The sequence below is a fragment of the Apostichopus japonicus genome, chromosome 19, assembly GCF_037975245.1.
Source record: "Apostichopus japonicus isolate 1M-3 chromosome 19, ASM3797524v1, whole genome shotgun sequence".
Taxonomy (NCBI): Eukaryota; Metazoa; Echinodermata; class Holothuroidea; order Aspidochirotida; family Stichopodidae; genus Apostichopus; species Apostichopus japonicus.
The window spans coordinates 15,285,774-15,562,304 of NC_092579.1; the positions used below are offsets into that span (position 1 = coordinate 15,285,774).

The 276,531-nt window shown below is 37.4% G+C and overlaps 14 protein-coding genes and 4 long non-coding RNA genes across 30 annotated transcripts; 12 read left to right on the plus strand and 6 right to left on the minus strand.

Annotated features, from left to right (window-relative positions):
• The first annotated feature begins 454 nt into the window (after positions 1 to 454).
• LOC139959547 (uncharacterized) lies at positions 455 to 8,527 on the plus strand. Of its 2 annotated transcripts, none has more exons than XR_011790164.1 (5): positions 455 to 675; positions 2,411 to 2,514; positions 2,768 to 2,962; positions 5,743 to 5,821; positions 7,008 to 8,527. It is a non-coding gene; the product is annotated as an uncharacterized lncRNA (long non-coding RNA). The 2 variants fall into 2 exon arrangements; XR_011790163.1 differs by having other exon boundaries at positions 455 to 618.
• A 6,443-nt stretch (positions 8,528 to 14,970) lies between these two features.
• On the minus strand, positions 14,971 to 36,844 carry LOC139959784 (diacylglycerol lipase-beta-like). Its single transcript, XM_071957630.1, has 13 exons — positions 36,703 to 36,844; positions 35,497 to 35,695; positions 34,103 to 34,588; positions 33,359 to 33,449; positions 32,951 to 33,213; positions 32,107 to 32,227; positions 31,229 to 31,312; positions 30,141 to 30,296; positions 29,418 to 29,545; positions 27,944 to 28,012; positions 25,521 to 25,593; positions 24,459 to 24,787; positions 14,971 to 23,110 (listed from the first exon to the last, which is right to left on the minus strand). Exons 2-13 carry the CDS (start codon positions 35,589 to 35,591, stop codon positions 22,930 to 22,932), a joined length of 2,076 nt encoding a protein of 691 aa, XP_071813731.1. The 5' UTR covers positions 35,592 to 35,695; positions 36,703 to 36,844; the 3' UTR covers positions 14,971 to 22,929.
• A 7,567-nt stretch (positions 36,845 to 44,411) lies between these two features.
• LOC139960176 (baculoviral IAP repeat-containing protein 5-like) lies at positions 44,412 to 50,325 on the plus strand. The gene is made up of 5 exons (XM_071958341.1): positions 44,412 to 44,698; positions 45,262 to 45,371; positions 46,175 to 46,289; positions 47,580 to 47,686; positions 48,603 to 50,325. The coding sequence occupies exons 1-4, from the start codon at positions 44,558 to 44,560 to the stop codon at positions 47,667 to 47,669; spliced, it is 456 nt and encodes a 151-aa protein (XP_071814442.1). The 5' UTR covers positions 44,412 to 44,557; the 3' UTR covers positions 47,670 to 47,686; positions 48,603 to 50,325.
• A 960-nt stretch (positions 50,326 to 51,285) lies between these two features.
• Positions 51,286 to 61,893, minus strand: LOC139960175 (cilia- and flagella-associated protein 184-like). The gene is made up of 10 exons (XM_071958340.1): positions 61,817 to 61,893; positions 60,251 to 60,374; positions 59,132 to 59,395; positions 58,124 to 58,528; positions 57,107 to 57,207; positions 56,363 to 56,516; positions 55,135 to 55,328; positions 53,492 to 53,704; positions 52,284 to 52,421; positions 51,286 to 51,619 (listed from the first exon to the last, which is right to left on the minus strand). The coding sequence occupies exons 1-10, from the start codon at positions 61,832 to 61,834 to the stop codon at positions 51,383 to 51,385; spliced, it is 1,848 nt and encodes a 615-aa protein (XP_071814441.1). The 5' UTR covers positions 61,835 to 61,893; the 3' UTR covers positions 51,286 to 51,382.
• Positions 61,894 to 65,962: 4,069 nt separating this feature from the next.
• Positions 65,963 to 72,724, plus strand: LOC139960634 (uncharacterized). The gene is made up of 9 exons (XM_071959155.1): positions 65,963 to 66,061; positions 68,099 to 68,113; positions 68,797 to 68,853; positions 69,589 to 69,630; positions 70,303 to 70,386; positions 70,693 to 70,722; positions 71,004 to 71,060; positions 71,585 to 71,626; positions 72,126 to 72,724. Exons 1-9 carry the CDS (start codon positions 66,011 to 66,013, stop codon positions 72,213 to 72,215), a joined length of 468 nt encoding a protein of 155 aa, XP_071815256.1. The 5' UTR covers positions 65,963 to 66,010; the 3' UTR covers positions 72,216 to 72,724.
• A 3,787-nt stretch (positions 72,725 to 76,511) lies between these two features.
• On the plus strand, positions 76,512 to 82,322 carry LOC139959526 (uncharacterized). Its single transcript, XM_071957225.1, has 9 exons — positions 76,512 to 76,624; positions 78,518 to 78,532; positions 79,199 to 79,255; positions 79,590 to 79,631; positions 80,309 to 80,392; positions 80,699 to 80,728; positions 81,006 to 81,062; positions 81,585 to 81,626; positions 82,098 to 82,322. Exons 1-9 carry the CDS (start codon positions 76,574 to 76,576, stop codon positions 82,185 to 82,187), a joined length of 468 nt encoding a protein of 155 aa, XP_071813326.1. The 5' UTR covers positions 76,512 to 76,573; the 3' UTR covers positions 82,188 to 82,322.
• A 5,142-nt stretch (positions 82,323 to 87,464) lies between these two features.
• On the plus strand, positions 87,465 to 100,341 carry LOC139960693 (uncharacterized). 2 transcript variants are annotated; one of them, XM_071959255.1, is made up of 9 exons: positions 87,465 to 87,636; positions 91,469 to 91,483; positions 91,988 to 92,044; positions 95,138 to 95,179; positions 96,683 to 96,775; positions 97,473 to 97,502; positions 97,741 to 97,797; positions 98,790 to 98,831; positions 99,734 to 100,341. In XM_071959255.1, exons 1-9 carry the CDS (start codon positions 87,586 to 87,588, stop codon positions 99,827 to 99,829), a joined length of 483 nt encoding a protein of 160 aa, XP_071815356.1. In that variant the 5' UTR covers positions 87,465 to 87,585; the 3' UTR covers positions 99,830 to 100,341. The 2 variants fall into 2 exon arrangements, with proteins under 2 accessions (XP_071815356.1, XP_071815357.1); XM_071959256.1 differs by lacking the exon at positions 91,469 to 91,483 and having other exon boundaries at positions 87,466 to 87,636.
• Positions 100,342 to 107,441: 7,100 nt separating this feature from the next.
• Positions 107,442 to 114,118, minus strand: LOC139959972 (protein kinase C-like). Its single transcript, XM_071957930.1, has 6 exons — positions 113,957 to 114,118; positions 111,704 to 111,812; positions 110,153 to 110,184; positions 109,133 to 109,206; positions 108,289 to 108,412; positions 107,442 to 107,835 (listed from the first exon to the last, which is right to left on the minus strand). Exons 1-6 carry the CDS (start codon positions 113,982 to 113,984, stop codon positions 107,765 to 107,767), a joined length of 438 nt encoding a protein of 145 aa, XP_071814031.1. The 5' UTR covers positions 113,985 to 114,118; the 3' UTR covers positions 107,442 to 107,764.
• An 8,400-nt stretch (positions 114,119 to 122,518) lies between these two features.
• LOC139959523 (RNA polymerase I-specific transcription initiation factor RRN3-like) lies at positions 122,519 to 184,772 on the minus strand. 9 transcript variants are annotated; one of them, XM_071957216.1, is made up of 19 exons: positions 184,544 to 184,772; positions 165,411 to 165,562; positions 154,257 to 154,313; positions 149,746 to 149,835; positions 148,576 to 148,735; positions 135,951 to 136,038; positions 133,854 to 133,923; positions 132,022 to 132,120; positions 131,056 to 131,142; positions 129,975 to 130,128; positions 128,136 to 128,266; positions 127,367 to 127,497; positions 126,665 to 126,788; positions 125,988 to 126,151; positions 125,045 to 125,197; positions 124,333 to 124,414; positions 123,143 to 123,362; positions 122,959 to 123,011; positions 122,519 to 122,829 (listed from the first exon to the last, which is right to left on the minus strand). In XM_071957216.1, exons 2-17 carry the CDS (start codon positions 165,471 to 165,473, stop codon positions 123,255 to 123,257), a joined length of 1,761 nt encoding a protein of 586 aa, XP_071813317.1. In that variant the 5' UTR covers positions 165,474 to 165,562; positions 184,544 to 184,772; the 3' UTR covers positions 122,519 to 122,829; positions 122,959 to 123,011; positions 123,143 to 123,254. The 9 variants fall into 9 exon arrangements, with proteins under 9 accessions (XP_071813317.1, XP_071813320.1, XP_071813315.1 ...); XM_071957219.1 differs by having other exon boundaries at positions 122,519 to 122,776; positions 122,916 to 123,011; XM_071957214.1 differs by having other exon boundaries at positions 122,916 to 123,011.
• Positions 136,504 to 142,704, plus strand: LOC139959527 (uncharacterized). Its single transcript, XR_011790149.1, has 2 exons — positions 136,504 to 140,175; positions 141,335 to 142,704. It is a non-coding gene; the product is annotated as an uncharacterized lncRNA (long non-coding RNA).
• Positions 156,297 to 161,086, plus strand: LOC139960216 (G-protein coupled receptor 52-like). The gene has a single exon (XM_071958406.1). The coding sequence runs from the start codon at positions 159,498 to 159,500 to the stop codon at positions 160,458 to 160,460; it is 963 nt and encodes a 320-aa protein (XP_071814507.1). The 5' UTR covers positions 156,297 to 159,497; the 3' UTR covers positions 160,461 to 161,086.
• LOC139959524 (tachykinin-like peptides receptor 86C) lies at positions 169,283 to 176,938 on the plus strand. The gene has a single exon (XM_071957220.1). It carries the CDS (start codon positions 170,566 to 170,568, stop codon positions 171,529 to 171,531), a length of 966 nt encoding a protein of 321 aa, XP_071813321.1. The 5' UTR covers positions 169,283 to 170,565; the 3' UTR covers positions 171,532 to 176,938.
• Positions 184,773 to 185,087: 315 nt separating the features above from the next.
• On the plus strand, positions 185,088 to 195,034 carry LOC139959525 (centromere protein M-like). Of its 3 annotated transcripts, none has more exons than XM_071957224.1 (6): positions 185,088 to 185,361; positions 186,935 to 187,031; positions 187,770 to 187,849; positions 188,911 to 189,009; positions 189,365 to 189,536; positions 193,202 to 195,034. In XM_071957224.1, exons 1-6 carry the CDS (start codon positions 185,291 to 185,293, stop codon positions 193,241 to 193,243), a joined length of 561 nt encoding a protein of 186 aa, XP_071813325.1. In that variant the 5' UTR covers positions 185,088 to 185,290; the 3' UTR covers positions 193,244 to 195,034. The 3 variants fall into 3 exon arrangements, with proteins under 3 accessions (XP_071813325.1, XP_071813323.1, XP_071813324.1); XM_071957222.1 differs by having other exon boundaries at positions 185,139 to 185,361; positions 193,198 to 195,034; XM_071957223.1 differs by having other exon boundaries at positions 185,231 to 185,430; positions 193,198 to 195,034.
• A 7,960-nt stretch (positions 195,035 to 202,994) lies between these two features.
• Positions 202,995 to 206,578, plus strand: LOC139960286 (uncharacterized). Its single transcript, XM_071958543.1, has 3 exons — positions 202,995 to 203,174; positions 204,502 to 204,811; positions 205,153 to 206,578. Exons 2-3 carry the CDS (start codon positions 204,504 to 204,506, stop codon positions 205,808 to 205,810), a joined length of 966 nt encoding a protein of 321 aa, XP_071814644.1. The 5' UTR covers positions 202,995 to 203,174; positions 204,502 to 204,503; the 3' UTR covers positions 205,811 to 206,578.
• Positions 206,579 to 207,373: 795 nt separating this feature from the next.
• Positions 207,374 to 215,471, minus strand: LOC139960287 (uncharacterized). The gene is made up of 3 exons (XM_071958545.1): positions 215,102 to 215,471; positions 210,672 to 210,834; positions 207,374 to 209,252 (listed from the first exon to the last, which is right to left on the minus strand). The coding sequence occupies exons 2-3, from the start codon at positions 210,701 to 210,703 to the stop codon at positions 208,721 to 208,723; spliced, it is 564 nt and encodes a 187-aa protein (XP_071814646.1). The 5' UTR covers positions 210,704 to 210,834; positions 215,102 to 215,471; the 3' UTR covers positions 207,374 to 208,720.
• An 11,236-nt stretch (positions 215,472 to 226,707) lies between these two features.
• Positions 226,708 to 232,772, plus strand: LOC139959487 (uncharacterized). Its single transcript, XR_011790140.1, has 2 exons — positions 226,708 to 227,506; positions 231,788 to 232,772. It is a non-coding gene; the product is annotated as an uncharacterized lncRNA (long non-coding RNA).
• Positions 232,773 to 253,050: 20,278 nt separating this feature from the next.
• Positions 253,051 to 257,745, plus strand: LOC139959488 (uncharacterized). The gene is made up of 2 exons (XR_011790141.1): positions 253,051 to 253,805; positions 255,256 to 257,745. It is a non-coding gene; the product is annotated as an uncharacterized lncRNA (long non-coding RNA).
• Positions 257,746 to 261,984: 4,239 nt separating this feature from the next.
• Positions 261,985 to 275,315, minus strand: LOC139959486 (protein disulfide-isomerase 2-like). The gene is made up of 10 exons (XM_071957142.1): positions 275,023 to 275,315; positions 272,355 to 272,552; positions 271,040 to 271,311; positions 268,609 to 268,713; positions 267,976 to 268,101; positions 266,316 to 266,516; positions 265,795 to 265,915; positions 265,067 to 265,245; positions 264,298 to 264,387; positions 261,985 to 263,531 (listed from the first exon to the last, which is right to left on the minus strand). The coding sequence occupies exons 1-10, from the start codon at positions 275,165 to 275,167 to the stop codon at positions 263,457 to 263,459; spliced, it is 1,512 nt and encodes a 503-aa protein (XP_071813243.1). The 5' UTR covers positions 275,168 to 275,315; the 3' UTR covers positions 261,985 to 263,456.
• Positions 275,316 to 276,531: the final 1,216 nt, after the last annotated feature.

Sequence of the window (276,531 nt, forward strand, 5' to 3'; positions counted from 1 at the left end):
GCGTATCACTGGCAAGCAGAGCCGTATATACGGCTCTGCTGGCAAGATGCGTCGAGCGCCCTCTATCGCCCTCTTCTTTCGCTCAGTTTGCAACTTCAGAAGAACAATAGAAAACCGAAAAACTTTTTTGAAGAACAAAGCAGTCTCAAACCTGTTTTTGAGAGCCAATCAGAATCGAGGAAATAATTTCAGCGTCAGCTCAGTTTGGGAAAAAAATATTCGCGTATAATATTCGGGTAATGCTATATTGGTCATTAAAACAACTTTTGTGACGAGATTCGGGGCGAACTCAATACATTATCTTGACCAACATATTTAATGACGTTAGGCTTATGTTATGAGACCATTTGAATTGTTTCGTTGTAAATGTAATGATTTCAAATGGATATGCATCTAGCATGTCATTGTTAGTTTATCTTCGATCAGACGTACACGGTCGTGGTCAAAGGTTAAGCTAAGGAGCGCGAATTATGATCTGTAAAGGTTGCACGACCAGTGCAGTTCGCTTCCTGGCAGCCGTTGGCTAAAAATTCATACGTAATTGTAATTTGAAGCCTATTCTGTATGGGGCGTAACTGCCAAAGAATGTGAATGGCAGATAAATTCACCAGCTCGAAGGTTGTTCATTAGTTTTGTGGAGCAAGATAGTACTTCGCATTGTTTGAGTCAGCGAGCGTGAGAAATTAGGCTAGCCTATCATATAATAGTTTAGCTTAGGCCTAACGATAGGCTAGCTCACGTAGGCTCTAGCGTCTATAGTAAGTTGGAATGCTAACCTAGGCCTAATATGATATTCACTAGACAATTTACGTAAGTAAAGTAAGTCACTTTATATCTTCCGACAAAATACTAGACCTAGCTGGTTGGGCCTAATTACTTTCTGGTTAAGGCTACAGTTAGGCTAGGCCTAACCAATTAGGCCCTAGGCCTAATTGTCTTTAAATTCCTACCAGAGTAGCCTACCATAGAGGCTATGCCATCTAGCACTTAACAACAGAAACACATCCTCAAGAAACTAACTCGCAGCCGGACAAATTAGCTTAGGATGAAAACTCTCTCTTTGCTTTTTTTCCCCCCATCATGACAGGCAAGGCCGACTCCTGTTAGATATTTAATTATTTTTAGGGGTTGAAACCAACGTTTTTCAGGGGAGGATTGAAAGACGGCTTGGCTATGGAAAGAATTAATATAGGTAGTGAAGCTACTATACGTATGTAGTAAATGTATCTTGTGATTAAGGAGAGTTTGGTAAAAGAAAGGAACATATTTCAAAGAGATACTTGTAGTAATTGAAGAAACTGGTAAATGGAAAACAACGATTTTAGGGGAGGAACCAAGGAAGGCATACCTATCTATAGGCTAAATTTTCTATGTAATTTCATTCCCACAATGAATGCCATAGAAGCAAACAACCCATTACCACTATGAATTCCACGCATGTAAATTACCCCATGTTCGCATGCAATCCTACGCAGACAATCCGGCCTGTTCACAAACACTTTTTATCTTCCAATCACTGAACAATTACGGTTGTAACTTACACAAGTAAGGTACCTGGTCACATTTTCTATTTATTATTATTAAACCGAATTCAAACTTTGCTAAGTCGACCTCTCATTGTTGAGTAATTGTCTTTAATTTGGTTTTTAATTTGAAATCATTGAAAGTTGTGAGGAACACAACTCATGGTAAACACACATTAAGAGTATTGAGAGATAAGTACAATATATAGCATCTCTGTCCTTGTTGATATAGAATATTATTACACAGACCTGCTTTAAGTCCTAGAAGCCTATGAAGGTTTCATGAATATACCAATATGTTGTTGGTACTTGTGTAAGGCTGAAAAGCCAGTTTTCATCTTCGCTAAGTGTACATGATGTTGTAGCTTAAGTGTCGGTCCTTATTTCACTTGGTCAAGTTTCTTGTTTCAAGAATGTTTATTTCAGAAATTTTTCAATTTTCCAGTTATTCATGAATGTGCTTGCTAAGTTTGTTTAAACTACTGTAGTACATGCTCTCAAAATTGTTTGGCTGATGAAATTTTCTCCAAAATATATTGAACTTATTCCTTACTATTGGCTTGACCATTATAGCCAACAATGTACATCAAAGGAAGTTTTGGCATTTTATGAAGTATTCCATAGGTTTGATAGCAATGTCTAGTAAGGTTCATTAATGAGTCATATTGCAAGTATTAAAAATAAACAGGCACTTAGTAACAAAAAGAGGTTCAGTTTATTCATGTTTGTAAACATTCATCGGAAAGGTATCTGCATACGCAAACTGGAAGATGATCTTATGTAAAACTACTAAAAAAAAACTACTAAAATTTATTTCACACCAGAGGTATATATATATACATATTGCTTTTATATTACAGCATTGCATTGCATTGCATTGGCAACAGCATTGCATTGGCCACACAGATTCACAAGAAGACTCCATGAACTGTGACTGTAACATCCTGCTGGAGGTCTGAGACATTGAAGATTCTGTAATGCTTCTGTTTGGGTATGCAGTTTACTATACAGTGTAGTAAAACAGAATTATTTAAGCTCTGGTATTCGTTTCCTTTATTTCTGCCATAAAACCACAATGATATACATAGTTTATACATAGTTACATCAATGAGGCAGCAGTCAGGGTTGTTTAGGAAGTCAGGGGGAGGGAGGAAGGGAGGGAGTTTATAAAAATGAGTCTAGTTGCAATGTCTATCTGCTTTCCATGATATGAAGTCTTCTTATCTTTTACAATACTGTCTCAGGTGAAAGAAGAAGATGAAGAAAATGGAAGGAAAAGTGTGAGTCTTGGATGTCTGTAATGAAGCTGGATCAGGTTTAGAACAAGGGGTTGAAATATCATAATCTTCACCAAATACGAGAAGATCCTTCAAGCCTGTCCTCTACAGAGAGATCTGGAAGTGTTATCTGGAGGTGATTTAACAGAAATTGGAGAAAAAGTAAGATTCAAGGGAAACATCAGTGTGAGCCAGTATCATAAACATCAGTCTTGTCCTCTCAACAGTAAATTGTTGTCAAGATCAGTGCTAAATGTAGGAAACACGGTGCCTTAGCCTGTTGGAACCAGTCTGTAATTGGTGTGGTGTGTTTTTGTGCTAAACCTACGAGACACGGTGCCTTAGAATGTTGGAACCAGTCGGTATTCGGTGTGGTCTGTTTTTGTGCTAAATGTAGGAGACATGGTGCCTTAGCCTGTTGGAACCAGAAGGTATTTGGTGTGGTCTGTTTTTGTGCTAAATGTCCGAGATATGGTGCCTTAGCTTGTTGGAACCAGTCGGTATTCGGTGTGGTCTGTTTTTGTGATCTCCCCAGATCCAACTCTAAAAACCCAAATTAACCAATAAATAGACAAATATCGGCGGTCGACCAAAACCGAGTCCAAAACAAATGCGATTCAATCATTAATTACAAAAACCCAAAACACTTTTGGAAAAATTTAAAAAATATCATAAACCCATTACAATGCCAAACATAGGTAATACAGACCAATGTCTTTGAGATAAAGTAGGTAACCTGATCACAAAAACTCAAGACCAAATAAAGCTTATTGAATCGTACTTTAAAACTATATTCAATATCTTAGATGGCCCCCCATACGATATCAGCTTTAAACATGAAATAGACCGTACAATAATCAGTAATGCAACCAGCTTTATCCCTGACTTCTAAGGATGTCTCAACAAAAACATCCCTCTACTCAAAGAAACAGATATAAATGATTGGTATAGTGCCACTAAATATGCAAAAATGCCTCCTCCCCTTGTCTTGACAACGTAAATGACCTAATGCTAAAAGATTCCCCTCATTCGGCCTCCGATATTCATTAACTCTCATATTTTGCCATTATTTAACAAACTCCTTAGACTGGGTTATTTCCCAACCCTGTGGAAATCCGCCAAAATGATTTTAATACTGAAACTAAGTAAAGAAACACCAAACTTCAAACTATCGACCAATTAGTCTCCTACCAGCCCTACGTAAGATTTTCGAAAGAATTATAGATAGCCGCACCAGAACCCACCTAGAGCAAAATAATCACTTTGCCCGTATCAATCAGGCTAATTCCACGCACGCAAATCTACAATAAACCAAACTTTTCGCCTTTCCGAAGAAATTTGCATCGGCTTCATAAAAAAACATGATACCACTGCCCTCTTCCTTGATGCCGAAAAGCTTGGCGTTCGACAAAACTTGGCACAACGCCATAAGAATTTTACTACTTAACTTTAATCTCCCCTCCAACTACACCAGACTTCTTTCCTCTTTCCTTAGTGAGCACAACACAAACATATGCTACAAAAACCAACATTCAAAACCTTTTCCACTTCGTGCAGGTACTCCACAGGGCGCTGTTCTCAGCCCCCTCCCCTACACCGTATTTGTTAATGATTTGAACATCCCCCCTCTATCTAAATGCAACTATAGTCAGTACACTGACAACATAGCCATTTGGAGCACCAGTAAAGATATCAAAATGACTAAATACTAAAAAAGCAATTACCCATCTGGAAAATTGGTGCTCGATGTGGAGAACAAAAATATATCCCTCAAAATCTAACCTAGCCAATTTCTCCATGATAAACTCAAAATACCATAACCATATTTCCAAAATTAATCTTTTCAACACCTCAATCACTGCTACTCCTGATGCAACCTTCCTTGGTACCACTTTCGATAGCAAATCATCGTTTAATCTACATTGAAACAGAACTGCAGGACGCTGCTGGTTCCAACTTAAATCCATTCAAATCCTCTCACATAAATATAACTTCCCTCCGAAAACAATTATCCAAATCTATAAATCCAAAGTAAAACCGATTCTCAGTTACGGGAGCATCTCCCTGCTTACCATCTCTAATCCCAATAAACAAATTTTAAACATAATCCACACCACAGCTTATCGACTCGCACTCAAAATCCCTACCTATATTGCTACTTTGTACGTTCTCCGTGCAGGAAACACAAAATCTACTTTCACCCGACTTGAAGAATTCAACACCAAGTTATACAAAAACAACCTCGAGTCTCAAAGTCTCATTCCATTAAAAAAATCCTTTCCTAAATGGGTCTAGGCCCCGACTCCCAAGTATCCTTATACAGAAAAAAACAAACAACTCCAACATTGATTAAAACATAAAGTAGCAACCACTCCCTTACCAAACAATAGAAACCACAACCACTCCCTACCCAAACAATAGAAACCACTCCGTCTCCACAATCCTCAGTACTTAAAAAATTCCTCTCCTTTAGAAATCCCTCCCTAATTGGCTCTTCGACTCCGACCTCAGGTATGATTATGGCTATCCTGTCCAATGTAAATATATAAGACCTCATTTACCAGCAATTCCCTGACTGAACATAGACAACTTTTCCAAGAAAAAAAAAAAAATGTCTATTCTATAAAAACAAACTTATTATCCCCCGTAGGACCTCTCGCCAGGTCGACCAGGGGTTAAACTCCTTTTGATTCGATATCAACAACAACAAAATCAAAGCTTTTACTCGAATTAAAAAAAAATGTAACCAATTTCATTTCATTTATTTATTTTTGTTCTATCTTAACATAAGTATGACATATCACATAGAATGAGATAAGAAACAAAACTTGTGAAAGGAAGTGTACTAAAAAACCCTATAGGGCTTGTCAGGTAGTGACAGTCCCTAAAAAACTTAATGTGGAAGACATCATGATTAGATTTTGGTTTCATTTAATCAATAGGTGGAGGTAAAGGGATTGGACACTCTTGCGCAAGATATCAACGGCTTGAAGTACGCTGCTCAGGCGGCATCCATTCTAGGTATGTACTTATAATAATATAATAATAATCATAATAATAATAATAATCAATTTACTGTGTTTGGAAAGAAACTTTTGCTGCTTTGGATGAAGATTAAGGATTCTTGTTTTTCAAAAGGCAAATTGCAAGATGGACTATTTATGAAAGGATGAATTCCAAAAAATTAAGGATAGAAATTGGGTGGGGGGAGGGGCGAATCAGGCAGAGACCATTCATGCTACTACCCTGTTAATTTTGTGTAGGACCCTGGTTAATTTAAAAGGAAGAAATCCCTTTAGTACCCTTGAGTTTCTGAAAGGTTTCTTTGGGATAATGGTGGAGAGACATATTGATGTTCTCTTTTGGGTCTGATTGTCAGGAAACTGCAGATTATACTGCCGAGTCCATTTGGAACCTGGGAATTGAACCCTGCTACTGGAACAAATGTATTCCATCAGAGCATAGACAATGATTCAGAGAAATATGGCCTTTATATTAATAATCTGTTGTTTTCTTTCCCAAATTTTTCTCTTTGGTTAAACAATGAGTGAAAAGATTCATTTGGTTGAAAACAGCACCGCCCTTTTTCACCCCCTTTTTTTTTGGAGGGGGGGAAGACCTATTAGCCCTTAGGGTCTGAAAATACTACAATAGGATTATTGTGGTGGAAAGGACAAGCAACAGTTATTTTTGCTTGTAGCTGAATGTATGATGTCCAGGGATCACAAGGAAGTATCAAAAGCCCGATCAAAAATGCTGTTTTTTTGTACTATTGAAATTTGTCAGAATAAAGAAATTGAAAGCCAAAATATAAAGAGTTTATCTGGCCTTGTAGTCTGCGATTGAACCAGTCTCTGTCTTCTACAATTAATAGAAACTGGGTATCCATTTCTGTTTGTGACAGCAACAACAAAATATGACTGCAAATTAACAAGTTGTAAACTTTCTCTATTCAGGGATTCGAATCTTAAATTCCACTCGAATATACCCCCCCTACTTATGAACTGTCACGTAGCTCAAGGTGACAAACTTACGACAATGATGAGAAAAGTTCTTAATTCAATGACGTTTCTCACAGTTAATTGAATTGACTTCTCCCACCCTCCGGATTTTCCTCACCCATAGAAAATACCCTCCACCCAAGAATACTTTAAAAAAAAAAAAAAGGCCATGGCTTACCAAGAACCTCTCTGCGTTCATTTTTCAGATTCCAATGAACCTTCCATCAGCAAAGGAATGGCGCAACTTGGTCTGAAGGACAATCGACCGCTGGCTTGACCAGTACAACCCAACCAGCCGGACCTGGCCACCAAGCTCAACTTCACCGCATTCCCACCGAACTTTAAGCCGTCACTGTGCAAACTGCTCTTCTTTGACATAGCTCTGAACCATATAGAGTTACCCTCCTTGGACGAGAAACTGGAACAGAATAAATCGGCCACGTAGGGGGGTCTGGGTGGGTTCCTGCATGGATGGTGGAGCGGGGGTGAAGAGTAACGCGATTTGCCATGATGTTGGAAAAAGGATCAAAAGGTAGGATCAAATGCGATCCCCAGTGGGAATGTCAGCAGGTGAAGAGGAGTGAAATCCTTCACCAACCATGTTATTTTTCTTTTTTTTTCTCTCTTCTTTGGTCTTGGTTGTTACAGTATGTATTTGTTGGCATTATACAGTTACATGATTATATCTGCATGTATTGCATGTCGTGGTTCCGGGTGCATTCAGGTGAGGCACCTACAGATTGATATATCACATTTCTTAAACATCCATCATAAGACCACAGGAATGACACACGTCAGGTCAAATGGGCTAGTCCAGGTTATTTGGAACTTCAGATCGGTGTAACTCCTTCACCCTTAATCTACGTCTGTGAGGTCTTTTGTATACATAAGCCGGTAGTATTAAGAGGGCTCTCACTCTTCTCCTGCATGTGCTGTCATCATCTTTTATTTAAGTTTGATTTGATTTGATTTGGGGTTTTTTAAACACAAGGATGAGGGAAGGCCAAAAAGAATAACACTCACTTTTTTAACATGGCTTGGCAAACCAAAAAAATTGAAGAATATTCAAAATGGGAATTGGAATTTTATATATTTTGGTGTTTGTGTGTTTATCTTGTGTAGAGGAAAAGAAGAAAAAAACAGCATCTTTATTTATGGGGCTTTAAAGTTTTAAAAATGGGTTTCGGTTGATGATTTCTTGGTCTACAAACATTGTGGTGCTCGACCGACTGACACTTTATGGGGATGTTAAGGTGACTGAATTTAATATTGGCAGGAGTTATGGATGGTAGTTGGAAGGAGCAGTGGTGGGGGGGGGGGGGGGGTTAGGCGAAGGATCAAGAAGGAGAAATGAAAGTGTTGAAAGTGAAGAGGGAGAATCTTTGAATTGAATTTTCAGTTTGCAGTAGCACAGGTTTACTGATAAGGTTATATTTAAAGAAAGTGCCAATAATGCACTATTGAGGGTGTGGTAGTCGGAGGGGGGATTGAGTTGGCAATGAAAGGGAGCAACCTTTCCACATTTATGTTGTTTGTGCTATGGTAGTATCGTTTCCTTTTTCAAACTGGAGGGCAAAAATGTAAAAACTCATTCAAAATCAGGTTTAGATAATAAATTAAAGTTAAAGAAAATGATATTGTTGGTATCAGAGGTGCCACAGTATTGTAAACTCAAGCAGCCATGGAAGGCGACCTCCTTTTGATTGGGAACTTGTTGTCAAGCAAACCTATGGATCCAAGCACTGTCTGGCTAAAGTAAGATGGGGTTTTTATTTTTATCTAGGAGAAATCAATTCTTTTCCCCTCATGTGAAAATGGTTTTCCAAATGTTTAAAAAAAAAATGTCCAAAAAGAATGTACTGGTGTGAATTGGATAGCCACCTGGTGTGAAGTAAAAAGGCCATAGGGCTTATCCCATATGTATATGTGACCTAAATAACTAAATAACATTAAATAACTGCCCTCCAGGCTGATATTATAAATAATAGAAACATTATAGAAACTAACTGTCTGTTGTCACCCAACCATCTCAATAGTAGATGCAGGTATCACTAAGAATGTTTATGAAAGATGTATTGCATGTTTTGATTAGTATTTGCATAATAATTTGATAAGGGATAACCTGTTTCTGGACAGGTAGTTGAAGGGTATTAACATTGGTGGGAGGGAAGAAGCTATATCCTGTCCATGAACTGATTTGTCATTAAGAAGAAAAAAAAAAGTTATTTCCAAGTATCACTCTTTTCTTCTTTTTTTTTCTTCCTTTTACTTGAGTATTGTAAAAGGAAAAGCAGAGGTTGAGTTTGAGCCAGGGACCTTGAGATGCAAAAGCAGAAGTCTTTACCACTAGACCATTAGGTGGACCTCTGGTTACAAAAGCTTTACAAATATTTAAAGATCCTGCTGTTTGGACTTAGTCGTTTTTATAAAACATTTTCTCCACTACTCCTCCCGACTAGCTAGTCAGGGGGAGGGGTGGCGGCGAACTCCACTTGTCCGCGCGTGAACCTTGTCAAGGGGGAGGGGTGGTGGCGAACTCCACTTGTCCGCGCCTTTACCTTGTCAGGGGAAGGGGGTTGGCGACCTCACCTTGTCCTCACCTTCTCCCTGTCTCCCCTTCAGTACTCACCTTATACACCTGTCAGGAGGAGGGGGATCGCCCGCCTTCGGGATTCACCTTATCCACTTACCAGAACTCCTTGTCAGAACTCCTTTTGCAAATACTCACCTGGGACTTGAACCGATGCAATCCAAACCAATCGCTTACTGAACGATGGAACAACCAATTACACCATTTCGGTTCCCTCTGGAAAAACTTCGTTTCTTATATTTATACTTCCACTCCCTCCAGAGGGTAGAAAAGTAAAAGGCTCTGTCTGGACATCAACCGCAGACATGATGCTCTGTCTGGGAATCGAACCGGAGACATGGAGTTTGTGTCTCTCCAGTCCAGAGCACTACCAACTGCGCCACTAGAACTGTTGAGAATTAATGCTCGTTTCTAATATTTAAACTTCAAAGTCCAGAATGGAAGAAGGAAAAGAGAAGAAAATCAAAATGCTCTGTCTGGGGATCGAACCGGAGACATGGAGTTTGTCTGTCTCTCTGCAGTTCAGAGCACTACCAACTGCGCCACTTGAACTGTTGAGAATTAATGCTCGTTTCTAATATTTAAACTTCAAAGTCCAGAATGGAATAAGTAAAAGAGCAAAAATATAAAATACTCTGTCTGGGAATCGAACCGGAGACATGGAGTTTGTCTGTGTCTCTCCAGTCCAGAGCACTACCAACTGCGCCACTAGAACTGTTGAGAATTAATGCTCGTTTCTAATATTTAAACTTCAAAGTCCAGAATGTAAGAAGGAAAAGAGAAGAAAATCAAAATGCTCTGTCTGGGGATCGAACCGGAGACATGGAGTTTGTCTGTGTCTCTCCAGTCCAGAGCACTACCAACTGCGCCACTAGAACTGTTGAGAATTAGTGCTCGTTTCCAATGTTTAAACTTCAAAGTCCAGAATGGAATCATGAGTAAAAGAGCAAAAATATAAACTACTCTGTCTGGGGTTCGAACCGGAGACATGGAGTTTGTGTCTCTCCAGTCCAGAGCACTACCAACTGCGCCACTAGAACTGTTGAGAATTAATGCTCGTTTCTAATATTTAAACTTCAAAGTCCAGAATGGAAGAAGGAAAAGAGAAGAAAATCAAAATGCTCTGTCTGGGGATCGAACCGGAGACATGGAGTTTGTCTGTCTCTCTGCAGTTCAGAGCACTACCAACTGCGCCACTTGAACTGTTGAGAATTAATGCTCGTTTCTAATATTTAAACTTCAAAGTCCAGAATGGAATCAGTAAAAGAGCAAAACTATAAAATACTCTGTCTGGGGTTCGAACCGGAGACATGGAGTTTGTCTGTCTCTCCAGTCCAGAGCACTACCAACTGCGCCACTTGAACTGTTGAGAATTAATGCTCGTTTCTAATATTTAAACTTCAAAGTCCAGAATGGAATAAGTAAAAGAGCAAAAATATAAAATACTCTGTCTGGGAATCGAACCGGAGACATGGAGTTTGTCTGTGTCTCTCCAGTCCAGAGCACTACCAACTGCGCCACTAGAACTGTTGAGAATTAATGCTCGTTTCTAATATTTAAACTTCAAAGTCCAGAATGTAAGAAGGAAAAGAGAAGAAAATCAAAATGCTCTGTCTGGGGATCGAACCGGAGACATGGAGTTTGTCTGTGTCTCTCCAGTCCAGAGCACTACCAACTGCGCCACTAGAACTGTTGAGAATTAGTGCTCGTTTCCAATGTTTAAACTTCAAAGTCCAGAATGGAATCATGAGTAAAAGAGCAAAAATATAAACTACTCTGTCTGGGGTTCGAACCGGAGACATGGAGTTTGTCTGTCTCTCCAGTCCAGAGCACTACCAACTGCGCCACTAGAACTGTTGAGAATTAATGCTCGTTTCTAATATTTAAACTTCAAAGTCCAGAATGGAATCAGTAAAAGAGCAAAAATATAAAATACTCTGTCTGGGGTTCGAACCGGAGACATTGAGTTTGTCTGTTTCTCCCGTCCAGATCACTACCAACTGCGCCACTAGAACTGTTAAGAATTAGTGCTCGTTTCTAATATTTAAACTTCACAACATTAGGAGGCAAATGCATGCTCTGGTGTTTGAACTCAAGACAAGGAGTTTGTCTCATTTTTTTCAGTTTATTGACAATTTCATTGTACAAAACAATAATAAATAAACAAAATTATACAACATAACAACTACGCCACAGTAACTGTTAATTGAGAAATGATAGGCGTTTCTAATATTTTAACTGCAAAATGAGGAAAAGAAATAATCAATACATCCTCTGGGAGTTGAATTCTAGACAAAGAGTTTGTCTTACTTTCTAAGAACATAGCACTAACCACTGTTACTATTTAGAAATAATTATTATTTATTTATTTGATTTGATTTTTTTTTCACGTGCAAATATACAATGCCAAAGGAAGTCTTCTATAAAGCATACAATAGCTTAACAATGTAGAAGACTCCCTGAATAAAGAAAAGAGATATGATAAGTGATATGATAAGTGTTATTTTCTTTCAGTTTAATGACAATGTCATTGTACAAAACAGTGATGAATATACAAATTATACTATATATACATATGTACTTGTAGACAACGTTTATATAGCTTGGAAAATAAAATATAAAAAAAACAAATTAAATGTGATTATTTTTTTTCTGAATAGACACCACACAGTTTTCTTCCTTTAAGTCTATTTACAATTTCACTGAAGAATTGTTTTTAAATAAATATACAAATTCTACAAAATATACAATATTAACAGCTTGAAAATAACCAGAAAAACAACTTTGACATTATGTTACATATCATTGGCAACACATATAGCCTACACACAACTAGAACGTTATATCAGCAGTTGCCTGAATTGTTTACAATTGAAAATGTATTTGATATGGAGGATAGACAACTTCAGCGGGTCATAACCAGCTAGCTACAAGCTTGCCGAAGAAAAAAATCTTCTCTTGAGCAGATAAACTGTCTTCCACAAAATGTCTGTTCGCAATCTACAAGGAAATAGAGGTCACATGACAGGACCAGAATAAATGTTCAATTGTTTTATCCTGAATATTGCAAAAGGTACAGATCGGGGAAACCGCCTAGTTCATTAAATGTAAAAGGCTGGTTATTTTTGGTAGCACTAAAATATCTGAAAAAGGCAAATCTCTCTTAGAAATATGTGATAAATACAACTTAACGATAATTAACCAAAATACCAAAACTAGGATAAACTCAATAAACAATATTACAGAACTACTTGACTACCCATATAACCTCAAATCACCTCGCAACTAAAACACATTCGATACAAATCCTAGAAGATGACTAAATCAGTGACCATTTTCCACTCGTTTCTGAGCCAGACATAAACCACAACCGCATACAAAATAACGAATTGACGTATAATTACAATAAAACAGACTCATCAAATACAACAACCAAAACAACGAGCTAAATGACATCGACAATTTCTGTGACAGCGTTGCCCATCTTCAATACTTTCAAAAGACACTGTCCCTTAAAAACAAAACAGAAAACGAAAACTAAAGAATATCCTTACACTTATGAAACTCAGACGTCGCCTACGTAGAACTTATATCATCTCCCGAGACCCAACTTTAAAAACCCAAATTAACCAACTTAAATAGCAATAAACAGACAAATATTGGCGGATGAACAAAACCGCGTCCAAAACATTAATGATAAAAACCCGAAACACTTTTGGAAAGTTAAAAAAAAAATCATTAACCCCATTACAACCCCAAACACAGGTAAAACAGACCAAGGCCTTAGAGATAACGTAGGTAACCTCATCACAAAAACTCAGACCAAATACAGCTAATTGAATCGTAACTGTATTCAATATCTTAGATGGCCCTCCATACGATATCAGCTTTAAACACGAAATAGACCGTACCATTATCTGTAATGCAACCAGCTTCATCCCGACTTCTAAGGATGTCTCAACAAAAAACATCCCTCTACTCAATAAAATAGATATAAACAATTGGTATAGTGCTACTAAAAAATGCATCCTCCACTGGTCTTGACATCATAAATGACCAAATGCTTAAAAACTCCCCTCCGATATTCATTAACTCTCATATTTTCCGCAAATCTACAATAAACCAAACTTTCTGCTTATCTATTTTTTTTTTAGCCTCTGAAGAAGATGCTGTTAGGATCGAAACTTCAGGCCAACTTACTTTTACACATTCTCTTACACAGGCTCTCTAGTGGATAAGCAGTTTGCTAACAGTTTTATTTTATTTTCATTCTGCTTATCTTGTAGGCAGAACAAAGGTTTGAGAATCCTTTGTTCGTCCTAAAAGTTTTTCGGGTTTCTATTGTTCCTCTGAAGTTGCAAACTGACCAAAAAAAGAGGCCGATAGAGGGCGCTCGACGCATCTTGCCAGTCATACGTGATTTCAAAGCAGTTAAATCAAACCTTAAAATCAAACCTTAATCAAAATCTTATTCATAAATGTTCTCCAGTTTTACGGCGTTGTTTCCTCGGAGATAGAAGTGTTCAATGTTTTAATCGTAGTTTTTCCTTCACAATGGAACGGAGGGTGATAAAATACTGCCCGATACTGTTGTTTTAACTGGTTGTTGTATATTAATAGTTTTCAACCGCTCCGCGACATGAGCTATGCAGATTCAGGAAACGTTGTCTTGACCAATAATTTAGCGACTAGGCAATCAAAAGAACTTAGATCTTGAAGGACTCAAAAATATAGAATTTATATTCCAAAATGTTTCAATACCCAGAGAGAACAGTCTTCCTATGTGAAATAAAGGTGTTCTATGTATGAGCACATGGATATATTATTTGATCAATTTGCAGTGGTTAGTGCTTTGTGCCTGAAGAGCAAGACAAATTCCTTGTCAAACCTGGTATTATGACTCTGAAACTATAGGTAATTCTTGTACATTTTAATGAATTTAACTGTGAAGATATCTAGAAAAATTGGATACAAAATAATTGGGAGTCTGTGCTGCTTTAATTCCAACCAGAATCAAGGAAGGTACAGTAGAATGCATACAGATTCGTTAGTACTCAAGATGTTTCTTTATGCATTGTCTTACAGGATGATCGATTAATTAATCAACAGATAGTTCTACTCTTCCTGCTCATTGGACGTACTGCATGAAAAGTGGGCTGATTACCCAAAATAATGTTGATTTTGTTTTGCTCCTACAGTAAAAAAAAAAATAAAAAAATCATGGACAAATATTTGACCAAAAGAGAATAAAAACAAATACAATTTGATATCTAATCAACTGGTGTCATGGTGATTCTATTTGCTGTATGTATTTATTTTGGATTATGATTGGTATGTGGGGGGGGGGGAAGGGTGGAGAAACAAATATTGTAGCATCACGTATGAACTTTTCTAAGTGATAGTTGGATATTCTTGTAGAAAATTATGCTTAAAGGTGAGGGTAGTACATTAAGCTCACAATTGTTATGTCAGATGTGTACGTATCATGGGGGGAGGGGGCGGGGGGGCGGGTCATTAGCTTGGGACATTGGGAATTACGAACATGGTGTAACAATGGAGTAATCAAGAAGTAACACAGATTTACTTTATTTCATCACTATTTTAATATATTTTCTCATCGTGCCCAATTCACATAAAATACCTCAAAACATTCAAATTCGTACAAAAAATGAAAGTGAACATTTTCCCCCGTCATTTATTGTACAAGATAGTTCCGTAATAGTTGAAGGGATGTCTTGCTGATATGAGTGGACTATCATTTAATTAAATTAATAATGCAAGATACATCAATAAAAAATACTGGGAGTGAACACAATTAAATACTTAAGTAATATGCATACATACACAACCAGCACCATAAACCCATAATAAACTCATAAACCAATAATCATACCAGAAAAGAAAAAAAAACGGTAAAAAATAACAATTAGGTAATGAAAGAAGTGAATATTGTCAACAAAAATGTGCATATATGAATGAGACCAATCAGAGATACTGCAATATCCGGCAAGGGCATCCGTTGGAGCAGCTGATGGGGGTGGCGAGGGGGAGGGGGGGCGGTTGGAAACTGGGCAAGGTACAAGGACTGAGAGGGGTAGGGTGAAATAGAAACCCTACAGTTTACTGCCCAAAAGTTGTAACTTTACTTACATTGTTTGTAAATTTGGCAGCACCAACATGAATTTTACATGGTACCGTGTTGCATTATCTTAACTGACCTAATAAATTCATTATCCCCTGCTTCCATTTCCCCTCTCACTACCCTTCCTTCCCCCCACCCCATATCTCCTCAGAAAATTCCCGCAGATGCCCTTTACACCAAGGAACATTACAAGTTCAAACCAGTATGTGATTAAATTCACGAAGAAAAAACAAAACAAACTCAAGAGCATTAAAAAAATTAACATTCAAATTAGCATTAAAAAAATTAACAATATAATGATTTCTATATTGTTTAAGCAGCTCGTCCTAGAATACAAAAAGATTACCAAACCGACGATATGTATCAGTATCATTCAGATTATTTTCCTATCAATTATAGAGTTAAGAAGTAGATTCTATATCAAGAATTCAATCCTGTAAACCCCTCTTCATGTACTTTTAGCAAGAAAATAAAATTTTGCTCTCAACATCAAATGGGAAGACTAAGTTATATGAAATGAACCAGTGTTGTAAGAAAAAGCTATGCAGACAAAACAGTATCCTGGAGATAACTGCTCTCGTTCTTCGATACACTTTCTCCATCAGCGTTTACGTTAGGTAGCACAAGTGTCCCCGAAAAATGTATGAAAACTCACAAAATTATATATCACTTTTGGGTAAATGCTTTCTTTTACTGGAAAGGACCGCAAACAATAGTAAAGATTATCAAAATTAATTTCAAAACACAAAGTTATACTCCAAGTCCAAACATGTCGACCCACAATCTTTGCTGGTGGACTGTTGAATCCTTTCATAATCATGCCAACATTTTGCCAAAATCTTTGCTTTCTTTTTATGTGGCAGGTGTACTATGGAAACATATATTTATTATGTACACAATAATTACATATAGAAGATTTTTTTTTTTAAATAAAAAAAGTAGACGAAAGTATCTGAATTAATAATCAAGTGCGATAAGAAATTGGATATGCATTACAACCAGTGCACCGATTTCAGGCCATGAACAAATTTCACTAAAACTGATCAATGATCAAAAATTTTATTTAATAATTAATATTATTCATACATTTAAACAATAATAGCCACCCTCCAAAAAATAATAGTGCTCAAGGTGACCTATTCAATAGTGTAATGCTATGAGAACTTTTAGGCATGGAATTTATCATTTCAAAGGTTAATTCAGCTCTTCATATATTAAGGTATACTCATAGCATTTAGTATTGCGACGATATGAATTTTTTAAATTTAGTGATATTTGTTAATGCATCTGGTAACAGCAGACTGGATAATATCATTGGGGCACTTCAGCTGAAAATGTCTTTTGAATTTTTTTTTTTATTATAATTTCTCAATCATTTATTTACAAAAAAAGGATATTTCTAAAAAAAAAGATAGATTTTGATGAAAGTACAGAGAACTTTGACAGCTTTGCAAACATTTCAAATGTATCAGGTTTCAAGAATAAATTAACATGAAGATTATAGTAGCCTAAGAAGTAAAGCTTCCAAAGAGCATTTGCCCTGATGACATCACAGACCCCCTGCCCTAATGACATCACAGACCCCCTGCTGTGATTTAACATCCTGGAGTAGTTGAGTGTTTAGCCAGTCAAAAACGGTTACATTCAATCAAACATATCTCGAGTTAGGGGCAAGATATTGAGATGGGGGTTTTAACTAGCAGTGTGGAATATTTTTCTCTTCAATATAAGTTTCACAGTATTTGTCACCAGAATACCCCTTTAAGTATTATATATACCACACATGATATTAACTTTTCAAAACAAAGACAAATATACTGTAATATGCAGCCTGTGTGTATACACATAAAGTAGCAAAGATTGAAATCCATATAGTAAAGAAAGGGTACATCATTGAAAAAAAAAATATATATATATATATATGTATACAGTACAATATTTAATTGAAACTGTTTGATAGTAAAATGCCCCATGCCCTTCCACAGGTTATGCACAAACAGTACATAAGAAAAGATACCCCAGTGAATCACATTTCCATCTTTTTCTTTAAGCAAGGTATTATTAAAAGGAGGTATTGTTGAAGAACATGTAAGGAAAATCTCTATTATATAATATAATAACATATTATATATTATATTATAATATCATATATATTATAATATATGTTTATAATATATTAAAATATTAGAATATTATAATACCCAGCCTGTAAAAACACATATAGGCTCAGTACATGTGCAAAAGACCTACTGTAAAGGAAATCGTAGGTGAATTATGTTGAGAGAAAGTGTGACCATTTTTACGCACACTTAAGTTCAGATGGTCATGAGGTTATAGCAAAATCAGCAAAAGGTATAAAAATGGGGCATGTCGCACTTATCACAGACACACTGGTCATTGTAGATTGCCATATATATACTGTACATGAAAGAAACATGTTATCAGGTTTAGTACAAACACAGTACCCTCGCTGCACAAGAAGAGAGAATCTACGATATTCTATGCTGGACCATTTGGCTCTATACCAGCATTTACCTTGAATAACTTACTATACATGAACTTAAATGCAACTGATCTAATAGGCTTTGTTAAATAGGATATGTAATTGTCTACACATGAAGTGGCCGGTTCTTACATCTATGCCAACACAATGACAGTTACAAGTCAAGTAGTATCACGTTTCAAACAAAAGGCTATAGCCTGTCTATGCCCCACCAACTTCCATCCAATCTTTTTTCCAATCCCTAATTTCCTCCTCCTTTCCCCCATCCAAATTCCCATCTCTCCTCCCTCCCATACCCTTTCCCTTTCTTTGAACCCCCCCCTCCCTCCCCTTTTCCCTCATCTTACTATTACTATCCCCCCCAACAAAAGAAATCCATTTACAGTAACTTATAACATTATAATGTACTAGTACTACCCAGTTTGTACATATTGCAACATTCATGACCGAAAATAGGAAACTTTTTGACTTCGTAATCATGACGTTCTTCTAATTTTTGTTTTGGTTATCATTATACAGGCACACTAGTGATATTGCCACCACCCCCTCCCCCCCCCCCCCAAACACCAACTTGACTGTGTTTTACATCAAGTGAAGCACAACAATGAGAACTGCTAGAAACTGGTACAAGTCTAGCTTATTGCAATAAAATATTAAATTGGTTAATATACCTGTAACAGCCTTAAAATTGCATATAACGTGAATGGATAAATATATATGTATGTTATCGTAATGTGTGGTCGGCATTAATATATACTCAGGATTCAAAAAGGCATGCTCTTCTTCGGCTGGACGATATGAAATAAACCGCAGTCATTTATATAGCAAAAATGTTTTACAAAATTCTTAGGTTTTAAAAAGTTGATAAAGCTGTCTTGATATTTGTTAATGCTATATTTAATATCAAAATATATATTACACTCTGATAATTGATGGTTACTTGTTAGCCTATCAAAATAGGCTAACGGCTTTGAAACTTACCCAAATGAGCAAAATTAATTTAAAAGGGAGATACATTTATAAATAGCCCTAATGAGATCATTAATCTTAAAGCAGCATTTTGCGTTTTGTCGCCGTTTTCCACATTTTTGACAAGTCCATCGAGTTTTTCACATATATTAATCACAAAACAGCAAACTAAGATATTAGCCAAGTTTTTTTCCCTGCCAAAAGCGTTAATTGGCACGTAATTAAGGACATTTGCAGGTAATGAGAAAAGTGTCGACCGACAAATTACACATTTAATAATAATCGGATACAGTTTCCCCAACCCACTAGTTTGAATTCAATCAATCAGAGATGCAGGTTAAGTTATGAACCAATGCTAAAAATAGATTCAAAACGTTGAGTTGGTAACTTGGTACAACCAGCGAGCTGGATTCTAACAGCTCCCTGATACAACTGCCATAGACAATCTACACAAATCAAGCATGGTGTTGTATAACGTATTGGCCAATGATGTTCGTAGCTTTTAAGTATTCATATTATGCGAGAGGTTTATTTGGATCCCAACGGAAATTATCTTCGAGAAAAACAAAGTTGAAAGTTGTAAAATTTTCGACTTTTATGCCACCATTTGAAGTAAGATTTGATTGGATAAGCTAATTATGTATGTCGTTATGTTATTGTGGAATCAGTGAGATTGAGGAAAAACCATAAAAAAGGATGCAAAATGCTGCTCTAAAAGATGACTATAGGTACTTTTGATACGCTAAATACCCAACAACAAAAAATCAGCTATCAGGCCAGGTCGCGTTTCTGAAACTCTATCAAGTTTTGAGCACTGACGCATTAAAAACCTGCGATTTATCAATTAAACTGACTGGACTGTCATGATAAGACAGCACACACATGTAGGATGGATGCCTATGTTCTCCAATTGCTACAGTATATAGATAGATATAGTGCAAAACAGCAAACGACATATATGTTTTGGTCAAATTCTTTGAAACAATTGTGTTTGTACAAAATTTTTCAGTGCAAAACGTTTGACATATTTGGAAAGTTCTGTACATGGTTATAACAGTGTGGAATAAAAAAAAGAACAGATTGTCAAATATAACTAAAACACGCTCTAAGATGACGCATAACAGTTTTACCACTACTTGGCAAAGCTACACATGGAATATTTCAAAATGCCTTCACACAAGGACATACTTTTGAAACTAGAATGTAAAGCAAACAATTAGAATAATACATATGGATATATTTAAGTTTTTCTATTTTGGCCTATTTTTAACAGCATTTATAACACTGTTAGACATTGAAAGACAGCGTGCACTGAGCCTACAAGGACAGTGATGTGCAATGAAAGGTACAAAGTGGATAATATTCTGAACAAACCAAATCAGACAACAGCTAAATGCTTCAATATCTGTTTCTAAATGGTCCTACCTATTTACAATTGTTGTTTCATTGGTTTTATGCTTCAAAACTCACAACAACATTGTTTTTTGTTATTGAAAGACGCATCACCATAGGGAGCCTGTGCTAACTTTTAGGAAGCCAAGCATGGAGAAAAGGAATTCATGGTCACAGTGTTTAACTGTCCTCATACAAATTGTGTACTCACATTGTGTACTCACATTGTGTACTCACATTGCGTACTCACATTGCGCACTCACATTATGTACTCATATTTAATAACAGTAAACACTGAATCTGTCTGGCTTTACTTGAAGCCATAAAACATGTCTTTTTATCCCATCAATTGTTCCCCCGCAATGTCAAATTCAAAATTTTGCACAGGTGCATGGAATAGTTATTTTAATTAATATCAATCAATTTTTGTGTAGCAGTTATACAAGTTCTGAAAATTTGTCTCTCATAAAGTACAATATTTCCTTATATATGAAAACTTGCATTACATCTCTGGATTTGTATAATAGCAACTTGACCATTCTGAATAGCATTTGACGATGCGATTCCAGACAAATTACTCCCCGCCGGTACTCATATTTTACAGGCCCACCGTAATATTACTCCTAGTCGTAACTTGTACTTAACATACATGCCTGCCTCTGGGGGTAACTGTATCCACAAATTTGCCACTTCAATCAAACTGTAATTTTCAAAATATGTATACATGTGAATTTAATTGGTATTAAAGAGTCGAATTGCTGCTAAGTTTAGTGCCACCTATCACACCGTATAAAATTAATTTCTGTGTAGTTATGGACGTTCAAAAACAAACAGGCAAAGATTACGTACGAGAGTAAGAGACATGTCCTTAAAGGGTAACTATTAAAACCTAAATAGAAACAACGACCCATTGTTTCCCTGTCTTTATTTATTTAGCACTCATCAACGTTCTAACGCCATCTGACAACCCTGTAGCATATATCACTTCAGAAGGAAGAGAGTGGCATTTAGTACTGTTGCATTAATACCACATGAATCTAAACTATAATCACTTGGTATGCAGATAATGTAATATTGCCACGACGACATCAAAGTCAAGCTTTTTGCTGAGGCATTTTAAATAAGAAATTGCACATAGTAGAACCTTCTAAATTAAAGAAAAAAAATGATAAAACAAAAATGATAGACTTTTGAAGGGAGTGACTATTAAAGGGTTAGTTTAATAAGGTAAGGTAAAGCCAAACTTAAATTTAAAAAAAAAATAATAATAATGATACTTTAATAAATCAATGTTCAGTATTCCCATTTGTAGCTTAAACTTGGCAATGAGCAACGTGGCAAGCTTTTCGGTTATAATACTACCTTCACAACTACTTTCACAGGATGAATTGATACCAGATAGGGAGAAAAGATTTTTATTTATTTTTATATCCATAGAACTTGCAAATGTTTTTTTTCACTAGCACCATGGCTGTAAGAGAAAGTCAAATTGGTTGCTTGAAAAAGACTTCTGTAGGCTCATGGAAGAGGCTACAGGGACATACAGCATGACAATTCTCAGTGGCTAGCAAAGCCTAAAAGAGCCTAAACTTTGTGGAATGGTGATCACATTTAAAGTGATGCTGAAGAATTGCAGCTTGGATGACTTTTGGCAACGGCAAGTGGGAACACATAAACATATTTTAACTTGGCCTAACTATTTATTTGTCCCTCTTGGTCGCCAAAAATGTTCTTGTCAAAGCTAAAAAGAAAAAACGGCTAATGACAAGGTTTTATCTCCCAGGGTTTCTTCACAGCAAATATTTCAAATAGAAAGTTATTTGAGATGATAAAAGACAAAGTCTGTTGTTTTATAAACAGCACACATTTTGTTCCCACTTCAAATAGCAGACACACTTATCATGATATTTATGAAAAAAAATAAACATTAAAAAAAAAAAAAGGGAAAAAATTTGGTCTCCTCTATGCAGTATTGATAAGGCCACACAAAAACATATAATGCTTCCTCCAATTTTATCACAGAGGAAGTTAAAAAGGAATTTGATTGACTTTCAGGATAATATGACAACATGCAGAAAGCTAGTCTAATTTGGTTGTTCTTTTACTTGACAAGATCAAGGAAACTTCAGTTTGTGCAGAAGTGTCAAGCAGCATCTAAAAAAAAAGCAGCATCCATATATGATTAACAAGACAGGACGGTAGTGCTGACAATAGCAGGATGAGGGGCAAACAGGAGGGGGAGGCAATCATTGTCAAGTCCAGATGAATTAGACAGAGAAATCTAATAGCTTTATGCTCAGCAGGCCCACATCTTCCAGATATTCCTAATATATAAATTTAAGAGTGTGCAAGAATAGAATACAAATATAGAGATACCTGGAAGGGTCTTTTTCCATCCACAGAGAGGGCTGGGATGAAAACAAAGAAACCAACTCTGTTCCGTCTTTGATTACTAGAGCAGATGCTACCGAGTGTTGAGTAATGCCTCTGGGCCTTCCCTTCTTCCCAGAAGCGACTCCTCTGCTGCGGGTCTCATACCCCGGTCGGGGTCACCTGCATCACTTCCTCGATGTGTTCCCGCATCCAGGAGAGAACCTTTTGCACTGTACGAGGTAGATGGTCCCTCACTATGTATGGACTGATGACTATGTGGTCAAAGTCCTTGTATGTGGCCCACTGAGCACGGTAGCCCGACGGTCCCTCGCACCATCCTCTGTAAGAGGATGAGGGAAGAGGAAAGACAATGGTGAAACGATTTTATCATCCATTAGATGATGGATCTTTACGATGCCGAGACCTGTAAACATATTAAGTAACAAACGCTTTGAATACTGGCAGCTTTTGAGCCCGGACATTGTCTGGGGTAAAGTTCATTCACAGCATCGCGCTTTATTCTAAAATATGCTAGAAAGATCAACATCTGGTCATTCATCCTCAAACCACGACAAGAATCTTACAGTTATTCTCACAAAACATTTCCCTTCATTTGAGGTTTGTTTCTGTTGGTGATTGATTAGATTCGCCCTCCTCAATCATGTCTGGGAATATTTTACAGGGTATGAGATTTTAATAGCGTACTAAACTTTTCAGGCTAATAACCATGAACCTTTGAGAATCAGTGGGAAGATCGATACGTAGTACATGGAGGACTGACTCATGAATTATGCATGGAGGACACAGAAAATTATTTTAGAGTAAAATATGGACAATTCTATGTCTACTATCCTATTAAAATCAATCTTTCTTTGATATTGGAGAATAATTTGCTATAACAAAATTAATTCAATGCAGTAAAGTCGAGCGTCAGCCTCAGGTAATTTCTTAACATAATTTTAAAGCCACACTTAAAGAGAGTGCAGACAATTTCGCAAGAATGTGATTCAAACCAGCAACCTCAATTGGATTGTCACCCTTGGAATCCCTGGTTCGAATCTTAACAACTTAATACTCAAATTTATTGTTACTTAGTGAATGACATTTACTATGAAAAGAGAGCAATTTTGGGTGAAGTATTTTCATAGGCAGAGTTGGACATGAGGCAAAGGGAATACAACGGGGTTAGGTTTCTATGTGAATACTGGAGATCTTACGGTCCTCAGTTTCAGTTGGACACGTGGCAAAGGGAATACAACAGGGTTAGGTTTCTAGGTGAATACTGGAGATCTTACGGTCCTCAGTTTCAGTTGGACACATGGCAAAGGGAATACAATGGGGTTAGGTTTCTATGTGAATACTGGAGATCTTACGGTCCTCAGTTTCAGTTGGACACGTGGCAAAGGGAATACAACAGGGTTAGGTTTCTAACTTTCTATGTGAATACTGGAGTTCTTACGGTCCTCAGTTTCAGTTGGACACATGGCAAAGTTAATACAACAGGGTTACGTTTCTATGTGAATACTGGAGATCTTACGGTCCTCAGTTTCAGTTGGACACGTGGCAAAGTTAATACAACAGGGTTAGGTTTCTATGTGAATACAACAGGGTTAGGTTTCTATGTGAATACAACAGGGTTAGGTTTCTATGTGAATACTGGAGATCTTACGGTCCTCAGTTTCACTCACTTTGGTCTATCTTCATCAGCATCTCTGATCCAGAGAATAGACCCTCCGGGGTATAGCTCTATGTTCATCCTCATCTCAGAGGGAGAGGGCGTAATGATGGACCTGGCTGCTGATAAATCTGAGCCATCAATCTCCTCCGGGTTGTTGGTACGATGAGCGTCGAGGCTACCGTCCTCCACATTGGAGGCATCTCTCCTATGCTGCTGCTGTTGTTGCTCTTGGATGAGTTTGATGGGAGATCCGAGGAGCGGTGACTTGACATTTGCGTTAGGTACAAGTTTTGGAAGACCGCAGATTGAGTACCAGCAACCACCGAGGAGAATACGGTACTGGAGAAGGGAAAGACGGAGGGAAAAATGTTTCGATGAAGGGGTAAAGAGATGGTAAATATTTTAGTGTTGCAATTTTGTGTTACAATTTTGTCTGTTCGGGAAATACAATTGCTTCTGTGTACCAAACACTGCTAAACATCTTTCCACTTGTATAGCAAGTAGCTCATTTTGCTTAGCAACTTGTGATGCCATACAGCTATAAATAAAATTAATCCCCCAAGGATCCCCTCAACCAAAACGAGGCAAATTAATCAAGAACTATATCTTATTGTTTTACATCTATGACATCACACCTGCTTGCTCTTGGTACAAACCTTGGTACCTCACATGAACACATCTCGAAGGAGGTAACTGGGAATTTAGTGGAACTCTTTGTACAGGTCAAACTAAAATTAGCCTTGTGAAAGAAATATGCACTGTAAATTGCCATCTGACCATTAAACTTGAATTAAACAGTAGTAAACATAGATCTTCCTCTCTAATAAGTCGGACACCGACCATAACTTGTGACGATTAGATACGTATGCCAACATTTTCATGATTGTTACTTCACTTTTGCTTATTTTCTACTCCTTTTTGTGTTTATTTCAAACTATTACAACAAAATAACTAATTTAAAAGAACTAGTAACTTTTTTGAGCGTGTGTGTTTCATATTTTATTATTATTAAATTAAATGAAACAAAGGGCACTAAAACAAACAAGAAGCAGCTGACTTGATGAAGACTCACCTTGGGTGTCGGACTGTGCTGCATCACTTCAACAATTTGGTCTTTGAGATCATTGAGTGTCAGAATACTAAGTCTGTCAACGAACAAGAAAAAAGAGCCCAATTTATCTCGAAATTCCCTTCCGGCCTGCCGCTGTCTGAAGTTGCATCGAGTGAAAATGGGACACGATCCCTGGTTACAGGGTATCCAAGGTAATGTGGGTTCTGATTCCCCCCCACAGCTTAAGAAATGGCTGTATAGGGATCGCCACCAACTAAGGACTAGATAGCTCAGATGGTTGAGCGCAGGGTTTGTAACCCAGAGGTCACTAGTTTCAATCATGTTCCAGCCATAAATTTCTTTGCTATTTTCCATTCCAAAGGCAAATACATAACAAATGCATAGATTCACTAGCAAAATACTAGACAAATATTAAATGCTTACGCGTCTTTTCAAACCTAGTTTATTTTCCCAACTAACCCCCCCTTCCCCCCCCCGTTAACCCCCTGACAAACACACACTACCAGCATCCTATCTCACTCACTGTCAACAAAATAAAACAAGAGCATCAATGACGCAGTATCTCAATACTGGAAGTTCTAATTTCGATTCCTAGTTTCTTATCTTTGCTCTGTCTCTACAATTATCAATATAAATATATATCATATTTTTGGTCATATAGTTTGACGTCAATGACAACAGTCAAATAAGAAGAGGCGAACAACTCGACCATATTCTTGATGCCCGCCTTGAGAAAGCTAGGCCTATCGACCTACTGTAGGTTACTGTAGACTGTAGTGGTGACTACCATCAAAACTGTGTCCACTTCCAATTATCAAAACAACCCACGTTTTTCCATCTCAATAATTTTGACATGAAGATTTCGTGGATTTATGACTTGGAAAAAATAATGTAAAAGAAGATTACAAGTTTTTATATGCAAGTGATGGGTGGCCTCCTCCTCCCCTAATAGCCACCCCAGTTCCTCTCCATTTTAGTATTTTCTTTTAATTCTTTGTATATTTGATGTCAAACATCACAGGTTCAACAAACTAAACATACTTCTTATAACCTTATTATATCCTTATAAATAAAACATAACCTTATCCAATTTTTATAGTCTTATAAAAGTTGTGATGCTATGGCCGGCTCCTCTTTTATACATACTCCAGTGAAAATAAAATGTGATAGATTATAATTTTTGTTTTTAATTCTTTTTTTTTTTGGGGGGGGGTTAAAGAAATATACCAAACAAGCTGTTAATTCATAATAATGCTTCATTCTAGAAATGCACAATATACACTCTATTCCAAATGAATAGTTGTTGTATTATCCCATTAACATTATGTTAAATTTATGGAGTCACAGTTAATATATAAGTTGGAAACTTAACTTAAAAATTAAAACACACTGAAAGGCAATCAAACAAACTTACTGTACCCTGGCCCAAAACTGCCTGAACACCACCAGTACAATGCTAATGTGGCTATTACTAAATGAAGGCCTAATACAGAATGCATTAGGCCTAGCCTAAACTTGTAGCCTTCAGCAGCACAACAAAGTGTATACATAATTATACAAAATACCTGATGGGCAATCAAAGAAGCTTATCATGACTCTTGCTCTGAAAAACTACCTGAACAACAGAACAATCCTTAAATTGATATTACTAAAACCATGGAGCTATAAACAGACTAAGTCCTAATATAAGTTAAATGCACAACAATGTGTAGCCTATATGGAATTAGTGTGCAATACACAACCAGTACCAGCATCTCACAACAGTACAGTAAATTGGTCGTGAGGGTGACCATTTTCGTATATCTAACATGTAGCTGCCATGAGGCATAGCCAATCTGCTACAAACCAGACTTGGAGGCGGGGCTTGAGTCATAGCCAATCTGCTACACAAGACTTGGAGGCGGGGCTTAATCATCAAAAACAATGAAACAAACAAGTTTTGGAGCGTGTGCAAAAAGGCCTTATTTCAACTGTTTTCAGAGAGATTTGGCCAAATTTGGACATAAATCGGTGAAAAAGTCATAGAATGAGATACAATTCTGGAATAAAAAATAGTAACTTTTGTTGGCCTATATGATATATGCTTGCTCTGGAAATTCCAGAGAATAAGAACTTTGTATGAAGACGCTGAAAAATTTTTAAGAGAAGAGAGAGACCCACTTACTGTTACAATATCTCTATACATGTAATGTATTGAGATAAAAATAAAAAGTAACATATGGTAAGTATACAACTTTTTTTGGGTCAATGTGTATAAAACAAGTCCAATTCATTCCATGAAGTAGAAATAGTGATGTTTAGATTTGAGCAAAATCTGCAATATCTTGATCTACTTTGAATCTCCCTCCACAGCTGCTGTCATCCAAGCTGCATTTTGTTTGACTTTTTCAGTTTACAAAGAAAAGAGTTTTTTTTTTTCATACCTCGGTATAATATCCAGTCCAACGACAACTGATATCACAAAATCTTTAGTGAAGTGGACACCCTCATCACTGCAATGAAAGATAATAAACATTATGTAAACAAGTAAAAAAAAGTGGAAAAAGACACCAGTTGAAAGTGTTAATAGATAAAGTCAACATAATATCTACAACCTGTAGTACGAATTTAAAATATACTGCACCCGCTTTGGACTGTTTGCATCATTTTGTTTGAGGAATAATTTGATCTGGAATGGCATCGCAAAATGCTACACCAAATGGGCAAATTGCTATATAGATACAAACATGTGTAGGAGCTTTTTTAGTGCAAAAAATATATATTTTTAATATGAGACAAACCTCACAGCCTTCAAAGGTACAACACATTATTCTAACTCCACATTTATCTCTGTTTCTTGCGAGAGACATGTTAATAATAGGGATGCACCGGATCCAAATTTTTGGATCCGGAACCGGATTTTGCCGGATAGTACATGAAATCCGGCCGGATAAAATCCGGCCGGAACCGGATTTATTCATTACACAAAAGAAAATCATTAATAAGAAGTAGAAGTATGAAACAAGGAGCAAATGTTAGGTGAGATATACGCATATTATAAAGAAGGTGAAATTAAGACCCCATTTAGTGGGTCAGACCATTGAGAAAATTAAATTAAACATGTTAAACCTAATTTTTCCTTACTTTGAATGTTTTTATTAATTTTTGGAAATAGTTTACTTTGATTTAAGTTAATACCAACACCTTTTTAAGGAATAATTCAGGCCAGATTTTGAAAAAGATCCGGCCGGATTTTGAAAAATATCCGACCGGAACCGGATAATTGCTCACTATCCGGCCAGACCTGATTTCTGGTGCATTCCTAGTTAATAATATCAAGTGAAAGTGGCAAAAAATGGCAAAAACAATGAAAGCTAAGCATCTGACTTCCAAGTCCTGGCCAGCTTATGTGGGGTGGGAATTTCACGCAGGAGAAATGTATGATTTTCCTATCTGAAAACGGTCTCCCAAATGGTTAAGAATCCAGAAATTAGCTCAAATGGTAGTAAACATGATGGTGGATCAACACCTGACATGACGGTAAATTACAAGCCATGGGACTTTCCCCGAGATCTATATCTTGCTGCTTACCGTAGTGATGCAAAATAACTGCTGTTCAATTCGATATCACTACCGGGAGAAGGCACTATTCCATATTTCAAGGTTTAGGATACATGCCTGTAATGGTATACTAAGATGTATATAGTCAAAGTCCTAGCCCAATTTGCTTATTCAAATCTGGGCTAGACACCGGCCAAATGAATCGTTGTTGGTAAGATCAAATTGCTCTGCAGCATCTGAAAGTGTTGCTTAATCTTAGTATCATCTGAAGTTTACCAACGTCTTCATACTTAAAAGGAATGTCTGCCTCAAACGACTCTGTACTCTGTTAGCAGCATTTGTGGTATTTTGACTCACTTGAGCAGACCGAACGGTGATGAATAGACGTAGCATTTAATTTCGGGCCATTCTTCCTTCAGCATCATTGACGTCAGTATAGCTGTACCAGCACCTAGACTGTGTCCAGTGATGACCACTTCAAAATCCTGCCACAAAAAAAAAAGAGAAAGAAGCAAATAAACATCCAAACAAGAAATCAAATTAATAAAAGCAAAACAAGAACACAGAGTATATCGTTGCAGCAAGCAGCAGAGTAAGATTGAGCACTTTAAAGGATAAGTGCCTGTTTCATTTGTATTATTAGAATTGTCCAATGAACATTATAACTTTCTATTTTCAAAGCATTCTGCATCACTAGCTAAATGAGCTGGATCCTGATAGCATGTTTCCTTGCAAGGAATCTGGAATGTGGTGTGATGTTATTCAATCAACCACACCCCCAGAGTAGTATTCCCCCAAAAAACCGAACATAAATTTACGTAGAAAAACAAAACTTTTGATATTTCTCTTGTCAATCTCAATCCAACTTTGGCTACCAGAGTCTTTTCTCAACCTAAATTTGAGCTTGTACCATCACAACGTTTGGTGTTCTCATTTAACATTTTGTCACGCATGAAAAACACATCCAAACACATTCAAACGCATCGAAACACAAAAGAGTCTGTAGACAAAAATAAAACCCTTTTAAAAAGAGAAGGTAAGATATAATCAATGTGATTCCACTCTTGCAAATATACTTACTGGTTCTATTCTCTTTGCTTCTTCTAATAGCTGCAATTCCTTGATTTTATTGTGCACAAACTTGGCAGTGTTTGCCATACCCCTATGTGCATATATGTCTGTTCTGCCAGTAATATCTAATCGCTCTGCCTCTGCTGTTACGTCTGTTAAGGCATCCTGTTGTGAGAGGGTACAAATGAAAATGAAAAAAAAATCTTTTGAAACGGAAATCCTCGACTCATCCTAGCAGAGAAATTTTAGAAATTTAAAGACTCCATGCAGAATATTTTAGGTGTTGTCAATTGGTACATTATTGTCCTATGCAAAATTTAAAAATTCAATTTTGGATTGCCTTTCTTTGGCATTCATAGTTATTCATTTTTAAGGCAAATCTGATGATGGCATTGGCTCTTCAAACCAGACCCAGTTGATCTATTTGTTTTAATAAATCTATAAGGCTATCAAATTATGTTCTTTAGCTTGTTATAGATCACAAGTCACTCCCAATAGCACTCGACACCCTTTACCATTGACATCTTGTTAAGCATTACAAATATCTTGTTTGTGCTTACACCCTGTCACTATAAGACAAGGGAGGTAATGTGACAACAATAGCCTATTGTGTTTGACATTGGGGTATTGGATTGACTTACCTTCAGGGACAGACTTCCTCGTATTACTACAACAATAGTCTATCGTGTTTGATATTGGGGTAGTGGATCGACTTACCTTCAGGGACAAACTTCCTTGTATTACTACAACAATAGTCTATTGTGTTTGATATTTGAGTAGTGGATCAACTTACCTTCAGGGACAAACTTCCTTGTATTACTACAACAATAGTCTATTGTGTTTGTAGTTGGGGTAGTGGATCGACTTACCTTCAGGGACAAACTTCCTTGTATTACTACAACAATAGTCTATTGTGTTTGATATTTGAGTAGTGGATCAACTTACCTTCAGGGACAAACTTCCTTGTATTACTACAACAATAGTCTATTGTGTTTGTAGTTGGGGTAGTGGATCAACTTACCTTCAGGGACAGACTTCCTTGTATTACTACAACAATAGTCTATTGTGTTTGATATTGGGGTAGTGGATTGACTTACCTTCAGGGACAGACTTCCCCGTATTGCTACAACAATAGTCTTCCTCTCTCGATCAATAACGACCATAAACGGAATCTCAAATATCTAAGGAAAAGAGAAACAAAAAGTTAAAAAAAAACCTAACCTTAAGTTTGCTGTGGTGATTAAAAACAAGCTTACTTTGACAGAGCAAATTTATTATTGGGAGGATTGGGAATTTAACCAGGGACTTCAATTGGACCTCACAGGTCCTATGTTCTCACTACTGAGCTACAGCTAATGTCAACCCCTATTTTACAATTTATTGACTGAGGGTGCCAGTCTGGTGCACATCCTTGTAACCAGGGATCTCTCCGGGCTTTTAATTGAAAACGACCTAGAGAGCACCAGAGAATTAATTCATATCTTATTTCGTTAATAATGAGAGGTGAAGCAAAATGACCGATATTTAAATGTTGAATTATCACAGGAAAACGGTATGAGAGTGAAACAAACCAACTCACTCGAATGGATTCAACAATATAGTAAAATATGAAGTTACGTAGTTTTCTCCCAAATTTCTGGTCAGTATACTGTTGTGGATATTTTTCTTTATGTATTATACCATTCATAGTCCACCACTATTTTCCTTCTTTCACTTTATAAAGGTGTGTTGGGGAGGGTGGGAGGGGGGGGGGTTGGGTAGGGGCACTGAAGGCAATACTGTACTTACTGTTAGCTCACTGTATGTATATCTAGAGGGCAAAAGGTATCAACTGGGTAGATATTAAATGAAGAAAAAATCTGGGAATCTGTGTTTCACATCATACATTCATTATACATTTTTGCGCTAAGATCAAAGATGGCAATTTTCAGTCATACACTAATTAAGATTCTGGTTCTTCTATTTGGTATTTTACCTTATTGTGGAAGCTCAAAAATATGACATCGTCTTCGTCGACACCTAACGACTTCACCACAGCGGCCGTGTTGCACTGGCAGCAGTTATCGTTTTCAGTACCACCGGTGCATGTGAAGCAACTAGATGAGAAATATGAAAATAAACATCCATTGTCATAATTCCTACAGTACATGTATCGTTGGATTCCTTTCTCGGATAGAAAGTGATCAATTCTTGCAGGGATTGTCGAGGCAAATGAGAGATCTTCAGTGTGCCGATTCTGATCTGCTCCAGTTCTTCTTTGATCGTTCGTAACAATTTCTGTTGTTTTTTATAAATGCAAAGTAGTTTAAATTGTGTGTGTCAATTTGGATACAGTGTTCAATTGGATGAGTAAGCCTCTTCTTTAACCTTCAAACTTCAAAAGGGCAAAGACAACCATATTCAAGCATGAAATTTCATAAATATCTTTTTCATAGAGAAAGTGGTCGCATATTGAAAGCTGCATTTCTCCGTTCAAATTGATACTCTAATCACAGTGTGGTACACATATCCTCATTAATTGTCACAGAAATATTCTATAATATAATTATGAAAAGTCATCAGGATATTACAAAGAAGAGGCTGAGTAAGCTGAGACAGAATTTAAGCATGAACATTGGATACAGGAATATGTCACTCTGTAATGTAGGAGGGTGGGGGGGGGGTAGTTTCTTGGCACCAGAATTTCACATGAAAGTTATCGGCAAATATAGAGGTCTTCTACATATGAGAGGAAAATATCTTTTATATTTATATTTTTTTTCTCTGATTTTTTTGGTTTTACAATGCTAAATACACTTTATACCTGGAGGAGCCCTTACCGGCAAATAGGAAACAATTGGCAAGATCCACAGCATAAATTTGTCTCCATGAAGAACGGCCAGCCATAGATGGCAGCAGAGTACTTAAAGTAGTACACTACAGGGTCGATCACGTCGACTAATGGAGATGTACGTTGGAGCAGCTCGGACGGGAGAGAGAATCGATGGTGAGCTAACGATTCTCCTCTACATATCCTTCTCTGTTGCTCTAACTGCATGAGAACGAATCCAGCTGCTACGTCTGATGGTACCACGTCCAACGTCTGGAAATAGATGTAACCGGAATGTCAGTCAGGTAAATGGTGATATTATGGTTTATATTTTATAAAGCTTGTTTCTCAGAAGGATTTTTAAAGAAAGCTCATATTCAATTTATGATTTGAAATCTTTAAAGTCGACAGTACTCACCCCAAATAATTGAGATAAAATTTCAGCGGCTTCAGTGTAAGCCGCTTCCAAATTGTCATCTTTGCCTGCACAGCAGCAGAGCCACTGACACCTGACAATGAGATAAAAGGAAGAAAGGAATGGAATATGTACAGTATGTTCTCATTGTTCCTACCTGTAGGTAAACTGTGTGTCCGATACAGGATGTTGCGGGGACAGCAGCATCCCGCAGCCAGGCTGCATAAGGACGCAATCTGTTGTGCTGTACAGCGCACACAATAGGCATTGCACACAATAGGCATTGCACACAATTGCACACAAATGCACACAATAGCGCACACAATAAGCATTGCAAAATTCTATTATTCTACATTGATTCAGCCTTGCTGTGGGGGATGTTGCAGATGCTGCAGCTTTTTTTATTCACACATTTACCTGAGGAGATAATGAAGTCTCTGACAATTCAGAGTTACTAGGTCTTTCTTATTCCAGACCACTTGGTTGACAAACAAAGGGGGACAAAATGTGCGCTGCAGATATGAAACAACAAAATTGGGGGAATGGGTTGAAAAAGTAGAAAAAAAAAATTTCCAGTAAGAAACCAAAGCTTAGAAAAGGTTTGACAGTGAGTGCATTTCATGTGATAAACTTGTTCATATTTGTTTACAACCTGAAATGATACTTTTGATTGTGTAACAAGACAATAAGCCATCTTGAACAGACACAGAGACAGACACAAATTGAGAAATCCTTGCTTTGGCTAACCTTTTCTTCCAGTTGGCTTTGGCTACCCCCCTCAGGTGTCTCGCTGTGTGACTACCCGACCTCTCTCTTAGCTCTTCTTCATGTTTAATACTCGGTCCAAACAGAAGCCAGACCACCACCAAAGCGATGAAGAAGAGCCCCCAGAACAAAGAGAGGGAGGTCTTCACTAATCTGATGATGGTGATATCACATCTTTTGTCCCCATCAAGACTCCACTCTTGGAAAACCCAGAAAGCTGCTACTCCGCTCCAAACGGCTTCAATCAGGAGAATGGCAAGACGTACGTACAGGACGAATGGAAGGAACTTTCGAGGTCCTGGATTCAGGATGGAACCCTGTGCACTGAGGATCGCTATGAAAAATTCAAGTAGGATGGTGATGGAAAGAAGGACGGCAAGACCGATCATAAATATGGCCAGGATCCGGCCACCTGGACACTCGTGGAAAGAATGCTCGGTGATGTACACTGTCACTGCAACAATCAGACTGTGGAATGAAAAGCAAAATACAACGTTCCTTAAGGAGTAATCGGCACAGTAAGTAACATCCCTTTGTTCGCAAGCTGCATTTTGCGCTAATTTGGAACCTTATGTCAACTTGATCAAACCATGTGGCATTAAATTGCATGTAAGCCTTCAATGTAATTATGTAATTATGCTTCCATGTGCATGAAAACCATTGACTTATATGTAAGTCATACATCCTTTAGTGAAGTATATTAAAAAATTTGTGTCCCACACATTTATTGTAATCTTTTTCATATGAAACAAACTAGCAAGTCTATCCCTAATTTTAAAACATCAAATTATTCTGATATTGATGGTATAAATTGACAGATTTAATCTGCTACATTTAGTCCACCAAAATCTGCCAGATTATGTTTTCTGGTACCAGCTATTTCCTATAAAGCAGCCTTTTGTGCTTGGCTGACAATTTTTATACCAAACCTACCAAGTTCTCAACATAACGTGGCAACTGATCACACCCTGTCATCCTTCTACATTTTTTGCATGTTGTATATTTACTGAATTTGATTTGATTCTCAACATTTAGTCAATTAGACATACTGTTTAATCTCAGAGTTGATCACATGCTAACAAGACAAAGTTTTTGGCTTATTCCTCTTACTTGACCTTAATATTGACTAGTCAATCTTATGAACTACAGGGTCGATGGATTTAAATAAAAACAGGAAAAATAAGCAAAATCGACTTAAGAAGCCACTTTAAATATCAAAGTACCATCTGATTGTGGTAAAGCTAAAGTACATCATTTAGTTTGCAATGCTTCAATTGAAAGGTTTTCAATTTCAAGACATTTAGATCTTAACTAATTCAATCCATCTCTCAAAGACCCTCAATTATAATGCAAAGGTTCCACAATACTGTACTTACACAAGGCATCTGATTGACGCAGACCATGCAGCAGGCAGAACAAAGTCATCACTGCCGATACGCCACTTTCTGTTGAACAAGACTAGAGCTGGCATTGTTGTGTTTTACTGTTGAAATTATTATCACTCTTAATTGCAACATGCTGTAGAATCTGTCGCATGTCTTCAGCTAATCCCCTTCATGAGTGGATTTTCAGGCACTGTTGATAAATAGATTACACAACAACCATAAATAATACCGATGCACTGAATAACGATTTAGGTGGATTCAGTAAAGAATCCACCCAGATTTGAAATCCTGTTCATCCCCAAAAACTAGTTTAATTACATGTTTATATACTTTCTTTTTCTCTTACCATGTGTAGTGATATTTTGTTAGTCATGAGTTGACAATGCTTAGGCTAGATCAAAGAGGTAATGCCTCTGTTCACCCCTATTTGCAACCAGGGGCACTTTCAATATCAAAATATTGATCACATTTTCTGCTTGGTCCAAAAGTCAGCAACTTACGCATAGGAAGAAATATAGCTTTGCGGTAAAACAAAGAAACATAGTCCTCTTTGTATAGGGGTTTTATGCAGCAATGAAGTTGTTCATTCTCAATTTATTTTTTGGACCACACTTCACTTACAAATAACAGGCTAATGATGGATCAATTCTCTCAGTTCCCCAGTTGGATTATGCCATTTATCATTAGGGGTAGAACAACGAAAAAAGGTGTTTGTCCTTTGTAAAAACACCTAGGCTAACTACTGTACAATAGTGTAATTGTGTAAAACTCTTGCTAGAAACATGAATTCAACTTGAGTAAAATAAATAATGAATGTAATGTGTTGCTCTCAAAATAATTTTAGAACGAACAAACTATGTTGCTGTAAAATCCTCTAATAAATAAACTGAATACTCCAATCGGTGAAAAAGAGAGCCTTGTGATTGTTACCGTCCTAATCTGGGCTATCAGTATCAATACGTTTAACTTTAAGTAAGCTAGGCCTAGCCAACAGAACGTTAGCACTGTACCATAGCCTAATACTGGATAGGCTAAGTAATAGGCTAACATCTATCGTTGGCTACCGTGGAAGAATGACTGAAGGAAGTGTGAAATTATGTCTAGGCCTAGGCCCACACTGAAATTTCGAGAAACGTTCTTTATTCATTATCTACATTATGAGTAACGAAATGGTTGGTTGATTAAGCAAAATCTCACCTAGCTTTCTAAACAACGTAATGTCAACACCGAAACTTAAATTTCTGTGAATGTCAAGCCAAAATTTCTTTTGGGAGACCTGTTTGGTTTAACATCGGCTTGAAGTTATCAATTCAGATGATAACTTCAAGCCGATGGTAAAGTTAGCAGGTATTTGAGAAGCAAGGATAAACCAGAGATCACAAGATACGATATCACGATCATCATAAGAATTAGGGACGTAGCCAGAATTTTAAGTTGAAAGAGGAAGAGCAGAATTTTAAAAGGGGAACTGCCCACAAAGGGAACAATATTACACTTAACGGAGCGCCATGATGTACAAAGAAAATTTTTGCCCAAAATGCCTCCCACTTTGCAGGAAATAAAAAATAATACGAGTAGCAGACGAACTTTCAGGGGAAAGATTGAGAAGGGTCGCTGAGCTTCATTCAAAAGAGGGCTTTAATGATATTTCCTGGTTTTTTTTTAAATTAATTTTTCGGGGTACTCCGGGGGGGGGGGGGGGGAGCGATTGCTCCCAGCCCCCAGTGGCGGAGCGTCAGTAGTATAGAGGGCCCCGGATTGCACCGGTGCAATCCCAATTTTGGATGTATCTTGATTGTCATAAGAGATGTACCCCCTCAGATCGCACCCGTGCAATCCCAACTTGTGATGTACCCCCGGAAAGATGTAGCCATTATGATGGCACCCGTACAATCCCAACTTGTGATGTACCCCCGGTAAGATGTAGCAACTTTGATCGCACACAGTACAATCCCAATGTGTTATCGACTGAGATTGCCTGTCACTGAGATGTATCCATCAATGATCACACACACAGTACAATCCCAATTTGTTATCAGTTGAGATTTTCTGTCACTGAGATGTAGCCATCAATGATCACACCCGTGCAATCCTACTTTGTAACGGACCCAAAATCCCGATAACTGAGATGTAGCCACCAAAGATCGCCCACAGTCCTAGGTCATTCCCGACCATGATTGGACTGATGATGATATCTATTGATATATGTATATATGTATTGATCGCCCACCAGTACGGTACCTATATGAGGTCGCATGATAGTATCTTAAGCAGGTTTATTTGAAATCATGTTCTTGAAAGTTTTCAGCAATGAGACAGGGAAGAAATTCGTAAATCGAGAGGTAAATTAGTATAGGCCCACAGTTTTGGTATATTAATAGAATATTATATTTGGATATCCGAATCGTTTAAGACTTGTTCAATATGCTATAATATAGCTACTGATATATATTCGTGAAGTGAACGAATGTGAAATTCTTTGTCTCCTATAACTCAGTCAACGCGTGTGGGGGTTTTAACGTTTTAAGAACGAGCAACATTTTCCCATTATATTCCATTAACCAGCATATTATTGGAAACTTTTTAGTGATATTCCGGTAAGATTAATTAAGGGGGAGGAAGAAGGTCTAAGTGTTTAAATTGATTAAAGGCAATATGCCATCCTGTTGAACAAAGCCTGCGTGAAATTTCCACGTACAGAATGGTCACTTGAATACCGGTAACGAATAAAAGGGGGGAAAATGACCAGAATGTTTCCTCTTTATTCCTAGTTCCTTTAGTGATAATCTTAGCGCAGGCATAGGCTATTGCATTAAAACGATCAGCATACTTATTTTAGGTCGCTGAATTTGTATCTGTATGTTTAATGGTACTCGATAACATGGATAACGAATAAGCCCTCGCTCATTAAGAAAATAATAATTATGACTGGTAGGTAGATGTCTAATTGTAATACCCTTTGTGTTCATGATCACAACGAGACCAGCGTATATTTAGTATCCTGGACACGCCTTATGTATAACAAAGAGGTCGTTAGTTTATGAACTGAAAGAGATTGATCAAATTTAACGGCTATTTTTAGGGCCACTGAATAATCCAGAAAGAGCGAGCCTTTCTCCGTTAAACATGCAATCTGTGTCTATTTTGTATTGATTTGTTTTTACCCGTTTTCGTAACGTGCATATTCACTAAGGATGAATCTCCAAAAAGAGGATATCTCCAATTTGACGGTCTGGTTTTATTCACGGTAAGCAGGCGCATATATTTAGGAGGGAGATAATAAACTTGCATGCTTTGAAAGTTTTGTCTCTGGCTTTTTTTTTATTTATTTTTTTTTTTGCTTCATTTTAAAAACACGCATTTTCGTTAAGTCGCCACTCGATTAGATAGGAGCTTCATTTCGTCATGACAGACTGGTAATGTCATGAGGAGGGGTAAAAGTGCGTTGTTTAGATCACACCCTTAACTGTGATGAGCACGCGAGCACAAAATGAGTGACTCAAAGAGCAATGTTGTTTAGATGAGCAATTGAGCAAGTGCTCATATTAGAATAGGCAACAAGAAAAACCCATGATATGGTTTATGTAATGAGCACGCGAGCATTAAATGAGTGACTCAAAGAGCAAAAGAGCACACCGTGAGCAACGCGAGCACAAAATGAGTGACTCAAAGAGTAAAAGAGCACACCGTGAGCAACGCGAGCATGAAATGAGTGACTCAAAGAGCTAAAGAGCACACCGTGAGCAACGCGAGCATAACATGAGTGACTCAAAGAGCAAAAGAGCACACCGTGAGCAAAAGAGCACACCGTGAGCATAAAATGAGTGACTCAAAGAGCAAAAGAGCACACCGTGAGCAAAAGAGAGTCGTTTAGATGAGCAATTGAACACGTGCTCATATCAGAATAGGCAAACAAAAAGGACGCTTGGTTGACCCTACACACTGGACATGTGGAAAACCTTATATTTTGAATACAAAGTCGAGTCAAAATGAAAAGAAAGCGATGTTTCTACAGTTTTTTATTTATTTATTATTTTATTTAATGAATTTGTGCAACATTCCGCCAACCAATAAAATACTGGTGATACAAATAGCAGTGATATCTTTAGTGCATCACTACTTTGGTTCCCATAACGGTGAGGAGACTGAAGGAACCCGTTCCGACAAACCTCATTTCGAATAATTCATTATACCATTATTTTTTGTTTTGACATTTGAACAACAACAAAACTTCAGAGTAAGCACGAGAAGTTATGAACCGTCAATATTCAAATGATGATTCTTCAAAGATACAAATATGGATTTATGAAGTCATATACATCTCGATTATTACGGTGACCCTTATCAGTAAACCTTCCTACGATATCTTCATATTTTGTCTACGACTCCGATGTAAGAGATAATACAAATAGTATATGTCCACACACGTGAGAGTTAAACGATTGTAATGGCCGTGTGTCGTAACGAACAACTTCGTTTAGAAGAAACCGTGCACTGCCTGGTACCGTTGTGGGTTGTCGGCCAAATGAATCAAAATATTCCACGACGGTGCGGCCTTGTGGCACAAACAAGCACGCCTAGGTGTTTTGTGATGCTATACGATACGCAACCTTTGTTATTTCTTTCTTCAGATCGATCGTATAGTCACCCACGTCTCTTCGACAACTTACACATCGTTGTCATCCTCCTCCTCCTCATCATCATCACTTTCGTATTTGTTCTTCAGGCCATGACGTAAAACCTTCGTCATGGCCTTATTGAGTTGGATCAAGGTCATCCAAGTTTCAACCGCATCGTACACATTATCACCCTCCTCCTCCTTGTCACTCTCGTCTTTGTTCTTCAGTCCATGATGTAATATCTTTGACATTGCCTTATTGAGTTCGAGCAAGTGCATCCAAGTCTCCACAGCATCATACTTGCGTTCACCATCCTCGTCATCGTGATCGTCACCATCATCATCCTCACTACCACTACTGCCAGTACCGTCTGATGTTTCAATCGGCTCATCCGAACTATTATGTTCATTACTTCCCTCAGTATCCACCAGGTCATTGTCTTCTTCACTGCGGTCATCGGTCGAATCACTTTCACGATGTTTGTATTTCACACCGACACGACGCGTATTCACATAACGCTCTTTACCATTCACACCGTCAGTGTCATCCTCGCTGTCAGTAATCATTCCCGCCTTTTGATTACTAGCGTGAATGTTAGATTCATGTCGACGAAGATTGAAATGACGGTTAAATTCTTTATTGCATATTTTACAAAGAAATCTCATCTTGTGAGGGTTTACTTCTTGGTGTCATTCGATGCAATGAGAGCTTTTAAACAAAAATTTGAATGATATACTTTTTGAATATATCAATATGAGCACGTGCTCAATTGCTCATCTAAACGACTCTCTTTTGCTCACGGTGTGCTCTTTTGCTCTTTGAGTCACTCATTTTATGCTCACGGTGTGCTCTTTTGCTCACGGTGTGCTCTTTTGCTCTTTGAGTCACTCATGTTATGCTCGCGTTGCTCACGGTGTGCTCTTTAGCTCTTTGAGTCACTCATTTCATGCTCGCGTTGCTCACGGTGTGCTCTTTTACTCTTTGAGTCACTCATTTTGTGCTCGCGTTGCTCACGGTGTGCTCTTTTGCTCTTTGAGTCACTCATTTAATGCTCGCGTGCTCATGACATAAACCATATCATGGGTTTTTCTTGTTGCCTATTCTAATATGAGCACTTGCTCAATTGCTCATCTAAACAACATTGCTCTTTGAGTCACTCATTTTGTGCTCGCGTGCTCATCACAGTTAAGGGTGTGATCTAAACAACGCACTTTTACCCCTCCTCATGACATTACCAGTCTGTCATGACGAAATGAAGCTCCTATCTAATCGAGTGGCGACTTAACGAAAATGCGTGTTTTTAAAATGAAGCAAAAAAATAAATAAATAAAAAGAAAGCCAGAGACAAAACTTTCAAAGCATGCAAGTTTATTATCTCCCTCCTAAATATATGCGCCTGCTTACCGTGAATAAAACCAGACCGTCAAATTGGAGATATCCTCTTTTTGGAGATTCATCCTTAGTGAATATGCACGTTACGAAAACGGGTAAAAACAAATCAATACAAAATAGACACAGATTGCATGTTTAACGGAGAAAGGCTCGCTCTTTCTGGATTATTCAGTGGCCCTAAAAATAGCCGTTAAATTTGATCAATCTCTTTCAGTTCATAAACTAACGACCTCTTTGTTATACATAAGGCGTGTCCAGGATACTAAATATACGCTGGTCTCGTTGTGATCATGAACACAAAGGGTATTACAATTAGACATCTACCTACCAGTCATAATTATTATTTTCTTAATGAGCGAGGGCTTATTCGTTATCCATGTTATCGAGTACCATTAAACATACAGATACAAATTCAGCGACCTAAAATAAGTATGCTGATCGTTTTAATGCAATAGCCTATGCCTGCGCTAAGATTATCACTAAAGGAACTAGGAATAAAGAGGAAACATTCTGGTCATTTTCCCCCCTTTTATTCGTTACCGGTATTCAAGTGACCATTCTGTACGTGGAAATTTCACGCAGGCTTTGTTCAACAGGATGGCATATTGCCTTTAATCAATTTAAACACTTAGACCTTCTTCCTCCCCCTTAATTAATCTTACCGGAATATCACTAAAAAGTTTCCAATAATATGCTGGTTAATGGAATATAATGGGGAAATGTTGCTCGTTCTTAAAACGTTAAAACCCCCACACGCGTTGACTGAGTTATAGGAGACAAAGAATTTCACATTCGTTCACTTCACGAATATATATCAGTAGCTATATTATAGTATATTGAACAAGTCTTAAACGATTCGGATATCCAAATATAATATTCTATTAATATACCAAAACTGTGGGCCTATACTAATTTACCTCTCGATTTACGAATTTCTTCCCTGTCTCATTGCTGAAAACTTTCAAGAATATGATTTCAAATAAACCTGCTTAAGATACTATCATGCGACCTCATATAGGTACCGTACTGGTGGGCGATCAATACATATATACATATATCAATAGATATCATCATCAGTCCAATCATGGTCGGGAATGACCTAGGACTGTGGGCGATCTTTGGTGGCTACATCTCAGTTATCGGGATTTTGGGTCCGTTACAAAGTAGGATTGCACGGGTGTGATCATTGATGGCTACATCTCAGTGACAGAAAATCTCAACTGATAACAAATTGGGATTGTACTGTGTGTGTGATCATTGATGGATACATCTCAGTGACAGGCAATCTCAGTCGATAACACATTGGGATTGTACTGTGTGCGATCAAAGTTGCTACATCTTACCGGGGGTACATCACAAGTTGGGATTGTACGGGTGCCATCATAATGGCTACATCTTTCCGGGGGTACATCACAAGTTGGGATTGCACGGGTGCGATCTGAGGGGGTACATCTCTTATGACAATCAAGATACATCCAAAATTGGGATTGCACCGGTGCAATCCGGGGCCCTCTATACTACTAGCGTCCATACAGTCACAGGGGCGGTGATGCCCCCCTCCCCCTGACGGACTCAAATGGACTGCTGGCGCCCTTTTCAGCTTTTTACCACTTTTCACTTTTTCGCGATTATTGACTTTTTTATTGCGCTCTCATCTACCTATTGACATTTGCCACATTTTAAAGTCCCTTCCGAGTATTTTAGAAAGTTCATGTTTTTGTTCCAAATGTATGACATTCTTCATTTGTTTGCAAATTTATAATCCTTCTTTTGTGGATGTGAATGAAAACAAGTCTCAGCTCATCACCTGATTGGTTTTTGGCATTGATGGAATGTGTATAGAGGAACATTGACCATCAGCTTCATGTTTTTTGAGGAGATGTAAGCGGTTGAAGTCGGTTCTACTAATTTCTCAGAACTCTTCGAAATATCCGATATTTGCGTTATCTTTTGATCCCTACTTTTTTTTTTACATTGGGATATTTTAGTTTAGTTTAGTAGAGAAAAGGATCAGGAAGGACACTCAAGTCCCTATCAAGGACCCTATATAGGAGATGGGGGAAACAGAAGACACAAAACACAGACCCGATTACAATGCTTAAAGCGCTTGTCCAACGCATTCTTAACCCATTCACAAGTTACAAGTACAACTTTCTCAGGCAAACCATTCCACTAATTCACAACCCTATTAGATTTTTTTTATGCCGAATATTCATCCTTTGTAACTACTGGCCTCTGGTACAACTACTATCAGCAAACATGAAAAAGTCAGTGCAGGATAAATTGTCAAAACCATACACAATCTTGATGCGCGTATGTTTTTACCTGCGTTAGGAACGTGGAGAAAATCCACTTCGTTTGTCGGGAAATCATTGTGTAAAATGATTGCATGATTGTTTTCTGTTGTGCTAAAGCCTGTAGCCTTCTTTTACCCTATAGGGAGTGTTGCAGAGATGACGAGAAAACTCCCGAACTATTTCCGTGTTACTTTGTACATCGCTGTCTTGTTGTAGCTGGATTTTGCCCATTTTTTCCTTTATTTTTCTCAAATTTCCCAATTTTGTGGAGGGACGGGAAAATGTTAAATAGTAAATCTCCGTGTTAAAAAAAAAATCGAAAGAAGACCACGGAGTGACAATATCGCACATGTTGGTTGATGAACTGTCAACCCTGACTAAGTTTTTTCCGTTATCACATGGAACACATCATTGCGATCAGATGACATAAATGAAAGCCAAATAATAATTATAGTTTATCAAAAATAACAATTATTTATAAAATATATTGAAATCACATATATAAGAATATAAATAATAATACTATTATATGAAAGATATATATGGAATTTTTTTCTTTTAGTGAACGAGCCTATTGCCGGGAAATTTGAACACAATGTAAAAATAGCAACTAAACAATCAGTCTGTATAGGCTGAGCAGTTCCAGCACATTACACTGCAGCTAACGTTAGAACTGTCCTAACACTAGTGATAGGCTAATGTGTATACAAACCTAAGTTGAAGAACGTTCATAAACTGTCGAAAATGGCTACAGAGATTGAAAGCATTGATCCTATCGAAAGGGGAAAACTCCTTCAAAACTTTGTCATGAATTCCGAAGCGGAAAGGCTGGCTACTTTCAAAGACTGGCCTTTTGCCGAGGATTGTGGCTGCATACCTGCAAAGGTTCGATAAGGCTAACCTTAGGCTTAGGTTACCGTCGTAAAACTAAAAGAGTAGGCTAGCCTAGCCTAGGTAATGTTCAGTGAATGTTACTTATGTTGCTTCTTGTCAAGTTACTTATGTGATATCTTGAATTGAAACTAAACATAGGCCATCTAGATCACAACATCATAACCAGCTTAATGTTCCAGTGTCTCGAATGACAGTGATGGGGGATCGCAGGTTTCATCATGCTGCCCCCCTTCTGTGGAACTCACATCCAGTAGATATTAGGTCTCTGGACTCAGACTCACTTGATCAGTTTAAGCAACATCTTAAAACTCATCATATTTCACACTGTTATTTGATGTTTTCTTTATCTCATCACCTCTATGGCACATTGAGCAACTTTGGTTGGATTTCTGCACTATACGAGAATAATATTATTATTAAAATATTAATAAAATTATTACTGCTGACTTACAAACTTGGGCAGACCACTTTGTCCTATGAATATGTTGCCTTCGCAGACCGTGGTGAATGATATTTCTACATTGATATAAACCTCTTTCTATTTCTTACTTTAGATGGCAGCTGCCGGTTTCTATCATTGCCCAACGGAGAATGAGGCAGATGTGGTTAAATGCTTCATGTGTGGAAAAGAGTTGGATGGATGGGAACCAAATGATGATCCTTGGTATGTACTCTGTATGAATAATACAATAACTCAATCTGGCATGGCCTACTGTACTGTAGCTACAGTGGATGCATAGTTGGCAAATTGCTTGACAGATTATATAAACTTACAGTAGATGTCTAGAACCTTTGCCCTATTTGTGCAAGGACCATATCGCGTCATTTTTTGAGAATTTTATGGGGAAAAAAATTCACCAAACCCCAAACTGCTACTCCAATGTGACCGCTAAATTATTTCCTGCAGTTTACATATATACAATAAAATAAAGATATGCATCTTTGTTTGTTTGCTGGGGAATGCCAGTCAGAAGTCAGGGGTGGGGGTGATTCTATCAAGTAAGGACTGGTCTGCTCAGTTTTTGGAGCACGGTACTTGTACATAATCTCAAAATCCAGAAAACAGTATCTGGGTCGTAACATGCCAAATCACCCTCAATGGGGCAGGCGGGGCTAACAATTTGTCCTTTTCGGAAACTTAGTTTTTCTTGTATAAAGGAATAATCTGGTTGAGTTTCAGCAACATCAGAGCTGATCACCTGAGGCTGTTGACAAAAAAAGCTGTTGATTTGGCATGGAATGACCCTTCTTGCCAAAAATATTCTTTATCTCTTTGCAAATTTGTTTCTAATATTCCATTCTGTTTTCTGTTGTTGAGTTACATTTTACAGGCAAATGTGGTTAATTTCTGTCAATCATTAGTGTAGTGTGTCACAGTAGTTGCCCAGGTAGAGCTTTTTTGTTGTCATCTACAGTCTGCACAGTAGCCTGTTATCAGGAGAATATTTATTATTTTGTCTTCACCAGGAAGGAGCACAAGAAACATTCCAGTAAATGCCCATTCCTCCATTCCAAGTCAGAAAGAGAGGAAACTGTGTCAGACTTTTTAAAGACTGAAAGAGATAGACAAGAGCAGAGGATAGTGAGTTTTGTCGTATTTTAAGTAAAAATTCTACGAATACTCTTAAATGTGTATCATTCACCCACAGGACCAAATGTCTAGTGAGTCATCATAATCGAGAGGCTTGGACTGTTTGTCGAGAGTGATAAAATTATACTTCCATTGGCTTATTTGTAGCATGATAGGAAATTTTGGTGAGAGTGTACAGATTGCAGAGGCATAAATGATGGGTGTTTGCATTTTGAAGGTAATTTGAAAGTCAGGAGAGGGCGTTCTTCATATTCACTAAAATGCTTAGCCTTCTTTCTCAGTTATTGATCAATATATCCCTATCCTAGTATACAGTCGTGGATGCTGTGATATATGGACAACTAAAACTTGATCAGGAATTTTAGTACACCTTTTGGAAAGGGTCTTTTTGGGCTGTGTTTTAATATTGTAGCTGCGTGGGGGGGGGGGGGAGGAAGAAAAATAGCTGTTTTGATAAGTAGGTGGAATTTTTTTGCTCATTCCTCATAATTTGTTCACTTTTCTTTTTTATTCACATTTTCTAATATTTGCTTTTTTTTGTTCAACATTAAAACTGTCATATGTTGGCCAATATGAGATTATATTTTAGTGACAGTTGATAACTGCAAACAGTTTAGATAACTGCAAACAGTATTTTGCAAACTGCAAACAGATAACTGCAAACAGTATTTTAGTGACAGTTGATAACTGCAAACAGAAAGGTTTGCTTTAAAGGTGTAACTTTTGACCATAGACTGTTAAAGTAATTCACAACCTTCACTTGACCTTTTGCAAGGTTTTACGTAGCGTTATTTAAGTAAACAATGGTTCAAGGATCAAAATCACGCATGGCAAAATTGTCTATTTATAAGGGCAGTACACTAGCCTGTAGCACTGTTTGTTGGACTCTCAAGGACTCATAATTTCAGGGAAGGGATATTCCGGTGGTTGAAAGTTGATCAATTACTGTGACAATAATGCCGGAAAGTTTCTACGTCGTTAGGTCAAAATCACAACCTGCTGGCAATTTGTACGAGGAATATGAAGTTAACATATCTGGCGATAGTTTGTTAATTATGCATAGATGGCAACAGCAAAGTAAGTGATGTCAACATAGCAATTGAGCTGAAAATGTTTTTGGTTTTCATTAACTGATTTTCCTACAAAACAGTTGCTGAACATTGCCAGCTAAGCAAACATTCCTAAGGTATACACATTTCAAGCTCATGAAGAAGACCAATTGTGGTGATAACATCACAAACCACCTAAGGTGAACAACTCTCTTTTTATGTTTAATTGCAGGTGAAAGCGGTTGAGGTGAAAATCAAAGAATTTCTAGAGCAAGCAGCAGCCACAAGGGAACAAATGAGTAACTTCAGTGCTGGAAAATAGATAAACAGATGAGAGAGGTGACCACTTAAGATATAATGTTACATAAAATCAAGAAATTCTGATTCATGAACCTAGAAGTTTTGATCTTTTTTGTATACATATTGCTTTTATATCTGAAGCTTGTGAAGGCTTACATTGGATGCTACAATACCACGTTTACAGTAGTTCCTCAGAATGCAACAATGATGAAATGTAGCCTTTCATTACAGAGTACATTCTGTGTTTGCATCTATAAAGACAGCACACAACGTTTCATGAAACAACAGCTTACTTATGAACTGTTTGCATGTTTCTGTTTTTTTTGCTAATAATTTAAATGAATTCGACATGTTTTGACAACATTCCCGAATAATTCTGCCCGATCATGAAATTTTTGGATACTAAAATTCATAGATATTTGTGACTCTGTTTGTGTTCAAGATGGTTAAATTACTTACAGTTTGTAAGATGACAGAATGTAAAAATTGAGTATTTGGAGCATAAATTGTTGTTTGTATTCTTATAAAGCGAATCCATAAGGTGACATATGCTGACTTTTCCCAATCATGTAAATACATATTGCTGAGATTATCTTCCAAAATGTTCAGACAACTCAGTACTCAGTTTTACTTTGACCTTCAGCCGGCCTTATATAAATTTACCCTCGCACTAAACCATACATATGTGGCCATGACATTTTTACTTGACTTCATTTTGTATGATTAATTTGTTCAGGATCAAACAAAGTTTACCCTTCTAGGAAAAAGTTGGTTATGGTACCATGGTTGATGGTACCATCTTTTCTTTTAACAGATTTTTCCTTGGAAGAATCTGTCCATTGGTAAAATTGTTCAAATCTCAGAGGCTTTCATTTCTTTTTTTTTAAATCATAAAGAAGATAACAGTGTTGTCTATTTCTCCCAAGAAATGAAGATTGTTTTATCTTTCTTGCAGCTTTTTCCACATAGACCGCTACTCACACAGGCTTCTGAAGAAGACAGCACCTTCAGTATGCTTACTCAAGGCAACTCGGCAATTCATGACGTGAAAATAATACTTCAGTTTAAAAGAGACACAGCCCCAACCTTGATTATTGGTCTATGTAATAGAGATAACTGTAATGAACAACTTCTCTAAATGGCTAAGAAAGATCTTATTCCATTGAGGAGAAATATCACAGAATTAATGTTCCTTCACACACAAGGCTAAAGACTTGTTCCAGTCTACAAATGGCATCATTGAGCCACACTTGCCTCAAGTTTGATATGGTTTCCTGCATTTACTACAATGTTAATTTTCTGTAATAGACATTGGGTTTTGCAGATGCTGAATCTGAAATATTGAAGCTCTTTACATGACCTACAGCTATGATGGCATCAGTTTCACTGCCAGCACTATCAACATTCTAAACATTGAAAATGTGATACGAAAAACAAAATAAAAGTGAAATGTTTCAGATCTTAGTGGTTCTATGACATCACAGATTCTACAAAATGGTAATTCCCAGAAACAATGTCGTTTAACTCAAAACATCTCACAAACGGAGCAAGACTTTTCTTAACTGTTCGGGGAGTTGTTCTTGATTAAGATCACTGTCGTATAAGCTAAGGATGTTGTCTGGGTTTATGCTCCCTTTTAAATATCATATCATGTGACACCAGGTCTCTCTACCCTTGTTTCACTCCCTACGTTTTAAGACAATTTGTTAGTTACGAGTTCCAAAACCTCCCGAATGAACAACATTGGTATATTTTTACTTCTTTTTTTTAACTTTTTGTCATATTTTGTCAAGTAGAAGGACACTGATTTTTTTTTTAAACATTTAGTGACCCGTCAGAAGGAAACTGCAGCTAAACGTTCTGTAATGTCTGACCTGAACTATGTTCTAAGTTTTGAACAAGAAGCTTCATGTCAAAACCTGATTAATGATTTATTTTAAACACGTCGTTACCTACTCATACAGTAAGTTTGTGATCCAAAGAGCACTACGTTCTTCCAAGGTCAATTGAAATAAGGATCTGTAGTTTGGTTATGTCCTGGAGGCAGCAGTTGGGGGTGGGGGAGGGAGGGAGGCGGGGAATAGGATGGAGGGATGACAACAGATTCCACTGCTGTCAGCATGGTGTATCAACTTATTAAGATTTTGTTTACAAATTTTTTGTACATAGTGTATATATGCTACGGTGGCTGGTAAAATGGATTCCTCTGTATAATTTTTCCACTGGCTCTTCAATTAAGATCATTATTTATTTATTTCTTATTTAAGAAAGTGAGAATTGACTCAAATCGTTTCTTCTAAGTCACTCAATGCCAGACAGTAGAGCCACCTTAAAGAATGGGATATTCTATTGGTAGGAAACATATTATATTTAACATGGGGCAGTGTTGTAACATGACTTTCACCAAATTTTGTTTTTTGGGTAGGATACAATACTTTAAAATTCATGGCAGATCCAAGGACTTAAAATCATGTGAAATGCATACTGTACACAACAGTATAATAAAATGACTTTAATATGATTTATAGCTAGGAATTTAAAAAAATTAGACAATTGTAAACATGTCATAAAACTACTGCACTTTTGAATTTCAAACAATTCATTACGATATTGTAGTTGGTACCCATGAAAGCTTGACTTACTATAGCTTGGATGGGTTTGTGTATGTGTGTGTGTGGGGCGGGGGGGGGGGGGGGTTGCAGGGATACAACATTTCCTTATAAAGTTAGTCTTCTAGCATATTAGATATTCTATTCCCTACCAGATGTATACCATTATATAGCTTGTACATTGGGTTTGCTGTAGTAGCAATTCATGATTATTAACATTTTTCTTCAGTATCATTTTTCATGTGATTATTCTCTGTAATAAAAGAAAAAAAATACAATAATATTATCTTTATTTTTCATCTGTTGTTGTTGCTTGAAAATCAGTAAATGTAGAAATGTATCTGAAATAAGATCAGTTAGACAGATGACCTCACAGACTACATCACTGTATAACCCACCCTTGGTAATGGTAATGGTTTGAAAGACAAAGAGTATGATTTAGTACCAAGGTGTAAGAAAATTAAATATTTGTGCACACTGCTTCTGAGATGGACGGCGTGTAACCCTCCTCTATCCCTCCTCACTCCCTTCCACTACACACCCCTCCCCCCCCCTTCACCCCATAAACCAAACTATGTAAGTTTCAACAGTTTCCTTTACAGCAATTTCACAACATATGCCAATATGAAAAAAATCTTTAGAAACGTATAAATAAATGCTTGAGCAAATACCCAGGTCAGATCTCAGTGTTGTAGTAGTTTTTTCAAGCATCGTGATATGCAATTTATATAGAATATCTAACAGAAACACTGCTTCCATGATTCCAATGAATATTCAGTTAAGACTCACTTGCTCAATTTATATTCCTGTACCTTGTAGAGTTAACAAAGAAAACAAAGATAGTAGCAACGTTATGAAAGTAAATCAGAAGGGTTTGAAACCTTAATCGACCAATCACAAATTTCGGTCTATATAGACCCTGTAATAGAGCCCAGCAATGTCTAATTTTGACCAGACCTATAAGGATATGGTGGTGTTTAGCATACAGTACCTTTACGGTGAAAATAAAAGATGAAAAAACAAATGGTAAAAGCCGAGCACGTTCATAGAGGAATCTTATCAAAATTTATTTACACCCATTTTTAACCTTTTTGCCTTGAATATATTTACAAGAGAAATTTGCATATTAAGATCGAGTCTCCTCAATCTTCTTTTTAACCCCGGCTGATTTTAGTATGAGCTCTGCGTGTTGTCGTTTCAGTCTGTCCAGTTTATTCCTGAGTACTCCACCTTCGTCTTTCCTCTCTTCAAAGTCTCGCAACAGCGCTGTGTTTCCCAGCAGTCCACACTTCTGTCGTAACCTCTGGTTGTCTATCCTGAGAGAATCTCGAGCCCTCTTTGTTCTTGAGAGCAGATCCCGTTTCTAGGGGCGGGATAAATGATCAGTGGTTTTCATTTGTTTCTTAAAAAAGCATGATTCACCCAACTGACAACAAGATTCCTACGGCCTATTTAATCAGAACATATATATAGCAGAGGAACCATAATTACATACCTGAAGGGCCAGGATTAGTTGGAAGGTGGGCCCTAAAGCAAGTCTGAAAAAGCCCCTAAAGGAACCCTGGCCCAACTCACTGGAAACAAGATTTTCCTTCCTTTCCATTGGCACATTCTGAGTGAGGATAGTTTAATTAATCCAGTAAACTCATTACTTTTGAATGCACAGGGCTGTGTGAAATCTAAGGCTCAAGAGACATAGGGCTTAGCCCCCTAATCCCCTGGTGTTATGCTACTGATTGAAGCAAGTTTGAGAGGATTTTTCTTGTCTGTCTGTACTTGTACCTGGAATGTATAACTCATAATCATTGATTTTGAAAGTTTTAAAAAACAATTGATAGACTTAAACTCAAAATATGATCTATGCTTGATCAAACTATATTGATCAAGACACTCTTCTTTGAGTTCTCTACCAAATTAATGTTAATTAGAAATTTAGTAAATGATTCTATTTTTTTTTAACTCAAACACTGTTTCATATTAGTATTAACTACATGCAAAGATAAAAAAGAAGAAGAAGAATATGTTACCTGGGCAACATAGGCCTCCACCTCTCTTAATGAGGTTTTCTGCACCTGATTTTCGGCTTGAACAAACTGAAGTTTTTCCTTGACATGAGTCAGGACTTGCACTGTGCTGGTTATCTTCTTTCGTAGCTTTAACAGCTCCTGCAGAGAGGGATAAAAGGGATTTGGAATCAACTTTGACACAAAATGTGTGTTTGATTACACCAGTAGTACTGCACTGAAGGGGTCTCTGTGTTACTAAATATGTTGGGAAGCGAGACCAAGTCAAAACAAGCTTGTGATTTGCAATGAGTTGCAAGATGGCAATCCATGGAGTTGCAAATCTGATTCTATCATGGAATTGATACTTTGACCTCGACCCTTAACAACTACATAAGTACTATTTTAAAAATTTTCCCATCATTCTCCACTATCTTGTGGTTTAATGACTTTTTCCAACATAGAGACAAGCAGAAAATGGCTACAAATAGTATTTGGGTATTTGACCTTTGACCTATGACAGCACTTATCACCCACGCACGAGTTTACAGTACATGGTCAGGCACCTACCCAGCACGAGTGAACGTGATCGGACTTACGGTCAAGGTGTAAAAATATATTGTTTCATTTTGTCACTGCTGCTTCAGTATATTGATATACTGTGAACTCGTCCACTCTCTTTTGCAAGCAAAAGTGCTGTTATGCAATTAACATCACCATATTCCGAGCTGAATAACTTTTCAGATTTATGTCAGATTGTTTTACAATGTAATGTGTTTGATCAAGACAGCTCAATATGCTGATGTGATCTATGCACATAATTATTGACAGGGTATGGGACCCATTGACATACAATGTTATCTATCATCAAGGCACAAGTTTGCATTGCCAGTCACCTACCCACCAAGTTTGAACTTGATCGGACTTATGGTCTAGGAGGAGTTTGCAACACACATTTCTTGCTCACTCGCTCACAAACTTCCACACATTTCTGATGTGGCTTACAATATCTCATCTCCCTATGCATTACATGTAGGGAGATAAGATAATTCAAGGGATACTATCACAAAGATGCATCTTTTAGCTTCACCAAATAGTCCATTAAATCTTTTAACAATGTTCCGCCTACTTAAGCATATCTAGTAGATTATTTCTGTGTCAATATGACAGACTCTTTACAGCTGCTACTTAAGCAATTGCTCTAATATTCGCCAGACCCTCTCATTTCTTACCTCATTCCTCTCTTCAATTTTCTCGTTGTACGTCTGGTTCTCGATCTTCAGCTGTTCGAAATCAATCAGATGGAGACCCTCTGCCAATTCTTCTTTGGCCTTCAGCTGTTGCTCTCTCTTCTTCAGTCGGTTTTTAAGCTTGATGTTCTCTAGACGGACTAACTTCACCTCCTCTTCTTTTCTCAATTCATTGCTGATGTACATCTCCACTTCCTGCACGAGAAGGAATTTGCAATAATTGGAAGGATATTAATATACGGTTTTGACATGTGACACTGGTCAGCGCCATCAGCAAGTATCAACTACAGTATTTAGGATGATGGTAAGTTGGTAACCTTATTATACAACATTTAACTTCTGTACGAAAACACACAGGTACATTGGACAGTGGAATATTCAACTTCTAGTTCAGTTCATATGTTGAATAAATCAATGTTTAGCTATATAGCTATTCTACCATATTTATAACATATTTATATGATATTAATATTTTAATTTTGCAACTATCTAGATATATATTATTAGAAACATAAAATTTAATATTTTGACTGAATTTAAATTGGTTTGCTCGATTTTTTCAATTGTCTAACATATCTCAGTCAGTTTTTCCATTTTTCATTTGATTTATAATTACAGTTATAAAAGCCAGATTTCTCTTCAAGTCTCTTCCCTGTGGCTTTCTGGGTTGTATCAAATGAAAACTGCAGCCATGATCCCTGGTTACATGGTATGCAACAAACTGTTGCCTCTGATTGGCACGCCCAGCATATAAATGACTACACAGAGATCACCAGCAACTAAAGAATGGATAGCTCAGTGAGTAGAGCACTGGGCCACTGGTTCCTGCTGTAGGCCATACATATCTCTACTCTTTTCCAGTAATTATAAATATGTTAGACTCTAATATCTGACATGTTTATTATATCTTGTGAGACATTGTGTCAGCATTACAAACATGGGTACTATAGGGTCACTGGCTTCCAGAGTGTTTCACAACTCTTGAACAATTTAAAAATAGTGCAGTGTTCCTGAAGAAGAATCAAATTATTATTGCTGCCAGCCACACTTCCTTAACTATGGGTTGTCTACATTTTATGGTGGGTTTCAATCTGTACACAATATTTTTTTCCATGGAATCTCTCATTTAACTTGCTTCCCATCATGCCGTGATCTGTTTCCCAAGTTTTGAAAATGTGTGCGTGGGCTGCTGTTGTTTGTTTTACTTTCAGTTAATGTGCAATCAACTGTAATCAAATCAATCAATGTGCAATTAATGGCAATCAAATCAGTCAATTTGCAATCAATGGCAATCAAATCAGTCGATTTGCGATCAACTTCAATCAAATCAGTCAATGCACAAATTAACGGCAATCAAATCAATCAATGTGCAATCAACGGCAATCAAATCAGTCCATGTGTCTGTCATCAATTATAATCAAATCAGTCCATGTTCATATTTAACATCACCACCAGGGAGTAGATATTGAGTGGTCGTACTCTTTAGAAATTTATGGGTTGCAGATAGCCCAGGGAAATAACAATATGGGTTCGTGAAGAAAATAGTCTGGGAAGCAGAGGTTGACGGGATGGTTAATGTATACCAGTACGATATCATCAACGGATCCAGACACTGATATGCTTACCCGTGGCATGAGAGGCTTTCCTGAACGGCTGCTAATGGCATCTGATGCCACAGTTCTCTTGAGTTCTGTAAAGCTTTTATCTTCTTTGTCAACTAATTCTAACTTCTCCTGCTTCTTCTCCTTCAACTCTTCGAGATGAACGTGAAAATTCTGTCTCTCGTCTTCTTCCTGATTTCTAAGTTCTTCCAGATTGGCTGCAAATGCAATTCCAGGATTTTAAATTGAACCAGTTGAAATAAAATACAGCATTAAAGAGGTTGCTGAGTATTCATCTGTAACAGAAAGTAGTCTAGCAAATAAAGAGCTACTTTCAAAAATTAAATAAATAAACAATGACAATGTGTGGTAAGAGCACGGGTAACATTTCCTTGTTCTGACAGGGTGTAATTACAAGGGCGTAGGAACCGGGGGGGGGCTGGGGGGGGGCGCCAGCCCCCCCAGTGAAAAATGTGGGGTATCATTCCGCCCCCCCCCCCGCTCCGCGAGTCAGAAAACCCCTTTTTCATTTCCAAATGAGAAAAAAATCTCATTTGGAGCACCAAATTGCATCTAAAAGGCCAGGTGAAAATGCAAAATTATTTACAAAATGGATTGGGTGTTGAAGTGTGCTATATTGCACCAAATTGCATCTGAGGCCACCTGGAAATGCAAAAAAATTCCAAAGGGGAGGGGGACACCCCCTCCCATTAGACCCCTCCCCCAGGCCGGCCATCAGTCTTCAGCCCCCCCCACTCAAAAGTACATTCCTACGCCACTGTGTAATTATACAGGCTTTTCAGCAGAAGTGTCAAAACAGGTATCACACAGAGATATCAGCATCTTGTAGGATTTAGTTTTATGATCTAAACATGGTAAAAGACTGCCAGTGTTACCCTTCGAAAATTAATATCAAACTTCAACTTGGACAGTACCACACTATCATAGCAAATGTATCTAGGCTAATTTAACCTCTGTGTGCAAGTTGTTAATGGCATCAAATGGTCACGTAGATTTACGGGCTACAAATTTTGACAGGAGTAGTTTCCTATTTCATAGTGTATCACAGATGAATGGGTAATTGTGACTTCATGATGTATTTTGACTTTGGCTGCGAAAAAATGGTGGCTTCAAGTAATTAGAACATTGAACCGCTGTGAAATTTTCTATTCTTGAAATTTTAGAGATGAAAGCCAAACCACCCTTTTCAACAATATGTCTTTAATGCTAGAGTATCTATGATTCCACTCACACATATATTTGAGGTATCTCTGCTCTTGATCTGTGACATTCTTATCCATCTCTTGTCTTTGGTCGTCTGACTTCTTCTTTCTAAAATACTCTGCTAATTTATGCTGCAACTGGGTGTTGTGGTTTTGAAGTTGTTCCCTCTCAGCTATGGCAGCCTATAAAGGTTTGAACAAAACACAAAAATTGATTACATGATCACATTTTAATTCCTAAGGTTTTAGCCATCTTTATTGTTACCAGATATTGGAAAGAAATATTTAACACAACCATGCTCATTAACGTAAGTAAGAGATATCTTTGGCAAACAATCCTTTCACCATTACTGGAGTAGCAAAGCGATTCAAACCCTTATGTCATATGCATATGATTTATACACTCATTAGGTATTAATCCTGTATCTTTATGTACATCCCATCAGGCTTGAGCAAGCCTAAAAAAGAGACCCCAAATCCACCACTATCGGCAAATATTAATGCTTGCTTTCCTTCTTTGAAATATATAAGCCACAAGTGGTCTTTGCATGTTTTAGGTAACATATTTTTAGCATTACCTAATACTGGCAATACTTTCACCGAGACACCAAACAAATTAGAGAAAAAGTGAGGGTCATTGGAGGCATTATACAGGTACCATGCAGTCTATGTGCATTAGCCCGATCATAGATATGCTGTAACCTAGCCATATGCGTACAAGGACACTAGTCGAATATGTTTGAAGTCAAGGAGACACATTATGATTCCTTTACCTGAAAAGCTTCCAAAAGTTCTTCTCTGCTATACAATGGTTCTTCTTCTTCTTCCTCTTCTTCCTCCTCTTCTTCAATAATATCATCTGGTCTTGGAGATTCTGAAGAGATTTAGAAATTAAGACTTAAGGTATTATTTCTCGGTATAGTTTCCTGTACAGGAGGAACCTGAGGAATAAATCATGTTCTCCAGAGTTATCCTACCATGCCTAACAGTCAGTGTCAGTAGAGACAAGCAACATCTGTCTCAGGCCTGTATAGTTTCCACATGGAGACCGTTTGTAAGATGATGTTGAACTCATGGCTGCGAGAGAAAGTGTAGTTTGGATTTCTTTATTTGTGAATACCTTAATGTTAGCATCTAATATTTGCCAAGGTCCGTTGCAATTTAGAATGGAATTTTGAGAGACTCTCAATGGTAGTGTTGGTTGTTTTATGGCTGTTGGAAATGCAACATTCAAGAAATATAACATGTCCCAGCTTGATTTCAAAAGAATGATATAGCAATTATCCAAAGTGCTGATGATTATCTTAACAAAAACGTCATGGCTTTAGCTTTGCTCATTCAACTTAAACACAACCTTAATCATCTCCAACGGCAGCTCATGATTGTAAAACATTTTGACATGAATTTCGATTCACTTTAATTGAGAAGCCCACATCTCATCCACCCTAGGAGGAACAAAGGTGGATGGAGAGGGCCTGGACACTGGAGACAGGAAGAGAACCCTACATCTCATCCACCCTAGGAGGAACAAAGAAGATGTAGAGGGGATACTGGAGACATGAAGAGAAGCCCACATCTCATCCACCCTAGTTCATCTTGTTTTCTTTGCTACTTTGAAGTGGATCCCTTCAAGTCACAAGTCATGCAATATAGATGACAACATATTCATCTTCATTTATCAGATTAATGATAGTCCAGCTTATTCATTTCAAATGCAACAGGATGATTAATACACAAATGACTAAACCTTCAAGTCCCTCCCCCCCAAAAAAATGTCAATCCTTCCTTACCCTCTATTTCAGGTGTTCCGGCATCAAGATGCTGTGGTTCCTCTTTTGGACTTCCTTCTCTCGATAAAGGTTCGGGTACCTGGACCGTGGGTGTCTCCGGTCTGTCACCATCCTGGAATGTGTCACTTTGTGGTAGAGGAGATTCTGGTTTCTCATCTCCCTCACCCTCTTCCTTCATTTGTTCCTCTGTCTCTTCTCCTTTCTCCTCTGTTGTTTCTTCTCCACCCTCAACTGCGACCATTTCACCACCCTCTTGAAGTTCCCCCTCTGTGGGAGCACCATCATCTTTTCCTTGGTCCAATATCTCCTCGTCATCTTCTTTCTCTTTTGGTTCACCATCGCCTTCTTCTCCTTCGGCTGGTGCAACTTCCTCTACTTCTTCCCCCTTTTCTACTTCACTTTCAGCTAAAGCAAAAAAAAAACAATCACAGAAATGACATGCCCAGTTACAAGTGGTTATTAGTTCATGCAATGACCTGTGACAAACTGCATGTAAATTGCAATGTGTAGAATTGGTTAAGACTGCTTCCACAACTTTAATGGGGGCGGGGGGGTACAAAAAAGAAGAAACAATTATTGATGTAAGCCATACCAGTAGACCTCATTGCCTCTAGTTATCGATATGTCAACCTGATAACTAGGGCAGGAGAGATGGTTCAACTAAGCCTCCATCTATAAACTAGCTATTTAACAATGCTATCATTTCTTGGCATATCTGTGACCACAAAGGTACAATTTGCAACAAAGGTTCTTAGAATGACCCATACTTACAATCAGGCTAATACAGTTACCATGACATTTTCAAGCATTTTGTTTCTTTTTGACTGCTGAATATAAATCATATTATCTTACAGTTGAGACCTCATCTGTCCCTACTTCTTGCTGAAGCCTACACTACTAAATTATTAATGGACCCAACAGTACAATGATAAAATGATAATATTCACAAAATTAGCATGACATATCAGTGCATGGTGAAATGAGAATCCAGTTTACAGAATAACTCACACTTTGCTCCAGCAGGTTCTCCATTAGCCTCTTCCTCTTTTCCATCTTCATCTTTCTCAGTCGTCTCTGCCTCTGTCTCTTCTCCTGTCTCTGCAACCTTGACTACCTCTTCCTCTGCAGGCTTTGCTTCCTCTTCTTCTGTAGTGCTGTTCACTTCTTCAGCTTTTGGTTTGTCATTTTCTTCCTCTTTGTCTGCATCTGCGGCTGTCCCTTCCTCATCTACTGGTTCACCAGCTGGTGGAATATCTGACCCTTCTGTATCAACTGGAAAATACATACAATACAATATACAATACAATATATATTTATATATATATACACGAAACAATATACATATTGTATATTGCACATATATATATGTATACATGAAACAATATACCAAAAAATTACCAACTAGGCCTTGGATGCTGATTGTACGTCTAGAGGTTCAAAACCGGTAAGGAAGGTCGTAAATCCACTGTAGGCAATTGTCACCTGTATCGAACAATGCTAGTTCTGTTTTCGTGACATATACTGCAAGCCTTACTCCAGAGATCAAACATGATGCTAACCAACTCAAAAACATTTGTGATTCCTAAAGCCGGATATATATATCCATATATATTGTAACTGTGTTAAACCAAATACCAGAAAATGGTGAAAGTATTAAAGTATTGACATTCACACACACACATACACACACAGACATACATTCAGCTATAATTGATATTCACTTTCACACTGATTACACCTATCTAGGTCATACTTAAGTTCATAAGAATGGAGTACAAAGTACTGTAAGTGGTAGACAAGCTCTTCTACAAAGAAACATAATATTAGCACTGCGACCCAACAAGACTTAAATACTGAGACAGACAGGTTGTAGCTGTCAGCAATGAAAGAGATTAATTATTTAGGCCACCATGATAGAGGTGACTTTATGAATGTTCACAATGGAATGCAGATCTACAACTTGGGCATATCCAGTTCAATGAAATGGATGCTTAATAGCTATAGTTTCCCCTGGCACTTTATTCTCATATCAAGTGATAAAATTGCTCTCCCTACTTGGAAGATTAACAGATTCAAACAAAAAGATAAAACATAAGTTTATGAAAACGATTGAACTGATGCATTTACCATCATGTTTGCTGTCGTCAACTACTGCAGATTCTGCGGAAGGATTCTCTATTGCAATGCTTTCTTGCTTTTCCTGTGCTTCCTCTTCTTTATTTTCAGCTGCCTCAGATGGTCCCTCTTGAGCCTTCAGCAGTACAAGAAAAGAAATTTTAGTGATTAGAGTGAATCCATATTGCTTCAAGTATGCTCAGAATATAAGCTATTATATCTGAATTATTCATAACATAAGATATTGCTGTTAAATTATCCCAATTTTGATCACACCTGACATGCACACTAACCTTTGCATAGCATTTACTCTGCATTTATACACAATACACACAGTGTTGGAATGTCAAATTGTAATCACATCCCTGCAATCATTGGCAATGTGTTTCCAGTTAAGCCTATTTCAGAATCTTGTATTATCCGTCTATGCTAGCCTGGGCCTGTCCCTAAATTAATTTGTGGGTACCTCCAAAATGACACTCAAATGATTCCATAACACTGTAGCAACATAATACCCTAACACCTGGTAGCCTATATTAGGCAGGACTAAAGGGAAGCTTAATCAGCTTAATCAACTAAATGGTGGTATACAACAATTTCGAGAGTCCCTAAAATTTGCGTACTGTGTGATACATACATTATGTAGTATAAAGTTATAGACACTGTCGTTGCAGTTTTCATAAGTCGAAATGTAATCACTTTTTCATTCGCAAATTTAATCTACAAAGCCTTAACGGAAATGACCAAAGTTAACACAGTGAAACAAGTAAATATCAATTTTGTATTTTGAGAAGTTTCTGTGGATTATTTCACCCGTCTAGCCAAATTATATAGTAACCCTCAATGCAGGTGTGAAAGAGCACTTTGACCTTAGACCCTCAATGCAGGTGTGAAAGAGCACTTTGACCTTAATTAGACCTTAGCAAGAATAATTTTATTTTATATTTGGCTGAATCTGGTCAAACCATCAATGAAATTATATTGCTGACGAAAAGAGCTGAACAAGTGATTCAACATTAGCAAGATCATCATTACCCCAACCTTTAAAACAACATCATTGTCTTTACTAACGCAAATTTACCATATACATACCACCATACACCTTTTTTCCTCATTTTGAATCCATTCAAAATCCATTCAAGGTTTTATAAATTGTATAGCCTAGCCTATAAACTTACAAAAATCATCCAAGAAGTTTGCAATTTGTGACCTTTTCTCTCCCTACGACATTAGGCTGAGGTATTTTACATGACTCGACTATAATTTTAGTGGTGAGACAGCATGTACTTCTTAAGGTTCAAGTTTTGTTACATATGCATACATGGGAACAACAGTTCTGAGACTTTGGCCTAATCCTAACAACCCATCGCAAAACTAGTCCTAATGTTACAAGTACGTACATAGCATACGCTGTGCGTACGTACTCGGAAAATACCCTAGACCGAGGGTGAGCTACTTCTTCTTTAGACGATATGAAATGTTACAAGAAATCGCTAAATATCTATAATTTAAATGGTTTAAAAGAAAATAACTAGTTTCATATAGATATGAAGAAACGCAAAAACGGCGAGACCAAACCTTTTCTTCGTCTGCCATGGTTTACGATCGTCGTTGCCATGCTGATATGAATATTTAGTAGCCATAGCTAAGGTTCTATGGCATGCCAATATGGAAAAAAAGTAGGACGCCTTCTACCTGACGGACCCCCTCCTAAGGGAAGAAAAGCGTAAAACAGTATTTTTTGACACCCCCTTTTCTTCAGACTTTTCCTCTCATAGAAAGCTTTGCTCTTAAAGATAATTTAAATCTCTCGTCGCTTCTTTAAAATGTGTTAATATGATATTTATGCAATTAATTTTTAAATTAACACTAGCTAGGCGACAACGAAGGCTGCATCTACGTACCCGGCGTAGTCATACACGCATTACTAAGTCAATCGGTTGCAAGATTATCAATTACAAGGCAAGAAAATTTGATAAAAGTCTGTTGAAAGACCATAGCTCCCAGGAGTTTTACCCTTAATATCAGCCTCCAACTCTTCAACAGAGATATTATAGCATCACAATTGTCGCATTTTCTGAATCTAAAATCCAGTGCCCTGCACGTTTGCGTAATAGAGTGTTGGTGGTAGTACGTACTTGGTGATTACGTAACCGTTTCGCCACTTTTATATTATCTTGCAACCTGTGTATATTCTATGACCTTCCGCCAACGCAATTTGCTGTGTAGTCTAAAACGAGGTTGCAGTTCCCTACCCTAAGAAATGATATGAGATTTTGGTGTTATTGGGCAAGCTGCATCTTGGATCTGTTAATTTCTATCTAATCGTACACAATCTTTTTTCTGTATAAGGCTTATTAACGTGTGATGTTGGTCAACAATGTGGAGCTCTACAAGGGTCTTGTCTATGTCCAGATTTATTTGTTCTTTATGCCAGCAAGTTATTTGGATATCCTGTCTTCTCATCTTCCCAGGCCCATACCTATGCTGATGACACACAACTGTATTTATCTTTGAAACCTGAAAATGATATTTCTGAATTAGAGTCCATCAGTGCTATATGCAAGGTTGCATTTCTGATGTTCAAATTTTGATGGTTAGGAGTAAACGTAAAAGATAAATAACACAAAGACTGATCATTTTAGTAATTGGATCTAAGAGAATGAATGTTCTCTTATATGTGTATTGATTCTATTGTGGTTGGTGATGCTTCTATTAAAACTGTCACAGAAGTTTGCAATCTTGTACAGTATGGTTTCATAAAAACTCACTGTTAGATTTTCACATCAGTGATATATGTAGTAAGTCTTTTGGCCAGGCTTTTCAAAATAAGACAAGTTAGGAAGATGCTTTCTGGGGATGCCTGCAGTAAGACTCTTGTGCATGCAATTGTAACTTGCAGTCTCGATTATTGTAATGTTTAATTGCACGGCCTTCCAACTTGTCTTATTAATAGATTACAAAGGGTTCAAAATGCTGCTAGACTGGTTACTCCTAATCCTAAATACTGTTACATTCACCGAGTGTTAATGATTCTTCACTGGTTACAGAATAGTTCTATTAGTTCCCCTAGTCTTTAAGGCACTCCAAGACCTTTGACCCTTGATTACCAATCTTCCTCGCTTGTTACGAGTGAGGAAGTAAACCAAAAACTTCGCGCCAATTCTGGTAACGGTCTTGTAGTCTGATCTTAGCATGTGCTCCTCCATTGGTCTTTTTAAATGTAAACTCAAAACTTATACTTTTAAGCAAGCTTTTAATATCTGCTTTTTCTTTTCTTTTCTTTTTTTATCTTGTATGCGTTTTATTCATTTGGATTCTCTTTATCCTTCTTTTATTGTACAGCGCAACAGAATATTTTGATAATTGTGGCGCTTTATCAATTATATAATATATTATGATTATTATCGAGCAACTTTATTAAACAATAAGAACCATTGATCGGAATAAAGCCTTAAACCAAAAGTTATGTTTCCAAATTATATATGTATATACAATCCAAGATTAATAACAAGTTCCCCAAATCAAATGAATTTACGAGACACGGGCGTGTGTTAAAATCAAAGTTTTGCCAACGAGAATAAAATAAAACACGCGAGCCAAAAAAACAATTTGGGAAAATCGAGAAGGTTGTGAAGATGAACCTACATATTAATTACATGCAAAGTAGGTAAAGTATATGTTAATTGCTGATGCTAAGTTATAGTAGCATGTGTGTAGTGTAGTTGTGTCGCGTGTTATAAGGATACGTTAAGTCGATCGCTCATTTGTTGTTAACGGATAGTCTAAAATGAACGGAATTATATAACATTTGCAATTTTGCAATTGTAAAGGAATTGTAAGAGCAATGGTGGTGTATTTGTGTGATATGTTAATTGTGACACAACTATTAGAAACGGTGAAGGCTTATGCACTGTTATTTACAGGGTCATATTCTGTGACGCCGTTTTCAGGGACAGGCTCCTGGTTTTAAACTGTATCAACTGATACATCAAGGGCCTACCGCTTTTCCAATACCAACTGCTACACTCATTTTCACAAGAATAAAATACGCGGGTAGTTGGACATCCACCATATCGCTCCAGCCAATCAGACTGTTTGCGTATTCCTTGGGCATCGATTGTTATCAGAGCAACTTTTCATAAAGTTCTCCTAGATCTGTACCATAATTTCCTCTTGGTTGACTTTGTGACAATATTAATTTGATGCAAACTGCATATCACTGGTATCAGTATACTATCCTTGAAGCTGGTTCTTTTGCATGGCCATTATACAGTCTGTCTGCCTTTTCAAGGTTTTACTTTAGCTGGTACGATACGTAGTACCAATCTCTTTCGTGATTTTCAAGGAGTGTAATGTAAAAGAGAAAAATACTGCCATACCAGATGGGAGGGGAAGGCGAGGGTGTGTAGGGAAGCGGCAGAAAGGGGCTGTTCTATATCGCCGCGGCTGTGGTTGAAATCCCTGCTTGCTTATTTCCTCCCGTAATGCCGCAGAATATGCAACACCAGCATAAGCATATATTTAAAGTTCAATAAGACATTTAATTAAGTCAAAACCGGTATTAGAAAGAACAGTCATGGAATACAAGTTATAAAGATATAGACTTAATATAGACTAGACGAAGAAGCTCATGTGAGCTTTAATATTAGCATGAGTCCTCCACTAGTGAGAGAAACAAGCAAAAATAACAATTAAAAAAAATAACAATTAAAAGAAAATAACAAAAGAGAAGGGAAAACGTAGGAAAGCAGCCTTCAAATTATTCAAAGTTATTAACTAAAGATATTGTAAAATATTTTCTGTCAGGAACGTGATTAATTATAGTGTGACAGTGTAAAATCTTCCTTGAGTATATTATCCGGGTGGGGGGGTATTATAGTTTAGTTTTATCATATCCTACCGGATAAAATAACCCCGTTGTGTAAAATCCTCTATAGTTAGTGTACACAGCATGATATTAGAGCCAAAAACAAAAAGCGAAAAGGGGCCGTAAAAGGAAGAAATGAAAGAATAGAAGTGAAAATATTAAACTGATACAAAACAAGATATGTTTATGGTATGAAAATGATTGCCTGTCACTCGTTTTGCTAAGTTAAAGCACATATACAGTTGAACGATCCAGCATCGCCGTGTGTAGCATCCATTTGGGTGGGGCGGGTGGGGTGGGTGTTGGTTGAATCTACTGCTTTTCAAAGAAGAAAGAGCACGTACTTTATTATAGAGTTTTGAATTAATTTTGATATAACTCTGTATCATTTACAAGAAATTTGGAGAGAATCATATTCATAATTTCCCGCTCGGGGCACGTTTTTCCGTTATGGTATTTGCGTCAGAAAGCAGAAAGTCGCAATCAAACACGGAAACACGCACATAAACAGTTAGTAATTCCCCAAAAGGCATTTATTATTCACCCAATTTCGCAATTTTATAACTTATTGAATGCCATGATCTATGGGACATTTATAGAACCACTGTCCCCCCCCCCCCCGTCCTCGCCGGGTTGCTAAGAGCGACAACTATGTGCCTCACTGGATTTGAAACCATATGTGCGTTGTATGAAATTAATCCAACGAGAACAATCTTATTTTGCATACCTGTATTCATAACCATAATCAGCAGACTGTGTCTATTTAATCTTAAGACTTTATGAATATTCATATCCGAAATGACCTTACTCGAGCCTTATCGGGCGAGAAAAAGAGCATAAATTGAGTGTCGAACACGGCCCTGGCATCACATCTGTGTATAACTTGAAGACCTATCGTCACAATGATCAAGTATCTTGTTCTCTTCGCCGTCTTGGCTACCGCATTTGCTGGGGTGAGTATAACTTTAAGAAAAATCAACTTTAAATTATTTTTAAAAAGTTGGCAAAGACGTTTTGTTAATTTAACAGTTTTTTTTATTTAAATAGAAGACTGTTTATAATTTAAGTCGTCGAGTTTAAATGAGCACTAGTACACTGCAGTTCACTGAATTTAGATTTGATTTTTTTTCACCTATTTAGAGTGACGTAATCGAAGATCATATATGCAAATACACTATTGTCTACATAAGTCTGTTAAATTCCTGTCCGTTCGGCTGACCCATTTCATTCTTTCCCCGTGTTTTTTGTTTGATTAAATGTTAAATAGATTTAAGGGTAACGAACGGCTAGAGTTGCTACATTGCTAGAAAGGTCTACAGAAAGTAACAACAAAATCTTCAATATTTTGCTTAGTTAATTTTTTGAACATTCATTTCGAAGCTAGCGCTGTAACCATCAACAATCCAGAGCCGTGCATAGCGTTCTCTATCAACGGCTCTGTGATGATCTTTTGTAAGATTTCGCCAGCAGTCTATTTATGGGGGTCGGTGCTCACATCCCTTATATTTGGTTTGAAAATTTGTAGGCTAAATTTCCTTTTAAAAGTTACCCTTTAAACTAAAGTTTAAAATGATTTCAGTATATGTTTCGTATATAGTGATTGTCATATATAAAGGTACAAACCACGAAGAATGTTTGAACGTGAATTTTAATTCAACATATATATTTGAGACATATTTGTATATTTTATATATATATATATATATATATATATATATATATATATATATATATGTGTGTGTGTGTGTGTGTGTGTGTGTGTGTAAAAGTAGATAAATACCTCTCATATTTCATATAATGTCTTAAACTGGGCAAAAAAGCATCCGGCAATACAAATATTCACTGAAATTACATCAAAAAGTGGTATCGTATTATACAGCTTTTATTCTCACCGTTGTATCGTGAAAGTCTAAATAGGACCCTTCTCGCTTATTAAAGTAGCTACTGATGATTGCGTTAGGCCTTTATAGGCTGCTATAACATTATAACATATATACTACAGTGTAAAGTTCCATGCGAACGTTATGATATATTGCTTTTCTAATCGCAAAGCGGTTTAATTGTCGCGGGTAATTGAATATTTATTATTATTGTCTTGTAGGAATGGCAATAAAACATATTTCTTACAATTAAAAATTCCTTCCAAAAAAAATCTATTATGTGTAAAGACTTAGGCTAGATAAGACCAAAATAATGCTCTGTGTAACGAACCTCTATGCTAATGAATGTTGTTTGTTACTATACATACTCCTCTTTGAAGTATCCTGAGAAGTTAATATTAATAAACCAATAGCATTGGATGCTGTGATCCAGTGCATTTCCGTTGTGGAAAAAATACGTTGGAAACAACTACCTATAGTTATCGGTATTACCCCCCTCCCACCCCCTCCCGCCCCTTAAATGCAAGGGTTGAAAGAGTCATGTTTAAACCAAGCATTTCACTGTGTGTCTCTCTCAAAGCATTTCGCTCAATATTCTATTGTCTTATTCACAATTCCTCATGTCTGTATGAGTAACCAGTGATGTATGTAGTAGGTTTGAAAAGCGTTAAGGAAAATTTAGCACGCTTTAAAAACAGGGAAGGAGGGGGTGGGGGCATTTCGAATTAACCATACATGACTAAAAAGATAACCAAGCTCCAGTAGGTATGTTCCCCGTAATTCCGAGTTGGAGGATTGGCCCACCAACAACTTTATGGAGAGATACCCGCAACAGTTTAAGGGGGGGGGGGGGGGGTGGGTACGAACATTTTCAGTGGCGAAGACATATATACGGAATCATTTTATGATTATAAATAACACGTTCACAAAAAGGCATTTATTCGACCCATTGCTTTCATTTCTACAAGAAGGGTCAATTTGCAGTCTATTTTGCCACTAGTATAGGATTGGCTTTACATTATCAAAAAATCACTTTCTTCAAATAATAATATAAAACGTTACCAATTTTTACTTTGTTAATTTACTATGCTCATTTCTCTTCTTACACAGTATACCCCAGAGGACGTGAGTATCTCAGTTTTTTGGGGCTTGACTTTTACTTTGTAGGCGGAATAAGAAGGAGGTAAAAGGGGGGGGGGGGTGGTATATATATAGGTAGGGTGAGCGGAACGGTTGAAACACACAATATAGAACAAAATATGCATATACAGTTACCGCTTCTCGGCCTTTTTGCTAAGATCATGTGCGTGTATTATCTGTTCCCTTTCGAGGGGAATGGTGATGCACACCCGACGATGATCACACAGTCACAGTCCCGATGCAAGGGGACTGGGGTTGAGAGCGGATCAGTCGTTCGGTAGTTTGGTTTTCGTGCCCAGGTTCTTTCCTGGGTGACTTTTCTTAAAAAGTATACAGATACCGTTCACAGTTTTGACGACCCGTCCTAATCCCATACTTTATTATCGTGGTTATAAAATATTTCTTGAAATATGAATATTCATGTCCAACTAATTGTAAAAAAATGACACTATGTTTATAAAGTTGTGTTGGAGAATCATTATTAACAATTATACATCCTATTATGAGTCCATTATTTTGTTTTAAATTCAGTCCTTTCGTTGTGGTAAACAGCTTAAAGTGTGTGTTTGTGGGTATGTATAGGACAACAACAAAAAACAGGTCGTGAATATTCAGTTTAAGCTTATTAACATGACGATACACGAATGTTGTTAATATTTTATTCGTAGGCTTTCAATTACGCCGATAAGGACAAAGATGGCCTCATCTCGGACGACGAATACGCGGTAAAATTTGTACAATTATTTCACGATTTTGCAAACGGGACTTATTAAAAAGTTAAACTAGAAACATCTTCTGATCAAACATATACACAGGTCATACATTTACAGTGGCGTAGGAAGGTGCTTTTGAGTGGGGGGGGGGGCTGAAGACTGATGGCCGTCCTGGGGAGGGGTCTAAGGGGAGGGGGTGTCCCCCTCCCCTTTGAATTTTTTTTGCATTTCCAGGTGGCCTCAGATGCAATTTGGTGCAATATTTTGCACCAAATTGCACCAGCACACTTCAACACCCACTCCATTTTTTAAATAATTTTGCATTTTCACCTGGCCTTATAGATGCAATTTGGTGCTCCAAATGAGATTTTTTTCTCATTTGGAAATGAAAAATGGGTTTCTGACTCTCGGAGCGGGGGGGGGGCGCGGAATGATACTTCCGCCCCCCCCATATTTTTCACTGGGGGGGGGCTGGCGCCCCCAGCCCCCCGGTTCCTACGCCCTTGTACATTTATACAGAGATCCATAGACACGAATCTTTCATTGCTACCTATTGTATTTAGCATGAAGATACACATTATTGTACTATTTGTTTTCCTTCATAACTCTTTTATGGTAATTTTAAGAGAACGCATGTATTGTGGTTCTGAGAAGAGATTAAGATAAATTGTTTTTTTTTCTATGATTTTTATCTCGTCTTTGCTATGTTTACGTTTCTCTTGATTCTTAACTTCATTCTGGCTATAGGGCTGGCACTCGCTTATCATGAACCTGGACAAAACTAACATAGTGAGTTAAATATTTTTTTTTTTCTTGATTAACGAAGTGACTTTGTTATAACTGGAATTTAAAGAAAGTTGATGAAGATGTTGGCCGGTTTCCTTACTAAAGGTGTGTAAGAGGAAGATAAGGATTCCGTGGGGTGAGCGCCGGGGATCATGGCCGAATTGGCCTGCCGACTTGGAATTGTTGCTCTGCTGGGTCCGAAGCGCTTATTTCGTCCTGGTCGCGAAGTCATAAAATTTGCTTTGATCATATGATTTGCTATATATCGATACACAAACAAAATAAAGAAAACCCATAAAAATGTATTCTTTTTACTACGAAAAGCATTGCAAAATTGAGAATTAAAGTTGTCTTTAAGCATATGTGGTCTGATGCTTATATGTCATAATAAACACAAATTGCTAAAGTATGTTTATACAAAAGACGAATGTACCATGACACCACCCATGACTTACGAGAGTGGGGAGATGGAGGGGGAAAATAAGTGGGCTGTAGCCCCTTAGTCCAGGGTCATTAGGGGGCCCATCGCATCAACAGGGGGCTCATCACATCAATACCTGTTTATAATAATAGAAAAAGAAAAGACAAGCACGTACTTTTTTCCAATTTTAATTTGAGTGGCCGGAATTCATTACATCGTACCCATAATATTTTCATTTTGTTTTAATTCTATAGATGATGCATTTTACTGGTCCTATCGACCGTTTATACTTCGAATACCAGTTGATGCTCTTTGAACAATTCTTGAAGTCTAAAGGCGTAAGTATATGATGTCTTCACTCGATCTTATTTCATCTGCATCTATCGTAAACAACAGTTATTACATCCCATCCCATGTATTCTTATATACCACACTGTACCGTTTCAGGTTTAGTAAAAAATCGCCCAATTCGTGAACCATTCTGCCTATACATTTTGATATGATTGACTTTAGTGAAGGATGACCTCTATTGTATCACGGCGAATTCTGTATGTTAAATACTTTGGTCGTCTTTTTGTGTGTGCTTTGTGTTACATATTGTTTTGTTTTTTAATTTCTTTATTATTTATCATTTTCATGTGTAGGTCCAAGGCTTCGGTTACACTCCTGCTGATGTAAGTATTTAAATTCATGTTACTTAAACCTTTTATTTCATACGACTTGATCATTTCACTGGCTTTAAAGTCTTTTACCTATATTTGACATTGTTCTACGAAACAATGTAGCAAATTACGATCAATTGAATGTTTAAATTAAAAAAAAAAAGTAAAATGAAGTCAAAATGACACCAAGAAGCAAATAAAAAATAAAAGATATATAAAACTAGACAAAACAAAACAAAACAAAACAAGACAAAACAGTAAGATACCTTTACTTTTACTTCGTTTAATTTCAGGCTGCCGAATACGCAGATGCGAATGGTGATTACGTAATCGATGCTTGGGAATTCGACGTGAGTAACTATAAGAAGTTTTTCTCTTTCTTTTACATAGCCTTTTATTCACAGAATATATGAGCTAAAAATAATTGGACTTAAACATTGTGGTTGTATTTTCGTTCCACACATATTGTTTTCTCATGTGACCAATATTCCAACACGTTGAAATGAACCATACCACATAAAATGGTGCTATTGGTGGTCTTCCTGCCGGTACTCGTCGGGGCCCTGGCAGACCTCGTCTACGATGGGCCGACAATATTATTTCTTGGTAAGGACTGTCATCTGCCGAACTCGTCGATGCTGGCATACGACATGTTAAAATCAAACATATGACAATTGTACATCACCAGTATAATTTGCGTAGTAGAGGGCTTCGACGGGTTCTATCCTATAAAGCAACATGATGACATAAAATGAACTATACCATCCATGCTATAACTGAAAGCTGCATTAACACCCTAGCATTTCTTTGATTTTTGTTTTCATGGTGGTATGTAATTGTTCTAACCAATCTTTTGCCTATCGTCTTTACGCAGCAATGGTATGCTGGCTATTCTTCTTTCACCGGTGGCATGTTGGTAAGTTTACCTGGACTAACATGTGATATTTAACTATTGCTACCAAAATATCCATTAGAGGTGTTCTTGTTTTGTAATCTACATGCGAAGGAATTTTTTTAAATTAATTATTTTCGTCATAGAAAGCATTTTCTGTCGATGATATTTTTTATAAGTTTATAAGTGATATAATAGTAAACTATGACACCACCCAATTATCCACGCCTCGCTATAGGACATATTCATATGACATTTCCATAGGAGATGATCTTCTTAGGGAAGGATATATGTGTAAGAAATGTGTTTTTTTGTTCATGGAAATGCACTTTCTACCGGATATATCCTAATGTCAAAGCCTATCTGTGAACATAATGTGAACTACCGTATATGATACGTGGTGTTATGCATATACATGTTTATGTAATGAACAGGCTCATCTCTGCATTAGCAGTTAAGTTAAGACATCTATATATATATATATACAACAGCTGATTAACTGATCGATTGATTTTGTTCACAGAAAAACGCTATGACTGTCGACGGGCAGATCACCAAAGATTCCTTCGTTGGTACCTTGACGTACACCGGAGATCTTTTGTCCAGGAAGTAACTGTGCATATAACCATATAACTGCATGCATTCTATCGACTCGATTTCTCTGATATGTTCATCTATAATGTTTTCTCTGTCATTACTTTGATTATTTAATTGAAGTAATTCTCACACTTTCTTATTCGATTGAAACCTTGTTTCAATTGAAATAGAAGTTAATTAATAGGAATTGAAAAAAAAAATGGAAAGAAGATAGACCTACATATATGAATATTACACCACAATGCATGGAAAGATGTAAAGATACAAACATTATGATGCGGCTAAACCTATTCGTTATACAACTTGTGTGTAATCCGTCGAACCTGTTTTCCAATCCAGTCTAAAGCGTTCACCATACATCCATAGGAATATTAACAAGCGTGTACTAATTTCCAGTATGACAAATTAACGAACATCCAACGTTATAATATTAAAGTTAACGACGTTAATACTCTATTTTTAATCGTAAGCAACTGTCACACGTACTGGTGCACACACAATATGAATAAACATTAGCAATCATAATTATGTCTATAGTTGGGTTGTTTTGTTTCTTTGTGTATTATTTGTTGTCTAAATTTTTTTTTTTCTCCATCTGTTAACGAATGCGCACAATATTGATTTTGTGGGTCACATGTAGTGAAATATTATAATCTAATACGTGGGCTATACAACAATTAACGAATGTTCCAACGAAATACATCGATGTATATGCACATGATAATTCAACATAATTATTTTACTATATATAGGAACTATAAAATACATTCTATACATACATACCCAAGCACGGGCAGTATTGAAATATCTCAAGTATAGACAATAGACCTTATATACAGCGACAAATTGTCATGATATATATTTTTTTTATGTATTTGCTTTCTGTCATTAATCAGTTAACTCATTGTTTCAGATTGATTAAATAGTTCGATAAAATAATTGCACTAGTCTGCACTAATAAGGATTTGAAAACCTCGCAGGGCGATGGATATCTGCGCTCGAACCGCACTTGATCCGCCCATATATACGCACGCCCATTAGCTAAATTGTTTAATACAAGGTTCCCCTTCATAAACGTACAAGCTTCTTTTTTTGGAGCCTAAAGTCAGTTTTATTTCCTATTGCGAGGGGAGGGGGAAGTGAAGGAGACTGTGCCCATCATATATCCCCCCCTCCTCTCCGTGGCTATGACCCTGATTCATTGGACGCATAGATCTGCCGCATCCTGCCATATATAGATTCACACACAGAAGAGCGTATACTTTGTTTTTTTTTTGTCTTTTTACTCCACTGTTTTGACTATGGATTGGGGGTATTGGGTATATATGTAAAGCAATACCGTAACAAATATACAAATGTATGCGGTGAATATATCAAGGGCGTAGGAACCGGGGGGGCTGGGGGGGGCGCCAGCCCCCAGTGAAAAATGTGGAGGGGCGGAAGTATCATTCCGCCCCCCCCCCCGCTTGGCAAGTCAGAAAACCCCTTTTTCATTTCCAAATGAGAAAAAAAATCTCATTTGGAGCACCAAATTGCATCTAAGGCCAGGTGAAAATACAAAATTAAGTTTACAAAATGGAGTGGGTGTTGAAGTGTGCTATATTGCACCAAATTGCATCTGAGGCCACCTGGAAATACAAAAAATTCCAAAGGGGAGGGGGACACCCCCTCCCCTTAGACCCCTCCCCCAGGCCGCCCATCAGTCTTCAGCCCCCCCCCCCCACTCAAAAGTACCTTCCTACGCCACTGGAATATATGATGTGATAGGCTATATTTCAATGTTGAGGTAGAAGATTGAAGTGGATTTTGAAGGTAATAGAACGATTTTATCAATGACCAAGATACCTTCATTGCAAACAAAGCTTCAAATTGGCAACTTTCAAGATCTCAAAAATGATAACCGTAGGAATTGACTGCAAATTCCACCCGGATGGTTAAAAAGTTGACCTAGAAGGATTTATTTTACGACGCTATGCAGCCATAAATGCATGCGGGAGAATCCGAATGGGTTATAACTTACACCTCACGTCGGGTGCTTATTGCATTCACTGGGGGGGGGGGGGGGCACTGTATAAAGCCTCCACAGTTTCCAAAGATTAACAACTGCATAATTGGTATCTATTATCAAATACCTTTAACAGGTACTGCACCGTTTGCTGCTTCAAATTAAGGGAAAGAGTATGAAAAAGACTATGAAGTATGCACAGAGTATGGAAAGAATATATGGAATGAGACTTACGCTACGATTTGTACACCAACCTGTCATTTTCTGCCTTCAAGAGTTTAACATAAATTAGCAATGGTGCCGTGGTTCTGAACATGAACTCGGCGCCTGCTATAATACACATACATTTTTAACTTATTTACCATAAGTACACACAATGTGTTTCATTCATTTAAGAAATAACATTTTATATTACACATGTTTCGTAAGCTGATATGTTAATTGCGACACAACTATTAGAAATGGTGAAGGCTAATGCACTGTTATTTACAGGGTCATATTCTCTGACGCCGTTTTCAGGGACAGCTGGCTCCTGGTTTTAAATTGTATCAACTGATACATCAAGGGCCTGCCGCCTTTCCAATATACTAACATCAACTGCTACACTCATTTTTACACAAGAATAAAGTACGCGGGTAGTTGGACATCCACCATATCGCTCCAGCCAATCAGACTGTTTGCGTATTCCTTGGGCATCGATTGTTATCAGAGCAACTTTTCATAAAGTTCTCCTAGATCTGTACCATAATTTCCTCTTGGTTTGACTTTGTGACAATATTAATTTGATGCAAACTGCATATCACTGGTATCAGTATACTATCCTTGAAGCTGGTTCTTTTGCATGGCCATTATACAGTCTGCCTGCCTTTTCAAGGTTTTACTTTAGCTGGTACAATACGTAGTACCAATCTCTTTCGTGATTTTCAAGGAGTGTAATGTAAAAGAGAAAAAATACTGCCATATCAGATGGGAGGGGAAAGCGAGGGTGTGTGGGGAAGCGGCAGAAAGGGGCTATGTTCTCTGTCGCCGCGGCTGTGGTTGAATACCTGCTTGCTTATTTCCTCCCGTAATGCCGCAGAATATGCAACACCAGCATAAGCATATATTTAAAGTTCAATAAGACATTTAATTAAGTCAAAACCGGTATTAGAAAGTATTAAACAGTCATGGAATACAAGTTATAAACATATAGACTTAATATAGACTAGACGAAGAAGCTCATGTGAGCTTTAATATTAGCATGAGTCCTCCACTAGTGAGAGAAACAAGCAAAAATAACAATTAAAAAAATAACAATTAAAAGAAAATAACAAAAGAGAAGGGAAAACGTAAGAAAGCAGCCTTCAAATTATTCAAAGTTATTAACTAAAGATATTGTAAAATATTTTCTGTCAGGAACGTGATTAATTATAGTGTGACAGTGTAAAATCTTCCTTGATTATATTATCCGGGGGGGGGGGGGAGGTATTATAGTTTAGTTTAACATATCCTACCGGATAAAATAACCCCGTTGTGTAAAATCATCTATAGTTAGTGTACACAGCATGATATTAGAGCCAAAAACAGAAGACGAAAAGGGGCCGTAAAAGGAAGAAATGAAAGAATAGAAATAAAAATATAAAATTGTTACAAAACAAGATATGTTTATGGTATGAAAGTGATTGCCTGGCACTCGTTTTGCTTAGTTAAAGCACATATACAGTTGAACGATCCAGCATCGCCGTGTATAGCATCCATTTGGGTGGGGCGGGATCGGGTGGGTGTGGGTGTGGGTTGAAACTACTGCTTTTCAAAGAAAAAAGACGTACTTTATAATAGAGTTTTGAATTGATTTTGATACAACTCTGTATCATTTACAAAAAAAATTGGAAGAATCATATTCATAGTTACCCGCTCGGGCACGTTTTTCCGGTATGGTATTTGCCTCAGAAAGCAGAAAGTCGCAATCAAACACGGAAAAACACACATAAACAGTTAGTATCCCCCAAAAGGCATTTATTATAGACCCAATTTTGCAATTTTATAACTTATTGAATGCCATGATCTATGGGACATTTATAGAACCCCCCTGTACTCCCCCACCCCTCCCGTCCTCGCCGGGTTGCTAAGAGCGACAACTATGTGCCTCACTGGATTTGAAACCATATGTGCGTTGTATGAAATTAATCCAACGAAAACAATCTTATTTTGCATACCTGTATTCATAACCATAATCAGCAGACTGTGTCTGGTTAATCTAAAGATTTTATGAATATTCATATCCGAAATGACCTTACTGAGCCTTATCGGGCGAGAAAAGGAGCATAAATTGAGTGTCGAACACGGCCCTGGCATCACATCTGTGTATAACTTGAAGACCTATCGTCACAATGATCAAGTTTCTTGTTCTCTTCGCCGTCGTGGCTACCGCATTTGCTGGGGTGAGTATAACTTTAAGAAAAATCAACTTTAAATTATTTTTTTAAAAATTGGCAAAGATGTTTTGTTAATTTAACAGTTTTTTTTTCATTTAAATAGAAGACTGTTTATAATTTAAGTCGTCGAGTTTAAATGAGCACTAGTACACTGCAGTTCACTGAATTTAGATTTGATTTTTTTCACCTATTTAGAGTGACGTAATCGAAGATCATATATGCAAATACACTATTGTCTACATAAGTCTGTTAAATTCCTGTACATTCGGACCCATTTCATTCTTTCCTCATATTTTTTTTTTAAATTAAATAATTAAATAGATTTAAGGGTAACGAACGGCTAGAGTTGCTACATTGCTAGAAAGGGCAACAGAAATTAACCACAAAATCTTCAATATTTTGCTTAGTTATTTTTATCAATTTCGAAGCTGGCGCTGTAACCACCAAAATCCAGAGCCGTATTATAGCGTTCTCTATCTACGGCTCTGTGATGATCTTCGTAAGATTTCGCCAGCAGTCTATTTATGGGGGTCGGTGCTCACATCCCTTATATTTGGTTTGAAAAGTTGTAGGCTAAATTTCCTTTTAAAAGTTACCCTTTAAACTAAAGTTTAAAATTATTTCAGTATGCTTCGTATATAGTGATTGTCATATATAAAGGTACAAACCACGAAGAATGTTTGAACGTGAATTTTAATTCAACATATATATTTGAGACATATTTGTATATTTTATATATATGAGTGTAAAAGTAGATAAATACCTCTTATATTTCATACAATGTCTTAAACTAAGCAAAATTTCATCCGGCAATACAAATTTTCACTGAAATTGCATCAAAAAGTGGTATCGTATTACACAGCTTTTATTCTCACCGTTGTATCTTGCAAGTCTTTAATATGACCCTTCTCGCTTATTAAAGTAGCTAGCTACCGATGGTTGTAGGCTGATATAACATTACAACATATACACTACGGTGTACTGTTTCATGCGAACCTTATTATATATTGCTTTTCTAATCGCAAAACGGTTTAATTGGCGCGGGTAATTGAATATTAATTATAATTATCTTGAAGGAACAATAAAACATATTTCTTACAATTAAAAATTCCTTCCAAAATATTTTTTATGTGTAAAGACTTAGGCTAGACCAAATAATGATATGTGTAACGAACCTCTATGCTAATGAATGTTGTTTGTTACTATACATACTCCTCTTTGAAGTATCCTGAGAAGTTAATATTAATAAACCAATAGCATTGGATGCTGTGATCCAGTGCATTTCCGTTGTGGAGAGAAATTACGTTGGAAACAACTACCTATATAGTTATCGGTATTACCCCCCCCCCTTCCACCCCTCCCTCCCCCTAAATGTAAGGGTTGAAATAGTCATGTTTAAGCCAAGCATTTCACTCACGGTGTGCCTCTCTCGAAGCGTTTTGCTCAATATTCTATTAACTTATTCACAATTCCTCATGTCTGTGTGAGTAGCCACAAAGACAGGGAAAGAGGGGGGGGGGGGGGATTTCGAATTAACCATACATTACTAAAGATAATCAAGTTCCAGTAGGTAAGTTGCCCGTAATTCCGAGTTGGAAGGCTTGGCCAACCACAACTTTATGGAGGGATACCCGCAACAGTTTAAGGAGGGGCACGAACATTTTCAGTGGCGAAGCCATATATACGGGATCATTTTATGATTATAAATAACATGTTCACAAAAAGTCATTTATTTGACCGATTGTTGTCAGTTCTACAAGAAGGGTCAGTTTGCAATCTATTTTGCCACTGGTAGGATTGGGTTTACATTATCAAAAAATCACTTTCTTCAAATAATAATATGAAACGTTACCACTTTTACTTTGTTAATTTACTATGCTCGTTTCTCTCCTTACACAGTATACCCCAGAGGACGTGAGTATCTCATTTTTTTGGCTTGACTTTTACTTTGTAGGCGGTATAATAAGGAGGTATAAGGGGGGTGGTATATATATATAGGTAGGGTGAGCGGAACGGTTGAAACACACAACATAGAACAAAATATGAATTACAGTTATCGCTTATCGGCCTCTTTGCTAAGATCATGTGTATTATCTGTTCCCTTTCCAGGGGAATGGTGATACACACACGACGATGATCACACAGTCAGTCTCGATGCAGGGGACTGGTAGAGCGGATCAGTCGTTCGGTAGTTTGGTTTTCGTTCCCAGGTTCTTCCCTAGGTGACTTTTCTTAAAAAGTACACAGATACCGTTCACAGTTTTGCAGATCTGTCCTAATCCCATACTTTATTATCGTGGTTATAAAATATTTCTTGAAATATGAATATTCATGTCCAACTAATTGTAAAACCAATGACACTATGTTTATAAAGTTGTGTTGAAGAATCATTATTAACAATTATACATCCTATTATGAGTCCATTATTTTGTTTTAAATTCAGTCCTTTCGTTGTGGTAAACAGCTTAAAGTGTGTGTTTGTGTGTATGTATAAGACAACAACAAAAAACAGGTCGTGAATATTCAGTTTAAGCTTATTAACATGACGATACACGAATGTTGTTAATATTTTATTCGTAGGCTTTCAATTACGCCGATAAGGACAAAGATGGCCTCATCTCGGACGACGAATACGCGGTAAAATTTGTTCAATTATTTCACGATTTTGCAAACGGGACTTATTAAAAAGTTAAACTAGAAACATCTTCTGATCAAACATATACAAAGGTCATACATTTATACAGAGATCCATAGACACGAACCTTTCATTGCTACCTATTGTATTTAGCATGAAGATACACATTAATGTACTATTTGTTTTCCTTCATAACTCTTTTATGGTAATTTTAAGAGAACGCATGTATTGTGGTTCTGAGAAGAGATTAAGATAAATTGATTTTTTTCTATGATTTTGATCTCGTCTTTGCTATGTTTACGTTTCTCTTGATTCTTATCTTCATTCTGTCTACAGGCCTGGCACTCGCTTATCATGAACCTGGACAAAACTAACATAGTGAGTTAAATAATTTGTTTTATTCTTGATTGACGAAGTGACTTTGTTATAACTGGAATTTAAAGAAAGTTGAGCAAGATGTTGGCCGGTTTCCTTACTAAAGGTGTGTAAGAGGAAGATAAGGATTCCGAGGGGTGAGCGCCGGGGATCATGGCCGAATTGGCCTGCCGACTTGGAATTGTTGCTCTGCTGGGTCCGAAGCGCTTATTTCGTCCTGGTCGCGAAGCCATAAAGATTTGCTTTGATCATATATGATTTGCTATATATCGATACACAAACAAAATAAAGAAAACCCATAAAAATGTATTCTTTTTACTACGAAAAGCATTGCAAAATTGAGAATTAAAGTTGTCTTTAAGCATATGTGGTCTGATGCTTATATGTCATAATAAACACAAATTGCTAAAGTATGTTTATACAAAAGACGAATGTACCATGACACCACCCATGACTTACGAGAGTGGGGAGATGGAGGGGGGAAAATAAGTGGGCTGTAGCCCCTTAGTCCAGGGTCATTAGGGGGCCCATCGCATCAATAGGGGGCTCATCACATCAATACCTGTTTATAATAATAGAAAAAGAAAAGACAACCACGTACTTTTTTCCAATTTTAATTTGAGTGGCCGGAATTCATTACATCGTACCCATAATATTTTCATTTTGTTTTAATTCTATAGATGATGCATTTTACTGGTCCTATCGACCGTTTATACTTCGAATACCAGTTGATGCTCTTTGAACAATTCTTGAAGTCTAAAGGCGTAAGTATATGATGTCTTCACTCGATCTTATTTCATCTGCATCTATCGTAAACAACAGTTATTACATCCCATCCCATGTATTCTTATATACCACACTGTTCCGTTTCAGGTTTAGTAAAAAATCGCCCAATTCGTGAACCATTCTGCCTATACATTTTGATATGATTGACTTTAGTGAAGGATGACCTCTATTGTATCACGGCGAATTCTGTATGTTAAATACTTTGGTCGTCTTTTTGTGTGTGCTTTGTGTTACATATTGTTTTGCTTTTTAATTTCTTTATTATTTATCATTTTCATGTGTAGGTCGAAGGCTTCGGTTACACTCCTGCTGATGTAAGTATTTAAATTCATGTTACTTAAACCTTTTATTTCATACGACTTGATCATTTCACTGGCTTTAAAGTCTTTTACCTATATCTGACATTGTTCTACGAAACAATGTAGCACATTACGATCAATTGAATGTTTAAATTAAAAAAAAAAAAGTAAAATGAAGTCAAAATGAAACCAAGAAGCAAATAAAAAATAAAAGATATATAAAACTAGACAAAACAAAACAAAACAAGACAAAACAGTAAGATACCTTTACTTTTACTTCGTTTAATTTCAGGCTGCCGAATACGCAGATGCGAATGGTGATTACGTAATCGATGCCTGGGAATTCGACGTGAGTAACTATAAGAAGTTTTTCTCTTTCTTATATATAGCCTTTTCTTCACAGAATATATGAGCTAAAGATAATTGGACTTAAACATTGTGGGTGTATTTTCGTTCCACACAATTGTTTTCTCATGTGACCAATATTCCAACACGTTGAAATGAACCATACCACATAAAATGGTACGATTGGTGTGGTCTTCCTGCCGGTACTCGTCGGGGCCCTGGCAGACCTCGTCTTCGATGGGTCGACAATATTATTTCTTGGTCAAGACTGTCATCTGCCGAACTCGTCGATGCTGGCATACGACATGTTAAACTCAAACCTATAACAATTGTACATCACGGTTATAACTTGCGTAGTAGAGGGCTTCGACGGGTTCTATCCTATAAAGCAACATGATGACATAAAATGAACTATACCATCCATGCTATAACTAAAAGCTGCATTAACCTCCTAGCATTTCTTTGCTTTTTTTGATGGTGGTATGTAATTGTTCTAACCAATCTTGTGCCTATCGTCTTTACGCAGCAATGGTATGCTGGCTATTCTTCTTTCACCGGTGGCATGTTGGTAAGTTTACCTGGACTAACATGTGATATTTAACTATCGCTACCAAAATATCCATTAGAGGTGCTCTTGTTTTGTAATCTACATGCGAAGGAAATTTTTTTAAATTAATTATTTTCGTCAATGCATTTACTGTCGATGATATTTTTGTAAGTTTATAAGTAATATAATGGTAAACTATGACACCACCCAAATATCCACTGCCTCACTATAGGACATATTTATATGACATTTCCATAGGAGATGATCTTCTTAGTGAAGGATATATGTGTAAGAAATGTGTTTTTTTGTTCATGGAAATGCACTTTCAACCGGATATATCCTAATGTCAAAGCCTCTGAACATAATGTGAACTATATGATACGTGGTGTTATGCATGTTTATGTAATGAACAGGCTCATCTCTGCATTAGCAGTTCAGTTAAGACATCTGTATACAACAGCTGATTAACCGATCGATTGATTTTGTTCACAGAAAAACGCAATGACTGTCAACGGGCAGATCACCAAAGATTCCTTCGTTGGTACCTTGACGTACACTGGAGATCTGATGTCCAGGAAGTAACTGTGCATTTAACCATATAACTGCATGCATTCGTTATAATGTTAATGTGAACGACGTTAATACTATTTTTAATCGAAAGCAACTGTTACACGTACTGGTGCATACACAATATGAATAAACATTTAGCAATCATAATTATGTCTATAGTTGGGTTATTTTGTTTCTTTGTGTTTTATTTATTGCCTTCATTTTTGCCTCTCTCCATCTGTTAACGAATGCGCACAATATTGATTTTGTGGGTCAAATGTAGTGAAATATTATAATCTAAGCCGTGGGCTATACAACAACGAAATACATCGATGTATATGCACGAGATATATAAACATAATTATTTTACTATATATAGGAACTATAAAATACATTCTATATATACATACCCAAGCACGGGCAGTATTGAAATATCTCAAGTATAGACACTAGACCTTATATACAGCGACAAATTGTCATTATATATATATTTTTTATATGTTTTTGCTTTCTGTCATTAATCAGTTAATTCATTGTTTCAGATTGATTAAATAGTTCGATAAAATAATTGAACTGGTCTGCACTAATAAGGATTTGAAAACCTCGCAGGGCGATGGATGTCTGCGCTCGAACCGCACTTGATCCGCCCATATATATACGCACGCACATTAGCTAAATTGTGTAATACACGGTACCCCTTCAGAGCGCGTGTTAATAAACGTAAGCTTCTTTTTTGGAGCCTAAAAGTCAGTTTTCTCTCCTTTTGCGAGGGGATGAGGGAAGAGAAAGGAGATATGTGCCCATCATATCCCCCCCCCCCCCCCTCTTGGACGCATAGCTCTGCCGCATCCTGCTATAGTCTCACACACACAAGAGCGTATACTCTGTTTTTTGTTTTTTCTCCACTGTCTTGACTATGGAATGTGTATTGGGTATATGTAAAGGAATAACAATATACAAATGCATGCGGTGGAATCATGATGTGATAGGCTATATTTCAATGTTAAGGTAAAAAATTGATGTGGATATTGAAGGAAAAAGAACGATTTCATCAATGATCAGGCTTAGATACCTTCATTGCAAACGAAGCTTCAAATTGGCAACTATCAAGATCTCAAAAAATGGTAACCGTAGTAACTGAGTGCTAATTCCACCCAGATGGTTAAAATTGACATAGAAGGATTAATTTAATTAACTTATTTACCATAAGTACAAACAATTTGTTTCATTCATTTCAAAAATAACATTTTACAAAGTTGAAACATGTTTGTTATTCATAATTGAAAAAACAGGTTCGTTTTTCATAATTGGCAAACAGTTTCGCTAAATCTTCTGCCAAAAAAGGTTCGCTATTCATAAAAGCGGGGTCGTCACGCCCCAGTGCCCCTGCATCCCACTGCCCAAAAGTTGAGGTACCCACTGGAAGTTTCGAGCTGCGCGTGGCCAGGGAAAGAGGGGCCCACTTGCGGCCCAGACGTGGGCTTAAGGGTTAACAACGGCAACTACCGAAAGTAAGGCTACAGCATGAATAATTTGCCGACTAGTCACAGCTGCAGCATGAACCATTTGCCCACGGGAGAATTTTTTTATTATATTTTTGGGGGAAAGGGAGGAGGGGAGGGTCGCTCCGACCTACTTTTTTTGTTGCTTTTATTACTGTATAAATACTGGATCTTTTTTCCGATTATGAAGGCTAAATGACAAGTAACAATAACAGAAGGGACGAAAACACGCACAGAATACAGACAGATTAATGAGCATGGTGAACACAAAGCGATTGATGTAAGGGGATTAGTAGACGATGGATGGAGAGAAGAAAGAAAGAAACCAACAGGGGAAGAGGAGAGGTAGAAGATAAGCAGAGGAGGGACAAAGAGAGGATTAAGGGAAGGGGGTAGGGAATAAACTGGAGAAGGACAAGGACAGAAAAGTGTCGAGAAAAACGGTGGAAGAGAGCTATGAGAAGAGGAGTGATGGGGGGGGGGGGGACAAGAGGAGAAGGAAGGGGACAAGAAAAGGTAGTCATGTCCTTCCTGAATGTTGAGCCCATGAGGCTGAATGGTGCGAAGTCGTTGCATCCACAGCCTCTCTCTGCTGATTCGTACTAGGTCAGGACATGTCGTTAATGGTGTGGTTGGGAAAGTTGAAGTGTTCTCCAACTGGGGTCTCAGTCTTCATGGTGTTGACTGTGGATCTGTGACCATAGAATCGCTTCTTGAGGGTGGCTTTGGTTTCTCCAAGATACTGGATGTCGCAAATTCTACAAGAGATCAGATATATGACATTAGTGGTGGTGCAAGTGATGTGACCCTTAGCCTTGTGTGTGAGTTGCATGCTGTGGCTGGTGATGGAATTGGATTGAACAATGTGGTGGCTGCAGATGATGCATCTCGAAGTACGATCACATTTGAAAGTACCATGCTGAATGGGTGTAGGGTTAGAAGTTAGAGGTGGAACAGCAGCACACACAAGAAGGTGTCGTATGTTCCGGGGTCGTCTGTAGGCGATGATGGGTTTTCAGGTACGGCTCGTTGGAGTCTATGTGAAGTGAGGAGAATGTTGTGGTTGTTGGAGGTGATTTGCTGAAGAGGAGGAAGATTTGGGGGGGGGGGAATAACAACCAGGGGGAGCTTGTTGTCGCAATCTCGTCCCTTTTTGTTCTTCACTGCCAAAGTAGATGATCTGGAAAGGGGGTGGACTCTCTGAATGGCTTCACGCACCCTTCTGGCACTATGGCCACTGGCAGGTAGGTTTTTTTTTTCCAAAGCATCTGTATGGCGAAAGAAAGAGGATTTGTTAGAGCAAATGCGACGAAGACGAAGTGATGGTGCTGTGGAAAGAATTGATGTGATTGATGAAGTTGCTTTTGGTGAGAAACAACTTCACGTTCATGGACAAGCATTACCTTCAAACACACGGGACTGCCGTGGGTACCAGGATGGCTCCTTCCTTTGCTTGCCTGTTTATGTCTAGCCTTAAAGAACGCATGCTCAGTACAGCTCCCTGCCGTCCTCTTACCTTGTGGCGCTACATTGATGATATCTTTTTCGTTTGGACCAGTGATGAGGATAGCCTGCCCATATCAATGCACGCGTTACTTAAACTTAAATTCACTGTTGGGAGGGAGGGGGTGAGGGGAGGTGGCGACCACGAAGGCTGGCGATAACGAAGGCTGGCGATGCACCTTCCGGTGTAGTCATGCGCATAACTAAGAGAATCGGTTGCAAGATTATCAATTACAAGGCAAGAGAATTTGATAAAAGTCTGTAGAAAGACCGTTGCTTCCAAGAGTTTCACCATCAGCCTCCCACTCTTCAACAGAGATATTATAGCATCACAATTGTCGCCATTTTCTAAATCTAAAATCTAGTGCCCTGCACGATTGCGTAATAGAGTGTTGGTGGTGGTACGTCCTTGGTGATTACGTAACCGTTTCGCCGCTTTTATATTATCTTGTAACCTGTGTATATTCTATAACCTTCCGCCAACTCAATTTGCTGCGTAGATTAAAACGAGGTTGCAGTTCCCTACTCAAAGGAATGATATATTTGGAGCGAGGTCAGTTAACGTCATTAGAGAATGCTTGGTCCTAATCGGCATATATTGTACATTAGAGAAGGCCTGGTTCTAATCGGCTTATATTGTACATTAGAGAAGGTCTGGTTTTAATCGGCATATATTGTATATTAGTGAAGGCCTGGTTCTTATCGTCATATATTGTACTTTAGAGAAGGCCTGGTTTTATTTGGCATATATTGTAAATTAGAGAAGGCCTAGTTTTAATCGGCATATATTGTATATTAGAGAAGGCCTGGTTTTAATAGGCAAATATTGTAAAGATATTGTAACGTTCTAACATAATTTACGACTACTCACATCGACACAATGAAATACGCGGGTAGTTGGACATCCACCATATCGCTCCAGCCAATCAGAATGTTTGCGTATTCCTTGGGCATCGTCTCTTATCAGAACCTTTCATAAAGTTCTCCTAGCTCTGTATACCATGATCTCCTACTTTTGTGACAATATTAATTTGATGCAATCTGTTTATCACTGGTATCAGTAAATATTATCATTGAAGCTGGTTCTTTGGCATGACTATCATAGGATAAGGACCGACGGTGGGGCATCTGCGTACACTATTATAGTACATTATGTACACTGTATAGTATACATAGTGTACACAATATAGTACATGGTGTACACTCTCTAGTACATTGTGTACATTATTTAGTACATTGTGTACACTGTATAGTACATTGCTTACACTATATAGTACATTCACTATATAGTACATTGTGTACACTACATAGTACATTGAGTACACTATACAGTAAATTGTGTACACTATATATTACATTGTGTGCACTTGCGCATTGTGTACACTTCCATTAAAACATTTAGATATACTAGTAAACCATGCATGCTCGCGGTATATGGACCGATAATGTGTAGTCGAATCAGAATATAACACATCTATGGTTCAAAGCTCAGGTAATTCAGCAGAACCTTATTTGTTGAGAGTTAAATTTGTTACTGATTCCACTAATGTATTGAGCGATTTCGTTTCGCTGCTTTTCCGAATTTGTTTCAGTTTGTTTAAAATAAAGGAATCATGCAGAGCGGGAAGAAACAAGACTGTCTATGTGTAAGCATCAGTGGCGTGTGGAGGATTTCGAACACGAGGGGGTGCAGATTACCCCCCCCCCCCGACTGTAAATCCTTTCTCTATATAGGTAGCTCTAGTCACAAGGTTGTGCTAATAAATACAGTTTGTGTGTGGTTGGATAAAGATGGAAAAGGGTGGTTAACACCCGTATAGCTGCAGTGGTCTAATTCTTCCCCGGCTGAATGAAAAAAAAATCCCTCGACTTAATCATTTCCCCTTGACTTACGTCGGAAGGTTCCGGGCCATGGCACCTCACATAAAGAGCCAGGTGACGACCTCAATCGGTCGGGCACGTTTTTCCGTTATGGTATTTGCGTCAGAAAGCAGAAAGTCGCAATCAACCACGGAAAAAAAAACACATAAACAGTTAGTATCCCCCAAAAGGCATTTATTATAGACCCAATTCGCAATTTTATAACTTATTGAATGCCATAATCTCTGGGACATTTATAGAGTACCCTCCTCCCCCCCCCCCCGCGCACTCGCCGGGTTGCTAAAGGCGACAACTATGTGCCTCACTGGATTTGAAACCATATGTGCGTTGTATTAAATTAATCCAACGAGAACAATCTTATTTTGCATACCTGTATTCATAACCATAATCAGCAGACTGTGTTTGATTAATCTTAAGACTTTATGAATATTCATATCCGAAATGACCTTGCTCGAGCCTTATCGGGCGAGAAAAAGAGCATAAATTGAGTGTCGACCACGGGCCTGGCATCACATCTGTGTATAACTTGAAGACCTATCGTCACAATGATCAAGTATCTTGTTCTCTTCGCCGTCTTGGCTACTGGATTTGCTCGGGTGAGTAAAACTTTAATCAAAAGTCAACCTTAAATTATTATTATTTTTTAAATTGACAATGACGTTTTGTTAATTTAACAGTTTTTTCATTTAAATAGAACGACTGTTTAGCATTTAAGTTGTCAAGTTTAAATGAGCACTAGTACACTACAGTTCACTGAAATAGCATAGATAGCATAGATGTAAATAGCTGTTTTCCGAAAGACGCTTCAGCGAACCAGGGGCGAAATGACCGGTAAATATAAGACTCCTAAATTGAGAAATCGGAAATTTGAGAGTTATTTTTAAATTTGAACTTTGTGGCCGGGTCGGAGAGACATGTTACTGGACGGTGACAGGAAAGGTAACATGTTAGGGTTGGAGGAGGCGATGAGTGGTGGTGATGGTGAGTTGCGGCTGGCTCAACGGTTGGTTCTGGACTGTAGCAATTTGGAGGCTAGACGGACTTCATATCCCTATGACGGTGTAGCTGTTTCTGGAAAAAGTTGGTTGGATGGTATCTGTTCTGGATATACGTTAAGTTTCTGCAGGTAGCTGAGGTCCCCAAATTTCTAGGCAGGTGAGGGGAGTCGTATCCAGGACGTAGGGTGTCTGTTTTAGTTGATTCTTGGTGAACTGGTGTAGGTGATGTGCATGGGCGGCGATCATGGGGGGGACGGGGGGGACATGTCCCCCCCAATATTTTAGGTGGGGGGATATAGTATCTAATATCCCCCCCAATATTTGGTGGCATAGTTTTTTTTTACCCATATGTATTGTATTTTTTTATGATATCGCTAGTAATTTCAAAATAGAAAATGCTTAGATGCAACTTACAAGGCCTGGGAAGTGCCATTTCCATTGATCTGGGAGGCATTTTCGGCCAAAATTTTCTTTTGCGCTTCGCGCCAACTTATGGTTATGCTACGCTTAGAAAGTCTGGGTACAGGCTTTGCCCCTCCCTTGGCAAATTCCTCGCAAGTCGCCTGTCTAACCGTGTCACAATTGGTTACTATATATGACCGAAAGTAGTTTTTCCTCTTTTTTTTTCTCGAAATGAATAGCTAGACGGACCGCATCCGTAATGAAATTTGGTTTGCCTCTTGTGTATGAGTGTAAGTACGTACAATCATATATATGATCCACATCGATATGGGTTCACTGGGTTTCCATTTGGCCTGTTTCCTACAAGATTTCTAACCGCAGGTGCGTAGCCGCAAGGGAGGGGGGCGAAGGGTGGAGACCGCCCCTCCCCCTCAAGCATATTTTTTTTTGTATTTTCTATGATATCGAAGTTTTATAGTAGCCGTTATAAGAGATTTTAATATTTGTACACCAATAATTTAACTGTATCTGAACTTTCGAAAATTCCTTGACCAACATTCTACATCATACTTCCCTCTACTCGTTCAATTTTGACCGGTCTGTTAGGGGTTGAGGTTTTTTTTCTATATTGGTTGTACATAGATGAAATTTTGTGCAACATTATGGGTATGTTTTGAAGTGAATTTATTATTCAAATTCTGAACAAATAATGGGCTTAAAACCTTGAAAAGTGGGGCTGACGGGTATTGTGGGGCGTTACGTAGAATTACCTACAAAAGCAATGATTCACAGGAGAGGCAATGAGGTCGAACATGATGTGTGACTGGTCACAATCTTGAAAGGGTTATGAATGAAAAAAAAAAAACTATTAGGAAAAACTTGGTTCTCAGGCAAAAGTGTACATCTGGTTGGTCATTTTCAGGCCCGAGAAGTGCCATTTCCGGTGATCTGAGGGGCTATCAAAACCAGAAATTTTCTTGTACGCTGCGCGCCAACCAATGGTGGCGCTCCGCTTTGATAGTAATTCGCCTGCACCCAAGCAAATGTCCCCCCCAATATTTGAAACAGATCGCCGCCCCTGGTGATGTGTAGGAACGGCGACTTTGTCGAGGAATTAGTTGTCTGTAAGTTGATTTAGTCTCTCGTTCCACTGATGGAATGTTGGCAATGGTTGTTACTGTTTCACAGTTTGCATCTTGTGGCAGATGGTAGGCGATTCTGCATGCTCTGCGTTGTGTGGCTTCAAGTTGTTCTGCATTACATGTGTTGTGGGTGGAAATGTGGGCTAAGGCTGGTGCCGCAAATTCGAAGTGTGGTCTGATCATCATCTTGTTAATCTTCAAAGTGGTGCTTGGTGATGCTAGTGGGTGCTCTTCAGTTCCGGCAATACTGAAAAGTAGTCTGACACGTTGTTTGACCTTTCTATGGTTGAGACGATGTTGGTACCCAAGTGTGAGCCGCTTGTCGATGTGAATTCCTAAGAATCTTACTTGGTTGGTGAATGGGATGATGGTGTTATTAAGTGTGAGATATGGTTGTCTTCCTCTAATTCTGTTTCGATTGGCGACGTAGAGAAATCTGTGATTCACTGAAATTAGATTTGATTTATTTTCACCTATTTAGAGTGACGTAATCGAAGATCATATATGCAAATTCACTATTGTTTATACATAAGTCTGTTAAATTCCTGTCCGTTCGGCCGACCCATTTCATTCTTTCCCCATATTTTTTTTCAATTAAATATTAAATAGATTTAAGGGTAACGAACGGCTAAAGTTGCTACATTGCTAGAAAGGGCAACAGAAAATAACTACAAAATTTTCAATATTTTGCTTTGTTACATTTTTGAACATTCATTTCGAAGCTAGCGCTGTAACCATCAACAATCCAGAGCCGTATATAGCGTTCACTATCAACGGCTCTACGATGAGCTTCTTAAGATATCGCCAGCAGTCTATTCATGGGGTCGGTGTTCACATCCCTTATATATGGTTTGAAAATGTGTAGGCTAAATTTCCCTTTAAAAGTTACCCTTTAAAGTAAAGTTGATTTCAGTATGTTTCGTATTTAGTGATAGTGAATATTTATTATTATTGTCTGGTAGGAACAATAAATCATATTTCTTACAATTAAAAATTCCTTCCAAAAAATTATTTATGTGTAAAGACTTAGGCTAAGACTAGACCAAATAATGCTCTGTGTAACGAACCTCTATGCTAATGAATGTTGTTTGTTACTATACATACTTCTCTTTTAAGTATCCTGAGAAGTTAATATTAATAAACCAATAGCATTGGATGCTGTATGATCCAGTGCATTTCCGTTGTGGAGAGAAATTACGTTGGCAAAAACTACCTATATAGTTATCGGTACTAACCCCCCCCCCCCTTCCACCCCTCCCACCCCCTCCTAAATGCAAGGGTTGAAAGAGTCATGTTTAAGCCAAGCATTTCACTGTGTGCCTCTCTCAAAGCATTTCGCTCAATATTTTATTGTCTTTTTCACAATTCCTCATGTCTGTATGAGTAACCAGTGATGTATGTGGTAGGTTTGAAAAGCGTTAAGGAAAATGTAGCACGCTTTAAAAACAGGGAAGGAGGGGGAGGGGGTGGGGGGATTTCGAATTAACCATACATGACTAAAAAGATAACCAAGCTCCAGTAGGTATGTTGCCAGTAATTCCGAGTTTGAGGCTTGGCCCACCAACATTGTTATGGAGGGATACCCGCATCAGTTTAACGGGGGGGGGGGGGGGGCACGAACATTTTCAGTGGTGAAGGCATATATACGAAATCATTTTATGATTATAAATGACACGTTCACAAAACACACAAACCTGTCTCTTCCAAAAAGTCATTTATTCGACCCATTGTTATCAGTTCTACAAGAAGGGTCAATTTGCAGTCTATTTTGCCACTGGTAGGATTGGTTATTCATAATTAAAAGATCACTTTCTCCAAATTATAATATGAAACGTTACAATTTTTTATTTTGTTAATTTACTATGCTCGTTTTTCTTCTTACACAGTATACCCCAAAGAACGTGAGTATCTGACTTTTTGGGGGGCTTGACTTTTACTTTGTAGGCGGTATAATAAGGAGGGATATGGGAAGTGGTATATATATAGGTATAGGGTGAGCGCAACGGTTGAAACACACAATATAGAACACAATATGCAAGTACAGTTACCGATCACAGTTTTGCAGATCCGTCCTGATCCCATACTTAATAACCGTGGTTATAAAATATTTCTTGAGATATGAATATTCATGTCCAACTAATTGTAATGAAAATGACACAATGTTTATAACGTTGTGTTGAAGAATCATTTTTTAACAATTGTGCATCCTCTAAGTTTGTTTCGTAACAAAGTGAGCCGACTAGACTTGGTATTTTGTTTTTAAATTCAGTCCTTTCATTGTGGTTACCCACTTAAAGTGTGTGTTTGTGTAGATATATGACACACACACACAAACAGGTCGTGAATATTCAATTTAAACTTATTAACATTACAATACACGAATGTTCATAACATTTTATTCGTAGGCTTTCATATACGCCGATAAGAACAAAGATGGCCTCATCTCGGACGACGAATACCAGGTAAACTTTGTGCAATTATTTCACGATTTTGCAAAGGGGAATTATTAACAAGCTAAACTAGATACATCTTCTGATCAAACTGTTTCATAAATTGTTGCACTTGCTCTAGGCCATAGTACCATTGCACGCCACCAGAAAAACAAAATGATGAGTGGAATAATAAAACTATACTTAATCCTCGGCCTTTTGGCTAAGATCATGCGCAGTATCCGTTCCATTTCTTAGGGATTCGTAATAAAGTTTGACGATGGTCATACAGTCAGTCTCAGTGCAAGGGGAGCATATGGTTAACGGGAGTGGTCCAGTCGTTTGGTTGTTTGGTTTTCGTGCCCAGGTTTTGTCTTGGGTGACATAAATATATATATATATATATATATATATATATATATATATATATATATATAAATATATATATATATATATATATATATATATATGTGTGTGTGTGTGTGTGCGTGCGTGTGTGTGTGTGTGTGCGTGACCCTACAAGATGGTTCACTCAAAATAGACTTGTTCAGTAAACCCACGAACAAGCACAACTACCTTCCACCAAGCAGTTGCCATCCACGTCACTGTACCAGACAAATTCCGTACAGTTAAGCGTTGCGCATTCGACGCATTTGCTCCGCTGAAGTCGATTGTGATTCCCGCATTTAAGAACTTTGACAACACCTCCTATAAAAAGACAGTATTTTCGGGGTACTATTGAAAATGCCATCAAAAAGGCTAAAAGCAAACCCCGTACCGAAACATTGACGCACAAAACTCGTCAAACCAGTTCCAAAAGGGTACCATTGGTTACTGAAGTCCACCATGGTCTCCCACCACTGGTTAACATCATTCAGAAGAATTTTCACCTATTTCAAGGCACCGAACGCCTGAAACCAGTTTTCTCAGAACTACCTGTCATCGCTTTTGAAAGACCCAGCAACCTACGGGATATTTTAGTTCGGGCATCCTTTCAGGATGACACCCCATTAGGGGAAAACAAAACAGAAACTACAGGATCATCGCCTGTACACAATATTGCAAAACCTGCTTACTTGTCGATTCGACTGGGGCCTTATACAGAGCAACTAAACCAAACGCACGTACCAAATTCGGCAAAAAATATACTGCCTATCCAAAAATGTCATTTACCTCAACTACTGCAATATATGCAACTTACAATACGTTAATTTGGAGAGTCAAAATTGAACACTCTAAGAATGAGAATGACACAACATAGATCGGCGATCAAAACACAAAAAAGATCAACCAACCTGTTGTAAATCACTTCAATCTCAAAAATCATTCAATTGAGAATGTGCGTGTTATTGCCATTGACCAGAACGATTCTTGGACAGATAAATCTAGGAAAGGAAAAGAAAATTTATGGGAACTAAACCTAAAGACCACAGCACCATTCGGTTTAAACATCAGAAACGATTTGCCGTCCCAGATACACAATTCCTTTGCAATTACGACGTAATCGGATTCAAATAATCCGATTTTCTAAAACTTCTGCTCAATCCAGCAGAAATCAGTAAGTCGCTTGAGTTCACAACCATGCCGACCCTCTTCTCTATAAAATCGTTTCAATTCCTGCTACTCCTTGTCAGCAAATGGTAAGCAAAGTTCCCAAATAACCAAAAACTTTCCGTATTCAAAACTGTTACTTAAAGCCTCATTCCTATAGAAAAACCTTTTCCTAAGTGTGTCTAGCCCCCGACTCCATGTCTATATGTTAAGAACAAAACAAAAATTCTGACAAAGTAGCAGTCACTTCCGACCCAAACAATAGAAACCGCTCCGTCTCCAAAATCCTCATTACTTAGAAATTCCTCCCCTTTAGAGATCCCTCTCTAATTGGCTCGTTGGTTCCGATCTCGGGTATGTTTTTGGCTTCTACAATACAATGTGATTACATAACACTTTATAATACTTACCAGCAACTCCTTGACTAACCAATAGACAAATTTCCCAAGAAGAAAAAAAAAGTGTCTATTCCATAAAAACAATGTTATTATTCCCCCGTAGGACCTCTCGCGAGGTCCATCAGGGGTTAAACTCCTTTTTGTTGGTGACTCCTTGTCACTTTCGGTGATCATGCACTGAAGAAGAGCTAGTTTTGCTCGAAAGCTCTGCAAAAACCAAACATTGGCTGTTTCACTTCCAATCACTTACCTAATTTAATTATTGTATCTCACTCGAGATCCGGCCTTATATATATATATATATATAAATATATATATATATATATATATATAAATATATATATATATATATATATATATATACATAAATATATATATATATATATACATATATATATATATATTTATATATATATATATATAAATATTATATATAATATACATATACATACATATATATAAATATTATATATAATATATATATACATACATATATATATTATATATATATATATATATATAATAATATAAAGCCTACACAATTTGTTATATAGCCTACACAAATTTGGTATATAGTCTATACTATTTGGTATATAGCTTATATTATTTGGTATACAATTTGGTATATAGGCCTATCAAATTTGATATAGCCTATATACGATTGAAACATTGCATATTCTTTGAGTGCAGAGTTTGTAATCCTTAGTTTAACTAGTTCGAGTCCATCGTTCTAGGCCAAAAGTGTTCAAGGCCGTATATATCCAAATGTGCAAGGTATACAAAGGTCATACATTCACATATAGATCCATAGACATAAACCTTTTACTGCTACCTATTGTATTTATCATGAAGTACATTATTGTACTTTATTGTACATTATTGTACATTATTGTACTTTATTGTACTTTATTGTACTTTATTGTACATTATTGTACTTTATTGTACATTATTGTACATTATTGTACTTTATTGTACATTATTGTACTTTACTACAATAGTACATTATTGTACTATTTGCTTTCCTTCCTAACTCTTTTATGGTAATTTTAGGGGAACGCATGTATTGTGGTTCCGAGGAGAGATTAAAAGATATGAATTGTTTTTTTTTTCTATGATTTTGATCTCGTCTTTGCTATGTTTACGTTTCTTCTGATTCTTATCTTCATTCTGTCTACAGGCCTGGTACTCGGTTATCATGAACTTGCACAAAGCCAGCGTAGTGAGTTAAATAATTGTTTTATTCTTGATTGACGAAGTGACTTTGTTATAACTGGAATATAAAGAAAGTTGATCAAGATGTTGGCCGGTTTCCTTACTACAGTTATAAGATCAAAGTAAAATAAAACTGTTAGCAAACAGCTCGTCCACTAGAGAGCCTGTGTAGGAGAACGTGTAAATGTAAGTTGGCCTGACGTTTCGATCCTAGCAGGATCTTCTTCATAGGCTAAATGACAAGTAACAGTAACAGAAGGGACAAAAACACGTACAAAATACAGACAGGTTAATGAGCATGGTGAACACAAAGAGATAGATGTAAGGTGATTAGTAGACAAGGGATGCAGAGAAGAAAGCAACAGGGGAAGAGGAGAGGTAGGAGATAAACTGTGGAGGGACAAAGAGAGGATTAAGGGAAAGAGTTAGGGAATAAACTGGAGAAGGACAAAAAAAGAAAGGTGTGGAGAAAAAAGTGTTGATGAGAGCTATGAGAAGAGGAGTGATGGAGGGGGGGGGGGAAGGGGAGATCAGAAGAAAAGTTAGTCATGAAGTTGTAAGAAGAAGATAAGGATCCCGAGGGGGTGAGCGCCGGGGGTCATGGGAATTAACCCGCCGGCTTGGAATCGTTGCTCTGCTGGGTCCGAAGCGCAATTTCGTCCTGGTCGCGACAGATCCAAAGTTAATTATGATTTGCTATACATCGAGACACAAACGAAATAAAGTAAACCCATTAAAATGAATTACTTTAATACGAATAGCATTGAAAAATTGATAATTAAAGTTGCCTTATATAGCATATATGGTCAAATGCTTACATGCCATAATAAACAAAAATTACTAAAGTATGTCTATATGTGAGACGGATGTAAAGGTACCATGACACCACCCATAACTGACGAGAGTGGGGAGGGGAAAGGGGATGGGAGGGTATAAGTGGGCTGTAGCCCCTTAGTCCGGGGTCTTTAGGAGGCCCGGTGGGTAAAATATGAGGATCAATGGCCATTATTGTCCCTCTACCCGAACTATTTTCGACGCTTCTCATCGCATCAATATATGTTGTTTCAAATTGTAATCAGGAGTATATAACATTAATTATTAACCTGTTTAGAATTGATAAATAAACACCGAAAATGAATAAAACTTATTGACAAGAACGAATTTTTTCCAATATTAATTTAAAATGGACGGAATTCATTACACCGTGCCCATACCCGTGCCCACACCGTGCCCAGTAGAGTGTTAGCTCAGTGGTTAACGCCGGTGCCTTTCAATCATAAGGTCCCCGGTTCGAGTCACTCCCAGATTAATGTATGTCGTCCAGTTACAGAGTTGTTGGCAATTGATAATTCATAATCATGGACGTTAAATATGAATGTAAGAGACTGACTTCGGTCAGCTTGCGGCTTTGATAAGCCAATGAGGCTTCTTCGCGAGTTCCTGGATCTAAAATACATACATAGATACATAATCAGCTGACATTAATATCTTCTTTTTGTTTTAAGTATAGATGATGTATTTTACTGGTCTAATCGACCTTGAAAACTTCGTGGAGGCGTTGCAGATGTATGATATGTACTTCTTGAAGTATAACATTGAAGGCGTAAGTATGATACATATATATATATATATATATATATATATATATATATATATATATATATATATATATATATAAATCCCGATGAATCTTATAGCTGAATTATTTTAATTTTCTATTGAATATTGGAAGTACATACATTTATGTATATCCATCATTACATATCTATAAAAATCCATTTTTAGCAACTCTTTGAACTTTATGATCCTTGTATATCGTAACTCTTTGTGACTTTGATGATACCAGCTCTTCGTGCTTGATATTGTTATTTGTGAACACAATGCCTTTAATTTCTTATTTTTCAATTTCTTAATTAAGTAAAATAATTTATTCATCATAGGAAACAATTAGTTTTGCAAATTTTGCCCATGGTGGCAGCATCATCAGCCTGATGTATGCGTTGTGACAGAGGTGTCTTCACTCGATCTTATTTCATCTGCATCTATCGTAAACAACATTTATCACATCCCATCCCATGTATTCTTATATACCACACTGTACCGTTTCAGGTATAGTAAAAATTCGCCAAATTCGTGAACCATTCTGCCTATACATTTTGATGTGATTGACTTTAGTGAAGGATGACCTCTATTGTATCACGGCGAATTCTGTATGTTAAATACTTTGGTCGTCTTTTGTGTGTGCTTTTGTGTTACATATTGTTTGTTTTTTCTTTATTATTTATCATTTTCATGTGTAGATCCAAGGCTTCGCTTACGATCCTGAGGATGTAAGTATTTAAATTCATGTTACTTAAACCTTTTATTTCATACGACTTGTTCATTTCACTGGCGTTTACCTATATCTGACATTGTTCTACGAAACACTGTAGCACATTACGATCAATTGAATGTTTAAATTTAAAAAAAGTCAAATGAAAACAACAAGCAAAAAAAAAGCAAAAAAAAAAAAGAAAAGAAAAGAAAAAAACAGTAAGATACCTTTACTTTTGCTTCGTTTAATTTCAGACTGCCGAAAACGCAGATGTGAATGGTGATTGGCTAATCGATGCCGCTGAATTCGACGTGAGTAGCTATAATAAGTTTTTCTCTTTCTTTCATATAGCCTTTTATTTACAGAATATATGAGCTAAAAATCAAAGCCATCTAGGTTATACCTGTCTACTACAGATCTTTAAAAAATATTGAAACTTGTGCGCCGACCTATGATGCAATAATTATAATCAAGCTGGGTTTCTACCCCCAGGAAGGCCGTTGACATGGCAAAATGTTACTTGGGAAGTTGCAGAGATGGGAGTGGGTTAGGAGTGGGATGGGCATGGATACGTGGGAGGCGACAACGACGATGGAATAATAACCAGCTTTGAATCAGATAAACAAATCCGGTGTTTACGGAGGTCATCAACATGTGATGTAGGCGTCTCCTACATGCGTTTGCATCTACGAGTTAACCCTTTTGTGCCATTAGGGCTTCACTGTGGTGAATAATCCTGATAATGGGGCTAGAGAAAGAACTGCAATAACTGGCAAGAGTCGTTGCGCATAACCTCTTTTACAGCACCTGTCATATTTATATAAAGATTTCCCCCAACGAAGAGTTATTTCTCTATGAATTTTGTGCCACATATTTACATAAGTTTTTCTGCAAACAATTGTTCATTTAATTCAACTACACAATTATGTTAAGGAACAGAAATTATATTGAGCGTGACATTTTAATCGAAATATTGATACAAATTTACACACACACACATACACGCATATATATATATATATATATATATATATATATATATATATATATATATATATATATATATATATATATATATACAATACTGTCATAATTAGACTTAAACATTGAGGTTGTAGTTTCGTCCCACACAATTGTTATCTCATGTGACCAATATTCCAACACGTTGAACTGAACCATACCACATAAAATGAACTATACCATCCATGCTATAACTGAAAGCTGCATTAACACCCTAGCATTTCTTTGATTTTTGTTTTCATGGTGGGATGTAAATGTTTCGTCTTTTTATATCTTTACGCAGAAATGGTATGCTGACCATTCTTCTTTCACCGGTGGCTTGTTGGTAAGTTTACCTGGACTAACCTGTATTATACAACACCTAATTATATTCCGGCCATTTGATTGGTCAATTGCTCGTCGATTGCATGCAAAATCCGCTCTATTGCACGCTATGATAATAGAGCCATGCGTTATTACATTTTTGATAGCACTTTTTTTTTCAATGGTATACGAGCAGAGAAACCTGTCTGTTCAAAACGATCTGTTGCATGAGTGCATTTTACATCCAATTATATCCAAATTTGAAGGTGTTGTATAAAACAAATAATGAATGGTTTCCATTCGTGCAATAGTGCATTTATTTCATTCGTTGAAAGATGTAATTTGTTCCATTCAACTCCGCTGCGCCTCGTTGAATGGAACATTCCATCTTTCAACTCATGAAATATTTGCACTATTACACTCATAACCATTCATTATTTGTATAATATTTAACAATCGCTACCAAAATATCCGTAAGAGGTGTTCTTGTTTTGTAATCTACATGCGAAGGAAATAAATTATTTTCGTCATAGAAATGCATTTTCTGTCGATGATATTTTTGTAAGTTTAAAAGTGATATAATGGTAAACTATGACACCGCCCAATTATCCACGCCTCGCTATAGGACATATTCATAGGACATATTCATAGGACATTTCCATAGGAGATGATCTTCTTAGTGAAGGATATATGTGTAAGAAATGTTTTGGGTTGTTTTTTTTGTTCATGGAAATGCACTTTCTACCGAATTTATCCTAATGTCAAAGCCTATATCTGTGAACATAATGTGAACTACCGTATATGATACGTGGTGCAATACATATGCATGTTTATGTAATGAACAGGCTCATCTCTGCATTAGCAGTTCAGTTAAGACATCTGTATACAACAGCTGATTAACTGATCGATTGATTTTGTCCACAGAAAACCGCTATGACTGTCAACGGGCAGATCACCGAAGATTCCTTCATTAATACCTTGGAGACCACTGGAGATCTGTTGTCCAGGAATTCGAAGTAACTGGGCATATAACCATATAACTGCATGCATTCTATCGACTCGATTTCTCTGATATGTTCATCTATAATGTTTTCTCTGTCATTACTTTGATTATTTAATTGAAGTAATTCTCACACTTTCTTATTCGATTGAAACCTTGTTTCAATTGAAATAAAAGTTAATTAATAGGAATTGAAAAAAAAAAATGGAAAGAAGATAGACCAATATATATGAATATTACACCACAATGCATGTAAAGATGTAAAGATACAAACATTATGATGCAGCTATATACCTATTCGTTATACAACTTGTGTGTAATCCGTCGAACCTGTTTTCCAATCCAGTCTAAAGCGTTCACCATACATCCATAGGAATATTAACAAGCGTGTACTAATTTCCAGTATGACAAATTAACGAACATCCAACGTTATAATATTAAAGTTAACGACGTTAATACTCTATTTTTAATCGTAAGCAACTGTCACACGTACTGGTGCACACACAATATGAATAAACATTAGCAATCATAATTATGTCTATAGTTGGGTTGTTTTGTTTCTTTGTGTATTATTTGTTGTCTTCATTTTTGTCGCTCTCCATCTGTTAACGAATGCGCACACTTGATTTTGTTCCGTCACAGTGATATATTATAATCTAATCCGTGGGCTATACAACAACGAAATACATCGATGTATGCACGAGATAAATCAACATAATTATTTTACTATATATAGGAACTATAAAATACATTCTATACATACATACCCAAGCACAGTATTGAAATAGCTCAAGTATAGACAATAGACCTTATATACAGCGACACATTGTCATTATATATATTTTTTATGTTTTTGCTTTCTGTCATTAATCAGTTAATTCATTGTTTCAGATTGATTTAATAGTTAGTTAACAATAATTTGCACTGGGCTGCACTAATATAGATTTGAAAACCTCGCAGGGCGATGGATGTTTGAGCTCGAACCGCACTTGATCCGCCCATATATACGCACGCCCATTAGCTAAATTGTTTAATACAAGGTTCCCCTTCATAAACGTACAAGCTTCTTTTTTTTGGAGCCTAAAGTCAGTTTTCTCTCCTATTGCGAGGGGAGGGGGAAGTGAAGGAGACTGTGCCCATCATATACCCCCCCCCCTCCTCTCCGTGGCTATGACCCTGATTCATTGGACGCATAGATCTGCCGCATCCTGCCATATATAGATTCACACACAGAAGAGCGTAAACTTTTTTTTTTTTTTGTCTTTTTACTCCACTGTTTTGACTATGGATTGGGGGTATTGGGTAAAGGAATAACAATATACAAATGTATGCGATGAATTCATGATGTAATAGGCTATATTTCAATGTTGAGGTAAAAAATTGATGTGGATTTTGAAGGTAAAAGAACGATTTTATCAATGATTAGGCTAAGATACCAAGATACCTTCATTGCAAAACAAAGCTTCAAATTGGCAACTTTCAAGATCTCAAAAATGGTAACCGTAGGAACTGAGTGCAAATTCCACCCGGATGGTTAAAGTTGACCAAGAAGGATTTATTTTACGACGCTATGCAGCGATATATGCATGCGGGAGAATCCGAATGGGTTATAACTTACACCTCACGTCGGGTAGTTATTGCATTCCCTAGGGTGGGGAGGGGGGGGGGCACTGTATAAATCCTCCAGTTTCCAAAGATTAACAACTGCATAATTGGTATATATTATCAAATACCTTTAACAGGTACTGTACCGTTTGCTGCTTCAAATTAAGAGAAAGAGTATGAAAAAGAGTATAAGTATGCACAGAGTATGGAAAGAGTATGGAAAGAGTATGGAAAGAGTATGCAAAGAGTATATGCAAAGAATATATGGAATGAGACTTACGCTACGATTTGTACACCAACCTGTCATTTTCTACCTTCAAGAGTTTAACATAAATTAGCAATGGTGCCATGGCCGTGGTTCTGAACATGAACTCGGCGCCTATTATAATACACATACATTTTTAACTTATTTACCATAAGTACAAACAAATGTGTTCCATTTATTTAAAAAATAGCATTTTACGAAGTTGAAACATGTTTCGCAAGCTGGTAAGTTAATAAAACAAAAGGAGATTTGTAGATATATTCAGGTGAACAGAATGATGATATGTCATAAATTGAACACTGCCTACCGTGGTTTTGTATAACTTATATAAGCAACCTATTCATGCTCGTGATCAGAGGCCTCATTCTAAACGTAAAGCCTTCTGCCAAAACAAACTCCACTTTTACTAACTGGAGTTATAGCATACACTTACGACACATGCACAAAATTTGCATGTAATGTCAAAACCAACATTTTGAGAATTCTAAAATGTCTTCTGAAATGTTAACGACTCAGATTTTATTGATAATAATATTATAATAATAATATAATAATCAACAGTTATTTTTACGACGTTTAGGCGACCACAATGTGGGAGAAACCCGCAATGGCTTATGTATTACAACTTACACGTCGGGTGGCTTCCAATTCAACATTTTAACTCAAATGTGGAATCTTTTCAGTTTAGAAAGTTATTTCAGATGGGAAAACCAACCTTACTATGACCCGGCTACTAACGATAAATTTTTGATACATTTTTTGATATCGATATAAACACCGGCTTACTATTGATACATCCATATGCAATCATATAGAACACATGTTATTATACATTGTCTTAACTTGGTTTCATGTAAATCATTACAAAGAAAATATACCAAATCCATCATCGTGGTAGGCTATAGTATAGGTCTGGTATAATTCGCTATGGTAGGTTATGTCATAATCTTCTGTTTCAGTTTTACTTAAAAGATCAAATGGCCAAATTTGCTTCAAAAAGTGCAGTCCTATACAATGGTACATTTTACGTGACCCGCCCTGCAGGGACCAAAGCGTCACGGCCAAACGGCACTGAAACCCAACCCCCTCTCACAAACAAAACTCAGAACTCAACAAGCAAAACGCCCACCGACCAGCGCCGGGAGACAACACCCCACACCACCTCCTATGCGAACATCGCAATGCTAAAGACGGACGACCATCCCGCAGCGAAACAAAACACCCCTTCCAAGGACACCAGCGTCCTAAGAAGGCAGCCCCATGCAGATAAACGGCGAAAATCACATTTAATCCGAAGGGGAATGTTACACTTCATCGCCTCTATCATATAATTTATACCTATTTGTTACCGATCAGTATCTTGATTTACCTCCAATCTCACATCAATTCCTCCAAATATTGTTTTTTTTTTGTTCTTCTTCAAAGCAACAGAGTTACAAATAACACGGCTCACAACACCAACAGAACAAACTGGAGGTCTACTCCATACAATACAAACCCATGTCCTACCGACTATGAACGGTCTCCCGTTACACTGTGGCAACCACTGTCTTTTCAGTGGGTGAACTAGAACTCGTCAATTTTCTGAATTTTGTCATCTTGTCGAGATGGTAGTAAGTGTGCAACTCCTCAATTTGCAGAAAATTGTTGCATTGACGAGATCCGTTATCTCGTCAATGCATCAATTTTCTGAATTTTGTCATTTTGTCGAGATGGTAGTAAGTGTGCAACTCGTCAATTTGCAGAAAATTGTTGCATTGACGAGATCCGTTATCTCGTCAATGCATCAATTTTCTGAATTTTGTCATTTTGTCGAGATGGTAGTAAGTGTGCAACTCGTCAATTTGCAGATAATTGTCGTTTTGTCAAGTTGGTAACTCGTCAATGCAATGTCCCTTCTACGCTTCCGTATATCGGCGTTTTCCGCAGTATTGCGAAGTAACTTCTATTACGTGTTGCATTTATGTGCTACGTTCTTTGTCGCTCGAAGCTTGTTTGTCTACTAGACACGGGCTGTTCATATCTGCATACCGTATTGTTTCCAAAAGCCAAACATGGCCTTAGAGAATCATCAAGGTTCCTTAGTACGACTTTGATTCTTTCGTAATAAGACAGTTGTAGAAACCTAAAACTGGATGGACTTAATAGTAATACTGCTGCAGGACAACTCATGAGCGTTTTTAATTTCGTGTCTGCAAATAATTTCCATTGAACAAGATTTCGCGCCGCTGCCGCATCAAGTGACACAAGCAAATTCATAATTATCGATCGTATTTATCGATTGTATTCAGTTTATACTATCTATGTTTCACAGAATTAGTCGTATATGTATTTACAAAGGAGACTCTGTACATATTTAAAGTGTTTGCCTATTTATCATCTGGCTGTATATACATGCCGTGGTGAATCTGACGGAAATTGATTATAGTACAACATCATACACAGAAGACCAACCGTTAAAAATGCAGCTGGGATTACGGCAAGCACTTGGTCTGCTATGAGCAAATCACTGTGACAATCACTAAAGGCCTATATTGTCATATTATAATCTTGACTATTTCTTAATATAATATTTCTTTGATGTTCACATTTGGGTTCTCTTTACAAAGAAAGAAAAAAAATCTCTTAGGCCATTTGCCACATTTTCGGCTGTTTGACAACAGATACACATAATAACAGAGCGGCATGATAAGATAAAGTTTCAGGCAATTATTTTATTTAATTATAAACATTTTATTTTCATATTTGGTTCTCCCTTCGGTATCCATCAAAGTTCCATGCTGGAAAAAACGGAACTAGCTCTATTCATCAACAAATGTTTTCAGTTTTGGAATCACGTGATGATTTGGAAAATAAAAACGATGTTTATATTGTTATTGATATTTGCTATTGTTTCTTTGAGAACACTTCGTTTATTTTTCTCTCAGCTAACATATTCCTCCCAAATATTCACCGGGTTCAGTTCGAAAAACCATACTATAACGCAAAGAAAACTTGAAAGTGCAAGTAATGTCTCAGTATATAGGAGAAAAGGATGACATACCGGTAGTTCTTCACGTCATAAATCATTCGAACTCTACACTTTAACAATGACAGTTATTGTGTCAAACAAAAAGCTTGTGTGGACAGTTCCAATGGTAACGTTGGTTGAGAGGGTGAGGGGAGGGGGGGGGGGGTGGGGATTGTAGAAAATTGTTACAACGCATAGGTATGTCACATATTTCATTAATATTTGAAAGTAGTAATTTTTAAAGTAGCGAGGTGCAAGAGGGAGGGGGTTGGGATTGTTACAACGCTATGTCACATATTTCACTAATAGTTGAAAGTAGTAACTTTACATTTTTAAAATCAGCGGGGTGTGAATGGGGAGGGGGGGGGGGCATTATTAAAACGTTTGAAGGTTTCCACGCATGTTTGGCATTTAAACGTTATTTATAACCTCCTTGTCTAAATTTATGAATTTTGTTTGTTTTTACAAGTTTACTGTTTCCAATGTCAATAAAATGTGACAGTTTCATCACTTTATTTTATTTCAATGTTACCGAATTATTAATCATCTTTTCTGTATCTCTGATTTAACATAGATCTAAATCACGGACTAAGCAGGCTGTATATTAATTGTCTCACTGACTATAGCTAGGTGGATTTTATTTGTGTCTATAAAATGTTAATGAAAATATCACATTTGTCTGAAACGGTTTTTTTTTCTTCCATTATAATATACTTGAACAACATCAGTGTTAACTTTGTGAGGTTTACAAGTCCGTTGTCTAAAATTAAAGGGGTGAAATCATAGATATATCATAACGCCTTTGTGTCTAAAACGGTGGAAAAATTCACATTTCCAAGCACGTCTATTGACCGACACTATACCATCCCAACAAAAAACCTCTCCTGATACATTGTTTGTTTTTTTGCGATGAAAGTATTTTCATAAAGCTTACCTGCGAACTGTTTCGTTTTAATGGATTGAAGATATATTTTCAGAACCTTTTTATTCGATCCAACTCGTGTTGGCGTATTTATAATCATTTACAGACTGAGGTAAATTTGTTTATTGGTTAAACAGTATCGGATGATTGCACGATATTGCGGTATACCGATTGATTTCATTAAATTAAACATAATGTGAAAGACCTAAAAGAAGATACAGGCTACCACGATTTGGAACATGAACTTACAACTAGCGTTACTTCTGGGGTGGGGTGGGTGGGGATGATGGCAAACCTTTATCAGGATTTTCAGGAGAACAGTGGCATATATCCTATACCAACAAAGAATGAGGAAAAACCAGAGTAAAGAACCTCCCAGCGGTAGAAAGAAACTCATTTAGGTAGGTATAATACATTACCACATATCTGAAGAGAAAGTTTTATCGCAGCCCATGCAGTCAATCCAGTGTATAAGTCATAGGGCATATAAATATATATATATATATATTTATATATATATATATATATATATAGATATACATATAGATATAGATCCATTAACTTTAAGTAGCCCTTGTGACACTTTGTTCGTTGAAGTGGTTATCTCTTGATCTCATGCAGTTGTAACACGTATAGGCCTACAGCAGAAGACATTTTCAAGTTCCCATGATTAAGTATAAACTTCGAGTGATCAGTGTTTACCTAGGGCTTTATACTTTGAATATGCTGTTGACCATAATCTGTCTATGCATTATATAAGTTAAATGTATAGGCTCTGGTAAATTGCACTTACTAATGTGGATCTGTATACAGCAACTACGAAGTTCACTCAAGTTTTACTTTCGACGTTATTGTCTTTAATATAGCTTTAAAGACTTTGACCTCCGGTGACCTTAAATGAGCTTTATCTCTCCCTCTCAAAGAAAAAAAAGAAGTACATACGCAGTATATATTTTAATTTCCTATACACAATATATAACTATGTGATAACATAGCAATTTGTTTTTGCATTAACTATAATGTACAATTAGTAAAGATACAATAACATAAAAGAGTTAGTGAACAGATGCATGGTGAGTGATGGTTTGTGAGGAAATTCGGCTGCCGAGGTATAGTTTGACCAGGGAGTTGTGGCCATGATTTGAAAACGAGTTGCAACCAGATAAACAAAAAATATCCCTTAAAAACGGTTTCCGTATATAGCAGATAATAATTGTATATGTAAAACACACAAGAAAAGAGAAGATGTTGTAAATACGAGAATTGGATTTATTTCAGTATGTTATAGGCTCATAAAATATTAAAGAGAGAAAAGTTAAGTGTTTGGGTTTATTGTTTTAACGCGGTACCAGAAAATCAAACCCGTCAATTTATCTTGAGATCGTTGGAAGTGATGTTACTATTTTCCGGTTTTGGATGTTACGTAAATAAATCATTGATTCTTGCCGTATGTGTAAGTATAAAGGTTTGATCAGCAACTGATGCAGGCTTATCGAACAAATAACACAAACTGTGACACTATGCATTGTCACAGTTAATAACTAATACAAACTAATACAAACACCAAATGGTAAATAGTTCCCTAGTCCCCTAGCAAATAGTTCCCTAATATAGAGAAAAGCAATTCTATCAAAATTTCATGAAAAAAATAAAGACTTCACTTCATCCCCTCCCCTCCCCTTAGAGGTATAACATTAACATTATTTCGCTTTTGAAATATACACAGTTTGATCACTGGATGCATTGTGAAGAATGACGTCTTCAAATAGGAATGGGTTTTCATCCTTCTTACTTCAAAATTATCTTGTTTAGTTGTTTATTTATAAACACGACGTTAACAGTATAGTCTTGTCATTTATAATACTATAAAAAATAAAAGCGTCGATTGGTTCGTGTAGAATATGGGACTCCCTATTACAATTGAATCATAATAATAATTAAAAAATGGATAAAATATACTTTTATATCAATTGTTAATCAATGACACTCAATTACCCGATGATCAAAGTCATATTTGATTATAACAGACATATAGATAACTTCAATAAAAAATACTTTCGTTAACAACAGCTGACTAAATAAAGTTCCAGCGTAGCGCCGACATGCACTCTCTAATCATGTGCCACGTCACACGCGCGGGAAATTTTCACGCTCTAATCATGTGCCACGTCACACTCGCGGGAAATTTTCACGCCACAGCGATGGTGAACATGGCGGTTACAATCTATAAAGACAAAAAAAATATGTTTATTTAATAAATAACGTAATATTTTTTTATAATTGATGCCTTTTTATTATCGAAATTTTCTTTGAGGTTCGACAAGGAATATCCAATAGTCAAAAGGGTAAAGTGTTTATATGAAGACTTGTCGACTTCTTTAAGGCCATGAAGTATTCCCATTCCTGCCAAGCCTTGACCAGACGGTGATCATCAACTATGAATGGGGAGGGGGGAAGAGTGGGGGTTGGAGTGTTTAAGGAGTAAGGTGGAACAGAGTGAGTTGGTGTAACACTTAACTTTAATGCTAAACGAGGCGCACTGTTTACAACAACTTGCACACGGGAATTTTTTGGTTATAGAAGAAGTTGCCATTTCCCTAACCTGTGTATCCGCCCTAAACATCTGCCGAATCTTAGAGAGGTCTCAGTGAATTAGAATAAGACAAATGTACGGTACCTCCACATTTCAGTCCCTGGTTGAAGAAACCGACCAACATCGACCCACAGTGGTTACAGAAAGATGGAATCTTAAAGTTGTGGTTCTGAAACTTATGAGGAGAATCCGGAGCATCGTCCTTCTCCTACAGGCAAAAATAAATATCATTGTCCCCCAAATCTGCTACAGAAGAGTGGCTGACGGAAGGGTTGGTCAGTACGATGGGTGGGGTAGGGAAGGGAGATGGGTGGGGAAGGTGTTGTGCTCCAGAAGGATCGTGTAAAAATGAGTAGCACTTCATGTAACATTTTAATTAACCGACAGGATCTTAAATGTTTTATCAGAAATAGAAACTATCAAAAATCAGCTGACTTCACCGAATCAAAGACGGGAAAACACAAACTATGTATTTAGGAACATTGCATAAAGACCTATTTGTTACAGTATAATAGAAATAACAGACGGACAATGGGCATGTCGAACGTTCATTTCCCATAGGCCTTTAATGTAATATTATTATATTTTCGACGTGGGTGCAAAAACATTCAATCCCTAACTGTTGAGGATCTTACATTCGGTAAGACTTCACTGTGGCCCGCAATATTAATTTCATGTCTATCCTTGCTCTACACTACGCCAATTAGTCATTCCTTGATATTGCTTGGTCAAAGGTAAAACGGTTGGGATGGTCAAGTTAATGAGTGTATAGTTACCCGGACCCGACATCTACGAGAGAAGGAACCCGCCTGGTCCCTGATAAGTAGGTAATTCGCAAATCAACTTCATTAAACACGGATACAACAAGCGAATGGTCGTTGTATCATTGCAACGTGTCTTAGATGACATACACTGAATGTTTATATACCTGTCCAACATTCGCCATCTTGCATTTGCTTGCAACGTTTGTCAAGCATCTCTTGTGCACTGACATATCACAGCCTACGGAGAAGAAAACGAAGATATTGTCTGAATGTAATCCAGCACTTGCAAATTTTCTCCATTTACGGATTCCACTTGTTAGTTTCTTTACAACACTCATAAAACATTAAAGAAAACAAACGAAGAAACAAGTCAAAATCAAACAGGATACTCTTAGTAAAGTGTTGGTCAGTGAATGTATATGTGATGTACATAAAAGCGATTAGCCTATAGGCCTAAACAGTAGCGTTCATATAAAAGTCAATTTCACAGTTAACATGAATCCGAGGAAATCAGTTGCAGGGAGTGTTATCGTGCACCCATTATACCAGATACATTAGCCTGCGCGCACAACCCTGCTGTATAGTAATCTTCGTGCATCTATGTCTATCATTAACACACAATACACGCACACCCTAAGCTACACGACAGCCTTGCATGCAAGCTCTTACAATATGATTACGGTCTGTGCTAACACTTATATATATATATATATATTCATCCTGGAAACATCTAATGGGCTGAAATATATTTGGATAGTGAAATGATAGCTTCACGACGCCTACACATTTAACACACATACACACAATTAAGGTCTGTAAAGCGCGTGCGCTATTGAACACCTATGTTTTCACAACATGACAATGACGTCTGACACTAAATGTTTAAGTCAACTAGCGCGTATACATGCACGCGTAGTCGTTTGAGTTGACCATAGATATTTACAGCGGCCTACACAATATTTGTTCATACCTTATCTCAGTCATTACGCTCGCATAACTTTAGCCTTCAAATGATTGCGCAGGCAGTTTCCATATTATCACGCACGCATATAGCATAACCTAATTTATCCCTGTTTGTGACGATTAAACCTTGAATATTATCTTGAAATAACATCCAATTTATTACACAAACACAAATTTTATATAATGATAGTGGCCAACCTCGCTGATAAGATAATACTCACATCCACAGTTGTATCCTTGGTGAGCAAACCCCCTGTTAATGAGAAACAAAGTTAAACAAACATGTACCGATATTGCAAGGATTTACGTACCAAAGAATTCACTGGAAGTACAAACGATGATATTTCAATATAATTATATAAACAATGTGATTGGAATACTGAGTAAATATAAGTAGAATAAGTCTGTAGAGTTATGACACGAGGAATCATATGTTAGTGACTGCTCAAATAAAATTGGAACTATATCACCTCCCATTAATGTATAATCGTAGTTTCATATAGTTTATTGATTATTTCCCAATCTGATCTTAGATATTGAGCTGGGCAGGATAATCTTGGTGACAACAAACTGACCGAAACCACACCCTTAGCGATAAGACAACCGTTTGGTATGCGATAGATAACAATGTTCATATAAATAATCAATTTCACTACGGTGCGTTAGATCTTTTTAATGTCATGCTTATATAAGCTGGGAATTGTGATTACAACACATTCATATCATCCAACTTCATGACAGAACTATCCCAGATGGAAACGACTAATCCTCTAGTTTCTCCCACCAACTCGCTCTCCTCTCAACTCTCCCACCAACTCGCTCTCCTCTCCACGAGTCACCTTGACAAGGGGAGAGGGGGGGGGGGCTTCCATAGCTTCATTTCAGCAGCTATATACGATGAAGTAATATTTTTTATGTAAGGCGCTTTATAAGAATAATCTATCACATTGAGACATTTCTCTGGATATCTGCTGACTGAAAATACTCCAAAATGGTGAACAAACTCAAAATGTCTGACGAGAAACTATGTTATCAAGTCTACAGGTGAGCAAAGAGAGTCACTCTGGAAATTATCTGCGGCCTGCGAGCCTTTTGTGACCAAAGGATCCTAATTATAGGAAAGCAGAACACGACACAATGTATAGGTTTGTGCAGTTGGTTTGTTAGGCCTTTATAACTGTGATGGGATACTTCAAAATAACATCTGGACAGTTCTGAGAGTTTACTTCGAATCATAGAAATTGAGCTAGGAAGAATGTTGACACAGTGTATCGCCGTGTGTTTAAGCAGTGAAGCTTTGAAAAAGTGAAGATGCTTTGCGTTGTACGGCAATTTTACGTTACGTATTCATACGTATACATTGTGCATTCGACTTTGAAACTGAATTTGGTTTTACCCGCATTTTTTAAAGAGTATAGATGTACTTTGCACAACAGAGACATGTTATGGCGACCAGAGTGGTGAGTACTATACTCCTGACTTTAGAACCAACTTTGAAAACTTTTTTAAGTCCTCTTATGACTCGAGTAAGTGGAGTGCTTTGTGCAACCTCCGATGCCTGAAAAGTGGTAACTGAGAGGCACATGACAATGATTTTTCTTGATTGTATTATTTAAGTGGGTACAAATTCCACTGTGGCTCGTAACTTGAAAATCCGTGTCCACTGCCCACTACCCACCCTTTCCTTAAATAGAATATTTTGGTCTCGTTTTATTGAATATGAACATTTTGTCGAAAATACAACAAATCAAAACAAATTGATATAGGCCTACCAGAGCATTCCATCACAAACGGAACAGAAAGTAATGGATTTAAAGCTATACATCGTGAACTGATGGCCATTGTCTTCGTTATCTGATGAACCATAATCAACATGGCTTCCTGAAAAATAAACGAAGGAAACTATGTAACTAAGAAAACAGAATGCGGAAATACAATGCGGAAATACAATGCGGTTTCGATGAGATAATTATCTTCAAGGTTTTGCTCTGCACCTAAAATGTTTCTTTGGCATGGAATAAAAACAATAACATTCATATACTCAATATGGAGTATTCATATACCAGATATGACGACATACACCAATTTCAAGTTTCCGTTCTTGAGATATCGTGCTGAGAAGGGTGTCAGCCTTCCACTCCTGTGGACCTCAAATGAAGTTTGACCTCTGATGAAACCCTCAGTCTTCATCTGTTCAACAAGGTGCATCCACGTACTATAAATATGAGATACATCCAATCAGATACAATTCTTAATTTATCGTTTTAAATACACGATTTTTAGAATTTTACCTCTGGTGATCCTTGACTTCCACAATTAACGATAGGCTTCTTGACCTCAATATGAAGATACTCTTATAAATGCAAACTTTGGGACATTGGGTTCCCAAGCGAGGCGTCAGGCAAACGCACGAGCCCGCACACCATCATGATTGCAAAGGTTACCATTAAACATCGAAACGACAAAGCAAACTTGTGCAGCATATAATTTGCGAACCAATAAAATCATGAAAAGTCTAACTATAAGTACAATTTTTTAGGTGTAGGCCTTAACTGTGAGGGGACTGCCAGGGAATTAGCGCTTTGATAAGATGCATTTAATGCGATGCACCTTCTAAGCTTCATTCATATCGAATAGGCTGCGGTTAAATACGGTTATAAAGTTCACTGGTTACTATACAGTCATACAATCATATCACCATGGTTACTGTTATATTATATAAATATGAAAGCTATAGGCCTAGATTGTATCCTCTCTTGTGGAATGAATCTTATACCCAACTGTATTACCCACCCCTCAGCCCCACACCCCTCCCTCCTCTCATAATATGAGAATTTCTTACACTCTTTTGGTGCACAGGGAAATAGAAATTTACTTTTACAGTGTATTTCTACAAATAAGACTTATGTGATTTTTGTCTATATGAATTTAATAATTTTGTGCTAACTGTTCCTTAGTTCCTCAAGTTAGCCTCCTCAACGTCTCCCCGGCACAACATTTCGCTCCCATCAGTTTTTCTGTTCGTGCATGCAAAATAGTTCTTCTAACGGTTAATAGCTGGTTGCCATGTACTTCAAAGTTGTTTTTTCATGCAGGTTAGTGAATAATAACGATATGGAAATTCGGCGCCTCATGGGCTGGTTTTGCTAGTCCAGTCCACCCACCCTCGCCATTGCTAATTATAATAAATTATTTTATTATTTATATATTTTTTCTTTCTACAGTTCTTAAAGCTCAATGTAAAGTGATAATTTTCAGTAATTTCTCACTCATTTCACTTAAAAAGAGGACTATCAACAAAGTAAACTTATTAGTCAAAGAGCAGTAGCAATTGGGAAGCCAATACATAAACGACCGGTGTCATAGCCTACAGTTGAAAATACATAACCATAGACCAACATAGTCTACAATAGTAACAACATGACAGAACTATAAATACAGAAACCTCTCCCTTAAGTTACAAGACTACGGGGATTAGAAGGGGGGGGGGCTACTCCTACTTTTGTCAATTACTTTTTGCAATACCCCCTCCCCCCCCCCCCCCCGAACGATAACATATAGACTACGAGTCCCTTCTCTCACGTTTTTTGATGCTACGACCGCTGTAAGGCCTTGATGATCTTTTTATCACAAAGCAAAACGTTCGGGAATTCCTGGTCTCGCACTGCACCCCCCCCCCACACACACACCCGGCCCCGCCACTGGATTAATCTACCCATTCATTTGGATATTAGTATATCTCAAGAATAATTTAAATCGGCCATTTTCCCCCCGACAGTTGTCACGTACGTACGCCGTAGCAAAATTCTTTGTATAATAATACAAGTATTCACACACATTGTATACGTTTTTCGAACAGTAAAAATGAGTTCAATACGGAAACTAAATATGAACAATATACTACCAGCATGAAAGAACAACAACTTAGGCATTTTATCTTCTGCCATACCGCAATCACAAAATCCCTTTATTTGTCTTTGACAAATAAAAGCAAGATAAAATAAGAAAATCACGATCAGACTAACCTTCTTTGATTTGCGCAACTTCTGCCATGATGTATCTAGTTTTCTGTACGGTATATGTTTGCAACTGCAAGTGAAATTTTACAGCTTGATCGTGTGTGTTTTCAATCCGTTCTGCTATGAATATGATGACGCAGTGTGTTGTCTAAAATCTGCTCTTCATTACAGCCGATGATGGCATTGATTAACTTGTGCGTTATGTGCCAAGTGCTTGTAGAGGTCAAGTTTTCAGCATAATATCAGGATATGACGTTCGATACAATTGTTTACATTTCGCTTTCGTTTATTTGTTAGCCAACGTGAGCGGTATGATTGATCGTTAATGCGCATGTGTATTCAGGCTGTTCGAGTGCAAAACACGTTAAGACGGAGCTGGGAGAAGTAAACACTGTATGGTAGTGCCTACTGTAGAAAGATATTAGCGGATGTGAAAAGAGAGAACTTCGACATACGGACTCGTATTTGGCAAGCCAAATGCCCAATATAGGTTTAATAAAATGTAACATTCCTGAAGGTTCATAATAAAAACAAAAATTGAATTCTGGCTTCATCAAAATGGTAGCCTAACGAGCTAGAATTCGGATTATTTTATTCAGAGATAACGAAGTGATGTTCAACTTCAATACTATAATATCGTTAGGTTTAACGTTTTACTGCAGTGATAGTAAACAGCGTGACTTTGGCATCCTACTCATCATTTTTGTTTTCATGGAAATGCTATATTTTTTCGTCCCAGATACTTCCATATGTCTTAGTGAGAGTTCAGTATTTCCCCGCAACTTCATGAGAAACGGCTTAAGCACGCATGCGCGAACCAGTAGTATACATACAATTCGACGAAGCACGGAAAACTGACTGTGAAATTCTCATCAAACCAGTAAACTTTGGTTAACTTCCTATCTACTTCCTGTTTTTCTCGACGCTATAACATCACAAGACTATGACTATAACTGTTTTCATCCAATCAATATATGACGTCATCTCCGGCACCTGAACTCACAATGCTTATTCTGTAGGAAACTTGCAGTTAATAAATGTAGGAAGTAATGCTGCCTTGCTTCTCTCAGTTTAGTGTTTGGTAGTGATTTCCTCTAACTTAAAAAAACAAAAAAAAAAACAAACATAAGCATCAAGACAGGTTTTCACAATCGGGTTGTGATGGTGCAAAGTACAACATTAACCGACCGTAAACTATAAAGAGTGCCTATAGTATATGCATAAAATCATTATCATTAGCGTCGCCAGATATTTTGAAGTATAGAGGAGGGAGGGGCACACAAGAATACGAGTGGATTTTTTTTGGGGGGGGGGAGGGGGTGGATGCACATTACAATGAATTGAGAATGTTTGCTGGTGCCGCACCGTAGGTGCGACGGTGTAAGCACGGAGCGCGAACCCCCCCCCCCCACAGATCCCTGGAGAGGTCGTGGGATTCATGGAACTTACATTTTCAAGAAAAACAAAACAAACGTATAGGACATCACAACTTGTTACCTTCAAGTTTACGTCTGGTACAAAACGTAACAGCAATGTTCCATGAAAATACCACCGTATGATACTTAGATGATTATTTCTCCTTTATACCATTCGCAAAGTATTAACTAATACATCAGCACTTGAGACAAAAACACTGTCTTGATGGAAACAGTAGGATATAGGACTGGCTTATTACATGCTCATTGATCGTCGAAAACAAGAACAATTAGTATACATTTAGCAAAGTCAAATTGCCACATTGCCAAACAAACATCTAATTATTTGAGGCGCAGGGAACGGCACGACTTGATGTCACCAGGAAAATTGTTGAGCGTCTTGTAAAGACGAAATCTGTCGTGTATTGCTGTACACTCTAACAATCAAATTTTGGTAGTTCTGCCCCCCCCCCACCTACCCCCACCAAAAAAACAACCAAGTAAAATGATGCCAAAAATATGCCATAAATTTAAAGTGATATATTTGTAATACATTTCCCGAATTTGCTGAGAGTATATGGTGTGTTCGTGTACGAAAATATTACTATTACGTAATCATGCATGTTGTCGGATTCGTGGGTTGACGAGGATAATAATTACATAAGCTAGCACGATTTGTATTATTTTTCTTACAATATGCGAAAACAATTTCTGCCCAAGCAATATAAGTGAATGTCTGAAACAACACTGACGTAATTGGTATCACAACCAAAAATCTGTTTGGTTAAAAAAGACAGAAAAAAGGAGAAAAAAGGAGTCCACTTTTAAAGTTAAGTTTTTGACTCGCCGCCCATTAAACATATGCTGACTTAACGACGCATATATGTGGGGAAATACTCTATCATTTAGTAAGAATTCTTGTTAACTTTCAGTTCATTTATCTAATGATTTTTGTTTTTAATTTTACAAGATGTCTTATTTCGTGCTAAGACTTTTCATGTTAATTCTTTTATTAAGCTGAACCCGGATTCCCACTGTACCAATTATAGGGAAGGATAATCCTAAGACACAAATACAGCTTCAATTTAATTCCTTAAAAACACAGCTGTTCTCGATCCCAAGGACATTCCACTTATAAGGAATATGATAAATATAATGAGAAGTACCAATAACATTTTAATTTCGTTCGGAAAAGCAGGCGGAAAACAAATCACGTTCACATGTATAGTCTATATGCCGTATTTGAGATTCTTTGAACGAGAGAGTAATAATTATGAACACAAGACAATCAGCGATGAAGACACGTATATACGCAGTGACGTGAATCGCATTAGTTCATTGAAGCGAGAGATAGATAATGAAAGAAAACAACGATACAGAAATAATTTAAAAAGAAAACACTTCCGGTATTGTTTGCGCGTGCGCATGCGCATCAGCGCGTGCGCAATATAACGTAATGTTAATGATAATAACCGCTGTAATTTTGCAATGTGTTGCAACTTCTTATCATTCTGACTAAGACATATCTCCTCCATGGGCCCTTATTGGTGACTGCAATTACGGATGCTGGATGCTGCCGAACTAATTTGATATTTAAAGGTTTCAGGAATCACCAAATTGTGACAAATCCATTGTTAAATACAGAAACAATTCCTTAGTTTCCAATTTAACCGACACCAACAATAAACCTACCATGTCTAGTACTGGCAATCTCGCAGCAGATGAAGCCTGAGTATATAGTTATGAAGATCTAATTTGCATATTAGTGGCTGAAGTTGTTGTTATTCACTGGTAACAACTGTAGAAACGTGGTTACGAAATCGTTTGAAATAACATATGTCAACTTGTAATATCAAGGAATCAGTGAAAATAGACTTAACAGACGTTTATGGATTATTTTAACATATTTTTATTTGAGAGAAAAACATTATTTGGTCATGGCCACCTTAACATCAACAAAAGTAAAATTCATTACTAGTCGAAGAAGCCCAAACTTGGTCAACTTTTCTCCCCCCCCCCCACACCTGCCCCCTCCCCCCACAGTTTTGGATAGCCCAATAATGACGAACAAGTTCACCAAACCTAACAAACAATAACCACGCTGTCTCAGATGATTTTCCCTTAAAGAGATATCCCTACAAAATTTCACAACAGTGAAGTTAAACGATGATGTAGATTTGCACGGGTATATTAAGGTCCAAACCATTAACATTTAGTAACATTTTTCACGTTAGCTTCCGTATCGATCAGCATCAGCTCAATATTGTTTATTTATTTCAATGGAAAAATTGAATGAAATGTCTTCAAATTGTTTTTTTCTATACATTTTGCCCTTTGCAATTGTTATCTATTGTTAATATTATTACAAATAATAGTTTTGTAACTCTTTTGGAGGTCACGAAAGTGAACTTCAGATGCATTCCACTCTTTTAGTTCAGCCAAGCCTACTGCTCTATAATAGGCATCGAAACGGCGCCATCATTACTTCTAGTGAAAGTGGCAAAAGTATGATCGATATTTCATCATTATCACAGAAATTTAACACAATTTCTGTGATCAGTATACGTTACATTCTGTGCACGGTGTTAAGACATTGCAGAAGTTATATATGTATGAATTAGAGACATTTATATGACAATGAATACAGTTTGGCTGTTCAAGTTCTAAAGTGAACCATAACTGAATCCAACAAAGCTTCTGCAATGGATCCTATGGTGATTCGAACATCACGCATAGTTGTGAAACCGATTGCAATAGCGAGGAAATACTTGGCATCCGTACCTGCTGCCATACACTTCATAGGTTATCGTGGGAAAAGGATAGGTGGGACCATCACAGTTTACGTTTATTGTTGTTAACGAAATGAAGTAAGGTGTGAAGCTTCTTTCAAACACTGGATCATCTTAATTATCGAATAGGCGCAAATCACAACACAATTCACTGAATATTCGGGTCATCTTACTATACAACTTTACACCTCGTGTAAAGATACTGACCTTGCATATTCGATCGTTTATTTGATATGATTATGTAGAACCTTTCATTTCAGCTATTTGACGTGAATGCCAAATAACAGCAACAAGGCCGATCATGCAGAAGAACTCGGCTTTAATTAATAGGCCATACCTTTGTTTTTTGTTTGAGAGGTTGTAGGAGCAATAGTGTGTTTTGTCAGACTTAAAATATTCTAACTTAACATGCCAATAAATTCTTTAACATGTATTTTAGATCCTCCTGCAAGCAGGAACTCGCGAAGAAGCCATCATTGGTTTATCAAAGCCGCAAGCTGACCGAAGTCAGTCTCCTAGATTCATATTTAACGTCCATGATTATGAATTGTCAATTGTCAACAACTCTGTAACTGGACGACATACATTAATCTTGGAGTGACTCGAACTCGGGACCTTATGATTGAAAGGCACAAGCGTTAACCACTGAGCTAACACTCCTTTAATTTAATTAGGTAGGTCAGGCATAGGATATGAATGGATCAACTTCTGCTTTAGGGGGAGGGAAAGAAGGGGGGGGGGGTTGCGTTAATGTTTATTTCATGATGAACTAAAGTTTATGGATTGTCTTCCGCTATTTTAAGCGAAATAAAAATAAAAATAAAAATAAAATAAAACTGTTAGCAAACTGCTTATCCACTAGAGAGCCTGTGTAATAGAATGTGTAAAAGTAAGTTGGCCTGACGTTTCGATCCTAGCAGGATCTTCTTCAGAGGCTAAAGAAGATCCTGCTAGGATCGAAACGTCAGGCCAACTTGCTATTTTAAGCGAACAGAACTATGAAACTTTTATTGACGCTTCCCAAAAGCTGTTGTTGGGTTTTTCTCGTGTCTTAATACAACGCTAATAAATTTTTCACTGGTCTTAAGTATCGAATATGTAGTTTATTTTGTACAGACTGGGTTTGTGAGATCCTGATTTGATATAAACAACTCTTATGGTAGCATACGCCCATAAAAAGCACCATTGATTTACACACTAAATCACAAAAGTAGTGTGGTCTCTGCGTCTAGATAGAAGTTCTCACTAGCTTAACGCTACCCATCACCGGATATCTGACGAGTTGACCTTTCATGGCACCACCAATTTTCCATTTTATCATGACCGCGCAGAATTTTTTTCTATCAGAGCCGGAAGTTTTCGCCGTTTGTAAACAAACCTCTTCACTCAGTAGTAAAAAAAATTCGTACGCTTCACCTGGGATGTCTAAAGGGGTCTAAAATATGCCTCAATTGACCCAATGTTTTTCACCACTTCGAATTCATGCTCTTCAACATGCAAGCCACAAAAAACTAGACCATGATTGATAACAGGTCAAAAAGATGTTCTCCTGCTGCTTTTTGGCACTTTTCTGAAAAAGTAGAACAATCGGGAGGATGAATATAGACTCTAATAGGAGTACGCTGCCTTATATGAACACATATACCATTTAATTGCTTTCTCAATTTAGGGTATGAGAGAGTGAGGTATAATTGGTAGGTCTGACAAGAGAGGGGCTGTTTACATGTCAGAAGGATACAGTCCCAGGGTCTGCATCGGGTCAGTTATGGGTCTCTAGTAAATATGGATGAAGAATAATGTACGTCACAGCATATTTGGGACTTCATAAAGGGAACTTGGTGACATGGTTGTCCCCGGGGCTCAAACTAGCTGACCCCCTTTGTAATGGGAACAGGTAGCGAAGCCCATCAAGTGCGCATGACTGAACAACCTGTACAGAATTGTTGCTACAAAAATCTACTGGAAGACGGTAAGACACTAAAGAATACGAATGAATAAAGAATATGGTTGATCTTACTGCCATGAGGTAAAATAACTATTTTAAATCAAACAAGACATTATTACGGTAATATGAACAGAACCAGTGTCAGAGAGACGAAAAAGTGAGAACAATTTGAAAATTAGCATGATAACCTTTTGTAAAATTTGAAAATGGAAAAAAGGGTTGATATTGCAATCTAGGCCGTTTGATGTAACATTCCTGCAGTTTGCAGAATACAAATCGTTTAACACAGAGGCAACCGAACAAACTTGTCTAGGTGATAGAGTTGTAAATTTCCCACACTGCTATAAAAAAAAATCTCATTCAATTTGGGAGATATACCAGTGTCAATCTTCCTTCATACACAACAATGAAGGTTTGAGAATCTTCTGGGGAAAAAAAACAAGAAAAAAAAAACAATTGTGACATTGATCCACGTATTATGAAATTTTAATGGTCATCTTTATTTAGTAAAATGTTTGATTTCCTTTAATAGAGATGCATTTCGTAAATGCTGAACCTAACATGTTGAAGTCGTTAACATACACCTCATACTGACACTGGTTTCAGTTCGCCACTGTTTAATGTTCGACTTGAAAGTATATCAAGTAATCGAGAGAAAGTAAATGGTATCACCTCCTTGTGGCACTGTGTGGTATATTTCAGATTGGCGACATGGCAACCCCCCCCCCCCCCCCGACAAGAGCTTTATGATTTCTCCCAAACCCAGCAGCATTATTGGTTGCTTAGATACTTGGAGTTATTCACCATGAAACATTTCTATCCTGTATAAGCTGAAGACAATGTTTGTGGTTGCTACTCTTTTAGGTCATTTAACTGCAGTAAATTCTGGAGCCTGTAACATTTCAGCGGTAATGACATGATGCCGAAAAAGATGAATGGATTACAGACACATCCGCTTTATATGAAAATATGAGGTACTAGAACAACCTACATGTGGCGCAGACAGGTCAACATTTACCTTCGCAGTGTATTAATACCAACATTTGTAAACCATTTTTCGAAAACTTTGCAAATGAAAGAGAATCACTAATTACCCTCACAACAATAATTTCTTCTGTTTCATTCTTTTTCTAGAAATTTATACATATTTTGCTTTCAATTTTTTGCAAAAAATAAAATATGAAGACAACAACCCTCACACCCATTACCATCATAATTGGTGGTTTACGGGTCTTACATTTTACAATTACAATGACTTGATAAGTACAGCAAACTTGCACTGAATATTTTCAAACTTTTTAAAAATCTAAATGATACTTAGTCAGCTTTGTAAATATACTTTAATTGCTCTTTTGCCTTTCATAAAAGGTCATAGGTCATCGGTATTGGACCCAAGTTTCAACTACCTAAATATTGCTAGTATTTTGTTAAAGGACCAAATTACCAGGGGCCTTGGTCCTTATAGTTATTCTCAGATGGCTGAGGAGTGTTAGAATAATATCACAAGCAAGATGGTTTGTAAATTGATGATTACCATAACAGAATGATATTAACATATTCTTAATATCAGTGCTGGAGTATCCAACACGCAGATGAGGTTAAGTACCAAGGTTAAGGGGTATCTGTGAACACTTCCAGACAAGTCATGAAAGTTTTGATTTGTGCCTGCAAAATTTGGTGGGGGGGCAGGTGAGGTGGGGAGGTCAGCAAGCATAAAAATGAAAAATATATTGAGTTTGGATTTTCAATTATGTTTCCACAAATATAGTATGAATGCAGAACAGAGACAAGGTGACACTAAGATAGCAGGCATTGGGTATACATACAGTAAGCTCAAAGCCAGCAATTTTTTTCTTTAAAATCTATTCGTGAAGAGTGCCATCTATTAATTCTCAATATTTAAATCGCAGACTCTGCAGGTGTGGGTACAAAATTTCATTCTTTTTCACTAAACTCTTAGCAAGCACAGCAACCAAGAAAGAAGCACTTTGATGGAATGAAGTGAGGTATTGAACTTAGATATGTTATTGAGTAATAAATTCATGTCAAAATACCTTTTCTCAGAAATACTAGCATAGAGCATACAAATTCAAAATACATTTTACCACAGACTTCCTGAATTTTTCTGCAATGGTACTTCAAGATTCAATTGCATTGCAAACCTAAGGGTTTTCCAGGTATTTAACATAGCACCTCATGAACAGTGCATCAGGTTTAGTTCCTTATGAACTACCAACAAATACCTATTTCAACCTTCTTATTAATACACTAGACAGTATGAAATTAGATATTAGGTTCAATTCAAAATGTCTCCACACAGCATTTATGTATGAAGGCAAACATCCTTGATTTCTCCATGTCAAGACGTTGACCTGATGTTGCAGCATCTCATGGACTCCATGTCAAGACGTTGACCTGATGTAGCATCTCATGGACTCATAAATCCTCCATTGCAAGACGTTGACCTGGTGTTGTAGCATCTCATGGACTCATAAATCCTCCATGTCAAGACGTTGACCTGATGTTGTAGCATCTCATGGACTCATAAATCCTCCATTGCAAGACGTTGACCTGATGTTGTAGCATCTCATGGACTCATAAATCCTCCATTTCAAGACGTTGACATGATGTTGTAGCATCTCATGGACTCATAAATCCTCCATGTCAAGACGTTGACCTGATGTTGTAGCATCTCATGGACTCATAAATCCTCCATTTCAAGACGTTGACCTGATGCTGTAGCATCTCATGGACTCCATGTCAAGACGTTGACCTGATGTTGTAGCATCTCATGGACTCCATGTCAAGACGTTGACCTGATGTTGTAGCATCTCATGGACTCCATGTCAAGACGTTGACCTGATATTGTAGTGTCTCAAGGACTCATAAATCCTCCATGTCAAGACGTTGACCTGATGTTGTAGCATCTCATGGACTCATAAATCCAGGAGACACTGCGGACAAGCTTGATGGCATCAGGCCAAGAGGAACTTCTTGTAAATGCGCCTCATAAATCTCATGGACTCCATGTCAAGACGTTGACCTGATGTTGTAGCATCTCATGGACTCCATGTCAAGACGTTGACCTGATATTGTAGTGTCTCAAGGACTCATAAATCCTCCATGTCAAGACGTTGACCTGATGTTGTAGCATCTCATGGACTCATAAATCCAGGAGACACTGCGGACAAGCTTGATGGCATCAGGCCAAGAGGAACTTCTTGTAAATGCGCCTCATAAATCCTGAACTCATCCTCTTCATCCTACGAGAGGAAATGAAATTAAAATAATCCAAAATACTAGAAGCAAATTAATAATGGAAGACATGAGTAGCATTTCTCATGCTTACTAATATATACTACATCTCAAGTTATTTACAGATGGCAAAATGGTCCTTTGGACAATTCTTAAACCGTTGAGGTGGGTTAAATTATAATACATGCTTGAATTTTTCATACCACCCCAAATTGGTCCATGGCTTCAGTGTGTTAAGCTTTTGACATAGTAAGCATAGCTCCATAGTTGTGATTTGTCACATAGCATAATGGTAAGTGTTTTTACCACTCTATTGCCATAGTGTATATTGCAGACCTAATAAATTCAGTTATATGCTGGTATGTATCAGTTTTTAGTCAGTTTTTCTAATCAGAAAATGTATACCTATCTTCAACAATTATTTAAATGAACCCAAAGTACATCACTGATGCATAAATTACTGCTAATATCTGTCAGTCATAGGTCACTCCTGAAATTCAGTATGCATCCACACATAGTTACTACAGATTTATAAATAGCCCCACCTATTCCTAAATTACTGATACCATAATACTGAGACACAGGATGGATCACCTTGGGTCAGCTTTACCAAGAATCTAGTCTGATCTATATTTTTGCAATATTTTGGAGAGATAATGATCAAACTTGTTCGATACAACAAATTCCAAATTATCATCCATTTGTTGTAAATTAGCAAATAAATTATGAAAATATTCTGAGCAGACAAAATCTCTTGTTACATCCATTTCTTAAATCACATTCTGAAAGTCCATCTAAATTTGACAAAGGTTTCAATGTTTGGCTTTCATCCTTCGAAAGGCTCATAATTTATATTATTATTATTATGGGGTTTAAATATCAAGTTAGCATAACTTTCTTCACCCTAACCAAATATGCTGCTCTATATCAGATCCCTTGACAAGAACAGGATGACAAGATATGAACACAATAACTTACTTCAGGCTGTGTGCTTTGTGATTTCTGCTGTAGGTCTGTGCCTTCCCATTGTTTGTACAACGAGTCAATGAACTCTCCAGATCTGCAAAAATAATGTTAAAATCCGAACATTTAAACAACCCTGGTCACTCTGAGGATGTGTTCCTTAACATGATACAAAACATGGTACGACAATAGGTTACCACTAATCAAAAGAAAGAAAGAAACAAGAAACAAGAAGAAAGAAATATATTAAATACAATTGATGACAAAGATATCAACAAGGGGAGGGGAGAGGAGGGGAGGGGAGGGGAGGGGAGAGGGGATGAGAAGGGGACTTTATATGATACTTTCAAATTGCAAATCAACTAAAGTTGCAATGAAGAAAGTCTGAGATCCCTGGGGGGGGGAGGGGTAGGGATTAAACTAGTTTCTTCCTAGGAAATTTATCAATGTGTCTCTGCTGGTGAAAAATGAATGGGAGAGGAGAGGGGTGGGGTTTACATGGTACTTTCAATTTGCATATCAAACTAAAGATGAAATGAAGATAGAGATAAGGGGAGGGATAGGGATTGAAAAAGTTTCTTCCTTGGAAATCTTCTGTCCTAAAATACTAACTTTTGCACACTTTTGTAGAAATGAATGTGTCATATTAAATGATGATTGAAAAACACGTGGAAAAGTGGAATATGAGAAAACATTGCAAATCATAGAACTTAAAAAAATAACTTACTTTGGTAGAAGATAAGGATCAAATGGGAAGAAGGTATCCAGGGGATTATTGAGGTCTATCAGTTTCTTGAAACCAGAGGACTGATACTGGGCTACGTTGCACACCCTCGCATTCCTTTCAATAATCGTGTAGCAAAACACCACCTGATACTTTCTGAGCGTTGGAAGATCAAACCAGAAGAAAAAAATGACAAGAAAATTATCACATAAACAATAAATTACCATAAATTATAAGGTATAAAACCCTTAAAACCCAAACATACTTCAAACTTTCACATAAATTTCAAGTTTGATGAACACAAATAGGTGTTTGAAGGACCCTTCAACTGTGCTGCACAAACGTTAAAATGTCAAAACGTAAAGCTACAATTTAATGAAATTAATGCGATTGACAAAAGGAAAATAACAACGATGAAAAATGAGTGAGAAACATATTATACAGAGAGAATCTAAATTTTTAAAATCTGCCACATGGTTTCGCTTTTATTTCTGGTGAGACATGACGGATACCAAAAAAAAACTTAGAATGGCGCTCCCAACAAACTTAGGCTTAGATGGCTCCGTTTGTAAAGCACAGGATTCTTGAGGTTACTGAGGTTTCTGGTTATGATTTTCTTACACATTAAGAGGCTTTAGTATTCCTAAATTTGTTCCCGCACGTCACCCTAGCCTTGTAGTTGGCAAATGAAACGTGTCTCTTATTACTCTTTTTTGAAGAACAAAGAGGTTTTTTTAAACATGTGTGATTGGTACCAGACCATACTAGTATGCAGTATGTAGAATGTGGTGAGATTAAAGTAAGATACAACAAACGCAAAGTTCTCTTGGGTAAACTCTTGCGTACAGTACAGTAATGTACAGTAGAGTAATGTAAAGTACACTACAGTAATTACTGCAGTAAACAAAAGAAACAAAGGCTGTAAGAAAAAAAATGAAACATTTACCTAGTTATGGTTGCAAATATATTGACAATGGAAGGAAGACAATAGCTGAGAGGATTAAGCTTGCAGGAAATAATCCGATCCAGATTTAGGCTCATCACAAACTTGTTGCCTTTCTCACTTCCCAAGAGGTCTTTGTAGTGGTAAACAATCACATAGAACATTGCCTGTCAAAACAAAGTAATTTTGAAATTATGTGGATAAACTAATATGTATAAGAATTACAATATAGCAATAAAATTATGGAGAATAGATTATTGTCTGTCAAAACCAAACAATACAGTATTACAGTTATTAATGATCAAATTAATATCCATTTTGCATCTTTTTGTCACTATTAAGAGGCTTAATTGATTATCTGATTAGGAAGGGAGAGACTGACATTTCATGCCATTTGAAACCCTGAAATATGCAAATTCATTTCAGGTGCAGAAGTAGAAATACCACTGCTCAAACAAATGATCCTTGTTGTATTCCCTTAATGTTTAAAATGTAAAAATTTGTGATACAAAAAGCGACTGGTATCTTGATGATTTGATATTTTAATTGAATGCTCTGGTCAAATTAACAGATAAATGTATTGCTCAATTGATAGAGGTATTAGTCAAACACAGTTATATCAAGGATTTAGCTAATTGTGGGTTTTATCATTCATGAGTCCTACTACTTGTACTGCTCACCTGACACAGCGTGTAGAACGGTCTGTGGATATTTACGTCTTGTTTGACCTGTGAACTCAGTTCTTGGTTATCGATATAGGAATGTACCCACTTGGCCATCAGTTCTAGGCTTGCCGTGATAATACTGACGAAAGAGGAACATAAAACCGTTAAACACATGTATCACTGAAGCTTAAAGCACTTAAAGATATCATAATATTAAACAACTCTAGTTTGTGCTCGCTCATGAATATGCATAGTGAGAGACTTGTTGATAAGAAAGGTTCACCAGCTCCATTAGACAAACTTACACTCAGCACGAAACATTGACAACTTTATTCTAGGTTAGAGACTACTTTCACAACTTATCCAAGCTTAGAAATCTATTATTTTCAGTTTATCATTGACTTTTTAGTATGTATGTATGTATTTTAGATCCTCCTGCAAGCAGGAACTGGCAAAGAAGCCTCATTGGCTTATCAAAGCAGTCAGTCTCTTACATTCAGTGATAATATAATTGTCACTGTTTTCACACCTATCACTGTGAAGATGGTAATTTAATATCACAAAGTGAAGATGGTAATTTAATATCACAAAGTGACCTAGCTTGGACAACACTCACCCTAGAGATATAAAGTTAGCCCTGGATAGAAAGCTAGCCATATAACAAAGTGAAGATGGTAATTTAATATCACAAAGTGACCTAGCTTGGACAACACTCACCCTAGAGATATAAAGTTAGCCCTGGATAGAAAGCTAGCCATATAAGAGGCTGAGGACTGGCGAATCATGGACCCAGTATTCGGGTTAACAAACTGCTTCCACAGGTAATCAAGAAAGGCATCAGCAAAAGACTGGGAATAAAATCAAAATATGACAAAACTGTTTAATCATTTAATAAATAACTGCTGATTGTCAATTCATAAATACTGCATCTAGATTGAGACTGTTTCCAAAGGCTAACTCGTTAAGAAAAAATCACACATTTTTTGGGAAATTATTATCAAATCCAATCTTACGACAAAACTCAGGTATGGAAGTTAGGGGTTGCAATCTTGTGCAGCGAGTCAAAAGGGTTTAGGTGGTTCACCTTTGAAGGTGTCAAAGAGACAAAAGGTACATTGTCCCATAATCACCGAAGACAGTTTGCTTTTCATGACATCATTTTGTGATTTAGAGAGTCTAAAGGGGAAGCCAATGTCCAGTAAACAACAAATAAACTGACAAGCAAAAAGGATAGGTTAGGGGAGCGGGGGGGGGGGACAGATATGCTAAAAGGTTACTGGATGGCTGCAGCTATGGATGAGAAAGAGTGCAGTAATTGCATGGAGACAGGTAAACAGTAGTAAAATGTTCACCACATGTAATTTCTTTTGCATATGGATCCACTTAATTTTTGATCAAGCATATTACAATCCTTCTAAAAGCGCTGTTTTCGATAAAATTGTTTGAACCAATTTAAAGGTTAAGTGACAGATTGTTTCATGCTAACCTTCTTCAGGCTGGCCATATAAAACAGACAATACTGGACGTGATGCGAGGAATGCGTCGGGAGGACAATACGTCCAAAGACTTGCAGTAGTTGAAGCAGAAGTGATGTGGCATTTTGATGATTGATATCGCCTGCAGACGAAAGTAAAACGGCAATAAATGAAAGTTTGGCAAATGTCAACTGCAAATAGATGCGCACCAAGAAGATGGAATTCACGTCGATCCAATCAGGCGAGTCCGACTAATTAGTGCATTAGAGTGATTTACTAAAGGAATATAGCTGTTAAGATAACATCAGCACAACTACCACGGTTCTTATTATCAAGTTTAGGCATATACAGAAAGATAGTATCATTTGGAAGGGGGAAAACGCTGAATAACTTTAATCTTACAATTCACGTCATCCGGGGTAAACGTAACAGTTTTTAGCTCAGCTCGGATTCTGTTACCATTGGATGATTATTCCAGATGGAAATCCAAAGATATCTCCTAGATGTAAGACCCACATGTTACTTATAGTCTACAAACCCATGACCTAACAAATGCTAGGTTTTATCTCGGCTATAATGCCACCACCTTTATCCACTCGACCATAGCACTGATTATACACATGCTTCATCAATTTTGAAATTATTGTATCGCTGAGCTGAAGATTGCAAAGAAATGTCTAACAACACACTAGACATGTTTAAAATGTCCAGTGTGCACATGATTAACATTTGTCCAGTGTGCACATGATTAATATGTCTGGTGAGCACAAGATCAATATGTCTAATGTGCACATGATTAACATTTGTCTAGTGTGCACATGATTAACATGTCTAGTGTGCACATGATTAACATACCTAATGTGCACATCATTAACATGTCTAGTGTGCACATGATTCACATGTCTAGTGTGCACATGATTAACATGTCTAATGCATGAAACAAAACAAGAAAGAAAGAAAGAAAAATCAAAGAAGAACAGGCAAACACTGCAATATACATAAATTTGACAATTTATACAACAATTGAATAATGATTTATAAAATTAAGTCAGATTTAGTAAGAGTCAGATTTAATGGGTTCCACAATCAGGTGCAAAAATGAGACTAAACTATAATAAAACATTTGCAGTTTTTTATTTACACCCAAACCTACACAGCTATGGAAGTATTTAGTGGTTCAGCAAGATCCCTATCAGCTTAAGCAGGCATCATAGGACCACATAACATGACTGCATGGAGTATGCTAGGCAAATTTTGAATCTTTAATGATATTTCTCATAAAAAGGAATTTTCCTTGGATTTTTGCTGTATAGTTACGCCCTCTGTAAATGCCTGCAACATATCAGTAATACATACATTATGGCAATGTGTTCAAAGTCTCTTAGGCAGCATTTGCCAACAGAAGAGCACAGGAGACTAGAATCAGGTCGGTTGGACCCTGGGAAAAACTATGTAGTCAGGTCGGTTAGACCCTAGGAAAAACTATGTAGTCAGGTCGGTCGGACCCTGGGAAAAACTATGTCAAAGGCCCACCGCCCACCTTTTTCTTGCACTCTTAAATTTAGTATATTGTGAAAATTAGAATATACTATTCTATATTCCATATTTAACCTACGCCCTCCATATATCGCCAGACCTCCTGGGACTCCAGGCCCTCTGAGTCTCTCTTGCCGGGCCTGTAGAATAGAGGAAGGGCTGATAGGGGGATGAATTCACCGTGAGCACAGTATACAGTACGGTGATAGGGGGCTTCATGGGTTAAAACTAAATTGGCCTATTAAAAGAGATTAACAAAGTTCAAACCAGACTGAATCAATATATTTTTGTGCAATCTATTTCAGAATACATACCATCATCATAAAATGTCTCCTTGCAAAACGTTAAGATGGCAAACATCAATCTGTCCAGAGCTACTGCAATCTCTGAGAGCCTTGGACCTTCTGGTATCGTTGTCTCTGTTTCATTTTTCGATGCGTCCATCTCACCCTGAGCACTGACATCATCCTATTCATAAAAAACAAAAGGTTAGCAAAATTAGTCAAAACTAGTTGAAATTGCCCGATGCATGGCAACCCATGAGTTCAGTAATACTTGAACTAATTTATATGTGAAAAGTCTTTAAAATAAAAATATTAAAAAGAAGATGTTTGCATTGAAACTTGCTTTATCTGGATAGGATTACTCAAATGATTGAAAACCGACCTGCAATGCCTCACTTTGAGACTGAAGGTTATCCATTGTATGTGTAAATGTCCAATGGCATGCTTAAATTTACAACCCATTACAAAACACAGTATAATGTTTTCATAGCAGGGTGGTCCCTCTAAATATGATTCAAGTGTTAAATGGATATTCCTGTGGCTGAATATGATTGCTTAATAAATCATGCTGGAATTTTTCTGCATCTGCATTAAGTCAAAAAGCACATTCTTGGTAGCATTTTGCATGGCAAAGATATTAATTATTCAAATTTTGGTGGCCTATTTTGTAAAATGCATCTGGCAACGGCAGAGTGCATGATATCATCACTGAAATTTAGCTGAAAATAATTCTTTTCTTTTCTTGATAGTATTCGACTTGTTCGTTCATTCACACAGGGAAATAATATTTCAAATGAGTTGGATTTTGATGAAATTCTAAACTATACAGAGAAATAGATGATTAGAACAGGAAACTAAAGCCTTTGAAAAACATATGCAGTATTATGAGATCACAAATCACTTACTACTGTGATGCACTCTAGGAAAGATTGCGGGCTTATCTGTCAGCCAACCCCCCCCCCCGAAAAAAAGGGTTCATTCAATACCAACTGGGGAGGGAGGGGCGGGCGAGTGGCTTTACTTATACTGTGGAATATGTTTCATTATTTAAAAGTGTCAATTTGCCTGTCACCAGAATATCCATTAAAGAGACTTGATTCACAATTATTACCATATCAAACTGAGTTTGCTCCATCTCCTCGTCCACATCTTCCTCTTCATCACTCGATACCCAGATGTCACTCTGAGGACAATGTACCTTTAAAACAGATATATGTGAAGAGAAAAAAAAAACAGGGTATATAAGAAAGCATTCTATGCAGGCAAAATAGATCAGAATAATACATCATCAATAACTGGGTGAGGGTCTGGGGTGAGGGTCTGGGGTGAAGTGTAAAACCAATTTTTCATGCAACAAAATAATCTGTTGTTATTAACACTTTACTTTAAAGGTTAGACAACCATTTCTTAAAAGGATATACCGTGGATTGGACCAAGACAAAAGAAATAAATAGTGGTGATGATGATGATGATGATGATGATGATGATGATGATGATGATGATGATGATGATGATGATGATGATGATGATGATGATGATGATGATGATTATGATGATGATGATGATGATGGTGATGATGATGATGGTGGTTGTGATGAAGATGATGATGATGGTGGTGGTGATGATGATGGTGGTGGTGATGATGATGATGATGGTGGTGATGATGATGATGGTAATTGTGGTGATGATGATGATGATGACGATGAAGATGATGATACTAATGATGATCGTGGTGATGGTGATGATGGTGGTGGTGGTGGTGGTGGTGGTGATGATGATGATGATGATGATGATGATGATGATGATGATGATGATGATGATGATGATGATGATGATGATGATGATGATGATGACGACGACGACGACGATGAAATAAAATGACAATGCAGTGCACAGAATCAAGCAATGATCATAAAACCAGCATTATCATTCTCCCAGATCAAAACCTCCTTGTCAAGGGCAAGCAGAAGGTTTTCCTGTCTAAATATGAGACTTGCGCTATTTTTACACCGACGGATGCAACAGAATATCACAGCCATCAGGAATACCAGCTATAAATATATCCCGTGAAACTCACATCAATTTCCGTAATTCTATTCACGACAATTTCCAGGATGTCCTTTCTCAGGTTCGGTAGATATCTTGTCACATGGAAAAGATTCTTGATGTATGCTTCCTATTTCAAGAAAAAATGAGAGAAAACAAAAAACAACTAAAATTACTTCCTGTGGTGTATAGACTTGCAAATATTCGTTTTCAATAATCAATACCTTGCACCAACACACAAGGCTAAATCAGGTGCTCTACCAAAGAGTGTGTTTGCACGACAAAATGGGCATACCAAGTTACACTGAAATCAAGGTGGACTGGAACTTTTTGAAATTTATGATCTTCACGCTATGATCAACCCACTAGCAATGAGTTTACGACAACAGTTCTGCATGTACCTAAACAACACCGAAATGTGTACACAAAATGGTAGAATATAAAAGTATGCTAAGCTGTTTTATAATGCACTATTAAACAAGGATAATTAATAAAATTAGGAGATATCATTATCTTGCTTTCACATGATTGTATGTACTTTAAGTTTACAAATAATATTTTTCCTTGTCTAAAAAAAAATTGTTTTCCTTCCTTTATAATTGGTTAGGCTTCTTGTTAAACTTGTTAACACAAATGGCACAATGTACTTGCTAGCATTACATACTCAACATTAAACCATCAGTCTGCAAATAATTTTTACACCTTATAATTGGATGCTAAGAATGCATGAAAACACAGCTTGAACTTTGATGTTACAATCATAACTTGATCAGTCTCCATCTCCAAGCTTTGGGAAAGAAAAAAAATCTGTCTAATTCATTTTCTGACTTCTGGGAGAAGAAAGAGTATCATGTGACCAATCATAAATTTTTGTGACCCTGCTGTTTGGTTGCCTGCTCCCTGGTTTACAGACCCTTGTGTTATCAACATTACGATCACACAAGGCACACCAACCCAATGCATTAGGGACAAAAGCAATCTGTACATGCAACACTGAAGTGTACACTAATTGTAGAATATAGGGTACACTAAGCTGTTTTACTGACAGTGAGACGAGGATCAATAAATGGACATAATTACTGTACCTTGTCTAGTCATGTATGTGTGTTGATATGTTTTCATGTTTATGTTCATCTTGTAATGTATGAACCTTCCTTGCCTCATATATGTCATCCTTGCATAATATAGTTTTTAAGTAAGTTATTATTCAACTTGGTAGACAAAAGGCCAAATTTACATAAAAGCATGAGTACAACTTGTAATTTAACCCAACCTTGGGCAAAGACTATCTGCTCTCAAACAGTAAGCAAATTTTGTACCTCCATCCCCTCCCCCCCCCCCTTTCTTCTTTACCAATTTATATCCTAATTGATGGTTTATGATTGCAATTACGTGACAAATTTGGAATGTTTGTCTGTTTCTCTTGTGATATTCACGGAAATAACCTCGAGAATCCCTCAGGAATTAGGGAGAGAGTGGCGCACTCTGTAAATATTGGATAAAGTGACCTTTCCAATCACTTCTACCCGAATGATCTAGTACATAAATGGGACCTCTCACACCTGGACAAATACGTTGTGAGATAACCGGATGCACACATCACAACGTAGACCAGATAACAGATGGAATAAAATAATACAAAAGGAATAGAATAAAATATGACCGAATATGAAAATGAAAAAAAACAAAAAACAAACACACCGAAAAAAAAGACCAGATAACAGAAACTTTGCAATAAAATAATACAAAAGGAATAGAATAAAAATATGGCCGAGGATGGAAATGAAAAAAACAAAACAAACACACCAAAGAAAGAGCTCTACAAACCACAAATGAAGGGAAGATATAATGTTATATTTCTACCTGGATTTCATGCTGGGCAGATATCTGGGGTAGATGATTCCTCAGCGCTTTAAACAAATGCTCAGGTGTTCTGAAAAGAAGAGGCAGATTATCATCTTGTTAAAATACATTGACCTACATCTTTGATAGTCTTTTTTTGGGGTATATTTTTTATCACAGATTAAAACTCATGTACTGGGAAAAGTTTGAAACGAACAATTGAAGAAGGGAAAGACTGAATTGTGTTAGGTGGGGGGAAATTGATTTACGGAGATTCTAGTGAATACAGCGTGATCTCTAGAGCTGTGTCTGTATTTAATTAAAGTAGGGTAGATTTCTAGGAACAAAAAGAAAACGATAAAAAGAGTGTCTATTTCTACGGCCGACAGAAACGACAAGAGTAGCTACCTTAAAGGCTCTTAAGAAGCTAAAATTGGTTGAGTAATTTAGCCCAAAACAACGATTTAAGAAGTCTTACTTTTGCCGTGATATTAATCTGTCCACAGTCAAAATTCAAATAACTCAAATATTGAGCAATTGATAAGCACTCAGCTTTTAACTTCCTTCCTAAATTAAAAAAAATAATTGCTTTCCCTCTACTTCTTTCTGTTCCAATTCTTTAATGGCTTTCTATGAATCCTTCCGGCCTAATGATCACCAGTCCTAAAGTCACTAGACTTCAATTTGTTAAAACATAAGCTTCCTAATTTTTCCTTTCCCCTCTCTCTCTCTCCTCAAATTGATTAAACTGAACGTGTCATTTTGTAGATTACATTTGGTTCATTAGAACCAGTTCTTGTTTTAATTATGATTCCAGAGCACGTTTACAAAATGTAAAATCTTTGCATTGAAATCTTTAAATATTAACATTAAATCCATTAATTATTCCAACATGTCAGGGACCATAGATTAAATCTACTTGAATTAAAAAAATATATAAAAAAATATAAAAAATTAGTAAGTTTAATATACACTAGTGCAGCTTTGATGAACATTTGTATATTTCATGACACCATACTGCAAAAGTACTTAATGACATTTTCACGTATCACTGCATGTGCTTCATGTAAGGCTTTAAATCCGTGCCATATATCAGATGTAATGCGCAGCATTTACACAATACAGAACACTGTGCCATATTGAATCAAAATAATCCACAATTTGAACATCATAAAGGCTCCCAGGTACACATGAATGTCTACATGTACCTTGAACAAGGCAGTCTTACAGTACCACCTCCACAATATTTAATTGTTATTCTAAATTCTGCTATACAATGGTTTTTAATAATTTGCTGTATATTATTTCGTCAGTTTGCCCATTGTCTCTCTTTAAGCCTATCCTATTTTAATCCGTGTAAAAGTAAGTTGGCCTGACGTTTTGATCCTAGCAGGATCTTCTTCAAAGGCTAAATGACAAGTACAGTAACAGATGGGACAAAAACATGCACAGAATACAGACAGGTTAATGAGCATGGTGAACACAAAGAGATAGATGTAAGGGGATTAGTAGACAAGGGATGGAGAGAAGAAAGAAAGAAACCAACAGGGGAAGAGGAGAGGTAGGAGATAACAGTGGAGGGACAAAGAGAGGATTAATTTTAATCCACTATGAGCCTCTGCTGTTAATCCACTGGTTTTTTTGGTTATATAATCTGTTGAGTTAATCCTTAAAGTTAATCACCACCGGACCAACCGTGATCCCACCGACCGATGCCCTCTCATCGATACAAACCTGTTTTTATTTTGTTATTTTGTTATTTTTTATTTATTTATTTTTTTTTGGTTGTTGTTGCTCTCTTTAGTCAGCTGCTGAATAATTTCCAGTCTGGATGGCAACCTCAGGTACTGTGACTTTTATACCTGTAGAAGATTTGTCTTTTATAATTCATATAAATTGTGAATAAAAATATTAATAATCATAATCAATAAATGTTGAAATTTTGTGTCATAGTTTTGAAGGCACTCAACTTTGTCTCTCATAAAATTACTATCGTTCCTGTGTACAAACACTGCTATACAGGTTTGCACTTGTATAGCAATTTGACAGTTGGGGTTGTGATACCAAATAAAACATTCCCTTGATTATATTAAATCATAAATAAAAACATTAACTCACATTGGTATGGCATTCATTAAGGCCTGTATAGTACTATGTATAGCAGCATAGCGAAGCTCCAACCAGGAGTTGGCCTTCATCAAGATTTCTGTTAGCAAAAAATAGAGTATAATTTACTAAATTGTTTCCAAGTTTCAAGTTTATTTAGAATCTTGATCAACCTCACAGGATTGTTTTTCATTTGGAACTAAAACATAAAATTTTAACAAAGAACATAAACACAAAAAAGGCAAATAAAGAACATAAAATACAGCAAATACAGCATATATATGCGGTATAAAAAGTTCAGACAGCCAATAAAACATTGAAACCAACAATAAAAAAAAAAGGAGTGAAATGTGACACTTTGTAAAAGTGAAGATTGCTCCGTAGAGACAAAATACTTAAAGCAATTGAGGCACATTTTGAAGTGTTTGTGATTTGAAAATGAAAAGTCTACAAACAAGGAGCTCCAGGCATTTGCCTGCTTATAGACTTCAAAGTGAACATCAAACCAACTCCTCCCTCCACCACCCCTATCCTCCACCACCCCCCTATCCTTCCCCTCCCCCATCTCAGACAGTCACAGGAAAACATTACAAACCATAATCACCATGAGATCTTGCTAAACAAGTCAGTGAAGATTTTTCATTCGAAAAGTTGTTTAAATTTAAAAAAATTAATGCAACACAGACAATTTTGTTTGCAACAAATTTTTCTGTTTTTAGTCTGTTTCGTTCATAGCAAAGTTACCACCGTACGATATGCGCAATTAAATATTCCTCATGCAATTACAGAGAACTGTACTGTGTCGTATGGTCATATACAGCACTACTATCACACTACATGAAGTTCAATGCCAAAATTACAGCTTTTCAAGCACTTGACAATGGTAGCATCAGTTTACATCATTAGTCGTAATCCGGGCAAAATGAAACATCACTTCATCAAATTCTACTGTTACTAAAAAACCCAAATGGGTAAACAAACAGATGCATAATCTTCCAGAAAAATTGAAGACATCATTATGACGACAATTTGCCATAGTAACAGTATGGCCATTAATATTGAATATTCGATTTTTCTCTACAGCACTTCGAACATGAAACCCGCAAGGTGGTACTTGAGTGAATAAATTACAAACAAATGGTTTTTTGAAATCAATAATTTTATGATTTCATATGGAAAGGTTATTTTTGTGTGTTTGTACTTTTTCAAAGTTCAAATGAAAAAAAAAAACGATCCCAGCTTGAATTTTGAAACATGATGAACTTAATATCAGATAGAATCGCAAGGCCAAATCTCTGTATTGCTTATCCCTGGTATTTGAAATTTGACTATTCCAATATTTGACTTTGTTGAAACTTCCTTTATAAACTAGACTTGTTAAAGTGTGATATTATGAATGAGAGACAAATATCAATATCTGCTTTTGATATTGTTTGGCAAATTAATCTTAAAAAATTGCAAAATTTGAACTAACACATCAGAAAGATATAAACACAATATTTTTCTTGAAGTTGAAGTATTTCTTTTTTGATAAATCATCCTGGTGTACACAAGTAGTTTGGCATAGAGCAACATGGGAGGTAAGCCCATTTTTGATTCCTTGCCGAAGGCCGAAAGGAATCTATGTGATGGTGATGGCGTGTATGTGTGTAAGTATGTGTGTGTGTATGTGACGCTTTGCTTGTAAACACGGTATCTCAAGAAGTTAAAGTTGGGTGAACTTCAAACTTGGTATGTGGGTAGCCCTTGGTAAGTAGATGATCCCTATTGTTTTTCATGGAGGTCAAAGGTCATTTGAGGTCAACAGAGGTCAAAGTCTGAAAACCTTGTAAGCACAATATCTCAGGGATTAAAAGTTTTTGGAATTTCAAACGTAGTATGTGGGTAGCCCTTAGTGAGTAAATGGTCTCTATCTTTTTTCATGGAGGTCAAGGGTCATTTGAGAGGTCACCAGAGGTCATAGGCGGAAAAAATTGTAAACACGGTATCTCAAGAAGTACAAGATGCTTCAACTTGAAAATTAGACTGTGGATTGACCTAGGATAGCAGATGATCCCAACTCTTTTTCATGGAGGTCAAAGGTCATTTAGGGTCACCAGAAGTCAAAGGCGGAAAGCCATGTAAACATGATATCTCAGCCAGTAAAAGATGCATGAACTTTAAACTTGGTGTGTAGATAGCCCTTGGTGAGCAAAAAATATCTATTGTTTTTTCATGGAGGTCAAAGGTCATTTGGGGTCACCAGAGGTCAAAAGTTAAAAAACTTGTAAACACGATATCTCAAGAAGTAAAAGATGCTTGAACTTTAAACTTTGTGTGTTGATAGCCCTTGGTGAGCAGGTAATCCCTATGGTTTTTCATGGGAGCCAAAGGTCATTTGAGGTCACCAGAGGTCAAAAGCTGAAAACCATGTAAACATGATATCTCAAATAGTAAAGTTGACTTGAGCTTTAAACATAGTATGTTGGTAACTCTTAGTGATTAGATTATCCCTGTTATTTTTCATGGAGGTCAAAGGTCATTTGGGGTCACCAGAGGTCAAAGGTCATTTGGGGTCACCAGAGGTCAAAGGCTGAAAACAAACTCCCATTGACAGGGTCCGACATGTTTTTTTTTATAAATATGCTCATTTTAGGAGATACAAGGCAAAGAAAAAAATGTTTGTCAATATTTTAATATATGATAGAGCTCTGTGTGCTCTATAGACGAAACTAACTCCCACTTCGATCGGACACCTGGTTCTTAAGTTATGAGGTGCCATTAGATGGATTTGATACCTCTTTAGCAATAACATTGTGTATGTACATATTGGAGTGCATAACAATTTAAGGATGGAGTGCACTTCATCAAGGGGAACATTTTTCATAAAATCGCCATCCAAGGTCATTCAAGGTTGCTTATGGGCAAAAAAATGTCCACTTACGTTAATTTTTGCAACAACTTCCAGTGACGAAGTCTGACATGGCTGATATTGGGACATATTGTGAATGAAGTAGGTGCACGTTTTACTAAATAACCGTTATGTAATCCAAGGTCACCAAAGGTCAATTATGGCTCTTGGGGGCAATAACTTGTGAAACTCCAACTGATGGGGTCCGACATGGTTTTTCATGTTTTCCATAAAGGTCAAAGGTCACCACAGGTCAAAGTCTGAAAACCGTGTAAACACGATATCTCAAGAAGTAAAAGTTGCTTAAACTTTGTATATTGGTAGCCTTTGGTGTACTGATGATCCCTAGTGTTTTTCATGGAGGCTAATGGTTATTTGAGGTCACCAGAGGTCAAAGGCTGTAAACCTTGTGAATACAATATCTCAAGAAGAAAAGTTTCATGAACTTTAACTTGGTATGTTGGTAGCCTTTGATGAGAAGATAATCCCTATTGTTTTTCATGGAGGTCAAAGGTCATTCAAGGTCAATTGTTGGTTATAGTCAGAATAAATAGAATTATACAGAAGTGAAGTTTGTTTGACCTTCGACCCTCTTTGCATAGATATGCATTTACTCAATTTTGCAAGACTTGCCATTTCTGCTCAGCATTTCAGATCGTTAGAAAATCTTCTACCTAAAGTTTATTATCATATGGGCAAGGAATCACTAAGTCTTTTGACTTTCTGGTTGGTTACTAAATTGAAATACTTTTGTGAAAATATTGAAGTGGGGAAGTGATATGATAACTGGAGTGAAGAAATCATTGAAAAATTTCATGAAAAACAAGTTGGTGGGAATGATCTATTTGAGTAAAGATTTAGTCGGGTGCTAATTTTTTATTATTAACAACTAAATTTGACCTCCCGATTGGAAGACACAGACAACATGGTGATTCCATTCTCCCCTTGGGGTATAATAATTTACAATTACTGATATTCATAATTCAGTTATCCTCTGAAAGTAATTAAAATACTGCATCCTCATTGGTTGTTCTAATTTTTAAATATAACCTTGGCTTTGCATGAATTAATAACATGATTAATCACTCTTTAGTCTACCGAGCCTGATGAAAGCAACATATCACTGAATGTAAGTTAATATTACCCTTACATAAGATGGTATCAACCATCTTCCTAATGTTATCCTCATTTCAGGAGGTGAAATTTGAAAATGTGGTCGTTCCATTACATACCACTGAATGTAAGTTAATATTACCCTAACATAAGATGGTATCAACCTTCTTCCTAATGTTATCCTCATTTCAGGAGGTGAAATTTGAAAATGTGGTCGTTCCATTCTTAGTTGGGGTAACTAGAGCACCAATGGTGCAGAAGCTCATACCTTTTCAAGCTTAAAAATGTATGGCCCACAAAACAAATTTTGGGCCCATGAGGGATACCCCCCCCCCTCCGTTAGCAGAACCCTGGCCACACCACTGGCTATAATTCCTATTTTCCCCTTTAAATCCTATTTTACCCACTCTCTCAGACAATACCACTGACCTACCCTATTAAACTTTCTCCCCTCTACCTGAGCAGAAATAACTTCACAAGCACTCCCTATACAACTTCACAAGCTGCCTACATACCTCAGGCTCAAAGACTTCTAAGAATCGGCAAGTGCTGATTGGCTATAGGGCTCTCATGCTTACAGTTCAACAGTTCATAACAACTCCCAGTCCTGCTTTAATTCCACTAACAGCCTCTGCAGAGCTTAACCACAAATGTAAACAAACACTGCAGAGGGTGGGAGACAAATTAAAGGAGCTTTGGCAAAAAGTGAAGGCTCAGATTTTTTTTAAACAATAGGGATTAATTGTAATTAATTAACTTTTGACCAAAAATTTTCAGGCATCACCTTATTCATACACAATCCAACAATCATCAGTTGAACTTTGAATATGATCCATCAAAATCTTGAGAAGATTGAGATAATTGAAAATATTACAAAGAATGACCCCCGATGACCCCCTAAATGACATTTGACCTCAATTTTCCGAACACCCCTCGTAACTCTCATCCCGAGGAATATTGTGACCAAGTTTCATTATAATTGGCCATACACTGTACGAACAGGAGCAATTTGAAAATATAGGGCCGCGGCCCGGGCCACAAAAGACCCCTAGTTGATCTTTGATCTCAAATTCATGAACACCCTGAAGGTAAAACTACCATAGTACTATCGTGACAAACCCTCAACATTGTACCATGGAATCTGTAGGAGAAGCATTTTGCGTATTTCCACAAAATGGCCCATTACGGCCCACAGGTGACCTTTGACCCCAAATTTTGGACCATTTCTGATGGCCCTATACCCAATGGTCCTTGTGTCCAAGTTTCATGAAATTCCATCAAACACTGTGCGAGTGGCAGCGGTTTTACCAATTGTTGACGGATAGAGTGATAGAATGATAGAGTGATAGACGCCGCACTGTAACAATAGCTCACACCAGCATGCTGGTATGAGCTAATAAAATTTAAATTAGTGAGTGATATGTTGTCCTCTTAATACTCAGAAGGCTTCATCAATTTGTTACTTTTAATTCTAAAAACAACAATTTGGCTTTGCATGAAAGACCACAGGATTTAATGTTCAATCTGATAAACTGAGCTTGATAAATAATGAGTTTAGCATATTACCCTAACAAAAAATGGTGTCACCCATCTTCCTATCATATCTCCCTTTCCTAGCTTCTTTAGTTGATCCATTTCCTAATTGCAGATTTTCAATAAAAGTTGTCATTGTTAACTTCATTTATATTATACGAGATAGTATGCCAAAATTATCTGATAGAATATTTGTCAAACTTTGGTCTCTTTCAATATTAGGGATCACATTTGAAGAGGAAAATTTCAAATATTATTTTTTTATTGGCAAAGCAGAGAAATCCTCTGAGGTTACTGTAGACATGTTAAATGTCTATTAGGTATGTGCCATTGCAGTATTATTTGTCAAGTTCTGTCGTTTTATCCGAACATCGCAATAATATGAAATGAGTTTTTGTTGCGTTTGCAATATGAAAGTTTCCTGTTTTGTAATATACTTTGAACACAAATGTTTTTATTGGTTGAATTACCACCTGCTGCCTCAAGAAATAGTTAATGTTTCAAACAAGTCATTGTGATTTGTCTGAAAGGTATTTTGAAAGTATTTCCAAAACTAAACAAGACAACTTTCACAGTTGATTCAATTCATTCGCAGGGGCGGACTGGCCATCTGGGCAATGCCCTTTGGGCTGGTGGACTGGGCAATATGGGCAATGCCCGGTGGGCTAGCCCGTTGGGCAAAAAATGGGCCGAAGCCTGGTTAACAATTTACAGCCAATTGAATGAAATAATAGACCGACCTAGACTAGGTGTAGGATGCTCGAGCTAGTTTAGGACCCAGTTTGCTCCTGTTCATTTGCATGCTTGTTTCGGGACGAAATTATAGTTCTTGTCAAAAATATGATTAGAATAATAACCTATAAAGATAATTACCATTCATGCAAGAGAAGATATACATAGTATCATTGGCACCAAGTACGACACTAAGCAGTGTAGTAAACAGACATGTGGTTTATTCTACAAAAAAGAGAGTAATGGCCTAAGAGTGACTCAAAAATGTTTGCAATGTTTCAAAACCATAGTAACCCATTATTTTTGTATTATGATCATTGTTCTTCTTACTTTTCTATTATTTTACGTGGTATTCATGTCTCGTGTGTTTCCACCATGTTGTCATAGCAACCAGATCCCCAGGACAAAGCTAATTATTTTCCAGTGAAAGTGGTTCACATAAATAAATGCTCCATTTTCATTAACTTTATGGACTCCTGTAGAGATTTGTGACCGTAACAGAACAAGCAACTTCTGAACAATCTGACTAAATATTTCATAATGTTTGATTTTAAACTTATTGACACTGTCATAATAGTATTAAGACGATGAACACAAAATTTGGTGTTACCATGGATTTGATACTATAAACCATCGAAGACAAACTTTTAATATAAATTATATTAATAAAAGAAATATTAATCTCGGTCATCAAAGCTTTATTCCCCATTTTACAAAAAAGTCTTAATTTTGCTCGATCAATACCAAAAGTCACTCTGACTTCTTGATTATTATATACTTAAACTGACAAATTGCACTCTGCTTGTTTGAACTCTGAATTCATTTCAAGTTATTGCTTCCTTCATCAAGAGCTTGCCAAAAAAAGAAAGATCTAGGTGCACTGACCCTTCTTCCACCTAGTTTTTAGATTCGATCTCTTTCGGGAATCCTATAATTCTGTACTCGTAACAACCATATGCAGTTGTCATTTGTAATTTCATTTCTGTAAAGTGATAAGCCTTCTTCACAAGCTTTCCAAATTTATGATTTGCTCTTGGGAGTTTCATTCACACTTTGAAATGAGGATCTTCACAGAATTATGTACTCGTCTTACAGCGCAAATTTGATTTCTTGGAAAAAACCATACAAATATACCAGGGAATGTTAATTTGCATAGGCTACAACTTAGGTAGAATTTTTGCAAAGTGAAAATAGTTTTAGTTTTGCAATATTCTATAGCCAAGCTGAACATGATCTGTACCAAACTTATCTGTCAAGCTTATATTTTCTTCATTTCACTTTTTTGGGGGGAAGTGGGGAGGGGGGAAGGGTTGCCCAATAGAACTATTGCTTTGGTTGTGGTGAATAACATTCTCTCGTTTACTTCTATGGTAAAACAATTTAATTTACATGATGGTCTAACAATATGGTAAAATATCATTGAATCGAATGTTTGGTAGAGTTAATTCGGAGCAGTAATGATTTGGCTTCTCTGATGAAAATGCTTTCTAATTTAATTTTACTGATCAAGGAGTATAGCAACACCTTGGAAAATGCAAATTTGAAGTCTGTAAGTTAAGGAGTAAGTAAGGCTTGAAAATATAATTCTCTCTTACTGTGAAAATGGATCAATCATTGATCTGGTAGGAATATTTTAATCAATATATTTTTTATCAAATAACCAAACAGCTTTTGTGATGATTTAAGAAATTACTGTAACTTTGTATTTTTTTATTGTCATGAATATCCTTGATTTTTTTTTTTTTTTTAATGAGAAGAATTAAATCAGCGATTTAATGAGCATTGGTGCAGAGAGGGTCAGTAAAGGTTACAAATTAGTTGGAACTTTATATAAAAAAAAAGTGATGCTTTCAAGAAAAATCTGGAGCTATAGTTGTCTGGAAATTTCAATTCATACCTAGTTGTATACAGGCATGAACTTTTTCCGCGAATTCGCGGAATACCCGTGATTTCTTTTCTACCTCGGGGACAAAAAACTATTATCCTAACACACTGTAGCATACTCAAACTGGAGCCTATACCGCAATTTTGCAAAGTTCCGTGATTTTGTTTTACTCCAGGCTCATCTCTGTGTATAGGAGTGCCATCTTGAATAGTAAATATCTTGAATAGTGAAATGGTTAAAATCTCATACGCACTGGTCTCTGTCGGGGTGCGTTGCATGTAGCAATCATTTGGCACCATTTTTGATTCCTTGCCGAAGGCCGAAAGGAATCTATGTGATGGTGATGGCGTGTATGTGTGTAAGTATGTGTGTGTGTATGTGACGCTTTGCTTGTAAACACGGTATCTCAAGAAGTTAAAGTTGGATGAACTTCAAACTTGGTATGTGGGTAGCCCTTGGTAAGTAGATGATCCCTATTGTTTTCCATGGAGGTCAAAGGTCATTTGAGGTCAACAGAGGCCAAGTCTGAAAACCTTGTAAGCACAATATCTCAGGGAGTAAAAGTTTTTGGAATTTCAAACTTAGTATGTGAGTAGCCCTTAGTGAGTAGATGGTCTCTATCTTTTTTCATGGAGGTCAAGGGTCATTTGAGAGGTCACCAGAGGTCATAGGCGGAAAAAATTGTAAACACGGTATCTCAAGAAGTACAAGATGCTTCAACTTGAAAATTAGACTGTGGATTGACCTAGGATAGCAGATGATCCCAACTCTTTTTCATGGAGGTCAAAGGTCATTTAGGGTCACCAGAAGTCAAAGGCGGAAAGCCATGTAAACATGATATCTCAGCCAGTAAAAGATGCATGAACTTTAAACTTGGTGTGTAGATAGCCCTTGGTGAGCAAAAAATATCTATTGTTTTTTCATGGAGGTCAAAGGTCATTTGGGGTCACCAGAGGTCAAAAGTTAAAAAACTTGTAAACACGATATCTCAAGAAGTAAAAGATGCTTGAACTTTAAACTTTGTGTGCTGATAGCCCTTGGTGAGCAGGTAATCCCTATGGTTTTTCATGGGAGCCAAAGGTCATTTGATGTCACCTGAGGTCAAAAGCTGAAAACCATGTAAACATGATATCTCAAATAGTAAAGTTGACTTGAGCTTTAAACATAGTATGTTGGTAACTCTTAGTGATTAGATTATCCCTGTTATTTTTCATGGAGGTCAAAGGTCATTTGGGGTCACCAGAGGTCAAAGGCTGAAAACAAACTCCCATTGACAGGGTCCGACATGTTTTTTATTATAAATATGCTCATTTTAGGAGATACAAGGCAAAGAAAAAAATGTTTGTCAATATTTTAATATATGATAGAGCTCTGTGTGCTCTATAGACGAAACTAACTCCCACTTCGATCGGACACCTGGTTCTTAAGTTATGAGGTGCCATTGGATGGATTTGATACCTCTTCAGCAATAACATTGTGTATGTACATATTGGAGTGCATAACAATTTAAGGATGGAGTGCACTTCATTAAGGGGAACATTTTTCATAAAATCGCCATCCAAGGTCATTCAAGGTTGCTTATGGGCAAAAAAATGTCTGACATGGCTGATATTGGGACATATTGTGAATGAAGTAGGTGCACGTTTTACTAAATAACCGTTATGTAATCCAAGGTCACCAAAGGTCAATTATGGCTCTTGGGGGCAATAACTTGTGAAACTCCCACTGATGGGGTCCGACATGGTTTTTCATGTTTTCCATGAAGGTCAAAGGTCACCACAGGTCAAACCGTGTAAGCACGATATCTCAAGAAGTAAAAGTTGCTTAAACTTTGTATATTGGTAGCCTTTGGTACACTGATGATCCCTAGTGTTTTTCATGGAGGCTAATGGTTATTTGAGGTCACCAGAGGTCAAAGGCTGTAAACCTTGTGAATACAATATCTCAAGAAGAAAAGTTTCATGAACTTTAACTTGGTATGTTGGTAGCCTTTGATGAGAAGATAATCCCTATTGTTTTTCATGGAGGTCAAAGGTCATTCAAGGTCAATTGTTGGTTATAGTCAGAATAAGTAGAATTATACAGAAGTGAAGTTTGTTTGACCTTCGACCCTCTTTGCATAGATATGCATTACTCAATTCTGCAAGACTTGCCATTTCTGCTCAGCATTTCAGATCGTTAGAAAATCTTCTACCTAAAGTTTATTATCATATGGGCAAGGAATCACTAAGTCTTTTGACTTTCTGGTTTTTTAAAGAATATGCTTAGCCTTTGCAGCAAAGTAAGAAGCTTTTCAGAGCATTTCTTATTTCCGTTTTTGGTTGCTTTATAATTTAGTTAATGGATTTTGCTCGGATCAAAATGTATGCAGTATATTCTTCTTGTATCAAAAACTCATTCGCATTGGATAATGGACAGTATGGTATATGTCATTATGGCAGAACGTACAGTGCAAGAGCACTGCAGATACTACCCCATGACCCAGCATCACCCCTACCTCAATGGCATGCATAAAGGAAGGGGGGTTAGTGTGGCAGTAATGGCTTTAAATGTGTACAACAAAAAAAAGGGAAAATAAACCGGAAAGAAAGAGACAAGTTAATATTTTATCTGCAACGTATTTAATCTTTTTTTTTTTACCATTTTTTTATCTGTTATGAAGACCTTCTCAATTGCACCGTTGTACCATCATGTAAGTTGTACTGAACAAACTTCCTGGTACTGTGCACATACAATCTGACAGAGTCCACATTGTCAAACCAGTGTTAGTGACCTTCCAGGCTTGCTCTAGCCTGGTAGTCTATGAAACAGAATACCTGCAGAGTCTAGAAAATTCAATCACAAATAAAACTATACAGCAATCATAACTCTATATCCAAACAGGGATGAGGAACTTTCACTTTACATTCAACTTTTGAAATAACAAATTACTAACAAGCTAACAGAATGGACTACTAAATACTGCACACACAAGGAGGATTGACCTGATTGGCTCGTAAATACACATGAGAGCTGCCTATTTAAGGTGGCACAATCGATGCACTAGGTAGCTCTGTCTGATTGGGCATGCCCTATGCACTAGGAACTGTAGCTGTCTGATTGGGCATGCCCTGTGCACTAGGTACTGAAACTGCCTGATTGGACATGAACTGTGTAGTAGGAATGTAGCTGCCTGATGGCACAACCTGTGCACTAGGTAGCTGTCTGATTGGGCATGACCTGTGCATTAGGTAGCTGTATGATTGGGCATGACCTATGTAGTAGGAATGTAGCTGTCTGATGGGGCATGAACTGTGCACTAGGTACAGTAGCTGCCTGATAGGGCACAACCTGTGCATTAGGTAGCTGTATGATTGGGCATGACCTATGTAGTAGGAACGTAGCTGTCTAATGGGGCATGACCTGTGCAGTAGGTACTGAAGCTGCCTGACTGGGCATGACCTATGCACTAGGTAGCTGCCTGATTGGGCATGACCTGTGCACTAGGTAGCTGCCTGATTGGGCATGACCTATGCACTAGGTAGCTGCCTGATTGGGCATGACCTGTGCATTAGGTAGCTGTATGATTGGGCATGACCTATGTAGTAGGAATGTAGCTGTCTGATGGGGCATGACCTGTGCAGTAGGTACTGAATCTGCCTGATTGGGCATGACCTATGCACTAGGTAGCTGCCTGATTGGGCATGACCTGTGCACTAGGTAGCTGCCTGATTGGGTATGACCTGTGCACTAGGTAGCTGCCTGATTGGGCATGACCTGTGCACTAGGTACTTTAGCTGCCTGTTTGGTCTTGACCTGTGCAACAGGTAGCTGCCTGATTGGGTATGACCTGTGCACAAAGGTAGCTGCCTGATTGGGCATGACCTGTGCACTAGGTAGCTGTATGATTGGGTATGACCTGTGCAGTAGGGAACTGCCTGATTGGTCTTGACCTGTGCACTAGGTAGCTGCCTGATTGGTCTTGACCTGTGCACTAGGTAGCTGTATGATTGGGTATGACCGGTGCACTAGGTAGCTGCCTAATTGGGTGTGACCTGTGCACTACGTAGCTGCCTGATTGGGTATGACCTGTGCAGTAGGGAACTGCCTGATTGGTCTTGACCTGTGTACTAGGTAGCTGCCTGATTGAGTATGACCTGTGCACTAGGTACTGTAGCTGCCTGATTGGGCATGACCTGTGCACTAGGTAGCTGCCTGATTGAGTATGACCTGTGCACTAGGAAGCTGCCTGATTGAGTATGACCTGTGCACTAGGTACTGTAGCTGCCTGATTGGGCATGACCTGTGCACTAGGTAGCTTCCTGATTGGGCATGACCTGTGCATTAGGAACCTGTATGATTGGGCATGACCGACCGCATAAGGTAGCTGTATGATTGGGCATGACCTGTGCGAAAGGTCGTCATCTGATTCACTTCTAACAATATGCACAAGGGAGCTGCTCGATTTAAGGCAATCTTAGAAGAAGAAGGAAAAAATGTCCCACCTGACCCTTGTGATTGCTTCAGTATAGTCTCAGGAGAAAATGATGAAGCTAACATCTGCACGATATGATGAAGATATGTAGGCTGGGCAGATGCGAGTTTGACCAATAGCTTCATATATTCTTGCTGTAATTCAGCATCGTAATGTGCCCATTGTAGATGCTATAGAAGCACAAGGAAAAAGAAAATTAAAATGACATATAATTTGCATTAGACTGTAACTTGCATCTAGACAGAAAAGATGGGATCTGTACTCTTACTGAATAGAACAACCACTACTGGGTAGGAATTGACCTACTGTACCAGTACTTGTGAGACGGTTACATCTCTATGTTCCGACGTCTCTATGTTCCGACAATTTTTTTTTACCAACATTTTTTCGTACCCAATTTTTTGGGACCCATTCTTTTTTGGACCCAATTTTTTTGGACCCAAAACCTTAAAACATGTTTTCGGACCAATTTTTTTTCAGACCAAACATTTTTTGGACCAAAATATTTTTATGAGCAAACTATTTTTGGACTCTAAAAAAGTTGGGTCCCCCAAAACAAATTAGGTCAAACAAAATGTGGGTCCAAAAAAATTGAGTCCACCCCAAAAAAATTGGGTCCGAAAAAATTTGGGGCCAAACAGACATTATGCACAGTGAGTGATATCTTCTTACTTATGCTCTTCTCTAATGTACTGCTAACTTAGACCTGCCCTTTGACCTACGCAATTCAGGAAACTGTCCTTGTCTTCCTTAATACCTCTTCTTGCTTTGAGTAATTGCAATTTTCAAATTTATTTCTCCCATGATTGTACAAGATTAATACAAAACTAACATAACAGTAGGGAAGGTTAACATATGAAAGACACTGGAAAAAAAAACAGCAAGGCTGTTATCTCGGCTAGTGACCAAGTTAATCAAAATATGAAACCAATCAACAAGAACTTAAGTTTCCGCAAGACTAGTTCTTGTTTACACCAAAACCTGTTAAAACCTGGGCTGCCTTTTCTTTTGTTTTTGGGGACGTGTTAGGATTATATGCCCCACAGCGTCAAGGCTGGTAAGATTGTCATTTTTCTGAAATTAAACATTCAATCTGTGACTTTATGGGTGTATTATTAATATACATCCTTTGTATCTGTATCTAATACAAGGAGGTGCATGAAAGATGCAAAATATTTACCAGAATAGTCACCACCAGACTTTCACATTGGCTTGTAATGAGGATGGCAGCATCTTGGAGTTGATTCAGCAAATTCAACAATACTTCATTCTAGATTCAAACATGAAGAAGAAGAAGAAAAAGAAAATAGTCAGGTTTTTTGGGAAGGAATTATACACAACAACTGAAACTCTTTGCAATTTAAATTTGTCATAATTCTTTTCTTTCATTTTGTTTGATTGTCTCAAATTTTTCCCCTCATACATATTTGTTTATTGTTCTCACTCTGTTGATAAAGCATACCCTTTGGATTTTTTCTGTATTTTGTATTTTTATCTGCAGTTAACATATTTGTTTTGTAATATTCATACCATTAGCACATTATGGTGAGTATAGCATCTCATTGTTGGACAAGTTAAGAATTTGAATGAAAATGAATTTGAATTGTAATAGGAAATTATCTCTATAAGCCTATGACCACAGCAAAAAAGGAAGGGGAGGGATGGGGGGGGGGGGAGTCTGTGACTAAAATGTACAAATATTACGGCATATAAAATGTCTCCTAAAATGACGCTATCTATATGTAAACCAACATCAAACAGAAATAAAATGCAAGTTATCAACAGAACATGATATCTATATACATTACTGTACGTGAGTCATACAAGAGACGGAACAAACAGGTACTTGTGTTTGTCAAATGCTTTTCTTGCAATGTAACTAAGCTTCAAAGGACGACAGTCCAGAGGAAATTTATATTTGACTAACGAAAAAAAAAAAAACACAATCATAAGCCTACACTGTAAATATCCTGTGATATTTGTATGTAATTCCTACATTGCATAAATTTGTAAAAATATTGATAGTTGGACTTGTCACAAGCTTGTACCATAAGACTAGTGCAATTGAAGCAAATGTATGTGATGTCATAGTTGCTCACTGACAGCAAAAATGTTGGGGTTTTTCTGTTATTTTTCACGTCATAGTTAGGACAAAGTTTGCCTTAAGAAATGTGACGCTACAGTATCAAGACCCAATAATTGCAGTGCATTCATATGAACATTAATGCACACCAATTTTGAAGAAGGAAGTCAGATTGTACGGATGTTTTTTATAAAGAAACACATCAAAGAAATTTGTTTAGAGATCTTCATCTATGACATCACACATATTTCTCCCTCAAGTTCACTTTGGGTACAAAACATGTCAATTTCAAATCTTACCACCTCAAAAACATACACTGGAATTTAGAAATGCAAGTTTTCAACAGGATAATGCTTCTAAGGATATATATGTTTTTAATATGTTTATGTTTCTAATTTTTATCATCAGCCAAAACAAATATGTTCACCAGGACTATCCTTTTGGACCACCAGGACTACCATATTGCATTAGTGGTCCAACATCACAGGAAAGTGTTTGCTTTTGCAAATGTCAACAGATACCAACATTTTATTATAGGTCAGAACAACACTTTCATCAAAGAGTCACAGGACAATCATCTTTTCTGTCATTACAAAGCTGTGAACTTCACTGCGTCAATTTTTATACCGGTTGAATGCACACCATTTGGTTTAGAATTTAGCAATAAACTAAAGCACTATGGTTGAATGCCAAAAATCAGTGTTTCTTAGATGTGAATTATGGCACTAGGTATCACTGCATACTGCAGGATAAGATATATCTGGCAACGAACCACAAAATGCTATAAATGCAACATGGACAAATTGCAATATATACAGTATATATGCAAACAGTGCAAAGATGCATAGCAGGTTTTGTACAGCCAAAACTGGTCAACCACAATCTTGAATTTAGATATGTTCATTCAATAGGAAACATTCACTCTTGGTTTGTGGCATAACTGATCGAAGAGAAATTTGTTATTCCACGATCTATGTAGCTTTGAATGATCTGGTTGACAACAATATAAGGCCAACTTTATTATGGAAGACAACAATGTATATTATTATTAAGGGCCTTATTGTTGCTTCCATTATTTTTTTAAAAGTTCTGACCATCCAAGTTCAGTAACAAGTATCAGAGAGTGTGGTTCAGTATAAGAGGGGTTACAGAGGGTCATTGGGGGAGGGGGGTTGGAGAGGGGGGCACAGTGCAAAAATGTTACAAGTATTGTAGGCTAGTTTAGCATGGAGTATGTATGCATAGGATAGAGATATAAGAGAGGAAATGAAGGGAATAACGTTTACATCTCAGTCAGAGACAAACTGTTTTTAGGGTGTGCAACTGCAAAATGCTTGATGAATTTTGCAAATTGGTGACTATTATTTGACTTTATAGCTTGGGTCAATAAATGTTGACTGACTAAAAGATAAAACATGAACGATGTCTGTCAAAATGTACATTTATCTAAAATGTGATACAACATTTTTCAGTGTGCACTATATAAATTGCAAAATGCATATACAAGTATCACAAATTGGTTGGTTGCAACAATTTTCAGCCCTGATATTTGGAGACTGAAACACATTAGATTAATAAAACACATAATACTAATATAAACAATCATATTACAACCAGAACATTCACAACCATTTCCCTCAGAAAACACTCTGAGCTTGCTAAAGAGGTCTATCATAACAGGAACATGATTGATCTTGGCAATTTCATATCATTAATAATAATATCATTCATATTAATAACAACATTACAATCAGGATGCTTTGTAAACTCATGTACCCCAAAGTGTAAAAGTCTATAATGACACATACTGTATGTACTACAGTATACTGTTCTATAAAGTAAAGCAGCAACTGTACAGTGAAGTACATCGATCTGTAACAATATACCACATTGAAGTCAGCTTTTGTATCATCATGGTTTCAAGACTTTTCTTGAGATAACACAAACAATCATCTCAGGTTTACAGCACGTGTTTAATAATACGTACAACCACAGAATTCACAGAAACTGTTCCATTCCCAAAAGGTCTATCAAAGTTATAAATATTTATATATGAAGATTATATACACGGTCTTTATTTTCTTTTTATGGGGTGAATTACTCGGTTTACAAACAAATTAATATGTTAAATTGGCTGGGACAATTAGCGAAAATTATTATTAATATTAACATCCGAGTGGTTTTCACAGAAACCACGGATAATGTTGTGATCAAGTAGTAATGTATATCCCCTTGCAGCATTCAGATTTGGTTGATATGAAATAATGATACTTTACAATTCATTTCATTGAATCCTTGATGGCTTTAATTCCTTACCTAAATGCACTTACAATTTTATTTTTCTTCATCACGCATGTATTAAAAGTCATAATAGTTTGATTTAACTGTTGTTATTGTAATTATCCTACAAATTATTCTTTCATCAATAGAGCCAACCCAAATTACTGGCCTTGAACCATTAAACTTATAAATATTGACAAAACGGATGAAACAACATCCGAGTAATCTGGCTCCATCTTAACGATCGATGCAATTACCTTCTTAGCTTAATTGCCCTTTCCAAACCGCGGCAAATTTGCCCGATGAATTTCCAGTTTTTCTGACGTTTACAAAGTTACAAAAATCCGATAAATTTGCCTTTTCTTCCGCTGTACAGCATCAGAAACTGAATATATATTTGTTTTGCACAAATTATGAAACAAAGACAAAAACTGTCTGACATCCTGTATTAGTCTCTGTTGTACTTTCAGAAGTAAACTCACAAATATTTGACTTCATAATAGACAATTTAGCCACCATGAATCAATCCAGAGTTAGTTTAGCGCATACATGTATAATGCCTACTGTACTTTTTATATGTACAGTATAGTCTATACAGTAGTTGTGTACCGTTAATTTGACAAATTTGTCTCAAATTTTTTAAGAATTTTTCAGCATCCAAACTAATATACAGTTCAATGAGTTTTGTCAAGTTCATATTTGTGTTGCTGTGTACACATTGATATGTATACAGTATTTCAAGGACTGTCTTGATTTTGATTTTACATGATTAATTTACATGATTTTACATGAACATGATTTCCATGACTTTACATGCGCATGTACAGTACAGTATTGCCTCTATCTGTTCACAGTTTAAATAAAAAATGTGTATTTTGCATCCACTAACTCAGTACTAACAGTACCTTTGTTTGGAATGCTAAATAAGTAATTAAATTTTGGTTCCTTTGTAAGAAAACGAAGATTTGAATCTCCTTCCAATTGCTCTTAAAGTCTCTTACTTTAGTTGAGCACTCGCTTTGAAACAACTCAAGTGACAGTCAATCCAGTCTGTGTCAATTATTACTGTAAGTCAAGTCTGTGTCAATTATTAAGTCAAGTCAATTTGCGTTCAATTTATGCTTCTGTCAGTCAAATCAATAGAATTTAGTAACTTAATTGTGTCAGTGATTTCAACACTGCTGATGACGTACAGTACCTTACTTGAAGAATATAAAATACTGAAAACGATTGAAGTGATATCCTAATGAGCAGGGAAGAGGGAGAGTGGGGGGAGGGGATGGGGGGTGGGGAGTTCAGCATGTGAACTACTGCAATGTATAACTTACCTCTAATTTACTACTCCTGAGCTTTAGAAGAAGTCTGTGGTAGTCGCTTTCTTCTCCCTATAAAAATTATAAAAGAAGAAAAAAAAAACAGAAAAGCCTTTCAATAGTCATTAACTGTAAATAACAATGTTTTAAACTTAAAGCAAGAAATGGGATTGATAATCAGCTTCATTTGTAATTTAGAAAGTAAACAAAGCTGCCCACAACAAATAACAGTGAATGTCATAGAGGCATTAAAAGACATATTTCAGTATGTATATATTTCTTTAACACTCTGAGAAATGAGCCTTTAATCAACTGACTGATGGACTAATTAATTCTAATACACCGACCATTAGGTCAGTTCTTCATATGCAACACCACAACTCAATATGAAAATCTACACACGGGTCTGTAAGACTATCATGGCCTCAAAAGGACAACATGTGTGCAATACTAATAATAAAAAAAACATTGTTCAGGAAATATAAACCAACTGTAAATTATTGCTTGTCATCCAGTGAGTGCTCTGCTAGTACTTAAACATGTAAACATGCATGAAGATAAAATGAAAGTGTTTGGTTGAGTCATCAGAATGGATAAAACAATGGATGAACATTAACATACATATTATATCGAGTTGGTTAGCATCATGTTTGATCTCTAGAGTAAGACAAATATGTCACCAAAAACAGAACTAGTATTGTTCGATACAGGTGACAAACACCTACAGTGGAATTACGACCTTCCTTACTGGTTTCTGGACATGCAATCAGCGTCCATAACCTAGTGGTTAGGGTGTCCGCATATAAAGCGGGAGGCCCAGGTTCGAATCCCAGTGGAGGCTGGAAGTTTTTTCACTTTTCTGGATTTTCCAACTTACTACGATTTCAATTATATATATATAATAATATCTATATATTATAATAATATCGTAATGAGTTGAATATATAGATATAGTTACTGAGTAGGGACCTATACTGCTACTTTTCTCCTTTCTTGGACTATGAAACATCAGGACTAATATTCTGCTGTTGGAAGATGAATCCTTTCAAGAATTCCATGGTTACATACTAAGAACATTCGCACATACTGTTTTCTGATGACAATTAAGTTGTATTTTACAGGCCAAAATAGAAATAAAATCACAAAACAAAAAGAAACTTGCACCTATCGAGGATACATGCCCTAATAAGGCCTTGGGTAAAGACAACCGTAGCCTCAACCTGTAACCCTGCAGACTGACTCAATTTCAAATTATTGATAGGAATTGATAGGAGACTTTGGTTCATTTTGGCCATTGCTTTATAATTTTCTTGATCTGGCGGTCCTCGTAGAAATCCTAAACTTGAGAAGCTTTGATGAAGGACTTACTGACCAAACCATGCTTTAAAAATTATGACATGATCTTCTGATTAAGGAAATTTTGTGCAAAGAAGTTATCACAAATTAAATTTAAATCACCAAAAAAACAACTATAAGTAACAGCTATAAATAGGTCGTGGTGTTATACATTGGTACCTTCCATCATAAATTTTTCAAAACCTTTCTGCATATTTGACCTTCTTTCAAACTGAAGAAGCTTAGTATTCTGCAGTTTAAGAAATTTTGAGAGAAAAAAAAGTAGATGTAATACAGTAGAGGCCGATATGATCAATATGATTAGTAATTGAAAAATCTGAAAGTGCTAACTTTAATAATTAACCCACGATATAGCGATGAAATATCAATTGCGTAATGATTTTTCAGGATATTGATACTTATTAGGATGATTAATGTGACACTTATTTAGCGTGGAATAAAAGTATGTCCGATATGGAGATGGAAATTGAAGACTACTCAATAAAGTAGGATTACTTACACTAAAGTATATCACAGCTAAAGCATTAACATGAAAGCAAGGTACCGCTTCTCAGAGAGTCAACTTAATTTCCTAACGGATGTTAAACTTAAAACAGATCGGCTACTGTGATGGACTCATAATGACGTCTCAACATCAGTGCAGTTTGTATATCGAATAAACCACGAATGTGGTGATAAAATGTACAAAACCAGCCGCATTGTCCACTAGAAGTAAAATGGTTGCAGCAATGCATGAACTCCAGTTACAACTTCATTTGCCTTTTTGTTTTATGGTTAAAAGATTATATAGATGCAAATATATGCAGTGTGTTGTCTTATGTTCATGAATACCTAACTAGACAGCTACTGATGTCATAATTTTGGACTGATCCAATTTTGTGACATATATTTGCATACTTTCTGTCGAAAGTGCGGTCTTAATTAGCAACAATAGTACCATTACCTAACTGTCAGATCATCGGCAATCAAGGCAGCTGAAAAAATTACAATTGGGTGAGCGTTTAAATTTTAACCATTTTTTCCCCATTAATTATCTCCTTATATCATTTAGTTTGAGATATTATGACAGGGTGTACTGTACATGTAGTGTCCCCACGGGACACATGAAACTGATCTGTACAAAGGATATAATACAGCAGGCTCAGCTTGGCTTGATGAGATAAACCAGAATTTGCATGACTAGCCAGTCATATGTTAAACACGAACCACCAAGCGATAATTATCATCGTTTGGTTTAATATTAAAAGGAGACCACTTTTCAGCTAAAATTCAACATTTATCCAATAATATAGTTAGTTGTTTCGCCCCAAATCAAGAAATCTGCCAAGCTGGATTATGACATGTTTCGTCATCAGAATCGTAAGGCAATGAAACATATGATGATTGACAGTGTGAAATAAACACTGTCTATTCAACATATGCACAGCTTGCTATGTATACTGTTCCCATGCTTAATATTTAGCCAAGCTGTAGAGGATGTTCTTGCCGACCACTTTATGGGTCTATTAAAGGGTGTGAAGACTCGGGCAAAAAGAAACATCTAATGCCGGTAATCTGCCCTAGTTTCCAATGAGGTGTAACAGAAGTGTTAGACACCACCATCGATCCCAGAAAATACACACACACAGCTTGCTACCTTCGTTAATTAGACACTAGTGTACAGTCACTACATGCAACTACTGTCAATACCCACAACACAGTGTACATAGCAGCGATGGACATCTCAGGTCCAGATAAAAGATAACAAGGTATCATGTTTCATTACAGTCTGCATTTTGTAGCGACAGGCAGAAATCTTCACTTGCAAGCAACAGAAAGTTAACTTTTTCAGAGCGCGGCAAGCGGTTTGGGGCGAATCTTCAATGCCTTTAACGACACAATTGACCACATGTCGTGACAACTCAGTGCTTGGTGACTTCCAATAAACTAAAATTTCCTTCGTTGCAGGAAATGCAGACTTTCACAATCCATTATAAAATTGACAAAAATTTCTTAGAATCCAAATTTTTGGTTTCATTTTAGCAGGCAAAGTTATAAATATAAATTCAGGTGTTATTTTGTAAGAAAAGCCCCATTCGTGATATGGTACAGTATGAATAAAAGGGAGAAAAAAAACCCTCAAGTAAGCAAACATTATATAATACACAGAACTGATACATGGCATGGCTTTGTCCAGCCACACGCTTACGATAAATTTTTATGATAGTTTCTAGTTATCCAGTAAAAAGACATATTTACTCAGTAAGTTAAACCTTTTGGAATTCAAATATGAATCTTCACGTCATGAAATCTCAATTTCTATTGATCCTTGACCGAGTTTATTTTCTGAGTTAAAAACTTTGTCCTGCAAAATCGATAAAGCAATAAGCATCTCAGTTCTTTTCAGAAGCAGTCATCAAATATCTTCCCTACTGCAGTCCATCCTCCAAATTGTTAATAGCTTAGTAAACAATGAAAACACTTGAATGTCTATATTTATTGAGAACTACAAAGGCAGTGCTCTGAGATGACACAATATATATACTGTAGTTAAAACTTTGGCAGCATCATGTGAAGGACGGAACAGTTACTTTTTTTTCATGAATTGGAATCGTTATCCACAAGTTTTACACATTAATATATTGACAGAGAGATATTTTGCATGGAAGATAAAGGATACATCCATTTTTCATGTTTTCCACAGCATTTTTTTCTTAATGCGTTTCGAATTTGTCGTTTTAACACACACGTCTGAATGAACTTCTCAAATCTCTTAAATTCATGGTCGCACCCAAGAAAACAATTTTCCGCTACACTTGGTCTTTCTGTGAATGAAGATACTTGCTATAAATAATATTTTTAAATGGATTCTGGTGATTGGTGACGATGATGACTTTTCTCCAGCCAAAAATATGATCTGAACAAGAGCAACTGCATTTATCATATTTCAGAAGGGAATTGAAATTGATCAAATGTCAAGGACATTCAGGAAAAAAGTTGGAAAAGGCCAAGAGTTTATGATTTAATATTTCATTTTTCTGGTGGGGAATGTGCATCTTCTTTCCGGTGGTTAAAAGCTTAAAAGGATCGTTTTTACATGGATATGACAGCTACTGTGAGTGTAAGGTTGATGTTCCTATGTGATAGGGTACTTTCACCACATCTCATGGGGATTCTAAGAAGGCTTTATTACTAAATTTATCAAGAAAATCTGATTACGATGCCTTAGGTTACTTTTTTGACAATTGTTACCCAGTCTGTGGAAGTAATTTAACAATCTCTGATTTTTTTATTATTTTTTTTGGTTTAGGTTATTTATGAAATTTTTCCACTTTTTTTACATTAATATGCCACCTTGATATAATAAAGGGCAATCCATGGATTGGTATGCCTTTAAAAGTTCCAGATATGCTGTTATTAATGCATAGGGCCATATACATGTGATTTCCTACTTAAATACTTCTATTGCGTAGAATAAATTTGCAATGAGGGAGAGAATGAAAGGCTACTATGAAAAATTCAAAAGTTCCTCAAAATTTGGGAAATTTTATAATGATTTCATTAAGCTGAGCATCGTCAAAACGGGGAGTGTCATCTGTGACTAATAATCATTTTCTAATTTAACCTTCATGCTCCTATCATGCAACAATTGTGTTGAACAACAACAAAAGTGTTGAATGAATTTATGGTAAATTTATCTATAAAAATGTCCCCAAAATATCCAGAATTTGAATAATTTCCACACGAATGATATACTTTGTGCCTTAGATTAGAAAAGTAACTGACAAGAAGGGAAGGAATTACACGGCCAAAACTGATCTTGCTTGGGGTACACCGAACATGGTTAACATTGCTCCAAATGGTAATTTTCATGTGACCATACGCAAACCTGACACCCCAGGATAATACTCTAACCCAGCCATGAATTCAACAGACAGTTCACCGGTGCTCTTGTATCGATCGTTTGGACTCATCATTGCTGAGACTGTTTACATCAGCGTGGCAACGGTTCTCATTCTGCTCGGTAACACAGAAACGATCGTCATTCTGAACAGCCCCCTCTCCTGGGAGGACAACGCAAACCTCTTGTTGCAGAATCTAGCGTTGGCAGACTTTGGAGTGGGACTGTTCTTATCCTCCTTCGCTATTTATCCTTCTTCTATAGGTCTGACGTATTGGCCTTACGGGGACGCCATGTGTAAACTGTCCTCGTTCCTGGGGGCGTCGTGCTGCAGCGTCTCCATACTCACGTTAGCTCTCATCAGCATCGAGCGTTACTTTCTCATAGTCAAGCCGTTACGCTACCACTCTCTCGTGACAAAGGATCGGATACTGCTCGCCATTGGACTCATGTGGCTGTCCGTCTTTATCCTGTTTCTTCCGACATTTTCTGACACTCTAGTGGGCACTGTTTATAACGTCGACTCTTTCCTTTGCAGTGTTAACTTTACAGAGCACAGGGTATTCACCATGGTGACTCTATGCGCCATTTTTCTACCGGCCAATTTTGTGATATTGTACGCGTACGGAACCATCTTTGTGACATCGCATAAACACAAGCGTCAAATCAAGGCTCAGCGGGAGGTCACCGACCCTACACCGACCCCTCGCAGAAACAACAGGGCCATTCAAACCTTTGTTATTATCACGGGCATGTTTAACCTGGCTTGGGTGCCATACTCCCTTCTGGCTCTAAGCCGTGCATTTCTCGATGCAGATACCATCCCACACTGGGTGGAATTCCTACTGCCTTGGTTGGCCATGTCCAACAGCTTTGTAAATGTTATTATTTACATCGCCTTTAATCCACCCTTTAGAAAACAACTGAAGAAAATGGTTCTACGGAAATTGTGCTACAAGCAGAACTGGGGCCAAGGAAGCTGAGACATTCTGATGTCAAGTGCTTTGTTTACAGACAGTATGGAATTCCTCAAGTTTACATGAAACAATCACACCTCATAGTTAACAATTGAAGAAAAATAGTACTGGGCTTTAACTTCCGCTCATTTTATATGCAAAAAAAAAAAAAATAACAATTGGAACGTATTGTACTGGTCAACAGTATATCATTAATGTCATAAATTTGTATTGATTTGGACCTACCGATATTGAATCTTTGCAAATCTACATTTCTTTTGCAAAAAGACATTGAGTGACTTAAATTTCCTCAATATTGTTGCTAGGGTTACAAATCTTTCCAATGCGGTACCCTACTGTACGCTATACTATAAAATACAATGTGGTATACACAATGCTGGCATTGCATGTCTACAAGTCTGTTAACCTCTACATGGATTTATCCCTGATCATAAAGAGCATTTTAGACCTGTTTATTAGTTTTGTCCTGATTAATGTGCCCACTGAAAGTATCACGTCTGTGTCAAGATGTTTGGCACTGTACAGTACGTATATTAAACAGTACTTCATGGCGATAAGTCCTGCTTTCATGATCACAATTTAGCAGTCATTTCTGTTTAATACTGTGTATGCATACATATTTAAGTATATATATATATACATTTTGGCAGTTACTTCTGTTTAATACTTTTTTGCACACATATTTAAAGTATATATATATATATATATATATATTCTGTGTATACATACATATTTAAGTATTAATTTTGGCAGTTACTTCTGTTTAATACTTTTTATGCACACATATTTAAAGTATATATACATATATATATATATATATATATATATCTATAAATATATATATATATATATATATATATATATACTGTATATATATCTATACAGTATATATCTATATACCTATGTATCTATATATATCTATATCTATATATAGATCAATATATATCTATCTATATCTATATATACACAGATGTATTATTATATTTTTTTCTGTACATGATTCCACAACCCTGCAATTGGAACACTTGCACACATGCCAATGTAACAGCAGAGGGTCATTATGTAAACTTGAACGTTTAAAGCATTGTGTGCTCTCGTAGTCTCGTATTAATTAAATAAAGGCATTTCAAAATGAAATTAGTGCATGACTGATTGTAGGGATGCATTTTTTTTCCTATCAGGCACAAACTTTCTTGAATAGGATCTTGCATTTTTGTAATGTAAGATTTTAAAATCATAAAAGAAATTCTCTGAATTAAAAAAAGGGAACACAGATGCTTAAAATTGCCAGATATTGTGACTCTTATTATAAAGCTACAGTACTGCCTCTTGTATTGCTTTTAATGAAATATTTTTTGCACAAAATCCACCGATAGCTATAAATATTATGGTAGAGGGTGTGAAGATCCATTATTGGAGAGATTTATGGCAGCAGCTGGCTGGTGTTAAATGTTTTTTAGTCTGGGGCTACACATGTAGATTTTCATTTATTCCATATCTTACAGTCCTTTATATCTACATGTATACACATATTACACAATTATACAGTAGTAGGCTTTAGTCGGTAGCTGTATCAATTTTCAAAAAACAAAACGAAAAAACTAGCTGTAGCAATATATGGGATACAAACCAAGTTTGATCATAAATCATCTTCTGGTACATCTCGTCCCTCTCTTAAAGGATATACAGTATCATTAGATCATGGGACACATGTACGAGGAAATACATACAGTAGGAATATGATGGAGTAGGCTACAACACTGTATGTTTCTTCAAGTTTCTACTAACACCAACAAGAATTTCACAGGTTTGTCTAAAATTTCAGGGTGTGACAGAGTGTACTATATCCATATATCATCAATAGCCATGCAGTCTATGACAAGTTAATTTTTCAATCATTCTAAAAAAAATTAAAAAGAGAAAAAAAAAATCCTAAAATTGGCAGAGAGATGCATATTAACAGAGGGTAAAAACACAGCATAATATGTATACATGACTTTATGAATAACAAATCAACACTCGTCTGAGTTCAGTGTGAATTTCCGAGACGAACTATTTCTAACATCAATCTCCTTCAGCTACCCCTCAAAGTCTAAAGTAATATTATTCTATAGGCAGGTTTAATTCCAATTCCAATTACGACTGTCATATATGCACTGGTAAATGTGAGCGTTGATATCACACTTACAATCTCTAATTTTTGAATTTTAACCAATATATTTCACAAATTGACAGTTTTATTGGGTCTTCCAAGGTCAGTTTGGACAAACGGAAAAAAAAATTAACCTGAAATGTATTAGCCATTCAGCTTTTCTATTTTAATCAACCGTGAATGAAAACGTCTTCCAAAACCACAAGATGTGTACAAATTCGGTATTTGGTTGACACGAACGATGCAATGCGTCTGAAAGGAAGTCTAAACCTTCCAAACAATAGAACCTGGCCAGTTAAATGATGAGAAGATGGATGGAGAGAGTTTGGAGGAAAGAGGATGAATGGAAGTGAGGGAACATTGGTAGTCTGGGGAACAGGATAGGGAGAACTGGTAGGGTTCAGTGGGGGGGGGGGGGGTGGGGGTGGGGGAAGGGAAGGGAAGTATAGGGTATCCAACTTGCACATGTTTATGCCTAAATGTGACCTGCAAAATCCTAATCTAACATGCAATCTTACATTTGTCTTCATGCTGGAGGGACAATGATATAGAATGCTGCATTGTCAGTCTGTGTGATGTTCAAAGGAAGATTTAATTCTGTCATGAATCATTCTAATCTATCCTGACAGTTCAGTTCAGTTTATATATTTCGCATATATACAAAGACATACAAAACAGTGCAGAAATGGTATATACAGGATACTAGAAAAAACATAAAATGTTTATCAAAGCTAGTAACCCTAAAGAAAAAGAAAGAAAATAACAGAACAAAGTAAGAAAGAAAAAACAAAATGTACAAAACAAACTTGACCATAATATCAATCACAGTACTTGGAAGTTAGATAACTCTTGAGTTTATACTTAAATGAAGCAAATGTTTCAAATGTCTAATACCAGTTGGGAGAATATTCCATATTTTATAACAGTAATTGCTTAGCAGAAACTTTCCATGTTAAGAGCGGTGTCTAGTGACAGAGAATAGTACATTTGTTCTCGGGACGTTTGAGATATCGGACAGGAGGTGAAAGGAGGTTCTAGGCAGCTATGTGGGTACTGTACTTGCTTTTCAACACCATGGAAAATAAAGGGTGCATAGGAGCCATGATGTATTTTGGGGGAATTTTGTGTGAGATTATCTCTCCTGTGTTTATGAAGCAGGCTTTAAGTTTGGTAATAGCAGCTGTATAGCACTTGCTGAGCTTCTATAAAGTAGACTTATTCTGGAATTATGATGTGTTATATCATGTGATGGAATATGTTGGTAATATTTAGTATACGATTTAAGACTCATATGATCACATTTATCCTAGACCTATGTAAGTCCAGGTAGTGGGAGCGAGTCAATGCTATCCTCCATGTAACCGCCATATTAACGTGTAAGAACTAGAGTTTAGTATGTCTTTTTGTATATATATATGAGTAACATTAATTTTATTGTAAAATGAATTATATAAAATGTCTGTATAGAAAGAACAACTCAGAGCTATTCAACAGTCTGGGCTCCACTCTGTATGTCTCTCTCTCTCTCTTATAAGAAGTATCTTGGGACTCATTATTTTCACTTGATGTAATATTTTTATTATAATACCGTTACAGCCTGGACATAATTGGATCGGGGTTGAGACTAGATCAAGTTATTTGGTTTATGTACCCACATGCTCTATTTTGTGTGAAATTTCTGAGAACAAAAATATCTTGTTGGTAGGCTAATTAATCCCCGCATGGTCGCAAGAAAGCTGCGGTAGTGATAATTGAAAACAGCATTATCATTCAGTTTTTTCGAAAGGTTGTAGGTCTGTAACTGCTTCGGGGAATCAATTAAATAGATACTGTACCTATCTTCTCACTGCCAAAGAACTGGGTAACATACTTGCAATGCATCCAAATGACCCCTCTCTAAGGTCACTGCCTACTTCCTTCTCACTGCCAAAGAACTGGGTAACATTCTTGCAATGCATCCCAATGACCCCTCTCTAAGGTCACTGCCTACTTCCTTCTCACTGCCAAAGAACTGGGTAACATTCTTGCAATGCATCCCAATGAACCCTCTCTAAGGTCACTGCCTACTTCCTTCCGATCGATCCATTCCCCGGGTGAGGATTCTACTTGTACTGCTACTCAATCAGGGATGAGACTGAGCCGAGGAAAAAAAATCTGAAATTTATCGATCGCCGTCCTGGGGGAGGGGTTTAAGGGGAGGAGGTGTCCCCCTCCCCTTTAGAAAGTTTTTGTCAGGTAAGGAGGGCTTAGATGCAAAATGGTGGACGCTAGATGGAATCTATCGCATCACGTAACTCGCCAAAAAAGTGTGGAATTTCTGCTTGTATAATTTATCCATTAGCTTTTTTGAACCAAAAAAAGGCTTTTTTGCTTGCTTTGTGCTACTTGATTCCACCACTGGTCAAATTCGGTGTTCCTTGCCTTCACAGTCCAGCATGTTCGGCAAAAAAAAAAAAAAAAAATTAAATAAAAAAAATAATTAAAAAATAATAAAAAACGCGAATTACGAGAAAAAACGCGAAAATGAAAAAAAAAAAAATCGGAAAATCGTGTTTCCGCGGAAGAGTCTCATGCTTGCTCAATGCATTTGTCCTCCTACCATGCATGGGTAGTGTGCTTATAAACTACCAAGTCTGTACTACAGTAAAAACATGACCCAGCAAGACACCCTTGCTTTTCCTGTACAAGTAAACTGCCTGTTAACTGTCATGGGATATTATTACAGCATCCTCAGATACCAGACTATAGAATAATAATACTGCAGTTTTAAGCACTATATAAAGTAGGTCTTGGTTCAAAGTTACCTCTTGAAATGATTGGAGTATTGCCTTCACTGATGACTTCTTTGCCTCATCCAAACCTGTCATATTCGATTCTCATCAGAATGATCACACCCTGCGCTGCTAAAGACTTGAATGATCACACCCTGCGTTGCAAAAAGACTTTCATGTAACGGCTGCAGAAGAAAATCAAACAAATTATAAATAAAAGTTACATAAATCAGATAGAATCTTAATAATTAACCATTAATTTCACTTCAGGTCTTCCATGATTCACTAAGGGGGAACAAATTTGGCAAAGATGTTCAATAGGGTTAGGGAAGGAATTATTGATGACCACAGTATATTTTATTGTTTCTGTGCGGGAGGGCAAACGGGGACCAGTTTAACAATTTGATGAATGCTTCTCTCTCATGGAAGTTCATTATTCGATGTGCCACAAACCTAGATCAGCCTTCTGTATTAATGTCACACATTTTGCTGGCTCAACAGGAATTATATCGATAATTATCATTTTCATATCAATGTACAAAAGTTAAGACAGTTCTGCCAGCATTATGTAGACCACACATTGAGGCTCAAGGATAGCCTACGATAACTAAACATTGCTTCCATGCAACACAAGAATGGTGGACACAAGAAAGGTGGTACTTGGACAAGTGGTGTTGTATGTCATGTATTCAACGGTGCTCTCTTGTGTTAATATAGGAACATGTCTTGGTTGTTCTTAGAATTTGTATAACAATGACTTTACAAATGCTAGCGTTTCAGGAGCTGACACCTTCGTCAATGTACTAGCATTAAAGAAGCATTCCAGATACAGTAGTTTACAGTGTAAACTCATATTTTACCCTTAAAAATGTTGCAGCATCTGTAGGTTAATGACCGCATCCTTGTGATATTTTGTTATTAAACATGAATGATAAAGATCTCAAAACTCTTTGTTAACAAGTGGTGGTCAACTGATGATTATAGCCAATTCTTCTAAGAAATATTCCAGAGGATGGAGGCAGACATATGAGAGGAAATGAGAAGAAATTATAACATCTCAGAGGTCAAAGCCATATGGATGGCTAAACAAGGTAGATTTTCATCCAGAAGCTTAAGCCATGGCTTTACCATCTGATATAGGACTCCATATCTCCCTCCCTCTCATCACCTCCCCCTCCCCCCCTGAAAAAAAAATCAAAACATCAAATACTGTTAAATACCTAATAGATTAACACTCAAGATGAACTGTACAGTGTATATCCCACCTTTTCAAACGCCAAACTGATTTTTCATCACCTGCATAATTTATGTCGCCGAGTTTGTATAGAAATAATTCATTCATAATCCATGCCACCCTCAACTTTAAAAAGTACACATGTGACAGAACAATGAATGATTGATTGCTCATACCTGAATACAATGGAGATTAAAAAACCAAAGAAGAACCAAACAAAGAAAACCTGCAACAATCATGATTCAATTTACTGTTTGTTTTTTCACGAGCAGGAACGGGTATATTGCTGTAAACAGATCACTGATTCAATGTTCAGTCGTATTCACTTGATTGTGAAGTACTGTATGCCCCCAAGTCCCCCCCCCCCCTCCATATTAAATTCAATACAAGTTTCAAATATTCTCAAAAGACATCTTCTTGCCCAGTACTATTTCGAAACTCTTCAACACCACTTAAAAATGTTAAATGGTGGAGTTGTTCACATCACAAGAACTATCGAAGCACTCAAGTGTGAATAATGCCAATGTCTCGTACTATGCCAGCAAACGGTGATGGATAAATTTCAGCCGAGCACTTCAATAACTTCATCAAGTCATCTCTATTGTGAACTAATAGGCTGAGTGACTTACATGTTTGTGCTCAATTTTCATAAATTAGAATTTAAATAAAGTCTAATCTCTGATACATTTACAGCAACAGTTCCAAATTATACTATCCGTTACAAGAAAAAGAAAATCAAGGAATGGACTGATCGAGAAAATTACATGAAACATTCTTCTAGACTAGATGCTGATTTTTCTGCAACATGAATAATTAGACTTGCTCTTGAAAGTTTATTTAGTCCATTATATATATACTGTAGTGAGGAATAAATAATTAAACAAATATGTTAAAATTAATATAATATATATATATATATATATATATATATATATTTTTTGAATCATGTAATTAACTTACATAATGAACCAAGTATATCTGTCCATTTCTAAATGACATCTACAGTACAGTAATGATCAGAAACAAAGACTGTTTACTTCACAAGAAATTCAAAACTTATAACTATAAATATGTAAAAATTAATATTATATATATATATTATGAATCATGTAATTAACTTACATAATAAACCAAGTGTATCTGTCCATTTCTAAATGACAGCTACAGTAATTATCTGAAACAAAGACGGTTTACTTCACAAGAAATTCAAAACGTATAATTTAATAGAGCTCTTGAACTTTACAGACAAAACACATACCCCAACGAGTGAGTTTTTTTACTCTTCCAATATCTTGTCAGACAATCATCTAATTATTTTATCGTCAGGTCATCTTACTTTACATACGTAACGAGCGGCAAGCTAAACAACTAATTACAGAGAGAGCTACTGTAATTCACTACTCAGCATGCATTGGATAATCATTTGTACAAAGTTGGCAGACTGCATGATGCTGAAATCAAAACTTACAACTTCAACTTAGTGTAAAAGGAATTTCTTTTTATCGATCTTCAGAAGTATCGTTTAACAAAGAACACTCAAAGCCTGTTAACTGGTGAATTGACACTATCAGGGGGCGGAGTGATTGTACAAAATTCAACAATTCTGTTCCATACATTAACGGTACGTTTATTCCCAAATTGATTGTCTGTGAGTGTGTTTGGCAATTTGGACAAGGTCAGGCTCATCGAATCTCAACGAAACAATATTGGGAGATGTGGTACAAATCTGACACCACGCTTGGAGGCTAGCGTGTAAACAGAGATTCTTTTATCGTTCAGTTGGAAGGGTTTCCTGTTGAACTGGTCTCAGGAAGCATTACTGTACATTTTTTAACAGAGATTCTGAATTGCTCAATAAACAGTTACCATCCAAAAACCTGCAGGGCAGAGCTTATATAAGAATGGCCTCTTTGGCAAAGCTATTCTGACTCATGGATTAAAAAAGTTCTTGAAATTTTTGAACAATATGCAGTAAATAAATGCAATACTTTTACTACTTGCGAATGGCCAACGGTGTACAACTTTCTGATTACTAGAGATGAACTTGGAAAATAGGGAACAATAGCTTGGCACCTTATACATAGCGCTGAGTGAGGTGCCTTGCAGTGTAGTGTTTCACTTTGTTACTCTATAGTGTAAGGAAAGTTACAAAACCCAGATTAGGGTTTTTGTTATCAACAAACTATTCATACCGGGTTCTATTTAAAGTTGAGTTACCAGTGAGGTCGTTTTATACTTGATAGGATTTTTCTATGAGTTATCTAAACATCTGGACATTTTTTAGGAAATTTTACAGAATGGATCAGGAAATATTCTAAACACTTGGTAACTATTGTACATAGGGTGAAGCATGGAAGGGAGTATTTGAAGAGTGAATAGTTACTAGTATCTAACCGACATACTGTAGATTTCCTGGTTAACACACTGCATAGTCACTGTGTGTCACACACTCTTAACTGCAAGTAACAACAGGACACAGTCAATCACGTGTGTTAAAGTGCTTCGTTTATAATCTGGTGTTTCTTTCACAGACCACGAAATTGCATACTAAGTACGGGTGAACTCTCTGACTAACTTCAAGTGTAAACGTGATAACTCTGCAGAAAGGAATTTAATGGAACATACTGTTGTGGAAATTTAATTGAAATACAGTATACAGTATCACGTAAGATATATTACATTTCTTTTGTGAGAGCCTATTCTTTGGAAAAGTGTTGGTTATTGACAACGTATTTTACCTGTGGAATTGCCAGTTTTAAGAACTTGCTGTGACATAAAAAATAAAAAACTATTTCATATTGTCTTTCTTTCATGCAGTTTAAGTGTTTCTTGACATGTTTTAGAAGTTCTACAAACATAGGAGCAACATCATTGAGACTGACCAAATCAAATGGTGGCAGACTGCAACAGGCGATTCTTTTGCAGACTTTTCATGATACGTGATATAACTGATCACTTAAGGATTGATTCCTCCTCGGAAGACCTGAACATTTGGGAAACGACAAAAACCGATAGTAATGTAGCATTAGCGTGTTCAGGTTATCTGTAGGTGTGCTACAGTAAAGATGATCAACACACACAAACAATATTCCATATAGATCTATGCTACCCCGTATTAAAGCGAATCCAGCCGTATTCTGAGTTTCTGGATTTAAACTAGCAAAATAAGCAGTTATTGGCTTGCAGACTTTAAACTTTTATACGTTTGCGATATGAGGCTGTGAAACAACAGAGTAGTAGTACTCCAACACCTGTACGGTACAGTACGCAGAGAAAGCTATATAAATATATATATGTAATTATATATGACTAAATATAGCTGCATATAGTTTTTAAGTCTTGCTATATCACCCAGTGCAACTTTAATTGGAGTTTACATTTTTTTATTTATAAATTGTGCAGCTAGAAAACTAAATCCATATGCATAGAATGATAGCTATAAAACTGTAAAACTGTAAGATGTCATAATGTTGATGGCTGCTCACATCTTGCACCTGTAATCCTATCTGACTCAATGGTTCTACTTTACCAGCAATTATCAGAAATACATGAGCCTTTATTACATGACAGAATCGGATCTTTCTAAACCATTTTCTGATTCTAGTCAAACTTTGATTATACGACGTACAAATACGAACTATCTTGTTTTCAATTTCCTGTTCACTGCCAATCTGTATGTGTCTGTGCTGTTCATTCGCACATTGTGTAAGTCACTCACAACCTCTTAGAAGTCACGTTTTAAGGTCAATTTTTGAAATCGACAAAATACTCGTTGTTAAAATCCGGACTCCAAAAAAACAACTTTTCGGGTTTTAGGGATCATAGCGTACTCCATCCTAGGGCACACACGTTGAAGTGATACATGTGGGTCAAGTCACAATATAAGTTGATATTATAATATTTTATTATAATCTGAACAATCGTTTGTGCTATAGTCCTTATTTTAATTAAACCATGGCATCAAACAATACGTCGATGCCACTTCTTCGACCTGCAGCGACAATCGCTTTGGAGACTGCCACCATCACCATCATATCAGCGATGATCTTTGTGTGCAATCTTGGCAATATGAGAATCCTGAAATCGGTCACCTTTTGGCATAAGTCAACGGTCTATCTCCTCATGAACCTAGCAGTCAGTGACATCTGTGTGGCAACCTTTACCACCTCAGCAATCTTCTCCTGCATCACTGGTGAATACATATCACTGTTTGCCTGTAAAATTCAAGCTTTCTTGGGTGGGACCTCCGTAACAGTGTCTCTGATCACTCTGATGCTCATCAGCGTGGACCGTTACATCATCATCGCCCATCCTCTACGCCATCGCTCGTTGATGTCGAATAAAGCCATCGCCTTCATGACGGTTCTCTCCTGGACCGTGCCTGTCCTCCTCTACCTCTGGGTGTTCTGGGAGGATATACTCGGCACCCAGTACAATCCACATTCTTTCCTCTGTTCGGCCGATCTCACTAAACACGCACCTTTCGTTATCGTCCTCGTGGCGGTCATCTTCCTGCCTGCCAACGTGACGATCATCTACTGCTACGGGACCATCTTCTGCATAGCTAACAGACACTCCAGCAATATACAGTCGCAACAGGCCAAACTGAATCTCAACAAGACGAATCCTAAACGGAACTGCAAGGCAGCGGGGATGTTCATCGTCGTCTTTGGCATGTTCAATGTATGCTGGGTTCCCTACGTGATACTGGTCATCTATAGGGTTTCGCATCCAATGGAGCAAGGACCGCACTGGGTCAATTTTATCATTCCTTGGATGGCAATGTCTAACAGTTTTGTCAACATTTTCATCTACTTTATATTGAACGCTCAGTACAGGACGGCTGTTAAGAGATTATTCCGATGTCACGGCAGGACTCACTCTCCACCGGAAGGGTACACGATGGAGAGCAACTTTTAACAGTAACCCGGCAAATAGCAAAGTTTACAGTGCAAATATTAGCTTGTGATGTTTACATGATTTTTAAGCCAGTTTTTGGTATTGTACATATTACTACAACATTCCATTTGGAAAAGAAAATTTCCAAAACATTAGATAGCGATTAATGGCGAGTAATTAAATCAGTCGAGTACCATAAATACTGTTTTATTTAAAAACTAAGAAAGATGTTAGAATGACCAGATTACTTTCAGGCACAACGGTAGAAGACGTAATTATCTAACCAAGGAGAGATAGTTTACAGTTGTACCTTGAATATACAGTAAGTCACAATTTAAATATTTTCATCATTGATGAAGAATTTTCCTACACGGTTTGAACAGCACTGGTAAGGGCTGGTAAACATAACTGTGATACCATGCACTTATTTTAAGGTGACAGAACCTCAACGTCATCTTTGGCCTAATATATATGACAGAAATTTTGTGAAGAACAACTGTTGCAAACAGCTAAGAAGTATCTTGCTCAGTTTGGGAGCTATCCTAGCTTAAAAGTTATGCATGGGAGAAGCTGCCAGTTTGTAAATCTGTGATGTCATACTGTAGTGCCACTAAGGACCTAAAACATTTTAGCTACATCTCCTTGGTTTTTTTTCTTTCATACATGGTATTTTGCAAGGTAATATATGTTAACAGTGTTGACAACGAAACCAATTGCAAAAATTAATAGGTCATACTTTTGAGGTTTGCTATCTTTATTACAAGTGCTAAAAGTTGACTGCCACAAGGTAAGAAAATTACTGAATTAGCTTTCAGTTTCAATCATCATTTGTTTCAATACTGCAAATTACTTCAGTCACTGAGCAGTGTTCACTACACTGAAACATTGGGAATCTTTATACCGGGTAACTTGGGTTACGTGACAAGCATTAAGCTTTTACCTGCCTTCTCATATCTGATTGTCTTACTCGAAAAGAGCAAGAGAGGTACTGTACAGTTGTAAAGAAGAGAAAGTACAGTAGACGAGGCAACAGAGTAAATATATTCATGAAGGTTTCAGGGACATAACAATGCTTTGAAGTGGCCGGCAGTTAAACCATTATCTCTAGCATACTTGAGGCTTCATTGGATTCAGGCGTTTATAGTTATGAAAGTACTACATAATAAAGATATATAAGTGTATATGTTCAGAGGTTAAATTCATTTGTGATATGTAAATTAAGAAACATCTTGAGTAATAACAATCAAGATATTGACAATGAAGACAGGCTGGTAATTGAATGTGAGGCAAAGACAAGTTTCACATTGGCAAAAAATATATATAATTTTAATAATAATAACAATTTTCTGCTTGAAGTTTGCATCTAACTTTTTACTAAGTACCATATAAAGGTGGAAAATTATCACAATATGAGATATTTTTTAAGAAAAGTCACCCAGGAAAGAACCTGTGCACGAAAAAACCAAACGATTGATCTGCTCTCAACCCCAGTCCCCTTGCATCGAGGCTGTGACTGTGTGATCATTGTCAGGTGTGTATCACCATTCCCATCAAAAGGGAACAGATACTACACATGATCTTAGCCAAAAGGCAGAATATATGGGAATGACACAATATCCAATCCAAGGTCAAAATAACAGAGTGAAATAAAACTACAAACAAACCTTGTTTGGATATTATAGACTACAGTAGCTATGACATTGGATACTGCTTGCTATCAGCGGGTATATTTTGGTATGAAATGTGACAGAATCATCTATCAATATCTGAAGTTTCATACACAGAATTTCAAAGATGGGGACGGGTGGGGGAGGAGGGCTAAATCCAACCGCGACTGATTTAAGTACCTGTAGGGGCTGAAATGTTTTGGAAGGGCCATAGGCAAATAAAGGATTTATAATCTTGCACTGAATCTACCTCATATGAATAAGTATAATCTCCTATGACTATGTATAAACCATGGTTTAAGCTTTAAAAAGGGGGAGTAGCTGCCATCTAGGTCCCACCTCTTCCTTCATTTAACAAAAGAGGGGTTGTGTTCCTTGATGGCAACTCCCATTTGGAGGGAGGGGGAGGGAGTCGGGGGAGAGGGAGAAAAAATGAATCTCTACATGTAAGTACAGTATGTGTAAGGCTTACTCTTAGTGTTTTTGTGTTAGGTACATTGCAAAGAGGGTGTACACCCATAGCAGTTGTCTAATTTTTCCCATCCTGAATTAAAAATTCCCCAAACTGGACCATTCCCCCCAACTGATGAAGGCTGTTGGGGGGGGGGGGGAGTTACATCAAGTAAATTAAACAAAATATGAACCCTCTGTAGCTCTCTGTTGAGAAACCTGAAAAAAAATTCTCCTGACCTTTACAACGATCAAAACGGACAACCTGGTTAGAAATTTGGCAGATTGTCTGCCAGAAAGAATACTTGACAGTTTAATTTACACATAAAACTGAAGAAAGCATAAATTGTTATCAGTGTATTTTAGTTAAGTAATGTTTTAAAACAATGCTGCTCCTAATTTGTTATCTAATTGGAGAATTTTAACCCATTTAATATTTCTGATTTGAAACGATAATTTCTCTTCCTTAATTCATCTTTCTTTGGGGATAGACCTATTATTTTGTTAAAGATTTATAATAAGGATTTAAAATTGAAAATTTTACGTGTTACGTGAAAATAGAATTATAACAAAAGCAAAACAAGAGTTTTCAAGTGTATTTTTACTATTTTGGTGTGTTTAATTGATATGCTGTAATACTTTTATAAGATGACTCCACTCATGAACATAAAGTTTGATAATTTACCACAACAAAAAAAGAGTATATTTTATGTGGAATATATTACATTTTATGATTTTAGTTCATCTTAAAAGTAGTGATTGATAAGTTTCCAGGATTGGAGGGTTAAACTCACTGATACAAGCCTTTCATGAATGCAAATTCTTGTGATCATACACAAAATCATCTATTATTAGATGCACCTCCTCCTCCTCCTCCTTCTACAGCACTGCACCCCATACCGTACCTATTATGTTTCCAGAAAGCAAATTTAGTATTTATTTATAATCAGTAATGTTGGTATATGTCATGCACCTTTTGTCGGTGGTACGATGTCTATAACTTTTGAACAAGGCGTTGGAAAGGTATTTAATTATTTAATACTCATTTAAAATGTTTACATGAGGCTACATTAGAAAATTTAAAACCGACCATTCGAATCAATATCTTACCTATTGTTTTATTTATAAATGCATCAACTAGCAATTGTTTGAGGGGCAACATTATATTTCCCTCCACCCCCCCCCCCTTAAGTTTACAAATTGGGAGGGACCATTGTTCTCCATCTCTGTCTATTAGGAGTGTTTAATATAGTTTCCCGTTGATTTCGATTCTTCTTCATCATGAGCTGAATGAACAAAGCCTGTGCCTGTTTTCCAGCCATTATGGTAATTGTCCAAGTGCCTTGTCAAATTCTATGAATATTAATGAGACGACTGGCAATCAAAAGTAATGCACAGTATTGACTGTGTACGGCAGGGATTCTCAGATTAATTTGTCTACGAGAGAATCGGTTCAAGCAAAGAATATGATCAGATGTGACCAAAATCTCTTATATTATGCTTATAGACTGAGCCATTAGCAGCGTAGGGTGGTACAGTATTTTATACTGTAGCATTCCACCCTGCTCATAATATGTTTATAGACTGAGCCATTAGCAGGGTATGGTGGTACAGTATTTTATACTGTAGCATTCCACCCTGCTCATAATATGCTTATAGACTGAGCCATTAGCAGGGTAGGATGGTACAGTGATTTATACTGTAGCATTCCACCCTGCTCATATTAAAAATCGTTTCTCTATCAAACGCAACATTAGTGTTCTCATACTTTGACAACATATTAGGAAAAATATTGATCATTTTTTAAGGTAACTTCTTTGGGCCACCAGACAATCCTTTTAACCAATAGCAAATATTGCACATTAAGACATGGTCACAAAACTAATTGTATCACACTGTATATGTTTGTATACCTAACCAGCTAGTTAAAATTAAAATTAAAACAAGTTTATGAACTTCCGTCATTTTATCCACTACATGAACAGAAATCGTGCAAAAGAAAAGAAAGAGTATTTCTTAGGGTACAGTAACTAATTTATGATACCAGCAATATTTTAAGATACTGTAACATGCAAGAATGCTTCATTTTCTAAGTGCCTGATTTTTTACAAAGACAATTTAAGTTTCAACAACGCTGGAAGTATATATATTTATATATCTGTATACTGACAAATATGGCAAACTTGATAACAATGCTAAAACAAAAGAACTGTAAGTCATCATTTTCCATGAACTCTAGTTAACTTTATACATCATAGAAATGGAGTATTATATTGCATTCAAAATATAAAAAAAAATTAAATAAACATGACACCATCATCATAGAGTGATTTAAAAACACAGTTATTGTCGCCTGGAACCTAGATTTCTCATTATCATTAGCAAAGCACTAATGGCATGTATGTAAATTAGCAATCTTCATGAAATTTTCAACATTTTTTTTTACCTACAGTGATATTCTTTATTTACATTCATTTAAACACCCCATCACTTGATCTTTTTTCCACCTAATTATGATAAACTGCTGGATTTTGTGGAAAATACAGAATGTACATCCAATCATGTAAAAAAAAAGGTCATGTACATTCTGAAAGTGCCTTTCCAATTGTAATGTACAATACCTATTAAAATGCTATCCATTTATAAAGCAAAAAGACCATTTTATTTTCTGTCTTTTTTTTGGAGTGGAGGGGATTACAGTGTATCGTGTAGTGAACATTTAGGCCAGGTACACATGATGGTACAGATTACAAAGTTCACAACTTCCTAATTTCTGTACTTGTATATCTTGTAGGTCAAATTACTTAAAATGTTAGGTGGAATATCAAGAGAGTTTCTTAGTAAACATCACATTATAGGATACAGTATATAGGATACTAAAGTCAACCACAATACCCAATCATGTAACCCTACAGTAGATATCAAGTATTTAACAGATATATGTAAGTATATATCAAAGATGTGTTGGTGATACTCTGTATGTACAGTACAGTACAGTACATACAGTCTTGTGTACTAGATACTAGATAGGTAATTAAACTAGATTCTTTCTCCCACTGTGGAGACAACTATTACTGGGTACATGTCTTTAATATTCAATCATCATGAGGTAAATTTTCAATGGTCATCTGATCGTCCCAGACGACCAGATTTCTGTTCGGACAATTAAAGTCAGCGTCTCAGATTTCTGGAGGGAAACTATAGTAGCTGTTTACATCCAATTCAAATTGCAATTTGAAACAAAATACCCCAAAATAGGTAAACGATATAAATTGGTATCTGACCCTCCATCACTTTGGGAATACTGATATGTGTACAAGTAAGTGGGCCTGACGTTTGGATTCTAGCAGGATCTTCTTCAGAGCCCGAATGACAAGTAACAGAAACTACAAGGGACAAAATACAAGCACAGAATACAGATAGGTTAATGAGCAGGGTGAACGCAAAAGAGATAGATGTAACAGAATTAGTTGACATTAGTCACCCCCCCCCTTCCATCCCTCCATCTCCCCTTCTTCCCCCTCTGTCACCCCTCTTCTCCTAGCTCTCTTCCACCTCTTTTCTCCACACTTCCTGTCTTTGTCTTTCTGCAGCTTATTCCCTACCCTCTCCCCTCAATTTTCTCTTTGTCCCTCTACAGTTATCTCCTACCTCTTTTCTTCCCCCTGTTGGTTTCTTGATAACTAATGAGCTCTTAAATCTTTCCCTTTTATGTCAACCCTGCTCATTGAGTTGTTTAGACTGCTGGCAGCGCTACGTAGTTACAGTATATTGTACACATTTATATTTCATTAAAACTGCGTTTTAAAGATTTTGACAAGTCTGCATGCAGCAAGCTCCTACAAATTATTTAGTGTTACCTGTAGATGTTTGATGTTTTGCACGGTGAGTACTGTACGTCGACTGTTAAAATGATCTTTCTCAAAGTATTGACCTTAAATAACCTTTGACCACCACAGAAATCCGAAGGCTGCTTTTACTCATAGGTGGATCCACATACCATGTATCACATTCATCCAAGCTTTACTTTTGGAGTAAAATTGTGTTCTACAGACTTTGACCTTTGATGATATAATAGCAACAAAAGTTACTTAAGATTATCTTAATAAGATTCCCCCCACCCCCCCCCTTTTTTCTGGTCTTTATTAACATTAAAGTTGCAGGTCATTCTCCGCAAGAAAGAAACGTGCTAAAAATAAACCCATTCTACCGATATGATTAAAATTCGTAATAGCAGAATTTATCTCAAACTCCACTGACAGTATATATATTATAAGTTACAACTCTGCAGTGAAAGCCATCCTGAGCATGGTTATATCACATTTCATTATTTACGTAGAAGTAACTTTCTTTCTCTAAAATCAGCATTATATATATAGGTAAAATGATTTCCACCCAGAGCTCTATAAAGCCAAGTATTTATAGAAACAAGGAAATACATTTGCCAGTGTGAACTTACAAATGATATACTCTTTGAATAGCGGATGCCTAAAAATCAACACTGGGGTAAAATATTGCATGGGTTTGTTTTTGAACATGACAGGATGTTGATACTTTAACATAGAGACGTGTAAATGGAACGACAACGAAATGAACAGTTGGCCATATACTAGCTGAATATTAAATGAGCACACTCTAACCATATATACAGCCCAACCTAGGCTTATACTGTACAAACACACACACGATGTGTGTGCATGTACAGCACTGTGTATCACACTACGTACCAATGATCTCAAGTTCCCAATATGATCACCTGCAATCTCAGTCTAGGAGTGGATCAATGTGATATGGGTCCAGGCAAAATAAGAAGATAAGAGAAAAATACTATGCCCCTTTCCACCTGTGAGAAGAGCCAGCTCAATGAAAAAAGTGAGGGGTTTCTAGTTCACTACCCTCCATCCCCCTCCTATGCCAATGTGTAGAGATTTAGCCCTCCCCCCCCCCCACCGCTGAATACAACCAATATCATACCTGGTTAACACCCCCAAACTGAAGCAAAAAGGATACTAAGAATCAAATTTGAGTCAAAAGCTATGTGGGCTAGTGGACCACCCACCCCCCCTCCCCCATTGCTTTGAACCCCCAGGCACAATCTGACTGTCCCACTGGTTGGTCAACAACAAAAAGAGATCTAAACACATCCCAAAATTTTTGGATGGCCGATTCTACAGAGAATAATCCTGAGAACAGGTAATTACTTACTGTAATATATTTATACTGTCTATTATGATGTTGTCATGGGCTACATAAGTACCCATACCTTACCCAAATACTACAGTACTGTAGCCTATGCAACTTTTAAACAGCACTGCAACAACATGGATACTTGTCCACACCCAATCTAGAGTCTACACAAAATACAATCTAACAAAAGTAAAGAACACCTTAAGAAACCATAAATATATTGTATTCTGAAAGTTCCAAGAATGTTTATGTAATGTACATAGATTGTTTCCATGGTAACAGGAATTCCAGGTATTAGATTTCTAAATTACAATGTTCTTCTGTTCTAAAGTAAACTTAACTTAAATAAAGCAAATTCAAAACCAGAAGAGCTGGTTGTTATCCTATAGTTACTGCATAATTATATATATATATATAAATATATATATATATATATATATATATATATATATATATATATTTTTTTCCTCTTCATTTTTTGTCTTTCACTACAGTACTGTAGATCTAGGTTACACATTAATCAAGCAGTCATGGAAACCTGCAGGCAAAATGTCTATATGGAGAATGGAAATTGCTATTAAACAGCTCATTGCTTCCGTAGAAGGAAGACTGGCAGCTTTTTCTACCTTTGTTATCTTTTTATTTATTTATTCTTTTTCTTAATTTATTTATTTAGTTCAGGTGGGGATGGGTGCTTGGGTGAGAGGAGGGCATGTTGTGCAGTATAAGAAACACCTAGTAGATGTGAGAGTTGATTTAGATAAATTTTTCAATGCTGTTTGCATAATCAAATTCCAAATCAAGTTTACAGTAGGTCAGTACCTGAATGTTAGCCAATTGTGAAATATTGAGAATAGAATCAAACTTCATGTTTACTAACTACTGTACAGAGGATTTGTAGCCTTTCACTTGGCTGAAACATCCAGAAATACTGTCTTAATTAGCTTGATCAAGGGTAGTACTATTTAAATACCTTTGAACCATAACTGTAAATGGTACTTTTAAAGCTCTTTTAAATTGTTTTATTTTACTTCTAATGGTGATACCATGCATGTAGAACATTATGATATGTACAAAAACTTTGCCGACGAAGAAATACATTATGTGCACTTTTTTGGGACACACAGAAATTCAATTTGCATATGGAATTTACCAAACAAATATTAATAATGTCAAAAGACACCCAGATCCGATATCACAACTTTCTTACATTTCTGTTAATTATGAAGGTTAATTGTAATTAGAAAACATGACTCTAAATTCCAACTGCTATTGTTTTGTCAATTAACTCAACTTAAAACCAACCAAATTCCATACTTCCTACTCTAATTCACGAGGATTAGTTACATCATTATTAACTAACAACTTTAAACTACTAGTGATATTGGTTGTGAATGACATGCTCTGTACTACTTTGAGTTTTATAGGTTTCTTATGCACAAAAAGTGCTATTTATCTTCGTACTTGTATAGCAATTTACCCATCATGCATAGCGTTTTGTGAAGCGATACGAGATCATTAATTGCCTGAATGACATACAATCTACAGTAACTCAGGTTGCTTTATTGTACAGTACAGTAGGTTAACATAACCTGCAACCTTCACATCTAGTCAGCTTCAAACATGTCTGTAACCTACTTAAAGTTGCCAGAAACTATTTAGGAGCGGGGTCACAAAAAATAAAGGAGAAAAAGTGAAGAAAGAAAGACAAAATTGCCATTCTTTGTGGGAAATGAGCTGAAAAATCTTGGAACATAAAAATAACTTATTATAACACCAATTTTGCAAAGTTCTAAGTACCCTTAATCATAACAAAAAATGTCATAGAGGAATGGGATCTACCTCCTCCCCTAGGTCATAGCATTTACCACTGGAGGGTTGCTAAGGTGATAAAGGTTGAAATTAGGGTCACCAAGCAATATGTTTTAGAATACCAGGGCCCTACGACAATAAGTGAAAATTGCTTTTGTGAATATCTACCAGGTAAGAGTACGTTGCATGCTATTGTAGAAATAACAATTGCTTTACCCCCCCCCCTTCCCCCCCTTTTGTCTGCTTCTCCTTATAATACTTTTTGTGGGCACCATTAATGTCTGAAGGTAGACTTATACAGTACATATGGAAAATTTATGGACCAGAATCAATCCTTATTCTGGAATCATCTCATAATGGTGGCAGTCTTTCAAAATACTGTTATGCTAGAGGCAAAAATATATAGCCTTCATTGTATCTATGAGATATACAGCCTTCATTTTATGGATGAGATGTTAAGTATTATACTGTACCAAGGGCGTAGACACCGGCGGGGCTGGGGGGGGGGGGGGGGGGGGGCGCCAGCCCCCCCAGTGAAAAATATGGTGGGGCGGAAGTATCATTCTACCCCCCCCGCTTCGCAAGTCAGAAAACCCCTTTTTCATTTCCAAATGAGAAAAAAATCGCATTTGGAGCACCAAATTGCATTTAAGGCCAGGTGAAGATGCAAAATTATTTACAAAATGGAGTGGGTGTTGAAGTGTGCTATATTGCACCAAATTGCATCTGAGGCCACCTGGAAATGCAAAAAAATTCCCAAAGGGGAGGAGGACACCCCCTCCCCTTAGACCCCTCCCCCAGGCCAGCCATCAGTCTTCAGCCCCCCCCCCCCCCCACTCAAAAGTACCTTCCTACGCCATTGTACTGTACAGTAGATGTCTGTTGAGTTTGTCAATTGAAAATATATTGAACAGAATTCAATAAGATGATCCACATCTTCACTATTCGCAAGACTGCATAGATAATCAGGACTGCTTATAATTACGGGGCATGCTTAAGTAGTCCGTTTAGACAAAAAAAGGTCTAAATTTTGGTTTTTGGTCTCCCTATGATTATCAATAATTACTGCATCTTGTAAAACAAATCATCTCTTCCATCAAATATTTATTTTAAGATCGGTTTTATATTTTTAAACGTTTGACCACTGACATGGGGTATAAAATATTATCTTTTCATGATTAATTCTGAAGACATAAAATGTAACCATAATGCAATATTGTCAGTAACCTATCTATCTGATGGTAGTCAACAGCAAAAATGAACTTTTGGGAAAATTGGCCCTGTTTGCTCTTTACCAAGCAACTTATCCCATCTGTCTTAATCTTGCCTAGAGGCAAATAAGGCCACCACAGAGCGTCTCCATTTGTCTTGTTCCGCAGCTGCGTTTCTGGCCTCATTCCAAGATCGCCAACCAGCCCTCTCTCTCTCTTTGTCCACTGTCCTGCGCCATGTTGTTTTGGGTCGCCCTCTCTTTCTCCTGCCCTCTGGTGCCCAAGTAATGATGATGATGCTGTTTCATTTGAGTTTTGGTGCAATATATGCCCAATGAATTTCCATCTTCTTTTCTTAATTTTGATGCTTAGTGGTCCCATTTTTGCTCTCTTTAGAAGTTCCTTTGTGCTGACCCGTTCTTGCCATCTTATCGGTAGCACTCTCCTGAGGCATTTGTTATGAAAGATATTGCTTTCTTTTCATCCCCCTATTAATTTTCCAGGTCTCGCATCCATATAGTAGGACAGGTATTACCAGTGTTTTGTATAGCCTTATTTTTGTTCTTCTACAGATGCTTTTGGAGACTCAAATCTTTTGTAGACGTATTAATGCACCCCTGGCTTTCCCAATTCTGTTGGCAATGTCTCTCATTCAGCCACCATCTTTTGTCATTGTCGCACTCAAGTATTAAAATCTGTCCACCTCTTGTAACTCTTCCTGACCAATATAAATACGTTCCTGGTTCCTAGTGTTTATACGCATCACTTTGGTCTTCTGTTTATTAATGTCAAGACCCACTCTGCTTGCCTCACCAAGCAACTGCACACACAATAATTCATCACCACAGGTCTCAGGCATTCTTCACACATTGAAAGTGCAAAGATCCTGAACGCATCCACATTAGAAAACTGGTGTTGAATCAAATTCGATTGAAAACGCATTACACATGTGAGAAAACTTCACAATGATTGTTTACAAATCAATAGATCTAAGCACATTATAATATTATGCAGCACTTGCCTATATACACGCATCTGCTATGAATACAAAATTGACAAGGGCAAGTAATCTAAGACCTCCGGTTGCATGATCACATGAGCATTCACACAGAAGCTGGTCACTTCGCCCAACTGCCATTTCGACCAACCTTACCATTTCGAACAACCAGCATGGTCATTTCGCCGAACCCTCCTGGTTATTTTGACCAACATTGATTAAATATTATTACTTCAATATAACGGACTGGGACTCTTCTATGGGTTTGGTCAAACATTCGGGAATTGTTAACGTTACGGGATAGGAACAGAATATTAAGGAATCAGGGGTGGGGGGGGGTATAGGTCTTCTTTGTAAGGGGCTTATTATCATGCCCATATACTTTATACATGTTATCTTTATTTTTGGTGGGCTTTTTGTACAAGCTACGGCTTCCAAGCCCTTCCACCATTTTCTCTCCGTAATTTACATTATTTTTCTTTTATATGATTTATTACTTATTATTTTCTTTGCATGGTATTGTCTTCACTGTCTCATTATTATATAAACATTGTGAGGAAATGGAAAAATAAATGAAATGAAAATGAAAATGAAATGAAACTTGAATTCGTGGTTACAGTCGGTAGAGGTTAGGTTAGGTTTTTATGGAGACCAACCAGAAGTGACCACACTAGTCACACTATAATCTTGATCACCACTGTGTGGTCAGGATCTTCCTTGAAAACCAGATGATAATTGCTGATATCACATGGGGAGGATAAAGACTATGTTTTCCCAACTCTGCAAAACCATGTGAGGTACTTGCCTCCTGTTTCATTGGTGGTGACCAATGACAGTCAATCGCATACTCCAATGCTCTGACAAACGCACTTAACGCACTCCGACAAACAGACTTAACTTGTCACTAAAGGCATTACGCAGTCAAGTTTTACAATTACCATGACAAGGATCTAATTTAAATTCATAGTCAACTGTAAACATCTTATACATTATGATGCCACTAGACTTATATTGAAAACCCTTTGGAAAATTGGTGACCATCCAAAGGTCTCCATAGGCACTTACTCAGAGAATTAAGACTTTGATCAAAGAAGGATACAGTTCTAGTCTAGGCCTATGTGTGCAAAGATGTTGACCATTTATTTAAGTCTTGTAACTTGTTAATGGCAAGATGCCCTAAAAATATATATCAAATATAAATGTTTCCCATGTAAAACATTTGGATACAATTGCTTTAGAAGAGCTCTTTAGATGGCATGCACTTTTCCCATTTAACACCAAATTTAACTCCCTACACTACAGCCTCTATGTGTCAGTGTGTGTTCATAATCTTAGTCTTACTTCATAAGCAATTAATACAGTTCAATTTGTTCATCACTATGCTTTATTTAAACAGGCCTAAGCCAAGTCTAGTAATACGTCAGTCTCTGCGTTGGTCTTAAAACATCTAATATTCTTAGAGAAACGTGTGCCTTGCCCAGGCCTTATTCTTAAATGGAGCAGGCCTGATCGGTGCAGTAGTCTATGTAATAGTATATATGGCTTAAGTTATCCTAACAGTAACAAGTAACAGTTAGACCTAACTGTTGCTTAGGCCTAGGTCGTAACTTGTAGTTTTTGTAGGCCTATCGTAACTAATACGGTTACGTACAGTACTACTGCTAGTACTAGAGAGTGACATTTGCATTGACTATGTACAGTAAGATAACCTTTTGAAGGGTCCACAGCACGAGATCCTCCCTGATGATGAGCACAATGCTACTATTTTCTTTGGTATTTCTTCGTGCTTGGTGTTGTATGACAAGAATAACAGAAATGATCATGCTCCCTTTTGAGCCACATGTGCTGGCTATTTATATGATATACGTAAATACGTTTTTTAGCCGACGGTGTCGACGTTTGCTGCAGTACAGCGCGTGCACTGTGGCGGGCGGTTCCACAGAAATTGGTAAAATTCTGTGTGGTCCCAGAAAGGGTATATTCAATGGGAAATGGGAAAGAGGGAGTTTACGGCCCTTTTCTTTTTTTCTCCTTTTTTTTGTGGGGGGGGGGGTAGGTTCTTAAGAGAGTCAGAGTAAGAAGGATGGAAGGGCGCGTATACCTATGTACCAGCAACAGAAATTTCATTTACTTCAACCCCGGCCCCCCTCCCCAACCATTCAGTATGGACGGTGAAAACCAATGTTTGGTACCTTCCTCAAGCTAATAACAAAGCACTTCCCTCGGGGCAATAGGCTTCACAACATATTTAACAGAAACACCGTGAAAGTCAGCTACAGCTGCACGAAAACTATGCAGTTAACTCGTACATCACCAACCAGACCAGCTATTCGAGACGTATAAATCTTCTGGCAATGCTTTAGGGAAATTCCCAATTTTATTTACCGCATGTAATACACAATTTCTGTGACGTAATTGCGCGGGACTGTTTCAATTCTAACAACGAATTATGATCGATGCTAGGCTGTTCGTTTACTCATCGACGCCGTGAACGATGGCATTATATTAATGTGAAATCTAGTCTACTGTAATATCGCTGTTACACTTTTGAATGCATGACACATATCATAATTAATGGTGTTCACCAGAATAAGTAGTAAGTAGTCAAGTAACTTAGCTTTAGTAAACCGTATAGCATAGGCCAAATCATAACGTAAAGCACACTACAGTTAGTCTATATTGACAATGTTACTGATCAGTGATACTGTAGTGTAGCCTAGACCTAGCACCGGGTACTTGTTTGTTGGTTGGCAACAACAAGTTAGGCCTGGGCCTAGTGGTAAAGCCAGAGAGGGGAAATGGTTGGGCTAGACCGGTCAAAGCTCCCCCACAGACAGTCTTTACAATGAAATGGAGACAGTTTAAAAACATGCACAAAAAAAAATTGGGCCTAGGCTAGCCATGATATATGAATTATGATACTTGGAAATGGTGTAGGCTACTTTTTTTTATAGCACAGTGTGATCTATGTCTCCTGCTAAGCAAGCTTTCATTTTGACTAACCATACGTAGCCTAACCAAGAATGCGATTGTTGTGAGACCTGAACAAGTTAACTTTGACTGAGTGATTCACGCTGAAGTTCTGAGTCGCATCAAACTTGTTTGTCTTTAATAAAACCAACATCTTGATTGGGGTCAATTAATATAGAGAAAAAAATATCTGCTTGTGTCAGTGAATGTTTGATATCTTTAATATTAATGGCCCTAATAGACTTCGAGACAATAGTCCCTGGTACTACAGTATGTGTACAGTATTGTGTAGTCAATGAGCCCCCTAAAACCTGGCCCTAACCTTATCAAAGAATTCTCAAATGGGAGGAGCCCCTTGCCTAAGACACTTTCCAAGGACCCCCTCCCCACCAAATTTTGAACTGTATCAATGATCTTGAATAAATACCATTTAATACTACTTAAATGCAAACAAGAAAGTGATTATGTATATATATGTCGTAAACCAACAGCACAAATCATAAAAAGAGTGGTGCATTTGCTCATTTTTTTTTATGTACAGTTGTAGACTGAAGTTTTCTCCAGTACTGATATGTATAACCACATCTTGAGAAAAACATCGCTTCATCTGTAATTGTCACAATAACTGTATCTGATATAAAATTCTAAGGTCATTAGTAATTGCTAGATTTATTTCTGGGTTTAGGTTGTTCATGATTTGAGCATGTTACTGTAGTCCCAAATATCATTATTCCTGCAGGGTAACTGAGGTAGAGTTTATATGGTTTTCATGAAAAGTCATATTAATGCAAGCTGCATTAATTAACTTACATTGACTCTTTAATTGGGGACCAAAAATCTGGATTAATAGCCCTCTCCGCATAACATAAAAGCTGGCTGACTAGGCGCCTGTCTGGGCCTAAGAAAGGGAAGTGTAGAGTATCAGGCAATCTGGTTGTAAGCATTTTCCTTGTAACCATTTTACTTCTTGATACAAAATTAAGTGAGAATGATATTAGCCAAATTAACATATAACCTAATACATTCATTTAATAACCAGTAGGCCAAAGTTACCCTCGACAAACTTGATTGGGTCACAATTAGCAATCATCCCATCAAAAAAATTCTTTAATTGTTCATTTTTTCTTTAGGTCATCGACAACAGCAATGTCTGCTGAATTAAACGAACTAGCTGATGTCCTACGACCTTTGCAGAAAATACCCCAGCCACAAACTGCAACAATACTTGTAAGTTTGATTTCATGCATTGGTAGGATACATGCTTAAACTCATTATATACATATAATCTGACAGTGTCTAATAATTCACAAACCACAGAGTCCTAATAGTAATACTCTTTGGATGATGAAATCTGCCGAGTTATTTTGTGCACCATGCAGAGTGCTAAACTTTTATTTATTTTAAACTGAGGACATTTTTTAGCCAGAGTACTGTTCTTTACAACATTAAAAGATACAAATATTCCCCCATATAGTTTCTAATGGATGAATTAAACCAGATTTTAACATCTTTCGGGGCACTCCACCCTCAGGACTTGTATAGCAATTTGCCCATTTTACATTTAGCATTTTGAGATACAATACTGGATAAATTATTCCCTGCTAAGGATAACATTGTTTTCAAATGCATCTTATACTTAAAGAAGCTGTTTCTAATACTCTGTCATATTAGATTTAAGTTAACATCATTCTGTAACCTTTGTTACATTAAGTATACTGTTTTATATCAACTTAAATAGCTTTTGTTGATAATTAACACCATTTAAAAGTCAACTTCCATGCAGTATACATATCTTCAATTGTTGGGTTTTTTTTGTCCTTAATTGTTGAATACCCTGTTACTCTTGAATCTAACAGATAATGGCCTGAAGTCCCTATAGTAAACAATGTAACAAAAAGCCCTGTTGTGTGTGTGAGTTGCTAGGTATTCTGCAATTGCTCCATTTTTTGGTAATATTTTGTTCAGATTGTTGGAGCTGATGGAACCCCTAAGAAGGAATTTGCAGAGTCGATGCTGAACACTATCGCTTCTTATAAGCTGCAGATGTAAGTAACTCTGTAGTATTTGTAGTATTTGTGATGTGTTTGTTTCATCAGTGTAATTTTAATATGTTCTTTTGTATGCATTGTTGTCAATAAAGTGTGTTTGTGGTGATAACATGATTGTATCTGTAAAAACTAATTCATAAATGTTAAGTATAGCTCCAGGCAGTGACCATCATTACATACAGTCATTAACCAGTGTGAGACATGCTATGACTATTTGCGATGAAATATGTCATTTCTTTTATTGTTCACTTCCATGCATAAATCATTAAAGAAAAGGGTAAAGATCTGTTGTGGGAAAAGGCACAGACTTAAACCCACCCTTTACCCACTTCTTTATTTTTGGGGGAAAGGGGGGGGGGAGAGGTTGTTGAAAGGTGGCATTGCTGTTATCAGTCAGTGGTTAGTGTGTAATAGCAATTGAATGGGTGAAAAGGTGTACTTTGTAGCAGTTACAGCTACTGTAGTATAAAGCAGGTCCTTAATCACTTGAATAAAACTGAGTTTATGGCTGTATAATGTAATCTTAGTAATGATCAAACTATAATCAGCTTGAAAGAGTGAATATAATCAGCTAAGTTAGCTTTGGTATGTTGAAGACCATTAACAAACACTGCCCTCAATCACAGTTGTAAAACTCTTTACCCCTTTTATTTAGGAGAAATGACACTTAAAAATCTGAAGCTCATCAATTAAAAAGGCTGTTCTTTTAATAAAGAGACCCTTTAGCCAGTTCCTCAAATGAAACACAGAACTTTTGGCTGAGTTTTAAATTTTATGAAACAATGGATCAACAATAACATTTTAGCTTACACTGAAGCTTGGATGTCATGATTAATTTTGCCTTAAAGGAGCAGATATTTGTCATATTGTAATGCTGATATCTTAAAAACCTGCATTCAGATGTTTCTTTTGTTTGGAACATGGGGTGGGGGGGGGGTCTATGACATATCAATAGTAAAATTCTGCCATAAGTTGCCCTATAATATTATTATTCATCTTATGGTGGAAGATAAAATAGGAAAAAAAATCATCAAACATCAATTTCTTTCTTCTTGCAGACGGCTGGCTAAGTACCTCCCTCTACCGATAGCAAACGATGACCAAAGACCAAATCTGGATTTCATCGTGTTTTTGCTTGAGATGAACAACGCTCAGAGGTAAAGTCATTTTTGTTTACAACATGTAATTAAAAACTACCATGCAGCAACAAGGATGCATGTACAGTGTGTTTTGTTGTCTTAACGGTGTCTCAAAGTTGCGTGTTATAGTAAGTTGCCCAGCCGCTTCAATCGATGAGCCTCAAGATGTTTAACAGAACAGTTCTCAAAAGTAAAAAATAGAACAGAAAAAAGGCAGTGTCTATCAACAGCCTACAACATTTCAATTAAGTGAAGTTTGTGCCTTAAATCTGTCACATATAAATGGATTAGCTTTACTCACCTCAATCAATAACCTACAGACCATCATTCAACTTCAGAAATGATTGATATAGTTACTTTTTATTTCTTTCAGTATTACCAGCGTTCATGATTCTTTAAAGTACCTAGATACCACTTACTTCTTGGGAAGAGTCTGTTTCGTTGTCAACCAGGCCAGTAATGACAGCATACATTGCACAGATATCACTGATATTACCAGACTGTGTGATTCATTTGATTCACCTATGCTATCTGGAAACTTGCAGGTTAGTATACTAGCAAAACCATCATAATCATCATCATCATTATCATCATCATCATCATCATCATCATCATCATCATCATCATCATCATCATCATCATCATCATCATCATCATCATCATCATCATCATCATCATCATCATCATCATCATCATCATCATCATCATCATCATCATCATTACACCATCACCATCATCATCACCATCATCATCATCATCATCATCATCATAACATCATCATCATCACCCTCATCATCATCATCATCATCATCACCCTCATCATCATCATCACCCTCATCATCATCATCACCCTCATCATCATCATCATCATCATCATCATCATCATCATCATCATCATCATCACCCTCATCATCATCATCATCATCATCATCATCATCATCATCATCATCACCCTCATCATCATCACCACCATCATCATCACCCTCATCATCATCATCACCATCATCATCATCATCATCATCATCATCACCACCCTCATCATCATCATCATCATCATCATCACCCCTCATCATCATCACCCTCATCATCACCATCATCATCATGATGATGATCATCATCATTACATCATCATTACATCATCATTACATCATCATCAGATTTATGAAAAATGATACCAGGATTAATCATCAGATCTGCAGACAAAATTACCTTCTTCTGCACCGATAATATTCAATTCATCGAGCATCCTCCCTCACCTTCTACCCCTCCAGAGAAGTGAGGAGGACTATCCGAGAGGATCTATTAACACATTCAGTCCAAAAGTCACATGAAATATCACATGAGCTGAAAGAAGAAAAATAAAACTGAAGAATGAGCCATTGCTGAGCTACTTGGTCAGGGCATAGCTATAATTACTGTAGTTGTTACCGATATTACAACATTGAAATGGGATACACATAATAGAACCCCTCCCAACCCTCCCCCTATCTCTCTACATTCCCTTAATACACACTATCTTGAATATGCATAGGCATCCCAAATGAGTATTAACTGAATCCAAAATTTGTAATGGCAGCTATGTTCCTGGTAATAATGATAATACATAATTTTTATATAGCGCCAAACAAACTATGAAATAATTCTCGTAGCGCTTAACATAATAATAACTATGATAGCAGAGCACTCACAAAACTAGTCATAATATCTATCACAGCACCAAGTAATATATGGATAGAAGTTGAAGAAGACACTTGATTCCACGTCAATGTAAGAAAAGGAAACAACAAACAGATAACTTACCAAAAAAGAATATGAATTTCAGGAAACAGATAGAAATGTAAACTTTGTTTGCATTTTAATTCTATATGTGTGGTTCAATTTTAAGAGCTTAATGTGGAGTTTGAAGAAGAGGTACACAATTCTGGGGAAGTGGGAGGGGGTGGAGGTGGCATGCTCCTCCCCCCCCCCCTTTCCGTCACTTCCTTTTTCAGCTGGTGAGAAAACTTTGGATCAGGGAATTCCAGAGATGCCAACCAGTAAGATTTTATCGTATTTAGTACGATAAAAAAAGTGAAATACGATAATACGATTCGCCTCTTGAAAATACGACTTTTCATCTTTCCAAAAAAAAAAAAAATTTAAAAAAATCCCATTTTTTTTTTTTTTAATTTTTTTTTTTTTTTAATAGTTGATCAATAATCTTGCTACATGCTGCAATTCATATTTGATTATTTGAAATATCTGACACTTTTTTTCTTTTAATTGGTTTATAAATGTCAGTTACAGGAATGTGGCTCATATTTCCATGAGTATAATGCAAGTCTACACAGTAATTTTTTTCTCACTTCTACTTCTGGCTTGAACCAAATTCTCATTGGCCCAAAATATGCAAGCAATTAAGCTGTATCATTATTCCCATTATGCATTTAAACACCCTTTTTGCATCATAAGAATTATTACAGATGCCTTACAATTTTCTCATTAGATTTTATTGAAAAAGCAAACATTTTACTTGCCCGTTCTTACCAGTAAAACATTTTTCTGACATTTTACTGGCCCAGGGCCAACGGGTCAGTGGTAGTGTTGAGTTTTTGTGAAAATCTGATTTTTCTCTCAAAAATCTGATTTTTTAGGATATTCAGTCTGGTTTTTTGTGTCAAGAGGTTGGCATCTCTGGAATTCTTTTAAAAATTCAAGTGTATCAATTTCCACAAACTTTTTACCTAATTACATAGATCTTCTTTATGGTCTACATAGCCCTCAGAATACACATTTCTTTGTCTGAACATTTTAATATTCTTTTGATGGGGTACCCATCACAGACCCCCTACATGGGAGTTGCATCCAACAAGCCCATAGCCAAACCCCTCATTTGTTATCTGCTCACAGCCCGTCCATACAGGTTCATCCTCCTAACAAAATCAAACGGAGGAAATTTGGAATTTAGATCCCTTGCCCCACCTTTAAAATCCTGTGCATGTCACTGGGGTATTTTTTATCCAGGGTATATTTTATCCAGGGTATATGATTTTTTGGCCTTGCGGTGCTGCAGAGCTCTCAGTATTAGTATTGGCCAATATTTAAACTAGACGGATAAAGTTTCAATTTCATGTATTTGAGAAGAAAAGTGGACAATCACGTGATGAAATTTTTGTAATTTCTTGATAGCGCTCTCGTCTTTTTGATGGGATTTGTAATACTTAAGAAAATGATGTTGCACCCTCACTTTGAAGCCAAGCTGAAACCAAATTTTGAAAGACATCAGCAATCATGTGTCAAAACGAAATCGTTAACGATGTACCAAAATAAAGTTGGTGAACACTGCTAAATAAAGTCATTAAATATAATAATAATTATATTCATAATTAATTCTCCAAAATGAAGGAAATTCGAGTTATAACTTCCAGTGGGATTTCTTCTCAAAATATGCTAGAATTATCTTTGAAAAGATGGTTTGTATAGTAGTGGGGTTTTTTTCAAGCACTGACCGCAGCTGTGAGATTTCTCTTCTAATTGAGCCCTTTCTGTTTCTAACTTCATATATAAAACTAAAACAACAACTCTTAGGTCATCTTTATTAAATTAAATTAAATATTTTTAACAATTCATCAGTATAAACAAACAGACAGAAATAGAAAGAAGAATTGGTAATCAAGACATATGGCTTAAAATGCAAAATTCCAGAAATATTAGTCCAGTTGAAAATTTGGCTACTGAAAATAGTTAAAGAATATATACATGGCCTAAATGTATTTTATATCAATGTTTGATTACAACATTGCTGGTAGTATGCTGAATAGTTTCATTCCAGGCTGCCCATAGTCACTACATGAAATCAATGCATTTAGAAACTCAACCATAGTCACTTCATGAAATAAATGCATTCACAAAAACAAAAACAGCAAGGTACAGCTGTTTTTCTTTTCGGTTATCATTATTTGAATATATATATATACATATGCAAGGTTGTAGACGTGATCAAGTCTAAAGGATAACATCTAAGGACATTATTTGGCAGAATTGATTTCACTCATTAAATGATGCTAACATATATCAAGTTTTTTAATTACGCTCTCAGCGTAAAATCTTGGTTTTGACATTCCCTCGAGTCCAGTAGATTAATGGATGTCTGCTTTTGGTTTTCGATATTGTTAATATATTATTTAACATCATCTTTAATGATAATATTAACATAATTTTGTTTAGACAGAAGAAGACAGAACCATTTTGGCCAGGCAAGTCACTCAGATGATGGAAATAGCTGCAGGAATGAAAACTGACCTTTCACCTTTACTGGTTCAAGCTACGGGACAATCTTACCAGTACATGCCAGATGGAGACACATGAAACAAAAGCATTAACTGGAAAATCATCAGCTGGAAAAATCTTCCTCAATTATGATAAAAGTTGTAGCTAAACTACTTCTACTAGCAGTGGACTCACCTATGATGATAGAATATTACCTTTTTAGTGAAGTATGAAAGGTTTTGTCATGATATTTCTCTGGATGTTGTGAGCTGAGCAGCTGAAGGAAGTTGTGGTCTTTCTTAAATATGAAGTCTGAGGTCCGTTGAGGCTTCTACCAGTGGAATTACCCACAACCACAATGATCTAAAGTGGATAATTATTCAGTGACTGGAAAAGTGTTTTAAATGGTTCAGTAATGTTCAGAAATAAGTTTATGTTTTCCATGGACAGCTTTGGAGGGGGTGGGGGAGGGGCTAATCCATTTTTTTCCCGTATCTCTGAGAATATACACATGAAAATAGCCTGGTTTGACCCCTCAGATAATAATCACATGCCCCACCATTCCTCGAAGATATTTTGTATTCCTACGTTGAGACTTTGTGCCCGTGTTATTTATCACTACAGAGGGAGGACCCATCACAAATGTAAAACTGTTCTACTAGTCTAATAGGATATACAAGTACTCCAATAAGACAGCACAATAATCAGCACAAAGTCCTCTGCGAAGTGAGGGCGCCATTTATGAAAAACACAACGTAACTTTAGGCTATCGTGTTGCAAACACGTATACATCCATAGTGTTCCAAAAAGCAGAAATGATAATTTAAACAGAACTAATCTACCATAGGAACCGATTACCAAATGTCGTAAAAAAAAATCCCTATTTTGAACCTCAAAGCATCCATCATTTATGGTTTGTTGAAAACATCTGTTGTTAGTTGACAAGTTTATTAATACTTGTCGAAGATTCCCTTAGTTAAGAAGTAAGCAATCAATATCCTAGCTGGGCTTCGGGAGGGTTATGGCACACGGTCACTTTTTTTGCACTTTTCTTATTTCCTTAAATATATTACGAATTCAAAAGTAAAATACGATGTTACCTCATCCCATATTTTCACTGGACCCTTTATTTTCCCACCCTCCCCTTGTTGCCTTCTTATCCCTCCTCCCTTGTCTCTGTTGACAGAAAACATCTGTTGTTATTTGACAATTTTATTATACTTGTCGAATATTCCTGTAGTTAAGAAGTAAGCAATCAATATCCTAGATGGGCTTCGGGAGGGTTATGGTCCACGTTCACTTTTTTTGCACTTTTGTTATATTTCTTTAAATATATTACGAATTCAAAAGTAAAATGCGATATTTCTTCATCCCATATTTTCACTGGACCCTATATTTTCTCACCCTCCCCTTGTTGCCTTCTTATCCCTCCTCCATTGTCTCTGTTGACAGACTATTAGGGAGGGTGAAAAACATGTATAAGTCTTGCTGGGGGTGAGGGGGGGGGGAGGAGAGACTTAGCACAGAAGAACACGAATATTGCGCAACAAGCTGTTCCGGATAGCACATACACCTTTATCGGTGGAAAGTAGTATATCCGTGTTAAGTTACAATTTTTCAATTTTTTTCAGTTTTATTAATAGCAACGAAACCAGAATATAATAAATAAGTAGAGATGATATGTCCTATCGAAAGTAATAAACCCGAAACTGAAACCATTGCTGGGTAAGTATGTCTTTGTTTTGTTAACGATCGTATTTCCTATAAATAAAAATAATAAATAATAAAAAATTAATTCATCTCTTTTTCTTTGTTTTCATTTTATTGATATCGGATTTATGTTTATTTGGCATTTTCTCCATCGACTATCCTATTGGAAATATCGAAAGTTCATGAAATGAGAATATTGGAAAATTCCCTTTCAACGTACCGAGGTTTCGTCAGTCAGGCATATGGAAGTGATACAAATGTTTATAATATCATTTAGTGCAGAATTATGGCTTTTCCAAACGATTTGTCAATTTAGGATTCACACAGGCGTGACGCATGTGCAAATAGTGCATCCTGATATAATAAAACTGTACGCAACGTAACCAATATGGGCTATATCGCAAACGTACAGATCTTATTGGGGGGGGGGGGGTTATAGGGGCGGGGACCATGCGTTGTTGAAGCCGATTCCATATAAAGGGAGTCGGGAAGCTGAAGGGAAAAAAAAGAGAATAATATTAATGTAGTTAGACTAATTTTGTTTTGTTTTTTAATGAGGTTGAAAAGGCAATATGGGCAACGTACACCGTCCCACACTCTCTTTACCTACACTGATTTACAATATTATGGGACTGATGCAGAAGGAAACTTACAGATGCACTGATGAGAACAAAACAATATTACCAGGTGCGTATCCGGGGGGGCGTTGGGGCGCGCGCCCCCCGGGTAAGAAAAAGAGGAGAGAAAAAAAAGAGAAGAAAAAAGAGGGGGGAAAAGAGGAGGAGGAGAGGAAGGAAGGGAAAAGAAAAAGAAGAAAGAGAGAAAAAGGAGAAAAGGAGGGAGCAAAAGAAAAACGCCAAGACACCGGGAAGAGAAAGAGGAACAGTGAAATCATTACAGCGCTGATCCCTATTATATAAACATGACCGGGTAGCCAGTGACGGATCGAGGACTTCGGAAGGGGCGTGCGCCTCATCCTACCCCTTACACCGACAAGTCCATTTTTTGACGTTTCCATTTTCCTCTCTCACTAATGTATCTAAATAAATACTATATATGGTCTAACATAACGCGTGTGTGTATGGACGCCTTAAACAATTCTGCTATGAAACCAACTGTGGCTGGGCTCGAACTCGACCGAGTCGTCGGGGAACATGACGATGACCCATTTCGGGAAGGGGCGACCGCCCCCCCACCCTCCGAGCATATTTTTGTTATGATATCGCTAGTAATTTCAAAATAGAAAATGCTTAGATGCAATTTACAAGGCATGGGAAGTGTCATTTCCAGCGATCTGGGAGGCATTTTCGGCCAAAATTTTCTTGTGCGCTTCGCGCCAACTCGTGGTGGCGCGAAGCTTAGATAGTTTGTCTACAGGCTTCGCCCTCCCTTGGCAAATTATTTGCTACGCACCTGTTCGAATTGTAAAATAAACAGCAGATATCACATCATATCAGTGAGCACGAAAATGGCGGTTCCATGATGAACAGCCTCAAAACTGTCGATGTGGGTAGTCATATAGGAACCCAGTTTGATTTGGGGGGCTGTAACGACTTGCCCAATAAATATAACCTAATTTTTTTGCGCGCTCCGCGCGCGTTCAACATGTTAATGTCAATATAATTTAAGCAAGCATCGGTTATTACATCGAATGCTATTGTGTACCGTACGGTCTTTGGAAATTGCGCAGTATACCGCGGGATGCTTATGTGAACAACGAAATGTCTTATGTAGATGGAGAAAAAGCATGGAGGTCCAATTATGTCAAATTCTCTTTTACATTAGTAATGGCGAAATTAGTCAGCCAAGCTTAGAAGTTTATTATAATTATCAAGGAGATATTTTTTTCATTTCCTTTAGCTACATCATTGCAATTTATTTTTCTTTCATTAGGAGCCCCCCCCCCCCCCCGCCTCCTACGCCTATGTGTGTAGTGTTCGGTTTCGGAAATATCTGGTATTTTTTTTCATTTCCTTCAACCGAGTTGTATAGTAGCCGTTATAACAGGGTTTAATATTTGTACACCAATAAATTAACTGTATCTGAATTTTCGAAAATTTCCTTACCAACATTCTTCATCATACTTCCCTCTACTCATGTAATTTTGACCGGTCTGTTAGGGGTTGAAGGAGGTTTTTCTATATTGAATGTCCATAGATGACATTTTTTTGCAACATTATGGGTATGTTTTGAAGTGAGTTTATTCACGAGAAATGTGCATTTTCAAATTCTGAACAAATAATGGGATGAAAACCTTGAAAAGTGGGGATGTCGGGTATTGTGGGCCGCGACGTAGAATCACCTACAAAAGCAATGATCCACAGGAAATGCGATGAGGTCGAACATGATTTGTGACTGAAAAAAATCTTCAACAAGTGTATGGATGGAAAAAAAAAACTGTTGGGAAATACTTGATTCTCAGGCAAAAGTGTACATGTGGTTGGTCATTATCAAGCCCGAAAAGTGCCATTTCCGGTGATCTGGGGGGTATAAAAACCAGAAATTTTCTTGTACGCTGCGCGCCAACCGATGGTGGCGCTCCGCTTAGATAGTAATTCGCGCCCTCCGGGTTAGAAAATCCTGGATACGCGCCTGATTACAAAACAGTTCTGAAAACAAATCAACGTCACATATTATTGATCATAGTATCATGAAATATCTTTAAGTTTCCTTCCCGTTTTTTTTTCGCTTTTTTTTTTTACTTTAAAAAAAATAATTTAGCCTCTGAAGAAGATCCTGCTATAAGATCGAAACGTCAGGCCAACTTACTTTTACACGTCCTAGTATCTTGTAAACAACTGTCACAATGGCGATTCCTATATCAACCGTAAAAACGTTAAGGCTGGAAAAATATGAAATACACTGCAGACTCGATGTCTTGTTGACGTCATCTTGATCAAAAACAGAAACAAGTGACACATTTTCAGGAAAGATGTTTAATTAACGAAAAAAGGTTAAATGATACTGTAATCTCTATACCTTAGCTATAGAGCTTAGTTTAGCGATCTGTCATTATTGTGCAAAGCAATGAAGAAGGGAAAAATGACTTCTTTGTTTTGTTTGGTTTGACTTTCTCGTTAGGCACCGTTTTATGTGTAGGCTGCAGAATGTGTGGATTTTTTTTTTATGTGGTAACAAAACATTTTGTTAAAAAGAAAGATAGAAAAACAAAGACCCTGTGAAATTTCTCGATTTTTATAAAAGGATGACTTTTAGGCACAAACTGAATTTTAGATATGTTGTGGACCATTAAAAACACCAACATTAGTACAAGTTGTACTTCTAGGCTGAGTTTTGAATTTTGGAGAATTGACACTTTTAAACATCCGAGGGTTGATCACTTAAAGTGATTGGATCTCATTAGTCGTATACACAACCCTATATAGCCTACGTCAGTTCCTTAGATGCATGCCGCACAAGGTTTGACGAGGGAACAATATGATATTTTATGACAAAAGACATGTTTACAGCGTAGTAAAAAAAAATGTCACGAACAAATGGTATTGTGGGTTTGCAGTCATTCAGTTATTGGAATTCGCAAACAATGGATTAATATTAATGGATTAATATTTATAGCTGCATCGAAGAACTGTCTTCATCATCATCCATTTAGCCTTAAATGAGCATTCGAATGTTTTAAGCATATCTTTTAATGCTCACTTGAAAATCAGAATGGCTTTAAATGCGTTACAGGTAATTTTTGTGCTTTCTTTTTGTCATGGACTATGGAATTTCTAGACTAAAATTCTGCACGATGTCATCTTATAAGCGTTATTTTTTTTAAAAGAAATTTGATACGTACTAATAATTTCGACATTTCGCAGTCATCTTTGAAGTATAATCTAGACTCTAAAAGTTTGATGTCATTTGTTTTGGGTATTAACTGATCAATTTTCATAATTTTGTATAAAAAATATAGCCAACTATTAAGCCATGGTCTGACCACATTTTCAAAACATTTCCATGTATATCTTTGCCTATCAAACTAACGATTACTATCACACTGTAATTACTCGCTGTACCATGTAGGCCTATATCAATTCACGTTTAAAGATAAAAATCGCATCGTGCCACCTTTAACCTCAAAAGAATAAACACTGAATCTTACCATCAGAAGCACCATCGACGATTCAAATCGAGCAAAATATTTTCATTTGTTTACAAGCTCACTACTGGACTCTACAAAACGTAGCTTATCGAAGTCGATTAGTATACAGCATTGCATAATTAGAGGTTTACATGTTTGTAGAGTGCATGATACATACATACATACAAGGGCGTAGGAACCGGGGGGCTGGGGGCGCCAGCCCCCCCCCCAGTGAAAAATATGGAGGGGCGGAAGTATCATTCCAACCCCCCCCCCGCGCCGCAAGTCAGAAAACCCCTTTTTCATTTCCAAATGAGAAAAAAACTCATTTCGAACACCAAATTGCATCTAAGGCCAGGTGAAAATGCAAAATTATAAACAAAATGGAGTGGGTGGGTTGAAGTGTGCTATATTGCACCAAATTGCATCTGAGGCCACCTGGAAATTCCAAAAAATTCCAAAGGGGAGGGGGACACCCCCTCCCCTTAGACCCCTCCCCCAGGCCGGCCATCAGTCCTCAGCCCCCCCCCCACTCAAAAGTACCTTCCTACGCCACTGCATACATACATACATACATGATAGGTGTACAAGATACCAAGTAAACAACTAGTTAAAAAGTATCGAAAAAGACAGATTAAAAAAACACAGACGATATCAAGAAACCAGGCTGAGAAACTTCTTCTAGGAATCGTTGTCCGATGAAGTATCAAACAGGGTACAAAGTGTCCTGTACATGTTGGTAATTATCCCCGCGGATCAAGCCCACCATGCAGAGGTATAGTTTAGGGTCATGTTCATAACTGTCGGATGCATTTACAGCAACAACAGGAAGTACCTATTGTCTTTGTGCTTGGTCAGATATTTAAATTAGTATAATGTGTGATTTCAGGAGTTCTTTAAAAAGGAAACCAAAAGTGATATCCTCCTCAGAAATAAAAGAGAAACATTTCCTGTAGATTGTGTTTCATACTTATAAAATAGGATTAAGCTAAGAAATATATTGTGTCGTGATATCACATGATAGAAACTGATCTACGATGGCTATCTCTTTTTTTTTTGCTACGAGTATATACAGGAAGATCAATGTCATAAAATAAATATTGATAAAAAATATATATAATATATATATAGAAAATATATATCATTTCATTTATTTTTGTTCTTTCACAACATAAGTATGACATAAAACATAGAAGGAGATAAGACACACAAAAAAACTTGTGAAAGGAAGTGTACTTTAAAAAAACCTATAGGGCTTTTCGGGTAATGACACTCCATGAAAAAAGTCACACAGAGCTTTACAATTAGAAAAGTGAACTAAAAACAAACAGAACCAACCTCTTCTCCTCCCTTCCGGCCTCACCCACCCCTCCCCTTCCCTTCCCAGTTAGAATAAGTACAAGCAATTATTGAGTAGTACTTGTAGACAAAAACCAATTCGCAGTTCTAGTATACATGTTGATGAAACGCTTTTGTAAGCTTTATCTAAAAGCTCAGTATCTCGTCATCTCAGTACATTAAATCAGTACATGTAGGTACGAGATAATTATCGGCTAATATAAACATCAGTAAACATAGGGAGGGGATGATAAGATCCATTACCCAATAAAGGATGACCTAGGCACAGAATTAAGATTGATATGTTGTCGCTTATGTCCCTTTAAACAGCCGAAGACCATCAATAAAGTGACTGGGTTATTTAGTTTAATGCACGGATTCATAGGTACATTAGGCCTCTGCCCCCACGCCAACTTGGGTCGCGAGCTTGCATTACCTGCATTATTTGCCCCCTAGATATTGTACCATCTCGACAAGATGACAAAATTCGGAAAATTGACGTTTTGACGAGATAACGGATCTCGTCAATGCATCAATTTTCTGAATTTTGTCATCTTGTCGAGATGGTATACGTAGTAAATGTGCAACTCGTCAATTTGCAGAAAATTGATGCATTGACGAGATCCGTTATCTCGTCAAAACGTCAATTTTCCGAATTTTGTCATCTTGTCGAGATGGTAGTAAGTGTGCAACTCGTCAATTTGCAGAAAACTGTTGCATTGACGAGATCCGTTATCTCGTCAAAACGTCAATTTTCTGAATTTTGTCACGTTACCATATCTCGTCAACTCGTCAATTTGCAGATAATTGTCGTTTTGTCAAGTTGGTAACTCGTCAATGCAATGTCCCTTCTACGCTTCCGTAACTGACAGACACTGTAGTTACTGTGTTCGTTCGTGAAATTGTAACCACTTTTCCAGTAGCAATGTTAATCTACTATATAAAAAGCCTGAACCAAAACGGACCGTAAAACTGCCACAATGAAAGAAAGAACATCCAGTTTTTTGTTAGTTTTTTTGAGACGTTGTTCTGGATTATTCCACCGATTTGCTGAAAATATACGGCAACCGTCTATCAGTTTGACTCACGACCTTTACAAAAAATATAATTCACAGCATTTTCCTTGAGGAAACTGGTAAAATCATCGATGAAATCATATAGCAAAATTGATAGAAATACACCAGTGACCAAAATTAGCGGGATCGTCATCACCTTTATCTTTTTTAATAACATTCATGCTCTTTACCTTCGCGGATTTGAATCCGAATATCTCATTTTCTCAAAGCTCAGATTTTTTCCTTCAAAAATAAGATCTTTAATTTCAATATGTGAATGACCAAATGATCAGATATGTAATTATTAAACTAATGTAGCTAAATCTGAGTACCGAGTGGTCAGATACTTAGGCCTACATGATTATTTAATAATTGTACTCCGAGAGGCAATATCTTAAAGGCATTGAAGACTCGCCCCAAACCGCGTGCCGCGCTCTGAAAAAGTTAACTTTCTCTTGCTTACAAGTGAACTTTTCTGCTTGTCGCTACAAAATGCAGACAGTAATGAAACGTGATACCTTGTTATCTTTAGCTGGACCTGAGATGTCCATCGCTGTATCGTTTGTACACTGTGCTGTGGGTATTGACCGCAGCTGTATGTACTGACTGTACACTAGTGTCTAATTACCGAAGGTAGCAAGCTGTGTGCGTATTGTCTGGGACCGATGGTGGTGTTTAACACTTCTGTTACACCTCATTCGAAACTAGGTCAGATTACCGGCATTTAGACGTTTCTTTTTGCGCGAGTCTTCACACCCTTTAATGTTAAGATAATGTGCGGTACCATCTGACAATAAAACTATACATAGCCACAAAAGCATTACAAACCTAACATATCCAATTCAGTATCACATTGTCAACTCAACATGACAATGTCATTTTTAAAGGTCAAGGGACATCCAGAGTTGACTTTCAATAATGTAAAACTTTACAATTCTAATGTTAAGGAAAACCCAACTCCTCGTCCATTTTCCATCTCCAAAGGGGTACTGGAAATTGGTAACAAGTACTATTACGTAATAGTTTTCGTGATGTCACGGGGGAAGCGCAGAAGAGGGCAAACATGTAACTGTTCTGCGCATTGTATTGAGTATGGTGAAATCTTTAACTAGCGAAAATAAGACCTTCCTCAACCGTCAGTTACAAGAAAGTTAAGATTGGGATTTAGGTAAAAAATCACAGATTGGTATATAAGGCATCAAACAAAACATTGAATGACTTCTTTTTTTCAAAAATTCCTTTGCATTTTTCTCCTATCAACCAACAAAAACTCCGCATAAAATCGGCTAAATTGCCTCGGTTAGGAAAGTAGAAAACAAATGACGCCATCCGTTGCTACCTTGCACATACAGTTGGTATCCTCACACTAATACGCATACACAGAATGCATAGCTGGCTCACATATATTGAAACAATCGTGGAACTCCAAATTTGGAGTATAAGGTTTTGATACATGTAGCTTCTTAATCTGTGCATGTTTGAATGTTATCTGCTACGTGTCTCGTGACCTTTAGACACTCCAGACAGTAATTTTATAACATTAGTCAAACACACAGTGTGTACAGTACGGTAGCTTATTATGTACTATGTATCGTTAGGGGTATAACTGTGGTGCAAACTAAACTGCTCATCGCCCGATTGAATATCACACCAGGTTATAGGTTAATTCCCATTTTCCTACCATTGCAGAGAAAGGCCTTCATCTTTCTAAGACAACCTATACAACAAGTGTAGCACAAATCCAGGTAAGACGAAGGTGATTACCTAGCTGTACAAGTGCTGCTTGAGGAGGAGGACTTGGCTGATCAAACTGCCTCCGCGAATGTCCTATGACTGTGATTTCGGGGGGACACCCCAAATTGGCTTCAAAAGTGTCCGACAAAATGGATCGTAGCCACTTTATATCACAAGTTTCAGTATTTGACTGTTTTTGTGTGTGTGTGTGTGTGTGTGTGTGTAACAAAGGTGCACATCTCAACTGATGTATTCGGAATTACTGACCAAGCTGTTAGTGCGAAGCCTCACCCAATTAAGTTAGCAACTTGTAAAGTTATAAAAGTAGGCTACATATTAACATATTGAATAATTTGTTATAGAGAAGACAGTGCCATTAAGTTATAGAGAGTAGGTCTGAAATACAGTACTCTCCAGTCCATTATCTGCTTATGCGGGAAGTTTCATGTACCCTTAGGTAATCGGTTCTTTGTTCCGAAGGGGTACTGCAGATGTAACCATAACAGCTTGTTAGTATAACATATGTGATTGAAAATGTTACTTTACAACATGCAAGGTAGAATTATTGCAGATAAAAAAGTTTGATAATATAACTGATTAGATTCGATTAGAATTCTTTGCCAACAAAATTTTTACATGACATTTTTTTTATCAGAATATTCGATTGTCCTAACATTAATGGCACACAGACGGATACCACCAAGAAAACTTATTGGGGGAGTCATTGCATTTTGTTTAATAAAAAAAGAGATAAAATATATAAATCTGAAAATGGTTAATTCCACAGAAACCAATAGAAAGTACAGACTGCATGTTGAACACTGATTGGTTGTTTGTGGGCAGGGAGGTTTTAGAGATGGAGAAACAGCGCTCTCTCCCTTCCTCTCTTCAGAAAATAACTGCCTCTCAATAGGTCCTTATAGTTAGTTTACTGGGATTTTGACGCACCTAAAATAATGATGTAAAGTATATTGGACAATAGTATGAATATGCCTTTTTAGACTATGCCCATCTGTTTGGAGACCAGGGGTGTGACCATGGGGTTATTGATCCGGTTATGGACTCTAAGGATCTCCACCCCCCCCCCCCCCAACCCTCCAGGTCTAAAGGTCTCAAGATTGTTCTGATTACAGCGTTTAAACCTTTGTGTGAAGTGAACATCTAACTCCAAACACTCCCCCCCCCCCCCCTCACGTTGATCAGCACCTGAAAAACGACATTGACCACAGCTTTTTCATGTGACATCCTACAGTCACACAATCAATATTTTCGCAATTTGTTTGTTTTTTACAAGAAATATCTTCTTCTTTTTTTTGTCTCTTGTCTTGATGGTTACAGATATGGCACAAAACGAGAAGGAGCAAGCTCTGCGTATATTCGTGTGGATTGTTCCTAGAGTAAACAGCACCGCTTTCTTAAAGTGTATGAGCTGCGTAGATGACACTGCGGTTTGGATGGAACCCTACATGACCACTCACTTGAACAAGACATTGTTTAACCCAGAGTACAAGAAAGATGACCAGAACGCCCAACGATACAGAGCTTCCATGGAGAAAACTATGCAAAGACCCGAAACATTGGCGATGATGAAAGAAAGCTTGGCTATGGCCGATGAATTTTCAAATATAACTGATCAAGCTACTTTTACGTAAGTAAGGTTTCAGAGTGGGCTAGGGGAATAGAGGGGAGGAGGGTCGGGTAGGTTAGGGTAGGGTAGGGTAGTCTACGTGACGTTACGTAAATGTGGGATATACATATGCCTCATATAATGTGCCATTTTACATCTAAAATGTATTCTTTTTATGGGGTGGGACCATTATAGACCCCACTACAAGCGAATCGACTTTAATGAACCCAGATGTTCTGAGATTGACAGTACGAAAAATTCTAACACCATGGCTGACCATGCACGACGATGGCCATTACTGAATTAACTTGAATGAAATCATTTTAATGAAATTCCTAGTTTAATTTTATCTCCCCTCTCAGTGATTCCTGGGTGAAGAAACAACTGGAAACCGAAGATCCTGGTAAGAAGTTCATCTTTATAAAAGATCAATCCTTTGCAATCTTCGACCAACTTGACAGTCTACCCGAAGGTGTCCCCACCAGACACGTCTTTCTAATACGTCACCCAAAGGAAGTGTACACCTCCTGGAAGAACGTAGCCACCACTCTAGCTGATCCCTCAAACCCGATACCCTGGGACGAATGTCATGCAGCGAATGACGCCTTCCTCATACCAGTTTCAGAATTCTACCAAACCCATCACAATTTATGGAAACACGTGAAGGAACATTTGGATCCAGATGCTGTAATCATAGATGGCCATGACCTCACAAGTAACCCGGATGTAGTGCTGCGAAAACTTTTTGAGAATCTCGGCATTCCTTACAAGCCCTCCTACCTGGAATGGAGTGGAGACCCACAGTCGGTCTATTCATCTTGGAGAGGTTCCAATTTCGTCGTCTTTGTCTGTTCTAACACAGTCAATATATCTAGGGCGGTTAATTGTTCCAAGTTTGACCCCCCAAAACACCCAAGAGGTGTAGCAAACCCAAAATGGAAAGTTACAGACGAATTGAAAGAGTACATAGAAAGTGCCATGCCGCTATATGAAGAGATGTTTGCAAATCGATTAATGTAGTTCTTGTTTGAATCGTTTTAATTGTAATACTATCCTGTAATTGTCTGAGGGTTGCGCAATTCCCTAGCAACCAATGATATATACCTATTAGGTACAATTTGTACAAAAAGGTTGTTTGCTTTCAGTAAATAATATCAAGTACAGCCGTAGAGGCTATTTTATATGGTATAAGGGGGAATTAAGAGGGGGGGGGGACATACGACCTTGTATGAGTGGTGGGTAGGAGGAGCAGGAGGGAAAGAGAGAGCACAAACCCGCATTTCTCTACTACGCATGTAAGTTTACTGATATAACTACTATATATGTGTATCTATCTACTTCTCTATATGTTACGTTATCACAAGCTACCCTAACCGTCTGACTATATTATCACGCTTCTCGGCCTTTTGGCTAAGATCAAGTGTAGTATCTTTTCCCTTTCGAGGGGAATGATGATGCACACCCGACGATGATCACACAGCCACAGTCCCGATGCAAGGGGACTGGGGTTGAGAGCGGATCAGTCGTTTGGTAGTTTGGTTTTCGTGCCCGCCAGATTCTTTCCTGGGCGACTTTTCTAATAAAAAACCCATAATATCACGCCTTTTGGCTAAGACCATGTGTAGTATCTGTTCCCTTTCGAGGGGAATGATGATGCACACCCGACGATGATCACACAGTTACAGTCCCGATGCAAGGGGACTGGGGTTGAGAGCGGATCAGTCGTTTGGTAGTTTGGTTTTCGTGCCCGCCAGATTCTTTCCTGGGCGACTGTTCTAAAAAAAAACCCATAATATCACGCCTTTTGGCTAAGACCATGTGTAGTATCTGTTCCCTTTCGAGGGGAATGATGATGTACACCCGACGATGATCACACAGTCACAGTCCCGATGCAAGGGAACTGGGGTTGAGAGCGGATCAGTCGTTTGGTAGTTTGGTTTTCGTGCCCGCCAGATTCTTTCCTGGGTGACTTTTCTAAAAAAAACCCCATAATATCACGCCTTTTGGCTAAGACCATGTGTAGTATCTGTTCCCTTTCGAGGGGAATGATGATGCACACCCGACGATGATCACACAGTCACAGTCCCGATGCAAGGGAACTGGGGTTGAGAGCCGATCAGTCGTTTGGTAGTTTGGTTTTCGTGCCCAGGTTCTTTCCTGGGCGACTTTTCCTTAAAAAAAAAACTATATCATGTGTAGTATACGTTTCCTCTCTTGGGGAATCTCACAGTTACAGTCCCTATGCAAGGGGACTATGGGGTTGAGAGCGGATTAGTCGTTGGTAGTTTGGTTTTCATGCACAGGTTCTTTCTTGGGTGACACATTCTAATGTTACGTGGTTCAAAGTAAAATATTAAACCTAGAAATATTATCCGCTGCGTTCGTCAAACAAATAAAAGCAGGTATGTCGGTCAAACCATTGTTCTAACGAATAATCCGGCGCGGAACTTAAGAGCAGGGTGGAGGAGGGAGGGGGGGGAGGGTGTTCATCGGCCCTTTTTAGCCCACAAGGCTAAATGAAAATGAGCTATAAGCAAACAGTACGAACATTACACTAGATAGAAAAGACTATATACTCCAGGGTTCAGAATGTAAATATATATTAATTGCATCAAATATTTTCACGCGGTATGCCTTCTGACAGCTATAATAAATTATGATGAAAGGCAAATTAAATATCAGCTCAATTTACAGAGGAACACAAGAATGCTTGAATTAACAGCTACAACCTCTAACTGGATCTAAGTACCTAAAATAAGTACTATGCAAATCAAATAATACTTTATACAGTATAGGTATAGAATCATGGCATAGCCTTTTATTACCATGTGCTACTTATTAACTATCTTCTACAATAAACATCGTAAACTATAGAACTATATAGAATTTTGCTCATTTTTCAAAGTTTCAATTTTTGCTTCCGGAACAAGCAACTCATGAAGAGGTTACACAAACGGACATTTTCACGATTTTTCTAAAATATGATTGAGAGCTTATGTTGCTTATGCTGCATTTACACAAGGACTACAACTGTGTTTCTATTCATGAGTTAACATGATCCAATAAAAACATTATATCGGCAATATCTTAATTCAGGTGTGTTTTCATGACCACGCAGACGTCACCACGAACTCAAAACGATCCCCGCCGAGGGAAAAACGATACCAACAAACAGTTTCACGTCCCCCGTACACCTGTATCATTCAATCAACAAGCCACCCTGTATATCGTGACCTCAGTGATACGGCCGGTCCGCCCGCACGCCCATCAAAGTCCCCGCTACTACCAAATATACCACCGTCACGAGAGAAAAAAAAAACAGTCTGGGCAAATGGCGGACATCCGCCCAATGTGGAGGCGCTAGCCATTTCTATAATCGCTGCAAGAACTGCCTCTCGGGGATTGGTCCTTCCTACAAAAATCAATATCACACCTATAACGCCATACGCATTTGTTGATCAAAAGCGAAAAAGAAGAAGTAACCACGGGCAGTACAGTTTTGAGGGGTCAATCCCATGTGATACATAATTAGGCCCCACTGACCATGAGGTCACCCGTTTATATATATATATATATATCATGCCATATAGTAAAAAAGTTAATCTAGTATCATTTCCCACCTTCCATTTTCCAATTATTTGTATAAAATTATAAAAGCCTTGATAATCGAATTGAAGTATACAAGAGCAAAAATTAAAAATAAAGTAGAGATGATACTACTATATATATAAATAATATTAATATTCACATACTTCTTGTTCGTAGACGACTATTTTCAACAAGAGTCGTCTGATAATCGCTAAATGCGTGAAACTCTGAGTAACAGCTATACTAGTGTTCCACTAGTCTCAACTAATTCTCACATATACTTCGCTCTGTCCACCGGACATAGAGCCCTCTTCATGCGCCAAGATAGACGCAATTCTAGGCTTAAAAATGTTGAACAAATGCGAAAACAACAAACAACATTTGCAAGGGTAGCATATAAAATTTTGCCCCAAGATTTGAGATTGCCCCGGACGCTGCCGCAGCTTCTAGTTCGGCTACGGAGGGTTTAAGGTTATTCCCATGTCTATCAGTAAAGGCATTCTTTCCGTTGGACTTCACAACTGCACCGTTGGTCTTGACAATGAAGCTTACATCCTTCGGTTGTGGAACGTTGTGCCATATGAAACCTTTAGAGGAAGACCAAATGGTGATGTAAACCGTTCTACCACCTTCGGGGGAGAATGGGACGTACTCTCGTGGAAGGATTTCTGCAAAGCCTACAGCGATAAACATATCCCAGACGTCCTCACGGCTGAAGGAACCACCTAGTTCAAACTTTCCGGCAATATTGATACTGGCGCCAAACGCAATACCTTCCGTATGAGATCGTTCCGTGTCAACCTTCACAAATACAGGCTCATAATAAGCATTGGCGACGTACGTAATGTCGTAACACATCGTTAAAGTAATGCCTCTGACGGAAAAAAGATAAATAAATTGAAGATTAAAAAATATATAAACCTATAAAATATAAAATATCATCCTAATTGTAAAAATGTCGCTGTAACAAATTTAATTATGAAAAAGTTCAGTCGAATCTATATAAATCTCAAAGTTATTTTGTGTGCATGGAAACATGTTTGTTCTCTTAAAAAAATAAATGAGAGAGGAAACTACAGAGTTTAAATTTATCAAATTAATGGTAGTTTGAATTATTTGCTTTCTATAATAAAAGAACAATTTATAGAAAATCATTCAGTGCTAGTTCAAATTTCCGTCAATTCTGCTATAAATGCAGGGATCTGCAGCTTCTGACGTAGAACGACGAATGACTTGCACTATAATACACTATAATGCACTATAATACATCCTTGTTTAATCTAAAGTTTATGTAACAGGGCCTGCATGCTGGTTTACTTGACAAACCTTTGATGCATATTTTCCGCAACCCCAGCTAATACATGATTAACGAGATATAGGGTTGCGTGGCCAGTAATATGCTAAGCACAGAACCAAATAACGAGAGCCCGGGCAAAGTTCGTCGTCGCCGGATGCTAATGAAACCATGGAGGTAAAACAGACCTCCATGATGAAACACGATGAAGGACAATACCAAATACAATCGCTCCGATATGTTTGAGAAAAATATGTTTTTTTTTTAGCTGAGACCTACAAATGTTTTGATGTTGAGAATGAGTTTGATGCTGCAAATGTCTTCAGTCCTGTTGCGTTTTTTCTTTAACTTTTTTTTTTTATAGGAATGAGTTTGATAACCCGATCGAAGTTGATTCTGCTATTGTCTTATGTTCAGTTTACATTTTGGATTACAATTGTTACTGTTCGTGTGAGAGTATTTCGTTTCATACTACTGAGATTTAGTCTCATGCAGTCATGATGTATTTTTTTTTTTAATGTTCCTATTTTAGATTCCGGCTAGTGAACGTAGGCCTACACCAAGCACGTCGTGAAATAATATTGGTCACTATATCACATATATACTTGATGCTATGACTTACGATATCTTACTGTGTGACTGCATGTGATAATGTAGACCCTGGTTTACACATATAACTCATAAACGAAAGCCGCCGAAAGGAAAATGCCCTTCAAAGAGTAACTTTCTAAAACTGTTTCTATTCGCATACATTCAAATGAGACGCACAAAGAAAGAACTCTATCAAAACGTGACAGTTCGCAGCTGTTCATGTACTGTGAATAAAACATTTATCTAGAATCGAACAAAGTAAAAACCCCAGATGATTGCATTGCATCATTGTAATAGCAATTTACCCACGCATGGCAGCACAGTATACACACTCACTTTACAAAAACATGTTTTTCTTTTTACAAATACCGTATCGACTCATCGATTCAATGTGAAACTAGTACTTACCCGCATATCAGTAATGCATGTAGTAAATGCATGATAGAAACACTGATCGACTGATGTCTAGTATCTTGGAGTCCAGAATAAACGTCAGACCAGATGTGCCAAAATATCGCTGACGAAAAGGTAACACTGACGATGGTGCAGAATAGATCTGTCTTAAGGAATGCTAGGGAAGGCGAAGCAAGGTAAGGTAAAAAAATAAGTTATTACAACTCGTGGAAGGGTGACTGTATATGTACAATTAGTTTTGAATATGATGCAGACAGTTAAAATAAAGGTTGCATTCATGTACATCTTCTCGATTTTAGATAGGCTGAGGCTCATGAGAGTAACGGGATTTGTTGGTCTTTTACACAAACTACCGTATTTGGTCAGCCTTCTCAAATGCAACACAGAACACAATACTTTGCCTCGAATAAGATGTTCACAATACGTGTCACCACTAGTATTACTAATTTGTCGAGGACATATGGTGTTTAATTTAATTGTTCATATGAATTTAAAAGAATATATTTTGATTAAGAGTTTTCGTTTTACTATAAGCTATAATATATATCAAGAATAAAATCATTAATTGTTAATTGTCACAATGACGTTTTTTTTTTTTTTTTTTGATTTTATTTTTTTTTTCTCTAAATTCTTTTGTTGCAAAATACCAAATTGTTTTATGCAGACACTAACCTCCAATGAGATGTCAGTATAGTTGCATGTTAAAAGTTAAACATTTAATGCAGTACCTTTGTCAATTAACAGTCAAATAACAGTCAAATAACAGTAACACTGGATATCTTTGACAGAATAACCGGGGGACAAAAACCCTAAACTAATAAATTTGTGGACTTAAAATGATCCTTTACACAAAGATCAGAAGATTGGTTTCTAATATTAAACCAAACGAAATCAGATCACCGTTATTACATGACAGAGAACATACCGATACAAAACTCCAAGGAAGAAAATTTATATATAGACCACTTCCCAGGGGGTTAGGAAGCTTCCAAAAAGTGAGGGGGGCACAACATCAGAGGGGCACTTTCTCATTCCACAACCAACACTCGTTATGCTATAAACCGATATACACACCGGCCATATCACTTAACTATATGATGTATTAGTATGCTATCGATACTATTATGGTGCACGTGAATACTTAAAATAAAATATTAAAATTAACAAAGGCTTAAGATATCTAAGAGACAGTTCTTCATCAAAGGGGCACATTTTATTTGCCAGTAGGGCACATTTGCTGTTTCGGAAAAAAGTGGGGGCACGTGCCACAGTGCCCCCCCCCCTCCCGCTCCTACCCCATGCCACTTCCTTTCAAGACTGTATGTAAACTTTTGTGTTGATATGTCATAATAGTCTAACCAATAAAACATTTGACTACTAGTAATAAGGAAGAGTTAACAAACACACTCATAATTAAATTTGATCTGTTCTACAATAACATGTGGTGTATCATTGTTACTTGCATTGCAAAGCTTGGTCTTTATAGAGCATATTTAACAGTTCTTCTTATCCACACGTAACTTCACATATACATTACGTGGAATATATTTGACTACTAGTACATGTCTAATATTTAATTTTACCTATTGTTCATATATTAAACTTTAAATTACTCTAACATTCAAAGTTTGTATTTGCCTTAAAGTGTGGAAAATTGATCACTAATTATAATTGATCATTAATTATAAGTCAGCTTTAATTATAATTGATCACTAACTATAAATAAGCTTTAATTATATTCATCATTAATTTATAAGTAAGCATTACTTAAACTTGATCATTAATTATTAGTAATGTTACGAGGACCCATTGTAGCCTAACGCTAGTCACTGCTAGTGAGAAACCTAATATATAATGTGGAGAGTAATTGAAATTGCCTACGTGATAAATCAGTATTTGAGAAATTAGGTCGGGTTACCGTGACAGAATGTTATAATACACGATTGTTCTGGTATATTCCTTATGATGCAGGGGCGTATCCAGGGGGGCGCAACAGGCGCGCGCCCCCCTCCTATTGGCCGTCACCAAAAAAAAAAAAGTTTAGCAAAAAAAAAAAAAATTGATGACGACCTTTATGTGAGATGTCGGTGATCGCTCAACCCCCCCCCCCCTCCCTCCCGTATGCTTTATTTTTTGTTTGCCAAAAAAGGGTTCTGGCGAAGTTCGGCGGCATAATAGTTTTAGAAACATAGATGGTAATTGTGTTTGTATTATCACTATAAACACTAAGTGACATGCCAGCCATACTAAATTGTGCATTTTGTGTCCATATTTACAGGAAATGTTGCTTATTATTAAGGTCGAAAAATGGATCACATATGGTCATGGGCGGCGATCCTGGGTGGAGGGCGGATATATCCCCCCCATGAAAATGGGTGGAGGGGATGTAATGCACCATATCCCCCCCCCCCCCCTAGCTTCATTTCTCGCCTACCATAAACGCAGTGCGATCTTTTCAAATAAAGCGTCTTTATAAAGCAAAAATAGTTGACTGTAGGCTTCATTGGCCCTATAACAACAAAATGTATTATTGCGCCCACGGTATTTATATAGTACATATATGCACCCTCATAGTATTCATATAGGCCCTATAGTAGGCCTACACACGTACATGTTCCCTCGAACAGCTGAGAATCTCATGTAACCAGGGTAATGCTTAATATACGTTTCACCTGGATGCCCTAGCAATCGGTACCTAGGAATGTAACTATGTGTAATTGTGTATTGCATGTGTATAGGCCTATAATAGCCTGCATGAGGCCATTTTCTTCATCGAATAATATAAAAGAGCTCTCGAACATTCTAACGTTGCGCCTGAAACAAGATTGACAGGGGCAATTTCCCAAAATAACACCCGAAATTAAAAAAAAAGTATTTTGGATCCTGATTATGAGATATTTCGGACATGACATCCCTATTTTAAAGTTGGGTATATGCCGCTTGGAAACCTCGGGAAGTGCCGTTTCCGGCCATCTAGAGGGTTTGTTAATCCCAAAATTTTCTTGTACGCTTCGCGCCAACCCATGGTGGCGCTACGCTTAGATAGTCAACAAGGTCATATCCCCCCCCCCCCCACTCGGAAGTACGGATCGCCGCCCATGCATATGACACCATTTTGCATTTCAGCCCTTCTTCGAAAGCAAGAATTGTACACCCCTCCCCTTAGACCCATCCCCCAGGACGGCGATCATTCATGCCTGACGCCCCCCCCCCCCCTATTGGAAAATCCTGGATACGCCCCCTGTGATGACACGCTGGTCTCGGGTTAACGTCGGTTTACGTGGAATCGCGTGTAAGCTGTGCACGGCATCTTCGTGGATTCTCTGGAATGTTCGCGAGAGATGCAAAGGACTTCCGCAAATAGAGAAACCGGGTCACGTTGTTTCTCAGGTGTATCGAGAAAGATCTGGAGGATTCTTGACATGGCGAATCGTATACATAAACCCGCCCAGATCGGAGAGTTTCTCAGTTTCTGAACGAATACAAGCGACGACAAATATTATACCATTCTACTATATATCGTCAGTGCTCAACTGCCAGTAGTTTCTGAGGGATTGAGATATCGATAACAAGATTGATTCTACACTTCCATTCAGAAGTTTGAAGAGGACTTTGCTGTGAAAGTACAGTGTGCCAGTCTTTATTTCGGAGAAGGTGAATTTCTGTCTCCGTACGTTGAAGAAGTTCGTTACGCCAGGAGTTGGTGGCTATAAAGCTGATTTTGGACTGACTCTGGTAATATTTAGTCGGCGAGAAGTTCGACTTGTGCTTCACTCGATTGTAGCTGGAAGTCCGTCTTCTATTTTGGAGCATCGCCGGAAAGAAGGTGACTGCTGTTTCTGGGATCGCGAGAAAGATTGTCGAGGACCAATGAATTTCGCGGTACAACGGACCGAGAATCGTCGTCATCAAGGTCGTGGCCGCTGAGGGATATCGCCGTTGGAAGAGACCAGCGTGTTTTAAAGTGTATCCTATCTTGTTAAGTTTGTGAGTAATTTTCTATATATTTGTAATTACCACTTGTTGTTGTTGGTTCGAAATCCATTGTTCAATATAGTTTACGTTCTCATTTAAATTCTCTAGACTCGTCAATTTGTCTGTGTTCCTTACGGAAACGAACCCAGGCTTGTGTCTCGTTAAAATTAATTATCGAGAACTCTCGTATTCCAACGTAACAGTAAGCATTAATTATAATTAAGCTTATTTATTCAATTTAACAGTTTCGCCAAACCTATAGTATACTTCTCTACAGGATAAAACTAGATCTTCTAACTGCCGATGCCTAAAATAATTATAAATTTTTGAACATAGGTAAAATACATAGGCATATTAATTGATTACTTTAACATAAGTTAAATTGAATAGTAAAATTTTAACAATTTTTTTTTCTTCAAAAACGTATTCAAGGTGTAAAATGTCCTTACCGAGATAAAATCGTTGTTTTTTCTCTCTCTCCTTCCCTCTTTCTGATGTGAGAACTCTGGCTGGTTTTGGAGCCTCTTAGAAAATGCAATGACTACGTAATGTGTCCCCGGTTTATATTGGCTTCGGCGGCGTGATCGAAACGAACAACCGGAAACGATATCGATCGATCGATTTTTTTTTTGCCTTTTAAGGTGACAATATCTTGCTCTGTAATGCTTCCGTGTTAGTTCAGATGAGAAATTCGAAGTCGCTACACAGCTTCAGGAAGTAATGTAATGTTTAATAGATTAATTGTTATACACCACGTGAAAACTCTGAAAGAAAATATGATCTTGTTTCTCTTTCACTTTTCTTTACTACATCTAATAATTTTCTTTTAAGTATTTTTCGCAATTTTGTTTAGGCTCACGTGTTTTAATTTTATTGCAGGCATTTTCTGTTTGATTTCAATAAAGAAAAATTAATATTAGTTTACTGAATGGGTATATCAATGAAAAGGTGAAAATTTAATATTTTATCGATTAATTATTATTCACCACTTGGGAACTCTGAAAAAACAATGATCTTGATGCTCTTTCACTTTTCTTTACTAATTCTAATGATTTTCTTTAATTATATTTTCGCAGTTATTTTTTCTAACGTATTTTAATTTTACATTTTTTACTGCAGGCAGTTCGTGTTTGTTTGCTTTTTATGAAATAAGGGTTAGCTTACAGAATGTTAAGAAATGAAAATGAGAGATTCAGTTAACGATTTAACCTTTTGTGACACTAATACAAGGTTCAATTAACTGATCCATATTGAAAGTAGTTGTTTCATTCAAAAGTATAACCGATTGCCCTTTGTAAAAGTTTACCAAACGTGTAATATCAAAACATAAATGAATCACCTTAATGTCAAATTTAAATGGGTAATTAATTTGCCATGAAAGCGCTTATTATGCACGCGATAGGTTTTTACGTCCCAGAGTGCAATAACTTCTTCCGATCTTTGGCAATGGTGTGCAAAATATTCCATAGATTCAAAGCGACATAAAAAATAGGGTGCATGCAAAATCATGATGATTCATCAAATAAAAATTGTATTATTGAAAATTGTTTAGTCCTATTAAATTTGGTGAAAGTGTACAAATTAAGTCAAGTTGGTCATGGCTTACAGAATGGTTGATTTGTATAACGTTTACTCTTTTATTTTTATTTTTTATTTTTAGAGAAGAGCAAAGGTTATCTTTATTCAACAGGGTCACGGGGATGCATGGACGAGGAACACGTGATCTGAGAGCTTTGACAAAATGATAAGACATTCTCAAGAAGTGCATGAGCTTGAATATGGGTCACATTCGATATGTTGTATGTTGGCTTACCACATTGTGCTTACAATAAGCGTGTATGTATTCTGAGGATGTATATGTGATTGAGATAAGAAGCCATCTTGTTTTAGGAAGATCAAACGGATCTAAGATCCGTCGGCAGGGATCAAACTTTTGAAAACTTTGTAGATACGAAGGTCCATCTCAAGAACTAAATTTAGACTTGAACTCGTGTCAAATGCGCTATAAGTCGATGTACTGCATTGAGTACAAGAAGACTTCCGGCGATTAAAATTTGTGCCCAGAGTGGCCATTTGTGGGCAACGCCTAAAGCCTTAGAAAATCTTCCTACTCAAGAAAATAGGATATGATATCCGTAATCCAACAAATACCACCACACTCCTTACTCTTACTCGTGCAATGTGAGTAAGATTTGTAAACACATTTTTAGTCTCTAATTCATTTGACATGTTCCCCATATTTTGTGCAAACCGCCTAAAACGGCTTTAACAAGTCCATGTATGTCTTGGCGTCAGAAGTCATTGTTCCAATGAAGCTAACAGGGATATTTAGCTATCAGAAGAACGTGCTATTGTAGCCCACAGGCAAGTTTTAAATAATATTATAGGTGTTTGCTAAGAGATATGCAAATCCGTGGACTGCACTCCTTTCATTTCACTTTTTTGATAATAAATATGCACCCGGATATATGATATGAAATGCGAACTGTTCTTTCACTTTATGCCATGTGTATGATTTCGTATATATATATATATATATAAATATATATATATATGTATATATATATATATATATATATATATATATATTTATATATATATATATATTTATATATATATATATATATATATATATATATATTTATATATATATATATATATATATAGGCCTATATATATATATTAATTTTATTTATGTTGAAATTATAGTATCCGGTTGCGGATTATAAACTAACTTTATACAAAATTAGACCAAGTCATCGCTTGAAACAATGCTACTAATAATTTCCATGAACTCAACATCTAATTACAGGCGCTCTTTCAGTTTCTGGAATGATTCAGCTGTCAGCTGTCCGGTGAACAGTGAATAAAGGGTGGTTTGGTTTTCTAGAACAGTGATAGGTATCGTTTACATCCGGGTTTTTAAGTTATCATCCTGCCAAGATATGTTAATTAACTGTCCACAATGTCAGCTCCTTTGAGGTAAACTCATGATTATACAATGCCCACTCCTCTCTCTATTCAGTCCAATAATTGTTCGTATTGCTACATAATATTTCTATTGTGTTTGTAGCATGAGTAACCGAGACAAGATATACATCATGAGTAAAATCGGTCTGTGAATGCATCGAAAGAAACTGACTTTTCAGAGGATTTGAATGAATGTTATAGATCAAATCAAAGAGAATCGAATAGTGTTGTGACATCTGACTTTATTTCTAATTCAGCTGTAACAAGTGGAAACGAAAGTTCAGAATTTACAGTACATCCCGTGTTCATTACTCACCGTTTGCGTCCCTTTCAGGCGCGTAGCCAGGAATTTGCCAAGGGAGGGGCGAAAATGTAGGCAAACTATCAGAGCCGTATATGGAGATCTATATACGGCTCTGCAAACTATCTAAGCGTAGCGCCACCATGATTGGCGCGAAGCGTACAAGAAAATTTTGGCTGGAAATGCCTCCCAGATCGCTGGAAATGGTACTTCCCAGGCCTAATAAGTTGCATGTTAGCATTTTCTCTTTTTAAATTACTAGCGATATCATAAAAACATTTAAAAGTAAAAATAAAAATATGCTCTGGGCGGCTGCCCCCTTCGTCCCCCCCCCCCCTTGGCTACGCGCCTGGTCCCTTTAGGTTTGAATTTACTGTTTGCGACGTCACGTGTGCTGGGAAGCAAACGTGTATCTTTAAGCCTTTATTGGACGAACTTTTCTAGAGTTGTAAACTTTAGGTATAGGTTTTACAGTTGTATTTCTCAACTGTTGTTTCATATCATACTAAGGAACTTGAAAATCTTTACCCATGTAAGGCACATTAAGTATCCAATGCTCTATAGTATACAGTGCCACACCCAGTGTATACAATTTTCATAAGATATATTTACTGTGCTTTTTAAGGAAATATTATAAAGATATCATTGGTTTAACCAATCGGTTTACTTGTTACACTAAGCAACCGAGCCACGTTCATTCTTAAAGAGGCCATGACACGAAAAAACCAAAGCACTAATGAGTAATTTAAAAAAAAGAAAGTTTTAAAATTTGCACCCGGAAGCAGACCTCTGAAAAACTTGATTTTCCTAACAACACAACGATGACGTCATGTTAGGAACACAAGTGCTAACCACAGACAGGATGCGTGACGATCATGCCGTCACATACACACACAATTACACTCGGTGAAAACCCACGGAATACGCTACATCGCTACAACTTTCAAGTTTTTACAATCTTGTACAATATCTTACGAAAATGCCGATCCGTTGTGTTGTTGGGGGATGTAGTAATTGTCATAACCAATGCAATTAGCCTTCATCGATGGCCGAAGGACGACAAAACACGGAGATTATGGACCAAGTTTGTGCAGAACACCTGGTCCGATTTCACTGGGCCAAGCCAGTACAGCTCCGTATGTAGCGAACACTTCACGGAAGCAGACTACGATCCCTCCTTTCTACTGAAAGAAGAAATGGGCCTAACGGGTGGACAGAAACGAGTTCTCCCTTGCAAGTACCCCACATTGAAAACTCCTAAGATCAGATCGGGGGAACAGGAAACCTCCAGTGGATTAAGTTTCGATCCTTTGGAGGAAGCGGGACCGAGCACTACTAGTAGTAGCATGGACACTTCGAAGTTCGGACACCTAAGCCTTAAACACCCCAAAACTATATCTTCTGGTCTAAATCACCTGAAAATATACTTGATATGGTGGGAGAATTGTGTTATATTACGATACACGGCCAAACATTTTTTTCCTGCAAACTGTTTTCACATTGTATTTCAAGAAGATTCTTCGTGATTGTGGAACTGGTATTTCTTTGCTAGAGTATTGTTAAGTTTGGACACCCAACCCACAGTGTGGCGCTGGTGATAAAATTGGTGGCGCAGTTGCTCTTTCAGTAATTATAACAGACTTCATAGATTTCCGTCATTTTATTGACAAATATGTAAGTACTTACTTGCACACGGGTCATTTTGGAGAGAAAATAACTGTAGCTTTATAGTTTTTCGTAAAATTGGCTGTTTCGTTAGGTTGTCATGGTGAAATCGTGTATTTCTTAGTGGTGTCCGAACTTCGCAGTGTTCCGAACTTCGCAATACTGACTATACTAGGTCTTTTACTACTAGTACTAGCGTAAGTCCTGCACTGAATCGCAAAAGACGAAGAGTTTCCTCAGAAAAAGGACAAAGGAAAGAGGTAATTTTTTACCTGTCACCTGTGTTTTTATAATTGTGCAGGCCCTGCGGTTCTTAATTCTTATTGCAAATATTCTTTTGTAGCCAAGGCTAGCTATACAGAACCTACCACTACGACAATAGAAATAGGCAAGGGCTAGCATATGCCTAGGTTACTGTACTGGTACAGTTTAGTGAAGTTCACAAGTGAAATCATGTTTGGCTAACACTTTGGAAGCAGTGATTGAAAATATAGCATTACTCACAGTGGCATAGGAAGGTACTTTTGAGTGGGGGGGGGGGCTGAAGACTGATGGCCGGCCTGGGGGAGGGGTCTAAGGGGAGGGGGTGTCCCCCTCCCCTTTGGAATTTTTTGCATTTCCAGGTGGCCTCAGATGCAATTTGGTGCAATATAGCACACTTCAACACCCACTCCATTTTGTAAACTTAATTTTGTATTTTCAACTGGCCCTAGATGCAATTTGGTGCTCCAAATGAGATTTTTTTTCTCATTTGGAAATGAAAAAGGGGTTTTCTGACCTGCGAACCGGGGGGGCGGAATGATACTTCCGCCCCTCCACATTTTTCACTGGGGGGCTGGCACCCCCCAGCCCCCCGGTTCCTAGGCCCTTGATTACTCAATTAAGAAATGAAGAAGGCGTGATATAGTTGTACCTTATGATAAATTCTTTGTGTACGCAGTAACTTGTTTGTATTGTTGGTAGGCTATATACTGTATCAGTATTTCATGCTCAGCCTATAGTATAAGACTCATTGTTTGACTTATTGAGCACCTTAAATTGTGTAGAAATGTTACCTATTAATACAAGAACGTCCTTAAGAGGCCTAGTATACTTGCTTTTTCATGAAGCTGAATCGTAAGTTACCATGAATAGTTACCCAATAGAACTTTATTAGAGTTAAACGAAGTTTCCCTCCCCCTACCACTATAGGCATGTCTGCCCAACCCCGGTCAGATCCGACCCCTTTCCCATAACAGTATGTACATAACTTTTGACACAATGTCTATAAAGAAACTCAAGCTTGAATGGCTCCTTTTGACGAAGAGGAGGCGGCGGCTGGAGCAACGGCGATGTGTAATTTGAATATATACGCGTATTAATTCGAATATTAATAATAATAATAATTAGTAGTTATTATTACGACGCTTAAGCGACCACAAACGTGGGAGAAGCCCGTAAGGGCTTATGGATTACAACTTACACGTCGGGTGGCTTCCAATTCAATATTTTAACTCAAATTTGGAATCTTTTCAATTTAGAAAGTCATTTCAGATGGGAAGATTGCTCTTTTATGATAAACCCACCTTACTATGACCCGGCCGGGTATCGAACCCCGAACCTCCCGATTGCTAAGCCTCATTGCTGCAAATGCCACCGCCTTTATCCACTCGGCCACAGCACCGGTAATATTAACGCATATGTATTAATATCCAATCAAAAGGCTTTAATATATCCGCGTATTAGTTTGAATATAAACACGTAATTATGCGAATACATATGAGCATTACTTCGAATATATACACGTATTAATTTGAATATATATACGTATTAATGCGAATATATATATATAAATATTAAATCATGCTGTTGTCTAGATCAAGTACAGTTGGCCTGGGTGTACGTCAATAGAGACTAACTTTGCAATCTCTCATTTATTGCACTGGCGAGGCTACAGTGTGATAACTCTCGAAACTCATTTGTAAAAGCTATAAGACATGCCATTTATTATCTGATTTAATATGCGTATATATTCGAATTAATACGCGTATATATTCGTATTAATACGGTGATATATTATGCGGTGTTTGTCCCATGTGGCTTGCCATAAGAATTCGGAAGGGTTGGGTTTCAGTTTGTCATTAATTTTGTTTAACTTGTACTTCCTATATGTCAAAAACGGCCATTGTAAAGACAAAGTAAAAAAAGCTTTTGTAAAAGCAGACTGGTCTTATTTTTTCACGTATTTTCGTAGTTTGTTATCGATGGTTGGTCTTAGACACTAAAAGTCTACATACACCGGATTGTTCTTCTCAAACTGTAAAATACTGCAGACGCCGTCACCTTACGATTTGATGGCGCCCTTCATTTTTATTCCGGAGGCACTGCATTCTCTGGTAAAGAGTGTTACCTCTATAAAGCATATTAGCCCGGCAGCCCAGTGCCCTTTGATCAAACGAACGAGGGACCAATATCTGAGTTTGGAACATTTGTGGAAAAACCCAGTATATCCAAAAGTGGATGTCTGCCGTGGTCTCTCTGCTGCATGTGGCCCCTGGGGCCGGTTAAAGGGGCCCAAAAATGCATCTGATCAAGCGAACGAGGTACCACTTGAAACCAATGTCAACTTAATGCATGAATGCCACATAGTACTGAATGACCCATGCCAGACAATTTTTTTGCTGCAAAGGGCCCGCCAGACGCCCCAAAAGGGCCCCTGAAAATGCATTTGATCAAACCAACGAGGTACCACTTGAAACCAATGTCAACTTAATGCAAGAATGCCACAAAGTACTGAATGGCCCATGCCAGACAAATTTTCTGCTGCCAAGGGCCCGCCAAACGCCCCCAAATATGGCCCAAATGCCCATTATCGTAGCATTGACCCAGATTAAATATGCAAGGTACCACTCAAAACCGGTCTGGAATGTTCGGGTTGATCTTACAGACTATGGAAATCATCATGCCAGACAAATTTTCTGCTGCAAAGGGCCCGCCAGACGCCCCAAAAGGGCCCCTAAAAATGCATTTGATCAAACCAACGAGGTACCACTTGAAACCAATGTCAACTTAATGCATGAATGCCACAAAGTACTGAATGGTCCATGCCAGACAAATTTTCTGCTGCTAAGGGCTCGCCAGACGCCCCCAAATATGGCCCAAATGCCCATTATCGAAGAATTGACCCAGATTAAATATGCAAGGTACCACTCAAAACCGGTTTGGAATGTTCGGGTTGATTTTACAGACTATGGAAGTCATCATGCCAGACAAATTTTCTGCTACAAAGGGGCCAACAGACACACTAGAAAAAGGGCCCCCAAATGGGCTATGATCAATCATAGTTGGTACCACACAAAGCCAATATCAAATGCAAAGGTACTTTCCACAGAGTAAAGAACTGCCAATGCAAGACAAATTTTCTTCTGCATAGGTCCCACCAGATAGAAAGAATAGGTGGCCCAATGTGGCCCTATATATGGGTCTAAAGAATTGGATATATGTGCCTTGTAACATGACATTTCAAGCTCATGATTATATTATTTCCAGCATAAATTGGAGTTACTGTACACAAGACCAGTGTTTTAAGACCAGTGTTTTATCTTATTTAGCTATTGGCTGCTCTAAGCAAAATAAAGATAACACTTTCACCTAAGCCTCTAAATATTTTGGGATTTGCTGGTCTGGGCAAGAATTACAGTTCCCCACATTATAATTCTAACACTCTGAGGAAGAGTCTTGCCTGGCTTGGATCCACAGAACTACGGATGGAAGAGCAAGAATGGGTGCTACAGCCCTGACTGGTTTGAGGGACCGGCTCTCCCAGATCATCTATTCCAAGAGGGGGAACTGAGCGAAGATTTTCAAAGTAGCCGATCAGACGTGACTTCCGAGTTTGATGCCGATGATTCAAGTACTGAACCATCTTGGAGTGATGACCCCGACGATGAAACATAGATTTGAGCTTCCATTGTCTTTTTAGCATCAAGTTCATGGGAATACTTAATTTTCATAAACTTACTAATTATTCTTTTGAAATCTGTCTGAATGGCAAATGCAGTGTCTTATTAAAATGCACACACTCCAGAGACATGAATTCTCAGTTCTTATACTTCGAAGCAATACCTAACATGTTTCATGTTCAGAGTAATCACATAGTGATCTTTTGTTACTCTCTTTGCCAATTATGATTTTAGTACATTTTAAACTAGCAAGATGACTTTCTTGAAAGGTAAAAGATTCCTCCATAGATGAAAACAAAAACCCTCATCTAGCATTCATATTTCTGAAAAATGGATGCCACATCTATTTGTTGGACTTGTTACAAGCTATTCGAATTGAATTAGTGTAATGATGGAAGTTCTAAAAGACGAAGATGGAGTAATATAGGCCAATTACTCATTTTATCAAGGAATGGAGTCATACGTGGTGATATCAGTATCTGTTTGTCCAATCTTAGCATTTTTAGTCCTTTAAAGAGTGTACCTAGCATAAAGGTACATATACATTTCTATGCTTCAATTATGTATCTTTAAAAAACCATATTGGACAGTTTCAACCCAAACCTTTATCGTTAAGTACACGTTATAAAGTATTTTCACCATTGTTTGAGTTTTGTTTCTTTGTCTGAGCTTAAGAAACAAAACAATCTCTTTTGTTCGACTACATGTATGTCCTAAGATGACACTTAAGCGTTCTTTCTCAAGATTTTAAACTTTGTAGATTAACAATGTTAACGTAAACACAGTGTGTTAAGATACAAAATGATTTTGGGTTTCTTATTTACAATACATAAACTGATTTTAATCTGCTCCAGTGTTTCCAGCGAAACAAAGTAACTGCCAAGTTAAACACTGCTCACGATACAAAGTACTGACTGGATAAAAGGAAAAAGAATGGATAAAAGGAAAAAGAATGGATTTGAGAATGCATTATAACTGTCAGGATCTCCCTCAAAGACTGAGTTCGCGTCATTTTAGTTTTGCTCAATAAAATGTTCAGTAATTGATACACCTACTAGTATACTAATCTCATTATTCCATTGGCCTATGAAGCGGGAAGGAATTTGAATAATTCAGGATGTTCTCGATTGCTATAGATTGGTTTCTTGTGGTATCTTAACTATTTAAATTGCATAATTTTTGTACATGTGGTGGGCCCTTTGCAGAAGACAATTTGTATTGCATTGGCATTTCTTTACTCTGGGGAATGTTACAAATGTCATGTCACAAGGCACATATAGTCTGCATCAATATACAATTCATTAGGCCCATATAGGGCCGCATTGGGCCACCTATTCTTTCTATCTGGTGGGACCTATGCAGAAGAAAATTGGTCTTGCATTGGCAGTTCTTTACTCTGTGGAAAGTACCTTTGCATTTGATATTGGCTTTGTGTGGTACCAACTATGATTGATCATAGCCCATTTGGGGCCCTTTTTTTAGTGTGTCTGTTGGCCCCTTTGTAGCTGAAAATTTGTCTGGCATGATGATTTCCATAGTCTGTAAGCTCAACCCGAACATTCCAAACCGGTTTTGAGTGGTACCTTGCATATTTAATCTGGATTAATTCTTCGATAATGGGCATTTGGGCCATATTTGGGGGCGTCTGGCGAGCCCTTGGCAGCAGAAAATTTGTCTGGCATGGGCCATTCAGTACTTTGTGGCATTCATGCATTAAGTTGACATTGGGTTTCAAGTGGTACCTCGTTGGTTTGATCAGATGCATTTTTAGGGGCCCTTTTGGGGCGTCTGGCGGGCCCTTTGTAGCAGAAAATTTGTCTGGCATGATGATTTCCATAGTCTGTAAGATCAACCCGAACATTTCAAACCGGTTTTGAGTGGTAACTTGCATATTTAAACTGGGTCAATGCTACGATAATGGGCATTTGGACATATTTGGGGCGTCTGGCGGGCCCTTAGCAGCAGAAAATTTGTCTGGCATGGGCCATTCAGTACTTTGTGGCATTCTTGCATTAAGTTGACATTGGTTTCAAGTGGTACCTCGTTGGTTTGATCAGATGCATTTTTAGGGGCCCTTTTGGGGCGTCTGGCGGGCCCTTTGCAGCAGAAAATTTGTCTGGCATGGGACATTCAGTACTATGTGGCATTCATGCATTAAGTTGACATTGGTTTCAAGTGGTACCTCGTTCGTTTGATCAGATGCATTTTTGGGCCCCCTTTAACCGGCCCCAGGGGCCACATGCAGCAGAGGGACCACGGCAGACATCCACTTTTGGATATACTGGGTTTTTCCACAAATGTTCCAATACTCAGATATTGGTCCCTCGTTCGTTTGATCAAAGTGCACTGGGCTACCGGGCTATATGTGGTTTGAAACGATAAAGTAAAGCATGCTGGAAATATTTGAGGAATTTATTTTACCCATGTATATAAACAAAAAGTACCTCCTACAGTGACAAAAATCGTGACCATGGACTAAACAATAAATTGAATTTACTATAGAAACAAACTAAAACTGTAAGCATAATTGTTTATACTAGGAAAATTTCACAGGAAATGTATATAAACAAAAAGTACCTCCTACAGTGACAAAAATCGTGACCATGGACTAAACAATAAATTGAATTTACTATAGAAACAAACTAAAACTGTAAGCATAATTGTTTATACTAGGAAAATTTCACAGGAAATGTATATAAACAAAAAGTACCTCCTACAGTGACAAAAATCGTGACCTTTGACTAAACAATAAATTGAATTTACTATAGAAACAAACTAAAACTGTAAGCATAATTGTTTATACTAGGAAAATTTCACAGGAAATGTATATAAACAAAAAGTACCTCCTACAGTGACAAAAATCGTGACCTTTGACTAAACAATAAATTGAATTTACTATAGAAACAAACTAAAACTGTAAGCATAATTGTTTATACTAGGAAAATTTCACAGGAAATGTATATAAACAAAAAGTACCTCCTACAGTGACAAAAATCGTGACCTTTGACTAAACAATAAATTGAATTTACTATAGAAACAAACTAAAACTGTAAGCATAATTGTTTATACTAGGAAAATTTCACAGGAAATGTATATAAACAAAAAGTACCTCCTACAGTGACAAAAATCGTGACCTTTGACTAAACAATAAATTAAATTTACTATAGAAACAAACTAAAACTGTAAGCATAATTGTTTATACTAGGAAAATTTCACAGGAAAGGTACAGAGCAGGTAAAGAGCCATTGAAAATGTTGAGATTTTGAAATGACTTGACGAGACATTAGGTTAGAGATTTACAACAACAAAAAAATGAAAATAAATTGGCTATGCAACCACCATTCGGTAAGGAATTATCATTCTTCATTTTGTTGTGCATTGAAAGCTGTTTCTTTATCAGATTTCATCAATTCAAAGTAAATTGATGAATTGTCCACTCACCGTAACTAATGAACTGGTAAAACCTTATTTGTTTCTTTGAACGTCCATCATTGAGACTATTTGAAGAAAACTGTTTAAGTATTGTTTTACGTTGTGTATATGAACTGTTACAATATGCAAGTGATCAACTGAACGACTTTCTGCAAAATGTCTTCTAAGTGAGAAAATGGACTAAAAACCCTTTTTTTTTCGTAGAAAGTATTAATTTGAAATTACGTGAAATATCTGAATAGTTATAAAATTGCGAAATATTAAAACTTTCTAATTTAAACATGTCATCAATTCGACAATGTCTGCTTTTGATGAATGACTAACCGTGTATCAACATTTTTCAGAAAAAATTATCATGATAATAATTTGAACATTTCCGTGGCACCATAACGTGTCCATACAATGACTAGGCAAGTTCATACGTTGTACATGAATTAGCTTTAAGCCATTAGACTATGATTTCGCACGAAACGTACAAGTTGATTACAGAAAGCTGCCTAGAAGACAAGAAGAAGATCAATTCATTCCGGCAGTACAATAAATTGGTATGTAGTTGCAACAAACACAATTATCAAAGTAAATTATATTATAATCATGCTACATGCATAAGTAGATAACAGTCTTTGTAGTAAACTTGATGTAGCTTTACAGTACGACTGACTGCGTTAAATAACCATCTAATGTTACTCATTTCGTATTTAAGCGTTTTTTTGTTGTTGTTGTTTTTTCGCTCTCCGGGGACTTCTGTTCCACAAGTTTTTGGTTTAACTTTTTAAGTAGTCTCCTCAGTCAATCAATCGATTATCCCTGTCTAGGTTTCTTACCCTCAACTAATTCCTCCATTCAAGGGCGTAGGAACCGGGGGGGGGGCTGGGGGGCGCCAGCCCCCCCAGTGAAAAATATGGGGGGCGGAAGTATCGTTCCGCCCCCCCCCCCCCCCGCTCCGCAAGTCAGAAAACCCCTTTTTCATTTCCAAATGAGAAAAAAATCTCATTTGAAGCACCAAATTGCATCTAAGGCCAGGTGAAAATGCAAAATTATTTACAAAATGGAGTGGGTGTTGAAGTGTGCTATATTGCACCAAATTGCATCTGAGGCCACCTGGAAATGCAAAAAAAATCCAAAGGGGAGGGGGAACCCCTCCCCCAGGCCGGCCATCAGTCTTCAGCCCCCCCCCCCACTCAAAAGTACCTTCCTACGCCACTGCCTCCATTGACTTACACCAACCAATTCGTCACTTTCCGAGGCAGCTAGAACATATAACCGAAACCATCAGTAGTTTATTTCATCCTCTGCGACATCCACACATACTGAAAAGGGACCTTTCAGTTGGTCCATTTTGGATTATTTTCCGACAATGCTAAACTTTCAGGATGACGTAAGCTACTCCACATGTGGTGTTCTTACATGTCTGTTCAGATATTTACTCTTTTGTACCAACAACGCCTTTTGAGACGAAATTTGTGCCTTTATGGCACGCGGTTTTACGCAAATCTACGTTCAATATATACGATCCTATAGGAAAGCTCCCGACTATTCATTTGATTGTGGAGACAATGTAGGCTTTTGAAAACAATAAAAACACTGCTGGTCAGTGATAGCAGATGGGCTTGTAACGCTACTCCACGACACCTACGATCAGGGAACAGCAGGGTTTGGGGCGTCTACTATGACCCTTGTGGCCAGCTAGTATAGGGACGGAAACTTAATGGAAAACATACACAAATCAGTAGGCAGAAACATTTATATTAGAGTAACGACGGGCTTCTGTATTCAATAGGCATAGCAACCACTCAAAAACACATATAATCAGGGAGCAGTGCTGATCTACCTTTAACTATACGGTTTGTGTACATTATAAACACAGATAATAACAACTAGAACTCGGTTTGTGTGGGTACAAATGCATTACAACATTCCCACAACCTCAAACAAGGCAAATACGATAAACTCTCCCTCTTGTAGTCCGTTACGACTAACGAGACTATAAAGCTAACAAATACTACACTCGGACATATGCGCTGTCATTCCGATCCAGCGTCTTAGACCGGTCGGGCAACCATCGGGTGGAGTAGCCCCTTCCCTATGACAGTATGTACCAGCGTCTATAGGGACGACCGGCGTCTATAAGTATTGACCAGCGTCTAATTGCCCAAGGCCATCAACAGTATGTGTTTAACAAGGTACACACAGTAAAACCTGGATGGAGCAAGAGTCCAAACAGAATTCAAAATACTTGTAAGTTGTAACAAACTGTCTTCTCACACGAGTGTGTATTACTGCAGGTCTTGAGTGAATGAGTCACTAATTTGTGGGGGAACTAATCAACCCATTTAAAATAAAGTAATTAATAAGAGTAAATATTCATAATCATTAGATAATAAAGTACAATAAGCATAAAACTATTGTCAAGGACAATGAGGCCAACATACCGTCTATACATAATCAACAATAATAATTATAGCATATAAAGTGTAACTTCTCAAGGTCACAGGTCTAGCATGCCAAAGAGCCTATGAGGTGAACAGGAATTAAATTACTAATGGTCATAAACAAAGGGGCGTGTGCACCTACCGCATGATAACATATAACATAGTAACATTCAAATAAGTGTGAACTCAGCAAAGGTAAAATAATTCCAACTAGCAATTATAACCAATATGACCAATGTAACATAATTTAGCCTAAATCACCTCACAGTCCCGTTAACATGGTGAAGGATTAAATAATATGCTAACCCCTCTTGAGTTTGCATATTGCCAAGGACGTTACCATAATAACCGGCAACAATTAATAGTAATAGTCATGTACAATAAAAGTGAAATATATATGTTAGGGGTGGCTGGTAATAATTAAATAAGCAAAGAACATTTCTAGTATTCTAGTGACAACACAGTCCTCTTATTGTGGTAAGCAAAACCCATAATTACCCCAACATGAATGCATCACTCTAGGATTATAGGGGCAATACTTTACATATAAATAGCAAAGGAATAAACTTGTGTAAATAACCACAGTCACAGCTGTTACCATGGTAACAAGGTGAATCAGGTAGACAACACCCATGGAGATACACAGGAAGCATAAGTTAGCACATTTAACGAGCATTACTACTAGCATATAACCACATTGGTCAAGGTAGATAATTCAACTTAACAGTTCGGGAGGAACTGAAAACATGTAAATAACATCTATGACAAGTAAATATATCACTCTACACGTAAATGCATATTGGGCCTGCTCAAGCCCTAGGCTAACAACAGGTAAAGTATCTGACTGCCATGTGTTAAAACTAATAATCTTGGGATGATTACTATCAAAATAAGGAATGAGAAAGCAACATGCAATCTGGGTAGGCACAATCCCTTTAACACAGCTATTAAAATAGTTGCAAATGACAACAATTACTATGAGAGGATTCTTGGGAGAAATCCTCAATAGTTAACATGGCAATCAAATAAATTACAATAGTACATATATGCAACTTAACAATTATAGAAATAGAATTCTTACCTGGATGGAGCAAGAGTCCAAACAGAATTCAAAATACTTGTAAGTTGTAACAAACTGTCTTCTCACACGAGTGTGTATTACTGCAGGTTTTGAGTGAATGAGTGATCAAATCCTGGCTCATAGGGTATTTAAACCCATCCAGACCATGTGACCGAAGCAAAGGGAGGCTTGTCCCTAACCAGCCCTGCCACATCAATACACACAGCTGACAGGTTTATCTACGCGCACTTCCCCAACACAGACATTGTCACCCATATGTAATTATAAGGAGGCCATTAATAGGGTACCAGTTAGCACCAAAGGTGATTAGCCCTATCCAAATTGGTGGGAACTCCGAAATAGACAAACTCCCAGCCCTGAGCGGGTGAAACAATTGCTAAGAGATACATACAAGGGTAATAAATTATGTCAGGTGGTGATCCCTAAATGGGGGTATAAGTGGACAAGCTGTCCCTCAATTAATCAGATGTAGGAGATCTGGGAGGAAGAAGGTTGTCGAAATAGGGCATAACTTTCCAGTTCAAGTCATGAACTTAAGGGGGCTTAAAGCAATAGGAGAGCATAGGGTGAAAGTAGTAGCTTGCTACAGGCTACTGATGGGAAAATGGTCACGGTGGAGGGAGCGGGAAGTCACGTGTTTAGGGTTGGGCAAGGAAATAAGGTTTCAGAGAGTTCAGAAGGACCGCAGTGTTGTTCGGTTTGAAAAGGGATTTTATGTTATACGAGTTTGGGATAATTTGATCCTTAGTACAGATATGAACTTTGTAGCGCTCGTCTGATGTCGTACTTCACTGGTATTATTTAATACATATATTTTTTGTTCACCCAAGTGTACACTACAGATTAAAGGGGGGAAAAAACATTCAACAATGGAATTTCTACATAGGGGCCTGGATGGATTCCAGGCCATGTTTTTTTTCTACAGTGAACAAAAGGGTTGAACTTTTGACAACGCGGTGTTTGATAAAAAAAAAATGACTGGATTGAGATAATACATAGATATAATACATAATACATAATACATAGATATCAACGGACTCGGTCTCAATTCCGAGTCAAATCCACCCAATTTCGACAACAAGTCCGAGCCCAGAAAGGCAAGTGGGTATGACATACATGTATGAAACCCTTGCTTCAATGTTTGTGGGGTACCGGCAATTAAGCGATTTATGACGGATTTTAACTTCCCAACCTAGCTAAGGTCATGGAAATTAATGATCATGCTATCCCATAGACATTGAGATCATATACCACCCAAAATTATCTGCAGTGTACTTTATTATTACCTTTTCGCCTTCATTTTCTTTCTTTAGAACGATTTCCTGAAACCATGGGTCAGGACATAACCACTCACGTGGCTAATGCATATACTGAAACCGTAATGGTCAAAGTGGATTCTGAACGATTTCACGTTGAGAAATTCAACGCCGGTGCGAATCTCGAGGCTGGTGGTAAAATCAAGGCCAGTGAGTTTGAGTTTGAAGGTAATCGCCAGGCTGGTGGTTTTCTCGATATGGATATGGTTTGGAACAAGTTTATAGAAGCTGGATTTGCTAAGATTCCTCGTGGAGAGTTCGCTCCATTTTCCCCGAAAGCCGATCGTGTCTACGTCACAGTCTGGAGTCCTTCTAACGGCTACATATGGAAAAACATTGAGCAAATAGGGGACATCAGTTTCATCGTCAAAGAGGCTGCAAGTGGTGAAGCCAGTGTAGTCAAGTCCAAATACGGAACCATTTGGATGACCGAAGCTGGAGCTTACCTGAAGCCATAGGAAGTAACTTTACTACAATGTCGTAGATTATATTCAACAATATAGTAGGAGTTATTTTTTTTTTTAATTCTGGTTTAAGGGAAGTTTGATATTGATGCCTGAGCACATTTTCTGGACAAGTTTAGAAATGCTGCAGTAACGCATGCGCTACTGACTTAAATGGGACCAAAATGAAGACTAGAAACTTGCGGTTACGAAACTGGAACCTCACTGTCTCAGTGGCTAACGCCGGTGCCTTCCAATCATAAGGTCCCAAGTTCGAGCCACTCCAAGATATATGTCGTCCAGTTACAGAGTTGTTGACAATTCATAATCATTGACGTAAAATATGAATGTAAGAGACTGACTACGGTCAGCTTGCGGCTTTGATAAGCCAATGAGGCTTCTTCGCGAGTTCCTGCTTGCAGGAGGATCTAAAATACATACATGCATACATACTGCCCATGTATAGTGTTTGAGTGGCAAAGATTAGACAGACGATGCATATGTGCCCATGTTGTAAACTATATTGATTGAAATGGAGATCTATATCATGTATTATTTGTTCTCTATATTGATATTTGATAGGTTTACTGAAGCTGTTCTACACCATGAGTGTAAGCTTGACAAAGGAAGTATGAAACGCCAAAAGGACCACGGTGACATGTACCACCACTAACTTGAAGTGTACTACTTCTAAAATGTCGAGTACTACTACTAATTCGAAGTGTACTACATCTAAAATGTCCCGTACTACTAATTCGAAGTGTAATACTACTAATTTGAAGTGTTCTACATCTAAAATGTCGCGTCCTACTACTAATTCCAAGGGTACTACATCTAAAAATGTCAGCGTACTACTACTAATTCGAAATGTACTACTACTAATTTGAAGTGTACAATATCTAAAATGTCACGTACCACTTCAGTAGTATAGAGGGCCCCGGATTGCACCGGTGCAATCCCAATTTTGGATGTATCTTGATTGTCATAAGAGATGTACCCCCTAAGATGGCACCCGTGCAATCCCAACTTGTGATGTACCCCCGGAAAGATGTAGCCATTATGATGGCACCCGTACAATCCCAACTTGTGATGTACCCCCGGTAAGATGTAGCAACTATATGATCGCACACAGTACAATCCCAATGTGTTATCGACTGTGATTGCCTGTCACTGAGATGTATCCATCAATGATCGCACCCGTACAATCCCAATTTGTTATCAGTTGAGATTTTCTGTCACTGAGATGTAGCCATCAGTGATCACACCCGTGCAATCCTACTTTGTAACGGACCCAAATTCCCGATAACTGAGATGTAGCCACCAATGATCGCACCCGTGCAATCCTAATTTTTTATCAGTTGAGATTTTCTATCACTGAGATGTAGCCATCAATGATCTCACCCGTGCAATCCTACTTTGTAACGTACCCAGGTTCCCTGTAACTGAGATGTAGCCACCAAAGATCGCCCACAGTCCTAGGTCATTCCCGACCATGATTGGATTTACGATGATATCTATTGATATATGTATATATGTATTGATCGCCCACCAGTACGGTACCTATATGAGGTCGCATGATAGTATCTTAAGCAGGTTTATTTGAAATCATATTCTTGATAGTTTTCAGCAATGAGACAGGGAAGAAATTCGTAATTCGAGAGGTAAATTAGTATAGGCCCACAGTTTTGGTATATTAATAGAATATTATATTTGGATATCCGAATCGTTTAAGACTTGTTCAATATACTATAATATAGCTACTGATATATATTCGTGAAGTGAACGAATGTGAAATTTTTTGTCTCCTATAACTCAGTCAACGCGTGTGGGGGTTTTAACGTTTTAAGAACGAGCAACATTTTCCCATTATATTCCATGAACCAGCATATTATTGGAAACTTTTTAGCGATATTCTAGTAAGATTAATTGAGGGGGAGGAAGAAGGTCTAAGTGTTTAAATTGATTAAAGGCAATATGCCATGCTGTTGAACAAAGCCTGCGTGAAATTTCCACGTACAGAATGGTCACTTGAATACCGGTAACGAATAAAAGGGGGGAAAATGACCAGAATGTTTCCTCTTTAATCCTAGTTCCTTTAGTCATAATCTAAGCGCAGGCATTGGCTATTGCATTAAAACGATCGGCATACTTATTTTAGGTCGCTGAATTTTTATCTGTATGTTTAATGGTACTCGATAACATGGATAAAGAATAAGCCCTCGCTCATTAAGAAAATAATAATTATGCCTGGTAGGTGGATGTCTAATTGTAATACCCTTTGTGTTCATGATCACAACGAGACCAGCGTATATTTAGTATACTGGACACGCCTTATGTATAACAAAGAGTTCGTTAGTTTATGAACTGAAAGAGATAGATCAAATTTAACGGCTATTTTTAGGGCCACTGAATAATCCAGAAAGAGCGAGCCTTTCTCCGTTAAACATGCAATCTGTGTCTTTGTGACAGACTGGTAATGTCATGAGGAGGGGTAAAAGTGCGTTGTTTAGATCACACCCTTAACTGTGATGAGCACGCGAGCACAAAATGAGTGACTCAAAGAGCAATGTTGTTTAGATGAGCAATTGAGCAAGTGCTCATATTAGAATAGGCAACAAGACAAACGCATGATATGGTTTATGTCATGAGCACGCGAGCACTAAATGAGTGACTCAAAGAGCAAAAGAGCACACCGTGAGCAACGCGAGCACAAAATGAGTGACTCAAAGAGTAAAAGAGCACACCGTGAGCAACGCGAGCATGAAATGAGTGACTCAAAGAGCAAAAGAGCACACCGTGAGCAAAGAGCACACCGTGAGCAACGCGAGCATAACATGAGTGACTCAAAGAGCAAAAGAGCACACCGTGAGCAAAAGAGAGTCGTTTAGATGAGCAATTGAGCACTTGCTCATATTGATATATTCAAAAAGTATATCATTCAAATTTTTTTTTAAAAGCTCTCATTGCATCGAATGACACCAAGAAGTAAACCCTCACAAGATGAGATTTCTTTGTAAAATATGCAATAAAGAATTTAACCGTCATTTCAATCTTCGTCGACATGAATCTAACATTCACGCTAGTAATCAAAAGGCGGGAATGATTACTGACAGCGAGGATGACACTGACGGTGTGAATGGTAAAAAGCGTTATGTGAATATGCGTCGTGTCGGTGTGAAATACAAACATCGTGAAAGTGATTCGACCGATGACCGCAGTGAAGAAGACAATGACCTGGTGGATACTGAGGGAAGTAATGAACATAATAGTTCGGATGAGCCGATTGAAACATCAGACAATACTGGCAGTAGTGGTAGTGAGGATGATGATGTTGACGATCACGATGACGAGGATGGTGAACGCACGTATGATGCTGTGGAGACTTGGATGCACTTGCTAGAACTCAATAAGGCAATGTCAAAGATATTACATCATGGACTGAAGAACAAAGACGAGAGTGACAAGGAGGAGGAGGGTGATAATGTGTACGATGCGGTAGAAACTTGGATGACCTTGATCCAACTCAATAAGGCCATGACGAAGGTTTTACGTCATGGCCTGAAGAACAAATACGAAAGTGATGATGATGAGGAGGAGGATGACAACGATGTGTAAGTTGTCGAAGAGACGTGGGTGACTATACGATCGATCTGAAGAAAGAAATAACAAAGGTTTCGTATCGTATAGCATCACAAAACACCTAGGCGTGCTTGTTTGTGCCACAAGGCCGCACCGTCGTGGAATATTTTGATTCATTTGGCCGACAACCCACAACGATACCAGGCAGTGCACGGTTTCTTCTAAACGAAGTTGTTCGTTACGACACACGGCCATTACAATCGTTTAACTCTCACGTGTGTGGACATTACTATTTGTATTATCTCTTACATCGGAGTCGTAGACAAAATATGAAGATATCGTAGGAAGGTTTACTAAGGGTCACCGTAATAATCGAGATGTATATGACTTCATAAATCCATATTTGTATCTTTGAAGAATCATCATTTGAATATTGACGGTTCATAACTTCTCGTGCTTACTCTGAAGTTTTGTTGTTGTTCAAATGTCAAAACAAAAAATAATGGTATAATGAATTATTCGAAATGAGGTTTGTCGGAACGGGTTCCTTCAGTCTCCTCACCGTTATGGGAACCAAAGTAGTGACGCACTAAAGATATCACTGCTATTTGTATCACCAGTATTTTATTGGTTGGCGGAATGTTGCACAAATTCATTAAATAAAATAATAAATAAATAAAAAACTGTAGAAACATCGCTTTCTTTTCATTTTGACTCGACTTTGTATTCAAAATATAAGGTTTTCCACATGTCCAGTGTATAGGGTCAACCAAGCGTCCTTTTTTTTTGCCTATTCTGATATGAGCACGTGTTCAATTGCTCATCTAAACGACTCTCTTTTGCTCTCGGTGTGCTCTTTTGCTCTTTGAGTCACTCATTTAGTGCTCGCGTGCTCATGACATAAACCATATCATGCGTTTGTCTTGTTGCCTATTCTAATATGAGCACTTGCTCAATTGCTCATCTAAACAACATTGCTCTTTGAGTCACTCATTTTGTGCTCGCGTGCTCATCACAGTTAAGGGTGTGATCTAAACAACGCACTTTTACCCCTCCTCATGACATTACCAGTCTGTCACAAAGACACAGATTGCATGTTTAACGGAGAAAGGCTCGCTCTTTCTGGATTATTCAGTGGCCCTAAAAATAGCCGTTAAATTTGATCTATCTCTTTCAGTTCATAAACTAACGAACTCTTTGTTATACATAAGGCGTGTCCAGTATACTAAATATACGCTGGTCTCGTTGTGATCATGAACACAAAGGGTGTTACAATTAGACATCCACCTACCAGGCATAATTATTATTTTCTTAATGAGCGAGGGCTTATTCTTTATCCATGTTATCGAGTACCATTAAACATACAGATAAAAATTCAGCGACCTAAAATAAGTATGCCGATCGTTTTAATGCAATAGCCAATGCCTGCGCTTAGATTATCACTAAAGGAACTAGGATTAAAGAGGAAACATTCTGGTCATTTTCCCCCCTTTTATTCGTTACCGGTATTCAAGTGACCATTCTGTACGTGGAAATTTCACGCAGGCTTTGTTCAACAGCATGGCATATTGCCTTTAATCAATTTAAACACTTAGACCTTCTTCCTCCCCCTCAATTAATCTTACTAGAATATCGCTAAAAAGTTTCCAATAATATGCTGGTTCATGGAATATAATGGGAAAATGTTGCTCGTTCTTAAAACGTTAAAACCCCCACACGCGTTGACTGAGTTATAGGAGACAAAAAATTTCACATTCGTTCACTTCACGAATATATATCAGTAGCTATATTATAGTATATTGAACAAGTCTTAAACGATTCGGATATCCAAATATAATATTCTATTAATATACCAAAACTGTGGGCCTATACTAATTTACCTCTCGAATTACGAATTTCTTCCCTGTCTCATTGCTGAAAACTATCAAGAATATGATTTCAAATAAACCTGCTTAAGATACTATCATGCGACCTCATATAGGTACCGTACTGGTGGGCGATCAATACATATATACATATATCAATAGATATCATCGTAAATCCAATCATGGTCGGGAATGACCTAGGACTGTGGGCGATCTTTGGTGGCTACATCTCAGTTACAGGGAACCTGGGTACGTTACAAAGTAGGATTGCACGGGTGAGATCATTGATGGCTACATCTCAGTGATAGAAAATCTCAACTGATAAAAAATTAGGATTGCACGGGTGCGATCATTGGTGGCTACATCTCAGTTATCGGGAATTTGGGTCCGTTACAAAGTAGGATTGCACGGGTGTGATCACTGATGGCTACATCTCAGTGACAGAAAATCTCAACTGATAACAAATTGGGATTGTACGGGTGCGATCATTGATGGATACATCTCAGTGACAGGCAATCACAGTCGATAACACATTGGGATTGTACTGTGTGCGATCATATAGTTGCTACATCTTACCGGGGGTACATCACAAGTTGGGATTGTACGGGTGCCATCATAATGGCTACATCTTTCCGGGGGTACATCACAAGTTGGGATTGCACGGGTGCCATCTTAGGGGGTACATCTCTTATGACAATCAAGATACATCCAAAATTGGGATTGCACCGGTGCAATCCGGGGCCCTCTATACTACTCACTTCTAATTTGACATGTACTAGTACTACTACTAAATTCATGTGTACTACACCTAAATTGTCACGTATTACTTCTGATGTCAATACCACTACCTCTAAAACGGAAGCTACTGCTACTAAATTGGAGCGATGGCGCTATGCTCAATCTGTGTGCAGAAGTAAGCAAACTTATCGACGAGTAGACTGACCCAATTAAAAGCGAGAATCGCACCTGCAATCCTGCATGTGATATAATCATAACAAAATTAAATGTTCAAAATGTCATTTGAAATAGATGAAAAAGTGGAGGAATATGTGAAGATGGGTTTCACAAATCGACAAATGGCAGAAATGTTGAGTGTCAATGAAAATAATGTGAAGAGGAGACGTGACTTACAATTGAGAAAGAAAGACTTAAACTTAAGAGCCCAAATATAAGTTACCGTTTAAATTTAGATTTTGGCACAGTAATGTGTGTATGCAGAGCTTAGTACGCGTAGGACTAGGAGTATATATGTACGTGTCAGGCTTCCTGTAGGAATGTTCCCCCTTCTCCTTGCCTACATTACTAATACAATAATCACCATTGTCTGTGACCATTGGGCATCACAAAAATAAAATCCAGTGGTGGCAAAGCAACAAGATTTCGAAGCCCAAGCAGGTGGAACCATAGATCCCCAAGAATGCGCTTAATATAGCTTCAGTTTTTAACTCTTGAAATTGTTATACACACTATTATGCAATTTCCCCTTCATTGAAATGTTAAAAATGCTTTTTGATTCCCCAGCTGTGCCTTACTATATGCTTTTTTTCTTTTTGCCACTGACCTTAAAGGTATAAACTGTAAAATAGTAATTTGAATCAACAGAGAATTAAAGAATATGTTTTCTTCATCATTATTTTAATGCAGATGCGCAACTAGATGACATGGTATCGGAAAGATTGTGCATAGCGCCATCGCTCCAATTTAGTAGTAGTACGCGACATTTTAAATGTAGTACACTTCAAATAAGTAGTAGTACACTTCAAATAAGTAGTAGTACACTTCGAATTAGTAGTAGTACATGTCAAATTAGTAGTATTACGCGACATTTTAAATGTAGTACACTTCAAATTAGTAGTAGTACACTTCGAATTAGTAGTGGTACATGTCACTGTGGTCCTTTTGACGTTCCATAAGGAAGAGTCCGAGGAAAAAGAGAAGCATGGTCATGGAGTGTCCGTGGTAGTCCTTAGAGTAATTGTTGTATCATAAGTAGATCAGGATGAAAGTGTACACAAAGACTGTATGCAGCCCGTGATCTTCGAATTGAACATCCAAACACCTCGTTCCACATATGTAGTAGGTCACCAAGTCCAGACTCGTCCTTTGTCCAGCTTTCATTCAAGATGCAGGGTCGTTGAAGCCAACGCTCTCACTATTTCGTCATTTATAAAAAATTGCAACAATAAGTCCATTAATGATACACCTATAGTCTGAAAGATGCAACCAAGGAAATTACAAGTAGTCTGCATATTACAATTTTGAAAAGGAAATACTATATGAAAGAACCGTCTCTGATAGGGCTATTTACATCCAAACATATATGTCGGATATAAAATCGTGTTATATTTTGTAGATTGGACATGATTTGTCAATGGATCAGCATTACGTAATATACAAATGTAGTTAACACCACACTGAAGAAATTTCATTGTTTCGCCGTAATACAGAGAGGCTAACCATGTATCAGCCACAAATCTGGACGTATCACTGCACAGTAAAAAAAGTCATCCTACGTGTTATCACTTACTTCGATACGTTAGGCAAAGCCTGTCCAACGCATGCCTACACTATATATTTAAGCAGATTTTTATCATTATACGATTTTGGATAAATTGATGTATTCATCATGAAAATCAAATCAACCCAATTATAGTACGTTGTACATTGATGAAGACCAAGTGCAAATATCTAAATGTCAACAATTGCCGGAGCTGATTTTATTACGTTTTTCAAAATCACCTTTAAAGGTATGCTGTATTGGCCCCAAATATTCTAGATATTCAAATATGGTCACCTTTGGACAAAATTCTTAAACTGTTTTTATTACAACCTTCGAAGAAATTTTCCTCACTGGGACATTCAATTACCTTGTGTGTTCCTTCAAAATGTCTGGGAACAATTTGGGGAGTAAAGACCTCCAGGAAAGTACTTTTTCAAAACTTTTAGCATACCTTTAAGTATCTTATAACATGTAGAACATAACAGGGTTGAATTAAAATTATTACGCAAATAAGTGGAAAAGTATCATGGAATCTGCACGACATCATGAATGCTAATACGATAATGTATCTGTGCGAGGACATTTAATCGTCTGTCACCTGCTCATTCACCTCCTTTATTTAATCATAAAATCAGAGGGGGCTTCTTATATAAGAAATGGTAAACTGCTGTCCAAATACATAAAGGTATTTTATCCAATTACAAGTTAATTTGATAACTATATTGTTGTTGTATTTTAATTAAAGAAAGTAATATATACTACAATGCTCCATGAACTAACTATAAAGACCTATTTAGAGGCGGTTATTTTATGAAGAGAGGAATAGAGAGAGGGCGCTGTTTCTCCATCTCTAACACCTCCCTGCCCACAAACAAACAATCAATGTTCAACATGCAGTCTGTACTTTCCATTGGCTTTCAGATTTATATGTTTTTCCCTTTCTTTTTGATTAAACAAACTCCAGTGACTCGCTCAATAAGTTTTCTTGGTAGTATCTGTCTGTGAAATACTTTTAGGGCAAACGAATATATGATAAGAAAATTCCATATAAACAGTTTGTTGTAAAAGAATTCTCATCCAACGACGTGCTTAGGCTATCAACCTTAGTCTCAGTGGCGGAGCGTCCATATACAGTCAGGGCGGATGCCCCCCCCCCCCCTCCTGACGGACTCAAATGGACTGCTGGCGCCCTTTTCAGCTCTTTACCACTTTTTACTTATTCGCGATTATTGACTTTTTTTATTGCGCTCTCATCTACCTATTGAAATTTGTCATATTTTGTTGGTGTAATTTGGCAATGACACCTATTTATTCTTCGTTTATCTGCATATTAGCAAGGCCCGGAAAGAGTCATTTCCCGCTATCTAGGGAGTATCTGTACTCAAAAAACGCTACAACCTGTGGTGGCGCTCCGCTTAGATAGTGTCGAAAGCACCCCTACAGACCATTCTCGCCCCTCCTGACCAATACCCCTAGCTCCGCCACTGATTAGTCTACACGTATACATTTCTAGACGATCACTATGATTCCTTTTTATGTTCTTTTATCAATATTGCAATTTGGCAAAGTTATAAAGATTGATATTGGGCAGAGTTTATATGTATACAAATCTTAACTTCCTAAACTACCGTTTGATAACTAGCTATACCTGAACAATACCGTGTAAGATATGTTCACAATAAGTTGCAATACATAAATGTAGGGTTTATCAGGTCCAGGTGTGAATATGAAACTATATTGCGTGCTCAGTTATAATATCAAACTTTTCTTTCTACAATCATTCTACTTTGCATATTGTAAGTAAAATTTCAATCACACATCCTGTACTAACAAGCTGTTATACTTACATTACATTACCCCTTCGGAACAAAGAACCATTACCTGAGTATATGGAACTTCCCATAAGCATATTATGGACTACAGGACTACAGATTACTGTATTTCAGACCTACTCTATAACTCAGTGGCACTGTTTTCCTATAACAAATTATTCAACATGTTGACTTTCTATGTAACCTACATTTACAACTTTACAAGTTTGCTAACTTCATTGGGTGCGGCTTCGCACTAACAGCTTGGTCAGTAATTCCGAATACATCAGTTGAGATGTGCACCTTTGTTACATAAAAAAAAAATATTAAAAAAAACATTGAAATACTGGAATTTGTGGAATAAAGTGTACAGACGATCCATTTTGTCGGACACTTTTGAAGCAAACTTTGGGGTATCCCCTTGAAATCACATGTGCCATTTGAAGTTTGATCAGCCCCTCCTCATCCCTCGCCGTCCCTTACGGCAAGCACTTCTTGCCTGAATTTGTGCTACACGGGGTGTAGGTTGTCTTTGGAAGATGCAGTCCTTTCTCTGTCATGTAGGAAGATAAACCTAGTGTGATATTCAATTGGGCGATGAGCAGTTTAGTTGACACCAAAGTTACCCCAACAACATATATATAGTACATAATAAGCTACTATACACACACTTGTGTGTTTGACTGAATTAAATATCTCAAGTTTGTAATGATTTTGTGTCTATATGTATCGTAAATATTGGAAGAAGGTATGGCATATTATCTTGACATTAAGATATTGGGTAATTCACATATTCAGATTAAGGATCTTAATATTCGCAAAAATAATCTGATCTGAAGATATTCGGAAACAAGATATCTATAAATATCTGTGATTATCAAACAGATAATCTTAATATCTCAATATTCTATACTTAAAATCTCCGTAACATGATAATTCTACCTTTATACTGTCTTACAATGTGTTTTATCAAAGGGTCCTGCTGGTAATATGGATCAAAATTCATCAGTTCATAACGGGTTAGTCTCACTGTTCAGTGTGGATGGATGCGGGGAGTAGTTATAGAACTGTCAATGTATAAAAGATTAGCCCCGGGTGATTGAAATCTGCGATACTATAAGGGCATTAATAATATTCAAACAGATAACGCCGACTTTGATCACTTGTTTAGTTCTATTAATTTTACTATATAATTCCATCGACTGTTTTACCAGATTCCGCCAGAAATATAAATGATATGAATTAGATTGTGGTAAGGGTCGTGAGCCAAACTGCAAAATTGCCCGAACTTCGCTCATGCGTTGAAGTTAACCGAATACTCCCTCTTGAATCGGTGGAATAATCCACGTTACTGTCTCAAAATACCAAGTTGATGTTTCCTTGTTTCACTGTGAAATTATGTTCGTGTCGGGTCAGGCTACATCGATTTTAAAATTGCGATTTAAAAATTGTTTATAATATAATTAATGAACACTACAGTGTTTATCAGTACAGCTAAATGCGTGTAACACAATACGCGAATTTAGGGGACACGCGAAGTTACCATGCATATAACCTAAACCTGGGAGGGGGGCAACGAATGCGGGTAATGCGGGTAACTGGCGCCATTTTGGCGTGGGGACCAGGGCCTCGTCATCGGGCCCCTGGTGGGGGTCAAGGGGGCAATAACCCCCTGAAACTCTGTGGTATTTATCGTTTCCAGAGCCTATATCAGCGGTTTGATGTATAAAATCAGCATAATTTTGAAGGTAGACAGTTTACTAGTACATAGGCCTACATTAGTCAGTGTAGCAACTTCAAAGAGCCGTGTAGTTTCCTAATTTTGTTTTATTTTTTTGACATGACAAGTTTCACTGAAGGGGAGGGGGCGCAGCAAAAATGTTTGCGGGCATGTGAGCGGGCCCACCATGTCTCCCATTCTTGGCGACGCCACTATGAACTGGCTAAACTGGCACACTCGGTGAATGATAGCCCAGTTGGGTGGGGGGGGGGGGTCATTTGAAATCCCGATATCGCTTTCACGATACTTGTAGAAATGGGAAAAGTAGTAACTGGTGGCGGTATCCAACAGGCTAATCAGATATGAGTGTGTTACTTGATGCAAATGTGCAATTGAACAAAATTTAGGTTTAAAACTATCAAAAAAAGTACCAAAAAGTGTAAGAAAAAGGTACAAAACTACCAAAAAAGTGATTCATTGAGGAACGGCTGGATCTCCACAGAGAACAACCAACAACAACATAAACAGCAAACAAATAGGTTTTGCATAGCTTCGGTGGTGAATGAACACTAATTGATAGGGGGATGTAGTTACCATAGACAGGGGCGGCGATCTGTTTCAAATATTGGGGGGACATTTGCTTGGATGGGCGCGAATTACTATCGAAGCGGAGCGCCACCATTGGTTGGCGCGCAGCGTACAAGAAAATTTCTGGTTTTGACACCCCCCCAGATCACCGGAAATGGCACTTCTCGGGCTTGAAAATGACCAACCAGATGTACACTTTTGCCTGAGAACCAAGTTTTTCCTAATAGTTTTTTTTTCATTCATAAACCTTTTTCAAGATTGTCACCAATCACACATCATGTTCGACCTTATTGCATCTCCTGTGGATCATTGCTTTTGTAGGTAATTCTACGTAACGCTACACAATACCCGTCAGCACCACTTTTCAAGGTTTTAAGCCCATTATTTGTTCAGAATTTGAATAATAAATTCACTTCAAAACATACCCATAATGTTGCACAAAATTTCATCTATTGACAACCAATATAGAAAACCCCCCTCAACCCCTCATAGACCGGTCAAAATCGCACGAGTAGAGGGAAATATGATGAAGAAAGTTGGTCAAGGAATTTTCGAAAATTCAGACACAGTTAAATTATTGATGAACAAATATTAAAACCTCTTATAACGGCTACTATAAAACTTCGATATCATAAAAAATACCAAAAAAGTATGCTCGAGGGGGAGGGCGGTCTCCACTCTTCACCCCCCCCCCCCCTCCCTTGGCTACGCACCTGCGGTTAGAAATCTTGTAGGAAACAGGCCAAATGGAAACCCATGGAACCCATATCGATGTGGATCATATATATGATTGCGTACTTACACTCATACACAAGATGCAAACCAAATTTCATTACGGATGCAGTCCGTCTAGCTATTCATTTCGAGAAAAAAAAAGTAAAAACTACTTTCGGTCATATATAGTAACAAATTGTGACACGGTTAGACAGGCGCCTTGCGAGGAATTTGCCAAGGGAGGGGCAAAGCTTGTACCCAGACTTTCTAATTGTAGCGCCACCATAAGTTGTAGCGAAGCGCAAAAGAAAATTTTCGCCGAAAATGCCTCCCAGATCGCTGGAAATGGCACTTTCCAGGCCTTGTAAGTTGCATCTTAGCATTTTCTATTTTGAAATTACTAGCGATACCATAAAAAAATACAAAACATATGCTTAAAAAAAACTATGCCACCAAATATTGGGGGGGATATTACATACTATATCCCCCACCTAAAATATTGGGGGGGGGGACATGTGCCCCCGCCCCCCCCCCCCATGATCGCCGCCCATGGTAGTTACAGTCGTCAGCAGGTGTGACACAAATTTAAAAAAGTCGGTTTCGCGAAGATTATTCCCAGCGAGTACGCCCAAGTTATTCTCGAGGCTAGTAGTAGGGTTTACATCGCTATCTGGTGCGCACCACAAGGTTTCATATGGACCAAAATCCCACAGGCGACGGATGTTAGTTTCATAGTCAAGACCAACGGTGCGGTAGTGAAGTCGCAATATGGGGATATATGGAGGGAGCAAAGTGGACGTTATCTGAAACCTCTCCAGCGAAGCGTAGACAGAGCAGTGGGTGCGGCGGCGGTGGCTTCGGTGGCAGAGAAGGAGGCGGCGGCTGGAGCAGCGGCGATGTGTAGTTTCGAATATACGCGTATTAATTCGAATATTTACGCATATATATTATTATCCAATCATAAGGCTTAAATATATCCGCGTATTAGTTTGAATATAAACACGTATTTATTCGAATACATATGAGGATTAATTCGAATATATACACGTATTAATTCGAATATATGCACATATTAATTCGAACATATACACGTATTAAATCATGCTGTTGCAACTTTGCAATCTCTCATTTATTGCACTGGCGAGTCTATACAGTGTGCTAACTCTCGAAACTCATTTGTAAAAGCTATAAGGCATGCCATTTATTATATGATTTAATATGCGTATATATTCGAATTAATACGCGTATATATTCGTATTAATACGGGGATATATTATGCGGTGTTTGTCCCATGTGGCTTGTCATAAGAATTCGGAAGGGTTTGGGTTTAGTTTGGCATTAATTTTGTTTAACTTGTACTTCCTATAGCTCAAAAACGGCCATTGTAAAGATAAAGTAAAAAAAGCTTTTGTAATAGCAGAATAGTCTTATTTTGTCACGTATTTTCGTAGTTTAATTCGTTATGGATGGTTGGTCTTAGTCACTTATACTATAGTCTACATCTATACCGGTTTGTTCTTCCCAAACTGTATAATACTGGCGACTCCGTGACCCGACGATTTGATGGCGCCCTTCATTTTTATTCAGAAGGCACTGCATGCTCCGAACAGGACAGCCAACTAAAGTGTAAATAGAGGGCGGGCTGCGAATATTTTTTTCCCAAACTGAACTGACACTGAAATTATTTCCTCGATTCTGATTGGCTCTCAGCGAGCACGTGGTATACTTTAGTATTCAACATGGATCCCTCCATACTCTGTATATATCAGTATAATCAACACGAACATATTCAAGATATTCACATTATCAACTTTCCAAAACTTTTGGTAGCTATATATGAAAGAAAGTATATAGTGTTCTTAACACAATGAAGCAACTATTCCCAACTACTGTGCCCATTATAGGCAGTCCTCGATCGTTTGTTTACCCGCTTGACTCCGCTCTACACAACACATGTAATGTAGCCTATTGTACTGTGTATAGTATACAACACAATATAAAACACAGTGCATTTGTAATTGTATACATGTAGCCGATGTACATATGTACGAGGTGTTTGTGTACATTCGGAATTGCGATACTTTTAGTTTTATAAACATAAATTCAAAATGTATTCAGTCAATGAATCATGATAGGCGTAGTCGAAAATGCAGTGGCCATGAAGACGGCGAGCGAGTGTGTGTGTGCCAGGCTGCCAGCCAGTGAGTGTACACAAAAAAGGCATTTGTCGATATGTCTGTGTCCTTTGACTTGTTAACTAGTTGTATATAGCCTTATAACCTTCTTCTTCTTCAGCCGTTGTCGATCCACTGCTGGATGAAGGCCACAGCATGATATTTCCAACTCTCTCTCTCCCTTGCATGTGTGTACCAATTGGTTTCATTCCAGAATTTCTGTATTTCATCTCTACATCTCTTCCTTTGCCTGCCTCTGTTCCTTTTCCCGTCAAGCGGCGTCCATACAGTGGTTAGCGTGCTCCATCTTCCATCTCCCCTTCTAGTGACATGGCCGGCCCATGTCCATTTACGATGTTTGATTACTTCCATTATATCCTGTACCTTTGTCTGTTCCCTTATCCACTAATTGGTTTTGTGATCTTTGTATGTTATGTTAAGCATACTCCTCTCCATGTTATGTTGTGCGGCTGCTAACTTTCTTTCCATTTTAATTGTTAATGTCCATGTTTCTGATGCATATGTCATTGATGGGAGAATGCATTGGTCATACACTTTCCTTTTTAAGCATAACGGTAGATTGCCCTTCATGATGTGGCTGTATCTGCCAAATGCTTGCCACCCTGCTTTGATCCTCCTCCTTATTTCATTATCTTGATTCCTTTCGGTGAGAGTGAACCTTTGTCCCAGGTAAATGTATTCAGATACATGTTCCAATTCTGTTCCATTAATGATGATTGGTTTGTGTTTAACTGATTGGTCTGCCATTACTTTGGTCTTCTTCATATTCATTTTCAGTCCTCTTTTCCTGCTTGCTATGTCCAAGTCCTGTAGCATGCTCTCCATTTCGTTAAAGTTGTTAGCTATGATGACTATATCATCAGCAAAACGGAGGTGGTTGAACTTCTCCCCATTCACATTGATACCATTATCTTCCCAATTGATGTCTTTGAAGATGTGTTCTAAGCATGCAGTAAAGAGCTTTGGAGGTATGGTATCTCCCTGCCTCACTCCTTTCCTTATTGGTATTTTGTTGCTTTCTTTGTGTAACTTAACAGTAGTTGTGCTGCCAGTATAAATGTCTTTGATTACTTTGATGTAGTTAGGCTTGATGTCTTGCTCTTTCAGTGCCTCGAGAACTGCCCAGGTTTCAACGGAATCGAAAGCTTTCTCATAGTCTACGAAAGCGACACATACAGGTATATTGAACTCCTGACATTTTTCCTTCAGTTGGTTGAGGGTGTGAATGTAATCTATTGTTGAGAAATTTCTTCTGAATCCCGCCTGCTCCCTTGGTTGGTTGTCGTCTAGAAGTCTTTCCAATCTGTTTGTCAGAATCTTTGTAAAAAGCTTGTATATATTGGATAGAAGGCTAATGGGCCGATAGTTCTTCAAGTCCCTTTTGTCTCCTTTTTTTGTGCAATATTATCATGTTGGCATCTTTCCACTTTTGAGGCACCTTCCCTTGGTGAAGACAAGCTGTGAAGAGCTTTGCCAGTTCCTTACCAACTGCATCCCCTGCTTCTTTTAGTGTGTCCATCATTATGTTGTCCTGTCAAGGGGCCTTGTCCCGTTTCATTTGGCTTAAAGCATATTCTACTTCCCAGCATTCAACTTTGGGTACTTCCTCCTGAGAATCATCTATGTCTCCGGTTTGCTGATTGCTTTGGTATAGTTCTTCATAAAATTTCTCTATTCTCCGCAGAATATCATCCTGGTCTGTTATTTCCTGCCCATTTGAGTCCAGAAGTTTATTGATTTTCTTTTATCCCTGGCCAAGCTTCTTGTTGGTTTTCTTAATACTCCTGTTGTTTTCTTTTGTGTCATGTATCATTTTGGTGTTGTAGTTTCTGACATCCTCACGTATCTTCTTCCTGATAGTTTTGCAGGTTTCCCTGTACTCTATGTTGTCAGTACCTTGACTGTCCATCTTCATCTGTCTACGTTTTCCAATCAGTTTCCTTGTGCTGTCTGATAGTTTGCTAACTCTGTCTTTGGGTTTCCTGCCTGCTACATTGAGTGCAGTTTCTTGAATGATGTCTATTGTCTCTTGGTTCCATGTGTCTAGATCTTGCTCTCTCCACTCGTCGTTAAGTGTACCAAACTTGTTTGCTAGTTCCAGTTGGAATTCATGGTTTCTTTCTGTGAGTTTGTCTAGGTTAATGTTGCTATACTTTGGTCTAAGTAACTTCTGTCTCTCTAACTTAGTGTTGATTTGAAACTTCCCAATTATCATTCTGTGGTCGCTGCCTATGTTGACTTTGTTGAGAACATTTACGTCCTTGACAATGTTTAGATCTGATGAAAGAATGAAATCAATTTCATTCTTTGTCGCTCTGTCTGGACTTATCCAAGTCCACTTCCTGTTTGCTTTTTTCTTGAAAAATGTATTCAGGATTTTTAACTTGCTGCTGATGGCAAATTCGACTAGTCTGTCTCCCCTGTCATTGCGCTGTCCATGTCCAAAATTTCCAATCACTGATTCTTCCCCATCTTCCTTCTTTGCGACCTTTGCATTTAGATCTCCCATCATTATAGTAAAGTGTGTCTTGTTGTTTTGAAGCAGTTCATTGATTTCCTCATACAGTTTTATCTACCTCTTCATAATCATAACTGCTAGTGGGTGCATATACTTGAATGAATTTGAGACTGTATCTTTTATTTATCTTGATAGTGAGCTGTGCCAGTCGTTCATTGACTCCTTTATAACCTATACGTACGGAAACCTATTGGCTCGCTGAGAGCCAATCAGAATCGAGGAAATAATTTCAGTGTCAGTTCAGTTTGGGAAAAAATATTCGCGGGCTGGCTGGTAATATTCTTGAATTAGATTAAGTCACTGACAGCGGTGCTATAGAGTAATCGATCATGTGGAGGTTAATTCTAACTTAACAACATTAATAGCGCCTGCACATTCCAATCGTATGATATTGTATTTGAAATTGCTCATTAATATTTCCCTTTCAAGATTGAAAAAAAAACCACTAGTATTGCTGAGCAATGCTTAACACTGAGGCTTTCTCAAATTTAATTATAGGCCTTTCGCACAATTGGATTCACATGATCTGGATTGTGAGAACTTGTGAACACTGATCTAATAATATATTAACTGCAGGGGGCTGGTGACTTGCAAGCAACGAGCAGTGCGGAGAACCATTTCTAACTGGCAGCTGGCTGGTTAAAGTTTTAGAGTTCATAACCTCTCTTGAGTTACGGTAACCTTCGATATAAATATATACATATATATATATATATATGAAAATCGTAATGAGTTGGAAAATTAAGAACAGTGCAAAAACTTTCAGCCTCCACCGGGATTCGAACCACGGGCCTCCCGCTCTGTACGCGGACACCCTAACCACAAGGCTATGGACGCTGATTGTATGTCCAGAGGTTCGAAACCGGTAAGGAAGGTCGTAATTCCACTGTAGGCGTTTGTCACCTATATCGAACAATACTAGTTCTGTTTTTGGTGACATATTTTGCCTTACTCTAGAGATCAAACATGATGCTAACCAACTCGAAAATCATTTGTGATTCCTAAAGCCGGATCTCGGAAGAGATACTTTGAACAGACTTTATGTTAATGCAATGGAGGTAAACGACAAAGGCAAATGAATATATATAAATGAAAATCGTAATGAGTTGGAAAATCAAGAACAGTGAAGAAACTTTCAGTCTCCACCGGGATTCGAACCACGGGCCTCCCGCTCTGTACGCGGACACCCTAACCATATATATATATGTGTGTATATATATATATATATATATATATATATATGTATATATATATATATATATATATATATATATATTTATATATATATATATATATATATAGATATAGATATATAGATATATATATATATATGTGTGCGTGTGTGCGTGTGTGTGTGTGTGTATATTTGTTGTTTTCTTGGTCAAATTCGTCTTGCCTTATTATCGATTACGAGGTTCGCCTCATGGAATATTCGGTTAATTATTGTTAGAGCTAAATTTGTGCACCCATGTGTGAAAACAATAGTGTGCTTTTACAACACTTGAATACTTTTTACAGCAATTCAATTCTTAGAAGTAGATATGAAAACAATTATTTACACGCAACTGTTTGCACTTACAACGTAAGCAATGAACCATTCAATGAAGTCAACTAGAATATACGGAGCTGCATTAGTCTGTGCCATCGGAAAAAAATTAACCAAATCTTGACACAGTGACATTGGCATACTAAAGTCTTTTATTACGACATGGATGCACTTTTTCGTCCAACTGTCGCCAAGCCTTAAATGTATTCCCTCTACTCTGGTGCCGTATGCGGTAGGCCACAGTCACAGTAGCATCGAACAAGATAGACAGTGCCAAAATTATCACCCTTTTAGTGGTATAACCCAAAGCATCATGATGTTTGGCCCCTCCTCGTTCTTCGTCTTTTTGGTACGTTTCGCACGCAAAGTTTGCGAATATACAGTAGATTTGTATTGTCTAGAAGATTAAGGGGTCCATTGACTTTTAGGCCCCTGGGCACTGTATTACTGTTGGATACTTTGGCACTGTAGCATTAGGGGAGCGTAAGAATATTCGTAGAGCAGCGTCGGCGGCTGAGAGTCTATACCTTGTCCGTCATCGGACCATATAGCCAGATTACACGTTCTTCTATAGAGGTGCATTTTTTTAAGGAAAAGTCGCCCAGGAAAGAACCTGTGCACGAAACCCAAACTACCAAACGACTGATCCGCTCTCAACCCCAGCCTCCTTGCATCGGGACTGTGACTGTGTGATCATCGTCAAGTGTGCATCATCATCATAGAGGTGCTTTATAGCAAGCCGCTCAGTGGTTACAAATGTATAGTGGTGACTGAATTAGGTAAAGACCAAAGAGTGTTACCTCTATAAAGAATATGTGGTTTGAAGCGATAACGAAAGTACAGCATGCTGGAAATATTTGAGGAATTTATTTTACCCATAGAAACAAAGAGTACCTCGTATAGTGACGAAAATCGGGACCTTTGACTAAACAATAAATTGAATTTACAACAGAAACGAACTAAAAGTGTGAGCATAATTGTTTTGACTAGGAAAATTTCACAGAAAAGGTACAGAGCAGGTTAAGAGCCATTGAAAATGTTGAGATTTTGAAATGACTTGACGAGACATTAGGTTAGCGATTTTACAACAACAACAACAAAAAAACAAAAAAACAATTGGCTATGCAACCACCATTCGGTAAGGAATTATCATTCTTCATTTTGTTGTGCATTGAAAGCTGTTTCTTAATCAGATTTCATCAATTCAGAGTAAATTGATGAATTGTCCACTCAACGTAACTAATGAACTGGTAAAGCCTTCTTTTGTTTCTTTGAAAGTCCATCATTGAGATCATCTGAACCACTTTCTGCAAAATGTCTTCTAGGTGAGAAAAATGGACAACAAGCCCTTTTTTTCATAGAAAAGTATTAATTTGAAATTACGTGAAATATCTGAATAGTTATAAAATTGTGAAATATTAAAACTTTCTAATTTAAACATGTCATCAATTCGACAATGTCTGCTTTTGATGAATGACGAACCGTGTATCAACATTTTTCAGAAAAAAATAATCATGATAATAATTTGAACATTTCCGTGGCACCATAACGTCTCCATACAAGGACTAGGCAAGTTCATACGTTGTACCTGATAGAGTTAGCTTTCAGCCATTAGACTATATACGGAAGCGTAGAAGAGACATTGCATTGACCAGTTACCAACTTGACAAAACGACAATTATCTGCAAATTGACGAGTGTACGAGATGGTAACGTGACAAAATTCAGAAAATTGCCGTTTTGACGAGAAAACGGATCTCGTCAATGCATCAATTTTCGAGATGGTAGTAAGTGTGCAACTCGTCAATTTGCAGAAAATTGTTGCATTGACGAGATCCGTTATCTCGTCAAAACGTCAATTTTCTGAATTTTGTCGTCTTGTCGAGATGGTAGTAAGTGTGCAACTCGTCAATTTGCAGAAAACTGTTGCATTGACGAGATCCGTTATCTCGTCAAAACGTCAATTTTCTGAATTTTGTCGCCTTGTCGAGATGGTAGTAAGTGTGCAACTCGTCAATTTGCAGAAAATTGTTGCATTGACGAGATCCGTTATCTCGTCAAAACGTCAATTTTCTGAATTTTGTCGCTTTGTCGAGATGGTAGTAAGTGTGCAACTCGTCAATTTGCAGAAAATTGTTGCATTGACGAGATCCGTTATCTCGTCAAAACGTCAATTTTCTGAATTTTGTCGCTTTGTCGAGATGGTAGTAAGTGTGCAACTCGTCAATTTGCAGAAAATTGTTGCATTGACGAGATCCGTTATCTCGTCAAAACGTCAATTTTCTGAATTTTGTCACGTTACCATCTCGTCAACTCGTCAATTTGCAGATAATTGTCGTTTTGTCAAGTTGGTAACTCGTCAATGCAATGTCCCTTCTACGCTTCCGTAACTATGTACATGATTTCGCACGAAACGTACAAGTTGATTACAGACAGCTGCCTAGAAAGACAAGCAGAAGATCAAATCATCGATATCTGGGATATCGGGCTCAATAATCCACCTGATATAACCAACATTCCGGCAGCACAATAAATTGGTATGTAGTTTCAACAAAACACATTTATCAAAGTAAATTATATTATAGTCATGCTACATGCATAATTAGATAACAGTCTTTGTAGTAAACTTCAGATGTAGCTTTACAGTACGGCTGACTGCGTTAAATAACCATCTAATGTTACTTATTTCGTATTTTAGTGTTTTTTTGTTGTTGTTTTTTCGCTTCTGTTCAACAAGTTTTTGGTTTAACTTTTTTAGTAGTCTCCTCAGTCAATCAATCGATTATCCCTGTCTAGGTTTCTTACCCACAACTAATCCTCCATTGACTTACGCCAACCAATTCGTCACTTTCCGAGGCAGCTAGAACATATAACCGAAACCATCAGTAGTTTATTTCATCCTCTGCGACATCCACACATACTGAAAAGGGACCTTTAGTTGGTCCATTTTGGATTATTTTCCGACAATGCTAAACTTTCAGGATGACGTAAGCTACTCCACATGTGGTTTTCTTACATGTCTGTTCAGATATTTACTCTTTTGTACCAACAACGCCATTTTGAGACGAAATTTGTGCCTTTATGGCACGCGGTTTTACGCAAATCTACGTTCAATATATACGATCCTATAGGAAAGCTCGCGACTATTCATTTGATTGTTGAGGCAACGTAGGTGTTTTAAAGCAATAACACAATAACACTGCTGGTCAGTAATGGGCAGATGGACTACTGATGGGGAAAGGGTCACAGTGGAGGGAGCGGGAAGTCACGTGTTTAGGGTTGGGCAAGGAAATAAGGTTTCAGAGAGTTCAGAAGGGACCGCAGTGTTGTACGGTTTGAAGAGGGATTTTATGTTATACGGGTTTGGGATAATTTGATCCTTAGTACAGACATGAACTTTGTAGCGCTCGTCTGATGTCGTACTTCACAGTCTTCACTGGTATTATTTAATACATATATTTTTTTTGTTCACCCAAGTGTACACTACTGATTAAAGGGGGAAAAACATTTAACAATGGAATTTCTACATAGGGGCCTGGATGGATTTCCAGGTCATGTTTTTCTTCTACAGTGAACAAAAGGGTTGAACTTTTGACAACGCGGTGTGTGATAAAAAAAAATGACTGGATTGAGATAATACATGGCTGACTAAATACGTCATAGTGTAACTAGCCAATGAAATCAACGGACTCGGTCTCAATTCCGAGTCAAATCCAACCCAATTTCGACAACAAGTCCGAGCCCAGACAGGCAAGTGGGTATGATACATGTATGAAATCCTTGCTTCAATGTTTGTGCAGTACAGGCAATTAAGCGATTTATGATGGATTTTAACTTCCCAACCTAGCTAAGGTCATGGAAATTAATTATCATGCTATCCAAGTCATAGACGTTGAAATCATATACCACCTTAAATTATCTACAGTTTACTTCTCGTAGTAATCAGTGACACTTTAATTACTTTTCGCCTTCATTTCTTTTCTTTAGAACGATTTCCTGAAACCATGGGTAACACAACCACTCACATGGCTAATGCATATACTGAAACCGTACTGGTCAAAGTGGATGCTAAACGATTTCATGTTACGAACTTCAACACCAGTGCGGATCTCGGGGTTAATGGTAAATTCCAGGCTGGTGGTTCTCTCAGTATGGACATGGTTTTGAACAAGTTTATAGAAGCTGGATTTGCTAAAATTCCTCGTGGAGAGTTCGCTCCATTTTCCCCGATTGCCAAACGTGTCTTCGTCACAGTCTGGAGTCCTTCTAACGGCTACATATGGAACAACCTTCCGCAAATATACTGCATCAGTTTCATCGTCAAAGAGGCTGCAAGTGGTGAAGCCAGTGTAGTCAAGTCCAAATACGGAACCATTTGGATGACCGAAGCTGGAGATTACCTGAAGCCATAGGAAGTAACTTTACTACAATGTCGCAGATTATATTCAACAATATAGTAGGAGTTATTTTTTTTTAAATTATGGTTTAAGGGAAATTTGATATTGATGCCTGAGCACATTTTCTAGACAGGTTTAGAAATGCTGCAGTAACGAATACGCTACTGACTTAAATGGGACCAAAATGAAGACTAGAAACTTGCGGTTACGAAACTGGAACCTCACTGTCTCAGTGGTTAACGCCGGTGCCTTCCAATCATAAGGTCGCAAGTTCGAGCCACTCCAAGATATATGTCGTCCAGTTACAGAGTTGTTGACAATTCATAGTCATGGACGTTAAATATGAATCTAAGAGACTGACTACGGTCAGCTTGCGGCTTGATAAGCCAATGAGGCTTCTTCGCGAGTTCCTGCTTGCAGGAGGATCTAAAATACATACATGCATACATACTGCCCATGTATAGTGTTTGAGTGGCAAAGATTAGACAGACGATGCATATGTGCCCATGTTGTAAACTATATTGATTGAAATGTTGTAATAGAGATCTATATCATGTATTATTTGTTCTCTGTATTGATATTTGTTAGGTTTACTGAAGCTGTTCTACACCATGAGTGTAAGCTTGACAAAGGAAGAGTCCGAGGAAAAAAAGGAAGCATGGTCATGGAGTGTCCGTGGTAGTCCTTAGAGTAATTGTTGTATCATAAGTATTTATGATCAGGATGAAAGTGTACACAAAGACTGTATGCAGCCCATTATCTTCGAATTGAACATCCAAACACCTCGTTCCACATAAGTAGTAGGTCATTAAGTCCAGACTCGTCCTTTGTCCAGCTTTCATTCAAGATGCGGGGTCGTTGAAGCCACCGCTCTCACATTTTCGTCATTTATAAAAATTTGCATTGATTTGTGACTAAGTGTATCATTGACATCGTGTCAACACTTTAGACCGCAAGAGGAGAGAGTGGGGGGGGGGGGGGAGATAAGGTTATGTATATAAAGAATTAGGGAAAATTCTTAATCTACCGACAGGACTATAAATTCACAGAATTCGAGGAAGAAGGAGTTTCACCTTCCAACACCTCCTCAGTTCATACAGGCCCAACAATAAGTCCATTAATGATACACCTATAGTCTGAAAGATGCAACCAAGGAAATTACAAGTAGTCTGCATATTACAATTTTGAAAAGGAAATACTATATGAAAGAACCGTCTCTGATAGGGCTATTTACATCCAAATATATATATATATATATATATATATATATATATATATATCGGATATCAAATCGTGTTATATTTTGTAGATTGGACATGATTTGTCAATGGATCAGCATTACGTAATATACAAATGTAGTCAACACCACACTGAATAAATCTGGACATATCACTGCACAGTACGAAAATGTCATCCTACGTGTTATCACTTACTTCGATACGTTACCAAAGCCTGTCCAACGCTGTCTATGCACTATACATTTAAGTAGATCTTGGTCATTATACGATTTTGGATAAATTGATGTATTCATGATGAAAATCAAATCAACCCAATTATAGTACGTTGTGCATTGAAGACCAAGTGCAAAATATCTAAATGGCAACAATTGCAGGAGTTATTTTTTTTTAAAACTTCTAGCATACCTATAAGTATCATATAACATGTAGAACATAACAAGGTTGTGTTAAAATAATTACGCAAATAATTGGAAAAGTATATGGAATCAATTGGACGATGAGCAGTTTAGTTGACACCACAGTTACCCCAACACCATATAGTATATAATAAGCTACTCTACACACACTTGTGTGTTTGACTGAATTAAATATCTCAATTTTGTAATGATTTTGTGGCTATATGTATCGTAAATATTGGAAGAAGGTATGGCATATGATCTTGACATTAAGATATTGGGTAATTCACATATTCAGATTAAGGATCTTAATATTCGCAAAAATAATCTGATCTGAAGATATTCGGAAACAAGATATCTATAAATATCTGTGACTATCAAACAGATAATCTAAATATCTCAATATTCTATACTTAAAATCTCTGTAACATGATAATTCAACCTTTATACTGTCTTACAATGTGTTTTATCAAAGGGTCCTGCTGGTAATATGGATCAAAATTCATCAGTTCATAACGGGTTAGTCTCACTGTTCAGTGTGGATGGATGCGGGGAGTAGTTATAGACCTGTCAATATATAAAAGCTTAGCCCCGGGTGATTGAAATCTGCGATACTATAAGCAGGCGCGTATCCAGGATTTTCTAAACTACTATCTAAGCGGAGCGCCACCATCGGTTGGCGCGGAGCGTACAAGAAAATTTCTGGTTTTGATACCCCCCAGATCACCGGAAATGACACTTCTCGGGCTTGAAAATGACCAACCAAATGTACACTTTTGCCTGAGAACCAAGTATTTCTCAATTTTTTTTCCATCCATAATCTTTTTGAAGATTGTCACCAGTCACACATCATGTTCGACCTCGTTGCATGTCCTATGGATCATTGCTTTTGTAGGCGATTCTACGTCACGGCCCACAATATCCGAAAGCCCCACTTTTCAAGGTTTTAAGCCCATTATTTGTTGAGAATTTGACAATTCACATTTCTCGTGAATAAAAATCACTTCAAAACATACCCATAATGTTGCACAAAATTCAATCTATGGACAACCAATAGGGAAAAACCTCCTTCAACCCCTAATAGACAGGTACAAATTGCACGAGTAGAGGAAAGTATGATGAAGAATGTTGGTGAGGAAATTTTCGAAAATTCAGACACAGTTAATTTATTGGTGTAGAAATATTAAAACCTCTTATTATGGCTATTATAAAACTTGGTTGAAGTAAATGAAAAATACCAGATATTTCCGATATCAGGTATATCGAAACCGAACACCACACACATAGGCGTACGTCCCGTAGGAGGCGGGGCTGCAGCCCCACCCCCCGCCCCGCAACCAATTTTTTCCCCATTTTTTTCGGGCACCTACTGAGAGAAAAATAAATAGCAATGAATAGCTTAAAAATTATCTCCTTGGTAATTAAAATAAAGTTCTAAGATTGGCCGACATTACTACTGTAAAAGAGAGTTTGACATAAATGGATCGGTATGCTTTTTCTCCATCTACATAAGACATTTGGTTGTTTACATTAGCATCCGGCGGTATACTGTGCTACTTTCACGGACCGTGCGGTACACGATGCCATGCAATGTAATGACCGATGCTTGCTTACATGATATTGGCGTCGATATGTTGAACGCGCTTGGCGCGAGAAAAATTTTGGCTTTTTTTTCGGGCAAGTCGTTACAGCCCCAAATCCAATTGGGCTACGCCTTCGACTACACACATAGACAGTTTTTGAGGCTGTTCATCGTGGAACAGGCATTTCAATGCTCACTGATATGATGTTATATCTGCTCTTTGCTTTACAAATTCGAACAGGCGTGTAGCGAGTTGCCAAGGGAGGGGCGAAGCCTGTATGCAAACTATCTAAGCGAAGCGCCACCATGAGTTGGCGTGAAGCGTACAAGAAACATTTTGGCCGAAAATGCCTCCCAGATCGCTGGAAATGACACTTCCCAGGCCTTGTAAGTTGCACCTAAGCATTGTCTATTTTGAAATTACTAGCGATGTCATAAAGAAAATTTGCTCGTGGGGGGGGGGGGTCGCCCCTTCCCGAAATGCGTCATGTTCCCGACGACCCCGTCGAGTTCAAGATCAGCCACAGTTGGTTCCATATAGCACAATTGTACAATTGTTTAAGGCGTCCATACACACACACGCGTTATGATAGACCATATATAGTATTTATATAGATATATCAGTGAGAGAGGGGAAAAAACGTCAAAAATGGAGTTGTTGGTGTAAGGGGTAAGGTGAGGCGCACACCCCCTCCGTAATCCTTGATCTGTCACTGGCTACCCTGTGTATATAATAGGGATCAGCGCTTTAACTATGACTGTTCCTCTTTCTCTTCCCGAGGTCTTGGCTATCTTCTACTTCCTCCCTTTCTCCTTTTTCTCTCTTTTTTTCTTCTTCTTTTCCCTTCCTTTCTCTCCTCCTTTTCTTTTTTCCCCCTCCTTTTCCCTTTTTTCTTCTCTTTTTTTCTCTCCTCTTTTTCTTACCCGGGGGGCGCGCGCCCCCAACGCCCCCCCTGGATACGCACCTGATAAGGGCATTAACATTATTCAAACAGATAACGCCGACTTTGATCACTTGTTTAGTTCTATTAATTTAACTATATAATTCCATCGACTGTTTTACCACATTCCGCCGGAAATATAAATGATATGAATTAGATTGTGGTAAGGGTCGTGAGCCAAACTGCAAAATTGCCCGAACTTCGCTCATGCGTTGAAGTTAACCGTATAAGCCCTCTTGAATCGGTGGAATAATCCACGTTACTGTCTCAAAATACCAAGTTGATGTTTCCTTGTTTCACTGTGAAAATAATGTTCGTGTCGGGTCAGGCTACATCGATTAAATTTGCGATTTAAAAATTGTTTATAATATAATTAATGAACAGTTGAACACAGCAACTACAGTGTTTATCAGTACAGCTAAATGCGTGTAACACAATACGCGAATTTAGGGGACACGCGAAGTTACCATGCATATAACCTAAACCTGGGAGGGGGGCAACGAATGCGGGTAATGCGGGTAACTGGCGCCATTTTGGCGTGGGGACCAGGGCCTCGTCATCGGGCCCCTGGTGGGGGTCAAGGGGGCAATAACCCCCTGAAACTCTGTGGTATTTATCGTTTCCAGAGCCTATATCAGCGGTTTGATGTATAAAATCAGCATAATTTTGAAGGTAGACGTTATACTAGTACATAGGCCTACATTATAGTCAGTGATGTAGCAACCTCAGAGAGCCGTGTATTTTCCTAATTTTGTTTTATTTTTTTTGACATGACAAGTTTCACTTAAGTGGAGGGGACGCAGCAAAAATGTTTGCGGGCATGTGAGTGGGCCCACCATGTCTCCCATTCTTGGCGACGCCACTATGAACTGGCTAAACTGGCACACTCGGTGAATGATAGCCCAGTTGGGGGGGGGGGGTCATTTGAAATCCCGATATCGCTTTCACGATACGTGTAGAAATGGGAAAAGTAGTAACTGGTGGCGGTATCCAACAGGTTAATCAGATATGAGTGTATTACTTTATGCAAATGTGCAGTTTAAACAAAATTTAGGTCTTAATCTATCAACAAAAGTACCAAAAAGTGTAAGAAAAAGGTAAACAACTACCAAAAAAGTGATTCATTGAGGAACGGCTGGATCTCCACAGAGAACAACCAACAACAACATAAACAGCAAACAAATAGGTTTTGCATAGCTTCGGTGGTGAATGAAGACTAATTGATAGGGGGATGTAGTTACCATAGACAAAGGGATAACCCTGTTCGATACTTTGATGGATGAACCAAGGAAAGCAGGTTCGGACTGGGGCATACATTGCTATCGGTTCAGTTATCTAACAGGCGGCGCTGTTTTTTGTTTGTTTTTGTTAAACAGCGGCGCATTTGACGCATAGAGTGAAACTACCACCTTTCGCGACCAAAAAAGGGAAATTGGCGCATTTTGCAGTTTTATCTGACAGCGCGGACCCACGGTTTCGATCTGGTCTGACGGTAGGCCATTCCGCCTCTGGGAAGAAGGAATATCTTGTTTTAAAGTTCATGTTTCTAACTGTATAAAACAAGTGAATGGAAAAGAAAAAAGTGAGGAAGGTATAAGGACATGAATGTTGGCAAAACGTGGGGGCAGGGGAGAGGGCAGGACACACACCTTATTGTTAAGGAATTGAAACTTAGTGAGTTAGTGTGCAATAACGGGGTGCACCATGAGGTACTAAACCGCATGTGGACTTACTAAATTTATTTGGAGGATCATGGGTGCCACTATGAGGTAACTAGTACCACCCAACGGTTCCAGACATAATTATCCATCGGGCCAAAGCTATACGTTTGTCAGGAAATCGATATCAGGAACTTCTAAATTCTCATCAGAGCAACACCAGGGAACATCACCGTGAGGGGGGGGGGCAGGTATAGCACCGACAGAAATCATATTTCGGACGGACTACAGCTCCGGTACATAAACAATGGATGTACATTACGAATAAATAAGTACATATTTATGCGAACTGAAGTACCAAAACGTATGAAATATGTCCATGGTTCCATTCCTGTTTACAAGCAATCCGTCACAAAACACACACACACACACCCCCACACATACGCCATCATGATCGCGTATGTGACAATTATCATCGTCACCAAAAATGAAAACAAATAGCAAATTTTATTTAGAAATTTTATTTTCGATCTTTCCCAGAGGAGCCTTCAAGGCCAACAAACAACATGCAAAAGAGCCAAATACAATATCTACTTCCCGAATGAAACTTGTTTCTTTACTTTTAAAATAAACGTAAGCAGGGGCCCAGGAAAATAAAAATGGAGAAAAGCAAAATACAAACATTTCGGTAAGAACTTTCAGTCATTGCATAAAAGTCAAGTGTCTCTGTGTTATATTAAGTAGTTTATTGAAGATAAAGGAATCTAGTTTTTTTTTTTTTCTCTCTTCTTTCTTGATAATATCTTTTTCCCATCCAATGGGTAACTTATCTAGGCAAGATTACCGTACATATACTATTACATAACTTTCCCTTTGATCTACTCAGAAGTCCCACCACGACAAAAAGATTCCAATAAACTTCCCTCGACAAAGAGGATTTAATCCCAAATTTCGAAAGGCTTTTGGCACTCCAGGAACTTCTAGAAGCAACTTTCAAGTCTTACGTTTTGTTCTAAAAAACCCTGTTAATTACTTAAGTAATTACAGCAATTAGGATATCACCAACACTGGTGCAAGTTTTTCAAGGCATGATGGCAACAAAAAAAAACCTGATTCTTTTAAAAAAAAACAAAAGCACCAAAATAGGAATGCAACAATTTATCCCTAAATTATCCTTTTTTTTCCTCCAAATGAATCTTCTGAATTATTTATATATATATATATTTTTTCTTTCATCATACTTGCAACCAGGAAGGTACGACCAATTATAAATTCCCTTGGGGCAGATATCTCATTTAATAATTTAGATTCAACTTTTTAATAACCTTCAAGAAAGAGGAATGGAAACGAGAAACCAACACCATTCTCACAAATACAGACAAACCACAAAAAAATCGGAACTAGGAAGACACTAACAAATTGCAATCGATCGTTTGATTGATTAATTAATGGGAAATTAATATCAAATAGGGGTCATAGAGTAACACAAAAGAAAGCCAGGGGAGGTCTTTGCAACATGGGTAGAAGCAGGAACAATGGCTTGGGGGTAGGGGGGGTTTGGGTTGGGGGAGAGAAGGGACTAAAATGAGATATAATAAAGGTTGCTATGGAATTCATATTGAATACAAATATAAAACCTTCATCGGTACTCAATGCTAGAACGCTCTCTTCCACTCAACACATTTCCTGGAGCGGAAGACTCCTCCTCTGAACGTGGCAGTTTTCTTACGGCATTTCTCTCTCTTTCTCTCTTGCTCTCGCTCGCACACGCGGCCCAAAACTCCTCGAGAATTGGGGGCCAGTCAAATTTTGAGTAGATCCGCTCTCAGCAAAACCCATTTCAACCATCGACGACATTAATTTAATGATCAAGGATCGACTCATGTATAATTCTTTGGAACACACCATTTTGTCCCTAGCTTTCTGAAAGGATAAAGGAAAGATTTTTTTTTTTCTAAGATGGGGATTATTGGGGGATCACAATTCATCCTTGACTTCACCTCCCTCTTCCTCATCCTCCTCTTCCTCCTCCTCAAGGTCTTCCTCGAGATCCTGGGAAGAAAAAATAAATAAAAATAAATCTTGAAATGTGTGCAAACATCAATGGACCTTTGGCAACGCTGTTCAAGAACAAGACTCATTGTAAAACTTCACACAACCTTGTAACATTCTCACAGCCCTTACAAGCATGCTAATAAAATCCTTCACACAGCCTTGTAACATTCTCACAGCCCTTACAAGCATGCTAATTATAATAGTATTCATGTAGTCAGGTTTGGGCCTTTGCTTAACATTACACTCTTGGAGTTTTGCCAGACGAAAAAACATGTTTAGAAAAGACAGCTAAGGCGTGACCAGTGTCCATTGACATCGGACACTGTTGCAAATGATCTATTCTTCAATTATTACAAGCAAACTGTTACATACAGCTAGTAATCAACTCATGGTACAGCCACGTTGCTGCGGCTAGTTATTCCATTTCAACGGTACTTTGATACGTAGACAACTGTCTGTCAACATTTACCAAACCAGACGGAACAAATATGAAAGTGACATGTCAATATCACCAATTTTGGCTGCAAACTGCTTAGTTTGATACAAACTATCTTCTCTCACACAAATTTATAACTCTCTGTGTTATCGTGCTATGAACAATGAATGCTTAATTCTACCGTTCCTGGTGGGGGTTTGATAGCAGCCTATGACTACAGGACCTCATCTTCCCTTTTAAGAGTAGCGTTCAATAGAAGACCAGTCTGACAAATTTAGGGTCCAAAAGCAGCTTTGAAAATAACTGATAAGCGATCGGTGGGCTTACCTCATCTGATGGGCCAGCGCCAGTCTTGCCATCACTATCGATGAATGCAGCTAAATCTTCAAGAGTTCTACCGCCGTTGTAGTCAACGATCTAGACAGTAAATAGAAACCACAAGTTCAGAAACAATGTACAGGCAAGGCGGTCTTGGTATGGCTGCAAGCTGTCAAAGTCGGATATAGAATTTATTTCAAAGCATACACAAATATCATTTATAGTCAATGAAGAGTAGGGACCATTTTAAGGTTGTAGGCTATAATTTTCTTATACTGGCACAAAAAAAGAGATTGCCCTTTTTCCTTCTGTAGCCAAGGAGGTTTGCCAAAACCATCTGCTAACATTTTAATCAAGCTTATCACATTCCACTTCAATGTCCATCTGTAGAGACGAATGAAATCTGGAAATATTGCTCTTCTGTGATACAAGCAGAGACATCTAGGTTACATAAGAGGGAATAAATGCCTACACACCCTATCTCCCAATCCTCCCAGCCCTGCATCTACCCTACCCGCACTCTTTTCTTCCCAACACTTGAAAATGCGCTACGCATACAACAATTTTTGCTTCCTTACAAATATTTACGATTTGAATATCGTCCGAGTCTGTGCAGTTTGTTAAGGTCTGACAAAACTGGCGCAACGATTATCTTGAATTCAATATTGAAATGTACTTTCTCCGAGAAATGTGAGAAGGCAACCACAAAGTTTCATTCATATCATCAATCTTTCTGTCTGTATAGCAGCAGGGTAGTGTTACATTATGAAAGACTCACCTCATTTGTTTCTTTCCTGAAATATTTAAGTGTAGGGAAGCTTGTTACTTTGACTTCTTCAATCTCGTTCTTAGTAGCATCCATTTTAGCGATAACTATATCTTCATTATCCTTGTATTTTTCACCCAGCTCGTCGTATATAGGTGCAAGCTGCTTGCAGTGGCCGCACCAAGGAGCGTCTGAAAACATAACGTAGGGAAAAGTTATAGGTTTTCAAAACTGATCGAAGGTGGATTTAATCGTAATAACGGTCATCAGATTACAACAGCCAGTTTACACGCTGCTTTCAAACACCAGTATACACCAGTATATATATATATATATATAGTGCAGAAATTGGCAAACCAAAAGGGTCACTGCAAATTGGAACAATTTGAGGGGATGTTTGGCAGTTTCCTAAAAGTCATGCGTATACTGTAGGAAAGGTCCAATGAACACATGTTTCATATTACCCCTTGAAAATTTTTAAGTAAAGTAATGATTGGGCAGAAAGGTGGATGGAGAGAGGGCATAGTTGTTTTGTTACCCGTCTCAGCCCTTTAGTATGTATTAGGTTCAACTGCAACACCTTTCTATAAAACAACTTAAAATTTGACCTAATTCCCAGCCTAGGACATGTTACACTATTCTGCCACAGTCAATTTGGACAATTATCGCTCTGGCACAAAACGATTCTCCTCAATGATAGATATCTGACCTTTTACGAAATATACAGAATGGGTACTTACAAAATTCTACCAGGACGTTCTTTGATTTATCCAGGACTACTTCTTTGAAATTTTTACCAACGATTACTCTGACTTCGGTGGCGTCCCAATCTTCTGGAACTTCTTCTGACATTAGATGAGGCTACAATGAACAAAAAAAAAAAACGGATGTCAAATCTAGTACCAATTGCAACTGCAAACATTGTCTTACAGGATCTAACAAACTATGAGTTGCAAATATTTAAAACTAGTACCAAGTCTACATTAAGCTACATTAAACTAAATTTAAAAAAAAAGCTTTAAAAAAATCCTCTCTTTGAATTAACATTGATTTTAATTTTTACTACCGATGCAAACCTTTATGTTAGAGGCATGTATCGAGCAATGTCCCCGAGTCTCCAAAGCTAGAGAAGTTTATACTTTTCTTTTCTTTTCTTTGTCACATCTTTCAAACGTAGTCGAACCAGATGGTTTAGGTCCGTTACCTTTCGAGCACTACCCCAAGATTGAAATTTATCCGCCACTGGAGTATCAAATCTTACCTTTAGGCTACCATCGAAGAATCCATCCATAAAAGTTTTAACACTACTCTCTGTGATTTCATCTGTGGGTGGTTTGAACTTCTTCATTTCTCCATCCAGGGTAATGACCCTCATGGTTGGTAGGTCTTCGTCCTTCAGTCCAAAGTACTCGATTATACGTTTGTTTTCTTCCTTCTCGGCATTGATGTAGACAAACAAGCACTGACGGAGGAAGAGAAAACAACATACAGAAAATACCACAAAAAAGGTGGGGCGGGCGGGGGGGGGGGGAAGGGATAAAGTAGAGGACATCACGACAGTAAAAACTGGCATTCTCAAAAGTGTGGCAATGCAACGGACTCAAGATGACAGTGCCTATTTATTGCGCTCTATTTATAATCTTAGCATACTGATGGGCATTAATTCACAAAATATGTCTACAATTCTCTCCAATCATAAATTGACAATTCTTTCTGCTTTCTTGAACATATAACATAGCTACTACAACGGCCTATGATGGCGTTGGTTACTTGAGAGTAAAGCATGATGGTTTAGTTTAAAGCAAGCTATTTTTGTCAAAAACACACCTAGCACTTTAGTACCAGGCTGTTGCTGTGATTGTAGCAAATATTACTGGTTGGATAAGTCTACCAGCCAGCAAGAAATTATAACTGCAAACAAATTAAACAAAATTTTCGCTGTGTTTTTTTTTCAAACAAAACTTTCCATTTCATCCATTCTTTAAGCTGCCGTGAAAAGGCCCAAGAATGATAAACTTAGTTGTTTGGGCTTCCCCACGAGAAATGCTGACGTAAACAGACATGTCTGGCCGTTGGCCAATATTTTCATCAGAATTGAGGTTTTGAGTTTGATGTCTAGCTGATTAACTTTAGGATCTCTAAAGATGACCACAAAACTGCTCAAATGAATGCCACCCACTCAACTCGCAGTCCAGACAAGAGCAATTATAGATATTCTGGTAGTGTGAGCATGCCTCAGACTACGACTGGGAAACTCAACACGTAGTGCTTTTATGAGGGGCCGTCCATGCACTTGGTGACATAGCTCACAACTGTGCCCAGTTGCAGCAAATGACGAGTAAAAAATGTTCCAAACAAGAGATGGTCGTAACCAGGAACCAATCGTTGCGTGTGCAGGAAAGTCTTAAGACTACCGGTCTGGGATGACTAATGAGGACTAGCTCAGGACCCTGGAGATGAGCTGGGTCGCCCTCAGTCCGGACAATTCTGCGGCCAGCTTGGACAGGATACAAACCTAGCAGAGTGATGGAAGCCCCTGGAGGCCTAGACTTAGATCAATTTGCAACAATAGTAAAAATACTAGTTTCTTATCTGTTTTCACACCAAATAAACTTATGAATTTTGATTTTGATCCGATCTCCTCCCCCCCCACCCCCTCTGTTGGCTTAGTGTCCCAGTCACTGTGATAGATCAGCCTCTGATTTTCCGAAAGGTGGTTCAATACTCAGAAGTCTACGTAAGTTCAAAGTGTAAAACAATCTGGACTGACAGAAGTGAATCTGAAAAATGTGAATCACATTTAAAATTCACTGCTAGCTCACTGAATAGTCGTTCAATTGTGATTGTGTGGGATTAGGCTTCCTAACATTTGCTGCAGCATTTGGTGTTTACACAATAAAACCTTTAGCTTAGAGACTCACTTTGCCCTTGTAGGAAGATGCAGCTTTTTGGAATTCACCGTGAATGACATTGAATTTTTCATCTTCAGCTTTCACAAACAGCAAGTTGTGTACTTTGATTTCTCCACCAAAGATCTTGGGAGCAGACTGGTATAAAAGAAGAAGAGACAAATAAAACATTGAAAATTAAAGACATTTCCATTGCAAACAGAAATTTATCAACTGCACACCACAATTTTTTTTTTTTTTTTTAATTCGTACTCTCAAAATAAGTACTTGGCTACAGAGTCAAAGAAAACTGAAAAGTGAGAGGAAAGGAGCTAAAAACCAAAGCAGGCACATGTTTTGTGGCTTCAGGTATCAAAAAAAGATCAATTATATTAAGATAGATAGTGGAATATCTGAAGCAATTTAACCAGAAGTAATCAAAAGTCACTGTTAAGCTCAATCCTGTACCTTGAAAGCCAATCAGTTACAGGCATAGCTAACAACAGTTTACTACCAATAAATTACTGGAATCCTAAAACACAAAACTGTACCTGGGACAAAAGCTACATCTATGGTGATAGCAAATCATGGTAATAAGAAATGCAAGATGGCCTTTTGTTAAAAAAGTATCTAAGAGGAATTTTGAAAGTGAAATTTAAAACGCACCTTGTCTGAAAATTCGATGACCAGTGGCATGCTAGCAGCACCGACAAACTTGCTAATGGCCTCGGCAGAAAATTCCCCGTCGTAATCTTCCCTCTTGTTGTCAAACTGCAAAAGAAACAAAACAAAAGCAGGGAAGTCAGTCATCAAACCATATCACAAAAAAAATAGACAAAAGAAACACCAGAATTCTTCCCCTTATTAGCATAAATTAGCATAAATTAAAAGTCACTGGACTCCCTTGATCATGACAAACTCAAACTTTCTGTGATCCATGAAGGTGGTGTTCTGCAGAGTTTTGACAAATGTGGCAATCGGGGGACTCTCATTAAACCGAACGCACACAGTTAGGATACGATAGAGACTGGAAGTTGTCGATAGGAACCTGGTCCAACGACAACAGTCCAGGAGTTTGGGTATTTTATGTGGTTTGTCTACGACTTGCAGAAATCCTGACAAAAGAAGTGTTCTATATCATTAAGATATGTCCCTAGACAAATAGTAACAGAGCAGAGAATGATAAAGCTTAAGAAGTAACAGCAACAACTACATTGTACAAAAATGTAATCTGTATCATGCATTATATCAGGCGAAGGAGAAACGAGAGGCAGGACGGGGGGTAAAATAATTGCATCATGTACCAACTTGAAAGGCATACTAGCTAAGTTTAACAGTACTGTTAAACTTTTCTAACGTAGAACATCACTTATCGGTGTAACCAATGGCATATTAAAGTGATATTAAAAAAAAAAAAACACAAATTAGCAAGGACTAACGACCCACACTTAGCTACGAGTAATGGTGGTAAATGGTCAATATATATAGCAAACATTGATGAAGCAGGCCAGTGGTTTGTTACCACTGGTCATACTGATTTGACCTGGCATGACTGATAATAATAAGGACCAAGCCAATTTAGGAGTACCTTCAGACCACAAATTGATGCATCCTTCATTTGTACAGGCTGTCTCGTGACAATAGTTAGCGACTTCCTGCCATTTTTTGGCAAATTCCACATTTATACTTTAAGGAGCATACAGACTATCAATTATATCCACAAAAGAATGCCTGTTTATTTACATGGATTGCTGCTTAGAAAAAAAAAATTGCTCCCTAATGTAACAGAAACTTCAATGCCTAACTGTAACTTCGACTAGCAATTACCGCCTTATAGTCCTTATATTCCAACTCAGATGTAAAACAGGATTTTTTTCCTTTTCTTTTCCAAGTTGACTGGATCTTGAAATTAAGCAAGCATTTAGTAAACAGATAAACAAGGATATTAAACACTTGGTAGATTCACTGATGCTATTATCACTTTCATTCCCCCTGCCCCCCCCCTTCTTCCCTTGTGCCTTGAGTTTAACACAGGTTGAAAATCAAAGCCAGGAATTATGATCAGAGTCCCTAAAGTCTAATTTAACGTTTCTCTTAAGCCGACAGTGTGACCTACTACTGTATATGCTTGGATGGTTCGCTGACCATTGACCATGACCGCACTTAAATATTGCACACAGCACTTAATAGATAAGAACAAACCATGAAACAGCCATTTCGTTATTATGATGACACAATGCGTACAAAAGAGAACAACAGAAACTGTTTGCACCTTTTGTGGTTTCTGCCTAAATTACTTGCTCAATTAATGGACCCAATAAGTACAGGTGGGAATCGCACAACTCTGAATTCTGTTTTCTTGTATATTTAGTACAAAGGTCTGCTTCCGTATAGTGCCATGAAAATTAATAATCAACTAGTGCGACACATCTGTTTTATCCTTAATTCTTGCTCTCCCTCTATAATCCAGAAATTCAAATGTCATTGTCACAGCAAAATTTATTGCATAAGACTAAGTAATTCAGGTGACGTACTTCTAAAGCAAAGGTCCTAATTTAAAATCTTGAACTGAGATATAGCCGGAGAAAAACTTTGGTTCGAGCGAATGGCCGACCTGCCAGTCTGAACCCGAATCTAACTTTAACCTTTTAACACAACAATGTCAAGGGAAGGTGGGTAAGGGTGCTCGAGTCGACCGGGCCTCTAATACCATATTATAGTTCAAGACTGCGGGCGGATTTTTTATTCCTTTTTCAGATTGAACTAAAGTCTCTTGCAGTCCGGAGGGAAATCTTTTACAGGCTAAATCCAGCCTGTGTTCTACCTGTTGAGAAACTCTATATAATACAGGGAATATTTTGGTGTTCAGATTTTGAGGCTCTGAATTTTGTTCTCTCATTGACTACTATATATAGTTTCTGTGTAGAACACCCCCCTATACATCTTTAAACTTGTAGCAACGTTTTGAGTCCACTTCTTCTGTACAGCATTTAGCGATTGCAATACCGTCTGGACTATTCCCTGTACCAAAGGGTAAATTGGTACAACAATTTTTTGAACATCACCGACGGGACGCAACCTTCCGTTTTCCTCTTACCTCTTTGAATACGACGATGCCATCGTCCTTGGAACTCAGTTCCTTGATGAGGTCATCGCTGGAGGTGATGGCATAGTCCACAGAGTCGTCCATATCTGCAGCGGTCAAGAAAGCCACGGCATTCTCGCTCTCCACGTTCTTGAAGAAGCCCACGACGTGTACCTCCTTGCCGTCCTTGAATTTCTCGTAATCGTCAGAGTTCTCCAATGTCTGGGCGGGAGGGCCCGTGTTCTTTTCCACCCAGCTTATGATACCTTCCTCGTCGCGGCCACCTAATGGATTTTGAAAAGTTTTTTTTTAATATCGTCAAAAAGAGGGTTGAACCCAGAAAGGATTTGGGAAGAAAAGCAGGCTCTCACTGTGAGCTTGATTGACATTTTGCATTAGTACTAAACATAATTTCTTCAAATTGTACTTGGATCAATCATATATATAATAAATATACATATATATATATATATCAAAGTTCATATTTTTTGCAATGACCAACAAAATTGTGAGCATTTCACAACTGACATTTTCAACAAACAAGGTTGATTTTCTACATTAAAATGATATCAAAAGGAGATAAAGCAGTGTCCAAACTTCCATAGAATTCAGCCCAAAAGCTTGATTATATGTTATACAGTTAACATCTCATATCCCCACACATTACTTAATCATGGGAAAAGAAATTACATGTTCTGGGCCACAGTTTGAACCAATGCATCCAATACCAATCCATTGTAGTCCAATAAATACTTATTTTTTTTTACGATTCCTCCAGGCCTCACAAGACTTTTATTCACAAAGTCTGTCAATAGGACTTGAAGTACTGGCTACTCTCATAGTTGCCTTGTTTTTATTCCAGACCACAAGTGAATCAGGTACTCCCCCATTTCAAATCAGCTATTTGATTTAGTTGATTTTGATCAATTTCATTTAATCTAATACGCTACTAAAACCTCACGACAGTATACAAAATCCTTGCCTTTTTTGATAATCTAATTTCAGTTCAAATGATGAATTAAGCACAAAGGCGCAACAAAATGTAACTATTACGTTCCCACTAAAATATGGTTTGGTAACAAATCCATGGTTCCTGGGGGGGGGGAAGGTGGGGGGGCGGTGAGTAGGGTCGACTTTGCACATCTGCAAGCTTGAGTAAAACTTGATATTTTGGTGACACTGTCCACCAAATACAGACCGTGGCTTAAATATACTTGATCAAAGGAATCGCTGACCAATAATGTTATCGATAGATCGGTCAATGAGATTGAGATGATGTTTGGGTCTGTCTTACCATTTAAAAAAAAAAATTTTGATTTTATTATACCTCCGTAATCCTTAGGAACTCCATGTTTAAAGAACTTCAAAGTTGGGTAACCCCGGACTTCAAATTTTTGGGCGAGTTCTGTTTCTTCTGTTGCATCTACTTTGCCAAGGCGAATTTCGGACCCCTTTTCTTTCAGTGCAGTAGCTGCCTTTCCGTATGGTTCAGCTAGGGCCTTGCAATGACCACACCATGGTGCATCTGAAGACGAAAATGGAAAAAAGAAAAGACAACATGAAATTATAGAGAAACAAGTGGTAACAACTTCAGTTAGTGACATATATACAATATCCAGTCACAAGGCAATTGGCTTAGCTATATGAACCCCTCCGCCCACCCCCACCCACCCCCCACCCACTACGAAGGTTATGATTTGTGAACATGCAACCATGTTATTCTGCAAAGCTTTTCTGTTGAAAAAGATGTATGAAAAATTGAAAATGTACCACAATATACTTAAGCCACACGAATAGTGTTTGCAATGAGATATTGAAATTGAAATGTACAAAAAACTGCTATATATCCAGTATAAGTAATGCAGTTGTGCTACACTGGTTGGACAAGTGGCATTGCAAAGTTATCTGCTTACCAGATCAATAGTCCCCTGTAATATAATCTTTAGCATTTTCATATTAAAATAAATTTAATAGATCTTTTGTTTAATATATGTATATGTTTAATATATTTATATATTTTTTATATATTTATTGTATTGTTGTTTATTTATTTTTATATATTTTATATATATATATATATATATATTTATATATTTTATTATATAAATATTTTATATTTATTATATAAATATATATATATATATATATATATATTATATATATATATATATTTATATATATATATATATATATTTATATATATATATTTATATATATATATATATATATATATATATATTTTATATATATATATTGTATATATTTATATAAATATATATATATCGATATATCTATATATATCTATTATCAAATCTAGCAAAATTTGAAGTCGATTGCCTCTGGAGGCAAAACATCTGGCTAAGTAGATCCAACAATAAAACTTTGGTAGTCTTTATATCTGAAAAGCTCAATTAATTTACATTGCAGAGTGAGCCAGCTAACAGATGGTGGATTACCCTGAGTGAACTTCTGTGCTTATCAGTACTTGAGCTGGTAAATTAATGCATCAAAAGTAAACAGAAGTCGGTCGTACTACGCCTGAACGATTTTTAGAGCCACGTGGACTTACTCTGACAATGCCTGCAGTTACTGTATAAACAATTTCATTACAAATGCTAGAAGTACCTTTTATATGGGGTATATATGGAGATTGGTAACTTACTGCAGAGCCATCCTATTCTGTAAGTTATAATTTTGAACTCATTCAGACAAAATATTACCGTATCAAGTGGTATGCAAGTGAGCCCAGTTTGAGAGGAATATCACTGAATTAACTGATACAGTACCAGTATGTTTTTGAAAAGAATCAAAGTGAACCCATGAAATGGAAGCAAGTGTTCTTCTGTCAAGTGGGTCAAAATGCAAAGAATAAAATCTGCAGCAAAAGAGCAATATCAAATTAATGAACTTTTCTTCCATGAATTTTTGCCCAATTTATTGTAATCCTGTTGTCCAGATTGCTCCCCACACAGGGCTATGTCTGGGTATGGTACCTTTAGCAGGTGTGTATGAGGTTGAAGAGAAAGCCCATAGAGACTGCAATAACATGGAGAGCTATTGTGAAGGTGAGATGGTATGGACTTGAGCAATAAATTTGTGCCAGTCCATATTAAGAAACATTCATTTTTTGAGCCAATATTCTCAGACTGATATATTATGTGTAGGCAGGCAAGTAAGAAGATGATTTGAAGCCTAGTGCTACACTGGAGTAATATGAGGGAAAGGTCAGGGAGGATGTGGGGGGCAGGGGGTAGATAATCAATCATGCATGATCTTGCACATCACTTTAAATATTCTGGGGGAAAAAATTCATACCATTTTGTGAGAACATGTGAAGCAGCTACTAAGTACTGCCAAGTCACTAGGCTAAGAATACTAAATTATGATTGGCCTTGGGTAAACTTACCTACCATAACCTTCTGATTCAAAGAACTTTATGTCAGCTTCTTTTGAAGTAGACAACATAGCCTACTGACAAACTGAACCTTGCCATCTGCCAGAAAGGTATCCAATATGCTTCTTTGAAGAGACCACTACGGCGATGGTTGGGTCTATACCTTTGTTGGTCTTACAATAACTCATCTTCCCCTAAGCTAGACAAGCCATTAATACTGGTTGAAGGAATCATTGAACTAACAATTAAACCTAACTGAAGCACTAGCAGTAGTAGTAGTTAGTACCCTAGGCTACACTAGTACTAGGTGTATTATGCAACCATAAACCATGAGCAGCCAAACTGTAGTACTGTGTATATTATTATGAGGCCTAGGTGGATAAATTATTGAATTCAGGCATTTTTTAAGATCTACGTTAGTCTGGAATAAATGCCTACTCTGAGTGATAGACCCTAGCATAGAACTTCCTATGGTTATCCATACTGTAGGCCCAAAGTATACACTAGAACGTTACCCAGTAAGAACTAACTTGGCCTATGCCGTCGTCTACAATAGTTCATACACAACTCATATTCATACTGTTACACGTAGGTTACTTACAAAACTCGACAAGCACGTATGTATTTTCACTAACAAAACCATCGAAGTTCTTATCAGTTAAAATAGCAACGTTGTCTTCTTCTGCAACTTCGTCTGCGTACGAAACTGCGACCAAGATCGCCAACACGGAGAAAAAGAACTTCATTTCTGAGAGAATTGGAACAGTTGGTCGTACTTGTTCTGTGTAGGTTAGTGTGAACGTGGCAAAGGCCGATCGGCGTTAACAAGATCAGGTACGCGTGTGCAACATAATTTTACCTAGAGGAAGGATAATAGTCAGACCCTGTTCATGTCAGTACATGCGCAGTAATGAAAAGCGGGTATAGATCCGTGTGGAAATGTGATTGGTCCGCCACCTGCTAATACCTACTTGCATATGTATACCAAGGTCGATGCTTTGTAAACAAGTAGGTGGTTGTGTTGAAAGTTGATTGGCGGAAAATTTCTGGCACCAAACTTTAAAAAATCTCTTGTGCATATTTAATTTGCATATTTATATTTACAACGAAAAATGCAAAAGGCTACGTTTTGAAGCAAATGCCATCACGGGGTTCTACAGTTGCAACTAAAATGAGGGGTGGGGGGGGGGGCAGTTCGGTAAAAAGGACATTGATACTGATTGTCCTGGTGATTTGTCTTTTGATCAGAAAACTTTTAAAAACCAACAATTATATTCGTGAAAGCATGTCAATGAAACTGTCTGCTAATGCTCACAAGGGCTACAATCTGAACCAGCTGCGATCTGATATGGACTGAAGAATGGCATATTCTGAATATTAACAGTAGTGCAGAAAGGATAGTAATATTATATTACACAACAACAAATATAATCTACGCGAAGTTGTGACTATGACTATGCATTTATTTTCGTTGTCCAAAAGACATTCATAAAACTATAATTATATGCATTTCGTCGTCATTGCAAAAAGATAAACCTACATAATCGAGAAATTCGTCTATTGATTCAACACACCAGGAAATGAAATCCACCTTAAGAACAGTTTCGTCGTATATATTATTATTATTATTATTATTATTATGGCACCATAGGTGTATACATTTTGTCCTGAAGGTTTAAAGATACCCTGGAGATAGGTAGACGATAATTATTGTGGCTCTACAATTTAATTTATTCATACCATTGCTATATACCGACGATGATTAAAACTAGATATGTCCAGATTAGAAACCAAATGAATCTATTTTCCTCTTTGACTTAACTTTCTCATGCTAAAATAATGTCTCTTTCAGCTTCTTTTTATTTGATCTATAAATACGACGATAACCTGTCAAACATAGAGGCAATTCCTCCACATCACAGCAGCTAAACAGCGCCCAACTGGCAATCTATCTCACTGGTCCCCATGTATACACTGGGTGAAGAGATCGAGGCAATTGAAAATAAGTGCCTTGTCCCAAAGACAAAAATTAATGTTCCGACCATGACTAGAACCTGCAAACGTAATTAGAACACTGACGAGTGCACGTTACCACAACGCGTATCTAGTA

Bases quoted from the DNA above. Each gene is read 5' to 3' on its own strand.
- LOC139960693 (XM_071959255.1), top strand. From the start codon at position 87,586: ATGATCAAGTATCTTGTTCTCTTCGCCGTCTTGGCTACTGGATTTGCT. The intron at 97,503-97,740 runs GTAAGTATTTAA...GTTTAATTTCAG, and splicing joins TCGCTTACGATCCTGAGGAT to ACTGCCGAAAACGCAGATGT. The intron at 97,798-98,789 runs GTGAGTAGCTAT...ATCTTTACGCAG, and splicing joins TCGATGCCGCTGAATTCGAC to AAATGGTATGCTGACCATTC.
- LOC139960175 (XM_071958340.1), bottom strand. The intron at 58,529-59,131 runs GTGAGTTATTCT...TTTTTGCTTTAG, and splicing joins AGAACCTGCTGGAGCAAAGT to CTGAAAGTGAAGTAGAAAAG. The intron at 57,208-58,123 runs GTAAGGAAGGAT...AAATCTCTTCAG, and splicing joins CGGAACACCTGAAATAGAGG to AATCTCCAAGACCAGATGAT.
- LOC139960287 (XM_071958545.1), bottom strand. From the start codon at position 210,703: ATGCATTTACTACATGCATTACTGATATGCGG. The intron at 209,253-210,671 runs GTAAGTACTAGT...TTTTTCCGTCAG, and splicing joins CATGCATTACTGATATGCGG to AGGCATTACTTTAACGATGT.
- LOC139960634 (XM_071959155.1), top strand. From the start codon at position 66,011: ATGATCAAGTATCTTGTTCTCTTCGCCGTCTTGGCTACCGCATTTGCT. The intron at 68,854-69,588 runs GTAAAATTTGTA...TTCTGGCTATAG, and splicing joins TCTCGGACGACGAATACGCG to GGCTGGCACTCGCTTATCAT. The intron at 71,627-72,125 runs GTAAGTTTACCT...TTTTGTTCACAG, and splicing joins CTTTCACCGGTGGCATGTTG to AAAAACGCTATGACTGTCGA.
- LOC139959523 (XM_071957217.1), bottom strand. From the start codon at position 165,473: ATGACAGGTTTGGATGAGGCAAAGAAGTCATCAGTGAAGGCAATACTC. The intron at 149,836-154,256 runs GTAAGTTATACA...GTTTGAATCTAG, and splicing joins TCAGGAGTAGTAAATTAGAG to AATGAAGTATTGTTGAATTT. The intron at 148,736-149,745 runs GTAAATATTTTG...GTGCTTCTATAG, and splicing joins GTCTGGTGGTGACTATTCTG to CATCTACAATGGGCACATTA.
- LOC139959524 (XM_071957220.1), top strand. From the start codon at position 170,566: ATGGCATCAAACAATACGTCGATGCCACTTCTTCGACCTGCAGCGACA.
- LOC139959972 (XM_071957930.1), bottom strand. From the start codon at position 113,984: ATGGCAGAAGTTGCGCAAATCAAAGAAG. The intron at 111,813-113,956 runs GTTAGTCTGATC...TTTATTTTTCAG, and splicing joins AGTTGCGCAAATCAAAGAAG to GAAGCCATGTTGATTATGGT. The intron at 107,836-108,288 runs GTACCGTACATT...TTGTCTTTATAG, and splicing joins CCAGGGACTGAAATGTGGAG to ATTGTAACCGCCATGTTCAC.
- LOC139960216 (XM_071958406.1), top strand. From the start codon at position 159,498: ATGAATTCAACAGACAGTTCACCGGTGCTCTTGTATCGATCGTTTGGA.
- LOC139960286 (XM_071958543.1), top strand. From the start codon at position 204,504: ATGGCACAAAACGAGAAGGAGCAAGCTCTGCGTATATTCGTGTGGATT. The intron at 204,812-205,152 runs GTAAGTAAGGTT...CTCCCCTCTCAG, and splicing joins ACTGATCAAGCTACTTTTAC to TGATTCCTGGGTGAAGAAAC.
- LOC139959525 (XM_071957222.1), top strand. From the start codon at position 185,291: ATGCTAGGCTGTTCGTTTACTCATCGACGCCGTGAACGATGGCATTAT. The intron at 187,850-188,910 runs GTAAGTAACTCT...TTCTTCTTGCAG, and splicing joins GCTTCTTATAAGCTGCAGAT to ACGGCTGGCTAAGTACCTCC. The intron at 189,010-189,364 runs GTAAAGTCATTT...TATTTCTTTCAG, and splicing joins GAGATGAACAACGCTCAGAG to TATTACCAGCGTTCATGATT.
- LOC139959486 (XM_071957142.1), bottom strand. From the start codon at position 275,167: ATGAAGTTCTTTTTCTCCGTGTTGGCGATCTTGGTCGCAGTTTCGTAC. The intron at 271,312-272,354 runs GTATAATAAAAT...AAAATCCATTAG, and splicing joins AGTTCCTAAGGATTACGGAG to GTGGCCGCGACGAGGAAGGT. The intron at 265,916-266,315 runs GTAAGATTTGAT...TGTTCATTGTAG, and splicing joins TCTTCGATGGTAGCCTAAAG to CCTCATCTAATGTCAGAAGA.
- LOC139959526 (XM_071957225.1), top strand. From the start codon at position 76,574: ATGATCAAGTTTCTTGTTCTCTTCGCCGTCGTGGCTACCGCATTTGCT. The intron at 80,729-81,005 runs GTAAGTATTTAA...GTTTAATTTCAG, and splicing joins TCGGTTACACTCCTGCTGAT to GCTGCCGAATACGCAGATGC. The intron at 81,627-82,097 runs GTAAGTTTACCT...TTTTGTTCACAG, and splicing joins CTTTCACCGGTGGCATGTTG to AAAAACGCAATGACTGTCAA.
- LOC139959784 (XM_071957630.1), bottom strand. From the start codon at position 35,591: ATGCCAGCTCTAGTCTTGTTCAACAGAAAGTGGCGTATCGGCAGTGAT. The intron at 34,589-35,496 runs GTAAGTACAGTA...TTCATTCCACAG, and splicing joins GCGTCAATCAGATGCCTTGT to TCTGATTGTTGCAGTGACAG. The intron at 33,450-34,102 runs GTTAGCCAAAGC...TCTCATTGTCAG, and splicing joins AAAGCCAACTGGAAGAAAAG to GTGTCAGTGGCTCTGCTGCT.
- LOC139960176 (XM_071958341.1), top strand. From the start codon at position 44,558: ATGGCTACAGAGATTGAAAGCATTGATCCTATCGAAAGGGGAAAACTC. The intron at 45,372-46,174 runs GTATGTACTCTG...TGTCTTCACCAG, and splicing joins GAACCAAATGATGATCCTTG to GAAGGAGCACAAGAAACATT. The intron at 46,290-47,579 runs GTGAGTTTTGTC...GTTTAATTGCAG, and splicing joins ATAGACAAGAGCAGAGGATA to GTGAAAGCGGTTGAGGTGAA.